This window comes from Anas acuta, chromosome 15 (assembly GCF_963932015.1).
Source record: "Anas acuta chromosome 15, bAnaAcu1.1, whole genome shotgun sequence".
Classification (NCBI taxonomy): Eukaryota; Metazoa; Chordata; class Aves; order Anseriformes; family Anatidae; genus Anas; species Anas acuta.
Window position 1 is genome coordinate 4,381,802 of NC_088993.1, and position 288,358 is coordinate 4,670,159.

Sequence of the window (288,358 nt, forward strand, 5' to 3'; positions counted from 1 at the left end):
AAACTGCTAGCTCCTCCATGATTTGGTAGTACTTTTCCCCTCCCCTCCTTACATAACTGCAGCAGGTGGGAAGCTGATTTTGCTGGTGAATACTAGCACTGTAACTTCCAGTTAGAGCCCTCTAAACTTTGGCTTTCAATGTTGTCTCAGACCATCTGTCTTTGATTTAAAGTGAATAAATAAAGGTCCATGAAGCTACTCTTCAGAAAGTCTCTTCTTTACCCTTACCTCCCCCCCCCCTTTTTTTTTTAAAATTTAACATGAGCTTGAGTTTTTCTAAATGGCAGTAGATTCATTCATGAAATTTTTAGCATTTTTAATTTTTCATTAACCTACTACTCTGTTTTTTCTTGATACTTTTGATATTTTCTCAGCTTTAGAATTCTGGACTTATGGTACTTTTGTCTGAATCGCAGCCATCAGTTCATGGCTCACAAAAAGGACTTTCATCTTTTCTCTGTTTGTGTTTTTTTTTTTAAACAAACAAACAAACAAACAAACAAAAAATCCACTTCTTATTACAAATGGCATCAAATCTTTTTCTGAGATAATTTCAAATAAATCCACAACTCTGAATAAACAGCTCTTCTTGAACATCAAAGCATCAGCTCACCTCCAGTTATCATAGGAGTTTAGTCTTGGGCATCATAATACATCATTTAGTGATCAGCTTGCTTATTGCTATTGAATACCAGGTAAAAAGATGGGTTTGTGGTTTTTAATTTGAGCAGTTTGATTCAGTCTCTAAGAGCTTTAAGAGATCAGTGTTTCGATACTGGATGAAGTTCTGGGATGTGATCATACTCCTCTCAATGAAAAAGTAAATTAAATGATGATGAGTTAAATTTGAAAATACGTTTCCAAAATTGGCAAAATTGAGATGCAAATTTATAAAAAATATGGAATTCTTACATTGCTTTGAAAGGCTGAGGTCTCCATATATCCACTTTCTTTCCTGAGTTTTACAGTCCAATTCTTTCCTGCCCTATTTGTTCAAGAATATTCTGTTGTATTTTTCTTGGTCTTTGGCAAAGTGCTAGTGTAAAAGTTAACCCAAGTATCAAAACTTAGTGGTAACTTGTAGATCTCTGTGTGGGCACCTGTTACTGGTGACATCCCATAATCCAATGTTGCCAGTTTTCTGTCTACAGGATCAAAGGTTTCAGAAGAGATTATAGTCACAGACAGAGAAGTATGCATTCCTGTGTACCTTATCAAGAGACGCTGCTGCCATTTTCTCATGTTACTCAAGAGTATGCTGTCTCAATAGGAACTTACTTCTCTCCAGATCACTTTAAACCGTTTCTAAAGCTTTTCAGAGAAATGGTCGCTTTTAACTTTTTAGTTCGTGTGTGGTTTTTAGCACTTTTTTTTTTTTGGGGGGGGGGGGGGGGGGAGAGGGTGGGAATTGTTATTGGAAATTAATTTTAACAGAAGAGTATTTATGAAGTTAAGAAAAGGTCAGGAGACCTTCAGAGCACTGAAGACTTGGGGAAATTCAGTACCAGATGGATCTGCTCTCACAATTTTATCAGCTTAATAAATAACTGGAATCATCTCCTTTAATGCAGACACTTAATATCCTAAAAGTAAATCGGCATGTATTTTTTGAAAAGGTATAGCTTTTGCTTCCGTTATATGGTATCATGCCCACAAATAAATATGGCACTCATGTAAAGAAAACCGTCAATAAATAGTACTTACAGTATTAGAAACGATCCATAAAATACTTTTTGTTGCAGATTTACATACAATTTCCAACCTATTTAGGTTTATTTTTGTTCAGTAGCTTCACCTCGAAAAAACAGCTGTCATTACTGAATTGAACTTATACATTCTACAGGTCTATAGCTTCAATCATGTCATTCTACAGTTGCACAGTACTTCTTTTGGTGCTTAGGAAGGAAATAGAAAACTTGTATCTGCAACTATTCATGTCATTGATGGATAAAACATTACTCTCTTTTCACCTTTTGTCACTATTCCAAATGTGCAGCAATTTTTAAAGTTGATCTATTTCACAAGATACATCCTTACAAGTTCATATATTGATTTGTGACTCATAATCAGGTAAAATACTTCTTTTTGTTGTTGTTAAAACTGTGATGATAAGAAAATTATTCATTTAACACTACAATTGCCACCCCTGCCAATTTTTTCTTTTGTTTTGTTTTTTCCTTCCTGTTAGCAAGTCTGTAAATACTCACTTAGGTAAGGGTCTTCAGCCCATACATATCTTTGAAGTTGCTTTTCAGATTTTTGACTGGACTCAGGAGACAGCTTCTGATTCTGGATTGGAGTTGCTGGTTTGTATCATGTCCTTGTGAGGCTCATACTGAAAGCAGCAAGATGAACATCAAATTATTTTTCTCGGATCAATGAATTTTTGAATAGACCCGTGATTTTTATATTTTAAAAAGAATCTTTCTATATTACCAGATACTTAAAGAAAGTAAGAAAACAATACTTCATAGAAGTCAGTTTTTAAAATGGCCACAACTATTTTGACTATATTGTCATCAGTTGTTACTATTATATTACCTAAACTGCAGGAGTCAAAATTAAGGAAAAAATCAGTTTTCTTGTTGACATATTTCTAACTAAAGGGGAATAAAGAGGGAGAATAATCTTTCAAGAGTCTTAGTGTTGTATAGTAGGGGGAGAAAATGAGCCTGCAAAGTAGATGCAGAAGTGATAAAAAAAAGATCACACATTCTGGTTATAGTTCAAGGCCTCAGTTAAAGTTGCTTGTGAGAATGTTATTTACATGACAAACTTATGCCACATTCAAACAAAGGTAGAGAAGCAAACTGACATAAATATTGGTTTATTTATTTTGATTTGTTTTTTCATAATTTCCCCTCTTGATCAATGTTGCTTACAGTTATTTTCTTTGGGGCAATTATCATCATCTTATTTTTTTCTTAAAGTTTATTTTATCCTTTCTGTATTGCTTTGGGGAACCAAGCAAACAGTATCTTTCTCTTATTCTTACATTCCCATAAGTTTTCTTTTCATAATATACTATAGCCACTTCCAAAGGATTTGTGATCTCCTGTGATCTGATACTTCTGTTGTTCAATACATGTGAAGACAAAAAGATTCTGGGGGTGTGGAGCTTAAGCTGCTTAGAATTCAGCTAATTATATGCAGTGTTTCCAAGAGCCTGATGATTTCACAAATGTGTGAATCCAAATCAAAGCTCCAACTAAGTTGCAGATTTTAAGAACAGTAATTTTTATTCAGGATTATTGCTGTTCCTGAGATCTGCGTTTGCAAGACAGGGGAGAAGGGGAACTGTTGACTTCTTTTGTTCCTTTGTAATATTGTAGATACAAGGACTATCTGGAAGGTTTTTCTTTTTTTCTGTGTTTTGTTTATGAACTGTATTTATCCTTGAAATAAAACAATCTTGTAATAGTGAGAAAGATACTGTCCATTGAGATTAGGAAAAAAAAAAAATCTTTCTTGATTTTTATTTTTTCTTAATTGATCTTTTTAAAATGAGACGCTACAGGGTTACTTTGGAGAATGTAGGCTACTCTATGCTATCTTAAAATTTGATAAAGCATCATTTCAATCTCCACAGTGTCCTCAGAAAAAACATGAAAAATTACATAATGCACTTGGCGTTTCTGAAGGTATGGACATGTGCCTACATACAATGCTAGAAAGTCTCTGTAGGCCTTATTCGAAGTCCAAAGAAAAGATGACTGAAAATTTCATTCATCCTCTCAAGTCAATTTAAATTAACTTTTGGTAAGTCTGAATAAGAGATTCAAAATAAAGTGTATTTAGTGCCCCAACTTCCCCACATACATGCCTCAATGAGACAAAGGGTAAAAATTCACCCACGGAGACAGTTTTCCAAAGGAATAGAAGCAATTTAGGTCAAATTCAAGTAAAATATTATCATTCTGGCTGTAACAGTCCTGCCTCTCTAGGAGCCAACTTGGCATTAGCCATACAGGAAAAAAAAAAAAAAAAAAGTTTAATCAGCATTTTCAGTTCCTATGTTGGAGGGCTAACAACATCCCAGTGGTGTAATTGCCTCAGATTAGCCTGACATGCCATGTGGGAGGCCTCACCAATATTTCCAGGCCTTAGTGCCACAGGTTTTAATGTGTCTGTTTTACGGTCTGTAACTTTATATTTTATACTTGGGCCACATCCCTACACAGTGATTCACAGGTCTTGATAGGGTGAACCATTGACTTCAGTAAGATTATTAGCAATAATGAAAATATACCAGGAACCACAGCATCTTTGCTAATAGATTTTTTTGCTGTAGAATTATTATGAATTAATTTTACTAAATTGAAATAAATATCTTAATGAAATTCTGAGTAGTTTTCAAGTGTAGTTCATTAAGTTAATTTGCTTTAAAATTAAATGGTATTAAAATGTTATTAATCTAGTATTAGTTGAATATATGAAACTGGATTTTGCCAAAATGAATAGAAAATAAGTGCTTTTAAAAGTATTCATATTATAAAAAATATGACAGCATGAAGTATTTTGTATTTACCGATAATTGTTCTGGATGCAGTCATGAACTCATCTATAAAGTAAACAGGAGTAACATGTTTGACTTTATATAGAATTGTTTATTGGTGCAGGTCATGACAGTGAATGAAAGTCACATAGCAACTGAGTATACCCAAGTGTATAACCCTGTAGAATTGTCAAGTGCACTCTCATCGAACACAAAATTTTCATCAGTTTAATTTCACTCTGATTTGTAGTAGGATCATCATGAGAAACTCATGAATTGAGAGATGACATTGCATTGTGGCTGAACATCTATTTTACCACTGCACATTTGTTCATTGAGCAGTACCACCTTACAGGCTTGGTGCAGTACTGAAAAACTGAGAGTTTCTTGGTCATGCTATGTGTGGCTTGAACTGGGAGATCCTTCCAGCACAGTGCTAAAATATTGTATGTTTGTATTTAATAAGCAAGAGACTTCAAGGCACAGATTCATTTTACCACCTGGGATTTTTACGTCCACAGCCTCCTTTAAACTCGGAAGTTATCCCCACATTTGATGTGAACCACAGAATACAGCAATTATATGCTACTGCTATCTCATCTTTCAGCAGTGTGACTTGAACTCTCTACTAGTATACACGATTTGTGAGTGTGTCCTGGTTTCAGCTAGGATAGAATAGATTTTCCTTCTAGTAGCTGGCAGGGTGCTGTGTTTGGGATTTAGGATGAGAATAATGTTGATACCATGCTGATATTTTAGTTTTTGCAGAGCAGTGCTTACACTAAGCCAAGGACTTCTCAGCTTCTCACTCTGTCCTACCAGTGGGCAGGCTAGGGGTGCAGCAGGAGCTGGGAGGGGACAGACTCAGGACAGCTGACCCAAACTGGCTAAAGGACCCGAACTATTCCATCCTATCTGGTGTCATGCTGAATGGTTAATTGACCTGGCCGGGGTGGGGGAACTGGCTGCTTGGGGATAGGCTGGGCATTGGTCAGTGGGTGGTGAGCATTGTGCATCACTTGTTTTGTACACACTATTAGTAGTAGTACTATTATCATTATTATCATCATCCTTTTTTTTTTCTTTTTTTCCTGTTCTGCTGGCCGCATCAAACCACAACAGAGTGTTATAAACTTGGTCTGTCTGAAGGATATAGGCAGGCAATATAGTACTTCTTCCAAATGAAAACTGCTTCAAATGTAACTGTGGGTTATTGTTTTCTCTCTTCAAAAGTTCTTCTTAAAAGACATTAGAATTATATGCTGATGGTAGATAATCAAGAAAATCCACAGTTTAGGGAAAACATGCCATATGTCTTCTAATTCCAGGACACAATAGGGTATCTCCTTAATGACTTCCTCAGTGCCCCCAATTGTATCTCGGTGTTAGAAGACATATGGAGTTTTTTCCCCTTAACTGTGAATTTCCTTCCTGACACAGTTTTTTCTTACAACCTTAATCTGCTTTTAATGTACTGCAGTTGTCTTTTCCTGTCAATAATCCTTTATCCCTTGTTAGGCAACTTCATTACAAATGACAGAACTACAACTTTTACATTTGGAGTAAGATGAATGCTTAAAATCAACTAAATTTTTCAGTAATTGAGCAACAGGAGAGTTTTGAATTAAATTTGGTATTTTATGTTAGACTTCACATTGTAAAACCTGTGCATATGGGGCTGCTGATGGCATAAATGTTTGCTGGTATTCGCTGTTCTGTAGTCTATGTGTGCATGTGTGTATAATAGTTTCTAATGTGGTGACAGTTTTTGGTTTGGAACATTTTATGAGATGCTGGATATCGAAATAGACTTGTTTTGAAAGCTAAGAAGTATTTAACTATCACAGGGTGCAGTTTGGATATGGTTATATAAGGAATAGCATTAAGAACTGTAGTCACAGTTTACAGGCTGTGTCTTTTCTTTTAATTTTTTTATATTTTAAATTAGTGATGTACAGATTTCTTGCTGAATATGGCCATGACATACTACTGTGCAGAAGTTACAGAAAGATCAGAAAAGAATTTCCACACTTTTTTTCAAATTAAGAACAAGATTCAAATTCTACTATAATAAATTTATGAACAGCTAGTCTTACTGAGTTATGCTTTTATTTCAAAGATTTTAGACAGAAATAATTATAATTGGAAATGACCTTACTTGATTCAAACCATGAAGAAATCAGCAACACTTTTTATAAGGGGGTGAGGATGAATTTAAAATGCCATGCATGAAAGATGATATGAAGATGATTTACATTGTGATACTGAGATTTTTTTTGTGATACAACAGGGCCAGAGTAGCAGTGCAGCTGTTTGCTATCCAGGACTCCTGCATTTAGGCAAAAACCAGCGTCCTTCCTACCAGATGGGAGAGGCTTGACCCTGAATTTCACTCAAAGCAGATGCTTTATTAAATGAGGGTGATCTGAAAAGCAGCATGTATCAAAAGCAGAGCTGCCTTAGTTTGCTCGTCTCCTACCTAGAACAGAGCTGGAAATAAAATTCGGACAGTGATTCACTGTCCATATGATAGTCTACTCCTAGGGCAAAGCAGAGCCTCGTGTTTCTCAACGGTGATGCCAGACCAGCACTTTAGCTCTTAAAATTCATAGAAATATTTTTGATTAAAGAGGAGAATATTGTAGGAGTATATTATAGTTCAAGGTTTTTACTGCTTAGAAGGAAGTGTCTTGCAAGAAAATGTGCAGTAAGATTTTTAACCTAAATTTGAAGATTTCAGTTGCAGTCAGAATTTATTATACTAACTCTGTTGACATAGTTAGTAGGAAAAAAAAAAATGATCACCTAATTTTTATAATTTATCTATAATGGATGGATACTTATTGTGAGCCTTTAATGGTAGACTACACTGTGGAACACTTCACTTGGAGTAATGGACTGTCTGTAACCGTAGGACTGATCTGGGGCTTGAAAGCTAACTTTTTAGTCAGTGAAATTCTTGCCAAAGAGAATACGTCCTTTGCGTTTTGCATAGGGTTGTCTGATTTCTAGCCACACCACAGAAATTCCCAGTCTCCTGAGCTGTGTGATAGTGGTTATTACCCAACTGTGGAGTTTGGAAAGCTTCCTAGTGGTCCACCGATTGAAACGGTTTTAGATTAAAGTTGGGGAGGGTTTGGCAGGGATGATGGTCCATGAAAGTGGCAAGCAGGACTGTCTCATAGCCTTCCCTCCTGTTGCCAGTAGACTATTTGGATGAAAACAAAGAACTGAACAAATTCTACAGATGCTTGAGAAAACCTTCCTAAAAATGTATCATTTATGAAAGCTCATAAATAGGAGCTTGGGTTTATCACATCCTTAGTGCAGGAAAATATTTCTTTTGTGTACATGTGTTAAGAAAGACTCTGTAGATTGTTGCTTTCTCTCTATCTCTCTCTCTTTTTTTTTTTTTTTCTTTTTTTTTTTTTTTCTTCAGAATGGGGGGAATCAGTTGCTTATTGTTCACTGGAGTACCATTTAGTGAAGAAAACACATTTCCCTCCCCTCCCCTCATGGTTACTGGCTGGTCATCACAATTACCAGATGCCAAGCTGTACAACACAGTTTTCCAGAAAGTGGCATCTGGCTTCTTGGCAGAGTCAACAGCCACTTGTGTTGATGGTTTTGGAGCTGCAGCTGGGCCTGGGTGGCTGCTAAGGGAGTATATGGGCCACCCTGTCATTCTAGATGCTATTTACCTTTGGCTCACCTTTGATTCAGAATCATTTAAGCATTTGTGCCTTTTTATAATGCTGTCAAACATCAGTCTTTCAAATGGCTTTATGTGGATCCATTTGCCATCAGGAAGAAGAAAGACATTTCACATGCACTTACGTTCTCCGTGTGTGTATGAACTAGAAAGCTGCTCGTACGCTAGCAGGTGGTTTATTTATCCACCAGGATGCAAAGTACAAGCATGCATATTAAGCCATTAATTTAAAAAGGGAAAAAGAAGAGAGGTAATCTGCTAATCTTTCGGTGAATGCAAACATGTAATCATACTTGATTATGTTCCACAGTTAAAAGAGGCAGAAGGCTGGACTGCTGCGTTAATGTTATGCAGCACAGAGGCACAGTTTTCCTCAGCACCTGCACCGCACCAGGGCAGGATGAGGGCTGTGCCCAGGATTTCCCTTGGATGCTCAGTTCCCTCCAGAATGCTCCAAAACACCCTGATCCAGTTACCAATCTCTTGTGACTTCTTGAGGGGAGGAAAAATCATGTTATCTCACAGTGTTTTACTTCCCTGTTTGTCCACTTCTTACCATGCTTCTTGGGTGTACCTGAAAGTGGTAGTGGTCGGCACCGCAGGGAGTGTTGGCAGTATTTGTACTCAGTAGACTCAGCTTCTGCAGGCTGTCCCTGTTTACAGAGGAATCTCTTTCAGTGCTGAAATAGTAGCAGTGTATCTCTGCTGTGATGGTGTTAGGGAAAAACTGAGTACAATTAACGGCACTTTGCCCTTCTTTTCTTTTTCAGACTTTAGACTATCCATTTTCTGACCCCAAAGCATTTTATCCACAGTATGGTTGCCAAGATGGCAACCCCATGGTGATGTTACTGTATGAAAATATGCAAACGGTCCTTGTTTTGATTTTAGCAATAGTATCTCAGATGCAGAATTATTGCTATTATATCTAACTGCTAGTCCACACAGTGGTATTTAAAATAGAGTGGTGGCAAGGATTCAATGTACATATATTTATTTATAACTGAGTGACCTTCTGTTCACTAATATTATGGATTCTAGCTAGGCATAGGGATTCAGTTTCTCCGTGAATGTCCGGCTCAGTAATGTCTACAATATGGGTTTTGTTCTCCTGCAAGTAGTGATGAAGCCTTTGACAGCATCCTGTGGAAGATAGAGCATACCTGAATTCAATTTGCTTGATATTCTTTGAGCAAGCTGCAATTCACTGACTTGGTATAATTTTTGATAAGCAAAGGCTAGGGATAAAATCCCATATGGACTTTTATATCATTCTACTTGGTACCTGGGAATGCAGAAGACTCTATCAGTAAAAGAATCTACAATGTTCTGAAGAGCATGAAAAACACTAGAAATGCTGCACAGTGAGAAACCTTGCAGTGAACTTAATATTGCGTTCAATTTTATTTTTCTTTGATTTTCATACACACATGACCTTATTAAGTTTCTAAACATAAACATATTCTTTTTAAAATATATCTTCAAAGTATACTTGAATTCTAGCCCTATAGGGACTTGACATATCAAAAGAAATTTGCTGACATAAACTGGTATGTAGAGCTTGATCTATTCTAATATATGATTTTAATGTTTCTCATTTTCTTGCCTTGCCAAGTCACATCTATCACACACTGTCACATTTAAGTTTCCTAAATTACTGCTTTTAACTTTTTGTCACTTATTCAGCATAGAGATATATTCTAAAGCTCTTTTTTTTCTTTTTTTTTCTCTCTCTCTCTTTTTTTTTTTTTTTCCTTGTGATTGTATCTTCATATTAATAGTTTGAGGGGGAAATGGAAGTTTCTGCTCAGTTAAGGAGACAGCACTTTTTGATAGATTTGGGATTCAATATTGTCCTGGTTTCAAATTCAAGACCTGATTTAATTTCCAAGCAAAGCATAGAATTCAGCGAAGCAAATGGAATAATGGCGTGTGCAAATGGGGAGGATGTTCTGAGCATTGTAATTATGAGCAAGACAAAATGTATCTGCTCTGCATCTGTTTACCAATGATGGATAGATAGATTCATTTCCTATTGTTTGTACTACATGTATTGATGACAAAGTGCTCTGATAAATTATATTATTTTGAGGATAAGAGGAAATAATAATTGCACTCTTTAATCAAGCTGCTTTGACCTCAAGCTGACAATTCCAAAGTTGCTTCTTTGTATGTTTCAGGCTGATCCTAAGCACCTCAACATTTTAACCATTAAGTGTATTTTAATAGCTATGCACCTTTGAGGATTAGGGAAATATGAAAGTATTTCCAGACATGCCAAATTTTGTGTTGCATTATGTCTTTAAATCCAGTTCCACTTTTAATATTGCTCTTAATTTCAAGCTTGCTTCTCATTTAAATAATGTTATCTTCTGTTTTCTTATGATACCAGAGACTTTAGCATCACTTCTATGAGCTGACTTTCTTCTGATAATCATTGCCCAGACCTTATCATACTGTAAACATGAAGCTGACATTCAGCATTACAAAATGTACAAAATAGTTTTACAAGAAAATAAAATTATTTTTTCTTTTGTAGGGTCTTGGAAGCTCTCAGAGGCTGCTAAATTAAACTTCCATATGTTCATATGAACTTTCATAATAATGAATTAATTGAATTTAGTTGGAGCTCTGGCACAGCTTGGTCAAAGAGACCAACCCAATCACTGCTAAGGCAAGCTTTTAGTTTTGCTTGAAGCGTTGGCATATTTTATAGAAAGATGCCCAGATTTTTTTTATTTTTTATTTTTTTAAATCAAAAGGATAAAGAAACTATCCCTAATAGCCTGTGCCAGTTATTGATTATTTGGTAGGTAGAAAATGCATGACATCTTGCTCCTCTGAATTACTCATATTTAACATGTGAGCAATGAAAATCATTGTGCCTCTCTGCACCAGATTAAGAACTGGTGTTATAAATAGCTTCCACAGTCAATTGCAAGCCATGATCAGCTCAACCCTTAACTTCCTCTTAGCTATGCTGAGAGAATTTGGTTTTTAATCCTCTGACCATCATATATTGTTTCCAGACCTGATGATTGCATTCTAATTGCAGCCTTCAGTTCAGCACCAATTTAAGCAGAGACAGCCCAATAAATGCTTATTTTCAATTTGAGTAGAAGCTTAGTATTGCCTAGGCTCTTTTTTTAGATGGCGGGAAGGTGATGAATTCATAGAACCATTGAATGTCTGAAGTTTCACAGGACCTCTGGAAATCATCTGGTCCAACCCCCCTGCTCAAGAAGTCCTTCCCAGGGACATATCTAGATGGCTTTTGGAGATCTCCAAGAAGAAGACTCCACAACCTCTGTGGGCAACCTGTGTTAGGGCTCCAACAACCACAGAGCACAGAAGTGCCTCCTGGTGCTCAGAGGGAGCCTCCTGTGCTCCAGTTTGTGCCCACTGCCTCTGTGCCTGGCCCTGGGCACTGCTGAGCAGAGCCTGTCTCCATCTTCTTTGCACCCTCCCTTACAAAGTAATGCAGGTTTGCTGTGTGTCTAAGTGGTGGAAGGACAAACTGGTTTGTAGGCTCTGTGGCTAGAATATTTAAAGGAATATTTGCAAAGAGGAGAAAGAGGCATTTTTATGAATTTTTTTGTGAGAAGATTTTTGGTGTTCTTGGAGTAACACGCGATTTGTCAGGAATGCTCAATAGACCTATCAGGATTATATTTCTTATGTTAAATTTGCTTGCATCCCTGTCTGTATTAATGCACAAGAATTATAATAGCATTATTAGCAATGCATGTACAAGAGTTTGCCTGTTTTTCTTGGTAGCATATATACAGATGTCAGAGGCCCATTGTTCGTAACCAATTTTACACTGTCAAAATGGAAAATGTATGTGTGATGGACAGGAAATATATTAGTGAAACTAACACCTGAGCTTCTGAAAAATTCTTTGTCATAAAAGGTGAGAAAATACCATGTTAAAATTGTGGCAGATGATAGCTTGGTTTCCTTTTTCAAGTGAAGTTTTTTGCTGCCAAGCGACTGTTCTTTTACGTGTATTTAGATGGAACAACACTTAACATTCAGTATACTTAGTTATGTTCGATATCCTCTGCTGCAGTTTTCTTTTTCAAGGGTATCATTCTGTCACCCAGAATGTGAAGTGTTTGTACTTCTGTTCTTTAAGCAGAGCAGCACATTTATATTACATGGAAGTTGCACTTCAGTGATTTATTTTCCTCTGCAGAAGTGTGTATGCAGCACCAGATTAGTTTGCAATAGGATAGTCTCATCTTCCTCTGGTCACATAGGGCAAATGCATATGCATTTGCTAGAAGAGGAATAAAAATTGTAATATAACTAATCTGCATTTAATCAAACTGTCCATCTGGGTAGCAGAGCTGGTGAGGGGTCTGAGCTGCGATACGGAGTTACTATCAGTGAGGACCTGTGAAAGTGGGGCTGGAGGATGCAAAAATGATTAGACTGGAATATTTCTTCTACAAAGAAAGCCCGAGCAAGTTGGGGTTGTTCAGCCTAGAGAAGAGAAGGCTCTGGGTAGATCTTATTGCAGCTTTTCAATATATAAAGGGGCTTATAAGAAAGACTGAGAGAGACTTTTATCAGGCCCTGTTGAGATGGGACAAGAGGAAATGTTTTTTGCTAAAAGAAGATAGATTTAGATTAGATATTAGGAAGAAGTGTTTCACTCAGAGGGCAGTGAAGCCCTGGCCAAGGCTGCCCAGAGGAGCTGTGGGTGCCCCAGGCAGGGCCCAAGGCCAGGCTGGGTGGGATTTGGGCAGCCTGGTCTGGGTGAGGTGTCCCTGCCCATGGCAGGTCTTGGAACTAGATGATCATTAAGGGTCCTTCCAACCTGAACCATTCTATCATTCCATGATAAACAATTCTATGAATTGGCGATCGGCTCCAGGGCAGACGTATTCTGCAGCGGAGCGGGGGATCGGGCCAGGCAGGGCTAATTTTTCCAGCATTGAGCCTACTTGAGGGAGCTGCCAGGACCGGCAGCCCTTGTGAGGGAGGCTGACGAGGCGTAGGCGGAGCCAGCAGCGCCCCCTCCCCGGCTCTTCAAAAGCTGCCCCTAGGGAGCGTGAGTGACCAGGAGGCGACCAGGGCGGGCAAACAGGGCGTGGTGCATCAGAAGGGAGTGGCGCGGCAGTTTGAGCAGTCAAGGTGAGCAGGAAGGGTAGAGCGCTCTCCCCCGCCCATACAAACACCACCTTAACGACAGTCGTTAGCTAGGCTGCAGTGGTCTCCACCAGGCACGGTGCACTCTCCAGAAAGACAGTACACACCCAGACTGACTGCCCGTTCAAAAATGCAGCGGTTCAGGTCACTGGGTGCAGGGAGTGTCTGAGCCTGTTGCTGCCATCAGTGGGAAGCAAAGAAACTACGTGCATGAGGTGTGAGCAGGTGGATGACCTGGTCCGCATGGTGGTGGAGCTCAAGGAGGAGGTGGAGGGGTTGAGGGATATCAGGGAGTGTGAGCAGGAGATAGACTGGTGGAGCGACTCCCTGCAGGGCCTCAAGGAGGGGTACCAGGGTGAGACACTCCAAATGGGGGTGGACCCCCTGCCCTGTCGCTGTTGGGCAGAGGGAGGGGACCTGGGAGTTGAGGAGGAATGGAGACAGGTCCCTGCTCGACATTGCAGGAGATGCCCTCCCCCACCGGCCCCACCTTCCCAGGTGCCCTTACGAAACAGGTTTGAGGCCCTGGAGATTGAGAGACTGGTAGCTGAGGAAAAGGTAGAAAGTGTACCTAGGAGGATGCCTAGGGCGTGGAAGTCAACTCCATGCCTCAGGATTGCCTCCAGCAAGAAAGAATGAAGGGTTATTGTTGTGGGAGACTCTCTTCTCAGGGAAACAGAGGGACCTATTTGTCGGCTTGACCCTACCCGTAGGGAAGTCTGTTGCCTCCCTGGGTCCAGGGTCAGGGACATTGCCAGGAAGCTTCCCAACCTGGTTCGCCCCTCCAACTATTATCCTCTTTTGATAGTCCATGCGGGCAGTGATGACATTGAAGAGAGAAGCCTCAAGGCTATCAAACGGGACTTTAGAGGGCTGGGGCGATTAGTGGAGGGAGCGGGAGTACAAGTGGTGTTTTTGTCTATCCCTATGATGGCAAGGAGAGGTACTGACAGGACACGAAAAGCCCACCTGATAAACACATGGCTCAGGGGCTGGTGCCAGCACAGAAATCTTGTTTTTTTTGACCATGGGGCGCTTTACTCAGCACCCAGCCTGATGGCTGCAGACAGGTCCCTATCTCCCAGGGGAAAAAGGATCCTGGGCCGGGAGCTGGCGGGGCTCATAGAGAGGGCTTTAAACTAGGTAAGATGGGGGATGGGGCTGAAACAAGGCTTGTTGGAGCTGTGCCAGGGGGAATAATGGCAAGGCCCGAGGATAAGGCAGTGGCCCAGCTGAAGTGCATCTACACTAATGCACACAGCATGGGTAACAAAAAGGAAGAGCTGGAAGCCATCATGCAGCAGGCAGGCTATGACTTGGTTGCCATCACGGAGACGTGGTGGGACCACTCTCATGACTGGAGTGCTGCAATGTCTGGCTATAGGCTCTTCAGAAGGAACAGGCAGCATGGAAAGGGTGGTCGTGTGGCTCTCTATATCAGAGAGAGTTTTGATGTCGTGGAACTTGAGGCTGGGAATAAGGTTGACTCCTTATGGGTTAGGATCAGCAGAAAGGCCAACAAGGGAAGGATCCTGGTGGGGGTCTGTTACAGACCGCTGAACCAGGATGAGGAGACTGATGAGGAGTTCTACAGGCAGCTGACAAAAGTTGTGAAATCGTCAGCGCTTGTTCTCGTGGGGGACTTCAACTTCCCAGATATATCCTGGAAGCACAACACAGCCCAGAGAAAGCAGTCTAGGAGGTTTCTGGAAAGCATGGAAGATAGCTTCCTGACGTAGCTGGTTAGTGAACCTACCAGGGGTGGTGCCCCGCTAGACCTTCTTTTCACAAACAGAGAAGGACTGGTGGGAGATGTGGTGGTCGGAAGCTGTCTTGGGCAGAGTGACCATGAAATGGTGGAGTTCTCTATTCTTGGCAAGGCCAGGAAGGGGACCAGCAAAACCGCTGTATTGGACTTCCGGAGGGCTGACTTTGAGCGGCTCAGGACACTGGTTGGCAGAGTCCCTTGGGAGGCGGTTCTGAAGGGCAGAAGAGTCCAGGAAGGCTGGGCGCTCTTCAAGAAGAAAATCTTAATGGCGCAGGAGCGGTCTGTCCCCACATGCCCAAAGCCGAGCTGACGTGGAAGAAGACCGGCCTGGCTCAACAGAGAGTTGCAGCTTGAGTTTAGGAGAAAAAAGAGGGTTTATAATCTTTGGGAAAAAGGGCAGGCCACTGAAGAGGACTAAAAGGATGTTACGAGGCTGTGCAGGGACAAAATTAGAAAGGCCAAAGCTCATCTGGAGCTCAATCTGGCTACTGCCGTTAAAGACAACAAAAAATCTTTCTACAAATACATCAACGCAAAACGGAGGACTAAGGAGAAGCTCCATCCTTTACTGGATGTGAGGGGAAACCTTGTTACAAAAGATGAGGAAAAGGCGGAGGTGCTTAATGCCTTCTTTGCCTAAGTCTATAGCAGCAATACCGGTTGTTCTCTGAATACCCAGTACCCTGAGCTGGCGGAAGGGGATGGGGAGCAGAATGTGGCCCTCACTATCCACGAAGAAATGTTTGGCGACCTGCTATGGCACTTGGATGTGCGCATGTCGATGGGGCCGGATGGGATCCACCCAAGGGTACTGAGAGAACTGGCGGAGGAGCTGGCCAAGCCGCTTTCCATCATTTATCATCAGTCCTGGCTATCGGGGGATGTCCCAGTTGACTGGCAGCTAGCAAATCTGATGCCCATCTACAAGAAGGGCCGGTGGGCAGACCTGGGGAACTACAGGACTGTCAGTTTGACCTCAGTGCCAGGGAAGCTCATGAAGCAGATGATCTTGAGAGTCATCATGCGGCACTTGCAGGGCAAGCAGGCGATGAGGCCCAATCAGCATGGGTTTATGAAAGGCAGGTCCTGCTTGACGAACCTGATCTCCTTCTATGACAAAGTGACGCGCTGGGTGGATGAGGGAAAGGCTGTGGATGTGGTCTGCCTTGACTTCAGCAAGGCATTTGACACCGTCTCCCACAGCATTCTCCTCAAGAAACTGGCTGCTCTTGGCTTGGACTGGCACACGCTTTGTTGGGTTAGAAACTGGCTGGATAGCCGAGCCCAAGGAGTCGTGGTGAATGGAGTCAAATCCAGTTGGAGGCTGGTCACTAGTGGCGTTCCCCAGGGCTCGGTGCTGGGGCCGGTCCTCTTTAATATCTTTATTGATGATCTGGATGAGGGGATCGAGTGCACACTCAGTAAGTTTGCAGATGACACCAAGTTAGGTGCATGTGTCCATCTGCTCGAGGGTAGGAAGGCTCTGCAGGAGGATCTGGATAGGCTGCGCCAATGGGCTGAGGCCAACTGCATGAAGTTCAACAAGGCCAAGTGCCGGGTCCTGCACCTGGGGCACAATAACCCCAAGCAGAGCTACAGGCTGGGAGAGGAATGGTTGGAAAGCTGCCAGGCGGAGAAGGACCTGGGAGTGATGGTGGATAGTCAGCTGAATATGAGCCATCAGTGTGCTCAGGTGGCCAAGAAGGCCAACGGCATCCTGGCTTGTATAAGAAGCAGTGTGGCCAGCAGGGCTAGGGAGGTGATTGTCCCCTTGTACTCAGCTCTGGTGAGGCCGCACCTCGAGTACTGTGTTCAGTTTTGGGCCCCTTGCTACAAGAAGGACATGGAGGTGCTTGAGCGAGTCCAGAGAAGGGTGACAAAGCTGGTGAGGGGTCTGGAGAACAAGTCCTACGAGGAGCAGCTGAGGGAGCTGGGCTTGTTCAGCCTGGAGAAAAGGAGGCTCAGGGGTGACCTTATTGCTCTCTACAGGTACCTTAAAGAAGGCTGTAGTGAGGTGGGGGTTGGTCTGTTCTCCCACATGCCTGGTGACAGGATGAGGGGGAATGGGCTAAAGTTGCTCCAGGGGAGTTTTAGGTTGGATGTTAGGAAGTCTGTTGGATGTCTTTACCGAAAGGGTTGTTAGACATTGGAATAGGCTGCCCAGGGAGGTGGTGGAGTCACCATCCCTGGAGGTCTTTAAAAGATGTTTAGATGTAGAGCTTAGGGATATGGCTTAGTGGAGGACTGTTAGTGTTAGGTCAGACTGTTCATGTTAGGTCAGAGGTTGGGCTCGATGATCTTGAGGTCTCTTCCAACCTAGAAATTCTGTGATTCTGTACCTGGTCCTTAAGTGCACAGTGCTGGGAGGGTCAGCTCTTTTTATACGATGCCATTAAGCAAAGAAAATCAAGCTGTCAAGACTTGAAGGTGATGCTGTTTGTTGGCCACCATTATAGTAAGGTATAGATGAAAAATATGTAAGATGTTTGCTGGCTTCTGTGCTCCTGTCACATGATTCATTAAACATTGATTTAATTATAGTGTTGGCCTATGTGTAATCCATGATGGCTATTTCTTAGCTTTGTGAAAATGCAAAAACTTGAAGAGCACTATCAACAGGGACAACTGAGAATTCCAGTATACTTGTTTTATACTAACAGGTAGAAAAAGACTAGACCTACTGTATTAACTGCCTCGTAGAAATGCAGTGAGACTTTGGATTTAATATCCTAAACCCTTTCTCTAAGCCTATTTAATCTAGTAAATTTTGTACTGCTATTTTAATTATCAGATAACCACAATTGCATCAACCATGAATTAAATTCTAAATATTCCTGTCACAAACTTTATTATGCCTTCTGTGGTTAAAAACCTCTACTTCTTATTAGACTTCTCTTTGCCTTCACTACAATGTGACATAATATGGGTAAAGTTTATTCATTCAGTCCAGAGTTCCTTGAAGTATTTTATGAAACATGCCATGAAGTAATTCATTTTTAACTTTTCTTTCAACAGCTAATTTAATTTTGACTTAATTAATATGATGCATTCAATTAATATAAAATTGTAATGGAAAAGTGCAAATTAATAACTAATCCATCACTTGAAAGTTTGTCTTAATTACTAATGCATTTACGGACAGTTTCAAGGAGATTGAATGATGGTGGACTTCTTAGTAGGAAACCTCTTTGAGAGAAGGATTTGAGAAAAACTTTCTGCAAAACCAGGATGTTGAAAAAACACACCAATAAGCACAGAAAGCTATTTTCATTATTCTGTGTTAAAGTAGAGCTTTATTTTTTTGTGAACACAGAGCTATATGAAACAAAGACTTCAAATTTAATGTTGGTTATCTGGTAATGCAGCAAACAAAACACTTTCTTTTCAGTTAAGTGCAGTGCTCTTTGTTGCCTAGTGGTAACAGTTGCCCCAGTGGCTAGCGTACTTTATAAAGGCCTGAGTGTTTTTGCAATGCAATTGTTTTTCCTGGATTTGGGGACAAAGGGAGGGGGGAATAAAACGGTATGTGGCAGCACCCCTACATTCCAAGTTGGAACATTTTCTATTTTCTAATTCATAGAGATTTATGTAGGAGAATGTCAGCTGACACTTGACAAAGGAGTGATTCCCAATTGTTGCCATTGGAGGCTTTTTTTGTTTCTTTGTTTGTTTTTAACCCTAAGAAGAGAACACTTCTTTTCTAATAATGAAATCTGATCTTCCATCAGCTTAAAAAATATATATTTCCTGGCTAAAATTTTGCAGTATTAGTCCTCAAATGTTGAAGGTTGTGGAGAGCAAAATCCATAAAGCTAGCCTGAGGTAGTTACCCAAGTCTTAGATGAGTTTTCTAAGATGCTTTCATCAATGTTCCTTCCCTTTATTAATTTCACTACATCTTTTGAAGATGAAGGTCTTTTCTTAACATACCTGTTAATGAAATAATAAAATCATTGTGAACATTTTCTTGTGCAACAGACTAAATGCTATGACCCTCTTTTGCATTCAGTTTTATGAACCAATTCTCTGACCAGTTATACAGTCAAACATACTTATGCAGTGGTCCAGGTAATGGTTTCAGTGAATACTCCTTCAAACTGTGATTTGAACTTTCCATAATTATTTAAAATGCATACAGCTCTGTCAAAATTTCTCACAATTTCTTTTCCTTCCATATTTTTTCAGCTATAGTCATACCTTTATTTACCTAAAGCTACTGCCTTTGAAAAATAGACCTGACATCTTTGTAGATTTGAGAACAACAGTAATTAAGGTGATGTGTGTTCCCTGCTGATTTGCTTCTGCAAAGAGATGCATAAGAAAACAGAGGTAAACTCTGAGACATCAATTGAGCAGATTCCTTTGAATTTATTTTGTTTAGGATATCTTTGTGGTTTTACATGCTGGACTTTAAAAGACCTTGGGTACTTTGACTGAGATGTGTGTAACAGCAGTGTGGCAACATTGTTCATGTGGTATCTGAGCAAATGAGGTTAATTGATTTTTTCTTTCTTAATTTGTATTTTTTTTCCAGGGTTGGTAGCCTGTTTTAAATAGTTGGCTTGAAAGATAAAGTAGGCAATATGTTTTGATACACAGAGTGATACTTCCATTTTTTATTTAAACGAATCTAAGTTGTGATTGAGTTGTGAAAATATTCTTCAGATGGGGATTCAACAGATGAAGTAAAATAAAACTGAAGTACTGTGCAAGATGAGATACAGCAGCATGTTTTTCCTCTCTCCACCTGGAATCTTAGATGACCCCTTTGTCTATAAATGTATGTATGGATTTGGGGATACTAGAAAGAAAGATGATGTGGTAGTACTGCCTCACTGATAACAGATTTAGACTCAAGCTGGTTTTGCTGCCTGGGGAATGTCAGCAGAAGGGAAAAGACACACGTTCCCCTTAAGCATCCTGTCCTTCTAAGCCAATGTTTGAATGCTTTCTTCTTCTCTTATCAGTAGAGTTGCAGTCCAGAAACTGAGTGTAATTTTTCTTTAGTTAATGATATTTCCCCAATATCAGCATTGCTTGAGGCTAAATGATTCATTTTAGTAATGTCAGTAACTACTTGAGATTAAATTATGTGGCTAATTTTTCAGAACTTTGCTCTTTAAAAAAAAAAAAAAATATCTTTTCACTTGCACAGTAGAAAAGAATGTTTCACTTACCAGTTTTCACTTGTGAAGTGTTTTGTAACTGTAAGCAGCTCCTCTCAACGTCAGTTTAATAAAGCAGATAACATGAAAATATTTTCAAGTTTGTGATCATCTCCATGCAAATGGAAGTGATATTGTACTTGGGTGTTTTGAAAACAAAAGCCATTAAAGGTTCATTGCACCTCTACTGCGTAGTTCATCACTGAGTAAAAGGGTAGCAGTATGAGTGTGCTTTTAGTATAGACATAGCATAGACAAATACTGTAGATTTAGATCCTCAGTGTTCAAAGATCTGGACTATTTCTGTACCTCATTCATGCAAAAAAAGATAACTTTGAGACTCGAGTAGTTCGGGCACTATTGATTTAACTGTCAACAGAGCAGCCAGAAAAAGAAAAAAAAAAAAGTATACTAGATGAACACATTTCAGACTGTAATAGTAGATACTCAAAATTATGTTGTCATATAATTTGACATAATGTAAGAAGTAAAAATGTGAAGAGTAAAAAAGTGGTATCTTCAAATGTAATGTAGACTGAAAAAAAAAAAGTATTTTAGACTGTTCTAGAAAACATAGACAGAGAATGGCTGCATATCATTGTCTAATGATAAAGATTCAGGTAAAAGACTGGAAAAAATACATGGCTTTCTGTCGTTTATCAGACCTGGCCTGAGGGCAGTTCAGGCTGTGCTGGTAAGTACTTCTCTAAATGATGCTTAGCTGCCTGGCTTGTAAAGGATCTCTGCAGTCTGGAGATGTCGGTGGTGCTGCAGCTGCCTTAGATCTAACCTTTCCAGGTGCATCACAAGCATTCCTATTGTGAATCAAATCAGCTTTCAGAACTTTTTAGTAGATAATGAATGGATTTATTTGTATCACCTCAAGATAACCACCTGCTATGATTTTATTTTTAAGGAAGAGGTAAAGATAGAACAGACAGTGAAACAAAGAGCATTCATAAAAATATAAAGTTCTGTAAGAAAATAAAACCGTTACTTTGGAATAGCTGCCTTCTACTCCTTAAAAGAGGACTGAAGCCACTCTAGGAAGATACCTTAGATTCCTGTTGGAAAGTACCCACCTATGAGATGCACAGTGAAGTTTTATAGCTTTTTCTTTATAGATTCTATTTCTACTTCTATTAACTGGACAGTTAAAAACTGTTTAGCAGTTTCAACTTAATCAAGAATTATGTATTTTTTGCCCTTTTGAGATGGCTTATAGTTTAACAGAAAGTAAAACTGCCATCTCAGCATCTGTGTTAGATAATTCTGTCATAAGAATCAGAAATCTACATCTCTGAATTGCAGTGTGGTGTATATATATAGCTGAAATGTTCTCTTGAACAGCATCACTTTTTAGATATGGACTTTAAAAAATACTTTTTGTTACATGAGCAAATCTAATAAGATATAAAGGCCACTGTAGAAATATTACTGGGAGCTCTGATATTCCCACATTTCATATGAATACAAAACATTTGTTATCAGTGGAGCTTTCTCTCTGTATCTGCAGCACTTAATGGCAAAACTAATTGGACAGGATAAGGCCAAGTTTCCTCCTATCTCCAGCTATTCTGCTATCTAATACAATACAAAGTGGAAAAAAGGATTCTCCCAATTTCTAGGTGTGTTATGGAGACAGTGGCTTAAAATTACAATTTCTGTATTGCTGGAAACTCTACTATTAGCATGAATAATAACACTATGACATCATTAATTTTCACTTTCAAAACTTTATGAAAGTTATCAGAATATTGAAGACAGGAATCTCAGGTACTTATAGGAATTAGAGAACTCCAGATACATTGATGCAAAAGACTTTCTTTTCTCTGGCCACCTATACATGCCAAGAGACAAGAATATCTCATTCCTTTTAGGCTTAGATGTTTGAAAATTGGCTGACAAGTGAGGGGACCACAATTAAGAAAGTCATTGTTTACATTTTGTTCTAAGTCAGAAACCCAATCCTTACAAATAGCAAATTGATAATTCTGATCTGATTCCAGACTGCTTGCCAAATATTTCCATGATTTATTTACTATGCTACAAACATAATGTTTCTTGTACTACCTTGCAACACAAATTGAGTTTCAAAGCAGTCCTTGCCACTGGGAACGCCTGCTTGTAAGTGAGGTCAATGTCTTTCCTCATTGACAGTGGCTATACTAACTCCTGGGCTAATTCAAAATTTTTGCAAGGGAAGAATGGCAATTCTGTCTTACAATCAGCAGGTAAAATTTGTAGTAGCTCCAGCCACAGGTACGAGGTAAAGTGGAATTCCCAGGGAACAAATATTTCATCCCAGGATGAGATTTGTAACAGACTGCAGATAAATAGGTCTTTCTGGGTGTGACCCTTGCAGTTTGGTTTCTCTAAGCTGGCAGCTCTTACCTTGGCTATTGCACTAGGGTATGGCACATTACAAAATCAGGAAAGGGCAGCTAATAAAAGATTTGTGGCAAGATTGCTGAAAGGTAGTTTTCTTTACTCTGGATGATAAAAGATTACTCAGAAGGGAAAAAGAGGTATCCCTCTCCTGTGATTTTGTCTGGAAATAGAAAGACTTTCCCATGGGGGAAAAAAAAGTTTCATCTTCTGTTTATCAACAGAACCATGTCAATAGGCTGATATGGCCCATGTTCTACCAGAAAACCAAGATACCATCCTGACCATTGAGGAAAATTGCAGCAATAGGTCTCGTTGCTATGCTGTGTAGATCCCCTTGTGGGTTCCTTCCAGCTTAGGGTATTCTACAATTCTATGATCCCCATGTCCTACCTCTTGTTGACTTATATTCTGCCCTGTGCAATTTCCTAGTTACTTCTGTGGGATAATTAAATCACAAGAAAATGATACCATGGTGTCTTTAGAAAATGCTCTTCAGGTTTTTCTATAGGCTTCTGGAAGCAATGCAGTATAAGACAGACTACCTGTAGCTACCTAAAGTATCGTAGTGATTTTAAGTCCTGTTTTATGTTTACCAAATTGCAGTGTCAACTGTGGACAGTTTAAAATGTTTCCCACTGATTGGGTGGTGTTACTACCTTCTGAAAAACATGAAGGCAGAGACATGATCTTGCATAAGTTAACCATGAACTAAATATGGTAGAGCAGAGAATTTACAAAACCTCAACACGAAAAGGAGCCCCTTTTTCTTATTAGCCACTACGATGCCGTAGGTAACCATTTTGTTTGAGTAATAGATGAGATTATTATAAGATTATGCAGTCACTCAGTTTTAATCAGCTGAGTGGGAAATCTCTGTGCTTTCTTATCAAAGGGCAGTAGATGAAAAGCGACATCTCCACAGATCATTATGAAAGTAGCCTTGTATGAAGGGACTACTCATCTCCTCTCTTCCTAACTAGAACTGCTACTGAGGGATTTATGTACTGGGTGAAAATGCCTTGATTAAAACAGACTGAAATCTAAACACAATTAGACTGAGCAGATTCAGAAATGTCTTATATTCATTGAGTATCATAACAAGTGCATAAAGTGAAACAAAAACAGTAGGAAAAAGTTGAATTTCCTGAGGAATTGTCCAAAATGACAAATTAAAAACAAATCTATTCTTAGAGGCATTTAATAGAAATTTGGGGAATGTCCATATAGTCCATGCAATAACAACAAAAACATTCAGTTCCGTCTGAGCACTTGTTCTAGTAAGGATTTTTTCCTCTCTTTCTTAAAGGAGATCAAATACTTAATTGATGGGGCAGAAAGAAATATGTGTCTTCTCATAGGCACAAACTATACTGTAGAGTTACTATATATGGCTATTCTGTTCCAACAGAAATCAGAACGTTTGCATTACAATTTTCCCTTAGAATTGGACAGTAAGACCTAAGTACTTAACTTAGGGGTCTGCAGTTCATCCAATGTTGGGTCAAAGCATTTATTTAGAAGAGAGACAACATTTCAGAAAATATCAGCCATATTATGTGTATTTTCCCACTGCCATTTGGGGAGGGGGGAAATGAAGGAGAACATAAGCCTAAAACATATAAATTTAATGGCTTTAAGCCCATCTCTGGTAGTTTTCTAAACTATATAATGTCAATTTGTCTGTAATACTGAACTGCTTTCATGTTTTCTTGTTTCTTAATGTTATTTTGGTTATAACAGCCAAATTCCATTCTCAATTACAGCTGACTATTACAATAAACTCACTGTAGTTGATTTTCAAATTAGCACCTCTTCAAGTGAAACCACCAATTTGATTGCGTGTCTTTTTATTTTGGTCCTGGATTGCTTATCTAGTTGGCTTCTCTATCTAGTTAGTTGACTACTACTGCCATTTTCTAAATACCTGCTGGAAGATTTTTGTTGAGCAAAGCAGCAAAACCCTTCCACAGCAAGAGTTGCCAGGCTGCAGTACGGTGTGCTGTTTTATGGTGGCAGTGCATCCCTTGCACCAGATGTGTCAGGCAGAGGCAGATTGCTGGGTTCTGCAGCTCTGATTCTAGTCCTGTGCCCCACTAGGTTGTTCTGTGGAAAGATTGCATTATTTTTCCTGCTCTCCTCCAGTGAATCATCACCCGGCATCTGGGGGTGATAAACAACACTCTGTGTACACTCAGAATTTAATTTAGTGTGATAGTCATTGGAAGCACTTACATTTGTGTTTTACTTGCCGAAGGACTAAGAGTATTTGTGCTGAAGAATTAGGGCAGGCCAAATTTTTCTCAACAAACATGAGAAGGTAAAAAAAAATAAAAAAATAAGGACATAGACATGTGTTTCTTACTTTTCCAGTTCTTGGTCAGTGTTCTCCATGCATCCCTGTGTATAATCATGATAACATTTCCACTCTGAAAACTAACCTCTGCAGATAGGTCCTCAGTCAAGACAATCTGATTAGAAGATAAGTCTGGAATATGTCCGGAAAAAAATATTTATTCTAAATCCTCAGTCTTACTGTAATAACTAATAATTTATTATAAGCAATAACTTATTTCTGTCTAGGCCTCGCTTGATAGTGACATTTACAATTGTTTCCCAAGGGCCTACCAACATCCTCCACTTTTCACTAAATTGCACTAACTTCTCTTGGAATCTTTGAAGCTGACTGTTGACTGGAAACTGTTATGGAGTCAGGAAAAGCATGGGTTTTGGAAATGTGAGACCTTTCTGTTTCACTTTTCTTGTAGTATTTTGAGTAAAACCATCCAGGCTACCTTCTATTTCACACCTTCACACAGACCGGGGTTTCCTATTTTTTAATCTGTACTCCCTTCTGGACAAAACTTATAAAAACATGAGGGTGGAGAGACCAGTGCAAAGACACTTCATTTAAACTGTGCAGTTAAACAGGAATGTTATTCACATGGTGTGCGCTGCAGTGGGCCTGGAGCCATCTTGGACCAGCTGTGTCCAGCATGGGGCAGCCCGGCCTCTCGTTGCACACAGGTTCCACCACCCCTGGACGTGTAAACCCAATGCAGTTTTTAAGCCATAGTTGTATCTTGAAATTCCCATCTGTCCTTGGCAGCCATACAACAGGCAGTTCATTTGGCAGGCGTAAACCTTCACTTCATCTGGCTACTTCGATATTAAAAGTTTACAGTTTGCCCAGGGTGCATCTGTTGTGTGTGGGGTTCCTTGTAAGCAAAATCTTTTGATTAGGATTTAAGGCTTTACAGATTTAGCTTTGATGTATTAATTAAATAACTTACCCTATAGGATTTCTGAAGAGCTGCCCTTAGAGCAACCAAGGAAGTTTTGCTCTGTTTATGTGACAGCATCGTATTCGAGGGCTCCAGAGCTGGGAAGACAGACTTGTATATGAGTTAATGTTTCCTTTCACAGCTTCCATAGCTTGTATTGTTAGTGCTTCATAATGTAGGATGTGCTGTACCAGCCTACAGCTAATGAGTTATGCACTGCAAACTGTGAATCTGTATCGACTTTCAAAGCATAAAACAGTGTGTCGTTATAAATGCTTATGTATATCTTTTTGTTTCTTCCACAGAGACTGTAAACAAGCTGTGGGTATATGTTCCTGAATGGTGCTAAATGCCAGAGAAGGAATCATTAGCTCTATAGCAGTCTACCATCTTTGAAAATGGAATTTGAAATCACGTATGCTTGTCTGGCTTCACTTTGCACTGCTTTTCATGGTTTTTACAGCTGCAAAGATGCTTATTTTTGCTTGCCCACTGAAATAGCTACAGCATGTTAAAACAAAATGACAGAACGACAGAAATAACTATTTCAGATATTAATTTGGTAAATTAAGAAAGAAATTAAAAATTTCTCCCTATAATCCAGGCAAAGACCAGCCTGCAGTGGAACTGATACAGTCCAGCCTCACAAAGGGCTGCAGGATTTGAGGTATCTTTTTTGCTGATGCATTCCTGCTGTATATTTATGGGCTTTCTATTTCACTAAATAGATGGATCACAGGCTTTTGGGACCAGGGTAGCAGATTATTACTATGTAGTTTACAAACTGATGTTCCCTTCTCAGGAGTGATAATTAGTGACTGTTTCTGCAATTTTAATCTGTAGTCATTCTGCAACTACAATAGGGTGTCACTTTACTGTAAGTGGCAGGGTGAACCGCAGTATGTACAGCATATCCAGCAGAACAAGTAATTTGCTGAGTTAGTACTATCTGTCTCATGACATGTAGGTAAATAAAGCAGTCTTTCTAGAACGAGGATTAAAAAGTTAAAATTGCTGTTTCTTTTATTCCCCTCCTCTCTCACCTCCACTCCCATCTCCCCAGGATGATTAGAAGAAAGCCAACCAAAGACAAGAAAAATAATAATAATTTCTGATATACTTAGTACTATCTGAGTCATCAATCCTTCACACAGGCCTATGGCCCATTTCCTTTTCATTTTATTCCTTTGGCTTCTAGATTTATAAAGTTGTTAGGAAAAAAGAGATTCGGCGTTTTGGTCTATAAGAACCTGTTTAAACATAAAGAGGCATTTACTTACAAATGGCATTGTATTGCCTATGCATTTATCTTGACAGTCCAGTTTAATTTATAAAGCATAATGTGCTTGTAAGTCAGCCTGAGAAATGTAGTTTAGCAAGCAATATTGACTTAGTAAATCTTCCTTCTCTCTCTTATGGCAAATCTGATAAACCTAAAACAGCATTCTGGGTGCTAGAGAATCTAAATATTAAAGCAGTGTTCTTCAAGATGATCTTGATAGTGCTTCACTTAAAACTGCAAGTTGAAGCAATAGTTTATCCTATTGTGAAGTGGTTTAATCTTTCCTTGATCATTTCTCAAAGATGTGGATGTGCTATACAGTAAAATTGCCAGATTTGTGCTGAACTGCAGCTTTAGAATCCATTATTCTGAAAAGGTTATCTAAATTGAATGGCTTTAAGATGACTTGTAAAGTCATTAGGAGACTTCTAGGCCTTTATGTATTTGACCGCACAACCTGATGTGATTCATACATACTCTGAGATGCAAGCTTTAAATCTGTTTGCTCACTAAGATGCAAAATGGAAGTGTATATTTTCTCATTTCTGACAAAGGAAGTTCAACATTTTATTTTAACTTGCTGCTTATATACAGATCAATTATGTAAATCCCATAACACTGATTTATTTGTCATATAAACAGTGGCAGGTAGATAGAAGGTTGTAGTTGAATCATAGGTTATGAGCTTAAACACAGGCTTCACACTTTGAATGCCTGAATCTTCTCACCCTAATGCTTCAAGTACCTTTCAATTCCCAGAGAAATGTTAAGTTCCAAGTTTCAAAAAGATCTCATTCAAAAAAATTACATGTATTCTTTATATTTCTTATTTCTTGAGGCAGTTTAACACCTGTTTAAGCATAGAGTTATATATATACTTTTTTGTATGCTTCGAAGTAGTTCAAAACTTATGCCTTTTCTTAGCCATATGTGACAACTATAAAAGCTGTCAACTATCTGAAAGTTGTTTGTTTGTTTGTTTTTAAATGAGTGATTCTGGCAAATGATTTACTCAGCTTTTCTTACTAGCTGTTATTATGTACACTTTGATAACTCTTCAAAATACTTAAATATGTTTTCATTTAACATTCGTTGAATATTTTACCTGTTGGCTAACTGGTTTGAGTTGGTGTACTTTTTCTGTGGTGTTCAAAGAGAATTTTCCATCTGTACAGTTAATATGAATATGTTTTCCCTCTCTGAGTATGCCAGAGTTCTGGGGGGCACTGTTTTTCTTTATATTCTTAGCATCATAATATTCTCTCCTCTGTCTTCTCTATTAAAGTTTTCTTTTAATGTCTTTCTTCAACATGACTTTTATATCCCATTCTTTCAGTCAGTTTTTCATTATCAACCTTGATCTAGCAAGATGTTGCAAAGAGATGATTTCAGCACTAATGGGAGAGGATGCTATCTGTTCATGGACAGATGGCTGAACAGTTCCCTGCACTAAATAATCCTGAGTCCCAAGTCTCTCTTTTCTCCAACTGTGCACCTTCCACTAGAACAAAGGATGAATTTATTTATTATCTCTATTTGTTGTGGCAATATCTTCTTCATATTCAGGTAAATCTTTTTTACCAGTACTGTGAACATGGAAAAAAATGCCCTCAATGTTGTGCACAATTTTTATTCAAACTGAAGACCCTCCAACATTAAAATGAAAAAGTGAACAGTCTACCATGATCTACCATGATTTTCTGGTGTTGTTCTTGTTTAGAATGATGTAAATTCTGAAGGACTTGGAAGATCTTAAGCGTGTTACATGTATACCAACAGCAGAGGGTGAGGATGGGAAAGCAAGCCAGATTCTTATCTCTGCTATTAATTTCAAGCACATAGTTCTTGCCTAATTTATAAATATTTTTTTCAAGAGACCTTGAAAGTCAGCAATATATTTCCTGAATCAGGTAAACACTGGTCCAATTCTCACTTAAATCCTACTCTTTAAAGAAGTATATACAAAAAAAAAAAAAAAAATCACATGAAATTCAACTTTATTGATTGCCCTATTACTTTTATGGGAATTTCAGACAGAATTTTTGTGTTGACTTTACTGTAAAAATCCTCTGAAGTAAAGACAGGGTATTTGCAGATAGTGAGAATGTGCAGATTTCTGTGACAAGTGATAAATCCAGAGGTGTCTAAAGCTTCAAATAAAACTCCGTAACAGTGGTTTGTCATCTACTGCTCAAGACATTGATAGTGATTTGTGATCTCAGTATGGAAATGAATACTTTTTGTTTTTGTCTTAAAGCTGATATAGCAGAGAAGGCAAGGTAAAAAAGAACTGATTATTAAATTAAAATTTGTCTTTGTCAAGGACAAAATATCAACACTTTGACAAGATTTGTAAGTTCTGAATTAAAGTCAATAAAGTCTTAGACAACTTCAGACAAGTAAGGTTAAATGAATAGGAAAAAAAAAAAAAAAAAAAAAGAACCCAAATTGCTTGCAAAGTAGATAGTAACTTGCTTTGCATACAAGATACCCTAAGGATTTCACTGAGGCAGACAGTTGCAGTGGGCTAAATTGTGACTTGGAGAGCACCCCAGCTAAAGAAAAATTCTTCCTTGCCTCCCTTGTTTTCATGAACATGTCTTTTCCTCTCCAGCTACCAATAAAAAAAATATCTTGAGAAGAGAATACGAATATTGACGTTAGGCTAGTTGCAGGTTAATTAGTGACCTTTCCATACCAAAATTTATGGTACTTCATATCCTTTCTGGTATGTTGGCTCCATTGTATTCTCTCAACTCACTCTTTGGTGAAAAGAAATAAACTCCGAGATATAAACATAATGTTGTACTAATCCAATTCATGTACACATCAGGCATCTGGTGATCTTTACAGGCTGTAGCTAGAAGCAGAACAAAGATGAATTTCTGACTAGATATTTATACAAGGGCTAGCCCCTAGAGGCTATAATTAAGCAATGCAAACCGGACAGGCTTTTGAAAGCAATCATCTGATGCTTGGAGGATTTGCACATGGAGCAGAGAGAAGACTGACCAGTTAGCTCTCAATAAACTAGTTCAGGTGCTAGGAGCATGAGGACTACATTAGTGCTCAGCTTTGTATGGGCTAATTGAACGTGCTAAAAAGCTATTGCTTGCAGAGCCCATCACAGCTCAGGTAAAGCTGCATGGCACCATACCCTGCAGATACCTAAATGAAATGAATGCATTTCCAAGAGAGCTCGGTAGTGAGGCCAGCAAGAGCTGCTGAGTGCTGAGCACTTAGGGAAATTTGGTCATTTTATTTTAATGTGATTTATTGGACTTAGCATCGAGATATAAAATAAATCACTTTTATATTTCCTTAGCGATACAGCTGGAATCTACTTGTGCATGTTATCCATGGCTGCTCTCTGACGTCTGTGTGTTTATTATGCACAGCAATTAAACACCCCTTTTTTTCCTAGACAAATTAGAGCTGTGCGAGTTTGTGATTCTGCTGGCAGGCTTACAAATCTTGCTGTGCAGAGCTCAGAGTGTTTTCTAATTTTTCTGTGTCATGATGTATCTTGTATGACTAGAGTTGTTTCATTTTCATAGCAAAGCTGTAATGATTTCTTACTGATTAAGTGGAAATAATGCCAACTTCTGTAGCTTCTTTACTTTACACCCTTTGCCTAGTTTTCAGAAAACTGCACCAAAAATACCTCCTGTTATGTGAGAGAGGATGAAATGTGTTTCCCAAACTTATATGCATGCATATTGGTATATATTTTGAGTATGAATTTTCATGTATATATGCAAGCTGTAACACATAGGTAATTGCTGCTGGCTGTTAACGGTAATTTGTGTTCACATCCCTTTTGCAGCTTAACTTCATGCTGCAGTCCCTTGCTGTGTAACCTGTATGCTTCTCAGCAAAGCTACATAAGGAGCTTCCTGGAGGAGGGCAAGAAATGTCTCGGTGTCTTATATGCCCAACAGGTTTAAACATGGAACAGTGCTTTTTCTTGCCTTATGGATAAGGAGTACAATATTTTTTGATCCCTACATACTGGGTTTGGGATACGCAGTAGCTGGACACTGGAAGGCCACCAGGTAGACAGCTGTTGGGCTTAACAAACAGTGAGGCTGACAGTACAACAGATAGGTTTCTTCTGAAAATCTGCCCAGTTCCTAAAAAAAAAAAAAAGTCAACACATTTCTGCAAAATATTTTGATTTTTACATGTGAAGTGTTTTTCCATCAAAAACAAACAAACAAACAAAAATTAGAAGTATTCCAGTAATTTATTTTTCCCCAGTTAGATTCCCTAGCAGAGCTGAAGTGAAAGCAATCATCATTTAGTGAGCATTTTCTGTGATAAAGTGTGAGGTGCCTCAGAGGGAAATGCCGTGTGTTGCCGAACAATGCTACTACTTGGTATCAATGATAATCCTGTTGCAAGCTTTTGGTATCTCTTACTGGGCGCTTTGCACGCCTGGTTCCAGAACTTGATTCCCATAACTAGAGAAATCATTGCTGGTAAAGCTGTACATTCATATCATGTTGCATAGGTGACTTACAATTGCGACTTATGTGTTGCAATAACAACTGAGGTACTTCAAACCAAAGGATAAATTTAGCACACCACAAAATATTTTCAGAAGCTAAATTTTACTAGTGTGATGTCAATTTTTATGGAAGCTATCTTCATCTTCTGGGATTCGTATGAGAGAGGAAGACTGGAAGAAAAAAAAAAAAAAAAAAAAAACAGCAGATGAGCTATTGCAGAGTCAGGGAAGTGAAGAGAAAAAAAGAAATTTTTCAAGAATAGAGAAAGTCTGAATTCATGTATCTCCTTGCCCTGATTTCAGATGGACTCAGTTAGAAAGTAATACTTTTGCAGAGGGATGAGCATAAAGGATAGGGATTTTTGCAAGCTGAAAACAAGTGAGAAAAGGGAAGGTGAAAAGGGTCAGGAACAGTACCACCACCAACAGCTACATCCACAAAACTTTGTTCAGACTAGTTTAAAATACCAGAAGCAAATCAGAAAAGTGTGGGAAATGTACTGCATTTACATGAAGGACAATGGAAGCAATTCTGGAGGGCCAGAGCTTGTGAGGAGCACCACAGTCTGCTAAAGCATCAGCAGTTTCTCCTTTTTCTCTGTTCTGAAAAAAATAAAAGCTAGTGTTAGAGGGGACAGATAATCTTCTCCAAGCTTAATGCTCTGGAGGAAAATATTATTTTCCTTTCTTTAATGCACCAGCTAAAAAGCTGCTTTTCTTCTCTGAGTTGTAATTATTTATGCCAGTGTAATAGAAAATACTGGAGCTTGACTGAAATGTTTTGGCAGTGCGTGTTGTGACAAGATGTCAGTTCAGTAGGCTCTGCTCTCAGCATGCCAAACTAGGGCCAGGTGTGTGGGGCTGTGAGACTCTCCTGGGCAGGCAAGGTGATGCTTGGGTGTGATGACCTGCCTCTGCAGCATTTAGTCAGTGCATGACAGGGAACTTTGGGTGCTGAAGATAAGATATGCTGATGCATAACAGATGCTTGCCCAAGGAGCTGTGGGAAGGGAAAGGACATACCCAGTCTGCTCAGGAAAGAAATACCTCATGGGCACCAGTTTCTGCCAGAGAAATGAAAAGCACAGAGCACAGGCCTTTGCTCTACATGCAAAAAAGAACTTTGCTCCCTCCTGGAAGCTCAGCCCTTGGCAGGAGCTGGTTGAACCAAAATGCCCTTCTGCTCTGCCTTGCCTTTATTACTGATGTCAAAACCACAGAAGAAATGCCATGGAAAGGGCAGGAATTGCTTTGGAAAACCTTTTATCTTCACCTTCATTGGAACTTCTGGGTTAGTTGGAGAGTTAGAGGAAGTTCTGCTGATACTACCAACACATACTGGGACCATTCTTATGTCTCCTGTTAATAGTAACCATCGCAACAGTGGCATTACAACAGTAGACTTCATGGACTGATTCACATCTGTAACGGCACAGGAAAGCCTTTGCAAGTGGTAGAATGAGGTCTGAAGCATCAAAGGAAAACCTTGTCTTTAACTTATATTGTTCTTTAAATTGGAAGAAATCTTTTAGTGCTCTTCCTCAGTGGTGAAGAAGCTTTTTGACAAAGAAAAGGGAGTGGTGGTACTTTTCCAGAGAGGCAAGACAAAGACTGTCACTTATATTGACATGGGTATTGTCAATTTAGATACCCTGAAATCTGTGAATATCTAAACCAGAGATTTCTGGTTTGCAACTCTGCAGTGAGATGAAAGTAACCTGCAGTGGGTGTAAAAGTCCAGACCAGAAATATTTTGATTGTGAATTCACTAAGTGTGAGGCTCAAGTCAAACACAGAATGTTTTTACCTTTTACTTGCTCCCAGTGTTGTTGTTTTGGGATTTGGATTTTTTGTTTGGAGATTTTCCTTCTGGAAAAAAAAAAAAAAAAAAAAAAGGCCTTTTTTCCCTTCTTGGAGAAAGTATTCTCTTTCAAAAGAAACATATAAACTTCCAGCTAATTCCCAGGGATACAGAAGGATGTTCTGCAATAAGGTTCCCTCTGAAAACAGGTTGGCTGCTGCCCTGATATTACGAACAGCAGGATTCCTTGGCTGTGGGGAAAATGAGATGGTCCAGCTGATTGAGGTTATGACTGAGCCAAGATGAGTCAATTACCTCGATGTGCTGAGCAGCCATCCAGAGTACGGCAGAGAGGAGAAATGCCAGGGCTTGTACTTTCCACTCTGACAACAAACAGCTGCAGAGCTGTGATGAGGGAGAGGAGCTGCAATCATCACCAGTCTGGGCGAGTGGTAACTTTGGTTCATTTTATTTTTCTGTAGTTGGTGCCATTGGAGCTGTTTTATTTTCAGGTCTGGTAATAAAAATTTGGAGGAGACATTTGAAATGCATTTTCACACTGTGCTTTTTCAAATGTTTGTCAGGCTATGCAGAAATTGCCAGTCATTTGCTGACATAAGGATATGACACAGACGCAGAAGGCCTTTGGCATTCATCTGAGTCGGAAAACTCAAAGCACTAAGACAGCTTCATGCCAAACATTATTTTTTTTTTTTTAATTTTAAACAAAAGAGGGTGTTTAACAGCCTCATCTTTTGGTGGGCATTTTATCTCTTTGTGATATGGACTTGAGGCAGGCTGTACAATCACCACTTTGACTCACATCTGTGGGATTCAAGGCCCACTCATAACCATCTGCTGCCTCCTATTTGCAATGACACCATCCTCTGTAGACCCCTACTTCCTTTGGCTTGTTTTTGGGAATACACAGGCGTTTTACATTACATTTTATCACTGTGTGCTCACCCTCATAGTCATTAAAAACCAGTCCTTTATGACTTCTTGTACAACCTAGGTCTTTTGCATCTTTGTCTTGTAACTTCAGCAGAAAGAAACATTTCTTCTCTGTGCATAGTTCTTGGCTAAAAAGCAATTTTGGCTCATTACTTTAAAAGAAAAATAAAAAAGGGGTGATTACTAATACCTCTTGCGGCTCCATTTTACTTCCATGGGAATTTTGACTTTTTACCTTCCCTTTAAAACCAATTCAGAATTACAGATGGAAAAAAAAAAAAGTTGAGAGTAAAACATACAAAACTTTGAATATAGGAATTCAGTTAATGCTTAATACTTGAAGTGATTTAAAAATAAAAAATAAAAAAATTCAGTATAACTAAATTGTATATGGGTACTTTTTTTTTTTTTTTTACCAGCTTATACTTTCTTGTCACTCTTTCAAATAGTTTACATTTCAAAGTATATGCTAATTTTCCTTTATTACTTTTCTATTTCTCCAGAAAATCCTGAGCAACAATCTGTAACTTGGACTATTTATTGGTCAAAAAGAAAAGGCTTTTGACTTCCACTGCATCTGATGGTAAACTAATACTTCTGTTTTCTGATTGCTAGTCCATCAGTTTAGCCCAGTTGCCATTACCTTCTTCCTTAATTTCTGATACTCAAAGCACCACTGAAATCTTTAATAAGTAAGGTTTATCTAAGACCCTAGAATCCTTTCCTGTGCCAGATCAGCTTCCCAAGTAGATCTTCCATAGACCAAGCTGAAAAGATCATAGATAAGATGATAATAACATCCAGTTTTGCTTTTGGTGGGCTGCCAAACCTGAAAGATGCTACTTTGTTGGCTGGATGAACTTCTGTATGTCAATGCAAATGATTTCAGAGGCATGGTCTTCCAATGGCGTTAGGGTAGTATCTGTCTGCACAGTCTTTCTTCCTTAGTCAACAGATGCCAAGTTTCGCAGCAAGTTGTATTTGTCTTTACATTCTCATTGCTGTGATGGAAGCTATATAGACATATTTATGCAGTTCTTTTGTCTTGTTTTTGTAGTGGTTTGCTGAGTATGGTATCATTACTCTAGTCTTTCCTGTAGATACGTTTGCCCAGATAAACGCTGGCCGTAATCCTGAGTACAAATATTTTTTTCAGCTGTCCTTTTACATACAAGGTTATTAAGCAATTTTGCAGGCCTGTATTTGTATCTTAGAAATGTAGCACACAAATCCTAACTGACAAAGCTGTTTCAAAAAAAACACTTTGTGTAGCTTTAAGGAATGGCAAAATGCTTTTCTTTATCCTCTCCCCTGGCATGGCCTGCATTTACATGTACCTGTGTTTACTCTGGTTTGACAAGATTCAGAATCCTCTTCAGGACAGGGATAAAATCAATATTTATTAAAATTCTATACTTGTACAATTAGACATTTTCAATCCATGGAGCATCAGCAGGACGTAGACACATGCAAGTTTTTATTTACATTGTTGCAGAGCTGCCAGATTATGCAGGGGAAAGCTGTCTTTCAATAATGCATGAAAGAGCCTAGTCTGCTTGAGGTTAAAAGATGACTAGGACATGAACAACAGTGAGCTCACTGACATTAGTTCTTGGTGGGACCAGGCAAAAACCCATTTCATGCTTTACTTGGAGGTTTAGGTTACATTGTTATGTTGCTCTAATGGAAGTTGCTTTTGGCTGTATTTTGACCTGAAGAGCTGAAAAAAATCCCTTTCACTAGAATAATGTTAAACATTAAGAGAACCAAAATGCTTTGGATACCCAGTTCCATGTTTCACTGCAATCTGTTCCATCTTTATTTATCTATCTATCTATCTAATCTGGACCATTTTCTTGGCTATAAAGTAGAACAATTTTTAAGGAGTCATATTCCAACAATCTTATTTCCAAATAAAAATATTAATTATTAAAAATCAGTTCTGAAATTGAAGAGATACTTGTCTGATAGATATGTATATATATGATTACGGTTGTGCATGTAAACATCACCACTGGGGCTGTATGCTTAGATTAAATTATACATAAATATTTGCAACATTAGTTTGTGCAGTAAAGGATGACTTCATAGCCAGTTTCAGACATTCAAACATCCAAAAAAACATTATATAGGTACAAAGATCAGTGAAAAATAACCATGAAGATATTTTGCTTGCTGTATGTTTCTAGTGTTTATTATTATTATTAAGCATATGTGTATATTTTCTTGTTCTTTGTGACTTAACTCTTTTTGATGAAAGTTCAAAATTTTACAGAATCTACCTTTCAAGTGAAACAAAAGTGTTGTGACAGTTGCCACAAGAAGAGAAGATATGACAAATTTGGATATGCTACATCTCATACATTTTATCTTAAGCATTTTTATTTAAATTGTGGCATTAAAGGTAAGAGAATGAATAATTGTCTATTACTTTAGTACTTCATATTTTTAGGTGAAAATAATAAAAGATGAATGATCACACCACTTAGTAATAGATGGTATCTATATCTGATAGGGGAAAAAAACAAATCCTCTGTGAAATCCAAAGGTTGAGATAGTAAAGGTCTTTTTTTTCACTTTAAAACTTGAGAATTTCTTACCCTTCTGTCCATAGGTGGTAATAATCTAAAAGTCTTTCCAGTGTAGTTATGAATAGTGCTGGCTGAAGAGCAAGTAAATTGTGTTTATTTTTTTAATTAATTTGACTCTTTGCTGCATCCTCAGCAAAAGCACAGCATAGCCGACTGCAATGGCTACATCTGCTGACAGTACAGTGCTGTGAAATGCTATCCATGGTGCTTTCAGGTTCGTTAGCACTACACTGGTTCACTGCAGCAAGATGCACCAATATCCTTTAGATTCTTACAGCAATACAGCTTCAGCATAGCACCATTGCACCCCATGCTAATCATCTTTTCTCGGGGAAACTATTAAGTCCTTGCTTGATGTAAAGCTCCATATTCATGCAGCTTCTTGTTCTAAATGGTCATGTTTTGGTGCTGTCTTTACTGTGCTCCATTGTACCCAGTAGAAATGCCCAAAAAATTCAGGACCATGGTACTTGGAAATGGGGGGAGAAGGGGGGAATTAGTGTCTAAACTGCAGCCCTGTGGCAACCCTTCAAACAGCTCTCAGTGTAATCAGTGACCAACCACAAAGTGTTAAAATTTACTTATTGATTCTTCACTGGCTCTGATCTGGTAAAGACTGAAATATGAATACTGGGGGAGGCGGGGATTTGGGAAAATGTTTGCTAAGCTTCATTTGGAATAGTGCACAGTTAAGACAATAATTTGGTGTAAACTTAGGCTTTATATAAATGTCCCTCTGTGACAAAATAAAAACAGACACAATTTCCTTTAAATCAGTGCTATGCAAACATGAAACACGCTGCCTACTTTACTAGAGTCTCAGTAAGCAGATGGTGCAAGCCTGCCAGTGAGTACTATACCTCCCAGGTGATATTTCAGCAAGAAAGATCTGTTAGTCAAGAACATTCTCTTTCCAGTCTGTGGGGAAGAAATTTATAGAGCAATGTGTTATGGGACTGCTGATTTCTGAAACAGAAGATGGCCTTTTTATTTATTCGTTTGGGATTCTGGTTTTATAGCTTTCCTCACTGGTTCATCTTGGTATCTTTCAGATGAGCAGAAGCTCTGGAAGAGATATGCTTTCTGAATAGGATAGTAAGATTAATTTATTTTTATTTTTATTTTTAATACTAATGATGACATAGAGATTTCTCTTCTCAGAAAAACATACATACTCCTTTCTGCTGATTTATTTCTGATTTGTGCTGCCATAAGGATTCTCCCAAGATAGTTGTTGTTCACTCGGTAATTTAAACTTTGTGAATTGCTTTAAACTTTAAGTTAAATCCCACTGTATTTTCCTCTGAATATTTTTTTTTTTGCACTCATTCCCTGAAAATGGTTTGTGAGTGATTTATTTATTTATTTACTATCATCTTTTTAGTTCCACTGACAGTATTCCACCTCTTGCTAACAGCCCTCTGGTCAAGCATCCTTGGAGAAAAGCAGACAAAATATTCTGCACTAGAATATTTTTGAATTTGGAAGTGCACTAATAGATTCAAAAATTTAGCATGCTAGGGAATTACTAGTGCAAAAGTTGTTTGAACATGTACTGTTTTCAGTACTGTTTTCCAAGTCGTTGATTCTGCAGTCTCCATTTAATGTACCTACACCTGTGGGAAATACTGTATGAATACTTTAACATTTTGGTCAAGTAAGTAAAAAACAAGTTGAAAGCATGAGGAAAGCTTCAGTGGAGAATGAGATCCTCTAACGGATTTCATACTTGAAACACTGCAGTCAGGACAGGTCCATTCTTTCTTCTGTACAATACCTAAAATTATGTAAATTTTTGAGCCATTTTGTTTTGATGTAGGGATACCAAGAGTGAACTTAGAACCAAATCTTAAGACATGTATTAGAAAAATTTCTTAGTAAGCGCATTTTCCTATTAAATTATGTTATAGTTACTAAAATCTTGGAGCTAGTGTTGCACAGACAGATGTGTTAAGCGGAGCGCCCCAAATTAACTGTTCATTTAGCTCACTTGAGGAAGAGTGAAGGAAGCTCACTCTTTGTATTTTTCTCTGAATTTGAGGATTCGGAGATGGAGAGGCAGCTCCCTGCCATGCTCCCTCTCATCCCTCTCCAGTCAGCACAATGTGACGCTGCAGCAAACACTACTGGGTTCCTGTCCTTTCATCTGTCACATAAGTTGGTGTAAATGCATGTTAAATCTTACACTATTTGGTATCTTGGATGGAACCACTATAAGCAAAACAAATGGGAGATTTTTTTTTGTAGAAATTAGTAAAGGTTGTGAAACCCACTTGCCCTCTTATCCTTACAGTTCTATCATAGATGTATCCTCTGTGACTTTAACCCAAGATCTCCTTTAGTAGTCTCCATCTATTGGGACAGAAAACCTGGGTGGTGAAAATGTTTGCCTGAAGCTTGGCAGGGCCGTGAAAGTTATGAACAACCTTAAAGATACAGACATTTGTGCTTTCTGTGCTCAGAGCCCGTTGATGTAGTCAAAGCAGATAAATGTAGTGATAGTTTTACACTGTGCTTGTGTAACTTGGGTACAGTAAAAATACAGAATATGCACAGCAGGAGCTAACAGTAACTGAGATACAAGATAAAAAGTCTTTTTAATAAGAACATATTGTTTTTGTTTTTGTTTCAAGTTTGTTTTGGGTCTTTGTTTTAATTTTGCTTGGTTAGTTTACTTTTTTATTTATTTGTTTTTCTGTGTGCAAAGGAATCTGAAGACTAGATATTAGATCTTTTAGGAAACCAAGAATGAGACATGATTAGGTTTGGGTGTCTCAGATCCTGCAAGATGCTAATTTTGTAAATGAGATGGTTAGGATTTTTTGGTAATAAGAAAAAAGGCTTTGCAGGAGATATCATGAAATCTTTAGATAAAGCAAATTTCAGAAGCTCAACCTCTTGATATAATTACCAATATATGTTAAAACATACATATGATTTAACCTTAACATTTAAGCATATCCACACAGTTGAAAAGCTACCCAGGACTGCTCGGCTTATCTTTCCTTTTTGTGATCTTAAGTGAAATGCCTGGCTCCTTACTGATTTTGTGAACCTGATGTAGTGAAATATATAAAATCATTATCCTTATTAAAGAAGCCAAACAGGCTTCATTATGTAGATATACAATGGTGCTGCTGGGCAGACGTGTTATTTACATTCACCCTAAAATACAGCGTGGTCTCTAGGATCATAAATGCTAGCAGAATCAAAAATGAAAACTCATGTTCCCAGAGTTTATGGCTGTGGTTGAAACCCATCAGTGCATCCCTGTGAGATGCAGATCTTTTCCTTTAGCAAGCACTGTGGTGGGGTTTGTGTCTCCAAAATTAGAGTTGTCAAGTCTACAGTTACCAGAAAGATGGGTTTGACATAAACTGAGATCACTATCTAACCCTTTCCAACAGTAGAAGGCACCAAACCATGCTCCACAACTAAATTTTTCACAAGTCTTCTTTTCTTTGCCATCTGTGCTACCAACTGCTCTTCTACTGTATATCGTCTGCCTGAAGACGTGCTAAGCAGGTGTGGCACATGCTTGGCTCATTCCTGCTTTGCATGTGTAATGTAATTATGTTTGACAGACTTGGTTTGATTGAGAGAAAACTATGAATTGGATTAAATGTTTTTTGTTTAGACTTTATTAGCTAAAGATGCCATTGCATAATTAATTTGTGAATAAGCAGCAATCTTGCAAATGAGGCAGTGAATCAAAAGCACAGGAAGACATTATAGCCTCTTCTCAGGATGAGTTTACACATTTCTTATTTGTAGTATTCATTAAAAATACATAAAGGAAGGTTAACGAAACACTGCAACAAAGAACCACAAAAACCAACCAGCCACAGAAGCCTTCATATATGCATAAGTCAAGAAACTGAAAGCAAGCAAACTCAAAACAGGGGCCTGTGCTAGACAGTAAAATCATTTGCTAGACAATAAAATCATTAACAATATTTAAGTTATATTCCTGGAAACTTTTTAGAGTATGAATTATACACTTCCAGATTCAGTGCAGAAAATTAAGAATATTTTTTTTAAATGTAGGGAAAGTTTTACTTTGATTTTTTTTTTAATTTTTACTTGGAAAAGATGCTACTATTTACATTTATGGGATGGAAACAGGCTGTCTTAATTCCTATCCTTCAAAATATTTTCAGTTGCATCTGTTTCTACTTTATGTTTAGGTCATATAAATTCTGCAGCCGTACAAACCATATCACTCTGGTAGAAGGTGAAGAAATCAGTTTATAGCACATTTTGTTGCGAGTTAGTTCTCTTGTCATAAGCCTTCTATACCAAAGCTCAGGCAAGGCTGGGGCACTTAGCCTGATCTTGTCTGGTCCCCAAGGCCCATGGGTAGCATGCAGCTGGTGGTTCTGGTGAGAATGGGCAGTGAGGTCTCTTGTTGCCCTCAGATCCCTGACATCTGATCAGATGATTTGAGGTAAATTTATTATATTTCACATCAATTTGTCTCCTGATTTCCTGTTAGCTAATCTTCATCTTTGAGCACATCTTCTGGACATACATTGTTCCAGTCAATCTTCTTTGTCAGCACTGTCACTATCATGCATGCTTCATACATTCCCTTTGGGTGCAATATTCTGGCTTATCTCAATTCAGCAGAAACAAATATTTCAAGCTCAGACATGCAAGGACATTTTCACTCCAGGGTATCAAAGATGTAGGTTTTACTTGAACCAATGACAGCAAATGAAAGTGAAGGTGTCCTAAGGTGATCCTTAAAACTGAGAGTCTGAATTATAATGTTCTTCATTTCCTTTACCTTTTCTTTTCCTTTCTGTTTCTTAGTAGTAACAGGCAATCTCTTATCACAGGAATTTGTCATTTATTTGTTTATTGTGTTGTAACTGTATAATGATGGAGGATGATAAGTAATGTGGAGGTACTAACTTCCACATTAGAAATAGCAAGATGTATTAGGAAAAGCTCTTAGCCCAAACAACAATCGTTGAATGCAGCCATAAGCGAAATATAAAAATAGGTCTTCTGAAAGTGCAGTTTAGGAATTAAATTAGTTTGCCAGTAAGAGCTTACCAGCTGTATAATGATTGATGCAAATTAACCTTCACATTATTTTAGGTAAATTTATTCCTTTACACCACCATGTGAGTGAAACCACCAATACTCTACGCTGGATGAGAGGACAAATAGCTTCTTTATTTTTCTCCTCAAGAACTATCACACTCGTATACTTCCTTGGAAAAGTTATAAAACAAAGAGATTAGAGACGTTTTCTAATATGTTTAGCCATCTAACATCCTCCTGGTGCCTGTCTTTCACTTTTACATGAAAGAACGTTCTGCTTCTGCTTCCCAGCAGTGTTGCATTTTTTCTCTTGAGCACTAATCTCAATCTGGTGGGAAAGAAGATTGAAGTGTGGTCATTTTTTTTCTTCCTTCTAAACTCTTTGCCAAAGGTTTATGGAGTGGTAAGATGTCTGATCTCCATTTTTATTCTAATTCTTTGGCCATTGCTCAAACCCTGGCTTCAATCATGTTCTCTATATAATGATTATTATATTCATCTCGTGCAATGTTTTGAGCCTTCAGCATTCATACAGATGTACTGCCCTTGCTACTCTATCACCAGATAATGAACTTTTCCTTATTATCTGTACTTAGGATTTTTCCATGAATTTCCAGTTGTGTTGGCACTTCCCATGGAGATGCTCAGAACATTAAGTACTATGGCAGCGCTGTTGATTTTTTCTAAAGACTCTAATCTTCTTTCAGGAGCTGAATAATGTTTAAACACATTTTTTTTCTCTGTTGTGATTTTTATTACAGAATTCCTGTCTTTGTTGTTTGAGTTTCAATTGACTCCATTGCTTTTCAAATCCCTCCAGCCTTCCCTCAATTTTATTTACCTTAGTCTCAAAGGAGGCTGTGGAAGCTTGAAGGTTATCGATTTTTAAATGAAGAGATTGAAGAAGTTCTTTTACTAAGGTGTCTTGTAAAGTGTTTCAAGGTGGAGAGGCTGTGCTAGGCATGGAAGATGATGTCTGCAGGGTGGGCTCACTTGACCCATAATGCAACAGGTTTTATTTTATCTGCATGCTTCTTTCAGACAACTTCTGGCACATTATTGTTTACTTGTCTGTTTCAAACAATGTCAAAACACTTGAGGAGACTTATCATCAGGGTTTCAAAGACAATGGTGGGTTTTTAGGCTTGTGAGTATGTAATAGGAGCTATAACCTCTGCAGCAAACCCATCAAATGATCCATGTTATTAAAGTACTACATAAAGCCATTCTCATCGTCAAGTGCTTTGTGTCAGGGTGGCTTTGCACAGCCTTCTTTTGTCTGTCTGGGGTCTTAATGAGACACTGGGCAAGTGAGATCACAACCCTTCCACTCCTTCAGAACGAGAGTGGGAAAAGGAAGGGAAACACAGAATAATATATGGGAGTACAGCGAAAGGAAAAGAAATGCCTTCATTAATAAGGAGTTTCACAACAAATAAACTTGAAGCAGGTGAAGTTGCTTTTCTTTTCCAAATTAAAAAATTGTGATAGAAACATAGCCCATTCATTTAAAAGCAAGCCATTATTTTTCTCCTTTTACTTTTTCCTGCTAGTCAGATTTGGGGTTTGAGTCAGGATCCTCTGGGTCGAAACCCCCCTTCAACTAATGATTGGCTCTGAAAGAGGGAATGAAGAATTTCAAGTAGGGTACAGAAATCCCAAACTGAACATCCAGAGTACTGAACAGAAATCCTGAACACCGTAGATACTAGGGAGATTTAGTTTGGGGAGCAAATATTATGATATTATTTGTTAATATCATAATATTATTTTGATGATGTTGGGGAGCAAATATTATTTATTTTGAACATATTGGTGATAAACTAAGATTGTTTGGAGAATTCTTTTTTTTACTATGAAGTTCTGAATGTTCTCTGAAACAAAAAGGAGGACAAAATTCAGCACATTTCAGGTTCAACTTGACGCTTTAGAAGGTAATAGTGATTGTTTTCTCATAATACCAACACTTTATAAGAGACAATAATAATTTAATTTTTATTTTATTTTCATCCAATGTTGAATACATATTTTAGCTTCAAAATAATGTTTTAAAGTTTCCTTAAAAAGAAAAAAATCAGATTCTGCAGCAGAGCTTTATTGAAATTATTGCTTATAATCTCTATAATGCCTTAAATAATTCTACCTACTTCTTTCTCCCAATAAAATATTTTCGATCAAAGTAGTATTAATAAATGCTAATAACAGGATGAGCAAAGTTAGTCATCTGTCTGTAAGGGTCTTTGATTCTATACGTTTTTTTTTGCCACTGAAGACTGCAGAAATGTCTCTTCCACCTGGCACAACATGCAAATAGCTCCACTGAGTTCAATATGCAGCATTTACCTCTCTGTGTATCATGCTATCAAGCTTTAGAACATGGTGATTATTTGAGTAGTAAATGCAACACTTGTGACTTACAATATTACATGTAACAACAACATTCTCAGCTATTAAATTAAATGCCTTTTTTCATTGCTGAGAACAGCAATGCTGGAAGTTTTCTGAAGCTCTTAAAATGGTAGAGGATGAGAATGTTTTTACTCTGAAGTAATTGGTTCAAAGCACACTTGTAAGGCTGTAAGATGGAACTTTCAAAGCAGCATGGTGAAGTTAGATGCTAGACTCTCATTGGGTTCAGTGTGGTTATCTGGAGAACTGGATTTAAGAATATCCTTGGAGAAAATAAATTCAGTAGGTTTACACGGAATCAGCCTGACAGTTTCTGAACTTCCTTTTAACATGGAAGGAGGAATTTGTTAACACTTCTTCTTATTTTGTGCATCTTAATCTTTTATTCCCAATTTAGCAACAGTAGGAAAAGGTCCTGAGTTACTCATAAACATCTTTTTTACCTTGGAAAAAAAACTGGTCTTGTAATATATAAGAAAGTTAACACACACGACAGTGAGATTTCTGGGCATAATATGTAATTCTGAAAAGCACAATTTTCTTATTACATTTATTGGTACCAGTCATGTCTGTTTGTCTGCCCTTCTGAGAAGGAAACTGTTCATTTAGCAGGACTGGTATATCTGCAGCTTGGAAATCACCATAATGGCATAAGCTGCTAGTTTTCCATACCTCTTCTGATAGCATGCAGAAGTATACTAACTGCATTTTTTATTTCCACTACATCTTATCCATCTCTTATTCTAGGGAAGGTGATTTACAGCATCAGTTTGATTCTACAAGTAATCTAGTCCCTTAGAATAATCTAGGTTGGAAAAGATCTTCAAGATCACCAAGTCTAACTACCTACCTGACCTACTCAGTTCTATCACTAAACCATGTCCCTTAGTGTCACATTCATGCATCTCTTCTATTCCTCCAGGTATTGGGACTCCTCCACCTCCCTGGGCAGCCTGTTCTGATGCTTGACCACCCCCCTCCATAAATACAATTCTGATATCCAATCTAAACCTTCCTTGATGCAACTTGAGTCCATTTCCTCATGTACTGTCACTTGTCGTCTGAGAATAGAGACAGATACTCCTCACTACAACCTTTTTTTTCAGGTAACTGTAGAAAGCAAAGAGGTCTCCCCTCAGCTTCCTTTTGTCCAGACTACACAAAAGGAGATACCTCAGCTGCTTCCCATAAGTCTTGGTTTCCAGAACCTTCACCAGCTTTCTTGATCTTCTCCGCACATGCTCTAGCAACTCACTAGCCTTGTAGTGAGGGGCCTCAAACTCAACCCGATCTTCAAGGTGCTGTCTCATCAGTGCTGTATACAAGGGGACAGCCATGCCTCTAGTCCTGCTGGCCACACAGTTTCTGATGCAGGCCTGGATGCCATTGGCCTTCTTAACCACCTGGGCACACCGCTGGTTCACTTTCAGGCAGCTGTCTACCAGCACCCCCAGGTCCCTTTCTGCTGGGCAGCTTTCCAGACGCTCTTACCCCAGCCTGTACCCACTTAATGGGGTGGTTGTGACCCAAGTGTGGCACCTCGCACTTACTCTTCTTGAACATGATGTGACTGGCCTCAGCCCATCGAGCCAGCCTGTCTGGATCTGCAAAACCTTCCTACCCTCAAGCAGATCAACAGCCCTTCCTAATTTAGAATAACCTGCAAATTTACTGAGGGTGCACTTGATTCCCTCATCTGTTTTAAAGTCCTCTACCTATTAGAAGAATTCTGTGTATAAATATGTGTGTGTGTTTATGTATATGTGAGTAGGATAGATGTTTTCTGCTTAACAATTCTTTCTTTCTCTTTATGCAGCCAGATTTGTCCCATTCTGTTGCACAACATAAATACAATATGTCAGATTCTGCAGTCTGTATTGTTTTCCAGGATAGACTGGAGATTGTGTTCCATGGCTTTTTTTGCTGTGCCTGAATAAAAGCCAGGATGTTATTGCATCATTTTATATCAAATTATGTTGTCATATAATGATATAATTGCCAAACACAAGCAGATGCAATGGTTATAGTACAATAAAATGTCACAACTGAGAACACTTTGTGTTTTCATTTAGAAGTTTGTTTTTCAATATGAAAGTTTCTAACACAGTTGGGATGTGCATTTCAAGATGTCTATATTTGTTTTCTACTAATGGGGCTTTATTTAGGTTTCAGAATTAAGAAAAAAAAAATGTAGAAGGTACATATGTTGTGCTAAGGTCTGCCCTGTTCAGCAAGCACTTTGATGGTGAAAGTACTCAGTGAGTACTGTCTTGGGGGAGATGCTGGCATGAGTTACTTACAGACATACTTTGTGTAAAGCTAATCACCCTCTCCACTCTAAACTACATTTTCATTAGTCAAGTTGATCTTTATTGACAAAGAAATATGTGGTGCATTACAACAAATTAAACTATATGAAATGCAAAACTATAATGAGAATTTATTTATTTTTTAAGTGTATGGAAAGAAGATTGCAAAAGCAAATGTCAGGTAAAAATAGAGGTCCACATATTCCTCTATACAGTTATTATTTAAGTATAAGGCTTAAATTAATATTTCCTTTTAATTTGCTTTCTAATTATTTATTTTCTTTTAATTGATGCCACTGTGAGTGACATAAAAAAAAAAATAAATTGAATTTACAGATGTTTTAGTGAATAAGATCTTTTGAAAAAAATTTCTCCCCCATCCTGGCTGCATTCATTACAGGCAAATCAATGAAAATTGATAAACCCATGATGGAAAAAAAAAGAATGTATTTGTATTCATTACAAAGGATTGGAGATAATAATAAAATGAAATGTTGTTATAGTGAGATATAAACCCAACCTAAGGAATTGTTCAATATGTGAATAGCTAGATACATTTCATTACTGTGATATGGAGCAGCTTGATAGTGGAAGCCAATAATTTAAAAAGTCTTGAGCACAGGGTTATGCTGACTATACAGTTCAATACGTTAATTGACAATAAATCCTGCTTGCCTATAAAAAGCACTTCACTAGTCATTTTCAAGATGGTCATGATTTTTTATGATGCGGAACTTTTAATTTACAGGGATGATAAAAATAGATTTACTTTCAGCCACTTGTATTTGATTTAATTACCTAATCAACTATAAATCATCTACTATTGAAAAAGTAATTTAACGGAGATGATATTTTGTCTTTTTTTTTTTTTTTTCTAAAATAGAAAAGGGTCTTCTGTAAAGGAAGCTGAGATAGGATTTAGAGAAATTACAAATTCTATCCTTTTTAAGAAAGGGTTAGCAGTTCAAAGCCAAGATGCTTGGTTTTACTGAATAAAGGCCTCAATTTTTGAAAGACTTGTTTATAGTTATTTAATTTCCTGTTAGTAAAAGAGCTGTACAGCAAAAGACTAACTATGGATATTAGTGATCTGAAACAGGCACTGTATGATGGAACTTTTCTCTGTCAAAGATCTGTTTGAGCTAATACCACACCATATGTCTAGTGGCCAATGAACATATAGCATGACTGTGAACAAAGGAACAACTGTGCCATCTCCACGTGAGGAAGAGAGAAACCAGTGTGATTTTAAGTCGGAATCAGAGTGGCTTGATAGAAGATTGTGAGGCTTTATTTTGTGAATTATACTGTAATTTTTAGTTTCTAGATGAAAAGCAGGGTAAGATTTCCTATATTTTAATGGCTATTTCACAAAAAAAAAAAAAAAAAAAAAAAAAAAAAAAAAGTAATACGTAAAAAAAAGTCATTAAAAATAGAAGAAAAATGTAGATTTAAAAACAAACAAACAAAAAAAAAAAACAATGATGCTTTGAAAGAAGAAGGATGAGATTTTATAAATGGAAGGTTACAATATTTAGTAGTTTCTATGTACAGTTTCTATGTTTAAAGAGACAAACTGTATACTGGGAATGAAAATAATTCATCCTATAATACATAGATTCCCAATGTCTCTCTTGAAAAACATTATTTATTTCTTAAATTCCATTAACAAGTGTGGGTATAGCATCCCCCAGACTATATAACATGAAGCTGATAGTACTCTAGACAGGAGATGGTCCAGGTGAAGAGCTTGTGAAATATTTTCAGAGAGGAATTTTGGTCAGCTGGATTACGGAACAAGAATTGATTTTAAATGTGAGTGGCTGAGGGAGCTGGGCTTGTTCAGCCTGGAGAAAAGGAGGCTCAGGGGTGACCTTATCGCTCTTTACAGATACCTTAAAGGAGGCTGTAACGAGGTGGGGGTTGGTCTGTTCTCCCATGTGCCTGGTGACAGGATGAGGGGGAATGGGCTAAAGTTGCACCAGGGGAGTTTTAGGTTGGATGTTAGGAAGAACTTCTTTACCGAAAGGGTTGTTAGACACTGGAACAGGCTGCCCAGGGAGGTGGTGGAGTCACCATCCCTGGAAGTCTTCAAAAGCCGTTTAGATGTAGAGCTTGGGGATATGGTTTAGTGGGGACTGTTAGCATTAGGTCAGAGGTTGGACTCGATGATCTTGAGGTCTCTTCCAACCTAGAAATTCTGTGGTTCTGTATTCTTGTTTGACATTACTTTAAAAACAGATTAAAAAAAAAAAAAAAAGCGCCCACCCAATCAACAAATTCACCAGATATATCTCCTATTGTCTGAGTATAGGGAAAATAAAAAATAATAATAAATTTTTTTAGAAAAAAGAAAGATTAAGAAAAAAATGTGTGTTACCGTTGGATTATGAAAATAATAAAAGCTAAGAAAGTACATAAAGCAAAGATAGGAATAGTCATGCCATTAACATTATGAATGAAGGAAAATCAATGCTAGAAAATATCTCCTTGCACATTCAGGTCACTTTATGAGTTGGGAATAAAGCCAGCTTCTGTAATAAGGGTAAAAGAATCATGTGAAATAATGAAAACTGGACTGGAAAGTGGAGATTTGAGACTTGATAACTAGAAAGCTTCATTAAATTTAAGGCAGAAAAAAAAGTAAAGTATGTGTGTTAATAAAAATTTACATTGTTCTTACTTTTTTTAACAACAGCTTTTAAAAAAGCTGAAGAAATTGATATCTTGCATCCTATAACTCTTTTCATAGAAGATTTAGGAACCTTGCATTTTAATTTCCATAATCAAAGGTTTTTATTCTCATAAGTCCACTGTGTAATTTACAACCAACATGAAATTACATCCGCCCCATAAAATTCCTCAGAATTACCATAGGTAAATGAAAGTTGCCATACTGAGTTACACCGGTATCCCATTGTCAGATGAGGCTGGGATGAGGTACTTGGAAGACTGTATAAGAAAGCTTAAATGGGTTAATTCGGATATAGCTTACCCCCACAAAAAAATGTTTCTTTTTTGTAGTCAGTGAGAGGTTGGATTACACATTACTCTTGGACACATGGAGATAATGTTCTCCCCAACTGTTTGTGGCTTCTTTTTAACCCCTAGCAAATGAGTATTAGAATTTATGGGATTTTAGCACAGTTATTTAGTACAGCTACTCATATATGGCTTCTATTAGGGATGAGTTTTTGTATTACCAACCTTGTTGCACCTCTTATTGACAGTCTTATTGACTTATTTCAGGCTTGGCTCTGGATCTTAATTTTCTGAGTATAGATTTATGTCTTAGCAGGATACATTCATTGGCTGGGTTTTACTTCTGTATGGTTTTCCATGGTATAAGAAATTCTAAATTGAAGCCGTCCTGATGGTATGCTTTGTGTCTGTTGACTTGGAGATGGACATGGCCCCTTTCTAAAAACAAGTGAGGGCACAAATTGCAGTCACATCAGGCACCCCAGTATTTCCATTGAGTACAGGTGTAGATGGTGACTTAAATGGCCAGGACATGAATGGGAAGCGGCTCATCAGGGTGTGTCAGACTTACTGCACATGGACTTATTTATACATAGCTTATCTACAGTGACAACATGCCTTCAGTTGCTGGAAACTTGGCATGATAGAAACATAAAAAGTTGATGTAAAATTGTTACACTGGATAATGCTAATGGGAAAGTGAAAATGTGCAGAATGTAGAGAGTATTTTTCTCTTCTTTCTAATTGTGTGTAGATACTATTCCTGTAGTTGCTTTATTCTTCTGTGAGTCAGGAGTAATTCTGGTATTGGTTTGTTCCAGGGAAACTCAAGGTTATGAGCTGAGGCCCATTTGACAAGCATATGAACCGGTAATTAAGTTCCTGAGTATTTTCTAGTGGAAAAAGAATGAGTTTCCAAGACCATTCTCTTAAGTGTGGTTCAGCTACCTTTTGGCCTAGACTGTCACCTAGATAAGAGAAATCAAGCACAAATGACACAAGTATTTTTAGAAATGACAGAGCCTACTTTCAAATTACTGGCAGAAAGGAAAAGACAATGCCACCTCTTTTGTAGGTTCAGACAAAGTTATCTGTATTAATTTTTCTGGTTTATCTGTTAGCTCCCTGGGAGCTCTTGTCCAAAAGCAGATCACTGCCAAGTAGGATATCTTAGACAAATCACCTTTCTTAACATACAGTAACTTTTGTATTAACTAGCATACAGTCTCTGAAAGGTAAAGGATACAGAGATACAGTCAATCAAAAGTAGTAGAAAAGAAGATGCAATAAGAGGAGAGCATATATTTTTGATGTTCAGACTACCCAGAATTTGAGAGAGTTTATGACATGCTCTCCTGGGTCCATTTTAACCACTATTTTAACCTTTTGAACTTCTGTATATGAATATTTCTGTAAGATTTAACATGTTTCCCTGTGCCTGACCTCACAGTGCAGGGCAACTGCTTGCCCTTCCAGGAAACGAATGCAAAGTGTGTAGCCTGTGAATTGTGGCTATATAGTTCTCATAGCATTGGTAACTTCATGATCAACTTCAGAACTCTCTTCACCCATCAGTGCTTATTTTACACTTGCATGCTTTATCAGGTTAGATGTTTTAAACACAACATTCTGATTAAATATATCCTGCTCAAATAACTCAAGAAAGTAAGAATAGCAGGGAACAGCAGAAAGAGCAGAGAACATGGAATCTGTAATTACTTTGACTTTTGATGTATCCAGAGGCAATTTTTTTTTAAATACTCCTTCTCTTCCCACATATGCTATGAAGTCAGTAGTTGTATTGTCTTAAAACTGATGTTGGTGGAAAAAAAAAAAAACACGTAATATGTAACAAGGTATAACTGAGTCCTCAGATGTTAAGATCTGTGCATTAGAAAATCAACTCTTCTTCCCCTGTGTTCAAGGACCACTACTCACAGTTATATCAAAGGTATGACAGACATTTGCATTTACCTTTATTTCTATCCTTCTTCCCATCAGAAACTTACCAAACATATCCTTATTACATGTTCTTAGGCAGAAGTATCACAGATGGACTCAAAGAGCTTCCTCGAACAAGTGTAGGTCCCAACATCTTTTTAACTGTATGTTTTCTGGTATTTTATCTTTAAAAGGCTCTCTGATCTATAGACTGTGAATAACGTTGAGCATCTGCTGCTTCCACAGAACTAAGGCAGAATTTTGCCATGAATTTTACTGAGAACTGAGTGCATTCTGACCACAGGATTTTTATTTTTTTTTAGGCATGCCAAATGGATAATTGGCATTTGTTCTAACATAATAAACAACAAAGCTTCAAACAAAGAAGCAATTGTAAGAATTACTTAGAAGCTGTTGATACTAACAACAGGACTGAAAGAAAGATCCTCTTCATTACTACAAGAAGCTATTGATAGACTTCAAATAAAGTCAGTAATTCCTGAAGGCACTAAGTAAAAGCTGTAACTTCCTTCTGTTATTACTGCAAATCCAAGTATAAATTGGGAATTGACCCAGACAGCTGTTGTTTTAACCTCTCCATCTCTAAAAGGTGTAACTTTTTTTATTCACTCAATGTTTGCTAAAAATGTTGATTTATTTTTGTTTTATATAATGATCAAGATAGTCTCTGAACAATCATTTAAATTGTTTTCAGGTTTCTGATGTAGTTCTCTAGTACAGATTCCTTAATTCCCTCTCCCAGAGCAGGTTTGTGTGCATCACATCTGCAGTGTTCCTAATGAGTTGCTAATGAGGCTTTGTAAATGTGGAGGCACAGCCAATGAGGTGGTGGTGCTGGGAGGCTGATGCACTATCTAGAGTTTGTTTGGAGGTACCATTTGTAAGAGTCTCCCTACACTTAACAAGCATGTTTTCCCATGTAACTCTAAAGCCCTGAACTTTGAGAGAGGTAAGAAAGACTCCTGGCTCTTCTTGGATGCTTTCTTTTTTTTTTTTTTTTAGAAATATCTATAATTGATTATCACTGCTTTGTATACCCTACTTAGACTAGGAGTCTTCAATTTTGCATTTCTAAGTTCCTTAGCTCAAAAGAGGGGGAAAAAATTGTCACCCAACAGTAAGAGAACAGTTGATATACCAAAATTAGTCTCACATTCAAAATTGACGAGGATCACATTTTGAATTGGTAACAGATGGAGAAATACCGAGTTTTGCCTTAGTGTCTATAATGCTTCTTATGCTGGAATGTGTTTTTATTTCTTGCATAGTTCACTTGAATCTTATAATTCTAGCAAAATCCACCATAAATGATAAATCATTTTTTCTGATTAGTCATATTATATTAATATAGTCCACTTAGTTTGAGGTATCTTTTTTAACTAAAAATAGGAAAAAGAATGCTACTGAAGAGAGTAGTTAGTGAACGCTCTACTACTCAAGAAAATTAGTAAGACTGAAAGCCTAAAGAAGTGAATAGTTGTTGTGCTTGTATTGATTACCTTAACCATTTTGGATAAAATTAACCTTTTGGTATGTATCTCATATGGAAAACATGGGAAACTACATTGCTCTGAGAACAGTGTACAGTAAGTTGTCATTACAGAACATGGCCATGGACCATTATTCAACATTTCTGCAAGTTAAGAAATAATTTTAATATGCTTTTCTTTACTGCTTAAGCTGCTTACTTACCAAGTCCAATCTTCTTTCTAAAAGAGACTCTTTATTTGTGAAAGTATTTATACAAAGAATATCAGCATTATTTTACAGTGACTTTCTAAAGAGCCAGACAAGTCTATTTGAAGCTTTTCTTTGGTATTAACTAGATATTTTATCATAAGTGAGCAAGGCGTTTCTGGTTCACTAGTCTTTATTGCTTTCTTGAATGCACTTCAACCTCATTCACAGTTCAAGTCTATATAATCCTTATGCTTTTCATACTTTTAAATCCTCCACAGTGTTTTCTGTATATCTGACTCTGCTAATATCCACAGAACTTGGGTCTTAAAGCACTCTCCTGAGTTAGCATAATTCTGCACTGAGAGTAAAATACACATTTTCAACAATCTCTTTACTGCTTAAAAACAAGGGCAATGTTATCTTCAATGCCAACATCCTCAAACCTCACTTTTCCCTTTTGTAGCCCCAGATCTCATCCTTAAAATGAAAATATGAACTATAGCTTGTTCATTCATTTATTATTATTCTGAACACCAGTTATAAATCTGCTGTCCAATTGTGTCACCCATTTTTTGATTTGAGTATGCTGTCAGTATGCCTTTATGGCTCTTGCTTGATATTACTTTAATCTCCCCACACACACACTTTCTTCTCGAATTTTACATGAAACATTAAAAGATAATTGGTCTTGTGCAAATATGCAAACAAATTTAATTGAAAAAGAAAAAAGAAAGAAAGAGGAAAAAAAAAAAAAAAGCAGTTTGTAGTTACTTTCCTGCCTTGCTAAAGTTTGTCTATCCTAATTGCAAAACAATTTAAACGATTTTACTTGTATTAAATAGTCAAGCTATTCACAGAAAACAGGCTTGTTTGTTTTTGTTTGTTTGTTTTAAAAATGTAAGACAGTCTAAAAGATTTGGCTTGAGCTACTGCAGAGTAGTCTTGTTTTTTTGAGACACTTGATTTGCAGTCATTACAAATGAGAATGTGAGTTCAAGATGAACTGCTGTAGGTTGCTAAAGTAATTGCAGAACAAAGGCATGTTCTCTGCTCTGTTCTCACAAGTTGAGGTGTCTGTTCATCTGTCAGTTCTCTTTCCTTGGTTCACCGTTTGTTTTTATAGAAGCCCATTCAGTTTCAGGGAACATAATCAGAAAGTAGACGGGTCTTTTCTTTTGCTATGCAAAATGTTTGGCAAATCATTCACCCACCATCCCTCATTCCCTATTTAAGGTCAAAATGCTGTGTGAAAGTGGGAAAACCTACTAGATTGATTTATAAAGCTAAAAAGAAGAGGTTTTCTGACTAGACTGAGCAACAGCTGTGTCCCTCAGGCTATGCTATTTCCATCCCGAAAGCACAGGGATGGAAAGAAGGATGTTTAGACCCATAAAAATTCTTTCAGCAACAGTATCTACACATTTCCTTCCCACTCAAGGAATTTTAGTATGCTGCAGTGGCCTTTATTGTTTAAAAATCTTTTTATTTTTTTATTTTTTTTGTGATATTTATCCTCCCTGTTATGGTATTTCTTCTGGGGGCTTCAGTATGACATTGACTATGTTGATGGACCTATCTTTTAATACCTACTAACCTGTTCTTTCTCATTCCTCTCTCTTTGAAAATTCCTTGGTTTAAAGGATAGGTTTCAGGTCCATCTGAGTTCAAAGTGTGCTATAGTTTTTCTTGTCAAGCTTCACTCAACAAAGGATGAAGGCACACAAGCTTAACAGGTTGTTGGTTTTGTGGTATCATATGGTTTTCATGTTGTAAAATTGCATTTCATAGTCTTAATTGTTACCAAGAGTAAAATCATGTGGTCTGCTAATTATGAAGAGCAGGAAATATTTGAGTAAATGTGGGTTTTGAAGTTCTCATACTACATGGATAAGAAGGCAGGGCCTTCCTTTCTGTAGGCATAAGACTTTGGTTTGGTCTGTATTTGATTTCAGCCATGAATACTTTTAGCCATAAATACTCTGAGATGCTTTAAAGGAATATAAGCTCGAAAAACGTGACGAGATATATAATGCCACAGTGTTCGCGAGGCTAGAATCTACTTAGAAAGTCAACACTGTTTACTCATCTATTATGGTATAGATTTTGCCATCACTTTTCTGTCCCTGTCTTCAAGTCTTTGTCAAAATGAAGGAGCTGTTTACTGGAAATATATTCATATATCATATTAGGGAGAAATAGATATTCCATAGCAAGAGTGGAAAAAGGAAGAAAAGTCATGCAGTTGTTTAAAGGTTGCCAAAGACATTTTTCTATCATTTTCTGAGGTACTTTAACAACAACAAAAATTCCTTTCTCAACTCTAACTAGTTAAAGAAAGCAGTGACCAGTAACTATAACCAGTAAATAAAACTACTGGGGGGAGGGGGAGGAGGTGGAAGAGGGTTGAGGAGGAAGATGGTTCTCCTTTCTAACGCAGCAACTGAAATCAACATGAAAGTTATAGATCAAACAGCCTATTCCCATTCTCCTTCTTACCCTTGGTGCTTCAACCTTTTCTATAATGTACCTTTACTTAGCAGACTGAAAAATAAGAGGTATTTCGAATAACCAGAGAATGAAATCCATGTCATGCATGTCGTTTTCTCCTGTTTTTTCCTATATATGAAGTGGTAATATTTTTATATTTGCTTATGAGAAGATTACTGACTGCTGCACTACCCTTTCAGTGAAAACTGAAATATTGGAATTGGTTATTGTTAGTTAAAGAAAACTTTAGTTCATTTTTCAGACCACTTAAGGGTATCATTGAAAAAGAGACTATTTTTCTTCAGTCAATTTTTTTTTTCATAGATTTCACAACAGTGTAGATTTGTTTAATTCCAATATGGTTACAAAGAAGTGAATGCAATAAAATATCTTAATTGTTCCACACTTTCAGGCAGTAGGATTGATCATGTGTTTGTGTATCACCTGCTCTCCTTAATAGCCACTAGCTGGAGGAGAGACATACATGTTTTATAAGCCACCTGTACAAATGCAAGGCTATCAAATTGCCTTCTGTTGAGACTATGTCACATTTAGATTCAAAAAACAAAGAGTATAGTTTGAAATGGATTCTTTATACAGCCAATGGTATACTTCTACCTTTTTACAACAGCATGTAAAGTTTTCACAACAACCCCCCACACTACAAGCATGAATGCTCTTCAGTTTTGTGTCTTGGCTCTGGAGACCAGGAGGGCTTGGGCAGGACTGTATTTTTGGGCAAAAGTACGTGGTGGGAGGTGGAGAGAAGGCAACATTCTCTTTTACCATTTCTCTGCTGTGCAGGAGGAGGAATTTGGCAGTAGGAGAAAATCACCTTCCTATGACCCACAGGAATTCACACTAGTTCAGCAACAAAGCCTGGTCCTAAAATTAAAAGTAGATCTGGCTAGAATTCTATTAATTTTGCTAAAAGTCCACTGGTGGTGTGTGTGTCCAGCTGTCTGTCCAATCCTTTAAATGCAACAGTGAAGCATTTGGCTTTTCTTTAAAATATCTAAAGATGGTGTTTTCATCATTGATTACATGAATTAGCAGTTAGCATTCTGCTGTGGTCTAGCAAATCTTGAGTCTGCTGTTCTGTATCATAAAATAATGCAGAAAATCTGGGAATATTGGTATATTTTAGTCTTAGAGAAACAATGTATTTTTTTCTTAATTTTTTTTCCTATATATACTATTACTTGCAGTTATATACATAATGGATGATATGAAAAAAATTAAGTATGGAGCACTTTCCTTTATAGTTATTACAGTTATATTTTCTGTTAAAAAATAATCTGTAGTGCAATGCAAAAGGATTTGCAAGACTTACCATTGTGAATTCATGAAGAGGGAGAAAAAATATATCATTGAATGATTTGATCAGCTTTCTGTGCTTTCCAGCCTTCCACCAGTAAGGTGCTGATCTAACTAGTGGCTCAGGTGGTGATCACAAGACAAGTGGGGTGGGAAATATTTTCAGTGACATAATTGACTTTGCATTGAGTTGGATTTTACGTGTAGTCTGATATGAAAAACAGATTCAGAGAAGTTACTCCTTGAACAGACTGCCTGTGTAAACATGTTGAATTCTAGATCACTGCAAAACAGTTCATAAAGAATTTAGGAAGCCAAAACATATCAAGTACATTAAAGTAGTTTAACAAAGCAGCAACAAAAGTGTCAGTCAAGATTTCAGCATCCTTCTTGAATAAGACAGGGTGAACTTAATGAGTGACTTCAAGGGGTAATATGATCATTACATCCTGAAAGTGAATAGTTTTGCCTGATGGAGATTAATTCAGAATCTGGAATTACACCAGAGTTCTAGGAATTAACAATTAGCTGTGTAAAAAAGATTCATCTGCCTTAGATGAAGAAACCATTAGTTCTTTGAAAATGTCTGGTGTCTAAGACGACTGTTAATAAGGAGACCTTAATGGAAGATAAATTAGTTTTTCTGAGAACAGCAGAAGATGAACTCCAGTTTCATACACTTTTTTGCATCTTAAGTACCCTGCATGCCTCTACTTCAGACCCATTTCATGTGTGCATTCTTGTATTACAAGCTCATCTTCCAGTTCCCTCCAACACCTTCCCAGCAGCTCCCTCAGGGACCTGCTCACGTCCCAAGTGTTCCCCCTGCCAAGTCTTTGTCTCTTCTCTGTGCTCTGACTGAACCCTGACTCAGCCCCTGCTCCTCTGCAGCGTTGCAGTCAGCCACTGCTGTGAAAAGCATCATGTGTTTTGTCTAATCTGGGACTTCGTGGGTATCAACTGGCAAGCCAGCTACTGCTGACAAAGATGAACTGTCTTTCCTTTGACAGGATGTAGCAAATCCTCTTTCCTTTACCCAAATATCAAGCTTGGTAAAAAGTGATCAGGGAGGTACTGAAAATATCATATGTGGGGGGGGGGGGGGGGGTGTGGAAAAAAAACATAGCTCAAGAATATATGGTGTCAAATACTGTCCTGTTCCTTTTGCTAGAGGAAACTCAGGTCCACCTTACTGGGTCTCAGCAGCTTGATGAAGCCCCGCAAACAGACAAAAAGAGTGAGCAAGTCCTGGCTGCAGCAACATTACACTTGGTACCATCTGTCACCAGTACCTCAGTGCTACCAACTTGCTGGGACCCAAGAAATAACAAGAAGTATTTAGGTTCACAGTCCTATTGTACTTCCTGACAGTGGAAAAACTGTTATAAACTCAAAAAACACATCCTTATAACCACTTTATGTTGAAGTGGCCTTTGGTAAGAGTACAAGACTACATATCTTCTGCTTTCCCTGAATAATTAGGCTGTTTCATGGGTATAGACTAGCTGCTCTGATGAAAGGATTATGGTGTTATATTTTTTTGAGAGCTCAATATTTTTCCCCCATGATTCCAAATCAGGCAGGTGTGTGGGAGATTGTGTGAATTTCTGGTACATGTTCTTCACAGCAGCAACACTGGACCTGTTGTACATGCACCTGATGCCGAAGTATGTCCATAGATGTCAGCAGCAAACACGATAAGGCTCGTTTGAGCAATGTAACAAATCTGAATTTACAAAAACTTTGTCAGCAGAGGTTCTTTAAAGACTGTCAAGTTTATTCTAATAACTGGTCAAAAAAAAAGAAATATAAAAGCATAGGCATAAAAGGTAAAGTTTCATGCTGGAAGGAGGTTATTAATGAGGTCTCACAGGGCTCTGTGCTAAACTTTGTGCTGTGTATTTAGAGACATTTTCTCTGACAAAGTCTGGTTGATGTAAATTTATGCAGGGGAACTTAATCGATAGCAGACCTGGAAAAATTATAGGAGGACCACTTAATTTTGAGTTACTGGGAAATTCATTCAAAGTAATCTTTATGGAGAAGAAAGTAATTCTAACTTTATTTATGTCATTAAGGGCTCCAAATTAAATATTTCCACTCACGAAAAACATCTTAAAGTCGATATAAATTGTTCTCATAGGACATGAAGTTAGTGCCAATCTGATGCCAAAACAGTAAGTAGAGCATTAGGAATCACTAGAAAATCAACAGAGAACTCAACAGAAAATACCCATATGAGGAAAGCCTAAATAAACAAGGACAGCTATAAAACTCTGAGAAGTTAACTGGGGGGGAATCTATATTGGATATCATCAATGTTCTGATCTAGGGTTTTTATACATTTTTTGTAATCAGACCAGAGTCTTGAAATTTTCCCTTAAATAAAAATGCTCAAATAAATCAAAGGTGGGAGCACAAGGCAAGAAACACATAAGAAAATCTTATCCCTATTCAGCTGTCAGATGATGTTGGGATTTGTGTGAATGGTTAAAGACTTCTTTTTCATTTCTGAAGTGAACCTAGAGCTCTGGCAGACAGCACTTCCAGTGCTACAAAACCAGACTTGCTATCTGAGAACCAAATTTGTGTTTTTTTTCCAAATGTTGGTTTAAATTTGTATATCTTTTCTGCCTCTAAATGCTGCAACATGTTAAAATTTGATATCACAAGCACATGAATACTATGTTCTGTCCCTCCTAAGAAATTAAATTCTTTCTTTTTCTAAATATGAAATTATTAATTTTTTTTGCTCTATGGGAACTATTATATTTATTTTTATGAACTGAGTCTAGAAAGTCATGGTATGCCACTGTACAGAGTTAAATAATGAGAAAAGACACAGAATTTCAAACACAGAGACTTTGACCCACTTACTTCCATGGCAAACAATCACCTCTAAAAATATTTCTAACCTTTCTTTATAGTTGCAGGAGAAAAGGATAAGTGGTTAAAAGCATTTGAAGTATAAAGTAAAGCATTCACTGTAACAATATCCCTTATTCCCTTTCCCCTTCAGCAGCATTAAAACAAAATAAAACAAAATCACAACATACATTTTTACTCATATTTTGATGAATCAGTGATGGTACTATTTGCTCTTTCCTGGGGAAAGAGCAAAAATAAGTTGATAGAGGCTCACATATGCTGCTTCTATTAGAACTCGGTGTTCTTTCCTTGAAGAGAAGATGAGACAAATGCTTGCAAAAGAGGAGAAAAGAGCAGCACAGATTGTAAATACAACTTCTGTTTGTGATCTGGGTGTTTGCTTCCAGCTGTACTGGTGGGACTGACAAGCAAAGGGCATGCTCTCATCTGCCATTGCGGGACCCGGCTGGGAGGGCTATGGAATGAGGAAGCCAAGAGACATTGTATTTGTCAGGAAGAAATCCTTCCTGACACTGCTGTGGCCTCTCTTGTATTTTTTTTTTTATTTATTATTATTTTTATTTTTTAGCACAAGCCGTGCGCTTACACTGTCAACTTTCCCTGACATTGCAAGCACATGAAAACTTTGCTCTTTACCTCTTATTGTGCTAGTGAATGTAGTTATACTGCAAAATGTCACCATTACCAGTTTGTGTTACTTGCAGGTGGTTTTATGCTCCATCTTCATTTGGAAAATGCTTTGCTGGCAGATATGTATTTCTCTCCATAAAACATTCCTAGCAATCTGAAAAATAGCAACCTGATCCATAGTGCTGTGTCTAGCTGACAGTGCAAAGAGGAGATTCTTGCACATGTTCATGCACTATGCATGAAATGCAATTACTCAACCCCAAATGTGATCAGGGCATTAGGCTCCTTGTGTGAAAATTTTTCTTGTATCCTTAGTGATTCTTAGTGTCTTGTTTGATGACTTAGAAATTAAGATGAGGGGAGTAGAGTGTCTTTAAAATAGGTTTGTTACTGCAAAACAAAGGGAAAGATGATTTGCCAGGCTGGAAATGGGTGAAGGGACATACAATAACATTTAAAGGCATCTAACAAAACATAGAAAAATACAAAATAATGTAAAACCAGAATAACCCTAGAGGAATAATGATATTCAGAAAGCCACAGTGAGTAGAAAATACTGGGTTTTCGTTTTTCCACTTCAGAGCCAACAAAACTGGATGTGAGCAAGGTACACCAAAGGCTTATTTTTACTGTTTTAATCACTCAGGTAAAAATTTAAAAAAATTAAACCACATTACCATCCACACATAAGAGCTCACTATTCAATAACAACACCAACAAAACCTAAAGGATGTTGGGTCCCCTTATTTATGGATCTGTTAAGTCTGTGATTTCAGATTAATGGAATGAGCACAAAGTGCATACAGAACCCCTGGCTTCATACAGACTCTATTCTGTTTCATCTTGTCATGCTGACACCCTGAACTCCTCACTAACATCAACTCAGTAATTGCCTCTTTGACTACTGAATGGTCATTATGTCACATGGATCATATCTTCTCTATCAGCATGTCTTTGAGATTTTTTAGAAACAGATAATTTTAAAAGGAAGCTGTTATTCCAGCATCATAACACAGTTTGATCCTTTAATAAATACAAAGTTCATCTAAATAGATATGAAGAAATAGATTAAAATACTACTTTCAACAATTCCTAAATGAAACTAGAAAGAAACACCTTTTTTCCATGCCAGGTAGTTTAAAATGTCTGTGTCAAATGTGATGCTTAATAATACAGTCAGATAGCTGAAGCAAATTATGGCAAACCCAACTAAATTATGCTATTTAAACTTCTCTCTCAGATTCCAGGCACTAGGAAAATTTAATTCTATCAATATTATAAACAGAGAATTCAGGTTTAAGAAGAAATATGCCAGTATTTTATTGTCATCTTTAACGTTAACTAATAATTTTTTCACATCCAGATTCATAAATGAACTGTAATAAAACTAGGGTGTGCACATCAGTTGTAGCACAGAAGGTAGTAACTGCAAATCCTTGAAAACAATGCCTGCCTAACCAAAATATTATCAACACTTCAATGTCAGTAATATGACATACTGAAATATTATCCATCATATTCAAATAGCAACAACAGCAACAAAAATATGAATGCATATGGGTTTTAACCACATTTATATTAGGTAACATATTGGATTTATATTGGTTGGGTTGACTTCAGTGAACGTTCAAACAAGTAATGGTGCTGCAACAGTAAGTTTTAAGTGACATTATAGGATGTTCATGAGAAGGTTAATGCAGAACTTGGAAGCCTGAGCGGTCACAGTGGAAGTCAGATGCCAAGAACAATTCACACTCAGAGGAGAATCAGAAACAACAGGATGAATATTCAATGCTCATAAGGCACACTGTTGGTGTCCAATTAATAGACTATAAATTGGAAAGAGTTTGGCAGATAATGCAGGGATGAATAAATTACAGGATTGTAAGATGTCAACAGACAAAATGGTAAATTAGTTAAATAGTTTCCTACTCCAAAATATTCACACAGCATTTTAAGTAAACAGTTGCTTACCAGGTCATCTCACATCCCAGAGACACAGCCTTCCCAAAAGCAGGTTTAGCGACTGCAACCAATCTAGCCCTGAACTTCATTTTAAGCCAAATTATTTCCAAAGACACTTAACTGGACCCAGAATTCCCTATCCATAAAATTAAATTTTGAGGGTTGTAGTGCTTTTGGTCAAGTTCTTGGAGGACAGTTGTCATCCCTGCCATGGCCAGTACCACAAGTAGCTTTCACTGTTATTCACGTTGGCAGTCTTAGCAAAAGGGCTTCTTGAATATGCAGACACAAGGCATCCATTAATTGGGATTCTTGAGATGCATTTGCAATAAGGTAGTGTAGCAAGGGTTCTCACTGCTGGTCTCCTACCTTTTTTTTATGTTGCAATGGAAATTTCCCTCTCTACACATTGTAATCCGTAAAACACTAAATCCCCTTCCCGTGCAGCAGTCTGCTTGCTTGCACATGCACTACCTTCCTGTGCAAACACAGAGCCTGTGGGGCTCTGAGCTCTAGCACAGGACTTGTAAACTTGGCAAATACAAACCTGCTACACTTGGGAATAGGAAATACCGCTAATCTGGGATTCCAGAAACTGTGTCAGTTTTCTGTTTCATTATGGATGCACTGTTTTGAAATCCATGAATGTACTTAAGGTCTATGAAGACAGGTGCATAAATAATTTTGAGGATTTGGTCCATAGCAGGTCTTTTCTCTCTGCCATTCCCATATGTAATAGAGTGCAAGGGCATGGCCTTACCTCATGCTAGTACTGCAAGATACTTAATCTGCCAGTAGCCCCATGAATATCAAAGGATTTTTGTTGAGGATATGTGGTAGAAGGTCCACGGAGGAAGTACATAAATAGAAAAAGTAAATTGTGTCTTTTGTTGTGGGAATGAAATGCCAGGTTTATGTATGTGCGAGTATTTATTTCTGAAAAGCAATGAAGAAAACTACCAGACTGTTTGAGAAAGTAATTCCAAGCGGAGTAGCTAGTATACATAGTTATTCAAACTGAAGTTTAGATTGAACATGCAACTAAATGTTTCCAAATGTGCCAAAAGCACAGGGTAATCTTCAATAAGCACTTATGGTCAGAACCTTGACTTTATATCTATTCCAGAAGAGAGTTACCAACATACTGTTGTTGCTGACTGTGAAGTAGTGCAAGGGAGAAGTGTGGACTGAAAACAAAAGGGTACTTCATTCTGTAGTATGAAAATTGCTGTGCAGTCTGGGATCATAACCAAAAAAGCTATAAAGGGTTTTCACTGTATTTCAAGGGGTCAGTAATCATAATTTCTCTCTTTTTAATGCAATTTGTAAATGGCTCCATCTACTACTGCTGACATGCCACTTGTACCTGCAGCACTAATGCTGCCATGATAATAGTTCAAATTTTCTGGAAGTGGCCTTACCTCTCAGTGACAGACGGGACTTGCTGAGTTCCAGGAAGGCTGGTTCACCCTGGAAAGATGTAGAAAGAAACAAATGTTATAGAAAACTTTTGAAAGAATGCAAAAATACGAAATTAAGGAAAAGATCCTCTGCTGGTCAAATCTGTCTCATGTAAAAATCCAACTGAAATCCAGCTGAAGGGGTTCCTGTCACTCTCATTCAAAGTTAACAGACAAAGACTGATGAAACCCATGGAATCTCTCCAGCCATGTAATGTGCCTATCTGCAATATACTGAGATAGATCTTACTTCTGAAAGTAAAAACATCTTCCTGGAAGTTAAAGATACTTAAAAGGAAATGGAATGTTGGTATTTATAGTCTGAGACTAAATATACTAGCAGCATGTCATACTGACTAGAAATTCTATCCTCAAAATGCTAATGATCACAGCCAAGGTAAGGTAAGACAGGATCAGTCATAAATGATTTAGACCCTAAAGCTGGCTCAATTCATGTCACTAGGAAAACTTCTGCACATTTCAAACTGAGCTTCAGACATCTTACTTGATTTTATATTCACCAGTTGTAAAATTCTCTTTCATCTACCAGAATTTCTGAGTATTGATAGTTTAAGATTCTGTATCTATGATATTTTTGGTTTTGTCAGGGTAATCTTAATTTGCTAAGATTAGATTTAGATCAAATGATGTTTATTAATCTGATCTATTTAGTAAATGCATGTATACATTTATATATAAGCAGATTTATGATTGAGGGCAAGGCCAGAGTTCAGGAAAAGTAAAGAAACTGGACCCGTGCACTCTGTATGCAGAGAGATTTGTACATATGCAACCTGATACATCCAAGAGAGGTATCTTCTCTGGAAAATTATAATAATAGGTTAGGTCTAGACTGTCTGTGATCTTCTTGTGGATCACATGAATTTGTTACTTTTGTCAATACCCCTAATATTTGTACACTGGTTCTCAGTACCGTGGGCTACACCTGTACAGAATGGTTAATAGGGCAGCTATTATTTAAAGGCCACTGTTGTTTTTCTGAGAACCATTGTGCTACTTTCCCACTTGTCTGCTATGCTTAATTGTCTGTTACTCAGAGGGACACTTCTATCTGACTCAGGCACTAAACATTTTAATATGCTGAAGGTTACCACTGAAAAAGTTAAGGTTCTTTTTTAATGAAAAAGGAAACCCATATCTGTTCCTCAGGAGGGCTTCCTCTCCAACAGCCAACATGCATTAGCAATTATCCTTTAGAGGGAAAAGCTGTCTAATTACTCTATTACCTCAAGTGCAGAGCACTCACCTGGGAAGCCACTAGATCAAGGTTCAGGTCCCATCACTGACTTTAATGTTAATTTATGACTTGGCATGTGTGTCTGATAATCAAATAATGATCTACTTTAAAGAGCTAGGATGGCTGTAGTTGGCATTGTAGCTTTTCAGGAGACTGCTCTCCTTCATAAAAAGGGTTTCACATCTTTCCAAACTATTTTTTAGGGCATGAGGTGGCAAAAGATGTTATTTGAGTACTCCAGTGATGGCAAGTGTAAATTAATTTTAGACAATAATAAAGAAAAAACTTTGAGTTTCCTCTTTTCTTTCACAGTTGAATATAGATACCTACCAATTAGACAAAAGTGTCTTGGAAGTTTGGGGGTGATTTTTACTTAACCAATCTCTATCTTATTAAAATTAGTCCCTTCATCCTGCTCCCTTTACAAGGGAAGCTGGTGTTAGTTAGTTTGTAAATGGTCTCTGCCTTACCTGAAGATCTGGTGCTTACAAATTTCTCACAGCTATATTAGCTTGTGCACAGACAACCTTGTTGCATAAACATTTTGATTCCAAAAGATTCATTAGCCCTTGAAGTCTTGTTCTGCCTAGTGGTTACAGATATTCTTTTGACATGTCATGCAAATGTCTTTCTTTAGAGAGAAATAGGTATGTCTTCACAGAGTGTGTCACGGCCAGTGATTTTACATCTTCTGCTGTTATTGTGTTCATCTGTTAACTTCACATTCACGTAACTGAGTTGCCATTCAAGACATTCAAGATTCTGGGCTGTGATGTGTATGTGGAAAGAAAAGGGGAGGGGGGGGGAGAAGGGTTAGGGTCCATTTGCTTAGAAATATTCTTAATTTCTACAGTTAACCATGAGAAAACTTAGGAATGTGCAATCTGAAGATTTTAGTTTGTCAGTCCTTTGGCAGCTGGACTTCATGGCAATTTTTGGTGTTAGTATTGCTTATAGGGAGCAAGTCTCCTTGGCACTAATGCAGTATAAGTGAAATTAGTAATCCTGATGGAGTAACTCTTGTATGAAGAGTTAGACTTCAGCTGGATATCCTGTACAAGCTATTATAAGATAAGTGAAGGTAGAAGACTTGGCTGCATTGGTGATATCCAAAGATTGATATTTCTAAAGCAGTTCAGACAATGTAGCTACCATCATCTTTTATATGAAAAAAATATGTTCAACAGAATTCTTGACAACTCATGTATGAAAGGCAAATTTTCTGTTTATCACCTGTGGTTTAAATATCACAACCCAATATTCTCTTTCTTATTATAGCTACAATATTTAATAGTTTAAAAAGGAATTTCAATAAGTTTGCTTATTAAAAGAAGGTCAGGTATTAAAAGAGAATTATGTCTATGCAAAACTGTATGACGTTATTTTGTTATTTATACAGTCATTAATATTACTGAACAGAACTGTTCTGCTAATGATTAGATAGACAAGCAAATACTTCCTGCTGCAGTAGCATTTAAGCTACTGACCAATCTAAGCTAAAACAGAACTGTTCAAGTCAAGGCTTGAAATGGCTTATTTGTGATTAAGGCTTGAAAAAAAACCTACTTCGACTGTGCAGCTGAGGTGATGCAATAACTGAAACAGGCAGATGAGTAACAAACAGATTTTTTTCTGATCTTTCATTATTGATAAAGACTGAAGTATGAATATATGCCTAAATGACAGGTATTAGTAACTATGCAGTCAAGAAGTATAAGAAAACCTTATATTAAAAAACTGATAGGAGATTATGCAAGATGGCATGTAATGAATTGAGTAACATCATGAATGATAATCATTAGACTAAGGTTACTGAAGAGATAGGTATCTCTCTTTGGCTGAAAGGTACCTCTGGAAAATTCAGTTGAGGCCACCAGGCTTTGGACTACCCTTACTACTCTACTAATTTGTTAACATAGGAACATTGGAAGAAACTCATCTGCACATCAAAATGCCGCAGTAATGCACCTTTATGTAATTTTGGTTCTTTGTTGCATTTAGATTTCAAAATATTTGTTTAGAGTTGAGAACGTGCAGCTTAAAAAAATGAAATTTGAAGTTTTCATTAACCTTCCTAAACCATATGGGAGTACCAAACTGCATGTAAGTTTAAAATAAAATAAAATAAACAGGAAGAGAATCCAAAACCCCAGAAGTCAAAATAATGCATTCAGTAAGTCTTTATCTAATTACTTTCTTCTACTGAGTGGTAAAAGTTTGATCTTCTCAAAGGAGATCTGCAGTATCTGATGTATATTACATCCAAGCCTACAGAGACTATTAACCAATTTTGCCAGAGATTACATAAGCATAATTTAGTATCTTACAGTAGGAGATGGAGAAAATCCTCAGTTACTTTCAAGAAGAGAAATGACATTTCTATATAATTCCGATTAAACTACATTTAGATCAAGGCTTTCTATACAAATCAATATTTTAAATGAACATTGGAGAGCTGGGTGATCACCCAACCACATGAAGTTTAACAAAGGCAAGTGCTGGGTCCTGCACCTGGGACAGGGCAACCCTGGCTATACATACAACCTGGGGGATGCGATGCTGGAGAGCAGCCCTGCAGAGAGGGATCTGGGGGTTGTGGTTGACCTTGTCGTGTTAAGGGGTGTAGCTGATTAACCGTTACAGGCCCAGTTGGATTCAGAGTACTGAACCAGTTGGACATTCACCAAAAACACGTTAACTGTCTAGGCGTCCCGTCAGACATTCACCAAAAATGCATTAACCGTCTGGGGGTCTGGTTCAGAACACTGAACTATCATGGATAACCACCCTCACCCTAGTTGCACTTAATGAGAGCTATCACAATGCAATCAAGTATGGTTTATTACAGCAACAGATAACCAGGTTCTTTTGGATTGCCAGCAATAGTGACTGTCTGCAAAAGCAAGCTAGTATGCATGAAATACACAGGTGTTATAGGTGTTACAGGTGCGCAGCCTAGAAATAAATGCGTTAAAAGGATCAAAGACTCTATAGAGATTTATAAGCAAGTATTCAGATCTCACCCAAAGGCATCCCAATGGGGGGGGAAGAGAGGCTCAGCCCGTCGACTGATCCCAGGAGTCAGGAGGTCCTAAGGATATTGTATTTCCTTGGGATGGTATCTCCCCTGACGGTGGTATCTTCCATAACATCCCCTCTCTCTTGGGCCAATTTATATTATTTTCTATCTTTTAGGTGGAGCTTGAGTGGCTCTAGTCAATCATATCTTAGTTATGATTGGTGTAAAGTTTTCCCGTCTCCGTTTAAAGTAATAGGCTCCGAGAAATTCAGAGCGCATGCTCAGTGAGGGGTGGTCGCACCTTGGAGGCAGGTAGCTTTTGGGATGGAGGTGTGTTTTGGTATTATAATGAGCAAAAAGTACACTAGGGTAAAGCATTTGTCAAAACATGACAGGTCTTTGGCTTAGGGTGGCAAAAAGTGCAGCTTTGTGCACAAGAACAATTGAGGCCCCACCTGATTACAGAGCCTAGCCATGGTGTCTCCACTCCACTCTACGCTCCGTGCTGTTCCTTAGGGCTAGCACACCAAGTTTCCCCAGCGCGATAGCATCTAAGGTTGGGAGCCTAGGGAATGCTCAGGTAATGCAGTTATGCCCTACCCTGAAAGCCTCTTCAATGCTGTACCTTTTCCTTAAAAAATGTGAATGTTAGTTTTAGTTTCCTAGTTACTTCAGGCATTTACACCACAGACCTCAAGTACTGTGTGCAGTTCTGGGCACCACAGTACAAGTATGTAAAATTGTTGGAGAGTGTCCAGAGGAGGGCGACGACGATGGTGAAGGGCCTAGAGGGGAAGACATATGAGGAGCGGCTGAGGACACTGGGCCTGTTCAGCCTGGAGAAGAGGAGGCTGAGGGGGGACCTCATCGCTGTCCACAACTTCCTCGCAAGGGGGGAGTGGAGAGGCAGGTGACCTATTCTCTGTAAACACCAGTGATAGGACCCACGGGAATGGTGTTAAGCTGAGACGGGAGGTTTAGGGTGGACATCAGGAAGAGGTTCTTCACCAAGAGGGTGGTTGCACACTGGAACAGGCTTCCCAGGGATGTAGTCACTGCACCGAGCCTGTCTGAATTTAAGAAGCGATTGGACTGCACTTAGTCATATGGTCTCAACTTTTGGGCAGACCTGTGTGGTGCCAGGAGTTGGACTTGATGATCCTTATGGGTCCCTTCTAACTCAGGATATTCTATAATTGTTCATCCAGAAGTGATTTCTGCTTTGCTGACACTCCTCTGCAGGAGTGTCAACCAGATATGGCAGCTCTCATCACATGCTCAAACTGAAGAAGACAATGTGTTGTAAAAAGAACATGGATCTTGACTGTCCTGCCCTCTTCCTTGCATTCAACTTCAGATTTCTGCCAGGCTCAAGAAAGAGCTTAAATGAAACAAAGCAAAAAGGTGGGGGTACAGAGATTCTTTCAACTAACATACCTTCAATTTCCTCCCCAAGAAAACCACTTTTTTTCCCCTGAAGTCAGAATGAATTACTGGTTACTTTCCAGAAGAGAAGTTAATTATTCTCTTCCTTCAAATTTATCTTATTCCCCAGAAAGTTTAGTGATGGGTTCTGTCAGAAGCCACAAGGTATTTTATTCTCATCTTCTGTCTTGTTCCAGCTCAATCAGGTGCTCGCAACAGACTGCCTGCTCCTCCAGCTAATCCCATCCTGGGTCAGCTCTTCTAGTTTATTAACACTCCTGATCTGTAAAGCCACTCCTCTGTTGTGCCTTCAAGAATCCTTCTGGGTCAGCTTCTTTTATTTCACAATGTCTTTGACAAGGCAAGTTTATTTAAGGGGTCTTTTCCAGTACTAAGCACACAGCTAAGGTTAAATCCAGCTTCTCACCAGTGTGTTTTACACCTTTAGAAGTAGGTATACTTCTGCTGCTATCTTAAAGCTTTTTATTCAGCCTAACCATGGTTTTTGAATTTTTGTCTCAGGAATAGCTGAAAAATACTGACTGCTTTGATAACTCAGCTGAAAAATACTGACTGCTTTGATAACTCTTTCATCTTAGTGATCTAAGTGGTGCTTACCTGAGGATCATGACTGCATTCTAGCAATGCAGTAGTGAAGTTTCCAGTATCACCAGTGTTAGGCTTCCACAGTGGGCTGGCAATGGTTGTTCTGACTATTGCAGCATAATTTTTGTTAATTGGCACGTAATGTGTTCCCTAAACTCTGCACTTTTCACAGCTTTTACTTTCAGAATGACAGGATCATCCAGGGTCAAACTGATTTGATTATCAAATCTGACTGGACTGCTGATCCACTGCTGTGCTTTGCTTATTGGTGGGAAATCTCACTTCACAGACACGAATGACAAATGTACAGTACAATAAGGGTCTCAGTTTCTGGTAATGCACCTGCAAAGTACAATTTTGATTCTCAGCTGTTAAACAGCACTGTAAGTTCAGGGAAATTTTTGTACTCCCAGTTGCACGTCTTGAGCTCTGTGGTTTGTAGCTTAGGTGCAAATTGCAGAAGCAGACTTGTTGTAGCTTCACATGGATGGCAAACCGAAATATTTAGTCACTGCTATATTCATTATCTTTACACACTTAGGTGAATATGCTTGAAACCCATACTGTGTCACACCTCTGTTGCTGTGTTGATAATAATTGGCTGATTGCATATACACTCTCTTAAATGTTCCCATGTTAATTATGTCCTGCTAATTAATTGAACTTTAAATAGCTCGTAGGTTGGTTTAGGTTTGGCAGAGTTCCCAAAAGATTGCCTGTAAAGTTTATTTGAACTAAAATAAATAAATAATCACTTGCTGATAAAGTCAGTTAAGCAGACACCTTTGGCACAATACATGTTCTTCCTGTAGGAAGAACAGAAATGGCAGGAACCAGAAATGTCATGAATAGATATATATTTTTTTCATATTACAGATTTTCATTTCTTACACATAGTCCACCCTGAAGCTGAAGAGAATGTTATTAAATTTAAATGCTTTCCTTCTTGTCTTGGATGCTGGCTTGACAGCAGTGGAAAATAATTTTGTCTATTTATCCGCATAAGTACTGCGTCCACTCAGAGCAAACACAGGGGATCAGCGTCAGAGTCAAGAAGATACTTTGCCCTCTGTTTCCAATTTGTCTTTTGTATATTGCAGAGTGCAGCTGCAAGGTGCTGGCATGTACTTATCTAATACCTTAAGAGACAAATGAAGGACCATTACATTATAAACATGGGATGGATTTGAAGAGGATATACAGAATTAATGCTGTTGTGGGGGCTCAGAGCAGCCTGCAAGGCCCAACATTCATTCTCTAATCTGATATTAGCTTCCCCATTTCTTAGCAGGCCCCAAGAGCAACTGCCAATGGATCAGAAGAGGCCAGACATTCAGAGCTTCTCAAATCATTTTAAATAGCCTTGCCTGAGTTTCGTGGAGACAGCAAGCCAGGTGGATGGAATTTTCCATTTTCTTTCTAGCTTTCCAAATAAGAACAGTCCTACTTTTGACTGTGGTTTTATATAACCGACAAAAATGACAGATAGCCTTGAATTTGGGAGATTACATTGGCCTGTTCTCAGCTGAAATGTTCTGTCATCATTGACGTATGTGTTTAAATGAGCACTGAAGTGTGAATGGCCATCTGTCCGGGAAGTACGAGGGATTCTGATTACTAAAATGAAATCACAAAAAAGCCTAGTGCTTAGCAGCAACAGCAGAGAATGCAGAGGGAGAGAGAGCTCTTTTCACACTGCAGATATTTATAGTAGATAGATGATTATAACTCAGCAGTTGCCTGTACTTCCTGACCCATATTTTCTAAATATGTTCAGTCCCAGTTTTTTGAAAACATTGAGCTTTCAATATTTGCATCTTTTGTAAAAACAACCAAAAAGAAGCAATATTTTCCCTGTCAAATGAGAACTGAGGGGATGTTCTTTGTTTTCTCGTAAAGAGATGTGTTCTGCTTTATAAAGCTTTCAGCCAGAACGTGCTCTGACTAACTTCAAATGAAGTTTTGAACCTCCATTCCCACATGATTGCTATACAACAAGGCTGAAGGCTATTCCTGGGTGCATCTCTTCCCCCGCAGACCTGAAAAACTTCCTAAGGAAAGGCTTTTGAAAAATCTATAGAGACTCCAATCTTTAGAAGATTGCTGCATCTGATTCAGTCTGACTTTTGGCTTTGAGTGGCAAAGGTTTCAGTGACATAGCACTGGAATTGGGCAAGGGCTTCACAAGAATTTCAGTGTTAGTAAAAGCTCCTTACAGAAGATGTTTTGAAAATTGCAGCTTTATGATATGAAACCACTGAATACCAAACAATAACTTTGGGGGCAAGAAAGTAATATTTAATCTTAAAAGTTCATGACTGTATTGACTGCTCTTTAAGGTTTTTGTGGTGCTGAAGTCACTTGTTCAAGCATCACCTGGGTGTCCTTTTTGAATGCTCACCTACGTTACTGATTGAATCAAAGCAATTTCTGACTTTCTACATTTGCATCTTACCTTGCTTCTTGTAATTACTTTTCCACATGCGTATAGTTATCAGGATATGTGAGAGGTGAGGTCAGGTTTTAAACTGATGTCTAATCTGTTGACTTCCTGAGACTGCCCACACAGTTTGTCTGTGTTAAATTTAAGCAACAAAATACAAGCATGTAAATCAGCAGATGGAGATATATGATGCTTGTAGGTAAGCCTCTACAAAATTTTCGCTTTCATTAAATGTGTTTCCTCGTAGCAGGGTTCTCTGTAAGTCACTAAGTCTCTATGGAAAACTGAGGAGATAATTAGACAGCAGAATATGACTGCAAATTATTTTATTTTTGATTTTGTGGTTAACAAAGTACCTAAGACAGAAAAGTATGTAGGAAGCCAATTAAAATAAGGGCATTTTTTTTCTCCTTTTTGTTTGGTGGATGGTTCAGAGAACACAGCGGCTTTGTGTTCCTATTTATTTATTTATTTTGAGTGTAATCTGAGGAAATGAACCATGAAACGCAATTAATGAAATAGCTGTGCTGAATCACATAAACTGGTGTCTGCACAGCTGCCACTCATGTCACAAATGCATCTCTCACCTAATGTCCACCAGGAGAGTCATTAGCCAGCCGCCTTTGTGGAGGGCCTCCTGTGCTTTAATTTCAGTATATAATAGAGTGAGGAGCTGAGTAGCCTTACGATGTTTTTTTTTTTGTTTTTTTGTTTGTTTTTTTTTTTCCAGCAAAGATAATGTATAAGAGAAATAGCTGTTACAGGAAGAATGTGTTGAGATGGGGGTGGGTGTATAGGCAGGGTTCAGTTGCTAGAAGAAAATAAGATATCCCTCTGGGTAGAAAACATCCAGCACTCTGTTGGGGCCTGTACAACCTGAAATGTAAAATTACTGCCTCTAGGTTCTTCATATTGGGTGTCACGCCTAACTAAGGATTTTGCTTCTGTGTGTATCATTGCATTGCTTTTATTTCAGTTAGTGTGTATGTATTCCATGCCAGCAACAGAGAGCATCATGAAGGAAAAGTCAGATGCGCTGCAGGGGCTGCTCTTGGGAGGCTGCCCCAGGTCAGCTTTGCTAAAGTGGCACAATGGCAAAAGCCTCCAGAGCTGCAGGATCAAAAATCTTCTCTTAGCTTGCAGAGGAATTAAGGGGTGGGAGAGGTTAAAGGACACTTTCTCTGAGCAGTTGCCAAAATAGCTGAATGCTTTCAGTGCTGTATACTGTGTCGCCACTGATAGCGTTTTTATCAAGATAAATCTAGTCTTGCTCAGGAGGATATTAATAAATTATCTGGTAATGAAAAATGTGAGAGGAACCATACTCTTACATCAAGGCCTGATGATTACTTTGATAGATGCAGTGGCAAGATTTTCCTGACAAGGCAGAAATGAAAAACATGACACATGGACCTTTAAGGGTGACCTCAGAGGAAAACGCAAGTTGCTGAATGATACAAAAATAGAACAGGAAAACAGAAGCTTGAAGGGGCTCAATGTCAACAGCCAGACGGATAGGCTGGACTGATCAACTGATCATTGAGTTTAGTGTCAAAAGCAGAGCAGAGAGAGAGAAAAGCCTTATGCTTGTCAGGACATTAAATGTAACAGAGGCAGCTTTGAAGTAGAGTCAAGTGTTAAGAATTTTAAGAATAAAGAGCAGGGCAAAAGTTGGGGGGGGGGGGGGGGGGGGGGGGAAAGCCCTGATAAACAGTAGGTTAATAAGGAAAAAAGCCCAGAGAGTGTCATCAATAAAATTTCCCACTTCTTTTGCAGGTATTTTAAAAGCAATGCTGATTAAAAGTAAATTAATGTGATTAAAAATGCCCCTTCACAGGTTTGAGGTTTGCATAGGGGGATGAGATAAGGTGTGACACAAATTGCTAGGAATAAGACTAGGCAGAGCACAGGCATCAGATGTAAACTTGCAGAAGAGTGGATGATATGGGGGTGTGATACTTGGCTTTGAGAGATTTATCTAGTGTTTGGCTCTGCCAGAATCCCTGTGAAAATGTGCACAAGATGCTTTTTTCTTTATCATGGTATAGGTGTTACTGATAGTATCATTACAGGCAGTGTCTGACATTCAAAATGGACCAGTGTAAACTGGAAGGCAATGCACTTCAAAAACATTGAACTTTACGTAAATACAAAACGAGAAAATATAGTGGCAATGTGGAGCAAGCTTTCCCATACCAGTTCTTCTAAACAGTCGTACATGGGACTTATTTCCATAAAATTGTGTCTTTACAAGTATCTACTTGGTCTAACAAAGATAGAATTTGAAGGTCCAGCTGTCCTAACTCCTATATGTTTGACAGATCTATTTGGAACTTTTCTTTTAGAAAAGGTAGTAGTGAGTAATCTCTGTTTTTAGAGAAACACCCACCTTTTCAAATGAGTGACCCCTCAAGACCACAAACAACAGACAAATCGACTGCAGGCGGGGAGAGAAAGGTGAAGAAGGTGCTGATGTCATCTTTTAAGTGCAAGGATAGATTAGAAGACATTTGGAAATACACTCAGCAAGTCTTTACCTTTCAAAAAGTGTGCGTGTGCACGTGCATATGTGTGGTAGGGAAGTGGTTAGGTTTTTTTTTCATTTTGTGTTGTTGTAACTACAGGGCAATCACTTGCCAGATGTCAGCAAGGTCCGGCATCTAATCTTGAAGTGGAACATAATAGATGATCTACCAGTGGGTTCAGCAAACATCACATATAGCTTTAAACTGTTATTACAGAAAAAAATCTAGGAAAGTGACATACTGGGTGACATTTGAAATGACAGCACTTTCTTTCACTTGTAGCATTCTCTCCTGTTGTGAACCAAGGGAATCTGTACTGTGGCTATGGCTTGTTTTACCAATGACCCTAATGCCCGCAAAATTCAGGCGAGGTGACTGCAAGTATTCCTGTGTAAGGTGTCAAATGAGAACCAGTGTGGTAGGGAAGGGCAGCCAGGGAGCATTTACTGGCCGTGGCATGATCTTCATGACAGAGCAGCAAAGAAGTTATAACTTCTACTCTGCTTCTTAGAAAGAGTTTAACAGGGAATGAACAAAGAGCAGAGGGGGGGAAAAAAAAAAAAAGGTACCTGCTTTACTCCAGAGACTTCTTGGGACTGTAAAGTTTCACAAGTAATAACAAGAGCAGTACAGTGCTTCAGTTTTGCCAACCTCCCACGGTTCTCAAGAGTCATCAGTAAGTGTTCACCTTCTAACACATGTAAATGAGTTGAATGCTTACTTCTGAAAGCTCTCAGAGCTATGGGAAAAATCTGGCTAATTAGGGGCTACCTGAGTTCTTGTTGACTGCTTCCTTGTCTTGTTGCATACAGTAAGCCTTTTTCTTTAGATTGCTCCTTACTTTTGCTGATAAGGGTTAAAAGGACTCCTTGCAGTACTGTGATCACTAGAATGAGACCGTTTTTGGATATGTTTGGACGTGAAACTACTGAAAAATGTTGTAAACGTGAAAAACTTGTGAATTATGGGGTCAGTTCTGGTTTTTCTTTTTGTACTCTTAGAATTACAAGAAAAAAAAATGGAGTGGATTTTAGATATTGTTTAAATCGCTTTACCAGTTTTATATGAGGTAGTTTATTTTCTTGAATTTCTGTATAATGTTAAAGAAAACTCCAGTGTAGTGCATGCAGAAAATCATCAACATATGGAATGTATTATTTCCATTATATTATATAATTATTCAAGCCACACTTTGAAACAATTTTATGAATCAGAATTAGTCTTCTGGGAAGGCATTCTGTGTCATTTGTTATGAGAATTATTTTAGATACTATTAACTAACAATGAAATTTGGTTGCAAGTTATTTTAATTGTTTAGTGTTATATTAGCACATAAGGCTCTAATCATACTTTTTTTTTCTTATGCTTAAATGAAACTGCTTTATTTTAACAATTTTGCCATGTTCATGAAACAAAGGTATTTGCTTTGCAGTCTCTGAGGTAGAGGAAGGAACATGAGGAAATGATGAGGGGTATTACTGTACCCCTTAGAATGCCAAATGATGGACCTAAACTTCATTTTTAAAACTTGTGTTAGAAGAAATCGTAGTTAAAAAAACTACCAGACCACGTTGTAAGTATAACAAGCATGTTATTTTTCTTTATTTCTTTTGTTAACCTGCTCCAGTTTTTATCTAATGACTGAGCAGAATCCTGAAGCTCCTGCTCACAAAAATATGAATGGGTTAAATACATAGCTATGCAGCACAACAACTGTAGGGCTTAGAAGTGGCACAAAAGCCTTATATTGGTTCTCTCCACAGGGAGTGAATTTTAACTTCATGAGTGTGACTTTCCAAGAATTGGCGTCCACAAGGAATACAAGAATCATTTTAACAGATTAGTCAGTAGTCTATCTAATTTAGTGTTCCATTTCTCAAGGCTTATATAAGAAACAATAATTCTGGTTTATGAAGCAGGTGAAGAGAGAGTAGATACTGGTTGTGGGGGGAAGGGAGGAACAATGTAACTACCAACCCTAGTAGTTAGGACATTTGGATGGAAAGTTGGAAATCTACATTCCTAACATTGCTGTTTGGATAAGGCCCTGAAAGGCAAGCATGCACAGGGCCTTTCTCTACTTCCCTCATCTACCTCATCAATTCTGTGTTAGGAAGCTCCTTAATGAGAAAAGGGACGCAAATCATATCTGTGAACCACTTTGTTTTCAACAAATTTCTATTTCTCTCTCTGAATAGAACCCCACAGGTAGTTACAATTAAAACTTCTCTTATATATATGTATATAATATATGTATATGTAATATGTATATACTTATATATGTTTGTGTGTACATATATACATATACATACTTTTTTTTTTTTTTCCCTAAGCTTGTGTGATGTCGTCCAGAGCTTTCTCTGGTACTTCCATCTTCCTCATAGAAACTCTGGAAGGCCTTGCTAGTGTTAATGTAACAAACTTTCTTAGGTCTACTGTAGCTCGTGGCCTCAATAACATTTCATGTCAAAGAATTACAGGTCTTGTTAGAGCTTAGAGTTTAGTACTGAATGTAAACAGCTAGCTGAAACTAGCTGAAAGCTGTCTGAATTTCTTTTGACCTTAAGTAACCGCAGGCCATTTCTGTCAAATATTTGTTATTTTTATTCCTCCTGAAAGGCAGCCCTTCTCTTTTCTTCAGAAGTCTTGGCTTCTAATTGTTGTGCCTACAATAAATTAAATAGAGCAGTTGCTGTAATTTTGCGTCTCTCTGAAGATGCATCCTGGCTAGCAAATAACAAAGTTAATTCCCTTGAGAACCTGTGAACAATATCACACATGACCACTGTTTGTGCTAGTTGTTCTGATATTTTCAGCTGGCAAGATAAGACTGAGGCCTAATTTATGATTGAGCAATACATCAGAAGCATTCTGTTACAATTTTTTTTATAAAAATGATCAGGTGTTCCCAATTACAGATTCACTAACTGACCCACGATTTCATATGTCTAATACTACTGCTATTTATTTTTTTTATCATGATCTAGAGGATCGTGGCTTATGAAACTCAGATGTTACTGAGCTAGGAGGAAACTATGCTGGACAGCAGTTGAGCAAGTCTAATGATTATGTATATGGTTCTGTTATAGATATGTAGCTCTGTTATTGCAGGATGATGTTTAACAGAGACAAGAGCAACATACTGATTACATGGGAGTAATCAGTTGCCTAAATACAGTGTAGGAAAAGGCTGGATAGGTGGAAATTCAGTGGAAAAGGAACTTGGGCTGGTGCTCTTGAGATGTTTCTCTTGGCAGCTGTAACATCAGGAGCTGTTTCCACCCACTGATGGACCTGACCAACTACTGCCTTGCTTCAAAAGTACCCTTTTTTCCCCCCCATTTTTCCATTTTCATCTGGATCAACAGCTCAGCCTGCAGAGGCCAAATCATTGGAGCCATCAATGGGATGTGCAGACACAACAGGGATGTGCATTCAGATTTGCTGGGGCCATACCTTTTGACAGAAACACCATCGTGGATAAGCTTAAAATTATGTGAAACTGCATGTGTTCTTCAGGTTGATGGCAATTGAGATGAGAAGAAATTCTAACTAAAGAAATTAAACTTTAGGTTAGACGTTAGTAAAAGCTTTTCCTTGATCAAGAAATGTTGGAGTGGACTGGCTAGGGAGGCTGCAGAGACCTTGTCTGCAGGTCTTTAATAACCTCAGATAGACACCCATCTGTTGGGAAACCTCATGTATGATTTTTCTGCCTGCAAGCAGAGAAACGTATTTAACTGATCTCTTGAGGTCACTTCCAGCCCTCTGATTCATATCCCCTAATTATTTGTAGTGCAAAATGAGTAAAATGAAAGGTTTTCCTCAAGGTACAAGGACTGAATTTTGCAGAAATCACTCTCTTTTATTCCTTTTATTGTTAATTGCTTCACTGTAGGCAACTGGATTAGCCTTCTTCCGTTTGATCAGTGTGAGGAAAAAGGAGGAAGAAAGAACATTAATCGTATCAAATTTCTCTCTCAGCATTTTGACAATAAGATAGCATTTATGAAGAACTAGGGTCATACAATATATATCCATCTGTCATTAAAAGAACCACTCTCCAAGCAGTTTTATTAATCATAGAGCTCACTACAAAAAAACATCAGGGTGACTCCACCTATGATATTAATCCTATAAAGACACTCTTGATGGATATCTTTATCTGGATTCCTCCCACTAGAAAATGCCAGCTTTGGATGAACATCCCAGTCTATTTCAATAGAAGCGTAGGACTGCTTCTGTGCTTTTTAGTGTTTTCATGAGCATGGCAATGTTTTATACAGGATTATATCTAACTGTTCATTTTAATGTCTGGATCGACTGCTGATAGAGAAGAGCATGGAGAAATTTGACTCTCTTGAACATTTCATACAAACCCAGTTGCTGTTCTCATTTAATTATTACATTTTATCATCAAAAATATTAATTGTAAATACTTATCTTTAGTCAAAACACCTCCTAAATTTTTGAAACTTCGTCGTTTCATTTTGAGACTGCTAGAGTTTTCCTCAGTCCTCTTTGCTTTGCAACTTCACTTTTTAAAGTTTGGAAGTGACACTAAAATTTTCTGCACTAAAATCTTTTTTGTGTCTTCATTTGAATAAAGAACTGAGGGAGGTGTAAGATAGTAGTTGGGAATCCTGACATGTATAAGCAACTGTTTTTTGTTTGTTTGTTTATTTAGCACAGTACTGGTTGACCCACAGCACCAAGATCATAAGTGCTTGCTAGGAGAAGTCTTGCTCTTAGCAGGAATAATTTGCTTGGTTAATAATTCCATAGAGATCAATGCCTGGCTGGAATACAGAGGCAAAATGATGCCACAAAAAAAGCGTTATAGACCATATTCCCTTTTCAGACAGAATTGATAATTACTGTTCCCAGTACTGTAGAACATTGCTCTCCCTTTCATTCTTTGGGGGGGCAGGGAGGAGGGGGGAGAGGAGGAGGAGAGAGGGAGAGTTTTACATCTTTTTCTTTTTGCTAATGAATGAACAAATGTGTTTTCTCTAGATCATGGCAGTTTTAATTCATTGTCTTTGCACCTCCTGAAACAGGTTGAACTGTGCACAGACAACAGACTCAGACTTTTTGATCACTTTCTGATAGAGTCTGGGATATGGACAAACAGACTATCAGAAGGAGATGGTTGGTATGAAATTCCAAAGAGGCTGCAATGTCTTGCATAATAGTTACAGTAGCTCTTTGAAAAGGCAATAGTGTGTAGCTGATGGCAAATAGATCCCTCAATCTATGAATTTTAAAATACAATATGCAATGTAGGACAATATAAATCCAGGCAGACCGCAATTTATCTGTACTTTGTTGCCTCAACTCATGCAAAGACAGCAGTATTCTATCATATAAGGGGGAAAACTTGATTTAGTATTTTCTTCCCTGAAAACTCAGACCGAAGCAAACATCTTAATGATTATTGTCCATGTAATTCTATTATCTGTACTTAATAAAGAAATAAATAAGGTAAGGAAATGTATCTGTAAGATTATTAAAGTTTTATAAATGTATACATTCCAGTAAGACTAAACATGTGCTTAGTTGATACCCTAAATTAATACAGACTTGAGCACTTCTGGCTACGCTTTATGAAAGAGGATCCAATATACGAATCTTTTGAGAATATTTGTAGAAACTGACTAAAAAAAAAATAAATCTCAAGTACAGGTCTGAGAAATGGGTACCATATTGGCTGATAATTGAGGTATCTTGATATGGACTTGGTCTTTCTATTGTTTCCTGTCAAATAAATTTCACTTTGACCTAATATCTTATTTCATATACAGATGAAAAATAACTCTGTAATTTGAGGCTTGTGCTAGTGGGGGTGGGTCCCTGCCCTGGGAAGCTCACAGTGAATGTGTCACTGTTGTGCCTTTAACAAAAAGCACACCCTGTAGCTCATTTGCAGCAGCTTTCTGTGCTACTCAAGGAAACACTCTTTCTGAGTGTGTGTATATGGAGCTGGGGGGTGGGGAGGAAGAGAGACGTGAGCTTGTTCCACCAGGGTGGAAAGCTGGGGACCCCATGAAAGTGAATTAGTAGAGGAGTGGAGCAATCAAAGCTGCACAAAAGGGATGGGACTTGTAGCCATGATGGCAATAAGACTGAGGGAGGAGGATTTGTTTGTTTAGGCACATTCTAGGAATTTACCTCTGCCACTTTAGTTTAAAGAAAATAAACTGTGCTTCTGCCCACAACTACATAATTACATTGTAGTCTAATATCTCTCGACTTCAAAATGACAGCTAAAGCAGATTAAAGCTGTTTACCGCCTATGGGAAGCAGTATGGTGGCTGCTGGCAATATTTCTTTCTCGCTCAGTAACCAAAGTCCAGTCATAAATCTATATTCTTCTTCAAGGAGGAAGGCTGTGATTAAAGGATTCCTCCTACAGCTGTGGCTTGGTGATAAGAGCTTTCTGTTCAGACCCTCCTAAGCGACAAAAAGAAAAAAAAAATCATTTTTCATTAAGTTAGATACTCTAATTTGGGTGTGAGGGGAGAAGCAGACAAGTAGTTTGGTCAATGACTTGCTATAGATTTGGTAGGGAGCATTGTATACAGTATTTCTAAGCAGCAGCTGGGATTTGAGAGATAGACTACAGCCCTTGTAGCACCTCATCTATGTCCCTGCACAGTGATAGTTTTCTCTGCAAGATGGATATTGTGAATTTAAAGAAGTTTCTTTTTTTTCCGTACTTGTTAGCTGTCCTAGTCCTATGCCAGAACTGCAGGTTTACCCTCCCGCAAGCAGGAACATTTGAATTGTCTTCCCAAAGCAAAGAGACACAGGAGGAAAAGAAGCCCTAAAACTCAGTACTGCTGATGTGCTTTTGTCTTTCGCTGAGGCCTTTGCAGAGTGGCTGCAGAGGCCAAAGGAAGGACTCCTGGGGAACCCAAAGGACTTTGAACAGAAACTTTAAGTGCTCAGAGCTGTGCAAGGCTGCCAGACTTCATTCTGTCAGGCAGAACTTTAAATGAATGTTCCAGTGATACCTCTACCACCGAAAAAATAACAAGACAGAAGTAAAAGCACCAAAACAAAACCCAGTAAGCCAGAGTGCAGAGACTTTGATGCATGTTTTGCAGGGTTTGAACATTTCTGGTGACAGGGCACTGCTTGATTATCATAGTGAGACTAATTAAACTATACACCACAATCATTGGGGGAATAATGTGATGGCTGGTGCAAGAATGAAACAGGAGCAAACTCTAATCCTTCAGACACCCAAGACATGAATTATCTCAGTGCTGCATATGCCCCCAGTTCTGCTCTGTAACTCAGTAATGACAAAGGGCACAGTCAGAGATCCAATGACGTTTTTATGTGTTTTTTTTTCCAATTTTTAAATTTGAATATATTTCTATTGGAATTTTTTGCTGGTTCTAAGTTTACAATGTTTAATTTGTGTAATAAAGTGCTGTGCAATATGGGATGAGGGTTAATCAAAGGGTTTTATCACACTTTTTAAATTATCTTCATTATGTTAGAACAAGATGTAAGTTTTAATTTCACCTTGTTAGCTAACATTTTTCACCAAAAGTTTGGATTTGCAAATCATCTGTCACTTTTAATAGGAGCAGATGCCAGTGATTTTTAAGAACCTAAATGCTTCAAGTATTGTAGGCTTTGCTAATTTGATACACAATTTAATGTAACAGCAATTATTAATGCCATTTAGCATCTGTGTCAATATTCAGCAAGGTAGCCTACAAGCAAGAACAGTAATGCAAGAAAGGAGAGTTAAGGGTGTGTGTTTGTTTGTTTGTTTTCCCCCTAGATCAGCTTCTGAATAGAGACGCTCCTTTTACACTCACCATTGTAAACACTCTTTCTTCCTTCCCCATTGAATTTTTAGTCACAGCTATCACCTGGAAGGGTTATTTTCTAGAGGCACATACTTATCTTACCTTTTGAGAGGCAAGCAGTAAGCTTACTCTTAGCCTGAAGACATTTACCAACAGTGTTTTATATGTTACATTTATCAACTCTTCCAATCGCAGTGAAGCCAACTGAAAAACATACCTGCTAATGGAAAAGAACTATTAAAGTACTACTGTGCGTTCACCTTGCACTAAGCCAGCTGCATACAGCCATGCCATAAATCACAGTTAAATGATTACATTCCACCAGAATAACTGCCGAAAGAATAAACTCCCAACCAACAGGGAGACTATGCTAACAGAATGAAAAACCCATTCATTTAGAGAACAATGTTATTCAGCCGTACACCCTGCATTCATGTTAAACAATAGGAAAAGGCCTTTTGGATGTGCTGAGCTCACTGACATCTCTTCTGGGGAAGATACGAGGTCACTATTCTCCTGTTGCGAGGCTTCCCTTTGATGGAGGCTGCTCTGGGTGCAAGGACAGGGATAGGGCTGGGACGCCTGGCTAAGGCTGGGGGTTGGCGGAGGTTAGGGCCACCGATGGTGGAGGCTATGGAGCCACTGCACGGCCACTTCTCCTGGCCAATGGTGGATCGGCAGGCGATGTTGGCACTGATTTAACCACCTCACCAGCTGAATTGGAGCTTGTCCTTTGAGAAAGATAGCACAGCGGTCAGGTGCTATCCACTGAGACTCAGGAGGCTTTAATTTCCCTCTCTGGTCCAATATCCGACTTGTGTAAAACTTTGGGATTGGGTTGGTGGGGGTAAGGAATAGTTTTTGTTTTTGTGCTCCCTGGGAAGCAGACAGATGTTCTGCTTTTTCTGCCTGGCTGGTGAAACTCTAGCAAGGCTGTTGTGGATGCAAAATTTGTGTGGCAAACATCTTTCCTAGTACCTTGATCTGCAGCAGCTGGAGGAAAAAAAAAAAAAAAAAAGGCGAGGGGAGGGATATTAATGCACTAGCCATTGCTTTACACCTTTAATCTCCAAGTAAGGTCACATAGCTTAGAGAGCATCATGCAGGCAGGGATGTGAAGAAATCAGAGGGATGGCTGGGAGTGTGTGCCCCTTCCAGTGTGTGTGTAGTGGACCTTTGAGGATGTGCAATGGCAACAGGGAATGAGAAACTTGAATGGTTTTGGGATGCTGCTGAGGCCTTGGTGAAATTTCAGCACTGGAGCAGTGGAAAGGAAGGAGAAGTCACCTCACTTGCTTATTCTGTTTGAGAGGACTTGCATGAACCTCACTTCAGTAGAGGAGAGTTTCTGATATCAGAATACCTGCAATTGTTACCAGATGAAATAGTTTGCTAATTGAAACCACTGTTTTTTATTCACTAACGCATTTCTAGAAAGAAAAAAAAAAAACTTATTTGCAAATTGTAAATAAGTGCTTGAAAGCTTTCTGCTTAGTTTTTTGATAGAATTGATCTGAATGCTTGCTGGTCTTGATCCAGGCACTGGCATATTTCCTCTGTTTTGTTATTAGCCAGCCAAATTCAGGAGAAGATTTGACTGCTCCTCAAAAGCTCCCTTTTTTTGTGCAGAAAAACAGGCTGATTGCTCACCTGGGGGTAGCCACAGATAGTGCTAATACAGGATTGTATTACACTACTAATACAGTACTACAGGCTTGGAGATGCATCAGGATTTGTAGAAGCACAGTGTCTGAGACAGGCTGCTGTAGTCAGTTGTCTCCCTTCCACTCCCCCCCAAAATATCATAAATAAATAAGTGTCTATATCCTGAGCACAAGAGAGAGGAATAAAACAAAGGATTTCCATGTGAAATAAGAAATTTATTGGAGGTATGCGTAAAGCTTTGGGGCTCAAGGGGGCCCATTGCTACCCACAAGCCTTTAGGAAGAAAAAAAATGCAATCTGTGGGTTCCAAGGCACTGAATACCATGAGCAAGTTCTGCTGCACCTTGGACTTCCTTTTGGCACTGCTTTGCACCCTCCATATTTGCCTTTGTTTTGCAACAGTGTAGTTGAAATTGTGTGACTCTTGTGTGCATGTGTGCCATTGGCCATATCGCTGCCAAGGAAGGCTGGTGCACTGACCTAGCAATGTCAAAAGGGGGAAAAAATTGATACATTTAAGAGATGTTGATGCCCAAACCCATATGCAGGACAGATAGATGAAATTTTGTTTTTTTAAGTATGAACAGGTACTTTTTTGCATTATGCTTCAATAAAGCATTTAAGGATAGTTATGAATAATAAGTAATTTTATGCTGAATGACTGCAGAGCATAGAACCGTTCCCACCCTCTTTCTCTTATAAGTGTAAAAATTTCCATTAAAGGCCATATATTCTGTTCATTCCTGAGATGCAGCTTCCATCGATGCCAGCTTATGGTCCTGGAATGCTTGCTGAAGATTAAGAAGGAAGGAATAAAAGAGACGTTTATGTGTTTTTGTCTTCTAACAATTTGAATCAAATGCTTTCTAAAGAAAATGCATTTCAAGTGTATTTTAAATTCCTCCTTTCATTGTAATGTCTTTTTCTAAGTGACTTGCATTTTGAAAATGTTTTCACATACTGCATTAATTGAATATACAGCCTCAGAAATTGGGAGTACCTTTTCAATTGCACTGAATGCAACTGAGCATAAGTTCTGACTGCATAATTTCCAACAAGAGGAAAGGAAGAGTGATTTCACAGTGAAGACCTGATCAGTAACACAAAAAAACAACAATATCAATGTCTTCCATCCATTGTACTGCATTGCACTGGAATTCCAAGAGGCTGTGAAAGAGAAATCTCAGTCCGACAGGCTAGTCCACTTTACAGTGAACTTCTTGGTTTCCCCTAAGTATAGACCTTTTTGATAGTATTTGGAACATAACTCTGACAACAAAATAGGCATGTGAAAATACAAACTTTCATTAAGTGATTATATATCCATGCTCCTCTTTTTAAATATTTCTCCTTGTTTCTTTTTTGTTCTGCAACACTGCAGCAGTCTTACTTCCATCTGGTTGCAGTTTATGTTCCCATCTAAGGTTATACTTTCCATGAAAGACAGGTAGGAGCAGAGTATGTAGCTCAGCTGCATCTGTGAGACTCCTCTCTCCTTGAGATATACACAGAAAGCTCTGTCAAAAAGCAGTTGTTAGAACTAAGTTGGGTTGTAGATGCTTCTGTCTGCTTCACGGGAGGAGTTGGGTTGGACTGAGGTCACTATGACCTGCAGAGCTATCCCGCTCCTGTTCTCCTTCTCAGGGATATCCATCACCAGGAACAGTGCAAAAAGCATGTGTAAGTCTTTTGTGGAGTTGGTGAGATGAATCTGGTCAGAGAGAGCCGTGCTGGGGCTCAGAAGGGGACTCTGCTTGGACAGGAAGAGAACAGCCAGCCAGAAGCCAGCCGCAGCAGGGAAATTTTGCTCTCTGTAACACTGGCAAGCAAAACCCTGAATTGTGTGCTTCCTCAAAGAATGTGAAAGACAAATGATATTTCAGCAAGATAGCTATATATTTAACCAGTGTTATTGGAATGAAAAATAACCTCCAGCCTGCAATAGCTTGGTAAGAACAGTTTTCAGTATGAGTCTCTGGCAATGACGGAGCTATTCAGAACTGTATTGACAACATTTGCATAGACGAGGTGGCTCCTGAGATTGCATTTTGTCAGTCTCTGTGTATGAGGGGTTTTGTTGTTGTTTAAATCTCTGACAATGTAAAATTGTGAAATGTTAGGTTTCCAAAGCTTTTATTAATGATGGGTTGTGCAAATTCATCTCTGTACAAAGGACTCTACTTTTATAAAGAGAGGACAGAAAACTGAAAAAGACTTTCTTTTAGGTCTCTTCCCTAGTTTCATAACAGGAATTTTGTTTGTTTATCTATTTTAAATCTAATCAACCAAAGTCCCTCAGATATTCCAGTGAGATTCTGCCACATGAAATATAATCATTATATGAATAAGCCTCCTTTTTCATGCTTCAAACATGGAAGTGTTTGATTCCTTTACACCACTATTCCTCAGCTGTTAAGTAGCAAAACCCTATCTTCTTTTTTGTTTCATGTACTATGTAATTATTATCTTTTCACTTCATATGTGTGGTGAAGGAGCATCACCAACAGCAGGTTTTTAGAAGCTGCATCTGAGATCTTTCATCAGAGTTTAAGAAATGAGAAAAAAAAATGAAAATAAATATGAGAAAATAAATCTGATTTGGTCTTATCAAAAGTAAGTTTTGTTGAAAAAATGCCACATCCACCTTCTTTGCCATACAAGTCTAAAATCTGAAAGCATGGAACGATGAACTCCAAAGAAAAAGCTGCTGTTTGCATTCGTGTGGATGTTAAGTATGGGAGCATAGGTATGTGCCTCATAGTAATGGTTCTCATTTAAGTACTCTGCTTATAAAATGCTTTTTGATCACAAAAGAAAAGGCGTTATGCAATATATTATTGCTACTTCCCTCTTCTGGAATCTATGCTTGTGTTCAGCCTAATGTCATAATCCCCATGAAAATAATATTGCCCTGTTAGCCAATGAACTAATGTGCCGTAAGGCACGCATGGCAGGGTTTGTGTGCTGAGCTACCTGTTCTGTGCACAGAGTGCTTCACTTGACATGGAGTTCTGCACAGGAGAGTGGCTGACTCTTTCAACATCTATTAAATTTACTTGAAATAAAGTACAGTCTCTAGTGTTTAACAATATAAAATCATAGCCTAATTATTGATAATTCTTTTTATATTTATTATGCTTTATTAATAATGAGTCATTTAGTATTAATATGGCTGTTCTAAGGACTCCAGTAGTATTTCCCCTGTAATTTACTGTTCCTTAATGTATCGTTATTAGAACGTATTTCCCTCTAATGCTTTAACATTACTATAAAACTAAAGATATGGATAAAACTTAGATAAGAATTTACCTTTGCAAATAGCTAAAGGAAGACCAAAGACTATTTCCATGTTTCAGGTCTTGTTTTGCAGTATGAAATGGGATAAATAAAGAGCAAAATCTGGCACTTCTCATATGCACCTTACACTCCTGGCATACACATGAAATCTGCAAACCGGATGCTGACCCTTGAGTGAGTCAGCACTGTAGAAATACATACAAAATAGTATAGCCATTTAATTTGCATTACAGTTGCTATACAGTAGCTCCTAATGACAATGAAAGTTACAGTGAATTTAAAAATATGTGCATTTCTTTAGAAGTATAATGTTATAATCCCATATTTTGAGCATACAGTTTGTCTAATCTTTCTCACGTTGATGTCCTCTTCTCTTCCGTGGCATCCACTTTATAATCCTTGTGAGGGACTGAAAGAAAGCCCTTGTTTATTTTTGAGTTCTGTTTTGGCAATATATGTGTTCCAGTAGACTACAATGGTCCTATATTTTGGAAGATTAACTGAAATGCAGAAATGAGCATTACTTTTTCCTGCATTCAACTTGTTGGTCTGATATTGCTGCAGTTTTTCAAGCCAAATCCCCTATTGTTAAGCCCTGGGTGACTGGCTGTGTAAGAGGAAATTAAGCACTTCCACCTTTAAAGGTATTATTTAAAACAGGTTTTAAACCTTTACTATTCATAGTGCTCTTTTCATGAAGTGAAGCAAAGCACTATAGTTTTCTATTCTGAAAACAATGCTGCTGTCCAGAGCATTTGAGTCTTTCCGTGTCAGTAAAAGCTCTGAATATCTGGTTGGTGTTGAGGTCGGTGAGCTTTGCAGCAGCTGTGGAAGTGCTGAGGATGGCTGGAGTAGGAAGCAGCAGCCCTCGCGACAGCTGTGTGAGCAAACAGCAACCAGACATGCTCCCCACTGTCAGCAAGACTACTGAAGTATAAGAGTATGATAACAGTGTGTGATACAAATACATTATTGATATCCCTATGAATTATTCTTGGATATTGTTTTAAATAAAGTGGTACCAAGTATACTCTGAGTTTGAAAAGGTCAAGAGGACAAATTAATCATGCCCAGGTCAGAACCTGTTATAAGGGTCGTTTTTGATACCAGGATGAATATGTGTAGTTTAGCATTAAGAAATTTAATAATGGAACTTTCCACTAATGGAAAAATTATATTTGCCTTATTATTGAGTATTGTCTGGGTATTTGCCTGACAGTATTAAGTGGCTGCATAACCTGCTGTCACTATAAATGAGATATTATTAGCTAAAAAATATTAGGCCAGTGCTCCTAAGACCTGTTAGTAAGTGATGACTTTGCTATGTATCATCCACAGCCATGCCTCAAAGCAGCGGGTATTTAGCATCCTGCTGTGGGGAAGAAACCCCAAGCTGCTTTTTGACCCCTGTCACTCTCTTGACCTTATCTATGCCTTCAGGTTCTCTGGGATGTGATAGCTAAGGTGCAGTCTTAATAGTATGTCTTTTGAGGGATTTCTCAAGATGTAACAGCATATTTGTAAGTATGCTACAATTAGGACACAGGCATATACACAAAGATCTTAAAATATATTCCTAGCAGAGAAAAGTCTCACTATAGCTGACTTATCAACTGTCTATGTATCATTTGTATCTGCATGGAGTTTAGTATATGAATGGTTTGCTAGACACTTACACTTTGTCAACAACCTCTACAAATGCATTTACTTTGTGTTGCACATTTCATTATAAATGGCTTACAGAACATATCTATAACCTTGATAACTCCATTTACTTTGTTAGTAATGGCTCCTTGAACACTTAGAGCATAACAATAACCAAAATGCATATAAATATTTCATCGCAAATCTATTGTTACTTATTTATAGCATGCTCACCAAAAGCATTACAGAATATTTATTAAACATTTATAGATTAGTTTTGCTACAACTAGTATGTGATATAAATGCATTATTCATCTCACAGTAAGTCATTGTTGGGCATCCCTTAAAAATAAAGTGGTACCAGGAGGGTTGGGGGTCTGTAGAATTTGAAGGGATTCATTTTAATCATGTGCAATTCTGACTCTGCTTTGTGTTTATTTTTGTTGAATAAATGAAAGAGGAAATAAGTAGAAAAACAACTCTCAGCAACAAAAGACAGAATGAAAAAAATGGTTGCCTTGAAACCCTGGGACATTTAGCATGGTCTGTCTTTAGCATCTGCCAGCAATTGCACACCAAAGTCTAGAAACTGTAAACAGCACTTCTTTTCTAATAGCTATGCTGGTGGGTTAGATGGAACGTTTTCTGGAGCTAATAATTTGGAATGAAGGCTGTTCTGTCTAGCTATATTTTTTATTTGATCTGAATTATTTTTTCTGCTAGTCTCCAGTACCACAGCATCATTCACTTACTGGAACAGCAGGCAGGACATGAGCATGTGTGTTTGGGTGTGTGCAAACAGAACAACCTAATTTGGGTATGTAGGTTTTTATGCTTTATCTGATGTGTACAATCTACAGAGAGGAAGAAGAATATATATGTGTTTATAGATATATACATGTATATTCTTTGCCAACATATAGTAAAGAAATAGCTCCTGTTTTACAGAGAGCACAACCTAGGACTCTGACCCAGAAGACATTTATATAACAGATTGGTAATGCATGTGAAAAGTTACAGCGTAAAGTTACCTGAATGTTTAAGTAATGGCAAGAATTCCTCTCAGGTTGGTTACAAGATGCTATCAATGTTTATCTAAGCTATATTACCTGATATATTTTCCTTTAGCAGTTTGCTATTCGATAACAGTAAATAGATGGAGTAATTTAAGCTCTTACCTAGCCTTCAGGAGAGCTGGATTCCCCACAAACACTCACACCAGTTTATCGAAATGACTGTTGATATATGAAAGGTGCAGTTTTAAACCTGTTAAATTACTCCCTTTTTTATCCATCTATGTGCTTATTCTCAAGTAACATTTCCTCATTAAGTGTGGCTTTATATTTTCTGTTATTTCTGCCCTTTTATTCTAAATGATAGCCTATTTAATTAATTTTGCTCTAATATAAAGGGAGGATATAGTTGAGTGTTTCCACAAATGGGGGCGTGTAAGTAAAGAATCAAGATAATCTCTCAAACTCATCTCCTCCTGGCCTTGTGATGTTTGCAGAACATATGATTTATTGCAAATATGCTTGGGTACAATACTGTATATTTATTTAGGTGAAAATGTTAAGAATATCTATGAAGTGGTGGAAATACCTGCTTTTATTTGGTTCTTATAGTCTCCTCTTCAAACTCATGTAAATACCTTGCAGTCTCATGTTGTCTCACTGTTGTACCCATATTGCATTGAAGTCTAAATAAAAGCAATATGAAGAATAGGGAGAAAAGCACGGAGTGCATAGAGTGAAGGATGGATAGGAGAGTCAGGCCCTTTGACTAACAGATGAGTGCATTGTGAGTTCATTTTCTTAATAATGTTAATTTTGCAGTTATGGAGTTATTCTGTATTAACTTGATGACATACATGGAAAAAGGAGAATATAGGTGGAAAGAAAAAAAAAATACTTTCGTTGAGGGAGAAGTTCAGTAAAAACATGCTTCGACAATTATCTGCATAGGTACCAGAAACTCTATGGAGACAGACTTAGGGCAAAAAGTGCAGAGCCTCTTTTGTGGGTTAAGAGCATTGCTGTTTTCTGTCAGTGTGAGCACAGATTCTGGGTAGTTTTTGGGGAAAAGCCACTTCTCTTTTCCTTACTGGTGAATTCAGGGGAACTTGTGGCAGGGAAGAAGATTCCATTGGGCTTTACTTTTTGTTGTTGTTGTTTGTTTGATTGATTTTACTGTACTTTTCCCTATTATTTTCATCTATGCCAGTTTGGAGGCGATTGTGTTGTTTTCAGGTATGGGCACTCAAATTTGAAGTAACTTGAAGTTATTTCTAGTTTTCTATCAGGATAAGTGAGAGAGAAAGCAGGCATTGCACTTCAAACTGATTTTAATACTTACAGGCAAGTTGTGTGGAAAGATGTATTAATATTCAAATTAAGAAAACAGCAATAGCAGTGCTGTTGATTCATGCAGCACATTGTATGAGCAGCTTTACCCTAATATTTGGGAAAGATAAAGTGTACATGGAAAAATAAACATGAAAGTATTAATAATATTTATACTTTACTTGTGGCTTGAGTGATAGTAATGTCAAGATAGAGACATTTAACTGAATGATCAATAACACAAGAGTGTAAGTCAAAGATTCATTATGTTTGGACTGAAATGTCCAGTTAAATTTGTAGCAATGCTAATGATGCACCATAGGCAGACTACCTGGATGTTTAACAAGTATGAGAAATGCTAGTGTACCTTAATCAGCCTTCCAGTGAATAAGCCTTGAGTTAATATTTTCTGTTTAGCGTTTTTTCTAAGTAGCACTTTCTAAGAAATGTTTAATTTGGCTTTCAGTATTTCAAGTGTCAGTTTAAATGGTTGTATTGTGGATGTGAGAATTCAATATGAATCTAATAAAACAGCTCAGCATAATTTGTTGCAAAAAAAATCTATTGGTATAACAGCCACTTCTAATAGGTGTTGTTTCTTCAAAAATCAGTGAACACCATTAGATTTTTTGGCATTTTCAAATGCTCATTAGTGTCAGCCTCAGGGGTCTAGGATGGTCATTATTAAAGAATGAGCTCCCAAGAGAAAGAGGCTCTGCCAACAGAAGCCAACAAGTGACAGAAGTTCAGTAGTTGCTAGGTAAGTCACTTATTGAGGTGGTGCCTGGATAAATTAGCTTTCAAAGTCTTAAGCCGAACATGTAAGGAACACAGATGTCATGTGGCATATTCTCCAGAGGTTAAATTTAGGTTCCATAACTCACACTGCCAATTTTAAAGAAGGGAAATGTCAGCCATCACAGAGCTGAGGCTGAGGGTTTGTTGCTTGTGCAAATTCCACTGACATTGACATTAACTGACTCTGGAAGATAAACTATGGATCTGCTTCAGCTGTCCATGATTTCATCTGTATTACTTATTAGTTCTCCAGTTTGTTCCAGCACAATACCAATTTGCTCCAGTTGACTTGACAAGCTTGTGTTTTGTCTAGAGGTAATTTATAATCCCAGCTACATCCCTATGTGGTGGCACAGACAGGTTATTATTTATGCTGTTTACCAACTCTGGGAAGTTACATAATATTGAAGCGACTACATAAACTTGTATTTTAGCAGTGTGAGATTTAGGGTGAGTGCCTGTAATGCCAGATGAAATGTTAACCTTCAGAACAGTCACAGATGTTTTATTTTTGAAAAAAAAAAAAAAAAAAGCTTCAAAATCGAGACAAAGATGAAATTGAAATAAATATTCTTTTTCACTTAAAATCTAGCTCTCATTTTTATATAAACACAATGTAACTCACTGCACTGTGTTTATATAAAAATTCTTTGGAAAACAGAAACTTTTCTGTAGACCACGCAAAAACATTTTCCTATGAAGGTGACAAGTAAACCTCTTAACACTGTTTTGAATTCACCCAGTGCTTGGCTTTTTCTATTGTCCTTTTCTATTTTGGGCTTTGTTAAGCTCCAGCTTGGTCAGTGGGAGATGTCAACTTCAGTTATTTAGGAAACTTCACCAACTGCTGTTTTAATTGAAAGCACCCCTAGAGCTGCTTCTCATCAATGGCATTCATTTTTGTGATATCCATGGGACCAAATCATTGTAGTTGTCCCATTAAAGTAATGCTAAAATAATAGCAGTCTTTTAGGGCAGCCTGTGCTGAGCCCTGTGCAGGCATTCATCAATGATGCCAGGAGCAACAGACCTGGTGGCATGGCTGCTGTGCCAGGCCATGGGGGTCTGTGCTGCCTTCTCTGCTAGAATCTCCATCCCAGAAGTGGAGCAGGAGGGGCAGCCCAGGCCTCCAGTGTTGGCAGCAACTAGCTTGGTGGCGTTTACACAGATCTGTGTATATTTTCTGAATTCTTCCATGCTTTTAACGCTACTGCTCTGGCTTTATGGTCATCGTACCTTCAGGGATTTGGCCTGTCTTGAGTACCAGGCTCAGCTGAGGCAGTATGCTCCTGCAGGCCCCATATCCAGCTTGTGTTTTGCCTGGCACACAACAATAAAACATCAGTGGCATTCAAGAAAGTGAGGAGGAACATAGTCATATCAAAACCAAAATTCTCTAAGTCTGCTATATCTGGATACAGCTGCCTCTTCCCCTCAAGCTGAACCACAAAAGCAATTCTAATATGGCTTTTCATTCTCTCAGACGACCACAGATCACGCCTGCCTGCAACCCAAAAAGCAGCAAGGGAGGGAAACCTATTCCAATATACACAGAGGTCACCTTTTTGATAAAACCACAAAACAGATAATTAAATTAATGTAATAATTGTACCTAGTCAATTACCTATTTCCTACCTGTACCATGGTCTTAATGAGCTCAGCTAATGAACTGTAATGTAATTAATATCTGTGGAGGGAAGGAGGAGTAATAAAAAAAAAAAAAAAAAAAAAAAAAACCAGTAGTTTCCATATATGCCAGCACATAATATATTTTATAATGGCAGGGAGGAAAAAAAAAGTTTTGAAGATTAAAAGAAAAACATTTAATTAAGGAAGGGAGGTTTTAGGCTTGGCTCTTCTGCAGAGGCCTAGAATTCTGCACCTGAAAAACATCCATGCAATTAAGGAAATACTTTTAAAATGCTCATTATTGTTTTTCTGAGACCATCCTTATAAAATCTGTGAAGGAAAATGAGAATTTAAACTACATTGCAGATCTAAGCTGTTATTGAGTACTAAGTACATCGTTGTAACATGTAACCTTTGCAGGCAGGATCAAAGTTTCTGATGTACTGCAAAGGCTGTTTAGTTTGATCTAATTTTATCTTTGGGTTTGTGGATTATATGGACCTGGGCAGCAAACCCTGGCTGTCCATGAGCAGTGGTGAACCCTGCTCTTAGGAACCATGGTGTGACGTGTCCTCCAGTTCCCACCATGCATAGAGCAGGTTGGGTGTTTTTCAGTAGATGCACAGCTGTGCCAAGGCTCTAGATTTTATATGCTGCAGCAGAGAATGGTGTATGTTACTGAACCTAGTGATGGAAGTTGTGTGGAGACTGCCCTAGTAAAGTACCAAAAGGCATAGGGAGAAAGTAAAGTAGAAGAGAATCCTGCTGTGAATTTGGGTTTGTCTTCTTTGAATTAAGTTATGGTTATGCTATTAGGGAGGCAGTGCAGTAGGTCTATTAACTGTAGCATTTCAGAGCCACTGGAAAACAATTCACATTTCTACTTCAGTATCTTAAAATCCAGCACTAGTTTTTATTATTAATAGACTTCATGCTATTATTATTTACTTGCACATATACATTAATCATCACATGGGTTTGCTAATTTTTCATTTCATTCAATAAATAAATAAATAAACTGTGACAAGATGCTCAGAGTCCTCAAGAGAATATGTTCTCCTCTGATGGGCAAGTAACATCTGTGGGCATTTTGTTGGCTTAACAGCATGTCTGTCAGAAACTTGGTGATTCAGAAAATTTACTAGCACTCACCTAATGATTAATTAGCCTTCTCTGTAAAGAATGGGGTCTCTTCATTACATGTATTGTCACCAAGAGTTTCATCTGTTTGCTGTAACATTTATGCTAGAGACTTAGTAAATGGATTTCCAGTAGTCAAGAAATGAGTTAAGATTGGTTTTGTGAGCAGAATTCAAATTTAGCTCTAAATACTTAAGCAAGTCTCCCAGGACTTTAATCCATATGGGTGCACGTGGTATTATTGAAATGTTTTATGTGAATGAAAATACTGTAGGATACTAATTAAAATAAATTGGTTGAAAACATCATTTTAGATGAAAGATAGATGTAAGAATGATTTTAACAAAAGTCATGCTTTATCTATGTAACTTGCACTGTCTGAAAAATGTTTTAAATTTGTAATGTATCTTCAGTGTTTTGCTTTGGAAAGCCCTCATATAGCCTTCTGTTACATGTAGCCATTCAGTTGTCCTCTGTGGACACTTGAAGGACAAGGTCAAATGGGCACTTTGGGATCTAAATCCAAATAATTATTACCTGCACAGAGGTGAGTTAATGATTTGTTCTTGTAGGCAAATAAATCCAAAGCTGGCATATTTCTTATGAAAATACATACTTGGTTACCATCACTTCAATTTAAAAAATATAACATGAGCTCAATTAAGTCTGTGTTCACTTTTCATGAGATGTCCATAGCACAATTCCTCCATCTCAGGTGGGTAGGAAGCAAATTGGCTTTAAATTGGCAAGAGAAATGCCAACTAACTTTAACTGATGGCAGCAGCTCAGTTCCTTCAGGCTGTATTACATAATGATTAAAGCAATCACACCTGTTTTTTTGCTCTTTTCATTCCATATGAGATGGACTGTTGCTTTCTCCCCTGAGAAACAGTAGGTTGTTATTAGTAGCTTTATGTTTCTCTTTGAAATATTCTACACACTGATAGACTATTATTTGTCATCTTAATTTCTCCCCCTCCTCTCACCCTAGAGGGAATGGAAGTGAACATTTCCCACTTACAAGTAATAACAGCTGTTGGAAGAAAGAAAAATAGGTCTAAGGTGGTGTTTGGGAATTTTTGGGGAATTTCATTGCTATTGGTTATATTCGGTTGCTTGTTATAGCTGCCTCCGATTCTATTGTTCCCTTTGGTGCTTGTTACCATCACATCAACCAAGTAAGGTAACACCATGTTTTTGTCCCTGTGCCTATGACTGGGGAACTGAGGCATAGACAGCTGAGTGACCTACCTGGGTGCTGCTGTAAGGAAAGATGAAACCCAGCGTGGAGGTATGATATGCAAATCAAAGACAGACCTTGCTCTACCTGGTCTTTTTGTTTATCCGTGTAAATATCTATGTTTCCTCTCTCTCTGGCTGCTAGTTTGTAATTAGAAAGCATGGCCTTTACAAGAGGCTCCCTGTGGCCTGCTACACTTGGCCAGGAGATGAACTTCCCCTTGGATGGATGCTGAAGAGGACACTCTGTGCCCTCAGACACCCTGTTGACTTTATGCCTACTGGTGGCATTGTTGTTATTCCCTTATCTAGATTGGGGGTACAGAGCTCTGGTAGTAGTTAGAGCCTAGAACAGCATTGAGGTGTCTGGGGGAAGCGGAAGCAGTTAAACAATAGACATGAACAAGTTGTGTTTTACCTTTCAAATCTAATATGTTTAGTTTATACTTTTCCCCAATGAAGGACAAATTCATTCTATGCTATAAAGTTAATATTTAATATTTCCAAGAGTTTTCCTGGCAAACACATTTCTGTCTTGGAATAAGTTTCTTTGCAGAAGATGTGTTTTTGTTGTTGTTGTTTTTAAATATATCCAATAAGGAAACAGAGAAAAGCCACGTGACTTGTGTGTCTAATTAAAACTATTCAGCACAGCTTGAATTTACAATTTTGATTTCTTGAAGTAATCTGCTTGTGAACAATCTAGAGGCAAGGAGTTATTCATAGAAACTGTTGAGTAAATAATTTTCAGATAATGAAAACATTCAAAAAAGTCAAGATAGTTAATTAGTGAGCAGAAGAAATTAAATTAATTGAATGAATAATTCATAATGAATTATTCACCCAGATCTATTTTACATAGTGTGGAAGGTCTGAAGAAGAGCCAGTGTTTGAATTAACTCTAAATGAAAAACCACATCTCTATTTCTGCTGTGTTGAGGTTATTTATTGATGTGTAAAAACAAGCTGGGTGAGCCAGTCTATTTAATCATCTTACTCTTTTTGCTCTGTAATGTTAGTCATGCTGGATTTGAGACAAACTTAGATGCTTTGCTTGCAAATGTGCATTAGGGAATATGTGTTAGAGGACTCTTTTTTTTGTTTTTTTTTTGTTTTTTTTTTTTTTAATATATTGAAATGTTGACAGAGAAGCATGATCAGAGACAAAAATGCTCTGGAAAAGCTATAAATTAAGTTTATGCCAGCATACTACTGCTTGCAGTTGACATATGTCACAGCCTTGGCCAAATACTTCTGTTTAACTTCATCTTACTACTGAATAGAACTGTATCAAAAGATGGACTGTTGAAGCTGTATTTGTTTTCATGTGGTTGTGGGCAATGGTTTCATTTTGTTTTTCAGGATTTCTTTCTTTGCTTCTTATCCTTCAGGGAGAACAATTGTAATGGCAATCAAATAATGAAATATTGGAAACCTAAATTTGTGCTGAGGGGGTTGAATGCGGTTCTGCCCTGAGACATAGTAGTCAATGAGTGATCAGAGCTCACCTGTTTGCCCTTTTTGTTTTGTTTTCCTTCCATTGTGCTATGGAAGAGAACAAAAGTTCTTATAAGAACAGCGTCCCAGGACTGCATAAAAAGAAAAAGGGATTGGACAGCCATTTCCATTCCTTGAGCAACCACAATGAGAAAATATAGCTCTTGGTTTTAGTGTGAGTGTGAGGAATGTTTTAACAATTCCAATTCGTGTCCATAAATTCGTGTCCATAAAGAATAATTCTGTTTGAATCCTGTCTGCCTCTGTTTGAATCCTGTCTGCCTCTGGGCCCTGCACTGGCAATTTAGTTCTTGAACCACAGATGCAGTGTGTCCCAGTCTCCCCCTCATTCTAGTCAATTTATCACGTCTTCAGAAAACACTCCTTAAATTTATGAACCTGTTTGCTTTTGTTATTCCGGACTTCTATTTCTAACAGTTACAGCCTTTTTTCCTGTCTTCTTCGAGATTAACTTAACACTGCTATAGATGTGTCTGTGAATGGCTGGGGAAGAATGTTTTAATTACTCGTGAAGCGTCAAATAAGAAAGCTGTTTGTGTTTGATGTCTGGGAGTTTCAGAACAACTGATAACAACTAGTGACTGTTATGAGATACTATGTGGATCCTTGGTATCTGGCCAGGGGGGCCAAGAGATTAAGAGGAAGGAAAAAGAAGCTGAAGGACGGTTGGGAGACAAGACCTGCGGAGAGTGTACAGAGAGTGTTCCATAAACTTGGAATAGTGCCGAGTAAGTACAAAGGGTGAGAGGAAGACTACGAGCCTTCAGCATGAAAGACCCCTAGAGACCCCCAGAGGAGACTGATGCGCATGCTCCAGTAGGAGGAACTGGACCCCGGAAGCTAATTATAATAATCTACTTTTTTAGAAGTAGTAATGAATATGTATTAGTCTAGGTGCATAAAAATCAGCTGCTTGATGTAACTGGTGTGCGTCCTGGTGGAGCGGAGACTCCCGGTGCACCCAGCGCTGTTTGCTTACCTCTATTCCTTTATATTCTTTTAATAAATCCTATTTTTTTATTTAATCCTAATTTGAATCCTGAGCCATTTATAACATGAGTATATGCAGAGAAGTGAATATAATAGTTAGGCAGGAGCTATATCTACAATGTGTTGTGACTTCAGCTCTTGAGGAAACTGGACTTGAGGTGGAAGAGCATCTCAGAGTGTTGCTGCTTCACGTAGCGGTGATTCTCCTACTCTGAGATGAGTACCCTAGGGAAGTTAGTACTGCTGTTAGCATCTCTGTGGAGGAATAAGTAAAGTCTGAGTGATCTGTTGACCCATGTTATCTGTAGCAGGAGTGGGAGTGACTGTTTTTTTTAATTATTGTTTTTGAATGGAAGTGTAGCTGTGCAGGTGGATAGAGATAAAAGATAATTGCAAAGCTGAGTAATAATATCCAACATCACCTAATATTGTCATAGTCCTTTTTTTGTTCAAGTTTCTCTGTAAACTGGGAAATGTCAAGTTACATATGTAAATTGCTGGAAAAACAGTGTGTATAGACATTGATTATATATAGATATTTATTTAGATAGCCATAAGAAAAGAAAGAGGTTGAACATTTAGTAAAACACATAACAAACATCATTTTCTTGGGCACTTGAAACACTGGAAGGATCTGAATAGGTTACAACTGGAATCAGAAGGGCACTTCAAAAAATGACTTTCTGTCTGAGTTAAAGGTAATTAAAGGTAGTTCTCATTTTTCCCAGAGTGGCTCACTTAATCCACAGGGTGGACAGATGCTTTGCTAGAGTCACCTTTGCCATTTTTCTGCCTTTTCTCTACATCAGTTCAATTTGGTTAATCCAATGTCAGACTTCTGTCAAAGAGCACTGCTGGGCTGAATTATGGACTTGTTTCTGTTACATTAGTAAATTTGTTCCTGACTGAGAAGTGCTGAGGTATTCTAACTAAGCTCAAGCCAACTGAAGTGCTGAGTCAGAAAATCTAGGCCAGTCATGCCTAAAATTAGACCATAAAATGATTCTCACTTACGTCTTATTTCTATATGCTTTAAGGCAGATCCCAATTGCCAACAAACCTAAGCTCTTAAACCCCTCCTAGAGCTTGTTCAGTAGGAGAATTGGGTAGCAGATGGGTTGTGTTACCCATTTACTTCAGGTCATCTCCACGTCAGCAAGTACCGAGTATGAACTGACTGCATGAGAAACAGGCTTTGACCACAGGTGGTTGGAAGGGATGTGGAAGGAATTAAAAATATAATTGTAACTGGTTGTGGTTTGAGAGACAAAGCAGGCTAGAATTTAAAAGAAGATATCAAGAGGTGGTTGTGCATCACTGAACAACCATTTAGATTTGACTGCAATAGTACAGAATTTGTCATGGTGGTTTAGTTAACATGTTCAGTTTTGATGAAAAAGAAAGTGTCTTTGATCGCTCCGCAGAGAGAACAGAGTTTACATTTGGAATTGTGCAGTAGCTACTTCTGTCAGGTCATGCAGTTTAGTGCCCCCCTCCACTGCAAACTTGCTGAGGGGAGCAAAATCAGAAAAGCTCATAGAACTAGAGGGAGAAAAATGATTAAGCTGTTCCAAAGAAAACCATGTATTTGCTTTATGTTCAAAACTGCAGATTCTGCTATCCTATTTTATAGGATAGTTGCATAGGATGCCATTGATAGGTCAATGGAGAGATGAATATGCTAAATTGCACTAGATAGCACAAGACTCATGAAGGTGAAGATTTCACAGCCTTTTTTCAACCCATGTCAAGATTCAAATCTAGTATTATAATATTTTAAAGAAGATTATTGTCTTTGTCACTTTTTAAATGGCTTGTGCAACAATGCGGAGGTCAGGAGGGGGAACCCTGGAGATGGATTTGTCCTGCTCCCACCACGCACAGCTTAGTGATTCCACACACCGTCCTCTGGCTGGCTGCGTGCTCTTCACTCCCCAGCTGGTCTGTGGACATATGTGGCTTCTCTTAGTAACAGCTGGGCCATGGAGATTGTTAACCATGTGGACACCTGGCCTATTGCACACTGAGAACAGGCCACATTACTTTCTGCAAGCCATCAAACAGCTGTCAGATGGTGACAATCATAGGTTGTTGCCAGCCTGACCAGTTATTGGTCTGTAAAGAATTATGTTGGGATAGTCAGTCTTCTCCACTTTTCTGCATTTTGTAAATATTAAGAATCCACAGAGTCTGAAGGCTGTCAGTGCTGTGACATGACGTGATATAATATTTTGGAGCCATGCTTCTCAGAAGGATGGGAAGAGTTTGTCAGGAAATCTTCCATCACTGCTCATCAAGAGATGGTTTTCAGACCTGTGCCAGCATCAGGCTGTAGATGTAAGTTTTGCAATGGTCGCCAGACAATTCACAAGAGGGAAGATGGCACAGGAGCCATCCCTCCTCCCAATGATCAGTCATCAGCTGTGTCTGCAAAGCAAAGTGGCTGAATGCCCAGTGTGCCATTAGCAATCATATTATTAATATAATGGGACTCTTCGGTAAGATGGTCCCAAAGGGAGGACATTGCTTCAGTTCTGCTGCCCTCACAAATTGCTGACAGCATCTGGTCCACAACAGAGGGACAGATACTGCCCCTATTTGGTTTGGACCAAGCCTTTGCAAAACCAAGTGCCCAACCCACCACTAGTGAAATCTAGATGAATCATTTCTAATGTAAATAGATAAATGCCAAATTCTGGTTTGCTTTTTTTTTTGGTTGTTTGTTTTTCCTTTGGTTTGCTTCTTTTTGTGTGTGTCTCTGTGTATCTCTTCGATTATTATTATATATATATATATATTTTTTTTTGTCAAGTCACCAACTTGATTTTCTGTTTTTTTTTTTTTTTTTTTTTTTTTCTTGGTTGTTTTTTTTGTTTGCTTGTTTTTTAAGTTTACAGCAGCACTAAACTGGAAGAATAGTATTTGAGCTGAATTATTATAAAACTTGAGAAAGAAATAGCTAAGCAGTATTTCATGGCTTACATCTGCCAATAATATCATTAAGCAATTGAGGATTTCTAGTATGGTGTGAATAGAATATATCCATTTATATACTTTTATTCCTTTGTTTTTGTTGTTCATACTACAAATGTCTTTAAAATAGCGCAAGAAAATTTGACACATTGTAAAGAAAGAGGTGTATTTATTGCAGGTTTGAATTTCACTAGGGAAGCTCAGAACTGCATGAGGCTCTCAACTATGATAACCATCATAGTTTTTCTTCCACTGTGATACATCTCAGAGGAATGTCAGTGCTTAGTATTTAATGTTCTCTTTTTGATATCTTTTTTTTTTTTTATGGTCCACATTGATATAGTAGATCCTATAGATGTAAATTTCAAAGTCTGAGTGACTGGGGCAGTAGTATTATTGTGTTTTTGTGATATTCTGTTAAATAAATAAATAATGCTGCCTTTGCTAGCCAGACCACTTATCCTCGGGGCACTCAGCCTCCCAGCCTGGAAGTCTGGGACAGGGAGCAGAATAACCCCCCCACAGTTCAAGTGGAGACAATTAGAGACCTGCTGCTCCACATGGACTGTCACAAGTCCATGGGGCCAGATGGGAGCCACCCAAGCATGCTGAGGGAGTTGGCAGATGTGATTGCTGGGGCTGTTTTCTGTCAGCTATCAGTGGTCACGGTCATCAAGAGGACCCAGATGACTGGACACCCATCTATAGGAAGGGTTGTAAGGAGGAAACAGGGAACTACAGGCCTGTCAGCCTAACCTTGATGCAAGGAAAGGTGATGGAACAGGTCGTCTTGAATAAAGTCACACAGCATATGCGGGACAACCAGGGGATCAGGCCCAGTCAGCATGGGTTTGTGAAAGGCAAGTCCTGCCTGACCAATCTCATCTCCTTCTACAACTTGGTAACCCGCTTGGTAGATGAAGGAAAGGCTGTTGATGTAGTCTACTTAGACTTTAACAAGGCTTTTGACACAGTCTCCCATAGAATTCTCCTGGAGAAGCTGGCAGCCCATGGCTTGGACAGGTACACTCTTTGCTGGGTTAAAAACTGTCTGGATGGCTGGGCCCAGAGAGTGGTGGTGAATGGAGTGAAATCCAGCTGGCGACTGGTCACCAGTGGTGTTCCTCAGGGGTCAGTGTTGAGGCCCATCCTCTTTAATATCTTTGATTTGGATGAAGGAATTGAGTGCACCCTCAGTAAGTTTGCAGACAACACCAAGTTGGGGGGAAGTGTCCCTCTGCAGGAGGGTAGGAAGGCCCTGCAGAGGGACCTGGACAGGATGGGTTGATGGGCAGGGGCCAATGGGATGAGGTTCAACATGGATAAGTGTTGGGTCCTGCACTTTGGCCACAACAACCCCATGCAGCGCTACAGGCCTGGGGGAGAGTGGCTTGAATGCTGTGCAGAGGAAGAAGATCTGGTGATGTTGGTCACCGCTTGCCTGAACATGAGCTGGCTGGCCCCAGCTGCCACTTCAGAAAGGCATATGTTCCCTGTGGGTCCTGCGTCATATTCTGTATTGGGGAAATCTCTGAAAGGATGAGACGGGGGAAGGATCTTCTTCAACATCTAGAGGGCTTCCATGGCACGACTGGAAACAAAGAGTGACCTCTGAGCTAGGGCTATGGGGTAGATAGGCTCTCAAAACTTTTGTTTTGCTTATCTGAAGAGAAACAGATGCACTTTGTTTGTTTCTTTGCTTTTAATTGTATATATTTGTTTTTCAAGAGAATTAACTTAATGTCTCCAAAAATGTGTTAAAAATAAACTTCATTTAAAAAACAAAACACAACTAAGGATAGAGATTTTTGATCTAAGTGTCTTAGATGTTTTATGGGCTGCTTCTCAATGTCTTTTGACTGCAATGGCACTCATACTTACCTTAACCTCTCTGGAAATCGATAGTGTAAAGGCAATTAAACTGTTGTCTGTATTTATTTATCTGTAAAATCCCATGCGCTAACACAAGATTCCAAGAAAAAAGCTGTCTTCAGAGTCACAAAGTACTATTTACTATTTGTCCTAGGAGTGCCAAAAAGCCCACAACTTTACTATAGTCAGTCACCAATTTGTTCACAGCTGTCCCAGCAACCTGGTACAAAATTGTTTCTGTTGGCAGATCTAGTGAGTACTGTCTGACATGGACATTCTTCAGAGAGAGAGATTTTCTCTCATACATTTTCATAGCTTCAGAAGGTTTTTGTTTGTTTGTTTGTTTTTTCCTTTCTTTTTCTGTATGGGGCTGTTAGTTGCAGGTGGGTACCTTTGCATGGGTGAATGGAGAGAGTAGGTTGAACTGACAGTTAATCAACAGCTGGCATTGTTCCTAGCTCACTGCTCTGTAAAGGGCACAATGCTGAATCAATTAAAGAGAACTTTAAATTGGTTTCAGTGAACAGCTCCTGTAGAGATATGGACTCTGGAGAGTGTGTTCCTCCAGTCTTGCAACTAACTACTTCATATCTCTTCTCCCCATAGGTGTGAGACTGAGGAGACTCCATTGGTGCTGATGCCATGAATGGAGAAAGATGCTGATGGATAATTCAAGCAAGGGAGGAGTCTGAGCAGTGGCAATGTAAGTTAAGAATCACTGTGCCTGGCAGTACAATTCTGAATATATTTTGGGGATTCATTTTTTGCAAGTGAAACAGGGCTAAAGCACTAGAGAGTCTCCTAAAAGAGTGTGTATTTCACACTGAATAGTTTGCAGAACCAAAGCCCAGTAAAAGCAGGTAAAGCTGGTGTGAGTTATGAACATTTTAAATGTCAAAGGTCTTTCCCCAGTAAATTTTGAAGTTTTCTATTGGCCTTTAGAGTACCATTTCTGCATACGTTCTCAACTTGCAAGCAGGCTGTCTGGACACAGTGGCAAGTGGGTAATGCTACATTTGTGACAATATCTGAGAGAATTTCAGTGTTTTCTTGGTAATACTGCACTGTCTCCAAGTGAAGAAACAGCATTATGACATCTGGATGATCTATATCCAAATCAGTTCTGTGTCTTGGCAGAGGTTTAACCAAATTGGGTGCCTAGGTTGGATATGCACATAAATATTTGCTCTTGTAACTTGAGAATGATTAACCAGGCATCTGCCTGATCTTTTGGGGTACAATCAACTTGATGCCGAAACATGCTCATATAAACGCAACTGGCGTGGAGTCTGGTCATCATTTTATTGGTCTTGATGAGGTAGTCAATACCCAAAAAGAAATGATGGAAGTGCAGAGGAGAATGCTTCTGATCATCTTTCTGATGTTTGGGAGGACAGGAGTTTCTTCATGCACAGTGTTTAGCAATGCACTCTATGATAGTAGCACTTTCATTATTCATATAATACATGTACACACTGTGCATGTTTCTCAGACAAGTTCATGTCCCCCTTTCCAAAACACCTAGGAGTTGTTTTTTCTATATCTGCCATATATTTGACTTATCAGACTGCCAATTTATTTATTTATTTATTTGTTGTGAAGTGTATTAATGGCTTGATGATGTTTTTAAAATACAGCATCCCAAATGCTGTACTGTATGTATACTACTTAATACCTTTTCTATTTCCTTTTACTGTTTGATGCTCAGTTTTTGCTGGAATACATTTTGCAATTACAATAAGAGATTTAATGTTGTTTTGAACTCTGCCAAAGTCTGATTAGATTTTCTGTTTTGGACAAACTCATTTCTTTGTGCTTCAATTTTCTCTATATAAAATGTTTAGATTGCAGATTCTGGTAATTAACTGCATGTCTGATTTTTAGTTCAGCAAAAGGTTAACCACCTTCCATAAAGCAAAATCCTATTTATTTAGAATGAAAGGATTATAGGGAAGACATAAAGTAACAAGAAAGCAGTTTACATACAAGTCTGGTATACCAGGAAGTCACCAGCACTGACACGGAGCTCCTAATAGAAAAGCAGTATATAATATCCTCTCATGGGTTTAAGAGTTCTGGTAGTAATTCCATACCACTCCCAGATCCTGCAAAAATATTTCTTTCCATAGGTAAAAGCATTCAGTGTGTACATTTATTATTCATTGTATGATTTCCTCAGGAAATAAACTGCAGTCGCCTGCATCACTGTAAAATATTAAGTGTTAATTAGTTAACTCATCTCTTGCACTAGCTTGTATCAGGCATAGTGTATCCAGCAGGATGAGCAAGGTGATTGTCCCCTTGTATTCTGTTCTGGTGAGGCCACACCTTGAGTATTCAGTTTTGGGCCCCTCAGTACAAGAAGGACATTGAGGCCCTGGAACATGTTCAGAGAAGGGCTACGAAGCTGGTGAAGTGCCTGGAGCACAAGTCCTGTGAGGAGCTGCTGAGGGGACTGGGGGTGTTTGGTCTGGGGAAGAGGAGGCTTGGGGAAACCTCGTTGCTCTCTACAACTACCTGAAAGGGAGGTGTGCGGAGCTGGGCGTCAGCCTCTTCTCACAGATAATCAGCTAGACTGGAGGGAATGGCCTCAAGTTATGCCAGGGGAGGTTTAGGTTGGAAATTCTGAGACATTTCTTCTCAGAAAGAGTAGTCAGGCATTGGAATGAGTCCCTTGGGGAAGGGGTGGAGTCAGCATCCCTGAGAGTGTTTAAGGAGTGGTTGGATGTGGTGCTTAGGGACATGGTTTAGTGGGTGATATTGGCAGCAGGGTGATGGACCAGATCTTGGAGGTCTTTTCCAACCCTTGTAATTCTATTATTCTAGTGACCTGAATTCCTGCAAGAGGTCCTCCTTACCTGGATTCTTTAGCTGGCAGTATGATATCTAAAGAAAGACACTAGTATCAGCACTGCTGGCTTGAAAAGTCAATGAGCCACAAAGCTGAGTTGGGAAGAGAGCATTTACAGAAATAGGACTGCATACATGCCCTGTGCTTATACCTTCTCCTGGACAATTGCTTTTGGCAGTGGGACAGATCACTTGAACTCTACATTGAGCTTTGGTCTGAACTCATATAGGCATTATGCTTGTAAGAAATAAAGATAAATCTATTACAGTTATTTGTTAGTTTTCAACTATACTGCAGGTATTCATTAATTTGTACCAGACTGCCCAGAAAAGCCGATAGAGATTGTGCTTGGTATATTAAGAAACAAGCCCTGACCTGAAGATCTTTACAGGCCAACTAGACAAGACCAACAAAGTTTAGGGGGGAAGTAAAAGCCAAGAGAAACGATGTGATTTCTTCAAAAAGACACAGCAAGAGCTGGGAGAATCCCTGGAGTCTTGCTTGATTGTGTATCCTGTAGGTCAAGCAGAGTAGATTTTATTTTTCTGTTGAAGCTTCTTTTATATTTATTTAGAGCTCTATTTCAAATTTCTAATGTGTTCCTTATGTAAACAACACTTTTTCACAGTTATTTATTCTCTTCTATATTAGTGAAAGTCATAAGGTTCAAATTATATCATGTCACTCAGTGTGGGAGAAATAAGAAAACATTTTAAGTCTGAAGTTGGATCCTGATTCAGTTATAACTATCAGCACATGCTTTAAGTCGAATATGGCAGAAATTCACTATGTTTTACTTGCTTTTTCTAGACATAAGTGTTTTGATAAATTGAAGTATTCTTGTGTTTGTAGTACTGAGAAATTATCCAGCCTTACTTTGTGTGTCAGAGTGCTAAGCCCTAGAGAGGCTGAAAACTTGTCTCTTTATCCAATGTGAGCATCTAATTCTTCAGGAGTCCATCTGCAGAGATGTACAAACATTTTCAGCAATCTTGCCAATAAGAATTGAATAGATTGAACCTTTTTAAAAATGTGGGCAGGCTCTATTGTTGTTGTTCTTTGGTTTGTGGTGGCGGTGTTCTTGTCTTGATTTTTATTTTATTTTTTTTTTGTTCTTCAAACTACCTGTTTTTTTTCTGCTTATAACTCCTCTTTCCTCTTCCTGTGAAAGATTACCTGTCCATCCCCTGGTAATTTTAGAACGTATGCCAGAAGCTCCTTCTTCAAAGATCTATCTATACAAGAATTCTCAAGTGGGTATTGCTCTCCCTTGATGTGTGTAGTTCTTTCAGCAAAAAAATAAGAAACTCACACTGTCATTCCCAACGATCAAGTCAGATCTTTCTTTTTTGAAGAAGAAGAATGTTTTAAATCACAGTCACTTTGAATTCCTGTATTTTCTTTGTATCTGCACACTCCCCAGTTCTCCTGTTTGACAGCAGCAGGTAAAGCTTCTCCCCTCTAACCTCTCAAAATTATACTGCATAGCAAAATCATGGAGAGGGTGTAGGGAGAGTTGTCATTTATTCTGCTTCACAGCAAGGATGGAAGGGGAATATCCACTATATGCTAAAATTTGGAGGATAGTATAAATAGAGCAATTCTGATTTTTGCATAGAGTTGGTGGAATAAACAGACACTCCTAAGGTCTGTGGAGAGAAAACATGTTATTCATCAAATTTATTTCACCAGTGAAATTAGCTGACTACATATCACATCTGATGTCCTTACTTAGGAAGCTATTACATCTAGCACAACAGAAAAACTGTTCACATAACACTGAGCTACTCCTATATACAGATGTGGCCATTACTTATATAAGTCAAAACAGGCATAAGATTTTCTTTTAGAGATGAGTACATGTTGCTTGTCTTAATCTGCAATATAAAATGACAAGGCTTGAGGTTCAGAACTGATCGTATGATAGGAAACAGGGGAGATGAAAGAAGACAAGATGACCATCAGAGTATAAAGCCACAAGCCAATTATAGTGCAAAGCTTTTGTTTCCAGTCTTTGTGTTGATGCAGTTCAAAGCCCATCCCAAGCTCTCAGTACAGCAAAAACACACCCTTATTTTTGGTCAGAGCCAGCAGAGGTCTTTGATTCAGGATGTCACTGGAGCTGGTTTATATTTTCTTGAGAAAGTAGATGTATGCTAGGGCATGAATCAAAATGGTAGAATTTTTTTTTTTTAATCTTACCATTCCCCAGTACACATTTAGAAAATCATTTAGTGTGGAATAACTGGCAAAATAATACTTTATATTGGTCATAATGAAAAATTAGTTTTTAGTGCTGCACTCTGACATGGATAAGATCAGTTTGGAGCCTATCTATTCCAAGCTGAGAGAACACGGAGTAGTGTCACAACAACTTTGGGAATTGCAAGCATGTGGGTAACTATAGTCATAAAATTAGTTTAATTTTATTTTTACAGTACTGATCTCGGTCCCTAGTTGTCATCTGCATAAAAATGGTGAAGAGTGATCAACTGCTTAATAGCACAGTAGGATATAAATTTCAAACAGAAATACTGGTCTCTTGAAATACACCAAAATTTCAGAAAATGAGGGGACTGTTTCATAGTCTTGTCAATAGAGAGGAAAAGAATAAAGTTTTGCTTGTTCTTTTCTTTTGTGTGTGTGTCTTTGAGTCCAAAATTTTGAAGCTTTCTCATAGATTTGGGATCTCCTTGGTTTAAATAATAAATGGTAACAATGATAACTACTCTTTGCAATCAAAATACTTATTACCTGTGTTAGTAATGATATTTCAGATGTTAACCAAATAGGCGTGACAAAGATGCTCTCAGGAAGATTAAATTTTAAATCCTGAAGTGAAATTCCACATGTCCCCCGATAATGGCCACACTCCCTCCTTCTCATTTACTTGCAAGTCACATACTGTCTTGATAGATTAATATAACGTATTTATTAATTTATTTTTAATGTATTAATATAATGTATAATGTAGATAGATGAATATAATGTATTGCACTAATCCACTCTAGTGACCTAAAAACACTAACAGGTGATCAGGTTGTGTGAACAGGAGCCTAAAAAATAGCATGTGCTAATTTTTGTCAATGAGGAACTCAAATGATCTTTAGCTGATGTCCATGCATGGCTTTGTATCTGTGCTGCAGTTTCAAATGAGGGTGTGTAAATCTTTGCTGTTTGCTGCTCAGAGTAAACATCATCACTAGATTAACAATAATAAAATGAAGAAATAAATTCTCATGTTATTTTTTAAAATGTTGTTGGGTGGAATTTAGTTTTACGAATATCAGCATTGTGTGTGTATTGTTTTGAGAGTTCCTTAGCATGTAGCACTATCAAGATGTCATTCTCACTAGAAAAAAACTAAGAACATTGTTCTGGTCATTTGTGCTCATCTTAAAGAAAGAAAGGCAATGCATTTACACTTTAATACTGTGTCATATAAATAGACATCTATGGCTCTGCATACATTATTAATACAGGTTTATTGCCAGCTTTATTGGTTTCACTACTGCTTCTCCTCTTGGGAAGCCATGTAAAATACAAAGACTGCACAAATGCTGGCATTACGAGAGCCGCTATATACAAAGCAAATAACATTGCACAAGTACAAATATTCACTTCAGTTGCTTCCTGCAATTCAGATAACATAATAACAAATAGTCCATAAATGCAATCCCCCTAGCTACTACTATTATTCCATGTATTTTATGTTTTCATCTAGGACACTTGTGCTGCTATTAGAATACCGAACAAAATTTTATTCCTATATTTTGTGACAAGAAAAGTGAATTCTTTTTAAGAAACCAAAAACATGAAAAAATATTCAGAACCACTATAACTGTTAAGCAGATGTTAAGGAGCTCTAGTAGTGAGTTTCTTTTTGGTTCTAAAGAGCCACGTTTCTCTGTTTCACATCAGAAATGAGTTTGAGCTTTGAACTAAAGAGACAATAGAAGTGTAAAATACATACAAAAGAGAAACACTGCTGACAGCATTATTATCAAATGTTAAACTCATGTAAATCACTGACATACGAAAGCTTCCTAACCTTTTGAACCTCAGATTGATGCATACAGGTCACCAGTTCAATAGTCCCTATTCTCCCACTTTCAGATTTAATTTTTGTACATAAAATAATATAGTACTTCACTAAATGCCGAATATATGAGAGATGATTCAAACTGGAAATTTTGTACAGTCCAATGTACAAAATTTTTGTGTGCCCCTCCATGGGAATAACAGCAAGAAGGTTGGTTCTTTAGCCTATGGTGATGCCTCTGCCAAAAAATACAGGCAGACTCATGCTTAGCAAGCTGCTTCTAGGCTTTTGTAATGGAAGCTGTGAATAACAGACTGGAAGGAAGATGGAGTGGGACATTAGGAGGAAATATTTCCATATTTCAGGTGAAAGTATCACACTTAAGAGTTTGGTTTCCTTTTTCTCTTATGCATGTGAAATGGTAAAAATCTCTTTTGAATTTTTACCCTAAAATGAGTATGAAAATAAACATTGGTTGTTGAAGAAATGAATGCGTGATGAGGTTGAAAGATGGTTCTGTGCCACTTGCATTTAGAAAGATGTCTAAGACAAGTGTGGTGTGATTTAAAATTAGATAGCAGCAACATACAGTTTCAGCTGAGGCTAAATGAATGCAAAGTATAGGCCCTAGCTTCAGAGAACACTTGAGATAATATCAGTTGCAGATCCACCACTTGCTCTTCTGCTACAATGTGCTGTAGGTTTCTGTTATAGATCCAGGATGCTCCAGCAGTTTCTCTTTTGTGACCTCTTCACTATAATTTCTAAAGGCACATCCTTCTTAATCTTGGATTTCTCCTAGTGTTTAAAAATGTATGTATTTATTTACTTTCTCCAGCATCCAAACTTTTTCAATTTCCTACCTCCTTCCCACCCCACTCCACACAATTTCCCTTGTTTTTTTGTTTTTTTTTTCTGTTCCAGTTGTAACCTTCTTTCTTTTGAGTCTAAACATCCTGCACTGAATTTAAACATGTTTATTTTGGGACAATATATGATGTTATCAGCACTTACTGATTACAGCATCTTTTTAAGTCTTTCACAAACCCTGGTTTTGATAGCTCTTCACCTCTCTGTCATTTATTTCTCTTTATTCCAGTTTACCATCTCTCTGAGGATTTCTTACATCTGTTTTCTCTGTCTGTGACTTGTTCTCCCATGGACCACCCCAGGGCTGTTCCCACCTATCACAGGTGCCTTGCAGACCTCATACAGGTCATACTGGAGCTTGCCACAGGCTGGGCCCTGTAGCTTTCCATGGGCCCCATGAGCTGAAGGACTACTGTGTGAAATGCCCTGTCTTCCAAAGAAAACTTCAGTGCTGCTCTTTTTGTTCCCTTCTCTATGGCAGCTTGGCTGGACTTTCTACTCCACTCACCTTCTTTTGGAAGGGCAAGCTACTGCCTTCAAGATTTGGAAGGGCAGCTCCCATCCCTTGCAGATCTTCCAGCATTAAAGGAGCTTTCTGTAACAAAACAGAGACAGAGAAGGGCTTTATAAAGGTCTCCATGAGTCTGACACTTCATGCTCAGGAGCAAGTATTCTGATTTTTCCATTCCTACCCCTGTCAGCATTAATCAGCCTCTCTTACCTGACACAAGCTTTTATTGCCCTCAACTGCTCTCCATTTACACAGAGGTTAAATCTCCCGTTCCAATGTTGTTGAAAACAACACTGCTTCCATTAAACATAATAAAGGCAGGTGGATTTGGCATACTTGTTGGGGCCTTTTCTTTTGGGCATTTTTTTTTTTTTTAAACAGACACTAGGCCATGGAGTAGGTGCAGCTTAAAAACTTTTTTCACTTTTTCACTGACAAATCCCAGGGGAGAAGCTACAATTATCACTATACCAGGGGAATTACAGGATGAGCAACTGTCTGTCCCTGCTCGTTGTGAAGAGGGAGAGCACAGTGCAAGTCTGTAGTGTTTAGAGTTATGTCTCTCTCAAAAAAAAAGCATGGTCGTGTGGAAGTTATCCATTTAGACATGCTAAAGAATGATGTCAAATGGCTCGTATATGTCTGGATGTGAATGGGGACTGTTACTCATCACTGCAGCAGGGCAGCATGGTGACTAGCATCCCTGGAAGGGTAAAATGTCCTCTTGTACTTCCTCAGGTGTAATTGGGAAAGTCCTGGATTCAGCTTCTGTTTGTGGAAGGTTCAGTGCTATGTTTCCACAAGTGCAATCAATGAGCTCAGTTATTTTCCCAGTCACAGTATTGTTCAGCTTGTGCTGCTTTTGTATGCTAGAACAAATAGTTTTGTGAAAAGGTGAGGGGAGAACTTTTTGATCTCCTTTTTTTCTTTTCAGATTGCTTCCTAGATACAGGAATTATTTTATAGCATTTGGGAGACTCCCACTTTTTTAACAACAGACTGTGTAGGTAACTTTATAGCAACATTATTTTTTATTTCCCTTTTCAGCTCCCCATACTCTTATCTGCCCCACTTTTTTCTTCCTGCAGGAAACAGGATCTTCAGAGGATTTTCTGAAAGCTCTTTGTAATATTAGTGAACATGTACAGGAAAACCCTCAGGTTATGTTCAACTCATGATATCCTTCACTTTAGATTTAAGAAATTCCCTTAAACTCTCATTAGTGGAGACCTTCTCGTTCCTATAAAAGTTTAAAGAAAATCTGTGTCTAATCAGAGATTTAGCACGGCTCCTCTGTGTGGTTGGAGAAAGTAGATTCTTTACACTTTTCTGTTCATTCTGGTGAGAAGACAACTGCTACAAAAATGTGGCTCTATTGATGTGACCCTCTTTTTCCCTTATCACTTTTAGCCTTATTACCTTTTATTCTCTTCTGCCTTCTGCAAATCTCTTAATTGATGATGGCAAGAAGTCAGATTTTGATTAAACACTGATGAATCCAGGCAGGATTATTTATTTTCCCTCTGATCCTGTGTGAGTTGGTACTGGTAGAAAAGCCCACTGCAATCTTGCCACATTTTCTTACCTAATCTGGAACACTGTACGTTAGGGGCATTTTATTTATTTTTTTATTCATTTTATTTTGTCATGAATTTTGATATATTTCATGTATTTTTCAAATTCTCTCTTCATGGAATCAAGTTACTGTTTCAAAAGAATAGCAGGTTTCTCACACATGATCAAGACGGGGAGAAGCTGGAAAGCATTCACTGCTTTTAACCAAAAGAAAGGAAATGTCAAAGTGAAAAAAAAATACTGTTTCAGAAGTCTCATCAATTTGAAACAAATTAGGGGGGCCTGTTTAGGGGGCCTGGTATACAACTTTAAGTCTTTTGAGTGAGTATTGCAGTCCAGATTCTAATATAAGTGCTCTGTGTTCTCCTGATGCTATTCCTGAACTGAGAGCTGCCTTCCTCTTATTTGCTGGGGCTTATAATTAGCTCCTGCATGTGACTGCTTTTCTTTTTCTAAAATAACTATGGTCCTCACATAAGAAAAAAAAACATTCTGTCCTCTTCCCCAGGCATGTTTGAGTTGACTGGACACTGTTGTGACCTGAAACTTCCAGAAACCATGGGAAAAGATAAATAAAATAAAAAACACACTACCTAGGTATCATAATGATATTGGATGCAAAGATGGCTAACACATATTTAAAACAAAACAAAAAACTAGTATCCCAGAAAAAAAAAATATATATATATATATATGTCTGACTTGTTGTCTTTTCTAGTTTGTTAATATGCTGTATGGGCTTTCACAGATAACTTTTAAAAATTAGGGGTCTTAAGGACTTCATACAGCTTAATACACATTAATTGACCTAAATTTCGTAGACAATGAATATGTAAGTGTGGCCTCAAACAGGTACTGGACAAATCTAAGTTGAAATACCACTGGAAGGCTTTAACCCTTTGACTTTTGCTACAAAATGCTTAGTATAATTAGAAATCTGAAATGCATAATGCTGGCAGAATGCTATAAATATTTTTGCAATATTGAAGTTAGAATTTTAATCTGTGATGGTTCCAAAATTAATGATAAACGTTATTTTGTTTTGAGTTTGGATAATATCATAATAGTTTAAGGTAAAGAAAAAGAAATGTGGCAGTTTTGGGAGAGAGACTTTTGGAAACTATTCAGAACATATAACGCTGGAAGAAATTCTACTAATGAGATATGAGATGTGCAGGTACACTGCACTCAGTGAATAACATATCAAAAAGAATTGGTGTGTTTCACATTGCTTTATAAATCATGGGATGTATCGTGTGGGGGTCCATCCATGGATAAATAAATCAGTGCATGTTTAAGTACCTAGTTCTGAGTTCCAGACAGATAGTTTTGTTCTATAAAAATTAACTTTTATTCAGTGTGAAAAGTGACCTATAGATGTGGGTTTTGGTGGCAAAAATCCACTAAGCCGTGAAAGGCACACTAAAGGTTGCAGTGTCAGTAACACAATTTCCTACAAATTTCTTTGCTTTTCAATAATCCCATTTTTCAAAATTACTTCAAGAAGTAAGAGAGAATTTCATTTTTATGGTCCATTCTTTGTCTTAAAGATGGGAGAACCAAAACAAGGTACAACTGTGTTCTAATGTGTCAGTTGCTTTTCGTATGATTTCCAAAGTGCTTACATCCAACTCAGCTTGTTTAGTTGGGCTCTGCCACTGGAGATTAGCCATTGATAGCTTTTGGTCAATATCACATATATTTAGCACTGTTTTTGCTTATGAAATTTCTCCCCATTCAATCAGATCTTACTTATTTTATTTATGTAGTCCTATTATAAAATTATGTAGAACACGTAAGTTTCTAAGGGCCGTGTTCCCTTAATTAAACAATTAACTTGCCATTTTGGATTTGATCAAGAAATGATTTAATGTGACAGACTCTCTCCCCTCTGGAGCACGTAACTGTGTCAGGGTCAATTATGTTTCCTTTGGCGTCAGAGAGAAAGGGCTTTCTCACAAGTTAGAACATACTGCTGATTTACAGTAGTAAATACCAAACATAACTGATTACATTAATGTTCTTGTAAGATTAATAAAATAATATGGAGACAATTTAAGATGTCAGCAAGGTGCTTATTTAAGGATCAAATTACAGTAAACTGAAAAGACCCAACAGCTCGGTGAAACTTGTTGATTTAAGAAAATGAGAAAATATCTAACATGAAAAAGCAAAGAAAACATTTGGTTTATTAAGCAGTGATTTGGGAGTTGGGACTGTTTCCTGGTAGGGATGTATTATTGCATGAATGTTGCTAATGCAGAAGCCACTGGCAAACATTATCATCAGTAACTGCATCTGAGATTTGCAGAACCAAAAGCATAAATACACACCTCTAGAAGAGTGTTGGAGCTGTAAATCGTTATTCTCTACTTGAGTATCAAAGCTGCCTTGTTGCTTCTTGCTCTAGATCCCGTACTTTGGGAAAGATTGGGTGGTTGTTGATATTTTGGAGGCTGTGGAGGGAATCGTTTATGGTCTAACTAGCTTCTCTAATGCTGAGGAGTGCTCTATCTGGGGGATGCAATTTAAGGTGCTTTCTCATATCCTAAGACAAGTAACAAACTGTTTGGCTGCAATGGTCTACTTGCCTGTATTATTGTAGCTGTCATTGTCAGGGGATCGTGGAAAGCAAAATTAGAATCAAGCAATGTAAATTAACAGTGCGCATGGAAATCCAACAACCATGTGAAATCATCTGACACAATTAATATGGAAAAAAATGCTTAGCATCCTTTGGATAACTTGCTGGTTTTTTTTTTTTTTTTTCTCCTCCATCTTTTCAAAGCTGAAGGCATTCTTGATTTTATTCCCAAGTTTATTGTAACTTTATTATGTTTCCAGCCTATTTACTAGAGACAAATATATTCTTTATGTACTAATATAAAATGAATAAAGAAATATTTTAAATAGTACATTTATCACAGAATGAAGAATCCTTATAACCCCTTCTTCTACTGTATTGAAATGAACACCACTCACTTTGGCACTTTATCATGAGATGTTTGCAGAAACTGAGTTATTTACATATCAGAAACTTTTCACAGATACATTGAATAACATTTTATTGTGGACATCTGGTCTGCTAAAAATCTGCCAAAAGTTTGGATCAGATAACTGCAGCAATCCTAATTTATAGAAGGAATCTGTTCTGAAAATATGTTAAACCTACTGTCCTTCTTTCATTTCCTAGCTTTTAGACTACATTATTTTGCAGAAGTTGTTCTTGTTAAGGGTCTGAGTCTCCCCAGCAGAATAGCTTCTTGTATTTCTCTCCAGCTTATAAAGAACAAAGAAATATCTGCATCTGCATTTAGGATTATCCAATGAAAAAAGTGTGTTCAAATATTCTAGGACTAAAAAATGAACTTCCCAGATAAGCTGATATATGGCTATGCATTTCATAAAATGACTAAACCAAACACATATGCATCAGACTGCCTACAACATCTGTAGATTATGTAGGAATAATTTAACTTCAGTCTCTCTTCATTTCAAATATTCATTACATTAGATCTGTGTATTTTACATTAGAATATATTAATGACTTGTGTCACTAGTACATATATATTTTATGTGGAATTGAATGACCTGTTCTTTAATGAAAATAAAAATGTGCCTCCAACCCCAAAAAGAAGAGGCTTTTTTTCTTTTTCTTTTTCAATTGGTGCTTGAGGATACTTACAGAATTATTCTAGTTTCAGTATGCCTTCTACATCCAAGTTCCATTGTATTTTGACATGCCATTGTCAAAGGGCCTAGGGTTTCTGTCAATCAGACTATATGGAGTAGTAATTAATTTTGTTATAAGGTTGTCAGCATCTGAGGATTTTCTGAGGTAGAGCTCAGCCTCTGCACTGTCCTAGGTTGATTGGCACTAGTTCTCTTTTAATAACACGGAAAGGATACTTGCTCCTAGTGGCTTTTGGATAGTGCAATGTAAGTTGCACTGTTGACAAGGAACAAAAGGCCAAGTCCTGCTGTGATTTGTACATAATAAATGAGTTAACTTTAATAGGGGATGGTGGGTATGGCATTCTGAAGCAGATGTTTCTGGAAGAGACCTGCCCATAATGAGTGCTAACATGGATTTAGCCTGCAGTTCCACAGTGTGATTCCTTTAACAGTAAATCAGGCTTAGGACAGGAGTCTTTCAAACCCACCCTAACAGCCGATGTGATCACACTGTGCAGATTCAACTATTTGAATAGTTGTTTAATGTGGCCACAGGCTAACTCACTTTGTGAAATGATCCTTTTCCTTGAGGAGGCATCTGTGTATGTACTGGGGGGAGGGGGGGGAGTATGCTTTTAGATACCACAGCTGGATCACTTAGACCTATTTTGAAACATATCCATAGAAACAACTGAATCAGCAGAAGCAATTTGGGAACTAAGTTGTGATGCTAAGGAGAAGCAAACGATTACAGCAAGGATTTGTTGCATGTGATATACCATGAAAGAACCATCGTTTATTTTTTTAGATCCCATGCCATTCAGCCAGTTGGCAGGTTTTCTAACTTCTACTTGCTACGTCAGGTACAAAAAAAAATAATAATACACATATACTTTGCATCTTGTGTTGGTTTTATGTGGCAAGGTTTTAGTAGTGGAGGAGCTGCAGGGGTGGCTTCTGTGAGAAGAGACCAGAGGCTGCCCCACGTCAGACTGAGCAAGTTCCAGCTGGCACCAAAACAGACCTGCCACTGGCCAAAACTTGTTTCTGACTGTTTTACTGTGGTTTTTGCCCATGGTGGTAATCGTAAGTGATCTCCCTGTGCTTAACGTGACTCAGGGGCTTTTCATCTTATTTTCTCCCTTATTTTTCTCCCTTTTCTTGCTTAGGAGGGTGAGAGAGGGAGCAGCTTGGTGGGCACCCGGTGACCAGCCAAACTTATCCCACCATACCTGTCCACCTTTCACAAATGTTGTTCCTACTACCAAACAGAAAATAATTAAAAATGCTATTATTTACCTTTATGTTTAGACTTTGATGTGAGGAACCCAAATAATTTTAGAAGAACCTCAGATGGTGAGTCAGAGGAACAGCAGAAAGGGGAAATGATAACATTTTGAATGTATTTGCTACGTACCCCCCTCCCCACCACTCTCGCTAAAATTGTGGTCCTTTGTCAGTTTTCCAGCTTATCCCTATAAGCATTATAATCATGTGTAAGTATTACATGAATATGCATTACATGTTGGATAACTGAAGTACAGTCAGTGATAGGAATTTCAAACATGATCTGTACTGGTTTCAAGTAGTTTAACAGGACAGCACTAGAAACAGAAAATGGCCAGTGGTTCATGTTTTAAAAACATGTCATTTAGTTATTTGTCACACAGCAAATACGGCTGAAAGAGTCCAAAGTAGAACTATGAACACTATTTAAAACATAGACCAGACATGGTGTCAAATTATTGAGTTTCAGGCGTTATTTCAGTTCAAGATTTTCAATGTGTTCTTTAACAAATTGACAGTGGTGTGAAAACTTAAGTCCTATTTCAGGCAAACCCAGGCTGATCTTTGACTGTCTGTGAAAGCCACAGAAAAGCAAAATAGACTTTCTGCATGCCTGTGAAGAGAGGCTGGGGGAGCTGGGCTGTTCAACCTGGAAAAGGCTCTGCAGAGGCCTTATAGCAGCCCTCCCGAAGGGGGCTACAGGAAAGCTGGGGAGGGACTCTTTGTCAGGGGGTAGAGTGATAGGACAAGGGGTACTGACATTAAACTAAAAGAGGGCACATTTAGATTAGATATAAGAAAGAAATTCTTCATAATGAGGGCGGTGAGGCCCCGGCTCTGGCTGCCCGGAGGAGCTGTGGGTGCCTCACCCCTGGCAGTGCCTGGGGCCAGGCTGGATGGGGCTTTAAGAACTCTAGTTGGGTTCTAGTGGCTTAGTGCCTTTCCATGGCACGGGTTGGCACTGGATTGTTTTTAGGTTCTGGATTGTTTTTAGGGTCCCTTCTAACCCAAACCATTCTCTGATTCTGTTTCTATGATTCTTTCTATGCTTCTTTCTATGTTTCTATGATTCTTTCTATGCCATTTCCACCTCCATCGTGGTAAACGTCAGACCGCTGGAGTTAGGGCCAATGCTTGTTCTTTGCCAGCAGAAGTGTTCTGAGCTTATCTTTTTCTTGACCTCTCCTTAAACCATGCACAATCTGGATTAACAAACTTTATGAACATCCCATTGAAAAGGGAATCAGGATGCAATGAAAAGGACTGTTTGTTTAAAAAAAAAAAAAATAAAAATCTGATTATCTGGCCTAACAACCCAAATGAGTACACATAAGATGCCCTTATTGTTCAATGAGGGTAAAACATTTTCAGTACAAATAATCTTTTTTATCTTAAACATGGAATTTTCCCAGCTAAAGACATCAAAGTGGTTAGGATTAATTTGGCTGTTTCATCAGAGGTATCCAGTAGTGTTCTATTCTACTTGATGCAGGATGATGGCATCTAAGGAAGAAAGAGGAAAATGAATATCTACAGTTGTATTTTCATAGAGATAGAAATGGGTCTTATGTTTCAGTGATCGCTTCCGCTAAACATATAATGTTTACTAGCCGTTCACAAAAATGAGCAAAAGACTATATTTCCATCTCGCAAGCTTCCAAAGACAAATAAATAAATAAATAAATAAATATTGAAATTGCTCAGGCAGTTAGGCAGTTTGAAAACAAGAATTAAAAAATATGCTGCTTAATATTTCATCCAGTTTAAACAATATATTTAATGAGTTATATACCGCTTGGCATGTGTTGCAAATTTAATTGCAAATGATCATTGGTAGCAAAAATCATGTTGCTTCCTTTGTTTTCCCTTATTAATTGTCATTGATTGGTCTTTTTTCTATCAAATTACTCTGTTTTCTCATCACTGATCAGTCACCGTATGACATGTGTCACATATTGTGTATCGGAGAGGAAAATAGCAGTCTGTTTTCAGAGGTAACAATTCACAAACGACTTACAGTTTGAACTTTTGTCATCTCATTTAGATAGCAAATATTTATGAACAATGTGCACCTTCCAGGAAAATCACAATTAGCTCGTAAATGAGTTGCTAAATGAATACACCATATATTTTGCAATTCATTATTAACTCTTTTTCCTCATCCAACTTCTAATCTTTATCAACTCACTTAGATGGATAATTCTCAGCATCAAGGTGCATGCTATCAGAAGGGCTTGTAAGTTATTTCTCTGCTTGATGCAAGTGTTGGTGGAAGGCAGAGTCAATTTTTTTTTTCTTTTTCTTTTTTTTCTTTTTTTTTTTTTTTTCTAATGCCACATTGGTTATTTGGCATTTTTGGAATATCAGGTAAACTGAGATGGGAAATGAATGTCTACTTCTGTTCATTTTTAACAATGATAGATATGATTCTTGGTTCATAAGCAACAAGGATTTCATTATTATTAATTTTTGCTTTACCTTTTGCTTTACCTATTTATGAAACATTTGTTTAGAACTCTGTCTTTCATTCTACCTCTGCTGGAATATCTATGGATTATAATTTTTTATTTCCTCACCACAATTCTTCCCTGTTCCTTCATTTGTTCTGTATTCCTGAGAGTAGTCCAACAAACTTTCAGAAGCTAAAATATTTACTGTATAGGTGATTAATTTTTCCAGCACGACTGAAAAGAAAATGTATTTTAATAACCTAGATTTTCTTGCACAGCCAGATGACTTTTTTTGAGCTTAGCTCTGTGGCAGAAAAATGACAGATTAAGAAACTGGAACAGGAAGATCAGGGACCTTCCAGAAATTAAGAACACACTTCCATATATGTGCAGGAGGAAAACGGAAATGCGTTGTTGTATCACTGACTGTGTACAGAGAGAAAATGATTGCAGATTTTCTTCTCATTTCCACAGCCTGGAAAGGTAAAAGTGTCTCATTTTAGAAAGAAAGTATATTACTGAAGTAACGGTAGCCATGGCATCTCCAAAATGAGAGGAGAAGCAGAAGGGCCTCTGCTCACTTAGAAACTCAAGTGAGACCTGTAATATGCAGTAGAAACAGACTAATTGGGGCTTATGTTCATCAGCTTGCAATTGTGCTTTCATCCAAGACTGTGCTGGAGGCAGTTCAGTTGAACTAGCTGCTGAAGATATAGACATCTCCCAAACTACTTGTTTAAAATCTACCTCCAGTAAAATTTACTCCCTGCAGCTGCTATCCTCTTTTCTACCTGGAGCTGTGTTATGTTCTCCTTGCCTCCAAGTATCTCACTGGGCATCACCATTGATGCATCATCATGAGTAACAGAACATTATTTTGTGTATAAGCTCTGGAGAGCCTGAAACCTCATGAAGACGCTGTTTACAGCCTGCTCGTGGATTTAGAGCTTCTTCTGTGATGCTTAGAGCTAAAATCCTCCTTAATTTTAATGAAAGATGAGAATCTGTAGGATGAGGTTGGTACTCATATGTCAGTATGTTTTCTTATCTAAACTTGATCCATGGATAAAAATGGGGGGCATCAAATAGTGAAATTTCCACTAATGATGTTGCCTTGCCTTGTCCTAGCATCTCGTAGCCTAGAGAGCAAAGCAGTCTTTTAAAAAATTCAGTCTTTTGTGCTGAATAACTGCATTGAAACCCTTGCCAAGAACTCCCCTAAGTGCAGAGAGCGAGGAGTAGAATTTTACATGTAGCAGATGAAAATGGGCTTTTTGTAAAGTTAATTCTGGAAGGTTTCAGCCTCAGTATAAGGCTGCTGTAGAGCAGTGAGTTTGTTTATTCTTCACATTAAATTCTACTGCAAGTTATGCAAGGGTGGTCAAAAAAATTCTGGCAGCAAGTTTTTCTATCACAAAATAGCAATTCATTGAATCACAATATGTATTGGGACAGGGTTGAATGGTTAAGACATGGCTTTCTGTACTCCTCTCTTTTCTCAGAGGAAGTAGCCCTTGAGATCCCGATGTCAGGCTGCTGTTAGAGCAGGCTCTGAGCTCAGCAAGCATTTCCAATCTTCATTCTCCCGCTCCCTCTTCCCCCTGCACTGCAATTGTGCTCCCTGTTCACAATATTGCTGAGCTGTCTGTAATGATAAATGATGTGCCTTTCTTTAAATTTGCTTTCTGCTCAGTACTAGATATTGGCCAGCTTGGATGTGTGTTCTGGGTGGATAAATTACTTTGGCAAGTCATAGAGAATTTATGCACATGGCAACAGATGTACCATGTGTGGTAGATTTTTTCTTTGTAGTTCTAATTACGTAACTTGATTTCACCTAAGGCAATTATATTTTCACAAACAAGGGTTTGGTTGCTGTTTTTTTTTGTGTCAGAAATATGAACTTCGTGCCGAAAGAAATGTTGGTCTCAACCATTACAAGCCAAAGCAGAACTCAGCCATTACTCAGCTGCACATCATCCTTTACTGAGCATTGATCTTCACCCATGCATGGGTTGTGTTGTCAAGTGAATCTTTACGGGTTCAGAGGATTGAAGCTAGGCTTTGCTTCCTAATGAGGATTATTGTAGTTTGGTAAAGGTAACTGTAGACAACATTTGAGAGGAATGTGTGTGAAATGTGTGAATCTGGACTGCACTAGAAATGCAAATGTTTTTTTTTTTTTGTTTATTTGTTTACTCAATTTAGAAAGTAGTCTCCCTTTGATAGTCAGAAAGAAACATTTCACACTTCATACATTTTTTTGTGTGTGTTTGTCTTAGCTGTGAAAATATAGCTTCACATGGAAAAACAAAATCTTTTTTTTTCCACCCCCTTTACAATTAAATGATTGCTAGTAAAACATGCTCAGCTTATAAGAACAAGTATAGAGGGATAAATGTTAGAGGCTGATTATGTATACATAAATCTGTATTCAGCCTGTGCCTTCAATGTGTTTTGAAAAGGATTCCCATGGCCAAATTTTGCTGCACTGACTTAGATTTTCAGGCATAAGTTTTACCAAACTTTAAGGTGGCATGTAAGAATTGCTAGTGGTTAAAAAATACACGGTGGTGTAGTTTGTCTAAGCAATAGTAAAAAAAAAAAAAAAAAAAAAAAAAAAAAAAGTATGTAGAAACCAGTCATATTCTTTTCTCAGTAGTAGTGCCCATATTTTATGAATCCCTTAAAGCTGTAAGTGCTCCCCTGCAACAAGGTAACATAGTCTCTGTGCTGAAGACAGCATCAGAGAAAGGCTTCTTGTCTCCTTAATAAGATATAGAGAAGGACCAGTTGCTGTCTGGCCACTGGAGATACCCTTTATTAACAAGATAAAATTCTTTCTATTCAAAAAAATAAAAATAAAAATAAAAAAATCATACCCTCCAGTGGGTTTTTCTGTGGACTCAGAGGTGAACAACTGAACCATGATTGAATGGAACTGTTGACGTTTTCTTTTACGTTATTTGTACTTCTGTGATATGTTTGGTTTTTTTTTTTAGCATGTTTTCATGCAGCTGGTTAAGATTCTGTATTATTTGATGTTGGTGTTAATCACCTTAACAAATATTGTAAATAACTTCAGAGAATCATAAACAGATGTTTTACTACAAATTGTGATTGCTTAGGACTTCCAAAAAACATTTTTTTTTTTTTTTTTTTTTTTTTTAATCCTGAAAGGACATGAAGCATATATGACAGAGGCTGTGAAAGTGGGGAAGGGGGAAAAACTCTGAGGCTATTTCTTCAGTCCATTGTAATTATTTTGGGGTCTCTTGATGTGCTAAAAAATATATATATTCTATTTAAAGGTTACTGGAAAATATAATAAAAAAAAAAAATGTCTAGAGATGGATCTGAATTCAAGGCAGGGAATCCAGGCACAGGCATGGCTGCAGTGCAGCTCAGGCAAAGACCAAAGGCTGACAGCCTGAGTTAAATGCAGCTGCCAAGCAAATGGGGCCAAGCCCATGCTTGGCTCTTCTCCCGGTTCTTCTCACAGCACTCAGAGGTACCCTGTCAGCACTGGCCTTGATCACCCCTGGAGGAAGGGTTGCACACAGGGGGCCTGACACAAGCTCACAGGAAAAGGACAATGCCCACTGTGTCCATCTTCTAGTACTAGGAGAATTCTTAAGGACCTTGTACCCTAGCTATCAAGCCCTTGAAGAAATGCTCTGCAAAACAGTCTACCAGTTGAGCATCTCTCCACCTGTAACAAAAACTGAGAAAATTCAGTCCATGCATTTCAAGTAAAAGCAGTTTTTTTTTTTTTTTTTTTTTTGAAAGTATTATGCAAACATATTTCTGTTATACCAGCATAGCATGTGGCTATAGCTCCCCCTCTCCCCAAATCCACAAGCAGTGAGGCAACACAGTTTTTGATTCAAACTGTAAATCCCACCTACTATAAATCCTTCCCTGCAGCTCTCCCCAACCCTGCCCCTCAAGTAACAGTAAAGAAAATAAGTGGCCAGTCTAAAAAAGAAAAAAGAATAGGTGGTGCGTAATATTAAAAACAGTAGCTTGTTGAGCAAGGCTATTAAAAAAGATTCTGAGTACCACATAATAAAGGTACTATCAGCAAATACCAGACTAGCATCTCAGCTAGCTTTACTGGGCTATGAGTTATTGCTGTGGTCAATAGATCTCTTTTCTGTAGCATTCTGCTTATGTAGGTGATAAATCTTACAGTCTTATGGGAATAGGGTCAGGCTTCTGCTACTCTGCCCCATTATTTTTCTCCTACATCATTTAGAAAAACTACTGGACTGTACCATTTTTGGTGCAGTGACTTTTTGTTCAGCTACATACTAAATTTTATTGTGCATATTAAATTTTAGCTCAGACTGTGTTTTAAAGCCCATCTCCATAGAAAATGAAAGCGAAATAAAATCTTAAGCAAAAGAGCATAAACTTGAGAAGTAGAAAACAAATGCTATTTTAATGAAATTTTTAGATACAAAATACAATAAAAAAATAAAAACAAGTTTTGTTTTTAATAAAAAGTTTTTGCTGAATACTTGTCAAATCAGAAGAATGAATGACCCATTAGTAACGGCACTTGTTCAGAGAAATTTTTAGCAATGCCACAAGCTCTGGGAAAATTCTAAATAAGGGGTGGTTTGAAGAATTTTTGCTGTTAAAGCAGAAGCAACATAAAGTGATGTTAGGTAACAGTAGATAAAACATTTGAATCTTCATGATTTTGGTGCCCCCTCAGTACAATCACCTTTCAGGAATCACAGCTTCTACTCTCCTGTTACATACCCTAGCGCCATTCCCTCATGTTTGTGGAGATGGCTACAGCCTGGTGGGAGCAGGCAGAGAAGAGGAAGAATGTGGCTTGCTTTTAGCCCTGACTATGGGTCAACAGAACAGACCTTTCAGTTTTGCTCTGTGTTCAGGCAAAAGGAGGGGACAGAGATACCTTGGTGTCAAGATGCAAAGGAGAGCTAATAGCAGAGCACAGGATGATATCACAGAGGTCTCCACGCAGCCCTGGAACCTGGTGGTTTTAGCATCTTGTTCTGTGAGAACCATTCCTGTTTACAGTATCCCCATTGTATGGGATAATATATCAATAATAAAAGGTGTGAACCTTCACAGCTTGTTTCCTCCTATGGTCAATGTCACTTATATAAACGTGCAAGGAGGGAGAGAGATTTCTTCAGGTACAAGTCATGCGCACAATCCTGTGACTGTCACAGATGAAATGCTGTCCCTTCTGTTTTGCCATGTGAGCTGTAGCATCCCCAAACACTTCAGAGCTCATCATGCTCATGCTTGTTACAGCATTCTGAATGTGGATTACTTGCAAACACCTGGATTACAGACCCACTTAAACAGTGGTGGTGGTGAAGATGTGGTTGACCAGTGTTCCCTATTTTTATGCCAAGCACTGCGGTGCTGGGCAGGGGGAGAGGCACCAAGCTTACTGCTGCACTTGCCTACTCTACAACAGTCTGTAGCCATTACTGTGTATAACTGTGAGCTACATTCTTAATACCACAGTATTAAGAGGGTATGAGGGCAGCATATCACTGCAGAATCACAATGTACACTTGGCAAATCTCTCTATTATTTATTTAGTTATTAGGCCATATATGCTGCAGCAGAATGCTAAGTTGTGTGTGTATATATATATATATGCATTTGAAAAAGCAAGCTTTTTTTATTATTATTTTTTATTTCTAACTGTTAAGACTGAAGAGGATGTCAGGACAATATTCAAATATGTAGCAAGCTGCTGCAAAGAAGAACGGAATAGTCTGTTTTCTACTTGAATGGCAAGAAGTAAATTTTTAAAAGCTTGAGTCCAGCTGCTAGGGAAAGCCCCCTGATGTTTAGGATAATGAAGCAGTGGAATAGGTTACTAGTCAGGGACTCTCCATCAGTAGAAGTCCTCAAAGCAAAAAATATGTTAGGGAATAGTGGTATATTTGCCGCATAACACAACATCTCATCCAGCTCTATTTTTCTTTGTTTTTATAATGCAGATTATCTAAGAGGCACTAAGTCTTTGTTTCCCAGATATGGTCTGTCAACCCTGAGAAATTGGTTCATGCAGTTTTGGTGACTCTTCTATTTCTTTTGTCAAGGAACTTTTTCCCTTTCTGGCAGAAATTCTTCCACATCTTTTTCACAGATTTTTGCTCTTCACTAGGCTTTTCAGGAAAGTCATTTGCTGTCCTTAATTATTCTACTCCACGTTGCTTTGGTATTACCCATCTACTTTGTGCAGGATAAATTCTTCTGTTACAGTTCTTTTTTCAGTACTTGGAGTGACCTTTGGATTTCTTGGGTGTCAGACTTCTGCAGGAAAGCTCTGTAGCTGTAATAACAGGTCTTTGATCATATGCTTTTTTCATTAGTCCTCAGTGCCACTCTAGCGTCCTGATTAGAGACAGTTGAGAAGCAGTTGTGCAGCTCTGGGAGAACTTGTCAGCAACTCTTTCCATGAAGGACAGGCAAATAGCTGCCATGCCATTGGATGAACCAACTGTTAGTTTCACTGAAGGAAGGAAGATCATGGAGGTTGTGTTTTTTTGTTTGTTTGTTTGTTTTCCAGACATGTTAAATGAAGGCACTTAGGATGTCTGATACTTATCTCTTATCAGTCATACCTTTCTCCATAAATCATGCTTAAAGCCCTGAGCAAAGCATGTAGGAAACTTTATTTTCTAGCTTTATTTAATGATTTTCTTTATATGATTGCTGCTGCTTACGTTTTTTGGTTGGTTGGTTGGTTGGTTTGTTTTTGTTTTCTAACATTGGAATTGAAAGGCTAAATTATACAACCTCATACCTTCATTGCATAAGACTACAGAATGTGCAGCTATCTCTTGTTTGTTGGACTTTGGCTGACCAGACTAAAAAAAAAGTCATGCCCCAACAGCTGTAGTGCACAGACTGTGTAATAGCCAACTCTTGCATGCTAATCTGAAATCAGTCTTAACCATGGAAATAACTACCAAACCAAAAAAATAAAGGAGTACATTGTTATTCTAACCTGCTTTACATTTATTTTTAAATTGAATAAGCAACATTCAAATAATTTTTTGTTTTTTTTCAATATAAAAGAATTGTCTTGCACTTTAAGAGTAGTCCAAATAATGACACGGCTGACTCTAGCATCATTAAGAGGTAGAGTAGTTCTGTTAGTATTATAAGGTAATAAGAATGGATCTGAGTAATGAAGTGGCCTTCATCAGCTAAATCTTTACCAAATTGAAGGATTTATAAGTCTCTTTAGAAGTAGAAGCCATCCTTTGTTTGAAAGGGCTATGCAGGTAGGCTAAACTAGTTTATTTTTAAAGGAATCATTAAGCATTTGCATATACTGTTGTAAGCACAGATAGTAAGAAATGAAAATGTAAGTTTGTATCTCCACTAACCGAAGATGTTTCATCCCACTGGCACTTTTAGCCACATGTCAAAAGTTTCTAGTTTCAGCTTTCTAGTAGTAACATTTACTTCATAGTCCTAACGGTATTCTGGTTTCTGAAACAACTAGTTTCTCCTGAGAGCTTTGAATAGCTGTAAGATTTCTCTCTCAGACTGCTGGATATTTTGCCTCGTGTCTTTGAATAAATCGTCCCAGTATATTTTTCTCTGCATTTGGTTCTGCATCCAAATCCTTCTCATTTTTCCCGCTTTAACTCAGTTGACTCCTGAAGTGTTCTTCATGCATGTATGACTTGCTACTTCCTCATTCAGCTCCTTCTGCTTTTCAAAAAGATGTCTGTTTGGAAGACAGGAGATATGTAATGTCACTGTCATTGTGTCACAATCACTCGTAGGAGGAGGGAGAAGCTGTTGTGGAAGTAATGATCAGTCCATGAAAAATGTGCTTGGCTTGTTCACTTGTGAACTGAAGATCTGGGATGCCATGGAAAGTTATCAAGCCATGTGAAATCATTGGATAGTTTAGCTGACTAACTCCAACAGGTCACTACCAAATTTTATAGGCATATAGTTTGTGCTGCCTATTAAATCGGATGAATCTATGATTTTGTAATCACTGTAGCACAGAATCAATCAAAAAAAAGTTATTAAACTCCAGTGCATGAGTAATTGGGATTGTTCCCAATTTTTGTCCTGGTTTATGAAAAGTCAGAATAGATGGTCTAATGATCATTTTTGGTCCTAATAACTAAGACGCTTGTCTGAGAGTTTATTCCCATTTTCCTAAGCTGCTGTGAGCCATGAAGGGATATGGAGTCAGGAAAACTAAAGATATATTGCTTTTTAATTTCATTGTGGTCTGCTCCTGTGAAATCACCTGGTGATTTGGAAGAAATGAAATCTTTTTGGCTCTAACTTCTGTGTAGTAATAATCCCTTCTTAAACATGAACTGAGATTTAGCCCCTCACAAAGCATACATCTTGAATATGGCCTCTTCATGACCTAAAAGTCTGTGCATATGCCCCATATGCAGTTGCAAAACTGTCAAAACTGACAAAACTTAGAGATTGCCTTGTATAGGGCACTGCAAAGATTAAGCATATCACAAGCCTCACTCCTAATGGGCCTGGCATGTGATTGGAAGATTATTTCTGTTTTAAATGTCTCTTACCTTGATTGGCAGATAATGTCATCATTTTGACTGGCAGTCCCAAGTCAATCATGCATCATATTATAATGCAGATTTCCTTGATTCTCTGAAGGATGTACTAGTCTCTGAGAGTCCCTTGCTAGAGGCTTTACTTATTACTGTATTTTTCAGTGATGTACCATAATTTACTTGGCTTCTTGTAGCATTGAGAAAAGGTTCTCTAGATTTTGTGGTTCTTCTCTTAACAGGCAGGACTAAACAAAGACACAAAAACAACTCCTTAAAATTGCTCGAAAGCAGTGACAATTGGTTCTCAAATTAGAAGACCCTTCAGTTTATTGTATGCAGTAATAGGCAAACAGTCGAATAAGACGCAGTTCAAAATAATGAGCATTTCAAGTAGAGGAATATTGAAAATTATCTGAGTCTTTTTGCCTGAGAATATAATAATATGATAAAAAATTTTAGATGCCTTGCACTATGAAATTGAATCCTAAATGACATACCTGACATATTTACTTCTTTGTTTTTCATCCACTCACATAACTGAGCTGAAATCACACATACACATAAGGTGTCTGTTTTATGGCACATGCTCTTTTATAGATGAAAACTAAAACACAAAACCCAAGACTAAAAACTCTTGGGCTTATTATCCTGATTGTTTTTGCCTATTTCAGATGTTTCATTAGCTCAGACTGACCTCCCGGCATTACTTAGGAGTAGGAATGCTGCCAAATATTTTCAACCAGTTATTGAACAATACAGGAAAGGAGAGTGCCTATAATTATAGGTGGCAATGGATTAGTAACTCCTTGATTACACAGTGAATTATAGTGGACATATTGAGAACAATGGGCTGGTTTAGTTTCCTCTGTTCTGATCACCTATCTAATAGTATAGTATGAATCATGGAACAATTACTCTTTCTAGTTTCTTCCTTTAAAAAAAAAAAAAAAAAAAAAAAGGCAACAATTTGGTTTATGTATATATCCTAATGAACAAAGCAGATCTCAGAAAACAAGTTTCCAGAATGTCATGAAATCCTATCAAGAAAGCGATATAACTGAAAATTTAACTAATAATGTTGGCCCTTGGTCTGCTTCTAATCCTGAGACTTCAATTTAGGTATATGTTAAAACCAGTTCCTGAAAGACTCTTATCTTCATTTTGAAATCTAGTGGCATGAAGAATTGGGGTGGAAATGTATTTAAAAAAAAAAAAAAAAAAAAAGATTTTTTTTTTCATTTTGCTTTTTTTTTTTTCATAGGACCATTCCATCTTTGTCTTTTAAGTAGCAATGAAGTTTCGGATATTGGCTTTATATACTTATATATAACTGCCTTCTTTGCCTTTGCAGAACACAAAATACTTATAATTAAATTAGTGCATTCTTGTTTGTCTTGAGGCTATATTAATTTCTTCAGAGAATAACAAGGACAGTGTATCCAAATGATGGTCACATATTGTCAAGACACCTTTTTTTTATTATTATTATCATTACCTTATTATGGAAATACTCTAAACTGAGTAAATAGTTTAGACCTAGAAATTGATTAAATTTATTCTGCTGATTTCAATCAAATTATATCAAGTCTTTAGTACTGAATTTTACATTTTTAATAATCTTTTATAGTTCACAGTCTCATGTATTAACTCTCCTTTATAATCATTCCTAACGGATCACTTGTCTTGCTCATTCTCAGTTACGCGTAATTCCTCAGTAAGTGTGTGAGCTGCCTCGCAAAGTAGCCTTAGAAAAATACTCAAAACGGATATTACTGGTTTTATTCATGGGAAAGAACAGGTGAAAACATGGAACATGAAACTGAGATCATGTGAATTAGCTAGTCCTATGCTAAGAGAATTAGAAAATGCACCCTAGGCTAATTAACATTTTATGTTTTTAATGGTTATAAGGACTCATTGGTTTCTTTGTTAGGAGAGGCTTTGATAAGCTCTTCTAGTTCAAGAACACTGAGGACAGAAGTTTCTTGATATTGTGCTTCAATTCGCTGACTAATAGGTCTTATTTGGTTAAAAATGTGCAGTTAAAATGTCTCTTCTGCTAGTCTGTGCAGAAATAATGAGGCATTTATGTGGGCATTAATTATAGATATCTCAGATTGGAAAGTGTCTTTCTTCTCATAATGTAGCCTGTGGGCTACTAAACTTATCTTAGTTACAGTAAAGCAGAAAAATACTTCACATTACTATATGGACTCTGTATGCAGTCTGTAAGTAATGTTAACTTTCTGTTTGTGATAATTTTATGGATATATAATAGGCACTGTATAGGTGTGAAGGTTATCAGCTGGTTGGTAAAGCAAGACCAGATATGAAACATCAGAATAAATAGTTTAGCTTACATAGAAATCCAAGGTGGCTTTGTTGTTGCTTAGCCTGCTACTTTGCTTACAGACATAGTGCAGCCGCAGTAGTGTGGTAATATAATAAGTTGATTAAAGTTGCATAATCTAACCATTAGGAAAAAAAAAAAAAATCAAAGCATTCTCTTATTCCTGATCCTTTTCTTCATGTATATGTTCAATATTTTATCGAAAAGAATAACAAAAATTCTTACTATCCATGAAAATAGAGTAAGAAATGAAGCTAGACCTTTTCAACTATCTAGACTAAAAACTGTGTGTTTCAAGCCTGTTTTGAAATTGGATCTTTCAAAATCATATTTCATGAGTGTTACTCTCTGTTAATTGGACAGAAACATAGATAGATACCTGGGAAATGACATGTAATATGTGAGAATTATAAGAAGCAGCAAATTGTGGATAAATCAAGGAACCTTTTGGACTTTAAACATCAGAGATGAAAATTTCTGGGTTTTCCTGCTATTCATGTTGTTTGTTTGTTTGTTTTCTTTATCTATTAGCTATTCATGTGTGAAGGAGATCATAAATACATTATCATACTTCTACTTTTTTTTTCTACTTAAAAAAATTATAGAAAAGTAAGCCAGTTTATTCTTAATCTCACAATGTTTGTTATACACATTGTTATACAGGAAAGTAGCATGAAAACCCAAGCCGTGTTAGTTAAGTACCAAGTGCAATCTTTGAAGTCTTAAATTATAGGGAAATTGGTTTGTAAAAATAAAATCTTATATTTTGTATATCCTACCTACTTATGTGATTTTTGAATTAGTGGATGAGTTTAGTTTTTATCATTCAAGCCTGAGGACAGCTAGAGGATTTGTACAAAGAATGACGTGACCTGTTAATTTTGCAAATTAATACAATTTTGGACGTTGTCTAACTTTTTAGCATGGAGGTTTTATGATGCAGGGGTAACGTAGCACTCTAATACTGTGTTGCAGCATGTGTGGCAGAGGGTATTCTGTTTGGGGCTGTTTTCAAATTATTAATGCTGCTATTTTTCAAATGGCATAAGGAAATCACAGATCATTTCTGTGTAGAAGATAATGTAACTGTATGGAGACTTAACTAAATCAATCCCGAAGATGCACAACTTCATTTCTTGTAAATGCAAAACTAGTTGTACTTTCCCTGCACCAGGTTTTTCTGGTGGTCTCTGTAATAACTAACACAGAGTACTTGGAAGAAAATATTCTCTTCCCATAAGCAGGACTGTGTAAGCACATAAGCATGGAGACGTTGAATGTTAAATTGGGGGAAAAATGGGTTGCACCTTCAAGAAATAGTGTTAATACTGTGTTAGACTCCAGATGCTCTTTATCATATAATCGTTATCATAAAAAGTCTTAATGTAAAAGATCCTAATAGAGTCCCACAGTGTTTCAGGAACAACCTGGATTGGCCTTTGCATTTAAATTAGAGAATAATTAGATCCAGGAGGAGAAAAAAATGGTGAAGTGCATTCTGCTTTTCTCCTCTAAGGGAAACACACACACAGTCCCAAAACTATTAAATAGGCATTGTGAGAACATGGAATACATTTAACATTTTGGAATGAGAACTTATTTTATCATCCATAATAGTAGAAAAGTGTAGCATTGTCCTTCATCTGTCAATAAACTTTTCACTGTTGACTGAAAGTTAATCTCAAAACAAACGGATATGAAAAAAGGGGGGTGGGGGAGAAGCATAGCCCTTCCACTGCCTGCCTCGTCAGCCAGTAGCATAAAAAAGCATACAAGGATTGTGTTAAGTTCCTGACTTTTCTTAGAAAAACTAATAATACTGCCTACCAGAAAAGCAGTGCTGCAGTGAAAGCCTTTGTGACAGAAGTTCTCAGTTTAAGCTTTTTATGACTATTTTTTTTTTTTTTGACTATTTGCAACTAATCAAAGGAAGGATGTAATGTTCCATAAAACCTCATTTGGGATTAGAGACGGTTTTTGTTAATTTGCAGTGGTTCTGTTTTTTGTTGTTGTTGTTTGCTTGCTTTAATGTTTAATAATAATTTTTAGACCTTAAACATGAAATCCTGAATTGCTGGAATCCAACAGAAAAAAAATCCCCTAACAATTTTTAGGTATTTTTCTCTATTATTCCTTACAAAATAATGTTCTTCATTAGTCTTGGAGAAGACCATCTGTTAGCTAAGCCCTGCTATTGCTACTGCCTTATCTTTCCTGTCTGACACATCTGCTGCACACTGGCCTCATGAGGAAAGGGGCTAGGAAGTGAACTGTGACAGAAGAAGGGTTTAAGCCCTCCTCTCCCTTTGCATTGACTCCTGCCATGGGTGCCTGACATGCCAAAGGTGAATCACTTTGAAAACAGGGCTCTGTCCCAGTAGAGAGTATGCCAATCAGAAGCACAGTTACCCTGATTTTCTTCAAAAGCTAGGATTTTATATTGTATTAGAATGAGGGCTGGTCCTTAGAAGTCTTGATGGAGCATAAAGGATGATTTTTATAACAGTTTTTCAAAGAATTTTTGGTAGGCCCCATGTGTATAGACCCAGCAGATTTCTAGTGACCACAGCTGTATTAAAGCCAAAATGCAACTTGCACATCCCTCAGTATGGCTCACAGCTCAGTATCTGTTTTCAGTATTAGTCCTCTGAGAATTTGCTCAGCCTTTCCTGATATAGGGAGTTACGGAAGAGAGGCTTAAATATTTATGTCACCTTAAGGCATAGGAAAATTACTGCCTATATCACCATCTGCATCCTGTTTTGAGGAAGGAAAATGCAGAATCGCAATATGATGTAGCACAGTTTGTCCAGTAAAAAGTATTAGAAGATTTTACATTTCATGAAGTTGGAACTGAGGGCTAAAGCAGAAGTTTTTATCATGGTGTTTTGTAAATCTGTTTCTATTTTGTTCTTGTAGAAGTGCTAATACTTTTAGATATTCACTGGTTTTCCTGAAGGTTGGAAAATAGTTGTGTGTAGTCATCTGGAGCTGAAATATTTTCTATTACTTGCCAGTAAGAGATTTATTTAGACATCTCACTGTAGTGAGAAAATAGCTTGTGTGTGTGCCCTTAAAAAAAAAAAAAAAGCAGTCCACTGAGAATATACCTATCTTTGTGTGGCAGATAAATAGTTCCATCAGGATGAAGTTAAAGTTAACCTTGTATTATAATGTTTTTGTTATTCAAGCAAGCTTTAAGCCAAGCAAACTCCTGAAAATCTCTTGAAGATAGAAAAGTTTTTATCCAGATGCATTTTGGGGGGGGATCATCTGTTACCTAACATGACTGATGAATCTTGTGGTTTACATAGGGCATCCGGCATAATCACATGAAAACAGAACGTGCAGGATCATGCTGTGAATAGCTGTTCTGCTTGGTGCAATGGGATTTGGGAGGAAAGTGAAATGGGTTTTCAGACTGCTTCCTAGACAGTGCTGACACTTCATGCATATTCTTTACAATGCTGGGGCTGTGTTTTAAATGCTGATGTTAAGCCTTCTTCTTCTACCTAATTTTATTACGTTTTACAGTGGTTTACATTAGCAGGGAGTATTGTAACATGTGACTATGCCTCTTGAGTTCAGGAATACTTTATTGGGGTTGACAGAAGCTTTCATTTTAAACAAATTTCTATAAAATGAACAAAGTCTAGAACACCATACTTGGCAGTTTCCTCTCATGCTACCATTTTGTTCCAAATGAAATATGACAACACAATAGCTTGTGGTAATTACAGTAATTGACTTCAGAGAGTTCAAAATGATCATGTAATTAGCTGCTTTTTGGTAAAGAGATCACCAATATCTCCCTGTTTCCATACTTCTGTGGTCTTCAAAGATATTTTTCACAGGACTTTAAACCAAAGCACTTCTACCCAAATTCTGAATACAGTTCACAAGAGTGACTTCTGATTTTAAAAACAAAACCTAACTGCCATAGAAGAAAATAAATTGCCTTTGCTCCTATCTAGGAGATGTTGTCATGCTGATGCTCTTGCAGAGCCAGCACATAGGAGAGGTTGTAGTTGGCAGAGAGATAATTCATTTAAAAATGTCTCTTTTACTAAGCAATTGCAGGTAATTTCAAGAGAATAAATTAAATGTCATAAAGGATCTTTACGGATATCTTTTCAAACTTTTCTATGGGAGAAGGAGAGGGCAAATAGAGTCTACTGAGTATTTTTATATAAGCTGTGAATGAAACACATAAAGCTCTAATTGTTAGTAAGCCACTGTGCTCTAAATGGTTCACATATAATGGGATCGTTTCTATGCAGCTTCAATAGAGCATTCTTCCATTTTCTGGTAAACAGGCTTGTGTGCATGGCAGACAATTTGTGTTTCTTTGCCTGCAAAATCATTTTGCAAAGAAAGATCACCACAGAAAGAGATCATAATAAGAACTAACTCCTATCAGTTTTACCCAACTGATGGTTAGTTCTAAAAGAAAAATAGATCCCTATGATGCATGCGATAGTAGTAAAACCTGAATTTTTGTAAAGGCTAAATAGAGAACATCTGTCAATATAAGATTATTGCAGGTATACACAGCTTTGGAAGCTCAAGACAGTGAAATTTTCCCTTTGACTTCTTGTATACAATTTCAAAACAGTAGACATCAAAGCTGAAAAACTTCAAAACATACAATAAATCACTTAACATCAATATAGACACGTAAAGCACAGGATGGAATAGATTCAGGTCTCCTAGCCAAGGTTATGACATAGAAAAGACATTCTATACTGTAAGTTTTAATCAAAATTACTCTTTTGTTTATACACAATTTTGTATTTCACTAAGGTTTGAAGTAAACTTAAAGAATAAATCTTCATTCTCAGAGCAGCTCAAAACCTATCTGAAGACAAGCTGAGCAATTTGATCCAAGGGTAAAAAAGGAGATAGGACTGTATGGGCTCCTGAGGATCCCCTCCAGTCTAAATTCTATGATGATTCAGTGATTAACTTCTATTATCCTCTTAATTCAAGATGATATCATCTGAATTCAGACTCGTACTTAATTGGCATTAATCACTTTTGTGATCCATGGAAACTAATTGTGTGATCCTGAGCCAGCCCACTTGCCAAGTAAAACACGTTAATGTAACCACTGGAAGCTCTGGCTTGTAATGTGATTGCTCCACCTACAGAGAGACATTCCTTGCACTAGGCAGCAGCTGAAGTGCTGGTTTATTCCATACTGTTGCCATGGGGAAAAAAAATGAGGAGTAGAAAGGAAAGAATGGAAATTTGCCATCGCCTAGGTAGAAAGCCCTTGGTGATAGCCATGGCTGTTTTAGCTCATAGCACACCCTTTATTTGGTGTGCATGCACACACAGAGACTGGCTTGTTCTTCCTGCAAATGAGAAAAACACTGTGCATCAGTTAGTAGAGATCATAAAAATCCAGGTTCTGATGGATCTACTTCACCATCTGTGAACCTGTTGTTCTTTCAGATCATGTAGTATGAATTAGCACTGGAGTCTCATAGGATTTTTTTAAAGGGTTTGAAGCTGTAGCAAAGTCAAAATTTTTATATGAAATATGTAGCAGAGCAGATAGCTAAGCAAGAACATCCATAACTTTTAAAAAAGCTACACCTCTAGAGTTAGAAAATTAAAAGTGAAATCCCCTTAAAAGTGATAAATGCACTGAAGCCTGTATGAAACAACCTCTCGAGGGACTTCCAAAAAAATAAAAAGTCTCTTAAGGTAGGGAGGTTTATCCTCTGCATGTTTCTAATGCTGCTGTTGCCTTCCCTGATGTTTAAAGTTTAAAGTTTTAAGTGATGTCTTGATCTACTGATTAGGATTTTGATGATGTGTTAACTGAACAACTGCAAGTGAACATTTTCCAGGTAGAGTTTCAAATGGGCAGCTGTGAAGACCAAAAGTAGAAAAACAACGTTATTTGGTCATCTTAACTCTTTCAGTAAGCTTTACTTTTGACATAGATATTGCCTAAATGAACCATTTTTATTAGTGTTGCAAATGATCTGCAATGCTATCATATTATTGTTTCTCAACCATCTGAGATTCAATTACTTTTTTTCTTGTTTTTTGTTTGTTTGTTTGTTTGTTTGTTTTTCTGGTTGGATACATAACTTTTTTTTTTTGACTATTTTTCTGTCTTTGTTCTTCCTGTGTGTAGAGAAATTTTTATTAGACATGGCTTATCATTACTGAGAAAGCACAGGACTGTTTACTATAACCAACCATTCATGTTTCAATATCTAAACACTTAGAAATTAGGATCACTTCTTTTCTTAACTTCTTTTGGAAAGGTTATTTTCCTGAACAATAGTTCTGTTTCAGGACTTCTCCTAAGGACATTTTGAAGCCACAGGACAACATTGTGGGTCTTTGGGGAGAGTGACTATTTCTTTGGTTTTTTTACAATAATCATACACAGTAAGAGAGATTTAAATATTTAAGTACCTCAAATGCCTCTATGTATCATTGTATAACAAAAACAGTACTAGTAACCTTTGAAAGACTTTTTTATGCTTTTTAGTTACCTAATTTCCATGTTTTGTTGACTGCTTCTTAAGATTTGGCACAGAAAGCTGTATAACTTACAGACTTCCTTGTGTAGCCCCCTTGGTAGTCCCCTAAACATCAGTGAAACTAATTATGGGAAAGGAAATACTCTTCAGAACCTGTCTTCAAACATCCCATGATTTTAGTAAATGTAATTCTGGTGTAGAAGGATTATTTTTCAGAATAAATAGGGAAGCCTAATCAACTTTAACCAAACCATCCATTATTTTACATACCCCCATGGTGTTCCTTTCCAAGAAACTTCAAGCGATTCTCACATCGGAAAAAAAGTATTTTCATCCATCTGAAAGCTGAATGCAGCACAGTGAGCATGGTAGTCATGTGCAGGGAGGGCATTTTTCGTTTGTAATAGTTTGTACAGGCTTCACGTGTCCGAATTAAAGCCAGCTTTCAGGGAGGTAGTTTAGCAGGGCTCACAGCTGGTAGTACATATCCGGAGCCACTGTAACGGGAGGCGGTCTGTACAAGTCTGAAAAGGATTAGCTTGAGTGACTTCCATTTTCTCCTTTGGAATGGATGAACATGGTAAAGTAGTTATTTCCTGTGGTTCCATAGTATATGCAATTATGCCACTTGTGTGAATTATTATTTTTTTCCTCCAGGGAAGCCTACAAAACTTGCTGGGGTTTTTGTTTTGTTTTGGGTGTTTGTGTATGTGTGTGTGTGTGGTGGGGGGAAGAAGGAAGGGCTTGATTTTATCATGTTTTTTGTTTGTTTTAGACTTCATAATGATGTGTGACAGAAGTTCTTCTGCCTTTGAAAAAAACACAGGTTCCCAAGTGTTGAATTCCTTCAGCACTGAAAAAACGTGTGTTATGACAGAAACAAGCTGACCAACGTTTTGGTTGTATTCTTTGACAGTCTTGGGTCTGCCATGATGTAATTACAATATCAATGCATTTAAGAACCATTTGGAAATCAAATAGCCTTCCAGTAACCTGTAAGCTCCCAGTTACAGGTATACTGCGTGCCTGTGTCGAAGTGCCCACAGTGGGGCCTGTGCAGGGGTTCCCAGCCAGCTCTAGGCCCTGCCGCAGGGCACAGCACAGCCCTCAGTGCTGCTGATGCTGCCAAAAGGACACAGGTTTCATCCTGGGCAGAGTGGGGCCTGGCAGGGAGGGGAAAAGACAAGGAACAGCCCTGCAGCTGCCAGGGCAGGGCAAGAGGAGGGCAGGAGGGGCTCCGGGTGCCAGAGTAGACATTCCCCTGCAGCACAGGCAGGCCTGTGGGGGAACAGGGGAGAAAGGAGCCTCTGAAGGAAACCACTGCGCCCTTAGCATAGGCACCTTGTGCTTTGTGCTGCCACCCATTGTGTTATGGAACAGATTGAGTGGCACCTTCAACAGTAACAGGGGTGAAGGAGAGAAGTCTGGAGTGGTGTTAAGCCTCAGAGATTTTTTTAAAACTAACTTCAAAAAAGAAAATACCTTCATTTTAACATACCTTTTGTTTGTTTTACGAATTAAATTGTACCCTTTTATATACATATCTGTGTGAAAAGAATTTGAATTGGCCACAAATATCTGTATTTTTTTAATTGACTCACATGTGATTTTTTCCTTTGGAACAATGGTGTTCTTGGAAATTATAAGCCAGCTGTCTTCTGAACAGGTGAGCTAGCTCATTTTTTGACAACCCAAGCTAGAATTTTAAAGGAGCTTCTGAAACAGTTCTAGAACATATCTGAATTTTTATGCAACAGCATAGCTCAATAAATGTGGCATCTCTAAAGCATTTGTGGCCATGTGTACAGGGATTTGATTGTTCCTTATACCTAAAAAAAGATTTAACCAATCCATTGACATCAGCTAGGTCTAGCAGCCTTAGTCCTTGCAGCATAACAAATGTATGGAACTACATCAAAGACACAACACTTTTTTCTATTAATTTTGTTTTAGCTGTTTCCATTTGAAACAAATGTTCAACAGTAGCACGCTGCTGATTGCTGAAATGTGTTGACTTATAAGGACCAAAGAATCCTACAAGTTATGGATGAATAACAGCAGTAGAAGATTTTGGCTTTTCTCTGATTTGTTTCATTATGCAGGTGTGAACAACATGAACTCCAATTGCTTTTGGAACAACATTAATAGAGAAAAACACATCTCAGCAAGAAACGCATAATAGGATTTTATTGTGGTGGTTTGTTGTTGTTGTTTCATCATCAGGTGCAATGTTCTCACCTCTTACTTTCATAGATATCCACTGCTGGCCTTGATATTCACTGTATGAATTGTGGCTCTGGTGGCAATGCATTTCCACAGAGACAAGGTGATAACTCTTCTGTCTGGTTATCTTTTTTTCAAGAATAAATCTGGAGGGGTGGATGTGAAAAAATATCATTGGATCAATGGCTTTCCAAGTAGAAAAGAGGGCTACTGCAGAGAAGGATGTTTGTTTGTTTTCCTTTATTTTGGCAAACAGCATCTTTCATATTAGTTGTAGATTGTGCAGGTCACGTGAAGTGAAATGCAAAAGAGCATGAAGAAATAAAATGCAGTGATCTAGGGAAGTTGAATTGTGAATTATAGCATCTCATAAAAACTGCAATAAAGACCGGCACTCTAGTATAAAAACACAGGAAGAAACTGTCTATTTCCTGAAGAGATTTTAATATTGGGTCCAAGTCCTGAAAAGAAATACACCACTCCTAAAGTTAATACATAAGTTATTAAAGTCATCAGAATTCCAGGACTATTTTGGCAATCTTTATTGCCAGAATATTACATCTGTAGGGATGGATGTCCTTTTGAAGTTACTGTGGGCTTATAGCATAAAGAGTTAATGTCAATGAACCCTGCATGCACAATAAAAGCTACAGGCACCATCTAGAATCATACATGAGGTTGCAAAGAGCTTATATGATCTCAAGTTAATTCTTTGCCAGTCTGTAATATCAACGTTTGTCTTATCTAACTTTTCGTGCCTGAATCGACTCATTTTATTGTTGTTTTTCTTTGACTCCTCATTTTCTTTCCATTAGTCCCCTTAACTAGGCAAACGCTCCATGTTTTTGCAGGCTGCTCAGTTTTAGGGAAAAAAAAATGTAATGAAGTCAAATCTAATAATTGAAGTACATTAATTTACAAAGCACAAATGAAATACTGCTCCCTTTAACTTCATCAAGCAGCACTTCTCCGAAAACTTTGTCCTTTCGTTATTTTGGTTTGCTTGTTTCTCCATTGGAAAATAGTTTGTTTGTTACTGTACCTTGATTTCTTCCTCTTTTCTTACAATTTGTTTGATACTGTTCTTGTATTTCTTTGTCTTATAATGTTTAAAACAAACAAACAAAAAAAAAACTACCTCACTCTAACTCCTAACATTCCTTTTATTTAGCACAATAACAGGTTTAACTTGAGGTTTAACTGTTTAACTCGAGGCATATATTTTTCATCCAATTTTTACTTAAACAGTACTATGTCTGCTGACAGTGAGGTTTGAACCAGTCTGTGTCTTTAGGCTGCACAGTTGTAGCGTTTCTCTTTCCGAAGGTGAATTTGGTGCATTACAGGTATATTTAGCATTATCTGAAAACTGTAAAGTTTCTTAAAATCTTTCACTGACACATCTTGACAATAAAGACTGCATGTTTGATGCCTGGTTAGGAATTGTTGCATTTCTGCAAAGGCTTGGCTACTATGTTCTGGTGTCGGGGCCTGGATACAGTAAAGGTTACTCTAAGTGGCCACTGGCAGGATCCCTGCAACTGCAATCGTCTGGGTGAGGAAAATGCTTGTCTTTGCTTCCCATTTTATTTCAGTAGTGTAGACCCCACAGTGTCATCAAAGTTCGTAACACACTTGCAAGCAGAATGTGAACACATGAAGGCAAAAATAAAATAACCAAGTGAAGCTGAGAACCGGAAGTACATTTGATCTAAAAATCAGTCACCTTGTATGTGTTGATATTGGAGTCTTTTATTACAAATATCTGGAGAGACGGTGGAAAGAGTGTGATAGGAGAAAGTGAATTCAAGTGAAGCCTGTAGGAGTTGCATCTGCTCTTGATGTTAATCAGTCTTTGAAGACTGCAGGAGAGGAGCTCCAGCCTCACAACACTGCGTTGGAACTTGGCAATGTAAGCAGATGTTATCTTATACCCAACAATGTATAATCTAACAAGGCTAGGCATATGGGAAAAAGTAATCTATTGAAAAAATGAAGTCCAGAATTGTTTATCTGCTTTCCTAACAGGGAAGCAATTGTTGCATTTTTTTTCTTTTTGTTTCCCCCTTTTTAAAAAACTCATTTTAAATAGCTGTTGACATGAGACTCAATGTGCACTGCAGTCTGTTTAACAACTCTGAACAATATAAAGTCAAAACTGGAGGTATGTGAATCATCTTTGAAGTAGCACTTGAGCTATTTGTGTTTTGCAGATCATGACTTCTCTTTTTGCCCATGGATTTGCCTTTGTACCCTTTGCACAGGCCTGCTATTGATGCCAGGAGAGAACCTGTAAAAAGGACATGCAGAGTAGTTCTCCATATGCTCTGAAGTGCTACTCGCAACTGACAGAATTAACTGATCCTGGGAGCGTAGATCTGCTGCTAGACAAGTCTGATCGCGTACACGGAGATCTGATTCTTTCTGTATAGAAAAAGATAGAGGCTTATAAACACTAATAGATGTTGTCAAGGATCAGACTGGTACTTTGAGGCAATGAAAGTTGTGAGATTTCAGGCTATTAACGTGTGCCTCTTTTTTTTATCTTGTCAGGAAAAGGGATAAACCTCATATTATAAAATTCAATAATTCAATGTAGGACCAACAAAGTATATTAAATTACTTGAAATTAGATTTCTTTGCTTTTAAAGTCTACCCATTTCTTCTCAGATCCTTTCCTAGCATTGCATATAATGCAGTTCTATTATTAGCCCAGTTGACGTCTGTTAATACCAGTTTCACGGCATTTCTATTCCATATGGAAAGGTCCTCAGTTAATCACCTCTTCTGTAATAGATGAGCAATACACTTATTACCTGTCTGGCTTTTCTGGTTATGATTAACTGATCTCTGGACTAAAATCCATGTCTTTTGAGTCATGGTTTAATAGTGCAATGTTTAACCTTGCAATTTGTTCAGATGCTGCCAAAGCAGTTCTGGATTGAAAGAAATGTGTTCAGTTTTAAAACTCTGGCTGGGGTAAACTAGTGAACCAAACAGAATGCCTAAAGGCTTTTTTGACTGTAATACTCATCCTACGAGATGAATTTATCTCTCAGAAAAACATTCAATGCGAATCAAAACAGCAGGGCCAGAACCCTGAGTTTTGGTGTGGCTAGCTCTGAGCAGCACCATGCCACTGCCTTCCCACCCATGGCCCACCAGTCCCAGTCAAGCTCAGGCCCTGACTGGAGCTACTTGGTGGGGTGCCTGTTTCCAGCCCCATCTCCTGAGTGGTTTTCTGGGGTTTCTGAAAAAAAAAAAAGACACCTGGCTTGCTCAGTTGCCACATCTGCTGTGTGCTAGACTGTCACTGGCTCTGCTGTGTTGCTGTTGCACAGGTGCCCCAACTGTGAGTTCATGCACGGGGAGCAGTCCTGATCCTGCTGCTCCCCAACACATATCTGATCTTTTCGGATACCCTCCCCCTGAAGGCCCTTTTTATGTTTTCCCATTTGTACCTCAGCCTGTATGTTTTAGGTAATACAGGTAGTACAAGGTTTTTTCTGGACCTTTTGCTTGATCTTGGGTTTCCTGAAGGAGCTATCCTGTTCTGTCCAGCCTGTTTCTTCTCTATCTTTGAGCAGGCTGATGGCCTCTCAATATCAACTGATTCCTGGTCTCAAATCATCATGTGGAAGCCAGGTGCTAGTCACTAGTGAGTCTAAAGCCAATTTCTGTAGAGATCACTTGTGGTTTTGCCACAGTCATGAAGTAAGGTAGGCAGAGTCAGCATATATTTTACATTCCTGTTATGACAGTTTCTCCTACTAACAACATTTTGTGAGGTTAACTTTTGTCAGTGCCACGAGTAGAAGAGACAAAGCCTTTTGCTTAGCAGATTGGCTTAGTTATACATAGACAAGTCCTTTAAATACTATCTTGCTCTGCAGCAGAGCTGCTTATTCAGTTATCAGGTTTACCCCTACATAAGAGTAGGACTCTCTTTAAATATGTGATGACAAGTAGATATGTAAGGGTTCAACTGGTGTAGGAATTTTACAGCTGTGAAATGCAGTTTATGATTATTTCGGAAGGGGACTAACCCCTCTATTGTGCATAGTTTCTGTTTATCACACTAATAAAAGGTTTGTACTGGTAGGTATAACTGCCTATGTGGTATTCTATAGACTTCTATCTCTAGCTGTGTTTTTGAAAGAAGAGAAAATTATAGAGTGAGAACAGAACAAGAAAAATAGGAAAGAAAGGGGAAAGAAAGAGAGAAAACATGACAGTTGCATTCTAATACAAGTTACAAAGTTGAAAGGGTTAATGTTGCTGTTCAGCAGTTAAATTCTTATTTTCATAGGCCAGAGAGAGAAGGGAACTATCACTACTTTTACTACCTGTTTGGATAGCACACGTTATCTGGCTTCGTGTTATGGACTGTGCAATAGAGCATGCTATGCCCTAAACCATGTGCATACTTAAATAACAGACAAGGAGAACAGAGTTAACACCTAGAGGACCTACACTGAATCCATGGTTTGTAAAAATGCCAAGATTCATACTGCTACCCCAGTTATTTCTGTACTGATTTTTGTTTGGTAGAGAAGACATAAAGACGTAGCTAGAGTAACTGTTGTTCCATGTTTATATCAAGTACATGGTGTTCACTGAGAGATCTGAGCACAGCCAATACTGTGAGTATAAGAATGGTTCCTGCTTTTTTTGATACAATTTTTTTTCACTCATTTGTACATATTGTGTAGAAGTATATTTTTGGCTTGTAGAATTGATGAATTTCTGACTCAGAAAAGAAAATTTCATTTTAATCTTGATGTCACAGTACTATGACATAGTTTACCAGTCTCTAGATGTAGAATAGCCATATTTGCTACATCCATTGTGTATAAGATGTACTTACTCAGTGGGTTAGCACTGCTTACAAAACCCTAATATCAATGCATCTAAACCAGTTTAAATCTGCCTACTAAAATAATAGGCTTTGAAGTGGGAAATAACTTTATAACAGCAATACAAATCTTTGTGAACATCAGTAGTGTAGCTATGATTGATCAAAGTAGCATAACCATTTTGTCTTATAATAACTGGGTATGCAAGTACTACTAAAGTGATCTTATGGTTGAAGTTGCTGTAGGCAGCTCAGCAATTAAATTCCAGACAGCAGATTCCAGCCAACTCAAGTTATCAGTCCTCTAGATGTAAGGACTAGAAATAAATAGCAGTGGTGTAATGTGCGTAACAAGGTCTTCAAAAGTATTTGAATTGAGACACAAGGAGGAGAGTCGCAGTAATATGATCTGTCTGTCACTGAGTTGGAAGTGGAAGCATGGTCCAGTGCTTAGAGCAGTGGCTGAGAAGATGGTCATGTTTATCCTAGGCTTTGAATACCACGTCTGCTTGGTGTGACTCTGAGAAACTCATTTTTCCTTTGCATGTCTGACGCTCATCAAGCTTGTCCCTGTTGTCAGTTCTTTGGAAGAGGAGGGCTATTCTGTCTGTGCAAAATGCTGAGAGAAATGAATTCAAATCATAAGGTGAGGACTTTTGCATATAAGTGGGCAAATTTTCCTTTTGAAAGGAAAACTCAAAACCTTACATTTGAAATTGCATTGGTTTTTGATTCTTCCACTTCTCTCAAATAACTGCTTGTTGGTTTTTTATGTGTGTTTTCATTTTTAAAGTTTTTTGTAAAAGATTTGGAAAGACTCATAAGAACATGCAAAGTTTCATAACATAGGTAAACATTCAGCTAATAAATTCTCCCACCTCAGCCTCTTAGGTATTCATGAGGTTAGAAGAATAATAATAGCAGTGAACAGAACTATCTGGCCCAGTTCTGCTAGCAGACATGAGAGGAGAAGTTTCATGGGGAGCTTCATTTCCCTTCTCTGTTCATACTTGGCTCCCTTCTAAATGTTTGGTAATGTTGGCACTTTAATTAATCAAAACCAAGCTGCTTGTACTTAAGATGGTTATGTGAGCTATTTGCTTATATGAGGGGTCAGATTTGTTTTGTTAGCTTTACAGCACACTGAGGCAGGATCTTTTATTGTATTAAAGATAGCTTAAGTTCATACATATCAGTCCTAGTTACTGATTTTAAAATTCCAGTAAAATGCTAAGAAAAATGCTAATTTTAATAAGGCATAAGGCCTGACTAAACATCATGGCCTTGAATCTGTCAAGTCCTTGCTTTGCACCACCTAAGCTTCCTGTAGTTACTAAGGCTTAGCACTAGATTGAAATGGAGAGATTAATTCCTGATTTTATCCAAAAGGGGTACAATGACATAGAGCCTCATTTCCACTCCTTTCCCTTCTTTTTGGAAGCTCATGGATTATTTTTTTTTATTATTATTATTATTTATTATTATTTTTTTCCCCCTGTATTTCTAATAGATATTCATAAGGTCTAAATGTGATCCTTACTATGCTAATAAGGGTAAAACTCTCTTTATACTAATTAATGTGATGGCCTTGAATCAGTGTTGTTATTTATGCTCAAATACATTTGCCAATTTTATCCATAACTGTCTCTTCTCAACTTCCCTGCAAGTGTCTTAGCATTTGGCATCCACACTGCCAAGAACAATGCACCTGTTTTAGCCACACGTTGCAGTTATGAAGGAAACACAAATCAAATGTTGTTTGATACCAACTGTTTCCAGATGTCCTTATTAGTCCAATATTATTTGATTTAGCAAATGTAGCCCTGCTACTTTATTTAAATGCCACTGAATCTGTTTTTAAATCCATAGGGTGCCAGAAATACCCTGTTGTTATTCCCTCTGCACATTTTGACAATCATACCTAAAATTGTTTTTGCACACAGAATTGACAAGATTAGGTTACAATTAGATGTCTTGCTGGAGTTTGTTTGCAACTCTGTGAGAGGAAAAAAATCTTTCTGCTCATGAGTGAGTTAGCCAGTTGTACTTCTGCGATTGGCATGTAACAATTCATGGAGTGGTGGGTTAGAATATGATTTTAACGATTCAACCAGCATTGATATGTTTAGACTTAACACAACAATGCAGCACACACACATATCTTCTATATAAACCTAAAGGAAATAAATTCTTATAACCCTTCTCTCAGAACCACAAAGAATTCCACAGTAGGTCTCATGGACCAGATAGTAAGGAATTGTATTTCCCCCTTCCCTTCACCCACCACCAAACAATCTCATTAATTAGGCTTAATCACAATATCTTTTGTTCTGTAAATAATTTTGATTTACTTTCTACCTGTAAGGTTCTTGAAAAGTTTCATTTGACCATGCCATTTCTAAACTCCACTGTTCGAGGATTTTTCTCTAGTTTTACTGTGAATTTAGAAGAGATCCACTCTGAGGGAGGATTATCTGCTATCTACCTAATGCACATTTTGCCCCTTCTCCTGAAGTAGTTAGTGCTGAGGGCTGTGAGAGCAATCCTACTAAAATAGATGGGCCTCGAGTCCAGTCCAGCAGACGTGACTATATTCTTATTTGTTGCTGTCTGTTAACAGCATTATTCTCCTTGAATTTACTGAGCAGGAGAACAGTAAGTGACAGAGGAACAGATCCTATGCATGTCATTGTAACTTCACCCAGTTTCTTGACTCAAACTGAAAACTACCCAGCTTCCTGTTGTAGGAAACACATTGTGGAAGCGTCCATAGTGAGCTGGAGCCTAAGATGAGCAAAGATGACCAACACCAAGCAGTTGCATGAATGGAAATAGTATTGTGTGGGTGGTGGTTTTACTTAGGTGGGCACCTGAGCTCTACCACAACTGCTCTCTCACTCCCCCTCCTTAGAAGAAAAGGGGAAGATGAAAGTATGCAGAAAAGGTAAAAAACAACTCATGGGTTGAGATAAGGATAATTTAATTAAAGGGAAAAGGAAGAGGGAAGAATAAAACAAAACAAATAAAAAAATCAAAAAAATAAAAACCACAGGCCGCACAGAAGCACAGAGAGGAAGAGAAGAATTACTCTCTACTTCCCATCAATGAGTGGTGTTTGACCACATCCCAGAAAGCAGGGGATATACGCAGTGGTTGTTTGGGAGGACAGACATTCTCATAAGGAGAGCTCCGCTGTCCGTCCCCCCACCCCCTCCTACCCTCTTCCCCTTTTCCACTTTCTGTTGCTGAGTGTGACCCCACATGGCATGGACTATCCCTTGGGTCAGTTTAGGTCAGCTGTTCTGGTGATGTCCCCTCCCCATCACTTGCCCACCCACAGCCTGCTGGATCTTTGGGGCTTGGAGGGAGTCCTGATGTGGTGCCAGGATCGCTCAGCAGCAGACACAACACTGGTGTGATACTATTGCTGCTCTAGCTACAAGTGCTCTAGCTACAAGTGCAGCATCACATGGCAGCTGAGACCTCAGGCTCGGGGGTCTGCAGGCACCAGAGGAGGCCTCTCGGAGGCCCAGGCAGCTGATGGGGGCTTACCGTGAGAAGAGGCAGCCCCCGGTCTCTTCTCACAGAGCCCACCTCTGCATCCTCCCAGCCTGCTACCTCAACCTTTCCACAGAAACCCCATCCATGGGGTTGGGCAAGCCTTGAGGAAACCGAGAGAGAGAAGTCTAGGAACCCTGATGGGATTCCCCCATGAGCATGGAGGGAGCTGGCTGATGCCATTGCAAGGCCGCTCTCAGCAATCATTGCTTGTTCCTGGCAACTGCGAGAAGTGCTCCAAAGGAAGCAAATGTCGCTGCCATCCACAAGCCACGCAAGGAGGAGGATCCGAAGAATCCCAGGCCAGTCACACTCACCTCCTTCCCTGGGAAGGTGCTGGAACCTCTCATCCTGGAAGCCATTTTCAGGTGCAGGAAGGACAAAGAGATCATTGGGAGTAGACAGCATGGATTCCCCAAGGGAAAGGGGTGCTTGACCAATGCGTGAAACGTTTGTGATGAAATAATGGGCCCTCTGTTTTCTGAGTCTTTCTATGTATAAAGTGCCTATCACCATATTGATAAACAGTCTTGGGTGCCACTCTGATGGCAGCAGTTGTGAGGCCAGTTAGTACCCTCAGCACTTCTGTCTCTAGCCACCAGTGGAGAGCTGGGTAGATGTTGTCTACCTGCTCTTGAGGAAGACTTGCAACACTGCCTCCTGTTAGCTCCTCCAAGAGAAGCTGCTGAAGTCTGGACTGGATGAGCAGACAGTAGGATGCATTGATAACTGAGCCTCTGAGTGGCTGCACCCAGAGGCTGGTGATGTCAGAAGGTGTGGTGGTTTTACTCAGGTGGGCAGCCGAGTTCCAGCATGGTCACTCAGAAAGTATGACACAAAGAGCTCAAAGTTTGAGATAAGGATTATTTAATTACAGGGAAAAGGGTGAGGAGGGAAAAAAATAATAATAAAAAAAAGCAAAGGCTGCACGGAAGGACAGAGGAAAAAAAAAAAAAAAAAAGCAGTTACTCTCTACTTCCCATCAATGAGTGATGTTTGGCCATGTCCTGGGAAGCAGGACACGCAACGGTTCTTTGGGAGGATAGATGCTTCCACCACAAGAGCCCCCCACACACGCTCCTTCCCCTTTCCCACTTTTTATTGCTGAGTGTGGCTCCACATGACGTGGAACATCCCTTGGGTTGGTTTAGGTCAGCTGCTCTGGTGATACTCCCCATCTCCTGCCCATCCCCAGCCTGCTGACTCTGGGGGCTTGGAGGGAGTCCTTATGTGGTGCCAGGATTGCTCAGAAGCAGACACAACATGGGTGTGATACCAGTGCTGCTCTAGGTACAAGTGCAGAGCACAGCACTGTATGGGCTGCTGCTGGTAAAGTCAACTCTATCCCAGCCAGACACAGAACATTGTGAAGGCTTGGGGCAGCAACAGAAACATGCAAGACCGAAATGGTTTACTTTTAGCTTTGATGAACACTCCTCAGCACTGAACATTAAATGTTCTGCTCCCTTAACTGCATGCCCTGTCACTTGGGCTTCACTAGAGAACTGTAGCACTAAGGACCAGGGTTACTTGCCTCAGTGGTGGGACCAGCCAAAAGCAACAGTGTTCTATTTTGAAAGAGAAAACTATCACTCTTTTACAAACAGTGTACCTGAAACTTCTGCGGCCTGATGCTTTATTCATATTGAAAGCAGTCATGATATTCTTGTTCCCAAAATAGAGCACTGCAATTCTCTGATGGTGTCTCAGGTCTTAATATTCTCCAGGCTGTAAGAAGGCTCATAAAGATTTAAACTTAGGTAAAGGCTTGCACCTTTCCTTTCTCTATTCCAAAAAACAACACTTTTCAGACATGCTGTGAATAGTATATGATGGCTGAGACTGGACTAAAAATGAAAATCTGTAGTTTATGTAAGACCTATTTTTTCTTGTTTATTCTACCTTGATTCTTTGCACTTACACAGCTTTTTCTTTGGATTCCAAGTTGGGCTTCTATTCTCAAACTCACTGGTCTGAAGATGCAATAACTGCTTCTGTGTACAATAAATCCTTCCTCTTCATCCACCAAATCCTAAATCCTCTGAATGCCTGAATCCTTCTTACGTGACTCCTAACATTAGCCTTGTAGACATATGCATCTATGTTTCAAGTAAAGTAATAATCTCAAAAGGGATCAATAGTGGTTGAATTAGAATTTCATAGGAGTTTTATCTTTGTTGTCAGTACTTTAAGAGTTAAACTACTGCTGATGCCTTTAGGGGAAAGAAAATCACAATAGAATCTCATGGCTTATGTTATTTTAGGTATGTTTTTTGAGTTACTGCTTCCTCTAGCTGAAAAAATGTAATTTCTTTATTACTGTGATAAGTTTCTGTACAAAGGGGGGTTTGATCATTCCTACCATACAAGGATGCCATCTTTTCTGATATGATATTCATATCAGAATATAATGAGGCAATTCAATCAAAGGAGGAAAAGGGAGGTACTGCTGATCAGACAGTATGTGACCACAGAAATATACCACCGTGTGTCATTAGGACCTATGTAAATACTACTGCCTTTAATCTTCTGCACTTATGATTCCTAAAAAGCTTCATCTAGGTTTGTGGTTCAGGAAAGACCAAGGTGTGTCGGGAGTTCTGTTAATAAGGTGCTTGGTGTCCATAAATACCTGTTTTTTATTCTGTGACACCAATGGAAAGGGGTAGATGAATTCTCAGACTAGAAGGAAATTGTATCTGGTACTACAATTCTTCATTGCATAAAGAATATTTAATTTTTCTTACCAGCTTATATAATTATCTGCTTTCCTGTCTGTGGAGTGGCTTAGGACAACTTCGGCTGTGTAGAGAATGTGGAAGGAAAAGAAAGCAGAGCAATGCCAGCTATTTCTTCCTCTGGGGAATAACAAACAAACAGAAAACAATTGATAGGACCATGAGAATGCAGCTGCTAAATACTTTTGGTTGTCTGATATTTCTGACATGTCACATTGCTGAATGCAAGATACACCGGTGCTTCAATAGATCTGTTTAAAAATGTGTAAAAAGATCATATTTAATTCAACTAATGGAGAAATAAAATAAAATAAGTTAGGACAGTAGTTTCAGTAGGCATTGCCAGCACTACTGTATTTATTTTTCCATTTTTATTTTTAACAAATGCTATTACTGTAAGGGGTAAAACCGATAGATTTACTTTCTTTGCTGTTGCAGCTTAGGAAAGTTCAAGAAGTCAGCTGTCAGAGTCTGAAGCTCTTGCAGGCTAAAGAATTTCAATTTCAAAGTACAAGAGATTGAAGTCTTGAAACAAAAGATCATCAAACACTAATAATTCCTGACTGTTGCTGGAGCTGTGAAGTGGGTAGGAAACAGTGCCTCTTTTCAAAGGGCAGTGAGTGTGACAGTGAATCTTGCACTCAATTAATTCTGCGGGGGAATGTAAGGATGATATGAGAGAACGCAGATGTGAATGAACAGACCATTTAAGGCCACTGGATTAAAAAAAACAAACAAACAAACAAACAAACAAACGTGAATTCCCACAAAATTGCTTTCAAAGTAACAGAAGTTCTAGCAGGACTGCTCCTCTCATTTCCAATGCAAGTCAGAAAGCAGATTTTCTTAGTCTTGTTATGGAAGAAAGTGTAGTTTACTTAAGAACCTCCATGATAGCACATGCCAGCTGCTAACAGTAAAGTATATTCAATTTAGCATACATGTTGTTAAATGTACATTGCAATATATATGACATTCATAGATTTTATGTTTAAACTACAGGAAATTAATATTAGGCAGACCAAAAATTGGAATTTTCACCTTTGAATGATATTTTAAATTCAGCCTGAATTACTTAACAAATTTTGTCCTCTCCTAAACTAGACTTTGGTAAGTGTATTTTCCAGCAAAGAAACTATTTGCCAGAAAAATTGCAAAACTTTCTCTATAGTGACCTTTAAATCTTCTTTGTTGCTGCTTTCCTAGACAAGCTTTTTCAGCTTTTAGATTTCGTTTGCAGATTTGTTTGTAGATTGAGTAGATTTACTCTGTTCCCGGATATATTATGTTGCATTTGGCTGTATTAAAATGCATTTTTCAGGTTGCAAGTGATTCAGATCTCTCTGTAATAGTAACTTCCTTTCTGTTTACTGTTGCACAAAGATTTGTGGCAACAAGAAACTTTTCCAGTAAAAAAAATTATGATATCGTTTTACTGCTTTACAGAAATATGAAATGATGAATGATAAAATTATAGAATATCCCAAATTGGAAGGGACCCATAAGGATCATCAAGTCCAACTCCTGGCACCGCACATGTCTACCCAAAATTTTAGACCATGTAACGAAGTACACAGTCCAATAGCTTCTTAAACTCCAGTAAACTCCAACAAGCTTATTGCAGTGACTACTTCCCTGGGGAGCCTGTTCCAGAGTGTGACCACCCTCTCAGTAAAGAACCTCTTCCTGATATCCAGCCTAAATCTCCCCAAAGAGGGGACCAAGCTCTTTCTCTGACCAAAGTCTGGAAAGTAACCAGACTCTGGTTTCTACGTATTAACAACAGCATCTTGAAGTCATTCATTCAATCATTTTTTTCGTGTGTCTTCTTTACATCGTACAGTGGAAGTCAAGTTAAAAGACAAGGTATAAAGCCTTGTCATTGCCTCTATAACTGGCCCAAAACTGCTTAAACATACAGACTACGAAGACAATAGATTTGCAACAACACTTTCTACACAAATGTGCTAAGTGGCTTTTTTTCATTGCTTGTAATATCCCAGATGAAACATTTAAAGGCTTTCTATAACACTAAGCAGAATGGTAAGTAACCTATAGTTCTCCAACTCACATTTTAAAATAATAAATAAATAAATAATCTATGAATCTTTTAGATTTCCTCTGTCTGTTGACAGTTTAGCAAAAAAAAAATGACTGCACACTCTCCCCCCCCCACCAAAAAAAAATAATTACTAGTTCTGAAAGCTTTTTTCTGAAAATCCTTTAAGTCATTGGTGTATATTCTCTAGGTTTGTTTGTATATAAAAAAGTTGAATTTCAGTAAATGGTCTCTACTTTCTTTTGAGAAAAGATAGCCTTTACATTCTGTACACGAAAAAAAAAAAAAAAAAAAAAAGAGACCCCTGCTTTGTTCTTGTTGCATCTTGATAGCCATGCAGAAAAACAGATATTTTCATCCAGGCTTGTTGAGAATTAATTATTTTCTCAGATTCCAAAAAGCTTTTCACCATTTATTTCTTAAATTCGACTCCTGCACTTCATGGTTCTGTCCTCAGCATGCTTTGGAAGCATCAAAGTCATCACAGGAAACATGGTTCTTTTCTCCTCTGCAGGCACTCAGATAATCTTCCAGTTAAAATTGGAATTTTTGTTTAAAAAATGTGTGGTTGGGAGAGGATGCTAGTCTCAAGCTGGTTTCAGTTAGTGGCTGCAGAAGGAGGAAGAAATGGCATTTTCCCAAAGTGCTGGGCCCTGTTTGGCTGTCCTGGCAGCAGGGTAAATGTCCTGGCTGGGTGGAGGGGGGAACCAGAGCTAGCAGAGCTCCTGCAGCCTTGTGCACAAGTACCTGGTGCTCAAAGATGGAAATAAGATTTCCTTAAGTGTTGGAAAGAATTTTGCAGTGTTTGTTTTAATTCAAGAGCCTGCTGGAAGTCACCACAATGAAAGCAAGACTCAAGAAAAGGACTGGCCCTACAGGGATATCCTTGACACTTGGTAGCTTTGATGCAATTTCTTTTAATCTACATGTATTTCCCCCAGTAAATCTGAGCTCTCTGTACTGTAAGTTACTTTATTCTAAGTCCATTGTTTGTGGTCTTGAAAAACCTGCCCAGAGATATTATAAGTCTGTGGTGTTTCTTGATGTGCTTGCTTTAAGGAGAAAAATAAAATGGCAGCTTCATCTCCAGACCTGAAGATCTTCTTGTATGGTGTGGTGTGTTTATATAATAACATGTGAACACCTACTTCTGCAGGATATGCTTAAAATTAAGACCACCTTGTACTAAATGATTTCTCCTATGAGCTGAGTGATTTTGAATGGCAAGCTGTACTAATCAATAGGAATTGCTTAGAGTTTGTGGAAGGTGAATCTGGTCCAAGATTCTTAGGAGAAAAATTACAAATTACTTAGGCCATGTGGCTTTATCAAAGGCAAGTGGATGGACATCAGTAGGAGTCCTGTTTCAGCTTGAATTATCTGTGGTTCATGGGAAAAATGAATAGATATTTATAGATATAGCATAGATATATCATAGATATATTCATAGATATATCATAGATATACAGAACAGTAGCTTGTATTGTGTGTTATATGTGCACTGACATACACAATTTATGTTCTGCTTCTCACTCAAAGTTTGAAGTGCTAGCTTCTTTGACTATTGTGGAAAATGTGCCAGAACACTAGTGAAACTTCTCCCCAGCACATTTAGTAGCAGGCTGCTGTGAAGAAAGCAAAAATAGCTTGGGTGTAGCACAGTGCTAATCTGGCTATATTGCTCCCAAAATGAAGTTAGCTTGACTACAGCCTGCAAGGCTACAGGGAGCTTGGATATATTTCCACTGTATTGCAAGTGCAGAGAGAGATGGTACCCAAAAGAAAAGAGAATTTATATGCTGTATATCAGTAGATACCCTATAAACATCACAAAGGGCAAATTACTCAAGAACTTTAATCAAGTGACTGAGTTTGTTCGGATAAAAAACCTTTCAGCTCTATTTTCACTCTGCTCCCATGTTTGTGTGATTGCTTCAATTTGCATTTATGGGCCTAACATATTGAAGCATCAGCACTCATATCTAAAGTCAGCAGTGTTAAGACTGTGCACTAGGAATTTTTATTTAATCAAAATACTAATTTATATATATATATATAAAAGACAGTGGATTGATGATAGAATACCAAGGAGCAAGCAGGCCACTTATTTTTTTTTAAATCTCTTAAAGCATTACATTCATCTCTCCCTGTTTTTTGTGGTTGTTTGTTTTTTCTTTTTTGTTATTATCAATTTATTGCTTTTACCTTTAGAGTGAAGGCAAAAATAAACCCCAAATCTTTCATGGCTTTTCTCAAGACAGCAGCAGTCATTGCTAAGATGGATTTGGAGGTGTTTTTTAAATTTGTTTTAAACAACTGATAAAATAGGGGATGAAATAAGACACTTTCAAAATCTCTTAAAAAGTCAGGAAGGAATAGTCTGGATGATCAGCTATGCAATGCAGCATTGCCCTCTTCCATTTTACTGCAGTGAGGACTGCTCATGCAAGTTCCATGTAGTAGTGATTCATCTGTTATGTGAAACTGTAGAAGAGATACTGTTTTTGTTTTAAGCAAGCAACATGCACAGAAAGTAAGGCAACAAGGTGCTTGGGGCATAGTCCAAATATAAAAGTAAAGGCAACCAAAGCATAGTGTACTAACTGGGCAAAACCATCTCTGATTCAAGAAGCCCTTGCAGTTAAGTGGCAGAGATATGAGGACGAGCTACACAGGGAAACCTGCCAGCACTGTTCCCTGCACTCAGAAATGGTGAGTCATCATGAAATAAAAGTATCATCCGTAGTAATAGGTGCCAAGATTTATGATGAGCTGTTTTGTCTGTCTTTTGTGCCAAGAACAAAGTCTCGTTTTTCTCAATTGTCACTGGGTCCATTCAATAGCTTTTTGAGCTGATTAAATTTATAATATTTGATTTACTTCCCTTTCCCCCGTTATTTTTTCTTAATCGACTGTAGATAGTAATAGCCATCTTGCACACTGAGAAACCATTTATTTGTAGGAATGCTGCTTGTCCCTGAAGTGAGATTCCACTGGTCTCAGTAGTGGATTTTTGAGGCCAGTCAGACTGAACATGGAATATACGAGTGTTTCCACTCATCTGAAATGAGAATAGGCACTGGTTGAGCAGAATACTTGTAGCTGATCTGTCATGCAATGAGTTTGTATGCAATGGTTATGTTTTAGTACCATAGTACTTAAAAAACTTGTGAACAGCCATAGTTCATTCTGTTGCCATAATGCTCAACCAAGCCATCTCCAACATGGAGAGTTTCTAGCAGAGTTTTTCTAGTCTTTGAAGTGCATCAAGTGCTAGTCTAGCCCTCTAAAGCACTGTGTGTGAGCATAGCACAAAAGAAACACAAAGTACTACATTTTTCAGCAGTTCCACTCCATCAAATCAAATCCAATATCCTCACCTTTGAGTGTATTATGGAAAAAAAAAAAAAAAAAAAAAAAAAGCAGTGAACATGAGAGGGATTGCATGAGAGTCCAGAATCATGTCTTTATCCCAATAGAAAGCCTGTATATCATCTCCTGCTTCATGCATATTACAATTAGCACAGCTAAAGCAAAGTAGCTACAGAATTGAGAATTGTCACCTTACCACAAACCTCCCACAAAGTGCAGGTCATACAAGGAAAGATACAGCAGGACCTAGTTTTGTTTCTCTTTTTGTCTTGAGCAAATCAGACTCAGCTGTCTCAGAAACTTAAAAGGCTTCGTATATTTCTGGGTTCTAGCTGATGGCAAGCTGAACATGAGTCATGGTATGCCATGGCAGACAAAAAGGCCAGCTGTGGTTTGGGGTGCCTCAGGCATGGCACTGCCGAGGTCAACGGAAGGGATTGCCCTGCTCTGCTCTGCCTGGTGCAGCCTCACCTCGAGCACTGCATGCAGGTTTGGACACCACAATATAAGCACGTAAAACTATCACAGTGCATCCAAAGGAGGGCTATGAAGACATTGTAGGGTCTGGAGGGCCAAGCACATGAGGAGCAGCTGAAGTCCCTTGGTTTGCTCAGCCCAGAGCAGAGCAGGCCGAGGGGAGGCCTCATGGCGGCCTGCAGCTCCCTCACGAGGGGAGCGGAGGGGCAGGCACTGAACTCTGCTCTCTGGGGACAGTGACAGGACCCAAGGGAACGGCATGGAGCTGGGTCAGGGGAGGGTCAGGCCGGGTGTTAGAGAAATGTTCTGCACCCAGAGGTGGCCAGGCACTGAAATGGGCTCCGCAGGCCATATGGTCATGGCCCCGAGCCTGATGGCATTCAAAAAACATTTGAACAGCACTCTTAGATAAATGGCTTAATTCTTAGGTTACCCTGCATGGAGCCAAGAGTAGGACTCGATGATCCTTATGGCTCCCTTCTAATTCAGGATATTCTGTGATTCTATGATTCTATGATCTTTGGATGGCTATCAGTACTTAATCTCAAATATGCTGCAGCAGGGAGTACAAAAGGCTAGTGCATATTTCATGTAAAGAAAACAGGAGTTATGAGTTAACCTGTGAAATGAGTGGTGCCCAAAACTCTGGAGCATGTGAAATAATAAAAAAATCCACTCTGTGGTGGAAAGGCCTTTAGGTTTGTAGCTGATTGTTGCTTGGGGGGATTTCCTACTTAAGTCTGTAATTTTACAGATTTTTTATAGGCACTCAGGGAGCTAAACATGTTTATTCAAGTGATGAAGAAGATAATATGAAAAGGTGAGGAAATTATTTTCCTCAATGAAGACATTTTGCTTTTTTTGAATGGCATGCCTGTTTCATAGTTTTGAGATATGTACATCATGATCTTGAGAGTACATTGGTATCTACTGCTACATTTTGCTCCTAATTACTTTACCATTGTTTGAAGAGCTCTGAAAAAATCTTAGAAAATTCCTGTTACTGTCTTTGGATCTGTGTCAGATTCTACAGCCAGCAGTAAATTTTTGTGATTTGGGATAATGCACAAGCATTATAAAAGGCTATATTCAGACTTAAAAAAGGAGTAAGGTGAGGATGGGCATGGGGAAGTTCTTAACATCAAAGACAACAATCTGCCATCTACCTGCAGGAGACAGAAAGTATCTTACCAATTTAAAATCAGAGAGAAGGGTATTCATTTTAGGTTTATAGAGTTGAAATGGAGTTACTTTATGGCTAAGACTTGTTAATAAAAGTACATATATATTGATTGGAGCTGATAATGTTGGTTGTTGTTAATTGTTCTTGCAGTTGATAATGTTGGTAATGTGGAGTAATGTTTGCAATAGGAATCAGGGGATTTTAATATTTAGTCAGTTCTGCCATTGATTTTGTCAGGTTTTGTCAGCACTGCACCTCCATATCTCTTAGGATAAAAGATGTGCAATAAATTTGTTGGTAAAGATCTAGTAGATTGTAAAAATTTGCAGGTAAAATTGCATAATCACAAGATTATGATTATTTGTATCATTATTCTACAACAAAATACTTAAAATTAATATGATATTTTTTCTTAACGAATAAGGAATTTTACTTTTTATTGAAAAGTTAATTTGCACTGGGGGTAAATATTTCTTGTTCCCCCAAAGGAAATATTAATTTATTTTTCAAGGTTTCATTAAACCATGTCATGTCTTCAGCTTGTCTCATTTATGGTCAGTAGCTAAATTATTTATGTCACTTCTTCTATTGACATAACACCACTGCACATAAAATTAAAGTCAAAATCCTTAAGTGGTTCTACTGTAATTTTTATATTGATTACTTCTGGGATTTTTTGCAGGTCTGTCTCTTCTGGCATAAATTATTGTCAGTAGGATTAACAAAAGTAACAGCAGAGAGCAAGGACTCGGCCATGCACTCTCCAAGCAGTTGTTGTACAGATTGCAGTCAGAGCATCCAGGGGAAATTTGATGCAAAGCAGTTACCAGTCCTTGCCAGGCCATTACCAACCTGCCCTCATAATGGAAGTAAGTATGTGAATATCAAAGGTACAGGGGCCCTTCTCCCTGTCTGTTGTCCTGAAGAGGTTTCAAAAATTTGGTTAAAGAAAAAAGTAACAAAGAAAAACTGGAAATTGTTACAAGGATGTAGAGAGGAGGAGAAATAAAGGTTTTGCACGTGTGCTCAGGCAGCCTGGATTTGCAGGCAGGAGTCAACAGGATGAGAGAGGAGAGATTTATGGGTAAAATGTTAAACTGGGATTAAGACACACAGGTTCATCTTTTGGCAAAAGCTTCAAGAGTGCAGTCAGCTCATACACTCTGTGCTCGGGGTGCTTCTGCAAATTCGAGATAATAAAGTTCCTCTTCGCTCACCCTTGGCTGGTATTGTCTGCAAGGAGACTAAGCTTTTGGAGAGGGAGGCTGTGTTTCTCTGTATATTGTGTGATGCCATGCACAGTGTTGTCCAGATTCTAGAATTGTTAAATCAGTGTTACCACCTTTATATGCTCAACACTTAGACACATTTTGGATCCGTAATTTATCATCATTTTCTGGGATGGAAGGGACTATTACCAAATTTTTTTTCTTCCTGAATAGAGAGATTTGATTATTTTTTTTCTTTTCTCTTCAAGGTTAGCACTTTGCATTATATATATTTCAAGGCAGGGAAATTGCTCACTTGACAGCTGTGGATAAAACATGAAATTTTAGATAATGTTTTAAATTCACCAGGGACAAACCTGCTTCACGGTAATTTATAAATTAAACTAAATTCAAATATTGTCTCCTGGCATGTAACTGTAATTAGAAAACTCTCTTGAAGAGGAAAGAGATGACTGATATACAAATTATTTTGCAGCTAAAAATAGGAATGTCTAGAGTTTGGGTGATACCAGACAAGTCACGTGTTGAACAAGCTTTCTTCATTTTGCACTTAAAATTTTTTCCCAGCTCACCAGCTTGACTATCTTCAATCTTGCAATGTAAAAGTAAGTGGGGAGGGAGTCATACTATGAAATGTTGAGTTATTTGTGACTGCAGTTTCTTCAGAGAAATTGATTTCAGGCTTCCCTCTTTTTCCACCTCCCTTGTTTCTCTGTTACCTGTCTTTCTAATACCTGAAGGAGAAAAGAAAAAATGCTTAGAGAAAAGCTTTTCATACTAGGGAGTTTTTACTTCAAAGCTGTTCTATCTTTCTTTTCTTGGAAAAAGAAAAGAAAGGAGCTGGTGTTCCTTACGATAGCACCAGCCCACTCACTCTTGTGGGAGGAACATGCAAATGGTATGTGAGGCCTTGCAGGAGCTTTGCTTAGAAACAAGGGCTGAGAGCCTCTGAACTGCCCTGCACTGCTGAGCATCTGAGTTTTGGCTTGCTTTGCTCACTTTTCTTCTCAATTCTTGTCTTTCCAATATATTTAATTCAGCGCACGACAATCCTATTTGCATTCTTGCTGTTCGCCTGCTCTGCCAGTTTATTTCATTTGAATAGTTGCTTACCTGTCACTAGCTGCAACATTTTTAGGCATGGGGGAGATGGAGATTGGAGATATTTGTGTATTTTTTGTTACAAGATTTGTAGCTGCTTTCGGGCTCATGAACAAGGGCTACACTGCCAAGTAAATGCCACTGGCTGTTCCAGTTTTACAGTTCTGATAAAAAATAAAAAAATCTCTGCAGTGAGAGAATCGTTCATTCAAGCACATGAATCAAAAAATAAAAGAAACAGAAATATCCTTTGCAAGTAGGAGTGTGTGGTAAAATATTGCCAGCAGATTACACTTTTATTCGATTTCTTTGTTAGGGGCATGTCAGATTTTTTTTTTACCTAAATCTGCTAAAATGGTATATGGAAGGACAACATATTTTCTTCACCTTTTACCTCAGAGCAGTAAACATTGTTGCTGGAGACCATTAAAACCTAGTTGTGTCAGCTCCATTTCTAACTCTGGCACTCTTTCAGGGTTAAGCAGCACTGATATAATATGAGATGACATCAGTCAAAAACTGCTCCAAATTCAGGTACAGCAGGCTCCAGGGCAACCTGTATTCAGTAGGTTTCTAATTCTGACCTGTAATTGCAGGCATTTTCAGAAGCTTAATGCTTTCCAACTGAGTTTTCCTTACTCCACTATAACACAGAAGCAAATCTACAGCTGTGTTGCAGCTAAAGGAAATGAGACACATGTGGGAAAGTACCTGTCTTCTGTAAGCAAAAATTTGTAAAATTTGTATAGTCTTCAACATGGGAGAGGTGGTACTTGGTATTTTAGAAGATAACCTTTGGAAGGATGCACAATGACTCATATACCCTTTGCTTCTGAAGCAACTTTGCTTCATACACATTTGCATAAACTGAAATCTTCTACCACCTACAACTATAACTGGGCAAATAATAATGATAACTAAGTCATTCACCCAAAAAGACGGTTATCTTCTTGCAGGGTTGTGGTAGTTATGAAGGAATGCTGATGAAAGCAAGTGTTAGCATTTTGCATTTTAAAAGGATGTTTTACATATGTTTCAAAAGTAAAATAACTAAATGGAAAAGGACATTAAAACATGCAAAAACATGTCAGAAAAAAACATAGTTTTCTAAACAAAACTGTTTCAAGGTTTCTAATTCAGAAAGTTAATCTAAAATCTCTTTTTGAAATTGTAATTATTATAGGAGTGCAAATGTTCAGTTTTATCTAAGACCAGTGGGAGCAGACTGCAACTGTGACATGGTAGAAAAATAGATAAGATAAACACTTTGGCACGTGTAATTAGAAACAGAAAAAATATGTTGGAACAAAGATAGCAAAGTCACTTCTATTCACTATAAGGGTTCAAATCAGAAGAATGTGTACTTCAAATATAAGCTATGTTTAGACCTGCTGGTAGCCTTACTAGCTGTGTGAAGTATAACTTCTTGCTGGAAGATGAAAAACATGTCAAACCTCCCACCACCAAACACTTCACCATCACTTTAATGAATCCTCAGTTGCCAAGCATTGCTGATGTTTTACTGTACAACATTCCTGACAAATTATGTTAGTCTCACTTTATTAAGCTTTTTACTTCCCTTGCCAATATGCAGGAGCTACCTCAAAAGGTTCTTTTTTGTTGTTTTTGTTTCAATACATTTGCAAGGTAGTTTCTGTTCTCTGAATGTTGTGGATTTTTTGTTACATGGTGATGGATAGGCCTTTTAATATTTTAGCAGAAATTGTTCCAATAAACTCCTTTCCCTAACGTATGGTATCTGAACTATGATCATAGGCAAAAGAGCTGATAAAACACCTGGGTTTGAACTTTTTCTATTTTTGTAACATAGCCGTCAGCTGTCAGTGTTTTCTTTTCTGCATCTTGCCTTAAGAAAAATCCTCTATTTCATCATTGGAACTGTTTTGTCCTTAGAAAACAGAGCTTTGCCTATTGTGTTGAAGGGAGAACCTGGAGGACAAATGATTCTGCTTGGTTTAATATACAGCGGTCAATACCACCAGTCGTTACTAGCAGATTTGCTTCACCTATGGAAACCCAAAGCGTGATTAGGTCCTTGTCATTTTTGAGTAATGTAGTAGGAGAGTAGTAATGAAGATAAGCACCTGTTGAATTAATTGCAGAGAGGTACAACTGAAACCATACAGCTCTTTTCCAGACTTCAGGTGATGAGGTTATTTGCAGGCTAATTAGCCTTGTGGGGACTTTAGGCTGAATGGAGGACACAAACAAGGCCTGTTTGAGGCCTGCCCGTGGCATGCTGATTGCAGACAAGTGTGTGCAACTGCAGGACACAGCTCTGCTGGGGCAGGGAGAGAGGTTGCTTCCAGGTGGTGCTGGGGTTCAGTTCCCAGCTACAGGTAGGAGTGCTTGTGTTCAACTTCCTAGCAGTGCCGCCAGGTCTAGAACAATGTTATAATTTTCTTTATGTTATTTGGTCCCTTACCTTCTCTGTTGTCAACGTTTGGGCTTAAAAGGAAGAAAAGAGACGTGAAAGTGAGCTCTTACGAGTGAGGAGGTGATAATGCCCAGTAAGTACCCCATTGGATTGTTCTGTATGATGCAGTTGGTTTTCCAGCTTTATATCTCTTCATTGTGTTAAGAGTCTCTGAGGCACAAGAAAAGTTGATGTATTTGCTGCAGTATAAAGGCAGTCTATGCTGTCTTGAATAAAGGAGCAATTGAAGGGTGAGTAGATGTATTACAACTTGCCCTCCTTTAGCTGATAAAGATTAAAAAGCAGGGAAAACCCAACAGCATGATCATCAGCTGCCTAAATTCTTTCGGCTTGCAATCAGCTTGGGGAATCTGTTAAAGCCTTTGTTGTATAAGTTAAACATTGCTCAGATGTATCTGATGATTTCACCATCGCATTCCTGAAACTGCTATCTGAACTCAGTCATAGATAATAGACAACATGCACATCTGCGTGCAGAGTCAAGGAGTGATCATGACTTCTTAGACCAGATCCTGTAAGTAGATATGTGTTGTCCCCTTGGAAGCATGCCTCAGCAGTTCTTCTTGTGAAGTCAAGACCAGAAAGCAGAGCTGGCTTTAGAGGGAAGGTTCTGTTCGGGGTTCATCTAGCTAAGGGGCTCTGACTGATGCTCTCAACTCATAGCGTTTTAAAGAAGTGTCAAGCGTGGACATGTTTGCAACTGGTGTGATGAGGGTGCTGCTGGCTAGCAAGCTGTCCCATCTATGTAACATTCATCTGTAGACAGACATATTTCAAGGTATAGGCAGGGTAGAGGTCTAGCACTTGCACATCTCAAAACTTTGTGCTGCTTCTCCTGGGCTGAATGTACTTTCTTCTCTCCATCTCTTCTTACACACTAACACTTTTAGAATCTGCTATATTATCAGGTACTACAGAAACTGGAAAATTTAGGAAATGTTTTCTTTTAGCAGTTGACTGCTGTAAGTCGTGGAGGGCCAAAAAAAAAAAAAAAAACTAATACGCATCTGCAGGTAGCGTACATTTTAGGGATTTTTTCCAAAAGTGACATCAGTGACTGCTTTCTTCAAGGATGCCTGCCCAGTGTGACTCCAGTACAGTCTGGACTTATTTCCTTTATTGCAAGGAAGGGTTTTAGACACTTTATTGTCTCATTCACCTGTGCTTGAGATAATTGGACTCTCTGTGCACTATACAAACAGAAGAAAATGGGACCTATTTCACTTAGAGATAACATTTGTCTTAATATTGAGTGCTGTAATAGGTTCCCATGCCTTTCAGTCATTTTAAATTCATACAAAAACAAGTTTCTCATATCTTCACAGGTACTGCAGTTTTTGATTCACTGTGAAATGCTGCAAACTTTTTTTTTCAGTTTTCCTTCTAATACTTAGACAAAACTCAAGTAAAACTCATACCAATTAGTTGTGAATGACTTTTGAGAAATGTGTTAAAAAATACAAGCAGGCTACAACTACTTAAAATATGAGACTATGCCAGTTTTAATATCTGTTACATTGCCATATTTCCAAGCCACAAATGTGACAAGAATGGCATGCACCATGTAAAATAAATTTATGGCCACTTAAATTGTTTTTCATTATTATTAACTACTGGAAAGTCAGATGTGAATAGTAAATACTCTTTGATATATGGTATGGATTTTCCTGAACTGACATTTCGTACCACAGAACTTAAAATACTTGTTCCTGTTAACAAGTGTTTTGCTTATACTTATAAAGTGCTTGAGGTATTTTTAATTGCTGCATAGGTTTGTGAGATGTATGTAGCTATATCTACCTTACGTTTACTCTGTGGAAAGATACTACTCATGCAAATAGTCCTCTGCTGTGTTGAGAACATTAACCAATGAGTCAGGGGTGGTGGGATGCCTGAGCAATAATACTGAGCCAGATCAGAGGTTCAGCATATTAGTAGTAGTCAATAAAAGGTGCCCATGGGAGAGAAGAAGAAAAAGACAGACAAAAACCAAAACTCTCAGGATACTTCCTCAGTGATCTGTAACTTAGTAATTGTGGATTCTTGGAGTAACTCTGAATGAGATTATGATTCAGAGGAAAAAAAATAAAAATCTCAGAATATCCTGGGTTGGAAGGAACTTTTACAGATGAGCTACTTCTAACCCCTCTCAATAACATATGAATATACTTGTCTTGTATCATGTAAAACTTCAACACCAACAAAAGAATCTCACAGGAATAAACCATAAATACTTCTTTATAATGAAATAATCCCATGATCAGACCATGTTAATAATATATGAATAGACTTGCTTTCCTGAATTTCAAATTTGCATCTGACCTTGGTTTCCTATTAACCAATTCCAGTTGCTTGGGTCTTATTATAGAAAATGTCTGAAGGATGGTCTTGTTTTTTAAATGCAATCTTTTATGCCTACTGGGGGAGGAGTGTGTTTTTTGTTGTTTTGTTTGTTTTCCTTTGTTTTTGTTAATCAGTAGTCAGATTAAAAGTGAGGACACCTTAATTACAGTTTCTGGACTTGCTTAGTAGAAACCAGAAGGGTTTAGAAGCACTTTTGGAGCAGATTGCACCCTACAACAGCCAGTACAGTAATACATTAAAAAAAAAAAAAAAAAAAAAGAACTGCAGAGCAAACTAAATTAGATACAGTTACAGCAGTGTAATGAACTAGTGCCTTTAGTAATTAGCCAGGGCTGAAGTGATCTACTGTGGATTATATTCTTTGAGTATCTCTAATAATCTAAGTCATATTTCCCCTGGTTGACATTTACCAAAGGCCTCAAGTTAAATGTATTTTTCTGATGTTTCATAGCTCACTTTTGAATGCTCAAAACCTGGATGTTAATGTTGAGAGCTTCTCTTTAAATTGTCCTTCCTGCAATTTTGTACGCTTCTAACTTTATTACAATTCTGTCCTTTAAGTCAGATATATCAGACATTACAGCAGTTAAATTACGATATAAAACTTGTCTGCACTCAAAATTGGTAATAAAATTTAGGTCCTTTTCCCTGGAACTGGCTCTTTGTAGAGCTATCATCCCAAGGGAGGATCCACTAAATTCCTCAGGGTTTCACCAGTGTCCAGGTCCATATGAGGACATGCTGGTTCTGGGCCCAGTCTGCACATGTATAGCACTGGTGTACCCAAAGGTGTGATTTTCAGCACTGCTGTGACACCCTGCTTGACCTTTCCAAAATTGCTGCATCTTCCATGTTGTCTCCTTCTCTGGTCTTGCCTTATTTCTGTAGAATTTATTTTTCAAGTCAAAAAATATTGTTCACTCTGCATTTTTATGATATTTACTACACACTTCAAAAGTTCAAAATAATGAAGTTTTATGTTGTAACATAAAAATGGCATTTTGAATATTTGTTGCTAACTTGAGAAGATTTGATGGTCCTTGAACTAGTAAGACTTTTCTCACAAACGCTTTCCATTTTTATTTAATAATTTTGACACCCACAGCCTATCCACAGCATAGGAGCTGATAATTTCATGAATCTGTTGCCTTTGAGAATGGGAGCTTTAGGTGAAAAAGTATCTGGTATCTCAACACTCGTGTTAATCTGTTCATGTTTTGTGTTAAGGGATCTGGACTGCTGAGAAATCCAAGTGATACAATAGTAAAAATAATAGGCTTAGTTAAATACATATACTTAGTTAAATATATTTACTGTCTTCTATTTCTCTCTTTTAAGACAACCTTGTAATTATCATCTCATATGTAAACCTCAGGCTGATGCATGTCAGGTGTTGGCATAAGGATTTTGAAGTTGAAAAACAGACTTGAGCAGTCAGCAAATTTTGTATTTTCATCTTGCTGAAAACATGTATGTGTTGATACTATTTACCAGCACTTATTTGCATAGGGAAAAGGCTTTAAATGCTGCTGCTTATCTGGTCTTTAGCCCCGTAGCATTTATAGCAAAGATGCTGTTAGCCGAGTTGTGTTATTTAATCTGGTGTTCAAAAGAAAATGTCAACCAGACCAGCTATAAAAATTAAACTATTCCAATGCCTTTAGGACTTCTTACTTCCATTGGCTTCAGACTAAAATAAACAGTTTTTTTTTCTATTCTTTACTGAAATCCTTCTTCTGTCCTTGTTTCTCTTTTTGTGTGACTGAACTTCTGCATCTGCTTTTCCTTGCTTCTTTCCTGCATCTTTCATTGTTCTGGCTTTGTGTTCCATTTTATGTCTTGCTCTCTTTTTGTACTTAAATCCTTCTAACCACCTGCATTTTTAATGATCTAGTTTTCAAAATCAAATACCTAACGCTGTTGGGATTTCCTGTCACTCTGCCTGCAAGCATCACTCTTCTTGGCTCTAGTTCAGAGACTTGTACTGTGCCCACAGTACTGTTTGCTGGAAACAAAGGTTGTGTAGCCTTCCTGCAGTCTGGTTAGTCTTTCGCGTCTTGGAAGGTTTCACAGTCAGCAGTTAAGCTGAAAAATACCCCTTTCTGAATGCATATTCTTGTAAAATTTAACTTCTGGAATGCCAACCAGAGGATTGCTTTACATTTCAATTTACCAGCTATTAGAAATGCAAAAAAAAACGCTGGAGCTGAACTGTTTCTTTTCTACTGTTTGCTTGGTGGTTTGACTGCTTTGTATTGAGGTTCCCTACAAATCAAGCTGAGACAACTCTCAGTTGTGTTAGCCGAAGGTATGAAGGTCTATATAGAAAGCAAACAGCGCTGCTAATCCAAATAGCACCTATCAGTGCTATTGTTAAAGAGCATGCCGTGAGAGGGGGATCAAGCAGAGAAAGGCATGGGCCAGAACTGACTGCAGATCACGCAGAACCCCCAGCTTAAGGTGTCCCAAGCTGAAACACACCCAAGGCAGCACAAAACTGTGAGGTTATACTGCTTTCTGTGTCTGGGCTGCCTTGCTGTTATCTTTGGATCTACATCAGTGCTGCCTGGGTGAGCCAAAACACCTGAGGATGCCTGAGCTGGGACAGGTCGGTTTTGGCTGCAGAGGTGATGGCTGGAGAAAGCAGGCCAGGGCTGTCCAAAATGAGAGAACTAATGGTTGGGTGGAGTGGACTATTGCAGGCTAGTGCTCAAATGCATTCCCAGGCCACTTTATGCTGTGGCATAACCTGAGGCAAAGGGAAGAAAACTCTCACCATAATTGAATAGGATCCTGCCTATAGTGATTTTGCACAACATAACTGCGCACTGTGGAGGCAGATGTAGAACTGACTTGCTCAGAAATTTCTTGCCAGAGCTTTCTCACTCTTCGCTCCCTCCTGTTATTTTTGGACTGTGAATAAGGTACATAACACAAATTTGCTGATTTTTAGTATCAAAGTCCTGTAGTACAGGACTTCAAATTTTTCCTGAGTTGCTACTTCCTGAAAAAGATGTAGCGGAACATATACCTGGCTCACTTCAATTTCTTCAATAGGAAGTTATTAAGAGGCATTTTTAATCTAAGTCGCTGCCATAGCAGAGTATTTTCTTCCATTCCTATTAAAAGTGCTTGACCAAGTATCCTGGGGAGACAGGTCTCTTCTCCTTTTGAGCACTATTGTAGAGGTATGTAAATGAAGAGTAGGGATTTTATTAGCTTCTTGCACAGTGGTAGATAACTTAAAAGATGGAAACATGACCATTCTAATATTTTGTAAAAAGAGAACCTGAATGGTGTACAAGAATGAACAGAACTTTTATTAAGCATGAATTAATGTTAACAATGCCTGAATGCTCCTAGAAGCCTGGTCTCTTCTGCTGTTCAGCTGTTGTAAATGTAAGTAATCATAATGCAGGCTTCTCTTTTTGTGAAATGGGAAATGCCTACTAACCTAAACAGCAACCCAGATCTCGTGTAAAGCCATTTTTAGGCAATAAGGAGGGTATTTAATAGTAAAGCAAGCTGATGTTTTTCTTCACATTCAAAGAATGCTTGATACTGGGGTGATCTGTTGTGATCGTGACAGACTGCTATACTTGCCAGCTTGCTGCGGACTCACATGACATTGCCTTGCAGTCACACACAGATTAGAAATGGGGAGTAGCCATGTCATCTACACAACAACATTAACAAGAAGTGCCACATGAAGGAAAAATTCTGGGTTAGAACACAAGTGATTGAGATGCTGTATTTCTTACAAAAGCATGGTTGAAATATGTTTTTTATTGTTTACAGTATTTTTGCATTATGGTATCTAAACCCAAATTTAAGGTGAAAAACTTTCCATTTGATGCGACAGTATTCCCATCTCTTAATGTAGCTAATACTTAATGTAGTTTTTAAGAGCTAAAATAGGCCAGAAGCAACAAAACCAAGTCATTCATTAACAAAGATTTTGAAAAGGAGTAAGATAATAAATGTCTTATTTTAAAGACCAAGTTGACTGTGTTGGTAATATGTTGCTTTTGTCTTATAATGCAAAAAATAACATCACTTTGCATACACCTCTGCTTTATTTAAACATAGGTCCTGCACATCAATATAGCTTCCACTTTTACTTGGAAAAATCAGAACTTTGGTTACCCTTATCTTGTTGTAAGAATTGTTTGAATAAGGCAAAAGTTAAGATGGTCATTCATCCAGAACTTCAGCCAAGCTCTAAATGAGCCATTCTTTATCTCTGTGTAAGTTCAGATCACTTTCCTCAGTTACTCCTTGTTTAGCTTTGTGCGCTTTCATGTGAGACTAAAATAACAAGACCTAAATTCTGAAAAGATACGCTGTAGCTCCTTTTCAGAGACTCCATAGACCTGAGGTAGTTGGGAGTACATTTTAGGCCTTTTACCTAAGCCTGAACAGATTTCTGCATAATCTGAGGAGCAAGAACTGAACTGCTGTTACACAAACTGCTTTCAGAATTGAAAATAAAACTGTCAGCAATTGTGGTAGGCAGAGAAAAACAATTCTGCCTTTCCCAGCTGAATAAGAAATAAGTAGATTAAGCTTCTAGTCTTTTTCCTTTCCACTTCACCTATAAAAGCAGTATTTTCAAGGCAGAATGTATTTAACTCAGCTTGAAAAAAAAATAGTTTTAAAATACTGGATCACTCTAGACAATCCACAGAACAGTGGGGCCGAGAATAGAGCTTAATTTGTTGTTTAAAGCAATTCACATAGTGATTACCCTGAATCGGTTTTAGTCTGTAAACTCGGTTTGTATGTTGTATGCAAGAGCAACCTGATGTCTTGCTTTTCCCTGAGCCTGTGTATGCTAAGTATTCATGTACACTTGGAGTGAATTAATGTTTTGTGTGTGCGCATATTTTCCATTATTCAGTTTAAATCCTCTGTTCTCATTAATACTCCAGTTTAAATGCATTGGTATGAACATGGTCAAAGTTGTTTCAAGTATTTAAATCCAAGTTTATAGAAAATACCGGCAGTTCCATCATTTATCAGCAGTCCTGGCTATCAGGGGAGGTCCCAGTTGACTGGCGGCTAGCAAACATGACGCCCATCTACAAGAAGGGCTGGAGGGCAGACCTGGGGAACTACAGGCCGGTCAGTTTGACCTCAGTGCCAGGGAAACTCATGGAGCAGATGATCTTGAGAGTCATCATGCGGCACTTGCAGGGCAAGCAGGCGATCAGGCCCAGTCAGCATGGGTTTATGAAAGGCAGGTCCTGCTTGACGAACCTGATCTCCTTCTATGACAAAGTGACGCACTGGGTGGACGAGGGAAAGGCTGTGGATCTGGTCTACCTTGACTTCAGCAAGGCATTTGACACCGTCTCCCACAGCATTCTCCTCAAGAAACTGGCTGCTCTTGGCTTGGACTGGCACACGCTTCGTTGGGTTAGAAACTGGCTGGATAGCCGAGCCCAAAGAGTCGTGGTAAATGGAGTCAAGTCCAGTTGGAGGCCGGTCACTAGTGGTATTCCCCAGGGCTCGGTGCTGGGGCCGGTCCTCTTTAATATCTTTATTGATGATCTGGATGAGGGGATCGAGTGCACCCTCAGTAAGTTTGCAGATGACACCAAGTTAGGTGCGTGTGTCGATCTGCTCAAGGGTAGGAAGGCTCTGCAGGAGGATCTGGATAGGCTGCACCAATGGGCTGAGGCCAACTGTATGAAGTTCAACAAGGCCAAGTGCCGGGTCCTGCACCTGGGGCGCAATAACCCCAAGCAGAGCTACAGGCTGGGAGATGAGTGGTTGGAGAGCTGCCAGGTGGAGAAGGACCTGGGAGTGATGGTGGACAGTCGGCTGAATATTAGCCAGCAGTGTGCTCAGGTGGCCAAGAAGGCCAACGGCATCCTGGCTTGTATCAGAAACAGTGTGACCAGCAGGGCTAGGGAGGTGATCGTTCCCCTGTACTCGGCTCTGGTGAGGCCGCACCTCGAGTACTGTGTTCAGTTTTGGGCCCCTCGCTACAAGAAGGACATCGAGGTGCTTGAGCGGGTCCAGAGAAGGGCGACGAAGCTGGTGAGGGGTCTGGAGAACAAGTCCTACGAGGAGCGGCTGAAGGAGCTGGGCTTGTTCAGCCTGGAGAAAAGGAGGCTCAGGGGTGACCTTATTGCTCTCTACAGATACCTTAAAGGAGGCTGTAGTGAGGTGGGGGTTGGCCTGTTCTCCCACATGCCTGGTGACAGGACGAGGGGGAATGGGCTTAAGTTGCGCCAGGGGAGTTTTAGGTTGGATCTTAGGAAGAACTTCTTTACTGAAAGGGTTGTTAGACACTGGAACAGGCTGCCCAGGGAGGTGGTGGAGTCACCATCCCTGGAAGTCTTCAAAAGACGTTTAGATGTAGAGCTTAGGGATATGGTTTAGTGGGGACTGTTAGTGTGAGGTTAGAGGTTGGACTCGATGATCTTGAGGTCTCTTCCAACCTAGAGATTCTGTGATTCTTCCCACCCCTCCCCTTACACAGTTGATGGATATCTTAAACTCACCTTGTATACCCAGGGAGCATTTCTTCATCCTTGTAGAAGGACCCTGGCTTCTGCTTCACTCAGACAGTTTTGAAGTGTGTGTCTAACAAATCACATACTTGGTATGTGTGTGAAACACCAAACTATATACAGAAAAACCTAGGAGAGTTTTGGATTTAAAAAGTGTTTGCTGACATTACAGAGACATGCATCTGCATGTATGGAATTGATATGTTTGCTCCTCAGTATTTGTCTGTTCTTTGCTTGGAATTTGAATCCTTCTCCCATTTTTAGAAGAAGCTTATAGGTTAGTACCTGAGCAGAGAGGGGGAAAAAAGCATCCCTTTTTCTTTGTCCTCCCTTTTGCACTCTTTTGCATAAGAGTAATGTACTGCGCCTTTAGTCTGTAGCTTTAAATATGCGCTGCTAATTCTTAATACATAATTATGATGTTTTTACTGTGTAAGAGGGGAGAATTTGTTTCAGATTTATCTTCCTCCTTAAAGTGGCGATTGTATCTAGACACTTGGAACATGCAAGAAGAAAATCTCATGCTCGTCAGTCTGCTGCTGATGGTTGAAAAAGGCTTAGAAACAACATAAAGGTCAAAAATATTGTAGCTGTAAATGAAAGTGTTTAAAGTTGGAGAGAGATTTATGGATGAGGACAGCACGAATTGGCACTGGGACCATTCTTCCCCATTATTTCTCTAAATGACTCTTTTAGTAATGTTGAAATCAAGATACTCAAGTTTGAAAATTAATGAGAAGGAACAGCAAATAATTAGGAATGATGCCATGAAGTAGGTAAGTACTTTGCTTTGACTACTGGAATTTCCAATCCCATAACTGCAGTGAATATGAGTATAGAATGAAAATAAGAGTAGATTGCATTTACTTCCACCACCTCCAAAATAAATAAAAACGGAGGGGAAGGGACATGACACCCTCTCCCCTACAGAATCTAAAGCATAGGTCAGGTGGTACTTAGTCCTCCCAAAGCTATTTGAGTGGCATGGTGATATTTTCTTAGGAGTAGGATAGACAATAATTTATTTTAGTGCAGTTGAGAAATTTGTGTCATTATTATTGCTAAAAGTGAAGCTCAAAGTACAAATTGCCTGTAGAGAGAAGCTGTAGAATCAAGCAGCCGGATCCATGGCTGGTTTATGCTGTTGCAGTTCCAGTGATTCCTGTACTTTGCCACTAGCATGAAGTTACAGCGGCTGAAAATCAGATCACTTAGCTCTCTGCCTTTGGGTTTGAGCCTCTTCCTGAATTTTGCCCTCTCGAAAAGGGCAATTCTCAGTTACTGACCTGCTAGACCTCCAGATGATCTTTACCCAGCTATTGCTGTTGTCATTTCATGATGAACAAATGACATTACCTTAGCATAGTAATGTTTATCTAATATCTTTTATCCCTTATTTTAATCGCTTAAAGTGAGGTCTTGGATGTAACTATCTAAACCCCCCTAGACATTATTCCTCTGCAAACCAAGAAAAATATTATGAATGGCTGAAATCCTTCTGCAAATCACTGAACAACTTAGTCTTTACAATTCTTTAAGGCTGCTTCTCCTCTCTCAATAATGCCAACACCTAGCTCTATGTGATAAGCCTTCATGAGCTTTTTGTTGTTGTTGTGATGAATGAGTGGCTTTTGCTTAGAGAAGAGAACAGAGACTTATGGAGGTTTTTCTATGAAACTGGTGTTGTTTAGTTTTCCGTTATGGCCTAGAGATAAAACAGCTGCCATGCTTTGTAGCCCATTGCTATTTCAGAGAATCCTAAGAGAGTCAGATGTCCCATTTTTAATGGACTATTGTATTAATTGGATTTTTTCTGTTCATTTTGTCCTTTGTCATCATTTTAAGATTATTTTATTTTTTGCTTTGGAAAAAAAATTTCACTGATCTGAGAAGCTTTGGGAAGTTGCATAGATCTTACAGCTTTAAAAACTTGATTGCATGTTCCACACTGCATCGAGTGCTCTCTGACCGTGTGCCATGATGCAAAACATTTTCACGTTTTTTACATTTTTAAAATGCTGAGTCGCTGTCTTGGGACACTATCTTAAATTGTCTTGCTGTTTTTTAACTTAGTTAGAAACATTCTTGCTCCAATTGGATTGGTAGTTTAAATGGCAGCCAGCTGAGAAATCATTTCAGCCTTTTGAGTGCTTTGAAAGGAAATCTTTCAGGGCTCTTTGTATCCCACAAGGCACATAAATGGCAGAGTAGTCTGCTGCAAGTTGTATGTAATAATAGCCTCTGATCTAAATTGGCTTAAGAATACAGTTAGGATTCACTAACAGTGTAAAGGAGTTCAAGAGAAAAACATTCGTAGTGTGTAATGCTATTGTTGCAGTGCAGTGCCTCAAATAGGTTTTGTCATACCTGTTGGGGACACAGACATCTCTAAATCCCAGGCACATGGTTACTTCAACTGGACAAACCAGGGATATACGTGAATGCAACAGAGGTGAACTGAACTTGCAGGAAATTCTGGATCCATTCCTTCTCCATTAACTTTAGTTTTTCAAATAACTTCATAATTTTTATGCTGATGACACTGTTTTCTTTATCACCATAAATCATTGTTTTATGCTGATGACACTGTATTTCTCTATCACCATTAATCATCTGTAATGCTTGGGACAGAAATGTTAATGAAGAATACAATTTATTAAACATCACCTAGTAGGTGGGCTAAAAAGGTGGATTATCTGCTGATCAAACAGGACCAAAATAAAGCACCAGACTTGTGGATCTGGCAGGGGCAACAGAAGAGGCAAACAGGGCTTGAGCAGAGATGGGAGGAACAGCAAACAGCTCTGCTGAGTGCTCGAGAGCCAGGAAAGGCCACGGCAGCCTGGCAGAGGTCAGCAGTGCAGTGTTGCGGGGAGGGAGCTGCTCTCTGGAAGCGCCACAGCATGTCTTCACCATGGTGTTACGGCACGCCTCGTCATGATGCAGGGTTCTAGTCAGCATTGCTCTGCTGCTCATCCCGAAGCCACGGCAGAAATAGATGGTAATTTAAATTTAACTTGTCTCTCCCTAAGGTCCCTCTGCTCTTTGGAAGTGCTGAATACACTCTGATATTTCTCTTCTCTGATCAGAGAATAATCAACTCTTGCAAATCAGGGAAAGGGACTGGAGTTGAATGGCAGCAAAGACTGTCAAAACAAATGCCTCAAGTCATAGCTATTACTGAGAAACTGTTTCAGACCTTAATTCAGATAAATGTTTGATTGGATAGTCTGTCTGTGCTATAAACTTTAAAGACCATGTTACTTACCTGTCATCTTCAGAGATCGTTTCTATACCCTGTCCACTTAAAGTCTGTGCATTTCCCAGAAGGCACAGATTTCTTTCATTTTTAATTTTTACCACACTTTGATTATGGTGATATTATATGGGGTCAGTGCTCAGTCAACTGTTAAATAAATTGCAAATTCTACAAAACACAGCCAGCAGAGTCATTACTAACTGTAATGCTGAAACTTCAAGCAAAATTACATCTGGCTACAATGCTATACGGATGCATAAATTATACTGCCTCTGATTATCCTAAACAAAATTCAGCCATTAAACTTATTTTATGGGCACAAAACAAGGGGAACTGCCAAAAGGAATCTGTGCATCCTAAAAGTCACAAGAAGAAAAATAATTGGCAAACCTTTTCCGCCTGCAGTTTTATAGAATGTTCTCTCTCCCTCCTGATGTTCAATCAGCTTCCACCACTGGCACAGATAAAATCATACAACGGCAGAACCGGTAGGGGGAATGTAGCCTGTGTAGCTTTGAACAGCAGGTGGGTCAAACATTTCAAATCTGACCCCAAACAGCACATATCTTTACATGGGGAGCTAGAAGGGAGACTCTCCAGGGAGAAATACTGTAATTCAACGCAGAACAAAATAAGGATGCTTGATTGTGGGCAGTGCGATGTGCTACAGAATTCCACTGGAAAGCATTCCAGCTGTCGTGGTGCTCACAAGGAGCCAGTCCTCTTCATGTACAGCTATGTCGCTGATGCATCATATCTATATTAAGGCTAGAGAAGGATCAGGAGTGGAGCTTTCAGTTGCTGTGCAAACAGCCACTCCAATAGCATATAGATTACAGATCAAATCTATGTCATTAACCTCTTAAACTCAGGGGGAGGGCATGTTGCTTCTTTCCTTGTCCTCCCTCCCCCAGCTTTATCTCAGTATTAGCAGTGCTGAGTTCACAGCTACCTTTGAAGAACAAGTGAGCCAGTTGTTTAAAACAGTCCTGTCACTACATTTGCTGAGTTGCTTAAACGTATTTTAAACCATTCATATATTTGACAAGTAATTGCCAAAATAGGTTATATGTCACTGACCTTTATCAAAGTCTGTTTTTTTCCAAGTCTTGTCTCACAGTTCCCTCCTGTAAAGACATTCAGGGAAGATAATTGCTCCCTAAACTAATTGCCTTCTCTGGTGTTCTTTTCTGGGCTCTGCAAGATAGAAACTTAAACTATTTGTTATTAGAATGGGTCTGAGCTCCTCAGTCTAGAAACAAGAGGAGGCACACACATTTCGCTTCCTTCCTTATGCATTGTTTCTTTCATTATGAAGTATTTATGTGTAGATTTTACAAGGAAACTGTTTTATAATCCAGTATGTTATTGTATTAAGTATAAGTACAAGTAACAGGAGTCACAGATCACACCCCTGAGTTCATTTGGAAGTCCACTGCATTACTATCACAAACAGTATGGAACCTGAATCTATTTTTTCCTCACTGATTAGCGATAAGTACTTGGTATTTCAATCCAAGTTCATCTTTAGGCACAGAGAAGTGAACATCAATGTTATTTTAACAAAGCTCTTCATTTTAAATCAGCTGTATGATAGATTCTGACTGCTCTAGCCAGTGAGAAGCCAGAGAGCCTTATCAGGGTCTTCATGTAAATTGTTGCCAGAAAATAGGGAATTCCTGCCCTGTTACAAAAGGGATTGTTTTAGACTTTTAGTCTAGTTTTACTCTGGAGGCAGCTTTTTCCCATGGGAGTGTAATTGGCAATGAGGAGTTTACATGATGTTTTTGAGTAGGTTTGAGTATGTAGTGCTTTGTTATAAGGTCAAAATTTTTCTGTTTACCTTTAGTTGCAGTGAGGTGTAAGCAGTTTATTCACACCTATGTTTGTCCGTCTGTTACATACATGTGTAAGCTGGGTGCAACGCTATCACCAGGATGTCCTGGAGAGCTCTGCTTTTACAGCAGGAGCCTTAGAGACCCAGAGTGTCCCTGACGAAAACTGAGTGGTTTCTGGAAGCGGAAGGGTCCAGCTGGCCTGAAGCTGACTTGCCCCACAGTGGCCCGCATGGTGCTTTGCAGGGCTGATATTGGAGTGGTTGCATAGTGCCAGGGCCCCCTGTCTGCTCGCTCCATGTCCGCCGCCACAGGCAGGAGGCCAGGGCCCAGCCAGAGGCCAGGCTCATGTGGTTGAGGCACCTGGCCCAAACCAAGCGAAGGGGTACGCCACCTGTGGTGTCCCACTCAGCCACAGAAGCTCAGAGAAGGGAAGAGGAGGAGAGGGCATTTGTTATTAAGGTGTTTGTCTTTGGAAGCAATCAGTATGCATCTTGAGGCCTAGCTTCCTTGGAAGCGGCTGGAGTGGCCTGTCAAAAGATTTATTCTCCACTTCCCGTTATTTGTTTTGTTTCCGCATAGAACTGTAGAATCGTGGAATGGTTTGGGTTGGAAGGGACCTGAAAGACTATCCAGTTCCAAACCCCTTGCATGGGCAGGGACACGTTCCCCAGCCCCCGCTACTGAAACCCCATCCAGCCTGGCCTTGGGCACTGCCAGGGATGGGGCACCCACAGCTCCTCTGGGCAGCCTGAGCCAAGGCCTCACCGGCCTCTGAGTGAAACATTTCTTACTAATATGTTGCTTTTTTTTCTTTTTTATTTTCCCATTAAACTAACTTGACTCACAAGGTTTTTCATTTTATTTCTTCTCTCTGTCCTGCTGAGGAGAGGGCAGCTGGGTGGTCAGCAATCAGTCTTCCCAGATTGCTTCATTTAAATCTAATTATTTGATTTTCTTGAAGATGAATCCCAAACTACAGTTAATTGTATACGTAAAGTTAGAAATTAAAGTTGGTATATTTCCATAGTAAAATAAACGCTGAAAAAAAATTGACCAGGTTCTGAGAAAAATGTGAAAATGCCTCTTCTGAGTTCATGTAGTAGGATCTTAAGCATTGACAGAGAATTCCATTGGTAGTGGTGAATGACTTCATTAATAATGTTATCACCTTAATTTATCAGAAATACATAAAAGTCTTCATTTTCAGCTGCAAGGAAGACAAGAATATATCTTAAGAATCTGCTGCAGAGCTTAAGACAATTTCTGCCTCTCCTTTTAATTGTACTCTATTAATTTTAGAGTACTTAATGAAGTATAATTTGCCAGTTCTTAATTTGTTGATTATGTAGAGGTTTGATTTCGCTGCTTTGTTTAAGCTCATTCCATTCAAGTTAAAATATGGAAGGGAAGCAGGGCTTGGAAAAGCAGGGCTTGGAGACTATGATCTATTTTATTTATTTTTTTTCTTATCATAATTAGCCTTTTCCTGACTGATAATAAATAGCATGATAGGGAAAATGTTTCTGCTCAATATGTTTAAAAAAAAAAAAAAAAAAGATAGTGGTGGTTAGTTGTAAAGTGATGATGGGTGAAGTCCATACTTAACTTTTGTTCTGCAGAAGTTTCCTGTGCTACTGTGGGTGAAAATAACTTTTTTTTTTCATTCCTCTTTGTATTCCTTGGTTGTTTTTTTTTTCATCTCCAGGATTGAGGTTGTACTATCTCTTTACTCCTGTTTCCAGATCCTCTAAGAAAATGACTGTCTCAATGGTGTGCAATTCACCTTTTAAATTAATTTGATGTGCTTATTGGCTGTAGCACTGCACTTGTGTGCTCCAGCTCCTGAGAGATGAATCCTGTTGGTGCTGCTTGTCTGTAAAATAGCGCGGAAGAGGATGTCAGTAGTAGCATTGGCTAAAATCATGACCCCTTCTGGAGATCTTAATCAGAAATGCCAACTAGTGTAGAATACCTCATTTCTGAATACATTTCCAAAAGATAGAGTTTCTAGCATGTCAAAATTGTTTTATGTCCCTGTTTATTTGCTTCCTGCTGATATTCTGCTGTATGGAGCAGGCTCCCTGGTCAGACTGTAAGTCTCATGATGCTCCAAAGTCTCTGGGGCACAAATACTTCTGTGTCATGGGAGCAATTCAGTGTAGTGCATTGTGGGAAAGAGACTCTATTTTGTTAGTTCTAAATTCATAGAAGAGAATGTTTAGACAGATCTCAGCAGAAGCTATAAAATGATGTTAATCCCAAGAGATACCACTGCTGTTTCGCCATATCTAAATATATGAGATTTATTTTTGACAGTTCTCTCTAAATTCAAGGAAAGTGCACAGGTTGTTGTTTTTGTTTATGAAAAAGTGTTGCATTGTTGAAAATCCGGCTGCCAAGTAAATGAGCCAACAGACTTGGATGTTTGGCCGTATTCCTTATGCTCCTTGCTTTCAGGTTCTTCACCATTCCAGAGGGGTTACAGACACTGTATTTTCAAGGTTTATGGGGGGGAGGGGGGGGGGGGGGGGAATAATTGCTTTTAGGTAGGAAAAAAAAAAAAGAACTCAAGTGACAGAGGCAAAATACTTAAGGAAACTTTCCATTCTTGCAAGAGAAAGAACATCCCACATGCATAGGAGTCTTAAAATATTGGATGCCCAATTCAGAGAACTTTTTGATGGCTTTGCTAATACTTTAAGCTACAGTTTCCAAATTTCAGTTCTAGACTAGGTCAGAAAGGACTGTCACCACATTTGTATCTACCATAGTGGAAGTCCAGTATAGTTTTGGACCACCAAACCACAGTAAAAGAGAAGTTTTGCAACTGCAGGTATCCACAGCCTCTTCACCTCAGTGTACAAGAGATTTGTCTTGTGTTTCTTCTAAACTTTGTTTACTCTTTTTCCAGTAGTCTCAAGCTGAAGTAATTCCACAGCTAGCTACTACACTTTTTTATTTATTTTTTTTTTTTTTTACTACTGCATCTGACAGTCTTTCTACTCTGGAAATTTTAAAGTTAGTAAATTATACTGCAGACACACATCTTCTCTTTGCGAATGTGGACAGCAAGTTATTTTAGAAAAAAATAATATGGATAGTTTACAAATTGGAATGCTATTCAGAAGCACTTTTTTTTTTTTTAATGCAGTTAAAATGCATACGTTTTCTGTGCCTTTGCTCTAGCTTCTTATCTTCATTTTGGTGACCTCTAGCAGAAGTTTAAAAGGAAATTGGAAAAAAAATATTTATTTCCATTGAGTGATTTAAAAAAAAAAACTTGATTGCAAATTCTGTAAACATTGGATTATAGTAAATCAAATTTTGTATTCCCCCTTCAGGTGGTGCTTTTAAGGAGTGTGCCCACATGGAAGGCAGTAGTAGGATTGTCAATTTGTTAGTTGAAAACAGTTTTAAAATCTGTTTCTGTGAAATGTGTCAGCTAGGGAGCATATAAGTTCTTCTATTAAGATGCTGTGTGTACATAATTTAAAATAACCATGCAAGCAGATATGCAAGTACTGTGGTAGTTTTCATTTCAAGGAAGTTAAAAAGTGAATAATTTGTGTGTGCTTGGGATCATAATTTGATATTGCTTCATGTGACAATAATGCACTTAAATGCACCTACTAAGATCAGTAAGTTTACTGAAGACTGTGTCAGATGAGCAAAGTTGCTGGTATGGTAACAGGTAGTGAAGGCTTATTAGCAATATAAGATCAGTAAGCAATGCAAACAGAAACGTATGTGTTGTAAAGTGCTGCCTTCACAAGAAATACATAAAATTCTACCTGTGTAGCGTAATAGGCAACAATATAAAATTACAGTTTTGATAAACTAAATTGTTTTCCATCTGCATATACAGTTGTGTTCAGAAGCAAATAATGGGTTTTGCTATGAATTCTTGGCAATATGGGTATTTTGGAGTCTGTGCAGACTTGCACACCCATGCTGTACGTATACATTTGCTTAAGAACTGTTTTGCTAGTGTGAGTGTTTGCAGGAGCACGCATCCCTGCAGGTGTGGTAATGACTTTGGTACAGCTGTGTCAGCTGTGGATTGGGCCCACTGAAGCCTCATTTATTTGAGACTTACATTATTAAAAGTGTGCTATTCAATTCATTGGGGAAGCTGCCTTCAGTTTAGAAGTGCTAGCGATACTTAGCATTTTATATGTTCTGGGAGCCCAATAAACATCATCTACTTCAACTACATAGTGTAACTGTTCTAGATGCCTGGTTGCTTTCCTGGATTGTGCTGCCTTTCTAATTAAATCAGACTTGGGGATTTGAAATTGAATTGGTGTGAAATGCACAATAAGAAACTGTAAGCAGTTTAAGACAAGCAAGTCCTGGATTTTACTGCCTGAATTTGCGTTTCTGTCTTGTGACCATGCCCCACTATAGGGCTATCTGCAAACAGTTCAAATGATGTTTTCTGTCAAATTTTATTCCATAAATAACTCTTATTTTACATGAGATATGTAAATTTAATTCCTCACTGTAGTGCTGCTTTAAGGGATATGACACATCCCCAGATTTGACTGCCATTATCAGCATTGATAAATTGAATGGCCCATAAAAGGATCCTAAAGCTGCTGAGACAGGGTGAGAGATGACGGAAAGTAAACCACTTTCCTAAGGAATATAAGCCATGCGTTCAAAAATAGGAACAAAAAGTATTTTCAGATAGTAGCACCACTGTGTATTTATTTCAAGATGGACAGTAAATGGAAATTGCAGATCAAATATACAAGCTCTATTGAGATCATGGGCATGTGTTAAGTGTAACCAAGACAGGCCTTCCAGCTTTTCCTGTCAGAATAACTGAGAAAGTAAATTACATGACAACAATATCACTTTGGAAAGGAAAAAGATGAACACCTCTAATCACAGTGTAAGAGATATGACACAGTGAAAATGGCAGCTATAAACCAAAGAGGTCTGAGGAGGGCAAAGAGTGCATCAGATAGCAGTATGAAACAAGGGTTACTTGAGCATAAGGGGAAAGAGAAGCATATACTGTTAAAAGCTACAGCCTTGGGCAGCCTGGCATAGTTTCTGAGCAAATAGAGTAAAACATCATATTTTTTTTTAAGAAATATTTCTCTAAGTTTTGAGAATTAAAATGACTTTGCAAGCTTCTTGAAGCTTTTAAAAGAAGTTCAGGAGCACATTGCTTAGGAAATCTTCCACAATGCAGCAATTCATGTGGGGCATCTTAAATACTGCCATTTTGCAATGCCTCATTTCAAGGCCATAAAACTCCAATATAAGTAGACAAGCCATTGCTGTGATACATGACAAAGCTGGCACTCGCAAACAACGTAATTTTGTATGCATTTAATTAAAGCACATATACGGTTTGCACATTCAGCTGAAATCAAAAGTGGTACCCACATATTCATCTGAAGCATGGCAACTGTTAATGCACAAGAAAATAGGTTGTGGTTCTGATAGCATAGTCTGTATTAGTGTAATGCAAAAGTTAATGCGTAAGCTTAATGCAGCACAGTTTTAAAGATTGCTAGGATATCAAATTTGGACCACCTTCCTATCCTTTCCAAAGTGTTTTCTTATTTCATACTCCTGTAATCCTTTTAAATATGTATAAACTGCGCTCAAGTTATAAGGTAGAGTGATTTTTACATGTATAAAAATATGTTGACTAGTACTTAAATGCTAGACTCCATGGCTGTCACTGCCTATTGTATATAATTTTCCTAGACACACAGCTAGCCTTAGGCTGTGAAGGTAGGAGCTCTGTGTCAGAAAGACTTTGACAAAAGATGTATAGCTTTTAATTTGCCCAAGGAACAGAGGGAGCAGATTTATGACCTAAAATACAAGGCTGAGAATTGGCTGTATACTTTCAGCTAATGGGTAGAGAAATGAGGAAATTCACAATGGCTACTTCATGCATAGACTGTCTTTTTTGCATGTTGTATAAACAGTCCAGAAAAATTTACAGGGCTGTAATTTTAAAAAATAAAGTAAATAGTAGCCCTGTGAATGTATTGTCTTCTACCTTTTCTTGAGCTTGCAGTTTCATGTAAAATTATCTCTCTAGTCTGGTTTAATTGATTACTTTGTTTGCATGTGTATTAGGCTAGATTATTAGCATTTTTTAAAGAAAGATTTATGAGGAGGTGCATTTTATTTGTTAAAGTCTATTTGTCATTAAGAGCCTTTGCAGACATTCAAGTCTCACAAAATCATGGAACAGTAAACAGGTAGGGCCAGTTCCACGCATTGTATAAAACCCTGTCATCTTTATCAGAAATGAAGTTGCGCAGATTTATGTTGGCTGAGGATTTGGCCCACAGAATTGATCTTAAAATGTAAGAGAAACTCTGACGGTGTCCTCTGTTCTGAACTCCTTTGACAAAGATAGCTTTAGAAAACCATTTTGATTTTGTGGATTTATCCTTTGTCTTGACTGTCTGCAGACATAGCACTTCAAGATCAAAGGGGAAGAGATTTGAAGATTAAATGTCTTTGAACTGAAAATGTCTTGCAGCCTCATAAATTCCAGCAGAGATCACTAAATCGAGTGCGCAATCATCAGCTGATTTGTTTTAATGATGCAGGGATCGAAAGCTGCCTCAGAGGTGCTGTGAGCTCTGTACGTACACTCAAAGCAATTACGAAGTTACAATGTCAGGGATCTCGTGCAAGGGAGCTCTTTGATCACGGGTACCATCAGGCCTCTGTGAGCTGGTGGGAACAGCCTCACTGAGGCTCAGCCCGTGGCTGAAGGAGGCCCGCCTGCTCTCTGTCTTCTGCATGACCAAGGCTGACCTGACAGGGTGTCTGCTGATAGCTCAGCTGGTAGCTGATACAGAGCTGTCATAATGGCAGAGGACTGCTGTAATACTCATCTTACCACTGCTCAGTTAGAGAAGGGGGGCCAAGGAACTGGCAGTAGGCTTGTGGCTGCAGTCAGGAGGGTTTGTGGATGTGCCGTGATGACCTGAGGGAGCACAGACCGAAGGACCGGTTCTCATATTTCTCGTAAGGCCACATTCCCTGCTCTTTCATTTTCAGTTGTTTAAAGACACTGAGGAACTGAGAGTCTACCTCATCTTAGAATGTTTCTAGAAGTTAATTATCCTAGCAACTAAACAATAGTTTGTTTATTCCTCATCAACTTCCAAAAATTGATTCCCGTTATGATGTGTCCTGGTAAAGTGCTTCTACCAAAACTGTAACTGCTATCTTGAAAGGAAACATTGGCTGTAGTAGTGATAAAGCTTTCTTTGGAAGTAGTTTGAAGAAATATCTACCGTGAGTGAACACAGAGAAACAATGAGTTACTTCATTTTTTAATTCTTCAAAGATTTTTGTAACATGAAAACAATATATTAGAAGAAACTCTGTTAGGATTATTCTGCTCTAATCCAGTTATTCTTTGTTTCTCCATGTAATATTAGTATTTGCATGCTAATTAGTGATTAGAACTGAATTTTCTAGGAAGAAACTTGTTTTTCTAACAAAACTTATTTTGGGAAGTAAACTTCCTACTAGATTCATTTTTTCATAAATAACCAATCTCCTTAAGCCTCACATTAAAGGATAACTTAAAGATGTTACTTGAAAAATAAATTACTGCCTCAAGTAGCTTCTGTAGCATGTTTGCAAAATGCCTGTTTCAGAATGGCTGTGGGATTGCTGATTCAAGTTAAATGGCCAGAAATGATATAATTATGAATTCTATGAGAAGCCATTATCACAATTTCAATCTCTATCTTGTGACATTTTTTTCATTGTTTTTGTCTGTTTGTTTTTAGCATTCTCCACGTTAATAAAAGAATAGATCGGGATCTACTGGGGGTGGCTGGAGGGGTTTGACCAAGACAGACTTGGCTGCTGTTTGCAGCTCACTAGGTTCATGCAAATGTTGCATTTTCTGAGCTGCAGTTAAATTAAATATCATTTCCTATATTTAAAAGTGAGACAGCCACTTGTGCAAATAGTGACTTTGCACTGAAATGATCTTTGGGTTTTGATGGAAAGAAGAATAAATATGAAATTTCTAGTACTTAGTACCTAGCATAATCATGCACAACTATGTGAAGTTGTGCCTAAGAATCTGTAGGTCAGCTTTGGAGGCATTGCCCACCTGGTGTTAATGGGAGGCACTTTACAACTCTGTAAGCCGGATGGGATCCACCCAAGGGTACTGAGAGAACTGGAAGAGGAGTTGGCCAAGCTGCTTACCATCATTTATCAACAGTCCTGGCTATCAGGGGAGGTCCCAGTCGACTGGCGGCTAGCAAACATGATGCCCATCTACAAGAAGGGCCGGACGGCAGACCCGGGAAACTACAGGCCTGTCAGTTTGATGTCAGTGCCAGGGAAACTCATGGAGCAGATGATCTTGAGAGTCATCATGCGGCACTTGCAGGGCAAGCAGGCGATCAGGCCCAGTCAGCATGGGTTTATGAAAGGCAGGTCCTGCTTGACGAACCTGATCTCCTTCTATGACAAAGTGACGCGCTGGGTGGACGAGGGAAAGGCTGTGGATCTGGTCTACCTTGACTTCAGCAAGGCTTTTGACACCGTCTCCCACAGCATTCTGCTCAAGAAACTGGCTGCTCTTGGCTTGGACTGGCACACGCTTTGTTGGGTTAGAAACTGGCTGGATAGCTGGGCCCAAAGAGTTGTGGTAAATGGAGTCAAGTCCAGTTGGAGGCCGGTCACTAGTGGCGTTCCCCAGGGCTCGGTGCTGGGGCCGGTCCTCTTTAATATCTTTATTGATGATCTGGATGAGGGGATTGAGTGCACCCTCAGTAAGTTTGCAGATGACACCAAGTTAGGTGCGTGTGTCGATCTGCTCAAGGGTAGGAAGGCTCTGCAGGAGGATCTGGATAGGCTGCACCAATGGGCTGAGGCCAACTGCATGAAGTTCAACAAGGCCAAGTGCCGGGTCCTGCACCTGGGGCGCAATAACCCCAAGCAGAGCTACAGGCTGGGAGATGAGTGGTTGGAGAGCTGCCAGGCAGAGAAGGACCTGGGAGTGATGGTGGACACTCAGCTGAATATGAGCCAGCAGTGTGCTCAGGTGGCCAAGAAGGCCAACAGCATCCTGGCTTGTATCAGAAACAGTGTGGCGAGCAGGGCTAGGGAGGTGATCATCCCCCTGTACTCGGCTCTGGTGAGGCCGCACCTCGAGTACTGTGTTCAGTTTTGGGCCCCTCGCTACAAGAAGGACATGGAGGCGCTCAAGCGAGTCCAGAGAAGGGCGACAAAGCTGGTGAGGGGTCTGTAGAACAAGTCCTACGAGGAGTGGTTGAGGGAGCTGGGCTTGTTCAGCCTGGAGAAGAGGAGGCTCAGGGGTGACCTTATCGCTCTTTATAAGTACGTTAAGGGAGGCTGTAGTGAGGTGGGGGTTGGTCTGTTCTCCCATGTGCCTGGTGACAGGATGAGGGGGAATGGGCTTAAGTTGCACCAGGGGAGTTTTAGGTTGGATCTTAGGAAGAACTTCTTTACTGAAAGGGTTGTTAGACACTGGAACAGGCTGCCCAGGGAAGTGGTGGAGTCACCATCCCTGGAAGTCTTTAAAAGACGTTTAGATGTAGAGCTTAGGGATATGGTTTAGTGGGGACTGTTAGTGTTAGGTCAGAGGTTGAACTTGATGATCTTGAGGTCTCTTCCAACTTAGATATTCTGTGATTCTGTGATATTTCAGTTTGATCTCAGATTTATCTTTCTAGCTAGTTCTATGCTCTGAATGTCATATGTTGGATGATTGTAATGAAATATAACTTTGTGCATCTATAAAAAAAAAAAAAAAAGCTCTTATTCTTGCTTTTGGATTGTAGTGCATTTGGAACTGTCTTGCTGATACAGATTTCATGAGCAGGCACAAAAGTGTTCAGGGACCAAAGAAACATTTTCTGGACTTCTATGAAAATTAGTAGCTGATGCTATTCTCGGTAGATAGATAAATGTCTATAGCAATCAGTAATTTTAAAAAGCAAGAAATCTCTTGTAAGTTGGTAGAAACTTGATGTTACAATTAATCAGAAAGAGGCAATCTTTCAGATGGAACAGAATGAAAAAGCTATGTATTGAGATGACCTCAGCAGCAGAAATGGGTGAAGAAATTTCTGGTATCCTTTCAGGCTCTAATGATAAGCATGCATAAAGTAAGCTCTAATTCAAGTAGAGGTTAAGCATTATGTAATCCTGATATCCCACTCCTGCAAGTCTGTGTGGATCTATTGATCCTGCATGCTGGTGTCCAACTTCATTAATGGCCTTTTCTGTTTGTTTGCTTGCCATCTTCGTGTATTCTGTAAATTCTGCTCTCACTTTGGCTGTGGACAGAAGGCCAGCCTCTTGGCAACCAGTACCTCAGGTTTAAAGAGACTGACACTTGACAGATGAGAACCGGGGTGGCCTTCAGCACCCGTGGGGAGCAGCTTGTCAGCAGCAACTCACACATGGGGTGCTGGGCTGCAGTCTGCTGCAACCTCTGCGTCTCCAGCCAGTTGCAGCACACGCAGACTTCTTGGCTACCCGAGGGGCTTCTGGGCATCACTGCTTGCAGGCCTGAAAGGAGCTGGCTGTGAGCAGTGATGTCCCAATGGTCCCCCCACAAGCCCTGCTCAAGCTGCCACCAGAGAGGACGACTCCCTAGCATGTGTCACTTGCTGTTCCCAGTCTGTGGCTGTCTAGTTTTTCCGCTCCTCAAAGCTAACATCACTATAGATGAGAGGAAAAACATACAAATATCTCTCTCACATTCAGAGAACAGAAAACTTTTCTAGGATTTATTTAAGAACAATAGAAAATCCTTAGGAAAAAATAATGGACGTTTTCTCTCCCAGTGCTCACCATTTGCATGGAATTGGCAGCTTCTAAATACAAAATTCTCCCTCTCCTCATACCTCCCCTCCTCCCCTCCATGTCAGGAGGGTAGAAGGGAATAAAGATTTGCTTACTCTTATTTTTGTATACATATCTTTCCCATTCATGAAAGGCTCACATGGCCCCTTTGTGCCATTATATCTAGAAGCAAGAAGACATTTTTAATAGCACTGTCGCTCTTCAACCAATCCGGTGGCAGATACAAGTGAATAATATAAATTCTCTAGCCATTCCTTGGCATTTATTTCAATGTAAGTGTATTTTTTTTCAAGTAGAAAGCCCAATAGTAATTTATCAAGAGACAAATCATTTTTTCTTGGCAGTGGAGTCTGCAAAATCCCCATTTTTAAAGTACTAAATCTCCCTTCTTTGACAGGAGTAAGAAAGCATTAAAAGCTTTGATTTAGCTGGATCATACAAAATAGTTTCTCATAATTATCCTTTTGGATGATATATGCTTGTCTTTTTCCCCCTTCTTATTAAACCTGAGGTCTCCATTTTTCATCCAGCTGTATTACTAAATTAAATTGCCTTTTGTTGTATTCAAGTTAAGCACTTTGCCGAAAGCTTTCCTTGTTCGGGGAAATAACATTTACCCAACGTGCTCCCTGTTTTACTGTTTAAATTTACTGTTTGCAATTGTTTGGTTTGCTAAGCAATTTGAGGTTATTGTTTGTTTTAATAGGAATAATGAATCAGTGTAATTTAGTGTTGTATCTTAGAGTAAGGTATCTGGGGAAAAAAAAAGAAAAAACAGCCATAGCTTACTAGGAATTCTGAATTGAAATATAGATTGCAAAAATTACAGAAAGCTTCTTGCATGTCCAGCTTTATGAACTTTCTCTTTTTATTGCTGCATGAAAGGGCAGGCTATTTGGCTATGAGAGAATTTCATAGGGAATCGAGCCATGCCCATTGACAAAATAATAGAGAACAGGTCAACATGCTACATTTCTTGGAAAGTTTGCATCTGCATGTTAGAAAATTGCTGCAGAAGCCAGAGGCATCTTCAGACAGAGTTTTAATTCTGTTTTTGAAAGGAGAAAGCTAGCATTTCAGTGGACTGAATTATATCAAAATTTATTCGGGAACACCCATGATCAACATAGCAAAGTAAATTGCTGGTTTAAGGACTTATGAGATGCAGCTCAAGATCTCATACGAGACAATTAATTCAGAGGCCACTGTTTTTCATGCAGTTCTTTCCTGGGAACTTTGCCTGGCTGAATGCTTGAAGAGCACAGCGCAAGTGAAGTGGCCTCCCTGACTGCTGCCTGCTTCTTGCTCTGGGGTGCTTCAGATCAAGCCCTGGGTTTGCCACTGGGCATGTCACTGTGTCCTTCTCTGAGCTGCAATGAACATCACTGCATTGGAACTGGTCTTTCCTGGGCTTTACCAGAATAATAGAATCACTAAACTTGGAAAAAAACTTCAAGATCATCTGGTCCAACCATTGCCCTACTACCAATATCACCCACTAAACCATATCCCGAAGCACCACCTCCAACCTTTCCTTAAGCACCCCCTGGGAAGGTGACTCCCCCACCTTCCTGGGCAACCCGTCCCAATGCCTGACTGCTCCTTCTAAGAAGAAATGTCTCTTCGTTTCCAACCTGAACCTCCCGTGGTGCAACTTGAGGCCATTCCCTCTAGTCCTATCACTAGTTATCTGCAAGAAGAGGCTAACCCACAGGTACCCACACCTCCCTTTCAGGTACATGTAGAGAGCAATGAGGTCTCCCCTGAGCCTCCTCTTCTCCAGACCAAATACCCCCAGTTTCCTCAGCCGCTCCTCGCAGGACTTGTGCTCCAGGCCCTTCTCTGGACACACTGCATGGCCTTGGTGTCTTTCTTGTAATAAGAAATACACCACACTCAAGGTGTGGCCTCACCAGAGCAGAGTACAGGGGTACGATCACCTCTGTGGTCCTACAGGCTACACTAATTCCTGATTCAAAAGGGGCTTCTTTTTTTTTTTTTTTTTTTTTTGATGTCAGGAGGACTTTACTGCCAGATCATGGTATGTGGAGAACCACACTGTTCTCTGAAATGCTGGCTACATAGCTGATAACAGTATGAATTATGGGACAACTGTTAAATGTGGAATTGAAGGTAGCTATGCAGGGTAGTGCAGCATTCTGAGAAATAGATCATGTCAGATTCCTGTGATGAGCTTTTCAAGAAATTATACATGTCACTAATGTAAGTTGTATCTATGTGTTTGATTTTGGTGATGCAGTAATAGAATTGATAAAAGGCTTTCCATCATTTATCAACAGTCCTGGCTATCAGGGGAGGTCCCAGTCGACTGGCGGCTAGCAAACATGATGCCCATCTACAAGCAGGACCAGAGGACAGACCCGGGAAACTACAGGCCGGTCAGTTTGATGTCAGTGCCAGGGAAACTCATGGAGCAGATGATCTTGAGAGTCATCATGCGGCACTTGCAGGGCAAGCAGGCGATCAGGCCCAGTCAGCATGGGTTTATGAAAGGCAGGTCCTGCTTGACGAACCTGATCTCCTTCTATGACAAAGTGACGCGCTGGGTGGACGAGGGAAAGGCTGTGGATGTGGTCTACCTTGACTTCAGCAAGGCTTTTGACACCATCTCCCACAGCATTCTCCTCAAGAAACTGGCTGCTCTTGACTTGGACTGGCACACGCTTTGTTGGGTTAGAAACTGGCTGGATAGCCGGGCCCAAAGAGTCGTGGTAAATGGAGTCAAGTCCAGTTGGAGGCTGGTCACTAGTGGCGTTCCCCAGGGCTCGGTGCTGGGGCCGGTCCTCTTTAATATCTTCATCAATGATCTGGATGAGGGGATTGAGTGCACCCTCAGTAAGTTTGCAGATGACACCAAGTTAGGTGCGTGTGTCGATCTGCTCAAGGGTAGGAAGGCTCTGCAGGAGGATCTGGATAGGCTGCGCCGATGGGCTGAGGCCAACTGTATGAAGTTCAACAAGGCCAAGTGCCAGGTCCTGCACCTGGGGCGCAATAACCCCAAGCAGAGCTACAGGCTGGGAGATGAGTGGTTGGAGAGCTGCCAGGCAGAGAAGGACCTGGGAGTGATGGTGAATAGTCAGCTGAATATGAGCCAGCAGTGTGCTCAGGTAGCCAAGAAGGCCAACAGCATCCTGGCTTGTATCAGAAACAGCGTGACCAGCAGGGCTAGGGAGGTGATCGTCCCCCTGTACTCGGCTCTGGTGAGGCCGCACCTCGAGTACTGTGTTCAGTTTTGGGCCCCTCGCTACAAGAAGGACATCGAGGTGCTTGAGCGAGTCCAGAGAAGGGCGACAAAGCTGGTGAGGGGTCTGTAGAACAAGTCTTACGAGGAGTGGTTGAGGGAGCTGGGCTTGTTCAGCCTGGAGAAGAGGAGGCTCAGGGGTGACCTTATCGCTCTTTATAAGTACGTTAAAGGAGGCTGTAGTGAGGTGGGGGTTCGTCTATTCTCCCATGTGCCTGGTGACAGGATGAGGGGGAATGGGCTTAAGTTGTACCAGGGGAGTTTTAGGTTGGATCTTAGAAGAGCTTCTTTACTGAGAGGGTTGTGAGGCACTGGAACAGGCTGCCCAGGGAAGTGGTGGAGTCACCATCCCTGGAGGTCTTTAAAAGACGTTTAGATGTAGAGCTTAGGGATATGGTTTAGTGGAGGACTTGTTAGTGTTAGGTCAGAGGTTGGACTCGATGATCTTGGAGGTCTCTTCCAACCTAGATGATTCTGTGATTCTGTAAAAGATCAGCATAACACACTAGTGGTCTAGTGTTAAAGAGGGCTTATGTATGCCTTGAATTTCACAAGCCTTTCCTGGCACAGAAAGGCAAGGGAAGAATTGACTTCCTATAGAGAGGTTAGAGCAGGGCAAAGAAAAGCATCAGAGATCTGGAAAAGGATTTCCAGGAATGCCAAATGACTGGGGGATGTGTGAATGTGGAGTGTGCTTTAGCTTGCTGCACAGGCAGTTACGGGCATGGAGGCCCCTGCCTGCCTTGAAATCTATGAATGTGTAACTTCCAAGATAGCTTGGGAAATTCCTCCTTAAAAGGCTCTCCTTTCCCTTGTATCATTCACAATAAATTATAGATACGGTCCTTTAAAGAGAAGCTTTTTCTTCTCAGTCTTATACTCCTATTTTTTCCTTGTTTTTGTCCAACCCCTGCTGCTGTAACAGATGCCAATCTGACTTCTTGTGTTGATAGTTTCAGGCACAGCATTAATTTGTTGCCAATTTGAACTACTTTTTTCTTGTTGTTGCTGCTGGTTTCCTTTTTTTTTTTTTTTAATTAATAGTCTATGGTACTTTTGTTTTTAATCTTTTACTTTCCTTGTAATGCAATACAAACCTTTGTAATAAAACATTTGTAGTAAACATTCAGCCTGTTGCATAGGTTAGGCATTAGGCTTTCTGCATGTTTCTGAAACGCTTGTGATGTTACTGTTAGCAATTTGCCAGTCCCAGAAAGTTGTGTGGAGCTTTGCTTAGGCAGCTAAGTGTCTCACTATAGTGAGACACTTCTCTAAGGCTTATAAGGAAGGCCTGGACCTATTAAACTTGGTTGTAAATCCAGATTAATAATCAAAAAATTTAGTATGACATTTTATGTTTGGGGTAGTTTGAAGTCATAAACTACTTTTGTTTTGTATTTCAGTTTTTGCATTTCATTTAGGTTATAATGCTAACAATCAGAAAAGTGAGGACTGAAATAGTCTTTGAAAAAAATCAAGAAGTCAGTCCTAGAATAGCTGCCAAAATTGCAGAGATATTTGATGTGATAAGGGTACACACATTGTCACATGCTAGTGAATGCTAAAATTTATCTCAGATTCTCTGAGTTTAGTTAGTATCTTTTTGTTCTGCTAAGGTATTGGTGCATATAAACCATGCAAGGTCTGTCATAAATTGGATTTTCTCTGGATTTCTGAAAAAAGCAGACAACAAAACAAAAAAAAAGCTCAAATGTTGCTGAAATGGAATTGTCTGCACTTCTCTAGACATTTGCTCTTGCGCTAATCCTTTCCTGGTATGAGATTAATTGAATATTAATAAAATAATAATGAATGTCAGATCTACAGAACTTTCAAGTTTCTTTTTGGATTAACAGCACTTCTCATTGAATTATCTGTGAATCTACTGTATGGTCCAACGCTGGTTATTAGTTTTTGAGTATTCTGAATTATCAACAAAAAGGCAGACATGGAAGTAGTAGTTTTTCTTATTGAAGTATGTTTTCCTTATTAAAGTATCCTGCACAAACATTTGCCAGGTTTCCAGGCTCTTAAAATAGAATCTTAAACTCCAATCTTAATTTTGTAAGCACCACTTGATGTTTTATGTGGATTTTGGCTGAAAATTGCATCAGTCTTTCAGATAGAAAACTCTTAGTTTGTTACCAAAATGTGTACAGGGTTCTCTCACTGCAGAGCTCTTGTGTGATTCTGCTAATTATCCAGTCTACCACATATTTTGGATTTTGTCATGTTATTAGATACATTTAACTATTAATCATAAAAAAGAGGGGGAGGGAAAAACCTACCAGCATAGGAGCTGAAAAGCTCCACCAGAGTATTTTGCCATGCTTTATAAATTGTCATTTGGGCAATAAGAAGTTAGGTAAGAGCAGAGGGGTATGAGAACATTTGTCCATCATATGCATTGGCACCCTGAAGTTATCAGCATGCCAACATGTAGTCAGCCATGTGGCAAAATTATTTGGAAAGGATAAGCTGTTACTCTGTGTGGCTAAGAAGACATGATAACAATCTGAAGGCACATTATAGACAAACAGGTGTGTTGGGATGGTAATGAGAAAACACTTCTGTTACACTTGCTGCAGGCGATGCACGCTCTTCCATAATGAAGTATCTCCTAGTATCAGCCTTTGGACCTTAGGGCTTTTTGTCACGGTTACAGAGATGCTTGTTTAGCCTTGAGCTCACCCGGAGACTTGTCTGCTCCACAGGGTTCGCCAATCCAAACAAACTTTAGAGCTCTCTGAAAAGGGGGAGACAGGAAAAGCTGAGGAACCAAATGATTCCAGTAGTGAAAAGCACATTGCTGTATATAAGTTTTCATTTCAGTATCTCAAGACTTGGAGGCTTGGCAGCTCTGTATTCTACAGTTGGACTTTAATCTTGTTTGGAGGGTCTAGAAGGAGATACTTGTGTGCCTGACAGAGAGCATCACACTCGCTCTTCATCTCAGGATGCAGCTTTGGGAGGTTTGCGTAAAGATGCTGTGAGGAGAGATGAAAAATTCACCCAGGCAGCCAGATCAGCTAAGTCCACTCTAGCGATCAATAGGCAGACAGCCAGATGACTTTGTCTGCTGCTCCTAATTTGTCATTAATGTGTTAATGAGGCTCTGATAGCCCCAGGTTATTGATAACTGGTGTCCTGGGACTTGTTTCAGGTATCTTCTGATCATCCAGATGATTTGTTGCCTATCTGACTCAATTCCTGAAAGGAACGGAAGGCACTGCACTCCCAAAAGGAAAGGTGACAGTGTGTAATCACGTATTAGCAGAAGATATCGGCAGGCCCTCAGAATTCATTGGCATTAGCTTCAGCCTTCACTATGGATGATCATTAGGTACCTTTCCTAAGTAGGTAACAGTCATGACGTGGTTAGGGTAGCATTTTGTGCATTCCCAGCACTTGGCTCTTAGGGTCTATGACAACCCTTGTTAAGTCTCTGAAAGTTATTTTTACCTGTGTAAGTCAAGTCCTGTTTGTCACTGATTACGGTCTCCTTTTTGCAGACCCATTGGCCTGAAAACACCTGCTATATCAGGATTTAAGAATTTTCAGGACTTAACTCCATATTGGGATGGTAGTATTATGATAGGACTGTAATACAAAGGGTGGATTTACATGCTAGTGATAATATTTTTTTGAGTAAGGCGAACAATCTGATTTTATTGAGGTACTTAAAATTTTGGAGTATCCTCTGAGCCTGAAAAAAAAATGCAAGTGTTTGTCACAGCTTAAACTTGCAGTATATTTATTGTTTAAAAAACAAAACTCATCTTCTCCGTAATTATTACTCATCTTAATGAATTTCTATTAAAAAAAAAAAAAAAAAAAACTCCTTCAGAGTCTGCTAAATGAAACTCTACAATTTTAATAAAATTTAGATTACACATCATGCTTCCGGAGAATAGAATAGTTGTGGAATAAATGGGAATTCCAGAAGACTGAGGACTGTCATTCCCTTATGTTTAACACAGAATAACAGAATTTCTAGGTTGGAAGAGACCTCAAGATCGAGTCCAACCTCTGACCTAACACTAACAGTCCCCACTAAACCATATCCCTAAGCTCTACATCTAAACGTCTTTTAAAGACTTCCAGGGATGGTGACTCCACCACCTCCCTGGGCAGCCTGTTCCAATGCCTCACAACCCTCTCAGTAAAGAAGTTCTTCCTAAGGTCCAACCTAAAACTCCCCTGGTGCAACTTTAGCCCATTCCCCCTCATCCTGTCCCCAGGCACATGGGAGAACAGACCAACCCCCACCTAACTACAGCCTCCCTTAACGTACTTATAAAGAGCAATAAGGTCACCCCTGAGCCTCCTTTTCTCCAGGCTGAACAAGCCCAGCTCCCTCAACCACTCCTCGTAAGACTTGTTCTACAGACCCCTCACCAGCTTTGTCGCCCTTCTCTGGACTCGCTCAAGCACCTCGATGTCCTTCTTGTAGTGAGGGGCCCAAAACTGAACACAGTACTCGAGGTGCAGCATCACCAGAGCCGAGTACAGGGGGACGATCACCTCCATAGCCCTGCTGGCCACACTGTTTCTGATACAAGCCAGATGCCGTTGGCCTTCTTGGCCACCTGAGCACACTGCTGGCTCATATTCAGCCGACTGTCCACCATCACTCCCAGGTCCTTCTCTGCCTGGCAGCTCTCCAACCACTCATCTCCCAGCCTGTAGCTCTGCTTGGGGTTATTGCGCCCCAGGTGCAGGACCTGGCACTTGGCCTTGTTGAACTTCATGCAGTTGGCCTCAGCCCACCGGTGCAGCCTATCTAGATCCTCCTGCAGAGCCTTCCTACCCTTGAGCAGATCGACACACGCACCTAACTTGGTGTCATCTGCAAACTTACCGAGGGTGCACTCAATCCCCTCATCCAGATCATTGATGAAGATATTAAAGAGGACCGGCCCCAGCACCGAGCCCTGGGGAACGCCACTAGTGACCGGCCTCCAACTGGACTTGACTCCATTTACCACGACTCTTTGGGCCCGGCTATCCAGCCAGTTTCTAACCCAACAAAGCGTGTGCCAGTCCAAGTCAAGAGCAGCCAGTTTCTTGAGGAGAATGCTGTGGGAGATGGTGTCAAAAGCCTTGCTGAAGTCAAGGTAGACCACATCCACAGCCTTTCCCTCGTCCACCCAGCGCGTCACTTTGTCATAGAAGGAGATCAGGTTCGTCAAGCAGGACCTGCCTTTCATAAACCCATGCTGACTGGGCCTGATCGCCTGCTTGCCCTGCAAGTGCCGCATGATGACTCTCAAGATCATCTGCTCCATGAGTTTCCCTGGCACTGAGGTCAAACTGACCGGCCTGTAGTTCCCCAGATCTACCTAGGATGTGTAGGGAGTATGTAAATTGACTCATATTCAGGCTGCTTTAAGTAAAGATAAGCTCTGACCAAAAAAAAAAAAAAAAAAAAAAAAAAAAACAATAATGACTTGGTAGAACTACAAGGCAATTCAGATATTTATTGGCATGAAAGCAATTTCTGATTTCCTTTGTATCCTGTAGATATACGTTGAGGGCTTTGTTCATTGCCTGCTGGGATTTAAAGAAAAGCCACAATTTTTCACTTATTCACTGTCCCTATAATTTAAACAGAAAAATCACTATGCATTATCATTACTTGGCAGTCTTTCATCTAATTATTTAGGCCAGTCCTCTTCCGTAACTGAGAAAGCTATACTTATAACAAACAGGTCAAGTCATAACTGCAAGAAGCATTGATAAAGTAGTTACTCATTCTGGCTCTTCTCTGTGCTGCTAGAGAGCCAAGCCTGCGTTGCAAAGACCAGTTCTGAAGATACTTCCCTGCTGTAGAGAACCAGCAGGTCCCCTCAGCAGGTCTCCTTGGGAGACAGCAGGAAGGGGAATCCTGGGATGGCAGACAAATAATGGGATATAGGGGGGAAGATACCATTTCACCACAGTTACACCACTAGCTGTGTGTTCTGAAGATTGTTTTAGTAATGAAGTATCATATAAATACAGGTATATGTGATTGAAGCATAGCTCCATTAAGGTTAGAAAAGACCTTCCAGATCATCTAGTCCAACCATCACCCTACTGCCAATGTCACGCACTAAACCATGTCCCCAAGCACCACATCCAACCTTTCCTTAAACACCCCTAGGGATGGTGACGCCACCACCTCCCCAGGCAACCCTTTTCAATGCCTAACCACTCTTCCTGAGACAAATTTTTTCCTGATTTCCAACCTGAACCTCCCCTGATGTAACTTGAGGCGATTCCATCTTGTCCTGAAATGCTGTTTATTAATGCAGTTTTCAGGAAGTGTCATGTAGGTTACAATAATATTATCACTACCTGATAGCCAACCAAAAGGAAAAGAAATTCAGCATGCACTGACCATTGTCTTTATACATGTTATCAGAATTTCATTGTGGGAATGTTTTTATATATACATACATGTATGCGTACCTTGAAGGTGATCAGAGGACGCTTTCATATTCAGAGGCTCACACTAAAACTAATGTGATTTTGAACATGCAATTATACTTGATTTTTTTACTAATAGAAAATAGCCTGTTTTATTTTCATTATGGTGCTTTTGGTGATTTGTTGTGCATCCATGAAGGAGTTTCTCTTCCCTTTTTTGTAATTGGCTAGGCACGTGACTGGTGGTACCTAATGCTGTTGTCTCCTCTCTGGTTGTGTTTTGGTCTGGAGCAGAAAAAGGTTTAGGTTTGTCTCTGTGGTGTCATTGCCTAAGAGGCTGTCCTAGACTAGAGGTTGGTGCAGAAATTGTTCCCCCACTACTGTTAGTACTGCAAGGTACATACAGCAGAATCCTCTATTTGACTTTCTTCTCCCATAAATTTTACGTTATCTTTGATCTTTTTACATTACTGCAGAGATAGCTGAAGTCGCTGCCTCATTGAGTGGCTGTACCTATGTGGCAAAGTGCTGCTCATTGGTAGAGAGCATGGATTAGGTCAATCTATTTCAAGGTAAAATTCAGCTATCAAAGAACAGTTTTGCTATCTCTCTGTAAAGTGAATTTCTACTTTACTATTTCTCAACAGGCAGTAGCTGGAATCAGTGGCTGTTACCATCCCTCTTTTGGGTCACTTTGTTTGGGCATCGTTAGCTGGGAACAAGAGGAAACTACAAGCATAATACACACAACTAATATATTTGAAGTAATAACTTAGTGGCTATAACACACAGAAGACAGCTAGGACTTAACAAGCAAAATTCCAGCACGCTCACTGGCCCTGATGTGCTGCCCTAGGAGTACGTGCCCTCCCAGGAGGCATCCATTGCGAGAGGAAGGCTGAGCCTCCTGGGACAAACCTTCAGCATGATTGAGTTGCTTTCTGTCTCCAGGTCCATCAAAATGGTGATGCTGACAACGTGACCTGATTACCCAACCATTTTCTTGGACTTCCTGGTTTTCTTCCTTCAGGAGTTTGTACCTTTCCATACTGGTATTATTACTTTAAAATCCTTGAGCTACTAACGATCCCTAGTCTCCCCAGTGCTACCTCTGCTTGTAATTTTACCTTTCTACAAGCTTTCATGAATCCCTTTCTCACAACTTTATTAGAAATCTGAGCCAATGTTGTGTAGCTTGACTGTATTAGAGCTGAGCCTTGAATCCCTGACACTCAGGCAGCAAAACCTCAATGGGGAAAGTTATATAGCAAGTGACACAGAGAGAGTTAAGTGGTCCAGAATGCCATATACTAAGATTCCTAATTGGAAAGAGAAGTATTTACTTATCATAATACAGCACATCTTCAGAATATCTATTTTCTGCTAGGAAAACTTTACTGCAGGATCTTATCTCACATTGGGATTTGCATTTCTAGTTAGCAAAACCTTCTTTTGCATTTATACATCAAACTCGACCATTCACTTTTTTTCCTTTTTTTATTTTCCCTTGTATCTTTGTCAAGGCAATAGACTGTTCCTTCATTTCCTTTCATAACTGTTGACCACGATGAGCAAAGCTCAGCAGCAACTGTGGTACAACCATTTGAAACCACAAATGATTCCAAGAGACTGCCAAGTGTTAGCACTCTTCTGAATCAAGCCTGTTAATTTCTGCTTATTCTGAAGCACTCTAGTACTAAATACCCTTCTGGAACATGCATGGCACTGGAACGGGCTGCCCAGGGAGGTGGTGGAGTCACCATCCCTGGAAGTCTTTAAAAGACGTTTAGATGCAGAGCTTAAGGATATGGTTTAGTGGGGACTGTTAGTGTTAGGTTAGAGGTTGGACTCGATGATCTAGAGGTCTCTTCCAACCTAGAGATTCTGTGATTCTGTGTGATTTATTTGTCTTCCCAAGCAGGATGAGAGAAGCATATGTTAAACTCAACAGATCCACCAGCATTCTACTAAATGAAAGAGTGGCCTGCCATGTAAAGGTTGGGTCTGCTCATCTTAAAGGTCAAAAAAAAAACACCAACAACAAATTGAGGTACTTTGCATCTACAGTCCTGTATTGAAATTAAACTGGCAACAAATCTATACCCAATTTGTTGTAAATCCAGTCTAACACTGTTTTGATAAAGTCCTGGTGAAGTTGAACAGGACTTAACCTGAACAGCTTCACAAAACTGCACTGCAGTGCAGATGTGTAAAAGATGATAGATGTCTGTCCCAGAGTTCTACATAATAATTTCTGTCTCTCCCTGTTGTTCAAGTATGGTTTACTGTGCAAGAGCTATCTAAAGTGTAAATTGAAAATTTGCATGCAGAGGATTCAAGATAGCTTAAAATAATTTTGAGTGATTCTCTCTTCTGGTTTAGCAGATATCTATAACTATAATATACCTATATACACCTCATTTTTATTTATGTATATTGTAAAGGTTTATGTTAAGAGCACCTCACTTTACTTTCTATTGTGAATAAGGTTCCAAATTCATTTTGTAGCAAAAATACATTTGTTCAAGTTGTCTTCTGTGCCTTTATTGCCACTGAAGACTTGATCCATTAAAGTGGGAGTCTTTTTTCTCTGATTTAATGGTACCTAGTACAAGGGGATGACAAATAAGTAATGACCCCCAAGTAACACAAAGTCACAGTGGCCTTGGGATTTTGTGCATCCCATAAAAGTCTGTTCACAGCAATGTGTTCCAAGAGTTGGATAGATACCTCTTTGACAGCTACACGATACAGTAAAATGGAGAATGTGTATTTGGCCAGTAGAACTTTCTCCAGATTATATATCTCAGTAGTCGATGTTGCAAGAGCTATGTAAAGGTAATTGATAGTGTAAGACCTTAACAAAATTCATCCTGTCGGGCTTTTTACAAAAGTCTGAGGAATCTGGCTGCTGTGCAGTTCAGCTAGTTCTATACCATACTGTCACTCTTCTTGCCTCCAGCAAAGGCAAGCTGAAAGAAAGGTAGATCACCCATCCAGCCACTGAACAGAAGAAAAATTGCAACGTGAATTTTTCCCCTTGAGTAGATGTCTTACTTCTGAAACTAATTTGTTGGTTTTTTGTTTTTTTTTTTTTTTTTTTTCCTATATTTTTGATAATTAAACAAAAGGGAAGAATATTCAGAATGTTCCATGCTTTGTCAAATTAAAACTAGGAAGCAGGTAAGCAATCAATGTAGTGTGTGCATCTAGAAATGATACAGAGTATCCTTTTTTTAACAGTTCTATGCTATTTACAAGAAGTAGAACCTGGAATGAGTTATGGAAGTCATTCCCTCATGTATAGAAGTGAATTTTATCACATCTCTCACCAACTTTATGTCTTCTACTTTATCACTAGAGTTTCTGCTGGCTTATAGCCACTGTCCCATTTTAATAAAAGAAAGGAAAGAGGGCCTAATCTAGAAAATGCTTTAAGCCCATTTTTAATTTTAAGGCTGCTGAAGAATTGATGACATTGGTGGAGATGTTCCTGCTCACACGATTTGCTATGCATGTGTTTAAAGGCTCAGTTTGATTTGTCTCAAAGGGCTGTTGAACTGCTGTGCATTTCAAGTAACACTATTCTTTCTCAGGGAATTCACAAACTTTGGGTAAAATACAGTATTTGTTTGTTTTGTTTTGTTTTTGTGATTTGGATTTGAGATGTCTATAAATGCTATTTATCCACATTTGGAGGTAGTTCTGCAACTGAGAATATTGTTACATGTCTTGTTGCAAAAATCATGCTAATATGTAAAAATTGGTGGAAGGAAAACACAATCTGATACTTCACAAGTTTTGACAGAAACACTGAATAAGGTGTGTGGTCTGAAGCAAAGCAACTCTTCCTTGAAAATCAGAATGATGACAATGTTCTTTCACTTTTCTGATTTTATAAATCAACGTGTGTGTGTATATATATATATATATAAAACTCATTTTTTTCTTGCTATATGCACCATAGTTCAGGTGGACTGTGAGAAAATCCCAGACTAAGCCTTCCTTTTACTTTTTTTTTTATATGCTCCATCTATTGTATTTTGTATGTCAAATAATTTCTCATCCTGCTTTACAGTAGCATTCATGCATGAATGATACTTGGTTTTATCATGGGGGGGGGGGGGACACTCATTTGTGAGTCCACAAAAATTCATTGCAGCAAAAGATAATACATTTTTGATACCTTTGGATGCAAAAAACATAGCTGCTGAAGTCTCAGAAATACTGAGCTGATCTAGCTGCCCCCACTTCATCCCACGCTCCCCCCCCCCTCGCACTCCCAGTATTCTTCTACAAAAAATATGGATTTCCATTTAGTCTTTGGAGCATTAGGATGCTTTTCTTAAGGGGACGTGAAAATGTTCAAGAAATGGAACAAATTTAATGTGACATAATTATTCTGAATTAAATTATGATTAAATCTGGTCAATATTACAGCTCATGGTTTTGTGAAATATTAATTTTGTAACTGCTGTCCTATTTTAAACATAAGTGAATTGCTTTGTAAAATACAGTATATATTTTAATTCTTTATTGACATTGCTAGAACTCTGAATTCCTTTTAGAACATATGCTTCAGTGTTGTAAAATGTGATCATTCCCTATACTGTATTGAATTTCATGGTAATTTACATCCACTGAGAATACTGCTGCACTAATATGATGAACATAATATTCTTTTTTCCCAATACAAGTTGTCAGATTGATTTTTGTTATCTTAAAGACTAAATAATTATTTTTAAATAGTTTAAATTGATTGTGAGTACTAGATAATCAAAAGTTGAGGACTTTAACGAATGCCTTTCACCTTGCACTCCTTTTCTCTCAATATTCTAAAGAATTAACTTAGTTCAAGAAGGTATGCAACCATAATTTCTTTAAAGACAATCCCTGAGTAGACTATGCAGCCATTGTTTAAATATTCACACTGGAAAACAAATTCTAAGAATAATGGTTTTGATGGAAAAGAAAGCTAAAGGCTTGCTGATACGGTGAAGACAAGTATCAAGTTTGACTTGATACTTTTCATGCTTCTTTATGATATTGAAATCACATTCATTTGTCTCTTTGTCATTTGAAAAGCTTAATCTTTCCCCTTATATAGATCTGAAAGGGTTGTGGAGCATTGGAACCCTCTGCTCAAGAATGTGGTTGAGTCACCATCCCTGGAGATATTCAAAAGACGTGTAGATGTTGTGCTTAGGAACACATGTTAGTGGTAGACTTGGCAATGCTAGGTTGGACTTTATGATTTTGGAGTGTTTTTTTCCAATCTAAATGAGTCAATGATTCTACAATGCCTTTACATTTGCTGCAGTTTTCTTATAGATTTTCTCAAAATGTATGCAAAAACATATGAAGTTGTCTAAAGAGCAATGATTATGATCAGCATCACCATAGGCTTCCAACCAAGGGGCTGCTGAAGTACAACTATTGCTGCTTACCATTCAGAGTATGAATAAATGCTAGGTTGTTTTTGTTTTAGCTTTTGTTTTATTATGGTTGTTTGGATTTTTCTACTTGGTCTGCAAATAGAAAAAACATGACAGGTACAATCCTTGGCACCTGGCTGGGAGGCAATGAGCTTTATAAGGAAGGTTTAATCATCAGAGCTACTGCCTTAAAATGGACAGAACAGTTCTACTTAGCCTGTGAAGCATGGAAGAAATTTCTCTGGGTGAAATCCCATATTAGTGCAGGCAAGACCAGCTTTCTAACACTGTCAGTGCTCTCCCAGACACTAGCGAAAAGGGAATATAAACCCAAAATGGCCTGGGGGTAGGAGGGAAGGCAAACAAAAAAGAAATACATGACCTTCATCATTGCCTTGTCCTTTCTTATGCCCCTGCCTATCACCTCATGTGTCTTGTGGTGCAAAAAGTTACAGAGGTCAAAAAGATTGAAGGAAAAAAGGTGGATGGATAATTTAAGGAAAAAAAAAAAAAAAAGAAGAAGAAGAAGAAGAGGCAAAGCAAGAGGCATAGTTGTTTGTGAAAGTCATCCTCTTGGCAGGGAATTGCTGTCCGATCGCTTCTTGTAAATAGTGGGGGGGGGAGGGGGACAAACGTTTGCAGCTTATTTTAGAGGCAAGCTGGGCATTCTTGTTGTGAAACCTTCATAAGGCAGGATGCCGTTCTGGAAGTAAAGTTTCCTCAGCAGAACTGAAATTAATGAATTAAACTACAACTAAAAGGATAGAAGCAGATCTTTTTCCATGCTGGGAAGGGGTGTGTGTGTACGGGTTACAACTGTGTTGCAATTTAAGCTTGAACAGGCGTGAAGGCCTGGCCAGGACACTCACAAGCTAAGCCACCATTTTACGCATCACCCAGAGGAAGAGGAGGGGCTCCTGCTGTGCCCTGGCCCTGTCAGTCACTGGCCGGCAGTCAGGCTGCCAGTTAGCACACTCAGTCACCTGGGGGCCTGGCAGTGCTGGGCCCATGCTGGATGCTCCACTCCAAGGCTCAACCCCTCTGCCTGCTCTGCTGGGGGTGGGCAGGCCGCTTGTGCTCAGGGTTGTCCTCAGCTCTCACAGCCTGGAGCTGGCCCCTGTCTTCAGGGTGGCCTCAAGTATGGCCACCAGCGGGCAGGCCCTGCCTGGCCCCAGCAGCAGGGTGCGTCAGAGCAACCTCTGGCCAGGGAAAGGCTGGAGTGTCACAGGAGGAGAGCCCTGTCTCTTCCAGATCTCTCCTAATAGTAAGATCTCTGAGTGTAGTCCAGGATAACCTGGACTGCGAAAGAGTCTTGCTGTGATGCTGTCTTTGCAGGTGGGACCCAGTGTTATTAGCAGAAATTTGGTATGTGGAAGGGCTGCCGGCCTGGAGGGACTTCATCTGATACTTAGTTAGCACAACAACACGAGCTACAGTGTGGCTGTTGACAGTTGTACAAGGCAGAATCCATCCGGTCAAGAGGCAGTTTTATACAATAGATCGCAGAATCAGAATTGTAGAGCTTGGAAGGGACCCCTAGAGATCATCTTGTCCAAAGCAGGTTCTCTAGAGCAGGCTGCCCACGTAGGTCTTCAGATGGGCCTTGAATATCTCCAGAGAAAGAGACTCCACAACCTCACTGGGCAGCCTGTCCCAGTGCTCAATCACCCTCACCATGAAGAAATTATTTTGCGTGTTGGTGCAGAACTCCTCTGCTCCATTTTGTGTGGCCATTGTCCCTTGTCTTGTCCACATAAGCCACTGAAAACAGGTTGGCCAAATCCCTATGTCTCCCACACTTACAGGATTTATAAACATTGATAAGATCCCCTCTCAGTGTTATTTTCTCAAGGCTGAACAGACCCAGTCTCTCAGCCATTTCTCAAACCAGGAATGCTCCAGGCCCCATATCATCTTCGTGGCCCTCCACTGGACTCTTTCCAGGAGACCCCTGTCTTTTGTTGTATGGGGAGGGGGGCCGATGCCATGAGGGACTGCGCCACCGAGGCGGGGGGCAGTGACTGCCAGAGGAGGGGCTGTGGGGAACCACCAAGAGCCTCAGGTCCGTTTCTGCTGGCAGGGGCAGGACAAGGAGCTGCAGCTGAAGTTGCCTTATCTTCTGTGATTCTGTATCTATGTACTCTAGTAGCACTGGTAATGCTACTTGCAAACTCTGTATCCTGCTGCAAATACCCTGAGATAGATTACTAGGATATAGATTTCAAGGAATTTTAAGATAACTTTGATGATGAAATAGATTTTACACCTCTAGTAGAAGATACTCCATCCCTTCAGTCTCCAGCAGAAAGTTTTTACGCTTTCAGTTCCCAGTATTGCTTTACCAACTCCCTCCCAGTTTCCATGTCGTGAAGATGGATTAAAGTCTCTCAAGTTGTGTGTCAGTCTAAACTACATTCAGGACATTGGAAGCAGCTGGTTTGGAAAGGTTCTGCTTGGAGAGATCTATACAGACAGTAGTGTGGCAAGAGTAATAGTGAAAGGGTTGAAGGCAAGTGCGGGTCTTCAGGAGCCTGAAACGTTTTTAAGAAACGGAGAACCATACTACATTCTTCAGCATCCAAATGTTCTCCAGTGTATTGGGCAACGTGTGGAAGCCATTTCTTACCTCCTAGTTTTTGAGTTCTGTGACTTGGGTGACCTAAAAACTTGTATCTGCAATAAGCAGGACCACATTAAAGGAGATTCACAAATCACGCTGCTATAGAGAATGGCATGTGAGATTGCTGCTGCACTTGCTGTAACACATAAGCATAATTTTGTGCAATAGATGCTACAAGCAAGCTCTGATAAGAAAGGCTGGAAGTAAGAGACATAAAAGGTCTCCTGTGTCTGTCCAAAAATATAGCCCTCTTTAGTTTGGGGCCATGATTTTCCAGGAATTATAATAATAATAATAAACATTCCTTATAAGCCTTCTTTCATCTTTCCAGACAGCTTCTGGTTTTGCACAACTAAATATTTCATGTAGAAAAATGCACTTGTACATTTTAAAACTACCATTGCTTGACCTTGCTAAAGTCATTAAATTAAAACTTGACTAAGGGTGCACCTGACCTTTCTGATTAGTGAGGAAGGTAGGAGACTGTCTTAACTGGCATGGAGATGCACCACTGCTAGGGCAGTATGAGGGTATTGCTAGACAGCTATAGACTTCAGAAAAATAATTTTAGTCTCCATGGACCATTAAAAGTCCATTCTAAACACTAGAGCTTTTGAGTAGCTCAAGATAACAGGCATTTATGTGGCTTAATGAGTTTTCTCCACTGCTGTGGAAGTTTTCTTTGTTTATTTTAACATTTCTCTATGTATAGCAATCTTTGGTGGGGTGTAGATTTAGGAGATCACATGGGATAAAATTTATAGCACAACCAGTGAACTATTAGAGAATTAAATGAACAGTATACATGGCCAGAACAAGACCTGTGACTCTCAGACAGAGGTGAATTTTACCCTTTCTCAGGAAAGATCGATTTCTCTAAAAGCTACTGTGCTATCACTGAAGATTGTTTTTTCACACAGTATACTCCTCCTGCATATTTTCAGCAGCTGAAGAGCAACATGTTTGTGGACAAATCGTAAAGATCAGTGTTTTTCCTTCCCTCTAAGTCTTCCAAAGATCCCAGTTTGATCTCAGCATGATTTTGAAAGCTTTGATCTTTTAAGGCTTAATTTAGCCCAATGACAACATGGTTCTCCAAGGCAATTCACCTTTCCCTGACTTGTTTAAAAAGAGGGAAAAAAATGAGGTGAAAAGGAAAGGCAAAAAGCACTTCATAAGTGAGGAACAAAACCTTCATTAGAGAGAAAGCATCAGAAAATCTTCTCTCCGGCAAAATAACCCTTTGCAATCCCATTAGCATGCCATCAAAAATTGTTCTCTGTGGTGGTAAACTCTGTACACAGCCTTGTTAATCCATTTTGAGATTTAAAAAAAAAATAAAATAATAGTTTATTTACTGTTTCAGTTCAAAGCTGTTACATTTTAAAAAGTGTAAAATTGTTTCACAGTTGTGTAGGACAACCTTTGCTAAACTCAAATGGAAATAAATAACAGTTCATAGTACCCCAGCTGAATCTTTTTTTGTCAAACACTCAGATGCAACCCTCTGTTAAAAATCTCATTATATCTCTCATCACATGGCTGCATGTTCATTTCAAGTTGCAATACGAATTGGTTGCAGTAGCCGTATCTGCCATAAGATATGGCAATAATAATGAATGTAGCTTTGGAACTTAATTCTTTTTCTGTTTTCTATCTCTGTATGACAAAGGGAAGGTGCTGGTAGGAATCCCAAAATACACTTTTGCTCTTGGGTTTGTTGGTCCTTCAGGGGAACACTGGGGCGTGTGATTGCAAGCATGGTCATTTTCACGGTTGTTTGACAATTGTCAAGAAGCACATATAGAAAAGGGGTGCTACTTTTTAATGGATTAAATTAAATGGAATAAGGGTAGCATGGATAGAATGCTGCTAATGTATTTATTTTGTACCATTGTAGCAAAGACCACTCGTCCACCTACCTCAATAAAAGTTACTGCCTCTACCAAGGGCTTAGAAAGAGCTAAGAAACTATAATGTACTTAACTGATTGTGTAATTCTATTCCCTAGAGGGGAAAAGAGAGTTTCTCAACACAGTTGGTGATGAGCTTCTTCCCTAGAGCATAAAACATTAATCTATGTTTCTAAAGCCTCTTAGCTGAATATTAGTTAGTGGCCTGTGAACCTGAAAAGGTTTGGAGCTGGTTGAATTGTTAGGGGGTTATTGGTTCTACGAATTTAGCGCTTCCTTTCAGTCACTGAGACCTGTCTTTGCGTACTGAATGCTGATCAAAATTACAACTATTTTGACCACGTCTTGCTAATTCTGAGCAAATTGTTTGCTTCAAATTTTATCATTCATTTTTCTTTTTTTTTTCTTTTTTTTTTCCTTGTTAATTTTCTGTAAGAGAAAAACACAACTTACAAGCAGTATTTCACTTAACCATCATCTTAGGAAAGTGCAGTGGTGTTTCATCTTGCCAGCATCTTGGCAAGTGTATAGAAAGGCTTATATGACACAAAAGGTATGCTTTTAGAAGGAGAAAATTGGGTATGGGGCATAAATCCTTGGGCAGTCAGCAAATTGGTGTCACCAGTGTTATTTAAAAAGAGATGAAAATACTGTTAGTCTACGCCACATTATACTGCATTAAGTTTTAGAGGCTTGCAGTGCATACTTGAATAAGCCAGTAAAAAAATTATTTTTTTCTGTTGATAAATAATGCAGTTTTTGAGTTGACATTTTTGTCCTGCTCTAGTTCAGAAACACTGAACGCTGACAAATTAGGATCAAATATATGATAATGTGTGTTGTTGTGCCCTGTGCTATTGCAATACTTTTCTGCTTTGTATTGATGATGAGCTAAAGCTTGAACTAATTCCGGGGGGGGAGATGGGGGGGAGGAGGAATGTATAGAAATTTTACCCTAGCTTAGAGTAGCTGTTGCAGGTTTTTTCAATTCTTCTACAGAAAGGGGGGGCAATGTGTATGGGTGGTGTAGTCAGCCATTTAACATCATCTGAAAAATGTGTCTACCTAATCCCCTGCTACTTCAGGAACCTAATACCATGGTGATGTCCACTCAGTCTGTGACAATTTATTATTGCTGCTGCTAGCTTTTTACTGTGCAGTCTTAACTGTTATTGTTTGTTGAGTATTGGATGCAGCATTTGAGGATACAGTCCAGTGTCCCTAAGTTATATTTAATATCTTTTTAATATTAATACCCTTCATCAAAGTCACAATTTTATTTTAAATAATGATTTTTTCATTTTATTTTTTTTTTTAGCCATTGGTCATTTTATCACGTTTCTGTACTTGATATGACAGCTTAGAAACTTTTTTATTTTCTAATAATGAAAACTGAGGGTCTCAAGTTATTGCTAGCATCTGAAAATGATAGCTTTAGCCAGAACCAAGAATAATGAGACTTTCAGTTTGGTCACAAGAGATGGTAAAACTATTTGTTGTAACATTTCCATTTTTTTTTTTTTTTCCCAGGTGAGAAATACTAGAAAAAATATTCTGATGGGTTTTGACTGTCCGCTCTGTTCCCAGAAGGACAAAAACTTTCATATTAACTTAGATGGAAAGGTTTGGGCTTGTTTTCTCTGATAAATTTCATACATTTCAATACCCTAGGTCTAAATAATTTCAAACTTCAGAGATATGTGGAATATAAACCAAGCTCTGTATCAGTGATAGCATCTAAGACAAATAGATTCATACCTTTGTTCTATACCATGTCTTGTCAACTTGGTAATGCATTCACATTAGCTGATTCTACAAGATATACAGCTCTTTGTGCCCACATATCTAATATAAAAATCAAATCCTTTATCTTTTCTCATCACTTGCTAGGTTACTCTCTTCCTTCAAGTCTTTCTTTTAAAGAGAATTATGATAACTTACTGCTTTTTCTAATTGCAGAATGCAAGGAAGAATCTATGTAATTAAGATTTTAATTAATTTTATGGCCCTAACTTTCTTATTTTGCCAATAATATCAAAGTGAAGGGATAAATTTACAGTAGAATGATAATAGTAAGTTTGATAACTGTAGTATCACAGTAAGTCAGATGGATTGAAACTAGCCCTGAGGAGAAGGACCTGGGGTTGTTGGTGGATGACAAGCTCAACATGAGCCCACAATGTGCGTTGGCAGCCAGAAAGCCACCCGTACCCTGGGCTGCACCAGCAGCAGTGTGCCCAGCAGGGCAGGCAGGGGATTCTCTCCCTCTGCTCCGCTCTCGTGAGACCCCACCTGGAGCCTGCGTTCAGCTCTGGGCCCAGCACAAGAGGCAGGGACCTGTTGGAGCAGGTCCAGAGGAGGCCACAAGGATGGTCAGGGGGCTGGAGCTCCTCTGCTGTGAAGGGAGGCTGAGGGAGCTGGGGCTGTTCAGTCTGGAGGAGAGAAGGCCCCAGGGAGGCCTCTTGGTGGCCTTCCAGTGCCTAAAGGCAGCCTCCAGGAAAGCCGGGGAGGGACACTTTGACAGGGGGTACAGAGATAGGGCAAGGGATACTGGCTTTAAACTAAAAAAAGGTAGATTCAGATTAGATATGAGGAAGAAATTATTTGTTGTAAAGGGTGGTGAGGCCCTGGCCCAGGTTGCCTAGAGGAGCTGTGATTGCCCCATCCCTGGCAGTGCCCAAACCCAGTCTTGATGGTTGGTTGAAGGTGGATATTTGACAGACTTAACTTGTATTTATTTTCACATTATTAAAAATAAAAACACATCATTCAACTGCTATCTTAAAGTAAGATATTACAGGTACGTTTAAATGCTGAACAAGAGTTGGTTCCTTCAAGGTACCAAGGGGTTGTGAGGGTGTCCCCCCATGAGAATTTTATAGAGGGTAGAAACAATGAAGTCTTCCTGAATTACTTGTCTCTTGCACTCAGCAAGAATGCCAGAGGCAGGCAGCCACAGTATATGTGCCAATAACCAGCCCAGCATCACAACACGTAGAAGAGGGAGGACTTCGCACCTCCCTTTCAAAATCCCCATCAGCTAAAGAGCACAACAGAAGCCAGTGCAGTAAGGTACTGAAAAATACAGATTCAGAACACACAGTAACGGTGGGGCTCAGAAGGGCTGCCAAGGTAATTTGACAGCTGCTAGAGGAACTGTGCTCTCTGCACTGATTAAACAGGTTGAGTTGCTGGCCTGGGGCTCGGGCTGTGCTTGGGGATGAGATCGGAGTGAGGCTTCTGAGAACAATAAATCTCAGATACATAGAAAGAGCAGGGAACAGAAGATGTTGCTGCAGCAAAGCAAGGAGTGAAATTAGGCCAGTGTTTGAAACAATGAAGTTCAGAGACTGGGGAGGCCCTTGGCTCTTGTCTCAGCCTAGAGTGACATTCAGTGATGAAGAAGGAGAAAGCCAAGTTACAGAGGAACAGTGTGTCTGAGAAGTGGCTGTATGCAAGTAGTAAAAGCACTGCCTGTGTGTTTCTTTACCAAGAGCACTGGGGTGTCCTGTGGGCTTTAGCCTCGGCCTACAGTTAGGCCTATTAAAAGGCCTAAAAGAGAGGAGATATTTCAAATAGTCATGAATGGATTACACCTGCATGTGCTCTGTATGGTCAGCCTGGGAGGTAACAGCATCCCACGATGCTATTCTCAGAGTCAGGCTTCTGAAAAGGAGCAGTATAAGCCCCTTGGGAGATATTACAGTAGTTACCTGTGTAGACCTGTGTCTCTGGCATGGCATTTATCATGGCCTGTGCTTAGGGTTCAAAGAAGGAGAAATGTGATATGGTGAGGCTGACTTTGCTAAGGTCAGATGAGGGCTGTTTCTACATACATTTTCCTTGCAGTCCTCAGCCTTAGAGATGCCATCCTGTGCCGCTGGTCTCAGCTCGCAGTTAGGGTTAGAGTTCCAAGGAGAATACACAGGACACCAATAGCAGGCATGGGGCTGAGGAGAGACTGCAAATGTCCGCTGAGGCCTGCTACTGGAGTTATCCCCTGAGCAATCAGGATCCCACAGCGTCAGCCTCTGCCTAGTTAGTATGTTTGGCAACTTTGGCGAATCTTATATTGAGTACTGAGGACTGGGAGTCCAGCCCCACCAGAAACACAGCCCCCTCTGGCTTTCTGAATCACATTACTCCTGCATGCTCTGATACACGATGGCAGTGTCCTGCTCGGTACTGAACTGGTAGTATGGACTAGGAGCTGCAGTATGCACTGGCAAAGGATCTGTGCTGCAGTTGCACATAGCCCTTAGTGTGGGGAGTGCTGCCCCAGCCCAAGAGTGATAGAGCTGCCACTGTGCTAATCTGTCCTGTGATTTGCTGAGGTAAATGCTATTTGTAATCTACTTTCGTTATTGATGTTTTTGTGAATTTTCTGAAATGTCACCTGGTGTTTTTTTCAGTGTTCATATTGATGATATGGCTTTTTTTGTTTGTTTTGACAGTTTTTCTTGTTAATCTCTTTTTAATAAAAAAAAAAAAAAAAAAAAAAAGCTTTTAGTCTCCATGTGCCCTAAAGCATAGAACTGCAAGTCATATGTCTCTGCACCTGTCAAGGATATACAAAGATCCAAAATGCAGCACAAACATTATTGAGGAATGTAAAAGGGGTGGGATCCATTCCCTTAGTTAAATAGCTCTTTCTGACATATAGGCTTAGTGATGTTTTATTTGGGATTGGAAGGGTTCTCAGAATGAATTTTTGTTAACACTGGCAAGAAGCACTAGGACTTTGATGATAAAGTAAATTATTTCTTGAGTTAAATCATTCATTATATTGTTAATAAGTAACTATAGGAAAAATACTGGAATATGCAATGCTGGGGGAAGAGTGGGACAATGCTAGCTAGCATATTAGAGACAGGAAGAAAAAAAAAAAAAAAACAACCCTACTATCCACTTTTTGATTCAGAAATGCGAAGTGGGCTGAGCTCTGCTTCTGTACTAATTCATGGCAAATCATTTGCCTAGTTCTGACACTAACAAGGGTCTTTCATATTTGCAGGCTCCCAAACCTCCCATGGTAGTTCATGCATTTCAGCGTGATGGCTGATCAGGCCTGCACTCTGACACATCCTCCACTGATCATTTATCACAGTCATGTATGATTTATTTGCTTCCGACTCTTTGTGAGGCAGCAGGATGCCTTCAGGATAATGTGGCTACTCAGTTTTGTTGTGCTGTAAATTAATACATTTGTTTTACTTCACATTCACGGAGTGTGCTTGCTTGGGTTTCCTTTTGACTGAAAATATAGAAGAAATTACTATTGAACTTTGACATGCTGATTTGGACCAAATTAGTTTTGGGTGTAACTCTGACTCTGGAGGAATTTAGACTTATGTTCCTCTTGAAAAATTGGTGCTTCTTGTAATTTTTTCCCTGTTCCACTACTTTGTTATATGGTGCCATTGCAGCTGTTCAGGTCAGTAAAGTACAGAAGTAGTTTTGTCTCAACATGTTATTGTATGCAAATCAGTTTGGGGGCATTTGGGATAAAAACATACAGAGGAGCTGGAGGCAAATTTCTCATAGTACCATTCTAAACTGGAGTTAGCATCATGAATCCTATAATGTTTCCTTTGCAAACTCTAGTAAAAGGGAGCACGATGAACCCAGGGATTGGAAGGTCTGTTCCACAAGGCATGTTATACCAGGGCTTTTGCACTGTAGAGCTCTAAATTACGGCCAATATGTGTGATATCAATGCTGTTTAGTTGCTTGTGTTTTTTCAACTCCTATGGAGATTTACAAAGATGTGTAATTTTTTTATTTTTTATTTTTTTAAGTTTAGAAATGTGTTGGCTAATTCTGGTAGATATTTTTTTTTCTGTCTTGTTAACATAATAGGACATTTAAAACCCATTGGAATTTGGCAGTGCGATGAGGCTACTTTGCTTTAACTCTCCTTTGACTGTGCATGTGTGCATATTCCTCTAGGCATCTGTCATAAAACCCTCATGTTATTACAAAGCTTTCGATTCTGCTGAGACTCCAGGCAAAGCATCACAGGAAGTATCTTTACTGGCACCCACTTCTTTGAAGTTAAAACTCTGCCACTCCAGCATTAGGAAAACAGTGTCAAAATGTATGAAAAGTCTCTTGTTCTTCATCACGCAGTCCATGCTTTATTTGTAATAGGTATGACTTAGTTCATCTTTCTTACAAGGCACAGATCAGCAAATGGCAGTGCTGCAAATGGCAGATTACCGATTGTGGGCATGTATGTGCTGTAACCGTTCAGAGTGAAAAAACAAATTTATTTATATGTCTTTTGTAATTCTCCCCATTTACATCATCACTGCCCTTGCTGTGCTGTGTTATAGCTTCTTATTAGCTCTCCCCTTTGTAATGGAATATTTTATGTTGGGTACTCAAATATCTATAAAGACACTAGTAAAAAAAAAATAATAAAAAATCTACATTTACAACTTTATGCCAAAAGGGCTGCTAAGATGTTTTTAATCTCCCTGTATTGGTATTGGACATAGATTTACTGGTAGTGAGCTGTAACCAGGATGTTTCAGCAAATGCATTTATTCCATCACCAGTAAGGGAGTGGAGTATTTCCACCAGGCCTGATCAGTGGCCTCCCTTGATAACCTTGGTCCTAAAACTCCTGAAGGCTGGGGAGCTCTACGAATAAATGTGGCAAGAATTTCAGAATGGTGAAGTAGATAGTGTCAGCAAATAATGCGTTGTCTTTATGAATTTTTCTTTTCCTCCTGCAAAATCACCTTGCCTTTCATAAGAGAAAATTGAGGCCTACATACTTTGAGCATCAGTCTTGGCCATGGCTCCCATTCTAGCAATCTGTTCTTTTTCTCTTGGCAGACTCCAGGCCCTTCTATGACTCACTATTTGGGGTATTTTTCCCCCTTTGTGTGACAGAAATATATTACTGAGCTTTAATTACTCTTGTGATTAAGCACAATTAAGATTTGTCTGTGGGCTTGGGAGGTATTGAATTACTTTTTCCAAGTTCAGAAGATGTGATCCTGGCCTGCTGCTGCAACCATGGTATCACCTGCATAGGAATCAGTACGTGAGTTTTTTCCAAACTTTGGCATAAAGTTCACGACTCACTGAATGCATGGTTATTTATCTGCATTACTGCTCATTTAGGCTAAGTTCCTTATGTGAACTGTTATTTCTAGCTTTATCAGCTCCTCATGCCCCATTTTCATGGAATTTTGGTCAAGATCATACTACCTAAAGATTGGGTTAAAGAGTCTGAATAAGCAGTCTGCAGTTAAAAGTGTTGTCACACTTCTGATTAATTGCTTTAGTATTAATTGGTTTTGAAAATCACATTGTGTGTTTAGTAAACAAAGTTTAGGAGTCATATTTTTGGATTCTGGTATCTGCTTCTCTTTTTAACATAAGCTATTCCATTCATCCTTTTAGCTAACTATTTGGTGTCCTAAGACACATTTGGATTATTCAGAGCCCTGTCTGACTAAAAATTTCATAGTGTCATAATTTCACTTTATTGGTTCAGTATTGGAAAAGTCAAGTGAAGTCTGGTGCTTCAGATTCATTCCTTTAAAACTAAAATATTAAGCGTCTGACAGTATGTAAAAATGTTGCATTTGTAAAGACGTGCTCTGATTTAACTCAGAGCAATTACAATAAATTATCACTGGCATAAGTCTAAAATGCTAAAGAACTTATTAGAAAATGTGTTCCAATTAAATCAGGGAAGAGAAAACAATTTTAACTGTATCAATATTTATTGTGAAGTTATTTCTTTAAAAGGGAATAAAAAGGGTGAGGGAAAAAAAAAATTAAAAAGTAACTGGTTACTGCAGAAAAGCAACGTAAAATAGTTCATTTACTCCAGAAAGAGACTGAATCACAACTATATTAGATGTTAGGCCTTTCAGTGCTTTAGTGGAGGATGTTTGGGTACTAGAGCAATAAATATGGGATAAATAAATAAAAACTATGAAATTACAGACACCCAGAAACTGGAACTTTCCAGAGCTCTACAGAATATTAAACGACCCAACGTGCAAGTGGCTAAAATGAAGCCCTGATAGCGAAGGGTTCCCAAGGTAGCACAGGAAGCCTCACATTGGGACTCTGCTCCGGCACTGCAGCTAAAGGGTGTATTTTTTTCAATCTGCTCAGGTCTGTGCCTTAATCCAGGTCTTGTTTTAATCAGCCATTACTTCTACAGTAATCAACCTCAGTAGAATTGGTAATTATTTATCATTTGAGGGCTTCTCCCCTCAAGGCTCTGTCTATTTGATTTATGTACCTGGCACCTCCTTTAGCAGCTGCCATCCTGGTATGTATTTATTTGTAACTAGAGAGGAAGGAAAGTGTACTAAGTTCAAAGCCTTTAAGCAATCTGAACATTTCCTTTTATTGCTATGCAGTGTTCTCCTGGTGTGGAAATTTAGCAAGGCAAACTTGGAGTCCAAGAATACCTTACTTTTCTGAACAGGAAAAATTATGTTCTGTATGTTGAAATAGGAGCATACCTAGTTAAAAACTTGTTCATTAAGTAAGAGCTAAGTTTGATGTGCAAGTTTTTAAGGGAAGATTCATGTAGCTTATTTTAAATCTTCAATTCTTAAAGGCAATTGTGAATGGTGTAAATGTAGTAAATCATCAATAATAAGCATGTAAACCTGAACATGGACTAGCAAATTCATCCTTAAATATCTTATACCATTATATATTCAAGCATCTGTTAGTAGCTGTACTTGTAACCATGACCTGTTTTCCCACAGTACAGATGCACTCACATTTCAAGTGCTCTGCATATCTACTTATGTTCATATCGCTGAAAGACTTTTGAGCTGAAATCCTGGTGGGTGGAGGCCACAGCAACAAATGGTATTGATTTTATTGAGACAACTAGATGGGTGCTCTTTTCTGTTCTCTGTGAATTGGATAAATACAGGTTCCTTTCCAGAAATGTGGTAGTTCTCCCTCAAAGTAGTATCTTAGTAATGCAAGGGGCTCAGGACGTCCAGACAAAAAATGTTTCCCTTAATACCTCCTTTAAGGTTGCTTTGTCCCATTCATGTTCAAGGATGGTCTGGCTGTCTCCCAGCCCCATTCTGTCAGCGCACAGGTTGCCTGCTTGAGATGGCCCTTCCAGGTTGCATTGCTCATCAGCTCTTCTCAGGTGGAGAGCTTTGGGGAACTGTGGAACAGGACTGATGTGCAGAGGTCCTTTCTTCTGTAAATCACTCTGTTTCCCTTGTCTGCATTGAAGAATTTGCTTGAATATAATTCATATTTCTTCTGAGGTGTGTCTGAGGCTGGACAAAACTTTACTTTTTATCTTTTTATTTTGTATCCTTTTATGCATATAATTAGGATTTGAAACCTCAGTAGATTATAATTTTTAAAGTTTACTGTACTGTGTCCTCTTGCCTTTCCTGTTTAATGGTCCCTTTCCAGCAAAATACTTAAATATGCATTTAACTCAAATTTTCTAAGTTCAGAAATTCACTTAACAAGCACACTGGGTGAAATCATGCCCCCACTGAAGCTTGATGGCTCTGACGTCAGTGGCTGAGCTTCCTAACTCCATTTATTTTAATGGGATGTGAGTGTGTGTGTGTCAAAATTTGACAAAAGATTTTAAAGTAAATACTATATGAAGATATAATAGCACTATAAGTTGTACATACAAAGGAAGTGATGTGCTAGCAGTGATCCTGTAAATTGCACTGAGAAAGAGAAAGCTATGACTGCTATTTGTTTGCAAATTAAGTTTATAATCTTCATGAAGTTTGAAAAAAAAAATGGGGGGGGGGGGATATCTAATCGGAAAAATGCTCCTTTTTTTTTTTTTTTTTTAAAAAAAAGAAAGAAAGAAAATCTTTTACAACTTCATTGGAAAATATCTTGGCATTTAATCCTTATAGTAAATTGTTTGCTAAAACAAGGGAGCAGTCTATTCACAGCATCACAGCGTGGCTGAGGCCAGAGGCACCCTGGGCCCATCTGTTCCCCCTGCTCCAGCAGGGCCACCCTGAGCAGGGTGCCCAGGCCCATGTCCAGGCGGCTTTGGGAGACCTCCAATTTGTAGACATCGGTGAGATCCCCCTGAGCCTCCTCTTCTCCAGGCCAAGCAGGCCCAGCTCTTGCAGCCTCTCCTCACAGGACAGAGGCTCCTGCCCCTTCCTCATCCTTCTGGCCTTATGTTGGACTCTGTCCTGTATGTCCGTGCCTCTGTTATGCTGACGAACTTCAGTGGTTTTCCTGGGATAGAGTTAATTTTCATCATAGTAACTTCTATGCTGCTATGTTTTGGATTTGGGATGACAACACTGTTGATAACATAACAAGGTTTTAGTTGTTGCTGAACAGTGCTTACAGGGCAGCAAGGACTTCTGTTTGTTGCACTGCCCTTCTAGTGAGGAGGCTGGGGGTGCACAAGAAACAGGGAGGGGGCACAGGTGGGGCAGCTGAGGCCAACTGACTGAAGGGATATCAGAGAACCATAGGTCCCAGGACAGACCCCTTAGGGACACCACTTGTCACCAGCCTCCACTTGGGCATAGAGCCACTGACCACCACTCTCTGGGTGCAACCTTCAATTCGAGATATGATTTACTGGGTAGTATTGGTGATAGGAGGACAGTTGGACTAGATGATCTTGTAGGTCCCTTCTAACCTTGTGTTTCTATGACTGACCAACCCCTGGGGACACCACTGCTTTCTGGCCTCCAGCCAGACTGTGTGCCACCACCTTCTGGCTGTGGCCATTCAGCTGGTTTTCAATCCACCTCTCTTCACACAAGAGTTTTAATTAACTTCTACCTAATTACAAAAGTACAGTCAAATTCAGGATACTCCATTTCTCTCTCTTATGGAAGCTTTTTTCTTGGAAATATTTTGAGAGCTCAGCATTTATTTATATCACTAGAGATCTCAAGTCAAAATCTTGTCTTTTGTAATCAGTGTAATAAAGCAAAGCCAACTACAATGTTAAAGATGGTTTACTTTTATCCTTTAGATGAGGTTTAAAAGCTTTGCATTCTCTCTTTCCACCATGCTAGCCCTTAAATCTTTTATCACTTCAGTGCCGGTGGCTCAATATTGCGAATTTTGTATCTTGCAGCTCTGACTCCATAACAAAATGAACAGAACACACTGCTCTCTAACACTGACAAATACATGTGCTCTGTACTGTGTGGCCAGTGATTCAAATGACCCTGTTTGGACATCCCTAATATTCTTCAAAGATAAGTGCTGTGTTTCACCCTCAGTTCAGTCTGTGGGAATGATTATTGTGCTTAATTCATGAAACGGGAAGGTCTCCTCTTCCTACCTGCTGCCCCCCCTGCCCAAAAGGGGAAAAAAAAAATACCCACAACTGTTAGATGAGAAGAAATGCATACAGGATCAAGGCATATCTTTAGTGCTGAAGAGAGCAGCTTTGGTTATTTTTTGGCCTGTGTGCATAAGGCTAGGGCTTGAAAGACGTAGCCAAATCCATACTGGGTCATGACCTGATCTCTGGTGCTTAGTTTGGGTTTGGAGTCCAGATTCACCACCCAAAAGCAGGGCCATTGCATCAGCCATCGCTTACCTCCAGGGCTGGGAGCCCTGCAGCGGACAGCAGGGCTGAGACTGCTGCGGCTACAACAGTGAAGAGGAGCTGCTGCTGAGGGCAGCTGCCCCACAGAGCTCCAGCTGCTCTGCAGCAGCTGAAATGAGTTGTCCTTTGCAACTCAAATGTGGATATGCCTGAAATTTGTCTTTGACCCGGAGGCACAAGCATGGTGGGGAAGAGGCTGGGCATGTGGTAGCTGGCTCCCTACTTTGTAAGCCATTCTCAGTCATGTTACCCTGCTGCGTGGTAGTTCCTTCTACATGGAGATGTGTTAGTGTGGTAAGTTTGCTGCTTCCAGTGATCAAACAGATGGAACATTTTTATCTCTGAATCTGTCTTAGAAGAGAGTTTCTTATAACTAAAAAAAAAAAAAAAAAAGTGTTTTAGACTCAAGGTAAAATTCCTCTATTTTGATGTGCTTACGGTACTAAATAGATTATATAGAATTTTTTAGTCACTTACATTGATCTATCTTTAGTCTTCCTCTAACAGTGTGTGTTCACATAAAAATATTGTGCTAGTACTTACCTGATAAAGATGACAAGGAACCATCGGCTACACAAGTGGTATTATTTTCTGTATGAACATAGTGCTTTAACGTTGATAGACAAATATACGGGTTAACCTGTGTTTATAGTAGATACTATAAGCATTACACTTATTTTCAGGGCGAAAGAAAAGAAAGAAATGAACTGACTCTCAGAATACACTTGGAACTTGGGCACTTTTATGTTTCCAGTCTGTGATTAATTCTCTGGATGATGCAGCAGTACTTTCTCCTAATAAATTCCTATTAAACTGTCAAAACATTCAACTGTTCAGTTTTCCTCTCCTGATTTTGCTAGTCACATTGCAATGGCATATCGAAAGAGCTGCAAACATAAAAAAAAAAAAAAAAAAAAGCTTTTATTCTTATTTATTGCCTTAATCTGCAACAGATACCTATTCTTTTTTTGCTAAACTCAATATGGTGAAATGGACTTCGTTACTGCAAAGCAAGACACAGCTACTACTGAGGACTGCAAAGAGACCAGTGGTGTAATTCAGGAAAGAGGCTGGGCAGTAAAGTCAAGCAGTAGATGATGCTGTTGTCTGAGCTGGGTAGCTGTGTACTTGGGTAGGTTGCCCAGCGTGCCAGCACGTGACATGTTTGTTGCTCACAGAGATTTGTTTTGTTTTCTTCTCCTCCCCCAGCAAGGCAGCCTCAGTTCAGGAGCTGTGAGTTCAATTCCATAGCATTTGAAAATGACAGTGATCTCTGCTTGCTGTCCTGCTTCTTGGAAAGTGTCAGGGGACATGGAAAGTGTCCATGCACTTTCTTACGTCCCTTGCCTCCCTACTTGCTTTCCAAAATGCTATCAAAAGCTGATGGAGACTTTCAGGATCATCAGTAAACAAACAACAGTTATAAAAGCTTGTTGAGATGTGTCATTGTCTAGGGCTGATGGTTTTCAGTGGAGAACTTTGGAGAATACCCACTTGGGGGTGGATGCTGTGGTGTGAAACTGTGGAAAGAGGGATTAAAAGGCATCCCGCTTTTCCAAGTGTGATCCTGCCCAAAGAAATGGGCCAGCGCAGACAATCTGGCAGCTGAATAATTCTGTGGTTGCTCCACTGTTTGCAGAGACAGAAGTATGCCTATGCCCTTCTTGTGCCCTAATTTGTGTAGGGAGCAGGTCGGTTGCAGCCCTGTGCAGAGTGTTTGCTGAGGTGGAGAATATCTTGTTGATCTTTCTAACCGCAGCATGACCTACCAGCAGGCTCCCGCGTAGAATTCTGCTAGTGTGCAAATAAACCTTGGTTCTAATTGCAGGAAGTGATCGTGCCCTGGAGGGGAATATCTTCTCCTTTATACTGATTGACATCGAAGTCCATTAGGTCACAGGCACGAAGCATGACCTTGAGAAGCAGCATAAAACTCCATCTATTTATGTAGAGCAAGGTGAGATTTCAAAGATTTAGTAAAAGCTGTGCTCCAGGTAACCATGGCTTGCTTGAATAAGTAAGATCAGCTAAGTTATTTTGGTTATACATTGGTCTGAAAGTCCTAAATCTAGGTGTCATTAATATGTGTATGAATGTATAGCAGAAATTTGGCAAGCTCGTCTTGTGAATGAGAGTTAAGAACAAAGTTTACTGAGAATACCACCTTTTAAGTGTGGAATTAAATGTTTCAGCTACAGCTGCAGCAGAACCACTTACAAAACCAACCTTGGAAGGTAGTAAATTACTGCTTAGAACCTTTTACAAATTCATATTTATGTTATAGCAAAGAAGTTTACCTTGGGAACAGTATATTTAAACTGTTCCCCAATAAATTGCTTTTATGGATTTCCATGTGGTAAAATGTATGCTTCACAGATAACATCTTGTTTGTGTCAGACGGTGCTGTGTAAATAATTGTAGGTAATGATGTTCAAGTAAATCATAAATTCCTGATATTAAAGGACTTAGTAATAGTTTGTGTGTTTTGGTGAAGAGATTTGACATAGAGCTAAAGAAGATATTTAGAAGTAGAAAATATTACATGACAAGACCTTGCTTAAGAGTAGGAGTTGGGCAAACTCCTGAAGTAATGTTCAGCACTCTTAGAAAAGGTATCAGTTGACATCTGGGTAGCAAGGATGTTTGGAACATTTTTGGAATACTTTAAACATTTAAAATAAAGTTTGTGGACTAATGTTGGCACCGATTATCTTTGCTGCAGCTATGTTAATGTGGTAGCTCTGCACACGCAGGCTTTACATCCTGACTGTATAGGATCTTTGGGACCTATTGATTTTTTTCAAACTAACTGTTACCTATGGTAATAGCAGAGAGTTATTAACTAAGAAGTTCAGATGGGCATAACAATAAGGCTGATGTGACTAATACTGTCCAGAATTAAAGCTTCCTCATTAATGCAAGTATGGACAAGAGTGAATGCATTAGATGTGTTCAGTGAGCTAGCCACAGTCAGTAAATGTCAATATGATTATTGCTTTTACCTTTTTGTACATCAGAAGCAGTTAAAAGAACTACAAATACAACAGTGAAAGTAGGAAGAGAAGCAGGACATGTTTCTTCCTATTTGGTGGTCATCATAGTATCCTTGTGAGACTGTTTCATCAAAAGCACCAAAGTTTAACTGCTTAATTACTTCCCTGATAATTCACAGATGAGTTGTGCTCTGGGAAATCTTTCAGTAGGGTCATATGCGTCATGTTGCACCATGAAGATTGCATTGGTCTTAGTTATTAAGCTTCTGTAAAATCCTGAGAGAGTTTCCTATCAGAAGCAATAAAGTTAGTTCAGCTTATTGATACTCTATCATCTCTGGGTTTTTCTTATCTCTGTAACATGTCTCTGAAAAGGCAGAACTGTTCAGCAGTCATGGATTGTGGCTGAAGTCAGACGGGAAGCTACAAACCAGAATTTTGCTAGCCGTGGTCTTTCCAGTCTGAGGAAGCTTTTATTTGGGAGTTACATTGAAAGTTTGCATCTTATTTCCTTGCAAGGCTGTCAGCATATCCTCATGCTTTGCTATGGTTACCTCATCTTTATGAAATCAATCTGTTATTCAGTAAAATTGCTGTAAAGCAAGGTGACACCACAAAAACAAAACAAAAAACCTCTACCAGGGAAAACATTTTAAAGCAAACTGAATGGAAAAAAATCTGGATACAGCACCAAATATTGTGACTCTTGCTTTGAGCACTTTGAAAGTGTAACCCATTTTTTAGGCAACAGTGTGTTGTTTGAGTTCTTGAATGCAGTAAAAGTCTACAGTAATTAAGAATTCTGTGTCTGGTCTTAATTTTTTCCATAAATTCTGTGGTTTTAAAGAACAATGATAAAAGATTACAAAGTCTTGGTGGTGCCTGTAAGGTTTGTTTATGTAAGGAAATTGTATCTGAATTTTGGGAAAAAATGTCTTCATTGTATAGCAAAACTGTTATCCTTCAGTATGAGACTTTACTGTCTCAGAAGAGTTTAAATTACCGGTTTTAATTGTAATTTTACTAGATATTTGGTGATGTACCTTGACTCTCGTTTTAGCCATGGTAGAACACATTCACTGAAAGCAGGAAACTCTCAGCATTTTTGCAGCAACAGATATGTTCTCACGTATTCTGATAAAATGATCAAAAGTAACTTTTATTACAACAATCCTTTGCCTTCCCCCCTCCTTTTTTTTTTTTTTTTTTTTTGCTTGTTTAATGCCAGAGAATTTTGCATCATACTTATGTGGGGTTCAATTGCAACTGTTTATGTCCATGTAAGATACAAACACAAGGCACACTGTTGGAAGTATATTGTACAGAAGTAATGTTTTATTCAGTAAAATTGCAGCTTGTTCAACTCACCTGAGTCTGGGGGTTGTTTGGAGGCTGCTGAATCATTCATTACACCATGAAAGTGAAAATCTTTGAATATATACTTTTCCTGAACAGTTCCTGTTAACGTCATTTTAAAAAATGGTTTGTGATGCTTAAAAAAATAATCAAGAGACTTTCCAGAGGCCACAGCAGATACGTTTCAGATGGACCTTTGTTTTTCCCTGGATCCTAACTTGAAACATAAATCTGCATGCGCAGGATGTTTCACGCTATATCTGCCTTTACCCAGGGACTGATACATGTGGTTTAGGATGTAAAGGTCGCTATAACTGCTGATGAGAATAGCAACCTTTCTATATTATATGCTGTATCTGTTGTTTAGATAACTCAAAACTAACATCTGTAAAATATTCCTTAAATTTGGTAAAGGTATTCCTCATCTTTGTGTAGACATAGGAAAGTTCAGGATAAAACACACATAACAAAACCAAGGGGTTGAACACCAGAAAAGACATGGAAAAACAATTTAAAAAGGAAAAACAATAACTTGGCGTAATTTCTCATGTATTTTATGCTGAACACTAAATATTGCAACAGATAGGCTGTGCTGCTTCTTTTTACAGTCCACCTATTGCTGGCTTCTGTTAATGTTGTCTTAGAGGGAGAGCTTAGCTGTGGAATGTATAATGAAAGAAGCTTCCAAGGTTCATCCCTATAAAATCTATTTACATATAAATAAAAGCCTTTTCTTGGTAGCAATAAGAGCCTAAACCCTCCTGAAATACACTTCCAGTTTTCCCATTCATTTGCTGATGAAACAATGATAAAATCAATTCTTGTTAGTCAAATATTTCATTTGTTTTGGATTACTGGAAGCAGCTGGTAAAGCTAAGTTTTCTGTTATTACTCTGGCAGGGTTGTGCATCTAAGTGCAAATCTGTCCAAATTCATGCATTGAAGATGTGATGAGAACTGATACGTAAGGATGTCTGACCCTGAGAAATTTTAAAATACGTTGGCTTGATTTTTGGTGGTAGTAACTTGTGCTGCTGTTGTTCAAAAAGTTAGAAAACTGTTCTTACTTCCATAGAATCATAGAATGCCCTGAGTTGGAAGGGATCTGCTAGGATCAAGTCCAACTCCTTACTCCACACAGGGCAATCTAAGAATTAAACCATTTGTCTAAGGGCAAACACTCCTTGACCTCCAGCAGGCTTAGGGCCTGGGGAGCTGTGCCACTATCTCAGGTAAAGAACCTTTCCTTAACACCCATCCTGACCCTCCCTTGTTCTAGCTCCATGCCATCCCCTAGGGTCCTGTTGCTGTTCCCAGAGAGCAGAGCTCAGCGCCTGCCCCTCCGCTCCTCTTGTGAGGGAGCTGCAGGCCGCCATGAGGCCTCCCCTCAGCCTGCTCTGCTCTGGGCTGAGCAAAGCAGGTCCTCCGAAGTCTTACCTCAAGTCCTTTCACCAAATTTGTTGCACTCCCCTGGACATGTTCTAATCTTTGGTTTTAGAAATTTGGAAACAAGATTTCTGAAGTCTCACACAAAAGAACTGACATTTCTTCTGTTTTTGTTGTGTGTTGTTGTTGTTGTTTTGTGTGTGTGTTTGTTTTTTCCAAGTTAAAGGTGTGTTTCTGTAAAGTAGTTTGCATTAATACTTAAGTGCTTCTGCTTGTGGGCTATGCAAACTGAGAATGGGTAAGTGTAGTGGGTTTACGTGGCAAGGTTTTGGTAGCAGGGGGCCCTAGGGGTGGCTTCCACAAGAAGAATTCAGAAGCCGTAAGGGCCCCGCTGCTGGCCAGAACTGAGTCAGTAAGCAATCTGTGAGAGCAATCTGGGAGGGGTGCTTGACCAACACATGAAATATTCATGATGAAACAATGGGCCCTCTGCTTTCTGTGTATTTCTACATATAAAGTGCCTATCACCATATTGATAAACAGTCTTGGGACCCGCTCTGATGGCAGCAGTTGTGGGGCCGGTTAGTACCCTCAGCATTTCTGTCTAGCCACCAGTGGAGAGCTGGGTAGATGTTTACCTGCTCTCGAGGAAGACTTGCAACACTGCCTCCTGTTAGCTCCTCCAAGAGAAGCTGCTGAAGGCTGCACTGGATGAGCAGACAGTTAGGTGCACTGATAACTGAGCCTCTGAGTGGCTGCACCTGGAGGCTGGTGATGTCAGAAGGTCACTCTGACAGTGCCTGAGCTGCCACCGCAGTGGCCTCCTGATGACAACATTGCCCTTGGTGCCCATTGTCCCCAGTCCCATAAAAAAGACAGCCCTGCAACTGGCCACCACTCACTCCTGGAGCACCAAGGAGACTTGGAGCAGCACAGGTGCCAGGAAGCTTCAGGGCGGGATCGCCAGCCTTTGGGTGATGTTCTGCTAAGCCTGAAGGATGAGACGAGTGGTGCATCATGCAAAGAAGAGGAAACACAGCGTAGAAAGGAAGGACCTCCAATGGCAACCCCCTGCCAAATGTCCTAGAATGGAGGAACACCCAGTGGTGGAGGGGAGCACACTTAACAAATGGGCATGAAACAATCAGGTGTGTCCCAGCAGGAACAACTTCCAGCCAAGGCATGGAGGCCAACCCAACAAGTGGGTGTGGAACATCAAGGTGCCTCCTGCACAAGAGAACACGCGGCCCGCAAGCAGCTACCCACCCAAAGAATGGGGGCAGACCAGCAGGGTACTGGCTCTGGAAGACAACTTCCACAGATGGCCCGGGGGCCCACCAACTAACTAAATGGGTGCAAACTGTCAAGGGGACGCCTGTGGAAGACAACACACAGTCCCTGAGACAGCCAAGGCACGGCAGCCAGCCAAATTAAAGGGTGTGGACCAGTGTGGTGCCACCTGTGGGAGACAACGTCCAGCCCACGAAATGCAATTCATCAAAAAAATGGGTGAGGACTATCACAGTGGCACCTGTGCAAGACCACGTCCAGCCCACACACAGGGACCCTAAGGAAAAATGGGAGAGGACAGGCAACGTGCCACCCTCAAAGAACAACGGCCAGGCCATGAACAGGGACTGCCTGAAGCAGCAGGTGCAGACTGTGCAGGTGCCACCCACAGAGAACAATGGCCTTCCCATGGACGTGGACTCTCCAGAAGATGAGATCCAGCCAAGGCAGATGAGGCCAACTCCAGAAAGGCTGGCAAGGCCTCACTATGATGCCAGGCCTGGGAGACGTGTGAGGAATCACTGCTCACACCGTTCCTGGAGGCTCTGGCATGACACGGAGCCTCAGGCTGCGCCCAGCTCCTTGTCCATGGCTCAGCACCCCAACAGGAGGCAGATGCCAGAGCTGCCAAGATGGGTGTCCCGCAGGTGGAGGAAGTGGAGATGGCATAGTGCAGCCAGCCTGCGTTCGTCTCCCAGCCCGCAATAAAGAACAGTGAACTTCAAGTGGTGTTTGAGTCCTCCTTCCCATCCCTCATGAAGTCCTGGAGACTGCACAGGGGGCATCTCTGCTGCACGCCACCCTCTGGGAGAGGAGCAGAGAGAGCCTGGCTGCCTTGGGGCTCTTGCACCAGCCCATCACACGACAGCTGAGGCCCAGGCAGCTGATGGGGGCTTGCTGTGAGAAGAGGCAGCCCCCAGTTTCTTCTCACAGAGCCCACCTCTGCATCCTCCCACCCTGCTACCTCAACCTTGCCACAGAAACCCCATCCATGGGGTTGGGCAAGCCTTGAGGAAACCGAGAGAGAGAAGTCCAGGAACCCTGATGGGATTCCCCCATGAGTGCGGAGGGAACTGGCTGATGCCATTGCAAGGCCGCTCTCAGGAATCATTGCTTGTTCCTGGCAACTGTGAGAAGTGCCCCAAGAGTGCAGGGAAGCAAACGTTGCTGCCATCCACAAGCCACGCAAGGAGGAAGATCCGGAGAACCCCAGGCCAGTTACACTTACCTCCTTCCCTGGGAAGGTGCTGGAACCTCTCATCCTGGAAACCATTTCCAGGTGCAGGAAGGACAAAGAGATCATTGGGAGTAGGCAGCATGGATTCCCCAAGTGTAGTGGGTTTACGTGGCAAGGGTTTGGTACCAGGGGGCCATAGGGGTGGCTTCTGTGAGAAGAATCTAGAAGCTGCCCCATGCTAGATAAGGGCCCTGCTGCTGACCAGAGCCGAGCCAGTAAGCGAAGTTGTTTGTGCCTCTGTGAGAGAATATTTAAGAAAGGGAGAAAGAAATGCTGCTACACAGCAGCTGGGAGAGAGAGAGGAGTGACAAACAGCCTTGCAGGTGCCAAAGTCAGTGAAGAAGGAGCGGGAGAGGTGCTCCAGGTGTCAGAGAAGAAGTCCACTGAGGCCTGTGTTGAGGACCATGGTGGAGCAGGGTTCCACGCTGCAGCCCGTGGAGAAGATCATGGTGGAGCAGGTGGACCTGCACTGACAGAGGCTGCGGCCTATGGAGGACCCCCACAAGAGCAAGCCCCAGGCTGGACCTGTAGGCCGTAGAGAGGAGCCCACACAGGAGCATGTGACCTGGCAGGAGCTGCTGCCCATGGGATCACCCATGTTGGAGCATTGTGCTTCTGATGGATGGATCCCGTTGTACAGACCCATATCTGGAGAAGATATCTGGAGAAGCTGCTTGAAGAGCAGCTGCCTGTGGGAAGCCCATGCAGGATCAGTTTGGGAAGGATGGCACCTGTGGGAGGGACCCCACATGGCGCAGGGGAAGAGAGTGACCAAGAAGGACCAGGGGAGGTGAAGTGCTATGGACTGACCTCAACCCCCATTTTCCTATTCCCCTGTGTTATTAAGGGGAGGAGGTGGAAGAGGGTGGATGGGAGGAAGGTATTTTTGGTTTCTTTCCTTTGTTTCTCACTTCTCTAGCTTGTTAGTAATAGGCAACAAATCCTACTGTCTCCTTATGCTGAGTCTGTTTTGCCTGTCATAATTGTTGAACGATCTCCCTGTCCTTATCAGGACAAAACCTTGAGCCCTCTGCATTGTATTTTCTCCCCTTTCCTTTTGAGGAGGGGGAGTTAGAGAGTGGCTGTGGTGGAGTTTGGCTGCCTACCCAAGTAAAACCACCACAAACAAAAAATACTTGAGAAAGGTATTGATGCTTTAGAAAGGTATTAATTCATAGTGTTGCCAAATATGAAATAACTGCATTTGATGCATTTCATTTTTTTCTGTAATGTGACTGACTTATTTATTCCCCAACCACTTGCCAAACTTTCTTCATCTTCCTTAATAGTGAATTTGCTAATGTGCCTCAAACTTTGGTATTTATGAACTGTCGTGCTGAAACGTACAAATAAGAAGAGAAAGCTAGAAGTCCATGCCATTGCTGTTCGATTGTTACTGTTCTATTTCTGAATAGATCCTCAGAAGAATGCCATGTGGCACATTGTCGCCCAGGAATTTCAAAGAAGAAGCAAATATATTTCTAAGGATGTTAATACTTTGTTTAATACTGATTCAGAGAGATGCAATAATTGAAATTAGTAGCAGGTATCTATAACATGATGGGTACAGGTTCCTAAGCCCCAGTCCTTAGAGAAGAAATCCATTTCCTAAGAAATTTCCATTTGGGTTTAAGGTATATCTTTAGTCTTAAAATACTATTTTATGATTTAGATGCATGCATATGCTACGGTGGAAAAGAAAATGGTTATTCTTTAGACAAGGATTGTCTGAATTTCCAATCTCCTTCCTGTTTGAACAACTCTTCTTTACAGAAATCACTACAAAACAGAAAGGGATTTGATGGCTGTAGAAGTGAAACAGTGTGATGCTCAAAAGAAGAATACAAAATCGTAGCTGGTGAAACAAAAAATATTGGCAAGGTCTGCATGCTTATTGTTTGTGCTTCTGTTATTTGTTATACCAACTTGCAAGCGGGCCTGTGATTGTGTCAGCCTGAAACAGAGCATGCTTCTAAATATACTGGGGTGGGATGTGCACAGCAGAGGGGGCAAGTATGTCTCCTCTTCAGGATTTGTCCTTCAGCATATTTCAGAGAGCAGCCATCAAAACTCTGTAATCTTTGTTTTGTTTTGTTTTGTGCTCCTGCAATTTCTGAAGCTCTCTGTCTGTCTGGGGAAATGCTGCACCTCCTTTTGTTGACTGGTGCTGGGCTGATGGAGCTGCGAGGCTGGTTGGCACTATCTGCAGCACGTCTTTCAGTGGGATGCCCCAGGCCCTTACTCAAATGGCTCAAAGATTCCAGCATTGATGTTCTCACAGCCTCTCTTGTCCTGATGTATATAATGTCACTTGTGTAACCCTAAAACGAGTTATTGGGTTCTGTATTGGAATGTGTTTTGAGGATGTGGTTCTATATAATGGGCTGTGTTTTGAGCAAATTTGCCAACACCACCAAACTTGGAGGAGTTGTGGACTCAGATGAGGGTGAAAAGGCCTTGCAGAAAGATCTGGACAGATTGGAGAGCTGGGTGATCACCAACTGCGTGAAGTTTAACAAAAGTGAGTGCCGGGTCCTGCACCTGGAACAGGGTAACCCTGGCTATACGTACAGACTGGGCAATGAGACGCTGGAGAGCAGCCCCACAGAGAGGGATATGGGGGTTGTGGCTGACAGCAAGTTGAATATGAGCCAGCAGTGTGCCCTGGCATCCAGGAGGGCCAACCGTATCCTGGGGTGCATCAAGCACGGCATTGCTAGTTGGTCGAGGGAGGTGATTGTCCCGCTCTACTCTGTGCTGGTGCGGCCTCACCTTGAGTACTGTGTGCAGTTCTGGGCACCACAGTACAAAAAGGACGTGAAACTGTTGGAGAGTGTCCAGAGGACAGCGACAAAGATGGTGAAGGGCCTAGAGGGGAAGACATACGAGGAGTGGCTGAGGGCACTGGGCCTGTTCAGCCTGGAGAAGAGGAGGCTGAGGGGAGATCTCATTGCAGTCTACAGCTTCCTCACAAGGGGGAGTGGAGAGGCAGGTGACCTATTCTCTGTAATCACCAGTGATAGGACCCATGGGAACGGTGTTAAGCTGAGGCAGGGGAGGTTTAGGCTGGACGTGAGGAAGAGGTGCATCACCGAGTGGGTGGTTGCACACTGGAACAAGCTCCCCAGGGACATAGTCACTGCACTAAGCCTGTCAGAGTTTAAGAAGCAATTGGACTGTGCACTTAGTCACATGGTCTGAATTTTTGGGTAGACCTGTGTAGTGCCAGGAGTTGGACTTGATGATCCTTATGGGTCCCTTCTAACTCGGGAGATTCTATGATTCTAATAACATTTCTTCAGTTAATAGAACCTTATTTTTTCTCTCTACCCTTTCACATCTACCTGCAGACTGAAACTCTGGATGGATTCTTTCATCTGCTATATTGTCATGCACCTCCAAGTGTAGTAAACAATTTGCATATTTCCAAATGGAATGAGGATATGTCTGGGTCTGAACTTCTTCCCTTATTGTACATGCTTATTGAAGCTTCTTCAGTCAGAGTCTGTCTGTTCCTTTTATTTGCAGTGTGCAATGTACAATCTACACCTTTTTTTAATTCATAGTTGTGGGTTATACTATGTTCAAGGTCTTGCTCTCTGCAAGTGTTTCTACACATAAAGCCAAACATGGAGAAGCAATTTTGAGTAAGAAGCTACCATTTTGAGTTAACAAAATTGTTTTGATTCTTTGAGATATTTAATGACTTCATTAGGCATCTTACTACACCACCACTTTTGTTAGTAATAGTTTCTTCCTTTAATTATGCAGTTAAATCTCCTCATCTGCCCAAAGTGTTATTTTCAATAGAGAAAATGAAATGGAGACACCGTGTAGAAGGTTTGCATTTACAGCAGAAACCAACTGACCTTTACATAAGGCTCAGCGAATGCTCCAGATTGATAGTTCCTATTCCTCACTTTGAAACAGCTGTTCCAAAGAAGAGCAATTCCTTGTTGCACAACCATTCAAGTCCATCCAAAGTTACTCTATTTTAATACTTCATGTGTGTCTGTAATGGTGGAGAGGGAGGGAGGAGTCTTTGTTTAGAGCTCAAGGATAGAAAAGGTGTGTCAGAAAGCTCGCTCAGTATATCACATTTATTGTGTTCTTATGCTTTGTTGCAAATGTCACAGCACTGCGGTTGCATGGAAAGTGAGTCTTAGCTAACAAAAGGCTTCACCTTTTGTTTCCTTCTCTATACTGTACTTTGTAATAAATATCGAATAAAACAACACTTCTTATTTCCAAGTGTTTCTGCCACATAGTGATGAGATTTCTTCATAGTGGAAAGTGTGTGCTCTACACATTGTTCTACATTTGAAAAGAATTTTCACAGCTGTTTTTCTTAATGTGCCTTGCTTGTGGTTTTGATCATTTGAATGCTGCTGAGTTGTTTTTTTTTTCAGCGAATGTGTTTGACATTTGCTATAGCTTATTGATCAAGAGGAATTCTTGTGGTATTACTAGAAAAAGTAATATATAACTAGTTTCACAGGTATTATCTAGCAATTTAGAAAACTTAAATTTAATGAATTTAGTTGCTGAAATGGATTAGTGGCTAAATATATGTAATAAATCAGTGTATAAATTACCACTATATGCTGGATCCTATGAAATGAAATTCTTTTAAAGAACAGAGTTGTGTTTTCTGTTAGTTCCCTGACATTGAGAATATAGTACAAAAATAAGAACTGTTTTTTTTTTAAAAATTGAACTTTTACTTAACTTGAATAAGTTGAATACTTTTTCTTGTCTGGAGGTAAATCTACCTATCTTTGTAAAGTCCACAAAAACTCCAATGCAAGAAAGCTAAAAATATATAAAAGATAAATAAAAATGCATAAATTTTGTAAAGTCCATTATAGCATCATGGCACAGTGAGCAAACAGTTTAGACTTTGAGATTGCTTTGTACAAAGGAATCATTTAAATGGAAAATTACCCCCAAAAAAGTGCTGACTTACCCAATGAGCTGTCAATAGGAGATTTAGGGCTCCCCATGTGCCATCAGCATGCTTTAATTGATTACCGTGTTACTGTCCTGAAGTGTGCTAACATAAAGGTTAGAGAAATCCTGAGGATATCAACTACCTTTTCCAAACTGCACAATTAAGGGTACAGTACATAATCTGAGAACAGAATCCGTCATTCAGAAATAAGCGATCTGCTTTACCTGGAGTAGAGATGTGTTTTTCTAAAATTCACGGAATTGTGTGCAAAAATGGCTGCTCAGAGGAGTGGTTATAAACTGGATTGTTATGTGTTTCAAAAGAATAACACTTTAGATTATGTATAGTTTTGCACAGGCCTCGGAGAAAGATGCCTGAGTCAGACTGTGCATTGTCTCTTCCGTAGAAGTGCTTGTGTTATGTTACTCCTTGTTTTTGCAAGCAATTTGTAAGTCCATCCACTTTAATATCTGGACACAGGTACAAACGCATCTTCTGTGTGCCACTGGCAAGGCTGATGCGGGTTGTGTTCAGGCTCTGAAGCCTGACCCGGTTAGTGGTTAAACTGCACATGATTCTGATTGTCCTGGCTTCTTCCTGCAAGGAAGGCTGGGGATGTGCAGGCTGCTGAAGGAGAGGCTCTGGAGCATTCTTGGTGGTTGTGCTTCGAGTCTGAAAGATAAGCAAGCAGACGATACACGTCCAGCCTTGGGGACAGGATTTCAGGGGACGGCCTGCCCAGGGAGTGCCTGCAGGTCAGTCACTCATGGTCACTGGGGTGTCTCTCTCCACTCTGTTGCCTGGGGGTCGGTTTTCAATTACCTATTGAATTTCTTGCTGAAATAACATGATCTCAAGCTGTCTTCTCAAACTTTACCAGTAGTTAATATTCTTTACAAGACAGAAAGTAATGCCATGGGAGCTCTTATATTATAAAACTTCTAAGTAAACAGGTATATACACTGGAAACTGTGTTTAAAAAAAAAAAAATGAAGAGAAACATGTAACATGGAGAAACCTTTAGCTGCTAAATACTGGAGAAACTTCTGTTTCCTGCAAATGAGAAATTAGAATCATATTTCTTAATGGACGTGCATTAGATTTAAAGTCACCTTCAGTTCTGTTTGAAATTTGATTTTTTTTTTCTTTGATCAGCTACATTAGCCCAATAGAGATATTAGGAAATAGAAGACATCTAATAAAGTGCTCAATAAAAATATTATGTCATAACATATTTTCTTCACAAATCAACTTCTCAATTTACGTAAACACCTATTTCATATAGTATTAGTGTTTGACATTGTTTAAATTGATTTTTTCCTTTAAAATATGTTATCACATAGTCAAATACAATACTGGAGTGGAATCAAAATTAATTAAAACTGTTTTCTAGGAATTTTCCACATACTAGTTTTCATCTGCAAACAAATAAAAATAAAAATTTTGAAATGTTTTGGTAAAAGTTCATTCCTCTCTATCAGCTCCAAATGCTATTTGCTGAAAAATGTTTCAAGATGTTGACAATGATGGTTGTGTATTGTGGCTTTCATGAACAGCTGCAAGTGGAGTGCTGGTGTAATGTATTTATAGCTGTAGTAAACTTAAATTGTTCCAGACTGAATGATCTTTTCCAGTCAGTAATTAACATTTTCTAACACTGAGGTGTTGTACTTTGAGGTATTTGTATATCTATATGGTAATAACAAAAGGAATTAAAAGGAGCTAGGAAGATTTAGTCTGTAAAAGATGGTTCTCTGAACAGTTCAAAGTTCTGAATCCAGAAAGGCAACTGCTGCTGTCTGTGCAGCTTTTTCAGAGTATATAAACAAGATGGAATTCCATGTAGTACATGACTAAACCGACTTTTGATCAGAATGTACGGTAGCAATCATTAAATATATCTTGTGTGGTGACAGTGGGAAAGGCATTGTTCTCCATTCTGCTCAATGGACCATGCTGGAACACTTGTTTCATATCTTGAAACCATTTATGATCGCTGTTAAAGAAGTCAGTGCTTTAGCAGTGCCAATGAATCAAGTAAAGTTATCCCATCCATCCGTCTGTTAAGAACAAAATATTGGAGAGAATAAAGACACACAGAGAATCTAACTATACTCAAAGTTGCGTTAAAAATGTCATTTATCTGTTTGTCAGTGGAATGGGACAGATCAGGAAGCAAGCAGTTCATATTTTTTTCAGGTTTTAGATATTTGCTTCTCTGCCTCAATCATTGTTGCTAGAATAATCTTAACGAAAGGAAAGTTTCCAAGGGATAAACGGAGTTTGTCTTTTGAACAGCTTTCCACCTGCAGCTGTGACTTTTTGCAAATCAAATGAAGTTTTGTTTGTTGCTTTGCTTATTTATGTGACCTTGTTATAGTGGGACTTCGTCTTCCCCCTTTGGAACAAGGCCATAAAAGGGAAATGGGTTTATCTAATCCTTAGTCCTGTGAACCATCTCCGTTCAAGGTGAAGCTCTCTGTCTTTGACTGACAGACTTGAGCAAACTCATATAAAGCTTTTTTGTTTTTTGTTTGTTTGCTTTTTTTCCAGATAGACTGGCCATTGTGCATTCAGCCCTCACATACAGAAAATACTGAATTCTAGCCAAGAAGGACAGAGTATTTTGCTTTGTTTGTGAACAGAAGAGCGTTGCCTGGAGGACTTCCTCATTAATGCCAATAAAAGCAGAACCCAGACAAGCTTGCCTGACCGCACTTCCCAGCTGTAAGGAGTGGATTCCATCTGACTGTTAAACAGAACCACATTTCCAAAGGGATTTATAAAAGGCATGATGAGGTAGCCAGAGTGGATTCCCCGCACTTATTAGACCATACTCTGCAGAGCATAAGTGGCATCTTGAAATACGTGTCCATCAGAGATGTGAATTCTGGCTGCTGTTTTTAGACTACTTGTAAGTTTATTCACAAGACCTATTTGGAGCCCCCTAAGCAGAATCTACATTCATCAAAGTCATGCTTCTATTGCTGTTTGTCCAGGATTCTTGTATCTACCTTTGCATTGAACCAAATCCTGATTTTGAGATGCCTACACTGAAATATGGATATGGCATATTTGTAAATGGGAGAAGAAAGTTACATGAGTCACATGAAGAATGTATCATACATGTATATCACCTTCCACTACCTTTCTTGATATCTGGCACATCTGAAACTTTACAGTTGAGAAGAAATGAAAAAATTAGAAAAACAGATTGTCTTGATGCAAAGCATGGAGAACTGCAGCGCACACCACTGCAGGCACTGCCGGGCAAGATCTGAGCTGAGAACACAACCTGTGTTCGCACTGGCTAACACACACTGGTGATGTGCGTATCTGTACAAGCTCCTCTGGAAGAAGTCTAGCTGCTGCTTGTTAAGCAGCTTCTTTTTTCCTGATGCTTACTGGAAGGAAGCTGTATAGTCTAGGATCCTGGAGCTTATCTATTCACTTGCCATCTCCTATTAGAAGAGTGAATCCAGGATGTCCGCTTCTGAAGGACACGGGTCTTTCTAGAAAGGATATACAGCTCTCCGTGTTAGTGAATTTCAAGGACTGTTGCTGTTGGCTGGCAGCACTTCTCACAGTAACAGGTAGGAGGAGCATTATCATCTCCCTATAAACTGTATTCCACTGTATCTTAGGTGAAGTGTTCTTTCTGTGCACATCTGTGTTGGATCATTTGCCATATTGAATTTGGCTGGCAGCGTTAAGGTCATGGCTGTGTGCTAAGATTGCCTTCAATCTGTTCAGTGAAGCAAGTAAAACAGATGTGTGCATGGTTCCTGAATACTATGGTGACTAGTGAGTGTTGGAAATAGTGGGAAAAGGACTGACAATGAATAACATGATTGACCTGAAGGTATCAGGATTGAGTCTGGGAAAACAGAATTTTGAAAAGCACTGTTTGATAAGCTTGAAGTGGTTTATAAAGGAACTAATTTAATTCTAAATAATATCTTAAATTGACACATCTTTTCTTCTGTTTCCAAATTTTCATAGGAAAGATTCCTAAATTCTGGACTTTGTCTAGAGAATTTAAGTGAGATTCTCTGCACAACTACATTGCTTTCTTATGAATTTCATTTTCAAAAATTTCTTAAAGAATGCTGAGAGGTTGAGATGGACATGTTGTCATTGCATCTGTAAGTAGAATCTCGCGTTGGATTTCAAATCTTGGTCTTGGTTGCTTTTCAGTGCATTGGGTCTGTAGCTGTGAAACAATCATAGCATGTTACTGGTTCTTGCAATAACAGCAACAATGGCAGAAAAATTCTGGTGCAAGCACAGGAACAGGAAGTGCATGCATAGAGCTAGAGCAAGATTTAAAGTCACATAAGGAGATATGATGACTTTCAAGTTTGATGGGAGTAATGAGAGTAACTGGAAGAGACTGGGAAACAGGAATTTTGACATCTTTGGGATATGTTGTTAGCTGATGTCTTCCATTTAGAAAGGAAGAATGTTTCAGAAATCAGGGCAAATCTGATTTAATTTATTTTTTAATATCCAGATTTACAAATAAAAAACTCTTACCTAAACCACAAATACAAAAACTTGTTATGAGTTTGGCCATGTCATTTTACCTGTTCTTAAATTTCTCAAGAGTTCTTGGGAGTGAAGTACAGTATTAGCAGTTGGCATCTTCATGTGAATTGAAAGGATAAAATGAAAGGGGAGCAGGTACTGCTCAGGAAAGACAGATTTCTTTGGGCTCTCAGATTTAGAGAGACCTGGAAAGACTCAGAAGAGACAACATTGCACAAAGATATATTGCAAAATCTGCATTTTAATGAACCTCTCAGAGATACAGTGGGAGATGAAATCTGCATCTAGGTGATGCAGGAGCATCATTTGACATGGCAGTAGGTGTAACTCAGGACAGTATTGGAAGCTGTGCTGGAATGTGGAATGCAGACCTCTTTCAAGCTGACCCCATAGTATTTATCTTTTACATTTGAATCCTAGTACCCAGGATCATAATTGAAAAGCTAAATGTATCTGCTGCAGATAGAAACAGAGTCAGTGGTGCATTTGTAAGTGGATTCAGAATTTTATGCTAATATTTGGTGGAAATGTAAATTTTCTTGTGGTACTTCCAATGTGTGCATTACTGTGTGTTCTCCCTGAAGCTGTAGTTCAGAACTGATTTTGATCAATAGTTGACTGCTTACGGTTCTTTATATTCATGTATTTAGGCTGTGAGGTTTTGGGGAGCCAAACCACACAAGATTATTTTTTTGTTTGCATGGTAATAGTATAATTAATATTTTATTTCAGGCTAGACTAATACAATTTTTGATGGTTTTGAGGAATAATATTAATGTTCGCACTGAATGCAAATGGAAGAATAACATTTTTCCAGGTAAACAACAAATGCCTTTGAATTTCTTGATAACGAATAACGCACGGTACTAACACAGACCAAAGGTAGACTCCTCAGTAAGTCAGTAAGAAAACAGCCACTAAGAAAAGGAGCTGCATACAAACATTGTGTGGATTGATTTTTACCTTCAGTGTTTCAGATATTGGAGTGAGGAGAGGGGAGATCTCATAGACTGGAAGTTACTGTGGTGTTTTTTTCAGGATCATAACCTGGGTTAGGAACTTACACTCTACTTGCGCTGTGTGGAGAAGGACAAATGAAGTGGAACACTTAGCATATCTTCCCAGATGAAACCTCCTTTAGCTGTCAATGTATTTATAAAAGCATTTTTAATCGTCTTTTACTGTATAAGCCAAATTGAGATCCAGTTGCGTTTTGGCCCTTCTAATTTTCTCTGTGCACAGCTAAACAGCAGCTCTATAGCCCTGCTGTGTTGCCTGCCCATTCTTCCAGACTTCATAAACTTTTTCCTCCCAAGCCCCTGAAAAAAGTTCTGTTAGCCAGGCGGGTCTTCTCCCCCACCAGCAAAACTGTAGGCATGTTGGGACAGCCTGCTCCAGCGCCTTTTTCTTCTTGAAGAAGGTCCATCCTTCCTGGAGTCCTTCACATTTCTGAACCACCTCCCAAGGGATTCTGCCAGCCAGGCCTCTAAGTGGGCCAAAGCCTACCCTCTGGAAATCCACAGTAGCAGTTCTACTAATTGCCTCCTTAATTCACCAAAGCTATCCTGCTAGGGTCACTGCACCCAAGGTAGCCTCCAACCATCACATTTCACTACACTTAGTGCTTGTGAAACATGTTAGTATCACAAGGCTCCAAAACGCCTTTTTTATCTGTTCACAGAACAAGTGTAACAGAAGGAAAAGCAAAAGAAATTTCCCTGTAGGTCTCTGCCAATAAGCTAACCTGGAGGATCACCAATTAGTGTCAAAGATTTTTACAGCACAATTGACCCATGTCCACTGGGAACTGGACTGAAACCATCAATTGTTGTTTAGAGCAGGACACTGCCTCCTCCTACAACCAACTTTTTATATGTCAATAAATCATTGGGGTCTGTAGTGGATCCTTGGATGTAGTTAAAATATTCATACCAACCACTACATATGAAAAATTTAAAAATGCTGAAAGACTGCCCTAAAAACAATGCAAATATTGCCCGTCAAGGACTGTAGGTTAAACTTAGACCCGTGTTACCTAATGTTAATATGAGTCATTCTATAATGAACCTTACAGCTAATCGTAAGTAACTTTCAGCAAAAACCTTCTGAAATCAGTTCGTCAGCCCTCTGTTTACAGAATAACTGTAACAATGGCTATGCCAACTGGTGGGCTGCAGGCTGATGTGTTACTCAGTTTGCAAGGAAGATATTTAGGTTCGTGGGCCTATATGCAGACTCGGCAAAGCAGTGTGCATGTCAGTGTGCAGAGAACTGAGGTATAACTAAGCGTGGCAGTAGGATTTTGCCTTGTGCACTAATTTGTCATAATATTGTTATTACCCACCTTTAAATAATAATAATAATAATAATTAAAAAAACTCTTAAGAGCTTTCTTGTGTAATTATGTTTCACTTGATGAAAGACAAGGTTTTGTTGTGCATTATTAACTGGAGAAAAGACACAAAATTAAAGGAAGGGCATAGCGTTGTCCTTGTCTGATGGTAGAGCTCTACTTGTGTGCTGTACGATTTGCTGATATGAGCATTTGGGGTAATAGCTGTGGCTTTGGGTTTTTCTTTCTCTCATAAAGACCATAGGTTTCACAACGTTTTTCTATTAGTGGAGTTTAAGATAAATGCCTCAAGTCTCCTTTCTACTTATTTTCCAGCTACTCAAACACCTTAAAGCTTTGAATGAATTCAGCAGTACATCTGTAGTCAGGCAAAGATTTCTCTGAAGCTGATGGGAGGTTTGCCTCAGTTAGGGGCACAGCCAAAGATGTGAGACTCCTTATGTAAAATAGTGAAGTTGCTCTTTCTGCTGTGAGTGTCGTGCCGTACTAGACTGAAGTGTACTTGTTTTACACTATTAAACATCCCATCTTTTGTCACACAGTAGAATTTAAGATAATATATTTTCTCTGCTGGGTCTGTTTATGCTTGGAAATTATCTTGCTGTATCCATGTATCGAAAATTTATGAAAAGTACTAGCATATTTCTTGATACATATATATATATATATTATTTTTTTTTTGAGCACACTTTTGTAACTTCAGCAAGGCTTGAAGACTATTTCTTGCCCACAGCTAGCAAGAAACAATGATTTCATATTTCCCAAAGTGGAAGACAGTCAACAGAATTCCTCTTTATTGCAAAGAGGGGATACAATAATAAAAAGACATTTGCTGGTGGAATATTGCCAATAAAGTACAATAATACATTAAAGCGGATACTTAAAGTTGAAATTTATGAGTTTGTTTTTCTGTGCCAGTCAACGTATTTTCATATGTTAACATCAAATGCAGACTCTCAGCAAAACCTTTAATAATAAAAACAGCAGCCGTCAAAAGCAAGTGGAGAATTTTAACTTTTGATATGAGTTTATCTTGTGATTTTGTTTTTTTCATTTTTTTTTTTCAGATTCAATTTTATTTTCATATACTATTTTTTCTAATAAAATATTCATCATATTGTTCCTTCATATACCCTTCAGTGGAGCTCACAGACCAATAATCCCCCTTCTCTCCCAACAAGATTAATTCAGAAAATGAATGTTTCATTCAGAGAATAGGGAAACTAACCAAAGCTGGGCATAGTGTTCTTTTTAATGAAGATAAACAGCTTATATATTCCATATGTATACAGTGCTACCTCCCATAACTAGCTCTGTTCATTTTCTATATAAAATTACCTAATATAAACTTTCCCTTTTTTAAATGGCATCTTTTAGTATTTACTAAACCATTCCTGTGTGTGTGCCCACACACAACACTGAGTATTCAGAAATGAGGAATGCTGCTTTAGGACCAGAAAAGGGAGGCAAGGTTGGGTGGTTTAAGTTCCTCACCTATTTGCTCTCTTAATGCCAACCACCTGTAGGTACAGTCCACTGTAAAAAAACCACTGTATTGTCTCTAATGGCCACAGAACAAGGTGAGGTAAATTCATTTTAACTGCTGCAAAACATCATCTAGAGCGCTGTAAAAGGTATGATTAGGTACCAGAAAAATTAGTTCAGATATCAAATCAATAGTTTCATGACCAGAAGGGTGATGACTTGTTTTTCAACATGCAGACCTCTCCTTATAGATGGCCACATAATGGCATTGATCCAAACCGATCTCCTCTCGACTGCCATTTGAGCTTGTGCAAGGACTAAAGTTAGCATGCAGCCTAAAGCTTGTGATGGAGAAAACAAAGACAGCAACTGCAATATGTTGGTGTTGCACCCATCCATCCAACTGCTGCTGTCTGAAGAGGTGTGTACAGTGTAGCTAAGCTCAGTAAATTTAGGCTGTAGTTTTGTATTTCTACCAATTTCATCCGATTTGAAGACACAGGAGAATGAATGTCTTTTATTGAAAAATAAATCACTTTGCATTCTTTTTCTTTTTTTTTTTTTTATCTTGAAGTTTAACTGAAGGCAGGTCACAAGGCTTGTATTTAGTCATCATCTGTGAGAGTATCTACTACTCTGGGAAAGAAGTATGGCAAGGTTTTAAGTCCTGGGCTTAACTTAAGCGCATACACCATCCCAGTGCAACATAGTTATGGGTACTTGAAGATTAAGATTTCAGAATTAAAAAAAAATAGATGAGGAAACAAGTTGGATGTCATTAGGAGCATATTTTAGGGGCTGTAAATCAGTAAAGAGTTGACAGATTTCTTGTATTTGAGAGTTAGATGAAACAGGCAAAACATGCATTCTGGCAGGCTTTCAGATCCTATAAAACAACTGAGGAAGGACATTATTGTTGCTTTTTAAAACAGTATGTGGCACTTCTGTTAGTGTGTATTTATATGCGGAGGGAAAAATGAACACAGATCCAGTTGTTAACATGGTAGAGTATTCTGTGAAGCAAAGGTCAATGCTTTTACCTTTATTCACAACATGTCTTTAATTTACTCAGTTTGAATGAGGTAGGCTAAACGCCATTGTGTGGCACTGCAGTTTTTGTTGCAAGGGTTCTGTTTTTTCCCCATGCAGAGTTGTGTGATGATAGGGATAGAATCACATCTGCTTATACTCAACACTAAAGCCATGCTTACATGCAGCAAAAAAAGTGAAGCAAAAATACTGACTCATAACTCCCAGGTTATTCTTACTTTTTTTTTCCCCTCATTTTTGAATCTGCTCAAATTTAGTTTATTGGAAATTAATTAGTAAGAAGAAAAAAAAAATACTTTAAAACAGCAGGGTGACATTAGCAATTAATGCAAAATAAGTCTTGTATTAAATATTTCTGTAGCAGTGACTTCCTCAATCCATGGCTATTTTTTTCAGCCTATGAGCAGTTTCTTTTCAAGGAGTGTTTTTCCTCCTGTATCCATTGTCTGACATGAGCCCTTCCTAAATGGTAGTAAATGAAAGGTTGTAGGCTCTGCAGGAGCCTGGTTATAGCTTTGTCATTGGCTGGAAAGTATCTATTGAGTGGGGGTTTTGTAGCTTTTCTTTTTTTCTCCCTGTCATTCAGATAGTGATACTTTTAATGAAAATTACTTAAGATTTCCTTCCAGGCAGTTGTGTGTGATACAGTGAAAAGATTTGCTGTCTCTGGTTTGAATATCTAGTGGACAAAGAAATGTCTCATCTACCACAAAAAAAAAAAAAAAAAAAAAAAAAAAAAAAAAAAAAAAGTTATCAGATAACTTTCTTTTAGAAAGAAGTTTCAGCAAGGAAGTAGAACTACACTGTGCCTTCAGTCTCCCAGTGCTCTCATTGTGCAGGGTTGTGTGTTGCAGATATTTCTGATCCTCAGGATTTCTGTAGTTAAATATGTTCAACTCTGTACACTAATCGTGTTTTGCAGCTAGTGGTGATGTTAATGGCCAGAAATGATTGCATAAAGCAAAGTGGTATGCTTTAATATAATTTTGCATTTAGCATGGTCATTTTTTGGCACTGAGAATTTTCTCTCCTTTACCCTTATTCTAATTATGTTCTGCAAAGAGGGTATTTGAAAAAATATTGGAATGCTTTCATATTTCTTTGGGGTTTTGTTTTGCACTTTGATGTTCTGAATGAATGCAGATGAGAAACCAAAATTGTTAAATACTGTCGGGTGAAGGAAGCTAAAGAAGACATAATAATTTGCCTAGGGGTCTGTGACAAGTCGAGTTCAAGCTTGTTTCTCAGTAACTGTTTCAGAGCAGGAGGCAAATGAAATTGCAGAAGCTAAAGGCAGTCTCAGAGTGCCATAAAGGATGGAAAGGAACGTAGCTGGGTAGCTGTCAAGCTTGCCGGTTCTTTTGGTTAGTGGTGAGTGTTTGTTCTGAAGTGACTGTGTTGGTACTTGTAGAGTTGTGTTAGATGGAACTTGCTAATAAATAAGGTGCTCTGAGACATGCCATCTGCACAGCATGGGGAAAGGAAATGAACATTATTCAATACATGACGTGAATACATGCATGTAGAGCTGTAAGGCCTTATCCTGCGCCAGGAGCTTCACACCTGGCTTCCTCTCTGCACCTTGTGGCAAAACAACCCATGTACAAGCTCCCAGGCCAGGAGCTGACACAGCTCATGTTTGGAGGTCGGAGGCCCAGTGCGTGCTAATTCCACCAAATAGGAGAATAAATCTGCCTCTGGCTTAAGGGAGCTACAAACATCACAGAGCCCAACTCCTGTAGCAACAGTGCTGGCAGATAGACGGGATTTGGCTGTGTAGTATGGCATGCAGTCCGGACTGGGAGGGAAGGCTTATCACTTCGTTATTTTGGCAGGGCTAATTCAGGCCTTTGTGCTTGGAGATCTGTATCTGTGCTAACTTTTAGTGTGATCTGCTTGAGTGCTAGAGGGGGACAAACATTACAAACCAAAGTTCCCAAACTTACTAAAACAGCCTTGACAACTGGCAGCCCCTGCAGCGTGACCTGTGGAAAGTCACCACCTGCTCTGCTACAGATGTCATCGATTTCTTTATTGGCAGTAGTATCCCGGCGTTTCCATCTGATGACTTCCTGGAATGTGAATTTGTTAGGGCTTTCTCAAAGTCAGCCTAATGATGTATGCCATAGTGAAGGATGCTGTGAGATGAAGGCAAATAAATGCCACCTAAGAGACCAAATGCAGGTATCTCAACTACGGTTAGGATACACAGATCTGCCATTGCTTGGGAAATACGTTTTTGGGCTGAGTGGCTTCTCCTGCAGGTTCACTGCCAGAGTAGTGGAATCATTGGTCTGAGATTAAGAGACAGTTTTGGTGTTTTGTGCTATAAGTTTGTAGAAGAATGGAAGGAGTTTTTCAAGAGAAATAAACCAATGTACGGTAAGAATTTTCATGTGATGTTGTCCAGCTTTTGCTGTGTCACAGCAGAGCCCAGTTGTGGCAGAGCTGGCTCTTTTTTTTCTCCCCGAATGTCATCAGTAAGTCGTCTTTTCTTCTGTCAAGTGTATTTTAGAGAGCTTTATTTAGTAATTCTCAGCTGTGTGTAGATAACAAAACCTAGAGATTGTTAGGCTTTAAAATAAAAGTACATTGTAATAGGAGTAAGATTTTCCAGATCGCATCAAAGCCCCACACAGATATTTTTTCTTTCACGTTTATTTTTCTAAATCTTCTTTGACATCAGCAGCTGGCTTGTGGGCTGAAGTGTTTAGTTTTAATGGTAGATTTCTTCACACCTCTCTGACTTGGGGCAGCAGATGTTTGATACTCTAGTAGAAGTAGAAGATGATGACATTGGGATGTTTTCAAACGGCTTTGGTACAGGTTGGTCACCCAATAGCCTGGGTTTCATTATGTGTAATTAGTTAGAGCTGTATTGGTCATTCTTGCTGATTTGGTTCATGTATTAGAAAGGAAAATGTGTATGTAGTTGCTGCAGTTATGGCAAATTGACTACATCACACAGGGGCTTCTGAGTACTACTGTGATCGGCATAAGCAACCAGCAGCCTTCAGGAGCTACAGATCCATGGGACACCGGGAAGGAAATGAGTGCTGAGAAGTGGCTATGGCACAAAAAAGCTCTTTAATCAGTAAGGAAGCTCTACAATGCTACAGTAGTAATGAGTAGTATATATCAAATGAACTCATTTTTGCATGCATAAAAGTCACTGCCATGGGATACTTTGTAAAATAACATGCAAGGTTCTGCTCTTCTGCTTTTGCATCACCATTGCCATAATGGACCTTTGTGATATCTTCGATAGATGTCTGACTTCTAGCTGAAGGGTTGATGGGCTTCTCTTCAGAGAAGTGTACGTTTGGCCTCCTTTCTGATTTACCTCTTTCTGATACTTGGGAATGAACCTCTTGCAGTTATGCTGAGTATGGTCATCTTGACCAATGTGGGATTTGGACCCCTAAGAACCGGAAACACCTTAGCCCTGTTTTGAGCTTATGTTGTCTTGTTTCCATTCTGATTCTGAGTTCCTTTTTGAAATTTTGTTGGAGGCTTGCTGTACATCACAAAATCATGCTAGAGTAAATACAGCTGGAATATCGAGCTGTTCATTAAAACCACTTTGATTTGTGTAAGGCACTATCCACTTGTTAGTTTAGATTCCCTTACTGAGATATAGGTCAGATTTAAATATAAAGTGGTGGCTGTAAAATCTTAATTAAAATGCTACCCTTTTGTGAGTAGGGAAGTAGACAAGTAATCCTTGTTGGGGTGGGAATATCTTATTTCTATTAAAAAACAAAACAAAATTTTTAAAGATGTCAGATCAATTCAATTCCTGTAGTTAATATCAGTGACAAATTAACCAAAATGATAAATGTGACCTCCAATCTCAACTGTGTTTTATTATGTAGGGGAACATTTTTGTTGTTCTTATTGTAGGTTGTTTTGTTTTGTTTTGTTTTGTTTTGTTTTTGTTGTTGTTGTTTTCTTATTTTCTGATTCAATAGCAAAAAGCTTAATCATTTAAAAGAACCCTCATATTGTTCAGTTATTTCCTTTACATGGGGTTTGCTTTTACATTACCTTTCAGTTTTTGTGGCACGCTGGCAGGTGAATGTAAAATGGCTCTGAAATTCATTTTTAAGAATGTGGTGTCTTGTCCTACCCATTTCCATTTGTACAGCAGTGGCAGGAAGGCTGAAATAGCGTGAGGGCAGCGTGGGATGAGATCCTCAGGCAATCTGATCTCCTCATCCCAGAAACCTGGGAAATGGTGCTGAAGATGTTAATGTCACACCATTGCAACTAAGGGGTGCATGCTGGCATACTCACAGAATCACAGAATTTCTAGGTTGGAAGAGACCTCAAGATCATTGAGTCCAACCTCTGACCTAACACTAACAGTCCCCACTAAACCATATCCCTAAGCTCTACATCTAAACGTCTTTTAAAGACTTCCAGGGATGGTGACTCCACCACTTCCCTGGGCAGCCTGTTCCAGTGTCTAACAACCCTTTCGGTAAAGAAATTCTTCCTAACATCTAACCTAAAACTCCCCTGGCGCAACTTAAGCCCATTCCCCCTCGTCCTGTCACCAGACACGTGGGAGAACAGACCAACCCCCACCTCGCTACACCCTCCTTTGAGGTACTTATAAAGAGCGATAAGATCGCCCCTGAGCTTCCTCTTCTCCAGGCTGAACAAGCCCAGCTCCCTCAACCGCTCCTCATAGGACTTGTTCTCCAGGCCCCTCACCAGCTTTGTTGCCCTTCTCTGGACCTGCTTGAGCGCCTCCATGTCCTTCTTGTAGCGAGGGGCCCAAAACTGAACACAGTACTCGAGGTGCGGCCTCACCAGAGCCGAGTACAGGGGGATGATCACCTCCCTAGCGCTGCTGACCACACTGCTTCTTATGCAAGCCAGAATGCTGTTGGCCTTCTTGGCCACCTGAGCACACTGCAGGCTCATATTCAGCCGACTGTCCACCATCACTCCCAGGTCCTTCTCTGCCAGGCAGGTCTTACTCTGCACAGGGGTAATGGTGTGCTTGTACAATATACTGAAGGCAATAGCAAGAGAGCACCGTAGGTGTGGGGGTTTGCTTATGCTCTGCTAGAACTCCAGTTAACACAAGTTCCCAAGTCACCTTCAGAGGTACTGTACTGAATATAAAAATTATTGCTAATCTCCATACAGTTCTCAAGCAGACAGAGGCAATAAAATTCTGGTTGCTATTCCTCCCCCACCCCCCTTTTTCTTTCTCCTTTGTCCTCTGCAGACCTGCTTACAAGTACAGCTGGGAAATAATATAATGTCTGATCTAAAAATATATTGTGGAATCCACTTTTTATCCCAAGAAGACTTTTTTATTTCTTTGCAATAACTTCCATGGTAGGCACAGTCTAGATTCGTTATGGATACACAGAAGAAGGGGATTGTGTGAGCCCCTGGTGTGACTCTTGCTATTCTTTTGTCTCTTCCTCTCACCCTAAGTAAGTATAAACAACATGTAGACAAGACAAAACCACAGCAATGAACAAAAGCTGCTTTCATGCTATCCATCAGTATTATTTAAGTAGGACATGCTGGGCTGTTCATGATACACTCATACTGTAAGTGATAAGCTATAACGTATGGTATTCATTTACTTCTCCATTCCAACAGTAATATAGTGAAGACAATAAATTTTCCTGTTTGTTCTCTGACCCACTGTTCTTGGGTTAAGCAGCATGTTTTGTCTACATTTGTCAGTTGTTACAAGCTTCTAGCTGCTGTGGACTAGGGTATTGATGAAACCTGGAAAATGGAGCCTTGAATAATGTATAAAGCATTAAACATGCAACCATTTCAATGGGAAAAAAAAAAGGGAAAAGCATATTATATGTTTTCTCTGTTGTAGCTCCTTCATTTACAAAACATATTTGTCAAGTCTTTTGCTAAGAATAATGCCAGGATGCAGTTTCCCATCATTCTTCTTAATGGGACTGTCTTAGTGTTACAGTAAACAACCATAAGTCTTGTGTCTCAGCCATTGTGCAGCACACTTAGTTTTTTCAGCTTCCAATTAAGGGTATTTTAAATTTGCCATCCACAGTCATAGGAGTAGTTGTACGATTTCTGGTCTTGCATCAGGAGAGGGGCCTTAAGAAAAAGAGTTTTAAAAGCAATGGTGCGTTTGCAGGATTACAGTGTGACAGAAGTGCATGTGCTGCTGGGTTTTCAGAAGTCCGGTCCTTGGTTGAGTAGTGTATTTAGAGGCATTACAGAAAAGCAACTTTTAAATACTAAAAGTGGGACAAAAAAAAAAAAGCCTTACTTCTACATATTATTGCAGTCTGTTATGGGAAAAAAGCTGTACTGATTCATGCGTTTTGCTGAATGAATTTATGCGATAAACCATTAATGTATGTTTACATTAGCAAATGGAAATTTCTATCTTATTTGTGAGACCAGAGTCCAAGTCTTCAGTGGCTGTGAATCAATGCAGCTATGTTGGTTTCAGCAGAACTGTCCTGATTAATATCAGCTGAAGCTCTGGTTTGTTAAATTCTTCCTTCTTTGGAAGCATGTATCAGAGCAGTGTAAGTTGTTGGATCTCATTTAACCCCTATTTGACATGCCGTAGAATTCACCATTGCACTGGGAAGCTTCAGCAAAGATAGGAGGATTTTGTTGACATGAAATTTGATTATCCTGACCAAGGTTGAGATGTTCTGGTGAACTGTGAGGAGGACATTCATGGTGCTCCCATTGTCCTGTATCAGTTCTGCAGATAAATGGTAGTGTAGTGTTCGGAGCAGGGAGACTATTTCTTTCCCCAAGCACCAAATTCATGCTCAAATTCAAAGATTCCATTTGAAAACAAGAAAATTGCTTCCTGCATATAGGTGTAGTTTTTTTCATGTTAAGCATTTTCATGGTTTAAAGTTGTTACCTTGATAAAATAAGAGTACTGCCTTGCTACATGTGGGTTTCTGCACATAAATCCCATACAGAAAGATGCACTGAGATGGCAATAGAGCCTGTCATTTTCTTTGAGTCTGCCACTCCTAAAAGCCTAACACACTGTACAGACATGAGGGGTGCATGCATGCACAGACTTCACTGCAGGACTCCTGTTAACTTTAACATAGTCACAAAGCTACAGCCCTGCACAGCATGCTAAGTACTTGTCCCTAATTGCGTTTCTCTTCAGCAAATTGTCAACACAGAAGTAAAAATGTTTATGGCATAAGGAGAATAATACGTGTGTAATTGAAGGCAGAAATATAAAACATATAGGATGTGAATCCTCTTTTTCTACCTCTCTTGGGGGTCTTCATTATCCTACAGATGTGATAAACACCCTCTACAGCTGAATATCTTTTTCACATAGCTGATGGGATCAATATAGAAGTTATTTTGACAGGGTTATTCACCAGGATCAGGATGGGTGTTAGTAGAACACTTTTACAATAGGTTGATATATGTAGCAGGTATTGCTAGGGGATGGTATCTGAGAAATGGGGTCAATGGGATTGCTCCAAAATGTGACTTTAGAGTAGGAGGGTTTAATTATATTTTAGGAAAATCTTTTTTTTTTTTTTTTATTTTATTTTCTTTTTAAGAAGAATGCTTTTCTAAAGCTAAGGTGTTTTCTTTCAGTTGCTGTTGTGCATATAGCTTTCTGATGGCTGTGCTGGGGAATGTCACCTCTGTGGTAACTTCACAAAACTCTTTGTGGTCGCCAGCATTGCTTATCAGCATTTGAAGAGCTTAGCTCTCTGTTTTTTGATACGGATAGACTTTCCCATTTAGAATTAGTTGTCTGAGCCTGCTTCTCCTTTGCCCTGGTCCTGAGGATGATTCCCTTCCTCCTAGGAGGAGTGTGTGTTTATGCTGTGGCTGTATGCAGGTGTCTGTGACAGGCTGTGTCTAACCTTGTGACTTCATTACCAGGCTCCATCACACCTAGCATCTCATGATATTGTCAGGCTAGGATTTTGAATCCAGGCATTACTCTCAGCTTTTGATTTACAGACTATGTTCTTAACATGAACCTTGCTAGTTTAATTCTCATCAGTGCTGCTGTCCACAATTCATCTTCTGAAGAAAATTATGATCCACCAAAAAGCAGGAAGAGATATATAATTCAAGAAGTTTTCAAGATTCATTTTCACGAGGATGAAGTGCTGAACACATTATATGCTGAGTAGGGTTCTTTGAACAGTAACAATGCCACCTGCAGCACTATACATGTATTATGAATAAATGTTTTATTGCAAGCAAGCCAGTAACAGAAGTGGTCAATCCTTATTGCCACGTCTTTCCCTGTAGATTAAAGATTCTTCTTGTGCAGCTGTAATGGCTTCTGCAAAAAAGTACCCACTAATATAGAAATGGGCTCCACTTCTGACTCCCACGCATTTACAATAGGTAGCACAGTCCATGCATTTCTATAAGAGATAAATAGAAAATATCTAAATACAATGCTGTAAAAGAGTGGAAAGCACATTTGCACTGCTGCAGCATGCCTGATTAAAGTGGTACATTCTGCAGGGGGGATATGTGAAGGTACCAGTAGGTGCTGCTACCAACTATCAATAACACTGGAATAATGTGTTCTGTTCTCCATTCTACCATGTAATTAAATTAGCAGTAGCCCAACTTTACATCACAGATGTTGTGCAGTAAAACAGAATATGAAGAACGAAGTGCTGAGCATTTAATTTCAAGCAAGAAGCTACAGCTAGGTAGCAATGCTTGATGAAGAAATGCAAGCAGCCCAAGTTCTGGGGTTGTTTTATACATTAGGGTGTTGAAATTATTCCCAGTGGAACCTGAAGAAGAATTTGGCCTAAGATACAACACATTGAAAACCTAATATTTATACTAGTCTCCTGCCACTTTGTGTGATTTCAAGACAATGTATTAATATAAATTGGACAAGGAGAAAAGTAACTGATTCCCAGAGACTAGGTGTCCCAATCCTGCTTCTCTGAAGCCAGCAGGAATGTTGTCAGTTTTGTCCTTGCAGGATCAAACAGAATAGAAGCTGAAATTAGTATATTGTATGGCTTGTACAAAAAGTTACCCCAGAACACTTTTTTTTTTTTGACCTTGATATAAAATAAGTTAATAATTTTACATTAAAGTATCAAAAAATCTGTTCAACACCCCTCAATTCAACTGCTAAAAGATCTATAATAGCTATTGATTTTAGTTTGTAACAGGGAAGACATAATCATCTTTTTGCTCCCCTTCACAAATTGTTTTGGAGCACTTTAAGAGGCTTTCAGATGATCTCCTGCATAAAAAATATTTTACCTCTCTGCTGCTTCTTGTCTGATGTTGTGTGCGAGAGCTGAGTGGAGATCAGGAAGGCTTTGATAAAGGAAAAAGTACCTTCTGTGGAGGAGAGGCTTGGAGGCATAAAACAGTCTTCTGAAATTCAGAAGTCTAAGCTAGAGATGCTAATTCTAACATGTCTAAATGCCATTAATTTCTGACCATCACTGGTTTAAAAAAACACCACTCCGTGTGAATTAGCAGTGATAGTTTGGTTTTCTGTTGAGTATTATGGAATTTTAGCGGCACATGGCATGGCTCCACATGCCTTTGTTCCTATGGACGATGGCTGGCTGCTGCGAGTGTTTGCGACTCGTGATGATGACAGGCAGTGGTGATGGGACCCTGGGCTGGGCACAGTGACACTGACATTTTGTCAGAGGGGCTGGCCTCCCCTCCAGGAGCCCGGTGGTCAGGGAACCACTTGTGAGTGAGTCACTTACTATGCAACGGAGACACCACATCCACGGTTGTACGGCGGTGCTGTGTTTTGTAATTTAAATCAATAGATATCACATCAATTGAAAGCTATCCTGTAAATAGATTTTATTAATTTTTTTTTTGGCTGTATGTGGGTTGGTTGGTTTATAGTGTGTTTTGTTGTTGTTGTTGTTTTTCCAAATATAGGGCCCATTAGCCAACATAATGCTCTCAGGTGAACACTCCACGTGCCCAGGGGAGCAGCCAGCATACTTCCCCAACTACATAGGAGAAAGATCAGGATCTAGGAATTTTTCAGGCCAGCCAGGGGACAGGTGGATGGAGCGGTGTGGGAAGTGGCAGGGCAGAAAGGAGTCCCAGCAAGGAGTCCCAGCCTTCTCTTGCAGCCCACCGCAGTGTCTGGACTGTTCTCCTTCCCTCTTGCTGGGTGAGGGCACCTCACTCTTGCTTTGAAGCTGTTTAGCATCTTACCAAAAATCCTCAAAAAATAAGCTGCTGGTGGAGAAAATGTGAAGAAAGTAACCTTTATGAGGATTGCAAAACTTGAGACTAATATATAAAATCTCATTCTGTTTGGGATATCCAGCAATGTTGTTCCTTGGGAGAATAATGATTAACAACTAGTAAAGAGAGGGCCAAATATGGGGAGTTGTGATTTAGATGAACAATTTTTCACATTTTTACTAACAGAATGAGCAGTCATATACTCTGAGGCGTTTTTCTTGCAGATAACTTTCTTTATGGGTTAGGATAAACATTGAGTTTCATTAATTTTTGACTTCTTAACTAAAATACGGAATATCTGAGTCTGTCATTACTTCTATTATTATTCTGTTTACATTTTCATTTTCATCATTCTTACCTTACATACTTTTTCTTTCTTTCTTTCTATGAATGCATTTTGGGATTACTGTCACTCTGTCCTCCACGTACAATTTAAGTAAAATCTTTTATGAACTGTTTTTAAGTGTAGGTATTTCTTCATTTTATAATTTTGCTTGAGCTAGTTGTTTTGTCTTAGAATTTTTGATTGAAAGAATGCAATTGTTAATGTTTATATTGCATGCTGATATTGTGGCCAACTGGATTGGGAATAATGTTACATGATCTGGATACATTCTCCCATAATAGGTAGATGTAGGCTTTTGCTTCTGAAGATGAAGTTGTGCAATGTTTTTCAGAATTTGGTAAATGTTTTCAAAATCTAATGTAAATGTCATTTACTTTTTAAAATTGATGGAAAGATAAATGAAAATTGACTGAATCAAACTATAAATATTAATGCACAACAATTTGTATCATAAAGAAAGACAAAAACGTTTCTTTTCATTGAACTTCCAAAGTTTCTCTTGGATGTTTTTCCTTTCCTCTCCTATTTGTAAAATTAATCAATCTGAGATAAAAGTTATAAAAATTATGACTTTTGGAAAAGTTAATACTTAATTTATACATAGCAATAAAATAAATACAAAATTTGGTCTCTCCATTTCTTTTGAGGAAACCGATTTTTGATACAGTTATGATTGGTTATGTCATTTACTTCAGATCAAATAAAAATGTATTGAACTCATGAGAAATTCTTCTTTAACTGGTCACCGCCCTCAAAATTCTCATTATTTTAAAGTATAGTTCTTGGTACTTTCTCATTCAAAGTTGCTAGAAGTAAATGAACTTTTAGAAACAATACGGAATCCATTTGTCAGGACAGTAACAATTCTCTGTAACAATTCTTTCTGCTTCTTCTTGCTCCCCCTACCCACATTAATTATAATGCTCTTGCAGAACAGAGCTTGATTCCCTTTTTTATTAAGGTTGTTTCGCTCTATTATTGATTAAGCTTATTTCCCATGATAAATAACCTTCCTGTCAAAAAATGATTTATGAAAGCCAGTGGTCTTTCGTTTTCTAGTATGCTTTTCCTGTGGTTACATATTACATATTATCTCCTGCTGACTGATTTGGGCAGTCTTTGAATCTACGATTACTGGTCCTCATTAAAAAAGCTGAGTTCCAGTGCTGGAAAAGGCTTAGAGATTTATCAGGTGGATCATTCAATTTTAAACTAAAAACAGAAGTATCTTTCTAATGTGAGTCTATAGTTTTGTGCTATGCATTTAAATCTTCAAAATGTTAATAAAGTAAGGTCTCCTGGCATTGTACTTGCGCAGAGCAGCCCCTTGGAAGAGGCATACTCCATTAACTTCTGCCTTCCAGAATAACCCAGCCACTGCCCACAAGGAGTGGAGGAAAAAAAAAATAAAATAAAAAATTGAAAATCTGCAATTGAAATCACAAACTCTTGGAATGGTAGTAGTCTAATTTGGATTGCAGTCTTTTTTTTTTTCCCAGCATACATATTGCTGGTGTATTATAGAAAATGCAAAAGAACTTCTTAGAAGACAACAATGTATTTTGTAACACCAAAATGTATTACAGTCAACAAATACATACATTTCTTTACCTTTTTTGTCCTCAGGTTTAAAATAAAATCAGTTTTAAGTCTTTTGAGTTCTTCTCGGTAGAAAAACTGGAAAAGGGGCAGGGCATATCTAACCTGTTTATTGATGAAAACTGTTCAAGGTTTCTTGGCGAAGTTGGGAGCCGAGCCCCTTTCAAGACAGTGATTTGTCCCAAACCTGTCATGTACCTTCTTTTCATGTTCTCAGAACAAAGTCTTCTTCTGTGTCTGGGCCTTCTCCCTTGCTTTTTCTCACTTCATCTGTGGCTTCTGTTATCTGTTCGTGCAGTTCTGAATATTTTAAATAAGTGATGCAGCACAAACAGTTCAAGCCCAAGGTGCGCACAGCTTGTCTTTTGGGTGGCGGGACGGTGACTGCCTTTTGATCTGGGTGCCTGGCACTGCAGAGTCCTGAGCCATGAGCAGGTTCTCTTTGCAACAGAATAATACAAACGAGTGGTCTTAAAAAGCATTCTATAAAGGAACATCACTGCTTTTCACAAATCCTGAAGGCTGATTGTACAACCCCACTGTTAGTAATATTTTCACACAATTCGCATTACAATTCTGTGTAAATAGATAATGCATTAGACAGACCAAAAAAGAAAAGATTGCTCTTACCCTGGAACAGTCGCATGAAAATCCTAGTGCTTGTAAGTGAAAAAGCACAAAGCAAAACCTAATATTATCATTGATTTAATTCTCACTATTTGTTCCTTCTGGTTGGGACTCTTAATAGAAAGTACTGGTAACTACATAATCAGGATATTTTATTTTCTGAGTCACTAGCAGAATTAGAGTCCTGGAAAGATAGCAGGTTGCTATTTGATGCTCTTAATACCTAAAGTGAGCTTCAAAGAGAATGAGTCAGTGTCACAAAGCTGACAAATACTTTCCACCTGTAGTAGCTCTGTCCCCAGGATTAATTTCTATGTGTTTTACAAATGTGGTATTTTTTCCTCCTTGTCCCCTGCTTAGCTTGCAAAAAAAAAAAAAAAAAAAAAAAAGTGTATTTTTTCTCTTGTCTACTGTTGTGGGGCCATAATATTTCACCTCTCACATGCTTTGAAAGGACCACTTGATCCTGTGACAGGTGATAAAATCAAAGGGGCCACTAAAGGACAATCCTTTCTCACTTTCTTTTAGAGAGTACTTCCTCACAGCGATGTTCACTGTTCGTGGGCAGCAGGTTCCTGGCCTTCAGAGGTCAGAAGTTGTCTTCTGTGTCAAAGATGTTTCTCTTCTCACATTTCTACAGTAACTGAGCTCCCTGGGTTTCTCCACTGTATTGTCCCTGTTTGAGAGACAGGGAAGTGGTGTGCGGAGAGCCTGATGTTACAGGGAGCCTTGCCCAAACGGCATGCAGGAGCTGAGTCTCAGGCTGTGTAATCCCCTCCAGTGCTGCCGTGGTGGTGGGACCTGTGTTGGCCAAAGTGGAGCACATCTTGTAACAGCTCCGTGCTAGATGCTGAGATTAAGAGCTGTGTAACAGCTATTTCCGTGGTCGTTTTCTGGGTAATTTATTGTTCTTATATATTAAAGTAAATATTTGTAATTGTTAAATGGCTACTCAGAACTCTGCAATTTCTCAGAATGCTATATGCAATAATTAACAATTATTAAATACAAATGTATGGATTTGTGTTAAATTCAAAGGTTTCACTCTGTGGAAACAAAAGAAAGGGTCTTATTGTGCCCTGCCTGAGCTGCAGTATCACTTTGCATTTTATAGAATATTCTGCAGAAAGGACTTGGATTAAAAAGATGCACTCATAACCTATCTTGTTTAGGTACTAGTGAAATGACTAAGTAACCAAATGAAGAAAAACACTATATATTTCAATCATAGAAACGTTCAGGTTAGAAAAGACATCTGAGATCATCTAGTCCAATATAACAGGCTAATGAAATTTTTAAATAATAGATATGCACATATAGATATTTAATTTTACCTCCTTCAGGTTTAACTACTAATAGAGAAATGTCCCCTGAACTCAGTTATTCATTTTAAGCCTTTCTGGTCTAGGTTCATCTCAATCTGCTTAGAAACTTGCAGACATGAGTGGTTGAAGCTCCTGTTGGTCTGGAGGGAGATATAAATTAAACACTGAATTGTGAGAATAAAGGACTAATTCTGGTATGTGCTGTAAGAACTTAGAGCCTAGTGGAAGAGACTACTATGCTTAAGCCATCTTGTTTCACTGTGGATTGCAAAGTGCTCTGGGGACTGGGAAGGCCTCGAGTGCTATCCTGGGTGTTCATGAAGCCCTGTTTGAGGCACGTTAGCTTTCCCTGGTGATCTATATAGTACATGGGAAGCTACTCTCTGTGTCGTACCTACCCTGAAACTTGTGCATCGGTTGCTTTTGTTGTGCCTCCTGTAAGAAATCTAGAAGTGCATCTGAAGATGCCAAGAATGGCACCTTTGGAAGAGCTGGGAATAGTGGGTACTTTGTAAGGTACGCTTTTGGGACGGGAGCCAAAGGCTCTGAGGCTCCATGGGGACAAACTTACCCACGTCTCCAGACTTGTGACTGCTGCTGCAGGTTTTTTTACTTTCAAATTCATTATCTGCAGCTGAGAAACCTCACCACTGCTTCATGCTTTCAGTGAACACAGGTCTTTGTCTTACATGTGGTTCTGTTCTTGCTCAATCTGGATTTTCACTAGGTTTATACGTTGCCCATGTGTTATAAATCATCACCTGACAGTAAAAGTGTTTATGACTCTAAGCATCCAGAATTTGCCACTTAAAGTAACTCACCAGTGTTGAAATCATGGGGACTGATAAGGTCCTTTTTATTTATTTCTTAGAAGCATAGACAGAGGTGAATGAAAAAACAGATGAATTCAAGTGCTTCTGAACTTTTCAATTTGAAGTAAACCTCAAAATCTGACATTTAGAGTCACATCCTTTCTCTCTCTCTCACTAAGGCAGTCCATCTGGTGGGTTCTCTAGAATTTCAAATCTTAAAGAGTTTCTTGGTGCCTTGGGATTTGTGTAAACCTGGATTAAGCATGGCATTCACTGTCTTGTAAAAGTAGGAATAAGAATAGGCTGCTTTACTCTGTGTGGTTTTATCTTCCCAATATTGATTTTATTTTTCAGTCATGTGTAGATCACTTTTTCTTTTCTGCTATATTTCAATGACACATCCGCCATAAATCTCTCTTTTTGTTTTAGTAGGAGGTATATCATCTGTGAGAGGAGCTTGATATTTTCAGAGGCAATGAATTGTTCCAATTTCCAGAAATAGCCATGCCAGGAAGCAACATTCTGATTACTTGAAGTGTCTGGCCCTAGGAATTCAACCATACAAAATGGATAAGGAGGAATCATGAGGTCTTGCAAGGACCCTACTGTTGCAGGATGTGTTCATATTCCACAAAGGTTGCAGATGATGTATTGAATTTATTATTTGAGAAGACTGGCTGGTCAATCTAACGGAGAAAAAAAAAAAAAAAAGATAATACCTACGTCCTGTTCTGGCACATCACCATGTGATATACTATGGTTATTATTGCTGGGGTTAACCAGTCAGATTTTCTTGGGAATATTATATTTTTTTTATGTCTGGGATTGATTTCATATTCTTGATATATTGTATTGCAAACTATCTAACATCTGATAGTCTTAAAACAAATTCTGAATTAAGACATTCATGCACAGATGTCTTCAGGTGACCACTCAGTGATAAAGCTTTGTACAATTAATACTGCACCCATTGAAGAGCTTCAGCCTTTTGCAACCTGTAATTTTAGAATCTGCAGAAAGCTTTCCTCCCACAGCTCTGGGTAGAGTACAGAAGTAAGACCAGAACATAGATGACTAAGAGTTATACTGCAGTAGGATTTGCTTTGTGCAAGCCTTAGTAGGACAGACTAACCTGAGAATTAAAGCTTTTTCTTTTAAGGGAAGAGTTGCTTTTTGTTTAGTTTGGAAATCATGCAGATACCTGACATCCATGTTGTAAATAGTCTGGTTTTGTATGATTATGTTGGTTTCCATTGGACATGCTTTTGCTTAGTAGTACCAAAGAAAATAATGTTCATCAAGTAAATTCTCTAAGAATACATAAATGAGGTGCTTCCCTACTAGGAATATTCACCACATCAAATCTCCAGTAATTACTTATTTACATAGAAAATACATTGAGTGGAAGAAGAGAATTTGCTAGGAGAGTCAAAAGCCAATTCTCATGCACCTGACAGATGTATTGTGCAGGTATTTCATTGCTGCTTTTCACAGTGTTACAGGGCAAGGAGTTTACAGAGATTATGTTCAACATTTGAGCACCGTATTTGTCTCCTTGACCATGCATAATGAAGTGCCTAACTTTACAAAGGCATCAGTAAGTTCCCTCCAGAATGCCACTTCTCTCTCTGGGACGTATGTGGTGACTTGTTTTCTGATATAGTTTAAGAAAGTGCAGCAGTATGTTCTCATACAGTTCAGCTTCTGAAAAACAGAACCCTTCAGGAGTCGGGAGAAGCTGTGAAATATGTCGATGGGAGAGTCTATTAAAAAAAAGGAATCCCCTTCTTATGTGGGAAGCAAAATGAGTTCCTGTCATCTTTCAAAAGGTCTGTTCTTATGAAAGAACAGGTAGAAAGCTTTGCTAAGCACTCACCTGCTGGAGGCTCTTCCTGGCTACTCATACCCAAGGAAAAGCTGATCATTGAATTCTGAACCTGCACCATCCTGCTAGAATAGGTACCACCCATGCTATGCTACCACAAATCAATCATAGAATCATAGAATATCCTGAGTTGGAAGGGACCCTTAAGGATCATCAATGTAGAATTTGTCTTGCATTCTTGGCACGTTATGATTTGTATGCATTTTCTAAAAATTATTTTTAATTTTCCCTTTCAGAAAAAATAAAAACACAACTGAGTGGAGGAGAAAAATAGACATTGTTAGTGCACAACCCCAAGCTTGTACGAATTCAGAGGCAGCAGTTGAAGGAATTTGAGCTTATGACTTGTGACATTGGTTGGTATTATTGACAAAACTTTGTCTTCACTGTTGGGTTGGGAGCACAGGATCCGATGGTGATGAGCAGATTTTGGAGATGGGACTGAGACTGGGACCTTCACTGAAGGGTGAGAGATATTGCAGGACTTTGAGTAGGGAACTAGGAATTGTGTCAATGAAAGGCCCAGAAGCAAAGTCTGAAGAAGCTTTATGGATGAAAGGAAAATAAGACAGATGTGGGCTAGAAGGGGTCAGTGGTTCTTGGTTGATTTGGGAAGGCAGAGTCAGTGAGCTGTAGCTGGGGACTAGGAGTAGCTTTGCTCTCTTCTGTCCTCCCTGTCTGCCGGAGCATTAAATCCCTGTCTCCATCTTGGACCTTGCAACCTTCCTCCAACGCAGACATGTGAGCGCAGCTAGATGCCTTTCTCTGCAGCATTTTCTCTGCCAGTCCTCACTCTCTTTGCAGTGTCATGTGGTCTCCCCTCGCATTCCAGCAAAAAGCTCTCTACACCAGGCTTTATCCACCCTTTTGCTCTTCTGTGAATGACTGCTGAGAGGGGTCCAGTGCCTCATCTGGTTTATGTCTGCCTTGAGAAGAGGAAAAGCATAGGGCCAGGACACAAAGCTCTGTAGGGCTCCCAAGTGCCCCAGCAGAAAGGCTTGCAGCTGTGTTGCTGTTGGAAAGGATGCTGCCGGGGGTCCTATCCACACATCTGGATCTTACAGCACTGGGCAGGATAGGTGAGAAGCAGAGGCTGAGGCTGTGCTGGGCAACTACCTGCTTTGCCTCTAGTGCCGAAGCATTTTCAGCAATGCATATTTTTGCATAATCAAAAAAGAATATGATGATAAGGTGAAACCAATATAGCCTCATAGCACTAAGACCACTGCATCTAGTACCACCATGTAAGCCTTCATCAACGGTGGGGTCTTATCATGTTAAACATTCTCATAGTTAAGATGCTCGTTTTTAGCTACTTTGATTTACTTTCAGGCAACAAAACGTTAGTTATCGATATATGTGTATCAAGTGAATAGCTTTAAAGCTTTTAAAGTGCTTTTAGACCATGTGGATGGAAGAAACTAAGGAGATACTCTTTTATGAAGACATAATTGTTCATTTAACAAGCATGCTTTTAGGTGCTTTTAACAATTACATAAAAGTTTTCTATTTCTTTATATTGTTATAATTTATTCCCATTTGTATTTTGAAAGGAAAGTTATAATGTAATTTTTTAGTATTTTCTCAAAGCTTTTCAAACAGGCTTGTTGACCTACCTTTAAATTTCCATTGACTCATCTACACAGACCTTCTTAACATGTAAAAAAATCAGGATAAATGAGAAGTTGAGCTTAATCATTTTTGCTAGTAAGACGTTTTGCAGGTTTCTTACTGTCTAATTTTGATTAGGTTAAGTATATATATTTGTATTATTAATTTCTTTATGACAAGGGCTTGTAGGAAATCTAGTACTAAGGCTATGTTTATGTTTAAAGTAAAACTTGATTTTTTAGGTGCTTATATGCTGGAGATACCTTTCGACTTCCACTTGAAGAGTAAAATCTAATTAGCACCAACAATCTGGCTAAAGTGTTTCCTTTAACAAAACTTTTTAGGAAGTGCTCTAAAATCATCAAAAATGGAGGTCAGGCAATGGCTTTATAACACTCCATTGAGCCCTCTATGTGCCAATATACATTTTTCATCTTTAGCTTAAGGTTGTATTAATAAAGAAGAGGTCTGCTGCACATTATGCATCTCCTGATCTCGGCTGTTTCACAGGAACAGTAAGCTATGAAACTTCAGAGTGATTTTTGCTATAATAATCTGCTTCTGTTCCTACTGATGAGGATCTAGTGCTCCTCTTTCTGACCTTCCATGTTCGCCAGCCAATCAAGCCTGAACAGTTTCAGCAGTGTTAAACTTCACAGCTATTTCTGTTACTCTGAGGTCTGTCCCCATCGATTTTTAAAAAGTCAGCGTGCCAGGAATTCATGTCAGATGTCAGCAAGCTTCAGAGTCACCAACGATAACCTGCTGTCTCAGCACATCGTAGCAGAACAGAGCATTCATGTTGTTCTGTTCCTGATTGTCTAGTGAATTGGGAAAACATTGTGCAAAATACAGCAGCTTCACTGGTGGGAAAAATTGCTGAACAGCACCTGCATAGTAAAGCAAGACCATCTGCTTATTTTCCCTACTCCCCTATTTCTGTATCTTGGTATCCATCTCATTTTTGTCAGACAGGATCATGCAGCAATTTCTATGAGAATATGGATGTGTCTGTGTAAGGAAGAGAAGGGTGAGAGGGAGAGATCAAGGGCTGGACTGTGTTTTCTTACAATGTGGAATTTTCTCATGGAACTCATTGCTACAAGATACCAGCAAGGACAGGAATTCAACAGTGCTCGTTAAGCTGGCTGGGCTATTTATCATGAAAATGTACACATCCACAATTTTCTGTAGTTTTAAGTCCATACGCTTTAACCAGCGAGGGTTAAAGGTATGTTAAGTCTTCTTTCAGAGCATAAATCATTTTGCCAGAGGAGGTAGGAAGAGATGCTTCCTATTATCTATATTTATTCTTGTTCCTCTGTGTGCATGGCAGTTTTCACGCTTTCTTGTATAGTGTATAGTATATAGTAGTGATTGCTGTTACAACCACTGTACTGCGCTAGATGAGTTTATTCCATGTTAGTAATTCTTACAGTCCAAAACAAGTACTGTCCCTGGACAATAAGAACACCTTCTGCATTTTCTTCTTGTTATATGACACCTAAGAAAGTAGCACTACACTAAAATTCAGCAACTTCTACTGTTGTTGGAGCAATTGTGCTCTTCCTTACTGGAGGTTTCATAAACCTATTCACTGTAACATACCAGTTAAACTGTAGACAGATTGTATTGATTTTTTTCTTCCCCTTCTCCTCCTCCTTTTTCTTCTTGTGCTTACCCATGTGGAGGACAAAGGGAGCATCTAACTAAGTATTTTTCCCTTAATCAGGCTGAGAGAAAAGGAAGGTTTCAAGGTCAGTTACAGTGCAAGATGCCTTTTATGACCTCCATCATCTCATCTATTTCTTCTGCCTTAAGAAGTGTTGGTTGTTTTTGTTGGTGGTGGTGGTTGTTTTTGGTTTGTTTTGTGTTTTTTTTGTTTGTTTGTTTGTTTTGGTTTGCTTGTTTTGTGCTTCTTGTTGTTGTTGTTTGGGTTTTGCTTTTTCTCCAAGACACCAATTATGATACACTGTCTTGCACAAGATTTTTCTGTTCAGGCTTGTGTTTGCTCTCAGAGTGAAGTCCCAGGTCTCCCCCAGTGTTGTTTTGGTGATGTGAGCTTCTGACCTTTGGGAAACTATCCTGAACTTCATGAATTCCTTCATCCCTCAGTTCACTTATTACAGCTGGTGGTTACTATTTGTCTTATGCTGTGTTAGCAAAACACTGTGCAGATGGGGAATATAGATTTTTTTCAGTGAGGCTAAATTGGCAAAATATATAATGCAGTATCAATTGCCCTCAATGCCCCCAAATTCCTGCCTTTGTTAACTAGGCTGCAGCAACTGTTGAAGTTAATCTGTCCACTGACTGAGGAAAGAATGCCAGAAAAATTGAAGGTGTGTGTCTTAGGTTTCATCCAAATTATCTTTTCTTTATTTGATATAGTTCCTGACTGTGGTGCTGTCTGAGGAACCTGTGTGCTTTAAAGCTGTTATCCACACAAGTCCATCATGATGTAAGGTAGTACTGTATTCCTCTCACATAGAAACCTTGAAGCAAGGTGAAACTGCATGACTTGCCATATAGCCATGGCCTCCCTGACATCAGTACGTAAATCCAGAGTTTTTAACCAGCCTGTTGCTCTAACCTCAGGTATTCCTAATTTGGGATGCAAGTACACGTTCACTTTGAAAGCAACTGAAATGATTCAAGGCATTCCTGCTTTGTATCTGTGTGTTAAAATGAGGTTAACACGGAGCTTGTGGAATAGAGCTTAATTTACCCAGCTGCTGAAGGCAACTGCCTTAAGCCGTGGGAAAGAGAGGAGGTGTTGTGTATGTTGCATGCGTTTTACAAACCCATCTTTATCTTTACATGAGAAGAGATGTTGAAGAAGAGAGAATTCAGAGTTCATTATATGAATTCTATACTGGGGAGGGTTGGAAATTGACAAAGTCTTCCTGAATTTTTGATAAGCAAACCAGTTCCCACTACACAGAAACACGAAGCATTAGCAGAAATGTTTTGAAGGTAGCAAAAGAGTTCCTGCTTTTTGGTCCTTTATGCTGTCATCTCCATATATACTCTTTAAAGAGTTTCTCTACCCATTAGTTATCTTCTCCTTCAAGCTCACCTTTGAACTGGTGTGTCTGTTTGTCTTTCTGTGCCTTTGTCTTAGGGGTCCATTGGCAGTGTGGTTAAAAGTGTTTCAAGGTTATTTTTTGAATGCAGGAAAGTATTAAACTTACCATATAAAAGGCAATATCCTAGTCTTCTTTCTTGTTCAGTGAATTCTCATTTCAGCTCGCTTGTGATGCTGATGATCATAAATGCAGTCTCTTCCCCCACTTCTTTACCCATACAGGATATTTTACCTTTACAGAATTCTAGAAATTTTACATGGCATAGGACTTTGGCATTTTTTGCATTGTTTAGCACAGTTATACAACCAGCAATGTAAATATTGCTATATATGCTTGCCATGTATGATCAGATAAATATATCAAACATTACATTTTGTGGATTTGTTTAAACTAATACCCTGTGGCATGTGTGGAGTGAGGAGGAGAGAAATGGTGGAAGGGCAGAGACGAGCAGAGTGAATATGAGAATAGAGGAGGGTTTCTTTAAAGCTTTCCAAAAACAAGTCAATAGGCTTACCTTAGGATGAAAGTTAATTTAGGCTCATAATCTTTCACCATGTGCAACATGCTGCAATTATATTTCAAGGCCTATTTATATTACTGCCCGTATGATCAAAGTAAGACAATTTAACAGGATATAGCTCAGCTGCTTGGATCTGCTGGTGGGCATCTATAATATTTATATTCTTCAGTCTACTGAGATCTAAATTCTGGAGTGAGTTTAAGAAATTACAGCTTTCTTTTTTAATATTTACCAATTTCAAGGCTAATAAATAATATTTTGTTTTAAAGACTACTGCATTGCAGTAATGTTAACTATCTATAGATAACAAAGACTAGCATGTTGAGAATAAAGCATGGGATATTATAGTAAATTTTTCTCTTAAGGCACATGCTGTTAAGAGGAACTATACACGGTCATTGAAAGAATGGTCGCCGTTGTTTCCACATTACTTCGTTAGCTCTGGTTACTGCAGTGTGCTCTGCAATGCACTTTGCAAAAAATTACATACTCTGTTGAGGTAAGAAAGGATAATTGCATTAAGTTGGTTATTAAGTATTTATTGTTTCTTTATTCTCCATAGTTTGCAGCCACAGCAATTGTTCAGCGTTATTTTACAAAGAAACTAACTGTCCTGAAGCCTTCATTTACACAACTGTGCAGAGTGAGAAAAAATAGATGTCTTCTTCAAATACATCCCATCCGAGAGCTGCTCAGAGCCAGAAGCATAGCTCTCCAAAAAACTGTGTGGCTTGTCCAAGAGCACAGGGCAGTCAAGACGCACATGGAGTCTCTGTGCTGCTTTTGGGTGCTTGGTTCTTTAAAAGGAATATTTCTTGTGCACAAATTACAGCAGGGTGACACTACATGGTGTGGTTAAATACCACAGCCTAGCTCTCAGGATTGTGGCAGGAGTCATCTCCCACCAGAACTACAAAGCATAAATAAAGCTCAGGAGCCCTCATACTAAGCCTTGCCCTTTCCAACTTGTGCCCATTAAGGGGTTTAGTACAACTGCTGTGATCTCCTAAGAGTGCAAGACAGGGTCTCCATTTGTTCCCTTTTGTGGAGGGAATTTCTTTTGCTGCTTGAAAGCTTTAGAACCATTTTTTTTTCTTTTTTTTAAGAAAAAGAAAAGAAAAAAGCTCCTTAACCATCTGGCCATAACCTTGTACAATATGTTACATTTCAAACTGTAAAAAATTTTTATGATCACATTATAATTTGTCAACTGCTTACAGATCTTTAAGTTAAAAATGTACAGTGCAAAATAAAGCAGCTCTGTATATTGTTTTCTAAGATGAGTGGAAAGAGAAGGGAGGTAAAAAAGACACTTGAAAGTGTTTTAATTGCACAGGGATGTCATTGCCTCTAGCAAGAGTTCTCCTGCTTCTGTCATAAATTTTTCATATTGCCTCGTGAGAGTGAAAACTGGAAACTTTACCCTCTAAGTGAAAGTCGATGAACCTCATACCAGCCTCGGATCCCAGTAGCCTTGCACACAGGAATATTAATTTAATTAAGATCACTACAATAAATTCTGCAAGGGAACTCTCATAGCACCTAAGGTAACTCGTGCAAAGGAGGAGGGAGAAGAACGGCAGAGCCAGATCTGATGAAGGCAGATACAGTAGTACAATGTCCTCAGAACACTTGTACGCTTATCGGAAGTGACAGCTTAAGAGACATGTGAGACCTCCTAAAATAGATGACAGAAGTTTTAGCTGGGAAAAAGCATATGATTACACAGTGTAATCATTTTATTTTCACTACACTGACCCATCTGCAGTCGGAGAAAATAATGCAAAAATGTCTTTTCAAAAAGTGCCAGTCTCACGGGATGAGACATGGAGGGATTTTTTACAGGACAGCATATGCTTGGGCTGTTTGTTTCCCCCAACAGTCATGTTAACCTCCAAGGCCAGGAACATGCTGCTTTGCAGCAGCTTCTGCAAAAAGGAGGTGATGACCTCCCTTCTGTCTGCAGTGTTTTTAGAGACAAGGGGTACACAGCTAAAAACGAGGTGCCTGTTGTCCAGGCATTTTAGTTTCCTGCATTAGATGAGAAAGGCCAGATTAATTAGAATTGGATTATAGGAGCTGGCTGACCTGATTTACCCAGGTGTAAAGATGGGAGTTGTGCCACTGCAGTGAGAGGGACTGCGTTTTTAAAATCCTGCAGCATAGATCAGCTGAAGCTCCAAGAGGGATAACGGGCAGATACCACGTGCCAATTAATGCATTTTTTCCCCCTGAAAATGGCAGTTCGGCATAAATCAAATCAAAGATACTGGGGTTCTGTAAATTCTGAGAGGAAAATGATATCCCAAACTCAAACTGTGATTGATATGATTGGTTATAAAGACAAACAGAGATCCCTGGGAAGTGAGACCTCAAATGGCAGACTTGGTGGTTGGGCTTAGTATGCGGCTTTTAATGGCTGGGATTTGCTTAAGACAATCTCGTTACAGGGAGGTATGAGGCTTCTGGTATCAGATTCCAATTCCAAACCCAGTGCTATATATGTGGTATTAAAATGATTTTAATAGTTACTGTTTTATTTTCTCAAACTTTTAAAAGTATTTTCTTTATCAAAAAATTTGGGTTCTGGGTATTATGTGAACAAAACAATACAATTTGTCTACCCCTTGGGCTTTGCTTTATTATAAGTCTGTGCTCCTAAAATTATAGAAAGAACAACATTTGCTACAATTTTGTATGCACAGGGACGCAGCTCAGCACTGTGCTCGAGCTGAGCTGCTCTTCACATCATCTAGTTTGAATCTTCATAGGTCTTTCTAGTCCTTTCTAATTTATTGGTAGTCTCATTTTTGTCATTAGTGATACTGCTGGGCTCTCTACAGCAAAAGGAGGTTTCATGTAATGGTTCCAGGTGTAATGCTTCCTGGTGGGACCCACCACACACTTGGCAGAACTCTGAAGAGGGGTGGGCCTGGCAAGATAAGCGGATTTGTTTCAAGCTGCAGACCACATGTGAGGTGAAAAAGATTACAGATTTTAATAGGTAAATCATAGAACGGCTTGGGTTGGAAGGAACCTTAAAACTCATCCAGTTCCAACCCCCCTGCCATGGTCAGAGATGCCACTCACTAGGACAGGTTGCCCAGAGCCTTGTCCAACCTGGCCTTGAACACCTCCAGGGATGGGGCATCCACAACCTCTCTGGGCAACCTGATCCAGTGCCTCACCACCCTCTGAGTGAAGAATTTCCTCCTAACCTCTAATCTAAATTTTCCCTCTTTTAGTTTAAAACTATTTCCCCTTGTCATTATCTGCCTGAGCAAAAAGTCACTTTCCATCTTTTACATACTGAAAAACTGCAGTGAGGTCACTCTGGAGCCTTCTTCAGGCTGAACACTCCTAACTCTCTCACCCTTTCTTCATAGGAGAGGTCCTCCAGCCCTCTTATCAACTTCATGGCCTCCTCTGGGACTGCTCATACAGCCCCGCATCCTTTTTGTGCCGGGGGCCCCATCCCTGGACGCAGCACTCCAGGTGGGGCCTCACAAGGGCAGCGCAGAGGGGCACAGTCACCTCCCTCAACCTGCCGGCCACCCCTCTGCTGATGCAGCCCAGCATGCAGTTGGCCTTCTGGGCTGCAAGTGCTCACTGCTGGCTCATGTCAAGGTTTTTTCAATGGTCTACTTTTCATTGGAATTATTTTGTTCAACCCATTTTTTCATGTTAAAGTCCAGTAGAAACAGCCAAACACTCCAGTTATTTCTCAGAACCAGAATAATTCATGGCCAACAGGCACTCAGAGGCCTTACTAAACATGATCATGCTATCCTACAAACACCAGCTTTTAGTTTCAGATTTCTTAAGGAAAAAATTAGCATCTCCTTGTGTGCTCATAAATAATTATATATAAACTTTTAAGCTGTCTTGTGAAGTCACTCCATTATAAAGTCTACTTTTCATTTCATAAAATATTCCTTAAACATGATTTGTATATTATTAATGAGATTTAAAAATTGAGTTGAACAACTAAGCTACAGAGACTGTAATGGCTATGAGGCTGCTAAAGAGCAAGCAGCAAGTAAAAAAAAAAAAAAAAAAAAAAAAAAAGTTTTGAAATGGTTTGGATGTAGCATCTTTTTTTTTTTTTTTCTTGCCTATTCCTCTATCTGCCCTTTGCTAAATGGCACGGTTGAGTAAGATGCATAGATTGGTGTTAGTGCAGGCATTGTAGAGCCCTTAACTACAGTATCTGTTCCTCATATTCTTTCAGGGTTTATTTGAAAAAGGGCAACGTAGCCAAATGTGATATTTAGGCTCTGGTTCCTATTAAAAGAAAACAAGTACTGTGTGACGTGAAGTCTCCCTTGTTTCAAGGCAACCTATGGCTATTTTTACAAGTAAAGTAAAGGTTCTTTGCTCGTTCTTAGATTTTATGCATGAAGATGCTAGGCAGGAACTCTAGAGAAAAAAGCCAAAAGTAAATGTTTTCTTGGATAATCTCGAGGTCACTGAATATCGGCAAGAAAAGCCAATGATTGCTGACCAGTGAAGTGGCTGCCAAATTCAAACAGTTGTCTTTTTTTTCAAAGTCCTGGGTTTGTCTTCTAGTGGCATTGAAGCAACCATTTTTATTCCCAGGAATAGATAACTAATTCAATTCTTGTTAGTGCTGTAATAGATTTTGAACATCTCTTTTAAGCTGTATGCATGCCTACTGTCTCAGCAATGGCTTTCCATCTGGCTGAACTGTAGTCCTTCAAGATTCCCATTTGCCATGGCTTCCATGGACTTGAGGTCCAGTCCCCTAACACTCTGTTTGTTGGTTTCCTTAATTCAACCCACTCATGAGTCAATTCCATGTTTTTTATTCCTATTTCTTACCTTTCTATCACAGAGAAGACATTCAGGTCATTGTTTTAAGGGAACAAATGTAGTGGTATTAACTGAAGAAATAAAGATAAAATGCAGTACAATAACAAGGAATTGAAACAGTTATGGAAGAATTAGGTGTTAATCTTACCTTTTTAGTGTTCTACTAGTATCACAATATTGCTGATGATATGCATTTGAAAACTGCCTAAAGGGGATTATGTGCATTGCCTCAAACATTCTGCATTCTCCTCCCAAAACACCTCAGATGGGATGACACATCATCAGGCAAATATATTGTTTTCTTAGTGATGTTGTTCTGGGAGGTTCCTGAACAAGCATGAGAGATTTAGCTGGTTATCATGGGTGTTTCTAAGCAGTTTTCTTATATTAAAAGGCTATAGTGCTTTGTCATCAGAAGTGTTTGCTCTGTGCATTCTTTGTGGCACCTATCATTATTCTGAGTATCCTAACTGTTTATGTTGGAGATCACAATCAACTGGCATTTTTCACTGTAAATAAAGAAGCTGTTATCGTTGCTGTAAGACTTTTCTGGGATTTTGCTATAGGTTTTTCAAGTTCTAAACTGAGAATTCAACTTTTGGTCTGTTGAAATTAACTCTTCTCTCCATCTTTCTAGCCACTTTAAATTTTGCATTCTGAACAGAAGTATTTTGTCTTGTGGAGTAGCTAGCAACTTACCTTGATTCATCTACATAGGTTTGCCAGCTGAAGTTTGCAGTACTTTGGAGCTTAGTTATGAGCTGTCTTTGTTAGTTTTCATCCTTCCAAGTGTATATTTCAAATGTTACCCGATAAATTCTCTCCTGCACATGGAATCTTCAATATAACTATTAATGCCTATACAACATTTCCTTGCCTCTCTTTAATATAATCTAACAAGATTCTGTTATTTCTACTACCAGAATATTTTCCATCAAAATATTTCTTCTTATTTTTGACTGATCAATTGTTTTCCTTCTTTTCCTTTTTCTTTTTTCCCCTCTGAGCTAGTGTCTGGCTTTGTTTTGATATTTTTAGTTTCTTATGCACCAATAAAACATGGAAAATGCTGATGTGGCCCTGAGATAGTCATCCCATGAGGATTTTGCTTTCGCTAAGACACAATACAATTTGTAGAAAATATAAGCGAAGACCCAAGGTCTCCAGATCATATTGGTTAATAGATTGATTCTGGTCCCAGTGGCCAACCTTATTATTCTTGTTCACTCCGAGGGGAGCTGTGAGCAGCTGGCTGAGTCAGCACGCTTGTACAGGCACTCGGATTTTCTGCTCTTCTTTCAAAACATTTAGATTTCAGTAAGAATTGAAGCTTGGGTCACTGTGAATGAGAATCTTATATTTTAATACAAATTCAGACAAACGTTTAAAGTATATCTCTTCTAGAAGGTGTCTAAAATGTATTCAGCGGGGCTGAACTACTGAGCAGACAAAATTGGCCACATCTTTCTTCATGCTCTTCTTCACAACTGTATTACTTGGAGTTGGACAAGGAAGAAAACTCCTGAATTTGGGCCTGTGGCCAGAGCTGAGCCCAAAAGATGAATTACTTAAGAAACAAAGTGAGATGATTATTCCAGTAAATGATTGTGGTAGATTATTTTTTATGACCTGTCATACTGAAATTGAATGCTGTCAGAGCTATGAGCTGCCTGCCCTGAGGGCACTAATGGCTCCAAATGGCCCAGAAATGCTTCAGCCTGCCCTGAAACACAGTGTGGGGACATGGTGGCAGCCCTGGTGCCGGACCTGCACTGCGGCTCCTCTCATGCCCGACTGCTGTTCCTGCCAGGGCTCTGCAGATGTATTCTGGATGAGTTCTCCACCTTGTCTGGGGCTGTTGATTGTACCTAACAGGACCACCACAGGTCAAAGCCCGTGGGGCTGCACCCCATCAGAGAGGGCATGGCCAGCACTGGGGTAACCTTGGCTCCCCATGGCCTGACATCACCTCTGCAAGCTGAAATTTGCTTTTACAAAGCATTCTTGCCTCTGCCAAGAACACAATGAAGTTAAGGAATGACATAGGAAGTGAGCTGGAGTCCTCTGGAAGTTGCTCCAGTGTGCCAGCAGCATGTCACGGGATACGCCAGGAGGGAGGATATAAAGGCATCTCAAGTTCAGTGATGAAGACAGACGTTCATGCTATAAAGCACAGTACTTCATCTAGGACAGCCTCCTGGCTCATCAGGAAGCCACGGGGCATCCACAGCTGTCTGCTGTGGGGCAGGAGAGCTTGTGGGGCAAGGGAGCAATGTGGAGATCTCACTGCTGCTGCTGTGCAAGGCACAGTGGGAGCAGTTCACTTGTGGCTACAGGGGTGCCCAGCGGGGACCTGCTAGAGCTGTCGGGTCTGCACTTCACACTGCTAGCTGGGCAGGCTCCTCTCCCTTCACCAAGAGACCACTTGTCTGCTGCTGAGCATGGAAAAGCAGGGAGGAGATGTTCAGACCCACTTCCTCCAGCAGCACTGGCAAGGGCAGGCCCTCCCCATGGCTTTTAGACTATGTTACAGAATCACAGAATCAGAATTTCTAGGTTGGAAGAGACCTCAAGATCATCGAGTCCAACCTCTGACCTAACGCTAACAGTCCCCACTAAACCATATCCCTAAGCTCTACATCTAAACGTCTTTTAAAGACCTCCAGGGATGGTGACTCCACCACTTCCCTGGGCAGCCTGTTCTAATGTCTAACAACCCTTTCAGTAAAGAAGTTCTTCCTAACATCCAACCCAAAACTCCCCCAGACACTGGGGCTAAGGATTGTACTGAAGGTAGGTTTTACAGTTTCACCCCTCTGACAGGCAGCTTGCATCTCTACACACCTCCACCCACAGCCTGCCTGCCTTACTCCCCCTCCTCCCCAGCCGTGGGTGAAGCACTAACATTGCAGCCAGTGTCTTCCTCTCCAATGGGTCTTTATGTTTCCCCTCATGCCGCTATTGTGTCAGCAATTCCAGCTGCAAATGTTGCGTTTGACCTTCAGTAAGGGAGCCTGGTGATTTGAATTCATTTCAAGCAGCTTTCTGACAGCAAGCCTTAACCAAAGCCCTTAAGGTTTCCCCTACAAAAGCCTCATGACAGCTTTGCTTGAGGCTTACAATGGTCAGTGCAAGTGGAAGTAGTTTGTAAACTGTAAATGGCCTTATTAACTTCCTTGCAGTGCTGGAATGAAGCCCAGGCTTTGCTAGGCCAAGTCTCGGGCACTGCAGCAGGAACCTCCTTGCCCTCCTCACGATAGCAAATCAAACTCTGTGGGCGATGTGTGGCACTGCCGAGACTCTCCTGACAGAAGAATGTGATGGAAGACGGGAATATTTGGAGAGCTGTTAATTACTCGGGGTTTCAAGATCTTGCTTATTCATTCATCATGGTCAAAGTCAGGCTATTTCCTTTTTTTGTGGTAAAACCAGGTGGAAAAGAAGGAAAGGAGTATTGTTCAGAATGCTTTCAGGGTCAAGTACTGGGACTTATTCTGGTACTTTTGTTTTTTCTCACGTTCTCATGTTTCCTCTCTGAAGATGTAGCTGTCATCTTCCAGCTCCCACCTTGGAGATAGGTCTGGTATGTCAAAGGACCATTGGGTGGGATGGTTATTTTCCCACCTCCCAGTAGTTCCCACCTATCTTCCCCTTATTTTTTCATCAGATCAGTTACCCATAAATACTGATTATGATCACTAAAAATTGTATTATTAACCATAATGTCAACATCTGACTTGTTCCTCAGCAGAACCTGTAATAATATATATGACAACGATAACTCCTTGTCCTCAAAAATAATTTCACTTCTTATGAGAACAGGATTTTTTTTCTGAGCTGCAAAGGTAGGCAGCCACAACCACAAAACAAGTTTCTGAGTACAGATGATAATCAGGCAGGTGGGACCAGAAGATGCCTCCCAAGTTCTTGAGTCTGCTCCTCTGCAGTCGTAGCTTCTGCAAACCTGAAGTTGTTCTTCTTGACTATACACCATCTCAACAGGAATTTAATGGATTTTATTAGTGGTTATGTGTGTTTTTTTTTGTTGTTGTTGTTGTTTGTTTGTTTGTTTGTTTTTGTTTCAGTTTTATTTTAAATTTTAAAACTGTTTTAGAGCCTTGTAATTCTTATAGGTGAAAACCCCCTTTAATCTATAGCCTAAACTTGCAGTTCATTTATACCTATTTGTCCTTCCACTGTAACTGCCTTTGGGTTTAAATTTCTTCTTCCCCAGTATTTACAACTTTCTTGTCCCTGTATCTTTAGAGGGCATTCTCTAAATTGTTATCCTTAATTTTCTTCCCTTCAAAACTTGTTTCATTGTTAGACTTACTGTCTTACTGTCTTGCAAGTTACCTAACTTGCTTTTATTTTCTGCTTTTTAAATTCAACATTTGCTATTCTCCAGCTGTACAGTAGCAATTCCAACATCAAAGGATTATTTTAAATGCCCTGAAGCCAAATGAGTGATTTTGGAAGGAACAGGCAGATCTAGCAGTTTACAACTGATGTGAGGTCAGCATTGAATCATTTCATTTTGTCTGTTGCATTTTATATTTCTTAGCTTTTGTGGACTCAGCACAAGTGATAGCTGTCTTCAAACAAAACTTGTGTTCTTCATGGTTTCATTTATCTTGTTTTAAAAGTTTTTAATTAAAAAATAAGGTGGAATTTCTCTATGGAGAATGTTGTAGTCTGAGAACATACCTCTATATTATTTCCAGTTTTGCTTTGGATAACAGTTCAGTACTTTTACTAGTTCAGTACCTAATGTAGGAAATTAATAGCAGAAGTTCTTGGGAAAGAACAAAAGGATTTGTGTCATGTAGTTTTATTATGCAAAATATTAGGAAAGTTTTCATGGACAAATGTTTTAGGATTAGGATCTAGAACCAGATGAAATGTTGAGCTCTGACTTTGGCAGAATTCTGAATGAAAGCATTTTGTCTGGAAAATTCTTGGGGAAACAATTGTAGTCTAGGACACATGACACAGTCATCTTGGCTGGAAGAAACTCAGAGAAAACTGAAGATGAAGATATCAGTGAGTGAGAATCATTCTTATCTTCATTTGAAATTTAAGTAAGATTTTTATATAACCTTTTAATTTGATTTTGGTTTTGCCTGGTGTTTGGTTAGTTAGCTTACATTAACTCTGTCCAGAAATTCTCTGTATGACTGACTAGCAATAAAATTTAATTGTGGCAGGTTGATAATGCAGTACCTGCATTACTTCTAGCTCACTTTCTGCATTGTAACCTCTAAACATTCAAATTGTTCTCTAAAGCAGACCTAAAGCCATATTAGAGTATGTCTGTCCTTCATTCTAGCTGTTCTCAGTGCTGGGGACCTGCACTGGCAGGCTCTGTCCTGACCTAAAGGTAGGAGCTGGAGTCACCGGAGCTGTGCTGGCACATGGAGGAGAAACTGAGCCAGCCTCAGGGGATCGTCAGCTTCCAAAAAAGCTTGAAAAACTTCAGTTTATTCAGATTTAGTATTTTGCTTTTACATTGGTGGATAATATTAAATGTGTCCGATATGCATTAGTTAATCGCTAATGGTATAACTACATTTAAAAAAATAATGCATTCTGATATCAGATTCAAAAGGTGTGGAAGAAGATAGCATAACTGCACCAATAAGAGAGTCAAGAAAAGTCTTGCTAAATACGTAGTCATTGTTTTTAATGTTTTATGTTGTTGGTTCTGTGTTTTGTGTTTGTTTTCTGTGCTCTGACAGAACTGTTCTGTCAGTTCTGTTCTAGCCTGTGTGACATGTTGCATGTTTCCACTTGCTTGATATGTTTGGAAGTAGGTCTAGAATTATATTGGTGCTGATATGTGACATTTTACAGAAATTTAGAGTGAGTTCATATGGAACTCCTTATGGGCTGTCCAGTGACAGCAGTATTTTACTGTGAGTGCCAGTTTCCCAGAGCGAGCTCCTAACCTTTCAGAAACATGTCCAGGGAGACCTGTCAAAGAACTGAATGTCCTTCTTCCTCAACTGCTTTCCCTCATAATTTCCCCTTGTGGATATAACTATAAAATCCAACATGACTTTGTGAAAAAAAAGAGGGAAAAAAAAAAAAAAACAAAACTTTCCAGCTTGTTCTATGGCAAGAGAAATGCCTTTTCAGAGAAGCATCTTCGAAGCAATTTGGAAGCATCTAATGTTGGATGCTTTATTGATGGTGCAGGAATTCTGGGTGATGCTTTCAGGAAATTTAATAGCTTTTTATATATGTGAAGAACTTGCTTGCAACGAAAGTCTTGTGTGGAAAAAACACTGAAGGCAATGCTACTGTTCTACTTTCACAGAATCCATTTTCTTTCTCTTCTCTGTAGCAATCCACTGGAAATCTCTGGAGAAGAGCGGGAATTTGGTTGACTTCTCCCAGGATAGATGTGCAGATTATGCACACAATAGACCTGTGATCTGTCATTTCCTAAACATTTGACTTGGCACAGGAATCTGTTTCTATTTAAACACTTTGCTCCCCTCAACTATAAATCAGATCTGTGAGCTGTCCACAGAAAACTACTAGTCCTGTTGAAAGGTGAAACCAAATATGTGTCAGATGTAAATATCTTTGCTCGATTAATATGAAACATTCAATCACCTGAACATTTCACATGCATATTTGAGAAGGCTTGATGTGTGACATGATATGGTATCTCTTGATATTTTATTGCCTAAGACATAGGGTTAATGTGGGTTACTGCTTCTCTCTCTCTCTCTTTTTTTTTTTTTGAGGAAATACTCTATCACATGGCTATAGAAAAGAGTGTTGAATTATGAAACCAAAGCTGGATTAAATCTGAACTTCTTAGCAGAAAATGCACTTAAGAAATCATTTCCTCCTCAGTGGAGTGTCACCCCACACACAGGCACGCTGCTTTTGCTCTTTTTCATCTCCCTGATATGTCCAATGATAAAAATCCGCATTTGGTCTGTACTCTGTGTGATCCTAAGCAAAGTACTGGTTCTGCCATCTGTAATAACAAATTGGAGTCTGCAAACATCCTTAACACAATGAAATATTTACTGTTCACAATTTTAAGGAAGTAACACACTGTTAATGCTCTAAAAACTTTATTCTTGTTACAACTAAGTGGATAAATCGCTGAAGGCACCACATGCTCAGAGAACTGAGGTTAATGGAATGACTGCAGTTTTGTGGGGTTTCACTAGCTGGTAAAATTAATCTAGGAAATGCTTGTAAGAGGCAGACTTTGTGCATTGTGGTTCCCTTCTGCCTTTTGGGGGTTTGATTCTTTTTCTTTTTTTGGTTATCAATTAAAATGCTTCCAGAGTCCTTATATTGTTCTTAAAAATGCAGCAGAATTAGCAATAAGTTTGCATTCATTTCAGAGAAATTAGGGACTGGATTTTAGAAATTTTCCTGGTTGGAAAGTATTCATCAGTGCTCCCTTTGTAGAAGAGAAAAAAAAAAAAAAAAAAAAAAAAAAAAAAAAAAAGTAAGTTAATTTAATTAGGATTTTGAGCTGATGTGTGTGTGTGACAAAAGCGTGAACTGTATTTGGGAATTTTTATTTCTTTATTTTGTGTGACTGAATCTGGAACTGACTCTGAGCTGGTGACATAATTAGTACAATAGTGCAAATCAGCCATTTTTGAAAAGAGTAATTTACTCCATATGCAGCTTCTCAGCAAGGGCCCTCATTAATCAAAGAAGGCCATGTACATCAAAGTGTTCCTTGCTTGCTACAACAACATCCATCATACAGCTAGTAAATGTGCTGTGGCAGGGTTTGATAAATATAATGCCTTTGATGTGCTGATAATTCTGTGTATTGGCATGCTGCTGCCTGGAACTCCCTGGGTATGCACAAAAACCTAAACCAGACCAGGTCTCTGTTCTAAAATTGTACCTAGGCTCACTCTTAACTCTCTCAAAAGCCAGCTATGTCTGAAGTAGGACTCAAGTGCATTTTCAGTCTCCTTTATGCTTCAGTGGGGCCAATTTAAAAAATATATAAAATAAAATTAATTTAGTCTAGGTTCCCAGGTGCTGCAGAATTCCTTTGTGGATATATTTACACACATCGATGCAGCCTTAGCTGAAAAAAGCTTCTGCTTGTTGAGGCACTTGAATTTAACACAGTGTACTCATTCTCTATGAAGGAGCACTAGAAATTTAGTGTAAAACTTGTAAGAGAACTCATATGATATGAAGAGACAAAGCATAAAGGGATGGAGATGGGGGGGGTGATCATATGGAAAAAAAGTCATGCAAGCTTTGTTAGATGAAACTGGACTTGTATTTGGAGCTCAGTATTTCAGGCACACAAAATGTGATCCATTCATTTATACTAATTCACTGCCCTCAGTACAGAGCAGACTCATCTTCAGCAAAAATCAAAAAAAAAAAAAAAAAAAGATTACATATGAAGATTTGTGACATTTTGGAGAGGAGAACACAAATTTTTACACTGTTTAATACAAATCTCAGAGCTTCGTATTTGAACCCATTCGGGATAGCAGCCATGTGTTGAAAAGCAGTTACACTGTTTACTGGATTACGTTTCAGTGGATGGGCAAATGAGAAATGGGAATTTTCACCCTGACAGTGTGCCTGCAGTACAGTGTGAAGTCCGTGTTTCTTCTGCTTTCTCACAAGCTACCAGTGCTTGCTTCCCATTGCTGCTCACATTTTTTTAGAGTGGAGCGTGAAAGCAAAGCAGGGAAGAGGCTTGGAGAAAAGCCTTTGGTCCCAGGGTGCAGCAGAGCCCCTCAGCAGCTGCCACTTCAAGCCTGTGGTGTAGAAGAACATCTGCCATTCCTCCATCATGTGTGGCATGTTGGGCTTACAAGGCTGCCGTAAGGAAGGATCCCCAAACCCTTTTCCTCCCACTTTCTTCCTGCTGGGTCCTACTTTGTCTGCTTTGGCCTGCGGTGGACCTTAAGTGAGACGTGTGGAAAGCATGGGCAGATGTTATGCCTGCCAGAGCCACAAACAATATTTATTTTGTAAAATTTGAAGATACCTGAAAAAAACGGATGGAGGAGAGGAGTGTAAGAGCGTTTCTAAGTAAGATCCCAACTGGCTGCTCTTCTGACAGGTTGAACAAACTTTTCTTGGCACCTCTTGGTACGCTGGGAAGAAAATCATCTGCCTCATGGCACTTGTGGAACTGGTGGGGAGGAGGGGAAATGGAACTGCCTGGCAGACAACAGGTCTTCCACTTGTCTTTCTGTGGTATCAGTGGGACCTTACTGCAGCATGATTAATCACAGGGCAGGAGAGAGCGGTCCTGCACTACAGTATTGCGGTCATGTGTAGTTTAGGGGTAAAAGTCCTTAACAAAGGTCTTTTGCTCCTGTGCTCCACATATATGCTTGGTTCAACAGCATTTGCTGAATGCAGTTGTCCTGTGAAAGTACAAAGGTTGCTGAATACCAAGAAGCTTTCCAATGCATCTCAGTTGCAATGCCAGCTGTGCTGAGCAACCGTATGCTCCTCCGTTCCTAACATTTGTGGAGTGTTCAGTCATCCCCTAACTGTGTCGTTTGTTATCTCTGATAGCTTGCAGTAAACGGAAGGACTTCAAGACAGAGCGCATGTGGTTCATAAGCATCCAGAAAATGCTAAACAGTTTGCTTCCTGATTTTATTTTATTTAGGTTAGGAGACAGTTGAGATAATTTCTATGTAGTTTATGGCATAGCAATTGCTTTCCAGGAAAGCAAAATTTAATGTAGCCCGATGTGGTGGAAATTCTAATGGATATTTGGCGGCTGGAACATACTTGGGTTATATTCCAGGTGAGGCAGTAACTGCATCTCAGTGGAAAACAGTGGTATTGATGGAGCAATGTAATTTAGACTAGTTTGGAAATTGTTGGCTGGGTGCTTACTGCGTGCTTTTTAGGGTTGAAACAAGTGGAAAAGCAAAAAATGGTAATGCTGTGACCTCTGTGATAGGCTCTATTGTGTTAGTTTGAATGATGAATAAGGAAAAAATGAATACCATGTGCTGCTTGCAATATTACTTCTGTGTATGCTAGCTCTGCAAATGTTAAGATATTAAAGTAATTAAAATCATCATGATGATCTGCTTAATCTTTTTCTGTTTTCTCTCTTTCTTGGTGTGACCTCTGGTGTTCTTTGATGCTAGCTCTGATACGATATTGAACTTTTTAATGGCAACTGACTGGGCTGCAAGTATACATGGCAGGCTCACATGGAGCTTTTCATCAACCAATACCCTCAAGACTTTCTCCCCAGGGCTGCTCTCAACCCACTCTCTGCTCAGCCTGTATTTGTGCTTGGGATTGACCCAACCCATGTGCGGGACCTTGCAGCCTTCTTGAACTTCATGAGGCCCACCTCTCAAGCCTGTCTAGGTCCCTCTGGATGGCATCCTTTTTCTCCAGTGTGTTGACCACACCACGTAGCGCTCAATCCCACTGTCCATGTCCCTAACAAAGATATTAAACAGTACTGCTCTCAATACCAACCCCTGAGGGACACCAGTTGTTACTAGTGTCCACCTGGACACGGAGCTGTTGACTGCACCTATGAGTGCAACCATCCAGCCAATTCCTCATCCAAGCAGTCTTTTGTGCCATGGTACTCTACCAAGCAGATCCCTGAAGAGGCCAAATTCTGCTCTCTGAAGTCCAGGTTAGTGACCTTGCTCACTGCCTTAAAAGATCTTGTACTCTACCATTTCATGGTCACTGCAGCTCACGTTGCCCTTGAGCTTCACATTGCCCACCAGCCCTTCCTTTATGGTGAGAACAAGGTCCAGGGCAGTACCCCTCCTTTTTGGCTCCTCTGTCATTTGGAGGAGGAAGTTATCATTAACACACCCCAGGAACCTCCTGGATTGCTTATATCCTGCTGTGTTTTCCCTCCACCAGATAATAAATTCTTAAAGCATAGAAATTTAATCTTACTCTGTCAATCATTCAATTTAAGCAAAGCTCAGACTCTAAGATTCTTAAACCCTGCAGAGACACAAGAAGTGTAGCCATGTAAAACTTCTGAAATTGTTTGACATTGCAGTACCATTGCCTTATCCCAACTAATCTGGTAGCTTTTGAGACCAATGTAACAATACTTGTAAAAGCCAGGTGAACAAGTGGATTCAGTTAAGTGAACTTCTCATATAAATACAGAAATATGCATATTATGAGTAAGCTTTTCAAAAGTGTCACATGATTTTGTCAGTTTATTTTCTTTTCAGTATCCTGTGTTTTTTTGTTGTTTAATTTTTAAATTATTATTATTTAGCTTAATATCCATTTTCAGAACCTGAGTCTACTTCAGGATGTGATCTACATAGCAAACACAAAAGATGACTCATTCTAAAATAGTTGATTACTTTTGGAAACAAACAACAACAACAAAAAAACTAACTTGCCAGCCCTATACTGTTCTGTAATATTGCTCCTAGGAAGCGTGACATCATTTCTTTAGATGCAGAGTGAGTTTTGTATGTTGGAAAAGAATGGCTTTTATTCTGCTTTGTCACAGCCTCGGGAGGGAGAAACAGGAAAAAATCATTTATGGTGAGGAACCAACTGACTCTGAGAAGCAGTGGGCTTTTCAGAGGAGCTTGAATGTAGCCAGAATGTGGTGATTACAGCACTAATGATGTTTCTTGCTGTTGTAATATTCACAGGCTAAAAGATCCAGCAAAAATTGTCTGCTAATGAATTTAAGCCCTGGATATGCTGTACACAAAGGTGTATATAGAAGTGGAAAAGGTAACTTGAATTTGTATATCAAATAGGGATTACAGCTGTTGCTCTTTACTAATTTGAAAATGTCAACAATGATCTCCTGAACTTCAAGCAAAGAAACTACTGATCAAAGTTTTTCCTTTGAGTGATATCACAGCAGCGTGATTCTTGTCTCTCTCTTTTTTTCTTTTTTTTTGGGTAATGAATATTTTACCATGATGTGTGCATAACAGAACAGCACCTATCCACAATGCAGCAGATACACATTTATCAGCACATCCAGTCTAGCTGTTCAGTGCCAGCTTCTGGAAATGCCAGAGAATTCCAAACTTTTCCTGTAAAAAGAACATTATTTATAATTTTTTGCCTACTTTACAAGCATAATGCAAAAGATAAAACTTGCAATCTTTTTTGGCCTCTTGCTTTTTAAGATTTTCCCAATCCACAGTCTGGCAGGCATGCATATTGCCCATCCAAGAGGGCATATGAGGAATATGCAATCACCTTAACGTCTGAAGTGATGGGCATTCTCAAACTGCAAGGCACTGGATAACCAAAACTCTGAATGAAAATCATTCAGCAGAATTATGAAGTTTCCTGTGGTTTTGGGGTGCCTGTACATGTACTCGCTCAAATCTTACTAAATCTGTTTTGTTTATTCAGTGTTTTTTCATTTGTTTTTTCGTTTTCCTGTACTTGCATTCTGTGCATGGGAGCTCTCCTACTGGAGAGGAGGGAGCCTGTGGCACCAAAGCCTGTTGATTTTTCTCAGACACTTTAAGAGTACAATCTAAAATGTCTTCCTTACTTTCATTGGCCTCAAAGCATTTTGACTTGGGCCACACAGAGCGCATCTACTGCACTGTTTCAGTTCAGATGGAGGTGTGCTCATGAAGGAAATCTGATTCTACCTTTGGTGAGCTTTTGCTTGGAGCAGTGATGGAATATGTGAGTTGGATACCTTTCAGATCAGGTGAAACTTTACTGGAAGGTATTGTCCACCAATCCACAAGTTTTAAGTTTTAAGGTTTTTCTTATGCTCCTATCCCCTACTCCCCCCGAAAACCACACAGCAACCTCAGTATCAGCTGTTTCACTCCATAGATCTGCTCCTGCTGATCTGAGCTACTTGCTAATATAAAGAAAGACTAAGACCAAGAGTTGCAAAGATCTAGGATTGCGTTCAATTTATTCTTCAGTATCTCTTTGTAACTAAGATAAAGCAAAAACTAAGTAGAGGTGAAAATGTCCTATACATTTCTTGTCTATACTTTAGGTAACATTGAAGATTCAGTATTGTTCAGACTTCACTTGAGTCTATTGTAACATTATTATTATTTTTTTTAAGTAGGATGATGCTCTAAAATAAAGAGGAAAAATAAATTCTACAAAATGAGATAGAAGATAACAATCTCATAGAAAATAATGAAATACAACATTATTTGTCCAACTGTAACTGTCAACTTATTTTGCCAATTTACATTATACTGGCATGAATTAACAGAGCAGGAGACTAAAGTTTATGGCTCATTAACAATAACAGTTGTACACCTACACTGTAATTCCTGAAAATGTATTTTCTCCTTTAGTACTGCATATACTGTGTGGAATGACAATAATTACAGAAACTAATTGAATGAGATAGTCATAACTCTAAAAGTCATATTACTCAATTCAAAATGGTTTATTTCCTGAAATAAACAATCTTTACGGAGTGAACAGACATAACATCCCTTTAAGTTTATTAAACTCATTAAATTTCTTTAAATATGTTGAAAAGTGAATGCTGTGCACTTAATAGAGAGTATAGATAAACGGAATTATGACATTCATAAAAATTAAAATCCTTAAAATGAAATTTCAGTAAAGCAATTTTTTTCAAAAGTTTGTTTTCCCTGGCTAGTGAAAAATAGTATAAGTTTCCAGAATTTACCAGTAAGAGTTTGTTGAAAATGAAATCTATGTTGTTGGGTTTTTTTCCTTTATACTGACAGAGGTGATATTCTTACCCAAGTTTGAAAGTTTGTGTGGTCAAAACAAATCAACCCAACCTCACTGATGCAAAGTTGTTCTTCAGCGGTTGTTTCTTCAAGTGTGCAGATGTAGATATTAGAAAAACTCCACATTCTGGAAATAAGGGATGTGGATACAACTGAAATCACACACATCACCTCCCAGTTTACCTTGCACTTGCAGTAGGCCATAGGAAACACCTACAAATGTTGTTCTAGATGTACCTTTGTTGAAAGGTGGAGGGATTGACTGCAGCAAAGGCTTGTTCTGGCATGAAGCACTCTGAGAGACTGCTTGGAGGATAGATTCAGCCCTTATAATGACGATATAACATCAGAAGGAACAGCGTTTTCATGTTTCATTTCACTGTCATGTTGTGGAGGTTCTTTCAGTCAAAAGGCAGAACTCTTTTATGTCCTAGAGGCTGTCAGAAGGAGGAAGAGGGGAGATGACTGTCAGTTGTGGTTTTCATGAAGAAGGCATAAAGACATAGTGTTTCATGGCATTATATGGAGAAATGTGAAGGTGCTTGGTGTGTGGAGCAGGGAGAACTACCTATTATAGGAACTACCCTATAGTTCTGGTTCACTCCGGTTAAAATTCAGGTCAGTATAATGGAGCACATCGCTAGAGGACTGGATGGTTGGGTGGGATGGGTCCACCTTCATTCTCCAGTGATCTTGCATAACTAGTGATCTTCAAAAACTTAGATTTTATACTTTTTGTGGTTGTTGTCATTGGTGGTGGTGGTTTTATTTTTCTGGTGAAGAGATTTGAAATCCTAATTCTGCACTACTTGATTTTTAATTGCAGAGTGTCACTTTTTCTGTTGTCATTTAAAGAGACAATTAAGGGTTATTTGTAGGGGTTAGTATCAATTTCTAAAATTTTCATTTCTAGGAATTCAGCTGAAAATGCTATATATGGACTCAGACATTTGCTAGTTGATATGATGTGGTTTAACAGCAACGGACAAATGGAAAACATTGTAGTATGTAATGTTTTTACACATTGTGCAATCCTATTCTTCCCAATGTATGCCTCTGAGATAATAGCTGGTTGCTGCTAATAGCATTCTCATTTTACACTGGCTTTTTAAATGCCTCTATTATTTTCAAAGGTTTCAGTCTGATTGCTGTGTGCTTACTGCAGGTATGCTGCCTGTCAACAGGAGCCCACATTTAGAACAAAGTAAAAAAATGACCTTTAATCAACAGTTGTCTCTGCTCCATTTTTGTAGGCTGTTTATCTATAAAGTAATCATGTGAATTTCCTCCTGGTGGAGAGTCTTTTAATACAAACTCTTTTATTTGCGGAATTGCTTTCACTGACATTGATGCTGACAATCTTCATCAACATTCATCCACTGTGTCATATAAAACAAGGTGATAAATGTACCCTTGCACCCTAGGGTGTTGCATGTACAACCATTTTTTCTCCACTTTGCTTTCTTTTACCAGTCACTGTATCACTGGACTGCAAAACCTAATTGTACTATCTTCTGCTCTCCTAAACAAGCTCATTTTTCTCCAACCTAACCCATCAGAGATGCTGTCAATCAACAACAAACATGTCACACACAGATCAGGGTGGCAAAGGCTGCAGTGTTTAGGCTATTCACAGGAAATACTTTAAGGCGTTTTATTTTAAAACGTAGATTTTTCTATTTGCACTCTTATCAAATGAATACTAAGTTTTAATCTGTTCTGCGTCTTCCAACAATTTGTAAATAAAGCACAAATGCTAAGGATAGGTTTGTATAATACAAGAAAAAAATCCAAGGCTAACAAGGTATTTTCTCCCAATAATTTTGAATATAGTGCCTGGATACAGCCAATTTCCCTGTCGTATCACAAGTAACTATAATGGAATCTAATAACCATTGGAAATTATATTACTCCCCACTCTGCCTGTATCTAAGGGGGACAGAAACCTAAAAGCAAGTGGATGGGTCAAAATAGGGTGACTTTGACTCAAACTCATTGGCTACAAGTATTCATTATAAACAAAATCTGTCAAATCTTTTCACTAATAAGGGTGTAGATCTTATTACAGCCTCAGGACAGTAGTAACTTATTCTCTGACATATTATGTGAATTTTATGTGCCTACTCTATAAAAAGTGCACAGTTTCCATAGCAATTTTGATACTTATATGATACATGATGTGACAGCGTGTACCATTTTTCCTTCTTCCATGATAAATTGTCCTCACCACTCACACACTAGATTGCAGCTAGAAATCAGAATTTCATTTTGATGTCACTAAAAGCTAATATCAATAATTAGGCTTAGATGTTTGCTCTGGCAAGAATAACTTATTTATTATTATTACACTGCTTCATTACTTAGGTTAGCAATTTTGAAGCTGTAAATCAAGAATGGAAGGATGAAGTCTGAGAACTGATTCAGAAAACATTATGGATAATTCCAGACTTATGAGAGGAAGAGGTCCTATATTCACATTGAAAAGTTTTGCAGGGGAGGAGACAGGGCTCATATCATCACTCGACGTTTTTTGTTCTCTGACCAGCATTTGCATACCCCTAACCAAGGCACATGAAAGGGAGGACTCAAAGGGCACCTTGCCCTTAGTGACCGACAGCATCTCCTTGCAAATGCAGAAGCAGAGGTTTGAGGTTTGCTTAGACTGCTGTGCAGCACCTCTCCCCTTAGGTTTGGGTGTGAACGAGTCTGGTCATCTCACCTGGGAGATGGAACTGGTGGGTGCAGTGGTTCCTGTTTGGCCCCTTTGGATGCGGTCAGAGGCAGACAGAACTGACTAAACTTCGCATTAGCTCCAACTGCTGGGTTGGACTGTGCAGGCCTTGGTAGGATGCTCTGATGAGAAAACGTGAAGGCAGAAGCATGCTCCGCTTGGCCAACAGCATGCACTGCGCTAAGGGCTCCTGAGCCAGCCAGGCCCCAGGCCTCTCACTCATCTGGGCCTCGGCGCCACTCTGCACCCTGCCTGGAACAGCAACATGGAGTGCTTGAAATTCGGGTTAGTTTTGTACTGATTCAGTACCTTGTCTGGTGTCAGCAGGGAACCGGTATTGGCTGGTCAAGGCCTTGGGCAGGTTACCACTGTTCTCCATGCCCCAATTCACACAAGTGAAAATGGTGTCTCTGAGTGTGGAAGGATCTTTGACTAAGCATTAAGGAAGTAGCCCATGCTCTGGGTGGCTCGATTACTGAATAAGAATCTATCGTTTATATATTTATCAAAAAGCAATGGAAATATTCTGCTAATGCTTTTGTAACATTAAATTAAAATTTTAATAAGGGAAAGTATGGCAAACATCAAGAAATACTGAGATATGTTGTTAATATAAAGGCATTTTGACAGAAAAAAAATAACCAGTATGTGTTGGACTTGTGTGTTCTCTGCATATAAAAGTATGACTTCTAACCTGAATTTCAGTCCTGTGGACATTCTTAGTTGCTTGATAGCTAGAATGAAGTCTATCACAGAGGACTCTTGAACTCAGAGCAAGATCACTCTGAACTGTCATTATAGCCCCTTTTGTTGAGTAAAAGGCAAGAAAACCTTTCTTTGAAAGCCTCTTACAGCATGGATAGCTGCCAAGCTAACTGAAATGTTAGATATAGACTTAGTAGGCTTGTAGACATTAAAATCTAGGGCCACAGAGAAGGTAACACTAATCTCCTTCAACCTGTAAATATGTCTCATTAAAATTTAGTTCCAAATGATACAGAAGTGTCATTAGATACGTCTAATCGAGATTAGATCCCACTATCTCCTACAAGTTGTTTAAATTAATTGTAAAGGTTAATTTTCCAGGGAGCAATTTTATTAAATTAACATGACTGTAGATTGCCAAGGATGTCCACTACTGCTGCTCATTTAATTAGTTTACTGTATACTTCAGAAGTGTTAAAGTGGGTGGAGATTAAGCAGGAATAGGGAAGAAATTCACTGCTAATGAATGACCTTAACCTTTGAGAGGAAAGTTTGATTTTTGTACATCTGTAGTTCTTGCATCTATTTTATTGTTATAGCATTGATTTAAGTTCATTGATGCATCAGAATTCTCAGATTTGTTCTAGGCTTCATTTTTTGATTTGTGAGAAATGAGCCTTGTTTTCTTTTGTTTATGTCTTGTGCAGTGGCTTTACCTATAGCATCTTTTTAGCTGTAACATTTCCACCAGTATGGAAAGACAATTAGCAAAGAAGTTCAGCAGATGACTGGCACAAAGGATATCTGAATCCCAAAATAATGAGTATGGTTGCAGTAGGACACCAGTGTTGAATAGGATGTATGTACACTGTGTTCAGGGCTGAATTTCTGTTTTTTGCAAAGCAGATTTTAAACATGTATACCCCACATTGTTCTGGGTGGATCAACGGTTGTAATAGAACATAAGGGTAAAATATGTGAATCTGCATAAAAATCTCATTTATGTTATTAGATTATACAGTATAGAAGGTACATTGATTTACAGGTGTAATATACTGTTATGTCAGAAAGGTGTATTGGTTTCTGCTAACTATATTTTCAGTGAAAATTACTTATTCTGCATAAATATATGGATTAATTTGTAGTGCACTTGGAAGCCTTAGATTTGTGTTGCTTTTTATGCACCAAAACATATTGTTCCATAGCATATGCCAGTAATACT

General features: G+C 39.1%; 2 long non-coding RNA genes across 2 annotated transcripts; one reads left to right on the forward strand and one right to left on the reverse strand.

Moving 5' to 3' along the window:
* Nucleotides 1-25,088: 25,088 nt before the first annotated feature.
* Nucleotides 25,089-68,652, reverse strand: LOC137864886 (uncharacterized). The gene is made up of 5 exons (XR_011101678.1): nucleotides 68,531-68,652; nucleotides 64,211-64,259; nucleotides 33,878-34,076; nucleotides 33,569-33,630; nucleotides 25,089-31,384 (listed from the first exon to the last, which is right to left on the reverse strand). It is a non-coding gene; the product is annotated as an uncharacterized lncRNA (long non-coding RNA).
* Nucleotides 52,524-238,691, forward strand: LOC137864887 (uncharacterized). Its single transcript, XR_011101679.1, has 4 exons — nucleotides 52,524-52,770; nucleotides 105,068-105,164; nucleotides 160,293-160,479; nucleotides 236,220-238,691. It is a non-coding gene; the product is annotated as an uncharacterized lncRNA (long non-coding RNA).
* The last annotated feature ends 49,667 nt before the right edge of the window (nucleotides 238,692-288,358 follow it).